A 288,358-nucleotide genomic window follows, 5' to 3' on the forward strand; every position below is an offset into this window, starting at 1 on the left:
CCCAAGAAGATAGATAATAAGGACGATGCTTCATTGTGGACAGACCAAATTCGATCAGCTGGACACTCAGTCACTGTTGTTCTGTCATTCAGCTACCTCAGCCCAACCATATGGGCCTGAAAACCACCATCGCCTGCACTCTGGCCATGGTGCGCACCAGTCCAGCACGGCCGTCACTACAAAAACAGCTGTTTGCGGTGTGTTACACAGTGAGTTTGGTGTGTCAGTGTGAAGCAGTACACTAAATTACATTACCTGATTGATGTATACACATGCAAGATGTTTTAAAGCACTTTAGGTCTCCAATTCAGCATTCAATGTGATTTCTGCCCTTAAAACGCTGCTTTGCGTCAAATCCAGATTTTTCCCCGGGACTTTTGGAGTCTATCCCACTCCGCCATGCCCCCCTCCAGGTGTTAGACCCCTTGAAACATCTTTTCCATCACTTTTGTGGCCAGCATAAATGTTTCTAGTTTTCACAGTTTGCCTCCTCATTGAAGTTTATTGCGGTTCGTGGAAGTTCACATGTTTGCGAAATTTTATGGAAGTTCACGTTCGTGGTTCGCGAACCGAAAATCGGATGTTCGGACCATCTCTATTCATGCATCATTTACTATAAAAGACGTTTTGGAAGCAATTTAAAGGCCACTTCCAGTTTTCAATTCGGATGCCTGGATTAACCCGGATAATGGGTTCGGATATCCGGATCGATTCGGATTCCGGAACGGTTCGAATTCGGATTTCCGATCCTATCCGGATTCCTAGCTATCCAGATCTGGATCAATTCGGATTTTAAAAAGGGGTATCCGAGCACCCTTGCAAAGGATCTATGTAGAAACAATCCTGGGTCCATATATCATGACCCCTATTATTTATGCACGGCTCAAATAATCCGAGCCATGCATATAAAAGACCTTCAAATTATATCTCACAATATGTCAGCAACAAGAGGGCAATCGCTGCCTCTGGAGGAGAGAGAAAGGGAGACAGAACCACAGCAGGGTGGATGGAAATGATCATAGGAGCGCAGCAGACGTGTCACAGTGGCAGAAAAATGGGCAAAACCAAAAGATCCATTGAGGCCTGGGGCTTGACAAGCTGTAAGAGCAAATATCCAGCGTGTCTCACGTTGTAACATTAAATGATCAAAATCACCCCCACATATGGACCCATGAACCCCCCTACGGCTCTACTATGGGCCGTTCACAGTTTCGCATTGTAACGTGTAGCGTTATGGTAATACACTACTTGCAGTGTGTTACCTCTAACCACACACGTTACCCAGTACAGGGAAGCATACTTTCCATTGCCTGTATGCTTCACTGTACCTACTGCACGCGACGGTAACCCAACGCTACTGTGTTGCGTTGTAATGCAACCTTGTGACTAAAATGTCACATTACAACACAACGTCCCACTGTGAATAATAAGCCCTGAAAGGTGAAACAAATATATGAAATAGACTCATTACATGCAAAGCCATATATTTCAAGCCTTTGTTATATGATGATTATAGTTTACAGCTTATGACAAATAATCTCTAAAACTCAGACCTTTAGAATATTGACAAAAAGGTTCAATGCTCTATGCTAACTTAAAGTGTCACTGTAATCAGCTACTTAATCCAAACCGCCTGCACAGGGTTCCTGGGCCTTTACATGGTCTCTAAGGCCTGAAACCCACTAGGAATTGCTGCAGCGCATCTTAAAGAGTAAGGGCCCGTTTCCACTTTGCGTTTCCTGCATGCAGATTCGCATAGACAATACAGGTGGATGGGACTGTTTCCACTTGTCAGGATTCCTTTGCGTTTTTCTGCGCAGAAAAAATCTGCACGGCAGTGCCATCAGAATTCGCATACCGCTATGCGATTCGCATACAATGTATTTAATAGGAAATTCGCATTCGGTTTTGGTATGCGAATTTCCATGCGAATTCGCATGGAATCAATGGAAAAGCACACAGGCACTGCCATGGTTGAATTCGCATAGATCATCATCCATGCGAAATTGGCATAGAATTTTTACCGCGGCGATTCGCACAGCACAAGTGGAAACGGGCCCTAAGAATCTTAAAGCTAATTGGTTTTAAAAAAAAAAGTCAGATACTCACCTAAGAGCCTAGGTTCTCAACGTGTGGTACGCGTACCCCAGGGGGTACTTCTAATGGTTCTAGGGGGTACTCAGGCTTGATATACTTAGCCAAGAACAACAAATTTAGAGTTTTAGAAAATGATAAATCTTATTTTAAACAACCCCAAATTAGTATTTTAGCAAATTAAAAGCAATAGTAAAGGCTTGGAAATGGGTTAGAACCAATTATAATGTACTACAATTAAATATATATTTGTCAAGGGGTACTTGTGATAATGTTTACTATGCTAGGGGGTACTTGGTGTGTACAGGGTTTTAAAAGGGGTACATACCGATAAAATGTTGAGAAACACTGCCATAGAGCATTCCCTATCCTCTCCCGGTCGACGCTGCTGTCCTGGCTCCCACATAGCAGTATTTGACCGTTTTGGTCAAATACCGCTGTCTCCCGGGCCGAAGGTAGGCTCCGGAAATGCTTCAGGAGCCCGAGTGCTCCCAAAGACGTACATATATCCAGGCACATCGCCTCTAGTTAGGACATTAAATAAATTATTAGGGAAAGGGAGGTGCTGAAGGGGGTGTGACTAGAAACAGCAAAAATCAATTAACCCTTCGCAGGGCCGGCGCTACCATTAAGGCAAAGGAGGCAGCTGCCCCAGGGCCCCAGAGCTTGTAGGGGCCCCCAGTGGCTACAAGAGGAAAAAAAATTTTTGCAAATCGGCCTTATAGTTTTTGAGTAAATCGATTTTAAAGTTTCAAAGGAAAAAAAAACATTTAAAAACCTGTCGACTTTAATGGTTAATAGCAAATCCACCTGAAATGCTAGAAACCCTAAATTTGCAGGATATGTTAAGGGGATCATTAGAAACAAGAGGAAAAAACAATTTTTCAAAAACACCTTATAGTTTTTGAGAAAATCGATTTTAAAGTTTAGAAGGAAAAAAGTATAGTTTTAAATGCGGTAAATGTCTGTTTTAGTAACAAACCTAACAGTAGTGTAATTTTACATGCATCAAACGAAAGCGCAATAAATTTCCTGACGGGGTTTCCAGGGGGTCTATACGCAGCCGCAGCGCTTTGGCCAGGGATCGCTATATAGCCGCAATATGGCTGTATGAAGATCCCTGGCATTTTTTCCTATTTTCCCAAAAAAATTTTTATGTTTAGAGTGTGGGAATTAAAAAAAAAAAAAAATTATGTGGGGTCCCCCCTCCTGAAACTTTTTAACCCCTTGTCCCCATGCAGGCTAGGATAGCCAGAATGTGGAGCTCTGACCAATTGGGACTTCACACCCTGACTATACCAGCTGCAAAAAAAGGTCCCCTAATGCCGATTTTTGTTCCGGGGTATATGTTGGGGGGCCCCCCAGGTTTATTTTGCCCTGGGGCCCCATTGTTGCTTAAACCGGCCCTGACCCTTCGCACTCTCACATGCAAATGTTCAAACAAATGCATTCACAGATTCACTCATCCAGGCACAACTGTTATCCCTACAGCTAAGTTACAGGCCGGGGTCTTAGTTCACAGAAGAATGCATTCTTATGCTTAGTCACCTATACTGCGCAGAAGTACCCAGGTAAACATAGGTGTCCTAACTCTGGCCCTGTAACATGCACAGTGCAGACATGCAAACACATTCATTGCATCAAACCTATCAATGGATTAGGAGCACACATCCTGACATCCTCTCCTGGGACAGATAGTGCATCTTACCAATCGCACAAGGGAGCTAACGTTATGTGTCCATGTGCACCATGCGCATACACCAGCATAAGCTGTGGGCATGCTGACAAACACATACAGGGGAAGGAGGGAGTGCACTGGATTGGACCCTAGCCACAGGGGTCAATGATAAGAATAAACATACATATATCCAGGCACATCGCCTCTAGTTAGGACATTAAATAAATTATTAGGGAAAGGGAGGTGCTGAAGGGGGTGTGGCTAATTTATTTTCCTGTTTCTAGCCACACCCCCTTCAGCACCTCCCTTTCCCTAATAATTTATTTAATGTCCTAACTAGAGGCGATGTGCCTGGATATATGTATGTTTATTCTTATCATTGACCCCTGTGGCTAGGGTCCAATTCGGTGCACTCCCTCCTTCCCCTCTATGTGTTTGTCAGCATGCACACAGCTTGTGCTGGTGTATGTGCATGGTGCACATGGACACATAACGTTAGCTCCCTTGTGCGATTGGTAAGATGTGCTATCTGTCCCAGGAGAGGACGTCAGGATGTGTGCTCCTAATCCATTGATAGGTTTGATGCAATGAATGTGTTTGCATGTCTGCACTATGCATGTTACAGGGCCAGAGTTAGGACACCTATGTTTACCTGGGTACTTCTGCGCAGTAAAGGTGACTAAGCATAAGAATGCATTCTTCTGTGAACTAAGACCCCGGCCTGTAATTTAGCTGTAGGGATAACAGTTGTGCCTGGAGGAGTGAATATGTGAATGCATTTGTTTGAACATTTGCATGTGAGAGTGCGAAGGGTTAATTGATTTTTGCTCCCGAAGACGGGCCGCTCTACACTGCGCACGCCCCACTTGCACGAGTGCAGTATGGAGCCGCCTGTCTTCGGGAGGACTCGGCTCCCAAAGACTTTTTGAAGTCCCCTCGACGGGGGATGAGAACGGAGGAACCAGCGCAGCACCGAGGGCACCGGGAGAGTAGAGGGATGGCTCATTAGGACCGAGCCTCCCCTTAGGTGAGTATCTGCCTTTTTTTTTTTTTAAACCGAGGTTACATTAGCTTTAAAGAGTCTCTTACTGCAGCTTTTCCTAGTTGCGCAGTCACTGTGATATCTGTTATCTAATCTAATCTTCTTTCCTTTGTCAGTGTAGGCAGGAATATGCTGCTCTGCTGTGATAGGGAGAAGCTGTACACACCCTCTCCACGCCCCCTCCAGGCTCTGTATGAGTCACAGACCAAGCTCCTCTCAGCCTATCACAAGCTGGTAACAGCCATGTCTTTTGTTTGTAAACACTGTCTAAAACTGGCAATTACAAGCCAGGATTGCAGCAGGGAGTGGCAGAAACAGCAAAGAGGGGCCCAGGAGAACATAATTAATGGAATGGTTTGCTTTTTACTGTAAGAATTTTAGAGTACAGATTCTCTTTAAAGAGAACCAGAGATGAAGCACCCTCTTGTATTTTACCTTATAAATCAGTGGGAACATGACAGTAAACACCTAATCTGCCCTTTGTTTCATTGTTCTCTGTGTAATCTGACTGTTAACACCTCTGATAAGAACCCCCGACTGAGAAGTCAGGCTGCTCCGTCTAGCTTTGCTACAGAAAGATTATAGCTAAATCTGTCTTCTGTGGTGTTATTTCAAGCCCAAGCCTGCCCCCTTGTGGCTTTGCTATAATGACTCAGCAATAATCATTCCCAGCAAAGCCAGATTTAATTGCTCAGTCTGGGATTCTTGTGACTGCTGATAACAGACACTTTTAGCAATGAGGATGAAACAGAGAGCATGGTAAGTGTTTTCTCTAATGTTCTTACTGATATACATGGTAAAATACACAAGGGTGCTTCCTCTCTGGTTCCCTTTAATGCTTAGAAGTGCTGTACAGTGCTTCCAATTTGCGATTTCACTTTTTTTAAAAAAAAATTAGCTTACCAGGTGTCCGGCGGCTTCCACCTCCTAAAGGACGAGGTCATAGGTGCTTCTCTAGGACAAATCTGAAAAGCACCTGCGACCTCTTCTGCTGAGGGGGGTGGGGCTACAGACAGAAGCCGGAAGAGAAGAGAACCAACCCTTTTCCAGTCTCTATCTCCTTACCTTGCATATTTCCCCCCCCCCCCCCCAGTAACTGCTTTACATATTGCATTATGTGGGTCAAACAATAGTTTTGCTGAAAGCGAGTGAGTGTGTCAGCCACTGGGTGGCACTTGTGGGTTTCCCAAGTGTGGGGTCTGCGATTTACAGCATTCGGAGCTCCATCTATTTAGAGCCTTTCTGGCAATGAAAAGGCCAGGCGTCTGGCTTCTGGCTGGTAAAATAGCTGCTCAGGTCAGTCATGCGTCAGAGGAGAGTAAAGGCTGTTGCTGTGCAGACCAGGCCCTGTTCCTATCCATACTAACCTATAGCTGTGGCCATTAATGGCGCTTTTTTGTGTGTAACAAAATATCATATTTTTGATCAGATCATGTAAGGTTCCTTCAACTGTACAATAATCATTGTAAAATCTTACCAAATCTACATAGTAGAAGAGAATGGATACTTTAGGAAGTCCGCCATATTACAAAGAAGTGGTAAGATTGAACAATCAGATTGTATCATCGATTAAAGAGTGTAAGCGTTTAGAACAGTCTTAGCTAATAGCAGAGACCTGCAAATCCTTTGCAATGAATATGCTGTAAGATTTCAGGCAGTTTTAACCCCCTTGGCGTTATGCTGGGTACCAGAGCAGGGACAAGGTCCTCCAGCACCCAAGGCCGAGACACCAAAGTGCGCCCCTCCATCCCTCCCACCCCAGCCGTCACACACTGATTGCTATTAGACTAAGAGGTGCCACAGGGCCCACAACCTCCCCAACACCTTAATATCTAGTTATCTGGCTTGCAGTCACTGCTATGTATCCCCTTTTCTTATTTCTTTCTGCTTCAAACACAATTAGGAATGACAGCTGAATGAATTCTGTGCCCCCTCCTACACTGCGCCCTGAGGCTGGAGCCTCTCCAGCCTATGCCTCGGCCCGGCCCTGCTGGGTACACACGATGCAATTTCCCGGTCGATCGACTATTTCCAACATGGTCGATCGGGTCTCGATCGATACAGCCGTCGATTTTCTCATGCTAAGTATGCAAAAGCGACAGCTGTATCGATCGAAACCCAATCAACCATGTCGGAAATAATCGATCAATCCCGCTGATCGGGCGGGAAATCCTATCGTGTGTACCCAGCATTATGATTCTTTACAGATTTTAGGTGTAAAAGCGGTGACATTTTTTGAACCCTTTCAGACCTTAATAACTGGAAAAAAAAATCATGCTACCAGGATGGCGGCAGACGTCAGGGTCCCCCGGGCGGTACGTAGAAACGCCGGCTGCGCTCTATACTCTTGTACATGGCGAGGAAAGAAACAGCGCTACTTAAAAACAGATTGCATCCTTATGACTACCTGCTTGAGAGTGCCAGCCCCACTAGTGGGATAAAATACACACCCAGCATTAAATGCACCTGTCTACCATTGGAGGATGTTGGTTTCCATAATAGCTTGCATGCAACTTATTAGGTACTCATCCCTCCCACTGCGAAGAAGTCATCCCCCATGGGGGGGGGCCCTAACACTAACTAATCCTAAATTATGCATAGCCTGTATGCGCTACCAAGTAAAAATTCAAAATTGCGCAAAGGTGGATCAGCGCATCAGCTTGGTAGCGCACCCAGGCTATGCATAATTTAGGATTAGTTAGTGTTAGGGCCCCCCCCATGGGGGATGACTTCTTCGCAGTGGGAGGGACGAGTACTTAATAAGTTGCATGCAAGCCAAGCTATTACGGAAACCAACATCCTCCAGTGGTAGACAGGTGCACTTTATTTGAATGCTGGTTGTGTATTTTATCCCAACAGTGGGACTTGCACTCTCAAGCAGGTAGTCATAAGGATGCAATCTGCAATCAGCTATGATTAAGGAGAGATAGTCCGAACATGTAAGCTATCTAATGTTGCCTTGGCTGTTTATGGATAAGTCCATTTAATAAAGGTGGTTCCTTTGAACAAGTGCGGACCCTTCTTCTATTCTAGTTACCTTTTGGATTTGCTGACCAGGTCGTGCACCGTCAGAGGAGCAGTGGGATGTAGCGGTGTTCACTCTGTCACAAAGTCTCCTGTTTTTAAGTAGCGCTGTTCCTTTCCTCGCCATGTACAAATGTAAGTAACTTTTGTCAGCTGCTCCTATTTAATAGCATTGCTTATTGATGTTTATGCAGAGCTTCTGTTTGGTTTCAAGGTGCGTTTGTAGTTTCTTGGAGGGGCTCAGCGCACCTATGATTGGAGGCCATTCGGAGGCGGCCTGGTGACGCGCTGATCCACCTTTGCGCGCTCTATACTCTGCACACAGCCTCCGGCGGCTACCCCGAGCAGAGGTCGGGATTACCGCTCTTAGCTGCGGTTTTCCACCCCGACCCTGGCTTGGGATTACCGCCAAGGAGGTTAAGGTACCCATACACTATGTCGATTTCCCACTGATATACAGCAGATTTGATCAGTGATTAAATCTGCTGTAAAATTGTTAATGCAAATGGGGAGTGCATCATTAGCAGCGTTAGATTCGGTGAGGACCAACGCAGCAATACATCACCTGTCCGCCGGCGCGAGTCCCCAGGTCCGTGATGTCCCTCTCTCTGGCTGGTCATCTTCTCCATCTTCTCTTCACTTCCTGTTTCTTCCTGTGAGAAGGGAAAGTTTAAAAAGAAGAGCGCCCTCTACTGTTAGAACTTCCGCTCAGGACAGGAAGTGAAGATGGAGAATAAGGCCAGCTGGAGCAAGGGACAGCACGGACCTGGGGACTGGCCCCGGCTGACAGGTGATGTATTGCTGCTGGCCTGGGGAGCACACAGGCGGGGGGGGGGGGGGGGGGAACTGGTGGCTCCTGGCCGTGTCTATTTACGTAAGCAGCTCCCATTGGCTTACATTGATAGGTCAGGGGCCAATGAAAGCGGCCCACAGGAAATCTGCCGTCATAGAGACGGCAGAGTGGGTGAGCTGCGGTTCCCGGTGTGAACGGCGATTAGTCGGTATTTGTTGTTATTCCACCGTTTCTTGTACTAGCGGTCTCCGGTCCTTAACCTCCTTGGCGGTAACCCCGTGTGTGACACGGGGTAAGCCGCCGGAGGGTGCCGCTCAGGCCCTGCTGGGCCGATTTTCATAATTTTTTTTTTGCTGGACGCAGCTAGCACTTTGCTAGCTGTGCCAGCACTCTGATCGCCGCCGGCCCCCGCCCGATCGCCGCTATCTGCTGCGGCGCGCGGCCCCCCCCCCCAGACCCCAGCGCTGCCTGGCCAATCAGTGCCAGGCAGCGCCGAGGGGTGGCCCGGGACTCCCAATGACGTCCCGACGTCAGTGACGTCGGTGACGTCATCCCGCCCCGTCGCCATGGCGACGGGGGAAGCCCTCCAGGAAATCCCGTTCTATGAACGGGATTTCCTGATCGGAGATCGCCGAAGGCGATCGAAGCGGGCGGGGGGATGCCGCTCAGCAGCGGCTATCATGTAGCGAGCCCTCGCATGGCCACGCAGGTGCAGACTTTATGGGGCCTGCGCAATACACTCCTGGTGATGTCAGCAGCAACAAGGACATGGCCACGCAGGTGCAAACTGTACTAGGCCTGCGCAATACACTCCTGGTGACGTCAGCAGCAACAAGGACATGGCTACGCAGGTGCAGACTGTACTGGGCCTGCGCAATACGCTCCTGGTGATGTCAGCAGGAACAAGGACACGGCCACGCACGTGCAGACTGTACTGGGCCTGCGCAATACACTCCTGGTGATGTCAGCAGGAAAAAGGACATGGCCACGCAGGTGCAGACTGTACTGGGCCTGCGCAATACACTCCTGGTGATGTCAGCAGCAACAAGGACATGACCACGCAGGTGCAGACTGTACTGGGCCTGCGCAATACACTCCTGGTGACGTCAGCAGGAACAAGGACATGGCTACGCAGGTGCAAACTGTACTGGGCCTGCGCAATACACTCCTGGTGATGTCAGCAGGAACAAGGACATGACCACGCAGGTGCAGACTGTACTGGGCCTGCGCAATACACTCCTGGTGATGTCAGCAGCAACAAGGACATGGCCACGCAGGTGCAGACTGTGCTGGGCCTGCGCAATACACTCCTGGTGATGTCAGCAGCAACAAGGACATGACCACGCAGGTGCAGACTGTACTGGGCCTGCGCAATACACTCCTGGTGATGTCAGGAGCAACAAGGACATGGCCACGCAGGTGCAGACTGTGCTGGGCCTGCGCAATACACTCCTGGTGACATCAGCAGGAACAAGGACATGGCTACGCAGGTGCAGACTGTACTGGGCCTGCGCAATACACTCCTGGTGATGTCAGCAGAAACAAGGACATGGCCACGCAGGTGCAAACTGTACTAGGCCTGCGCAATACACTCCTGGTGACGTCAGCAGGAACAAGGACATGGCTACGCAGGTGCAAACTGTACTGGGCCTGCGCAATACACTCCTGGTGACGTCAGCAGGAACAAGGACATGGCTACGCAGGTGCAAACTGTACTGGGCCTGCCCAATACACTCCTGGTGATGTCAGCAGGAACAAGGACATGGCCACGCAGGTGCAAACTGTACTGGGCCTGCGCAATACACTCCTGGTGATGTCAGCAGCAACAAGGACATAGCCACGCAGGTGCAGACTGTACTGGGCCTGCGCAATACACTCCTAGTGATGTCAGCAGCAACAAGGACATGGCCACGCAGGTGCAGACTGTACTGGGCCTGCGCAATACACTCCTGGTGATGTCAGCAGCAACAAGGACATGGCCACGCAGGTGCAGACTGTACTGGGCCTGCGCAATACACTCCTGGTGATGTCAGCAGGAACAAGGACATGGCCACGCAGGTGCAGACTGTACTGGGCCTGCGCAATACACTCCTGGTGATGTCAGCAGGAACAAGGACATGGCCACGCAGGTGCAGACTGTACTGGGCCTGCGCAATACACTCCTAGTGATGTCAGCAGCAACAAGGACATGGCCACGCAGGTGCAGACTGTACTGGGCCTGCGCAATACACTCCTGGTGATATCAGCAGGAACAAGGACATGGCCACGCAGGTGCAAACTGTACTGGGCCTGCGCAATACACTCCTGGTGATGTCAGCAGGAACAAGGACATGGCCACGCAGGTGCAGACTGTACTGGGCCTGTGCAATACACTCCTGGTGATGTCAGCTAGAGTGACCAGACGTCCCGGATTGCCCGGGACACGTCCCGGATTCGGGGTCCGCTGTCCCAGGCTTAATGAGGTCCCGGGAAACGTCCCGCTTTCAGCAGCGGGACGTCCCGGCCTCGGGACTCTGGCCACTCTCTCCTCAATGAACTGGCAGCGGCGTCTATAGACGCCGTGCCAGTTCATTGCCCGCAGCCCCGCTCCAGCCTCCTCTTCCGGTGTCTGTTTCCGACACCGGCAGGCGAGCAGGGCTACGGCAAGATGGCTGCCGAAGCCCTGTACTGGAGACCTATTTGTGTCACTAGTACAGGGCTTCGGGCGCCATCTTGCCGTAGCCCTGTCAGCGCGGGAGAGAAGAGCAGGAGGAGGAAGACGGTCCCGGGACGGAGCAGCGCGCCAGAGGCCGGACACTTCTGCCAGGTGAGTAAATGCTTTCTTTTCCAGGTGAAATGTTTGCCCGCATTGTTTCTTTTCCAGGTGAAATGTTTGCCCGCATTGTTTCTTTTCCAGGTGAAATGTTTGCCCGCATTGTTTCTTTTCCAGGTGAAATGTTTGCCCGCATTGTTTCTTTTCCAGGTGAAATGTTTGCCCGCATTGTTTCTTTTCCAGGTGAAATGTTTGCCCGCATTGTTTCTTTTCTGGCGAAATGTTTGGCCGCAGTGCGTTTCTTTTCTGGTGAAATGTTTGCCCGCAGTGCGTTTCTTTTCTGGTGAAATGTTTGGCCGCAGTGCGTTTCTTTTCTGGTGAAATGTTTGCCCGCAGTGCGTTTATTTTGTACTGACATGTTGCCCGCATTGCGTTTATTTTGTACTGACATGTTTGCCCGCATTGCATTTATTTTATACTGACATGTTGCCTATTGCGTTTATTTTCTGGTGTCCGGGGTAACTGTTACTGCATTTATTATTTAATGGTCATAGATGGCTATGTTTGCTGCTTTGTGGTTACGGTATACTATTAGCATCACACAGTTTCTGCACACCCATGATACAAAGTCTCGTTTGTCCACATCATGGCGTAAACACTGCTTTCTTATGCCTCGCTGTTACATCATTACGTTAGCTCCGCCCATACAATGTCATGGCCACGCCCATTTTTCAGCGCGGCGCGCTGCGCGCGCCGCAGCCCCCCTCCCCCAGTCTTCGCCGCTGCGTGCTCCTCACTCCTTCCCACTTTTCGCCGCGGCGCGCTATGCGCACCGCCCCCCCCCCCCCACGCCCCCCCCTCCCCGTCCCAGGTTGGACCCACAAAAATATGGTCACTCTATGTCAGCAGAAACAAGGACATGGCCACGCAGGTGCAGACTGTACAGGGCCTGCGCAATACACTCCTGGTGATGTCAGCAGGAACAAGGACATGGCCACGCAGGTGCAGACTGTACTGGGCCTGCGCAATACACTCCTGGTGACATCAGCAGGAACAAGGACATGGCCACGCAGGTGCAGACTGTACTGGGCCTGCGCAATACACTCCTGGTGACATCAGCAGGAACAAGGACATGGCCACGCAGGTGCAGACTGTACTAGGCCTGCGCAATACACTCCTGGTGATGTCAGCAGGAACAAGGACATGGTCACGCAGGTGCAGACTGTACTGGGCCTGCGCAATACACTCCTGGTGATGTCAGCAGCAACAAGGACATGGCCACGCAGGTGCAGACTGTACTGGGCCTGCGCAATACACTCCTGGTGATGTCAGCAGGAACAAGGACATGGCCACGCAGGTGCAGACTGTACTGGGCCTGCGCAATACACTCCTAGTGATGTCAGCAGCAACAAGGACATGGCCACGCAGGTGCAGACTGTACTGGGCCTGCGCAATACACTCCTGGTGATATCAGCAGAAACAAGGACATGGCCACGCAGGTGCAGACTGTACTGGGCCTGCGCAATACACTCCTGGTGATGTCAGCAGGAACAAGGACATGGCCACGCAGGTGCAGACTGTACTGGGCCTGCGCAATACACTCCTGGTGATGTCAGCAGGAACAAGGACATGGCCACGCAGGTGCAAACTGTACTGGGCCTGCGCAATACACTCCTAGTGATGTCAGCAGCAACAAGGACATGGCCACGCAGGTGCAGACTGTACTGGGCCTGCGCAATACACTCCTGGTGATGTCAGCAGCAACAAGGACATGGCCACGCAGGTGCAGACTGTACTGGGCCTGCGCAATACACTCCTGGTGATGTAAGCAGGAACAAGGACATGGCCACGCAGGTGCAGACTGTACTGGGCCTGCGCAATACACTCCTAGTGATGTCAGCAGCAACAAGGACATGGCCACGCAGGTGCAGACTGTACTGGGCCTGCGCAATACACTCCTGGTGATATCAGCAGAAACAAGGACATGGCCACGCAGGTGCAGACTGTACTGGGCCTGCGCAATACACTCCTGGTGATGTCAGCAGGAACAAGGACATGGCCACGCAGGTGCAGACTGTACTGGGCCTGCGCAATACACTCCTGGTGATGTCAGCAGGAACAAGGACATGGCCACGCAGGTGCAAACTGTACTGGGCCTGCGCAATACACTCCTAGTGATGTCAGCAGCAACAAGGACATGGCCACGCAGGTGCAGACTGTACTGGGCCTGCGCAATACACTCCTGGTGATGTCAGCAGGAACAAGGACATGGCCACGCAGGTGCAGACTGTACAGGGCCTGCGCAATACACTCCTGGTGATGTCAGCAGGAACAAGGACATGGCCACGCAGGTGCAGACTGTACTGGGCCTGCGCAATACACTCCTGGTGATGTCAGCAGGAGCGAGGACATGGCCACGCAGGTGCAAACTGTACTGGGCCTGCGCAATACACTCCTGGTGATATCAGCAGGAACAAGGACATGGCCACGCAGGTGCAAACTGTACTGGGCCTGCGCAATACACTCCTGGTGATATCAGCAGGAACAAGGACATGGCCACGCAGGTGCAAACTGTACTGGGCCTGCGCAATACACTCCTGGTGATATCAGCAGGAACAAGGACATGGCCACGCAGGTGCAAACTGTACTGGGCCTGCGCAATACACTCCTGGTGATGTCAGCAGGAACAAGAACATGGCCACGCAGGTGCAGACTGTGCTGGGCCTGCGCAATACACTCCTGGTGACATCAGCAGGAGCGAGGACATGGCCACACAGGTGCAAACTGTACTAGGCCTGCGCAATACACTCCTGGTGATGTCAGCAGGAACAAGGACACGGCCACGCAGGTGCAAACTGTACTGGGCCTGCGCAATACACTCCTGGTGATGTCAGCAGGAGCGAGGACATGGCCACACAGGTGCAGACTGTACTGGGCCTGCGCAATACACTCCTGGTGATGTCAGCAGGAACAAGGACATGGCCACGCAGGTGCAGACTGTACTGGGCCTGCGCAATACACTCCTGGTGACATCAGCAGGAACAAGGACATGGCCACGCAGGTGCAGACTGTACTAGGCCTGCGCAATACACTCCTGGTGATGTCAGCAGGAACAAGGACATGGCCACGCAGGTGCAGACTGTACTGGGCCTGCGCAATACACTCCTGGTGATGTCAGCAGGAACAAGGACATGGCCACGCAGGTGCAAACTGTACTAGGCCTGCGCAATACACTCCTGGTGATGTCAGCAGGAAAAAGGACATGGCCACACAGGTGCAGACTGTACTGGGCCTGCGCAATACACTCCTGGTGATGTCAGCAGGAACAAGGACATGGCCACGCAGGTGCAGACTGTACTGGGCCTGCGCAATACACTCCTGGTGACATCAGCAGGAACAAGGACATGGCCATGCAGGTGCAGACTGTACTAGGCCTGCGCAATACACTCCTGGTGATGTCAGCAGGAACAAGGACATGGCCACGCAGGTGCAGACTGTACTGGGCCTGCGCAATACACTCCTGGTGATGTCAGCAGCAACAAGGACATGGCCACGCAGGTGCAGACTGTACTGGGCCTGCGCAATACACTCCTGGTGATGTCAGCAGAAACAAGGACATGGCCACGCAGGTGCAGACTGTACTGGGCCTGCGCAATACACTCCTAGTGATGTCAGCAGAAACAAGGACATGGCCACGCAGGTGCAGACTGTACTGGGCCTGCGCAATACACTCCTGGTGATGTCAGCAGGAACAAGGACATGGCCACGCAGGTGCAGACTGTACTGGGCCTGCGCAATACACTCCTGGTGATGTCAGCAGCAACAAGGACATGGCCACGCAGGTGCAGACTGTACTGGGCCTGCGCAATACACTCCTGGTGATGTCAGCAGGAACAAGGACATGGCCACGCAGGTGCAGACTGTACTAGGCCTGCGCAATACACTCCTGGTGATGTCAGCAGCAACAAGGACATGGCCACGCAGGTGCATACTGTACTGGGCCTGCGCAATACACTCCTGGTGATGTCAGCAGCAACAAGGACATGGCCACGCAGGTGCAGACTGTACTGGGCCTGCGCAATACACTCCTGGTGATGTCAGCAGGAACAAGGACATGGCCACGCAGGTGCAGACTGTACTGGGCCTGCGCAATACACTCCTAGTGATGTCAGCAGAAACAAGGACATGGCCACGCAGGTGCAGACTGTACTGGGCCTGCGCAATACACTCCTGGTGATGTCAGCAGAAACAAGGACATGGCCACGCAGGTGCAGACTGTACTGGGCCTGCGCAATACACTCCTGGTGATGTCAGCAGAAACAAGGACATGGCCACGCAGGTGCAGACTGTACTGGGCCTGCGCAATACACTCCTGGTGATGTCAGCAGGAACAAGGACATGGCCACGCAGGTGCAGACTGTACTGGGCCTGCGCAATACACTCCTGGTGATGTCAGCAGGAACAAGGACATGGCCACGCAGGTGCAAACTGTACTGGGCCTGCGCAATACACTCCTGGTGACATCAGCGGGAGCGAGGACATGGCCACGCAGGTGCAGACTGTACTGGGCCTGCGCAATACACTCCTAGTGATGTCAGCAGCAACAAGGACATGGCCACGCAGGTGCAGACTGTACTAGGCCTGCGCAATACACTCCTGGTGATGTCAGCAGAAACAAGGACATGGCCACGCAGGTGCAGACTGTACTGGGCCTGCGCAATACACTCCTAGTGACGTCAGTGGGAGCGAGGACATGGCCACGCAGGCGCAGTGGTTTTCCTACTTTAAAGTCGGAAATTCCAGAAGTGAACTGGAGGCGGGGCCGGAGCATCGGTGAGTGGCTGTGCAGGCACAGGAAGTCTGCGGGGGACCATTAGAAGCCCCAGGCAAGTTCAACTCCCCCCCCCCCCACACAGTACTCCTTTAAAGGGAACCTAAACTGAGAAGGATATGGATTTTTCCTTTTAAAATAATACCAGTTGCCTGACTCTCCTGCCGATCCTGTGTCTCTAATACATTTAGCCACAACCCCTGAACAGACATGCAGATCAGGTGCTCTGACTGGTGAGACTGGATTAGTTGCATGCTTGTTCCAGGTGTGTGATTCAACCACTACTGCTGCCAAAGATCAGCAGGACTGCCAGGCAACTGGTATTGTTTAAATGGAAACATCCATATCCCTCTCAGTTTAGATTCCCCTTAACCACTTAACGACCGCCTAACGCCGATAGGCGGTGGCAGGTCGTGATTTTACATGGAAACGGCCGCTCATTCATGCGGCCGTTCCATGTCAGTTCACGGAAGGTGTCTCAGTGAACAGCCTGCGAGCGGCTCGCAGGCTAAATGTAAACACGCGGGGAAGAAATCCCCGGTGTTTACGTCGCACGGCGCTGCTGCGCAGCAGCGCCGTAAAGGAGATCAGCGATCCCCGGCCTCTGATTGGCAGAGTTTTCAGAGAGCCAAGGCACTAGACAGTAGCAAAGGCTCCTGGGAGATCAGTCTGGGCAGGAGGAGGGGGGTATTACTAGCCAGAGATTTCAGAGGCAGAGGGGAGGAGGAGGAAGGGGGATTAGTTTATTTTTTTGCTCAAGATGCAGATAAGCTTGACTGTGTGTAATGTTTACAAACAACATGGCTGCTGTCATTGTATCACAGGAAGAAATAATCATATTCTATTGAAGCTGTTTGCAGCTGGATTTGCTGTGTAAACGATCTAAACTTTAGATAAGATATATAGACAAGTTACTTGTTATAGTTAGTTTTTCATCTCGGATCCGCTTTAACCACTTGCCGACCGCACACTCATAACGTGCGTCGGCAAAGTGGCAGCTGCAGGACCAGCGACGCAGTACTGCGTCGCCAGCTGCAGCCTAATTAATCAGGAAGCAGCCGCTCATACGAGCGGCTGCTTCCTGTCAAATCACGGCGGGGGGCTCCGTGAATAGCCTGCGGGCCGCCGATGGCGGCTCGCAGGCTAGATGTAAACACAAGCGGAAATAATCCGCTTTGTTTACATTTGTACGGCGCTGCTGCGCAGCAGCGCCGTAAGGCAGATCGGCGATCCCCGGCCAATCAGCGGCCGGGGATCGCCGCCATGTGACAGACCACATCCTGTCACTGGCTGCACAGGACGGATAGCGTCCTGTGCAGCCCGGAACACCAGGGGGAGGCAGCAGGTAGGAGAGGGAGGGGGAATTTCGCCGCGGAGGGGGGCTTTGAGGTGCCCCCCCCGCCACCCACAGCAGGCAGGAGAGATCAGACCCCCCCAGCACATCATCCCCATAGGGGGGAAAAAAGGGGGGCAATCTGATCTCCCTGCCTGCACCCTGATCTGTGCTGGGGGCTGCAGAGCTCACCCAGCACAGATCAATCAAACCAGCGCTGGTCCTTAAGGGGGGGTAAAGGGTGGGTCATCAAGTGGTTAACCTGCTGGGCGGTCTGGACGAGCTCAGCTCGTCCAGTACCGCCGGAGCCTGCCGCTCAGGCCCTGCTGGGCCGATTTGGCTGAAATAAAAAGCAGCACACGCAGCCGGCACTTTGCCAGCCGCGTGTGCTGCCTGATCGCCGCCGCTCTGCGGCGATTCGCCGCGAGCAGCGGCGAAAGAGGGCCCCCCTAGCCGCCTGAGCCCTGCGCAGCCGGAACAAAAAGTTCCGGCCAGCGCTAAGGGCTGGATCGGAGGCGGCTGACGTCAGGACGTCGGCTGACGTCGATGACGTCACTCCGCTCGTCGCTATGGCGACGATATAAGCAAAACAAGGAAGGCCGCTCATTGCGGCCTTCCTTGTTTATTCTGGGCGCCGGAGGCGATCGGAAGATCGCCTCCGGAGCGCCCTCTAGTGGGCTTTCATGCAGCCAACTTTCAGTTGGCTGCATGAAATAGTTTTTTTTTTATTAAAAAAAAACCCTCCCGCAGCCTGCCTGGCGATCTTAATAGAACGCCAGGCAGGTTAAAGAGGAACTCCAGTGAAAATAATGCAATAAAAAAAGTGCTTCATTTTTACAATAATTATGTATAAATGATTTAGTCAGTGTTTGGTCATTGTAAAATCTTTCCTCTCCCCGATTTACATTCTGACATGTATTACATGGTGACATTGTTACTGTGGGCAGGTTATGTAGCTGCTCCTAGCTGTTTTGGCTGTTAGAGACAGCTGTAAACAGCTAATTCCTGTCTGTGAACCTTGTTACATTGTAACAAACTGCCAAAAGTACCACGGTCCCAGAGCTTCTTGTGGGAGGGGTCTCAGCACAAAATCAGTCATACAGCGCCCCCTGATGGTCTGTTTGTGAAAAGCAATATATTTCTCATGTAAAAAGGGGTTTCAGCTACTGATTGGGATAAAGTTCAATTCTTGGTTGTAGTTTATCTTTAAAGCTCCTTTGTATGTACATAGTCAGATGAGAACATCTGGATCTTACTACCAATGCTGCTGCCAGAACCTGACAGCTTCCTGGCTTTGGTATCAATGTGCAGAGGCCAGGAAGTGACTGGTGGGTGTGGCTAGGCTTCTATACCAGGAACTGATGAGTGCCTCATTAGCTGCAGCAGGCTGTACAGCACACATCACTGCCATAGTGTACACACCTGTAGAACGTCACATGACAGTAAATACGAATTTCCATCGACTTACCTTAACCAACAGCAAAAGCACCAGATGTGGATCCATATAAAAGATATAAAAAGAAAGGCTCTCGCCACTCAATTCCAGTTCATAAAGAAGCAAAATTATTTTATTCATAGATTAACCCTGTAGAATTTTTTTTCTTCTCCATCTGAAGTCAAAATGACACCAGCCACCCCTTTACCTGTCTGGTGAATGGGAAATTCCACTGCTGCGGAAAAGAAAGGTAAGGCCTGGAATCCACTACAAAACACAATCGCTAGCGTTTTGTATGAGCGTTTTGTAAGCGATTTTAAAAAGTGTACGGTTTTTGCCAGCGATTGTGTAGCGATTAGAGTTTTTAATTCTGAACAGTCTTTTCAATTCATTTTTTTTTTTTAACAGTGTGCAGTAACTTCAATACGCTAGCAAAATTGCTCTGTGTAGGTTTTGATGAGCGATCAGGCCAGCGTTTATATACTTTACATTGCGGAAACGCTAATACTAATCATGCTGCATGTCCTGCGTTTTGCGATTTAGTAATCACAATCGCTCCAGTGGAATCTGACCCATCCATTAACATTAGCTGAAATTGCTGGCGGTTTGAATCGCTCCCTAAACGCTCAGAAAATCGCTCTAGTAGGTTTCAGCCCTTATTCAGTCTATTCTGTGCTTTGCAAAGATAACGGTTATTTTTGCACTTACTGTTTTGTGCAGGGCTGTAGAATTGGTAGAAAAAAAATCCAACTCCAGGTACCCAGAAATTGCGCTAATGCTGGGTACACACTATGAGATTTTCTGCCCGATTTACTGTCAGATCAAATTATCAATATCAATCTATTTCCAACATGTTTGATTTGCTTTCCGACCGATTTCCGAGCATTTTGCGATCGATTTCCGTGCACTTTATTAGGAAAATGCTCGGAAATCGATCGGAAAGCAAATCGGACATGTTGGAAACAATTGATCTGTATAGGCTCTTCACTGTAAAACTTCCTCCAAAGAAATTGATAAATTTCTGTCACAGCGCTTATCACTATACGCTCACCAGATCGGTTGGCCAATCTTTTCAGATCAGCAGTCAGCGTTTTTGGCCTTGCCAGCAAGAGATTCCTCCGATCACTTCACCAGCCTCTCCAGGCATCCGACCATAAGCTCAGAATAAAACAAGGGAAATGCAATAGTGTGATACCATTTGGATAGAGCTTAATATTATCACCAGTGCACCCCTTTTCCAGAACAGTGCCACCAACGTGCTTCCACCATAAACAGATACACAAGGCGCTCACCAGATGCACTGGCCGACCCGCAACAGACCAGCAATATAGCGTGTTGTTATAACTTCAGTTTTTGGGATAAAGGACATCCTAGGACTCAAACAAAGCCGACCATAGCATAATTCCGTTTGATTTTAATAAGTAATAAAAGTAGTGCACTTACAAATTTGCAGTAAAACATGCGCATATAAAAACGTAGCACAGGATCCTCCAGCGTCTCCTCAGCTCCTTAGGCTCCGCCCTACTAGTTTCGTCCAATGACTCAGCCCCTGATGAGTCATTGGACGAAACTAGTAGGGCGGAGCCTAAGGAGCTGAGGAGACGCTGGAGGATCCTGTGCTACGTTTTTATATGCGCATGTTTTACTGCAAATTTGTAAGTGCACTACTTTTATTACTTATTAAAATCAAACGGAATTATGCTATGGTCGGCTTTGTTTGAGTCCTAGGATGTCCTTTATCCCAAAAACTGAAGTTATAACAACACGCTATATTGCTGGTCTGTTGCGGGTCGGCCAGTGCATCTGGTGAGCGCCTTGTGTATCTGTTTATGGTGGAAGCACGTTGGTGGCACTGTTCTGGAAAAGGGGTGCACTGGTGATAATATTAAGCTCTATCCAAATGGTATCACACTATTGCATTTCCCTTGTTTTATTCTGAGCTTATGGTCGGATGCCTGGAGAGGCTGGTGAAGTGATCGGAGGAATCTCTTGCTGGCAAGGCCAAAAACGCTGACTGCTGATCTGAAAAGATTGGCCAACCGATCTGGTGAGCGTATAGTGATAAGCGCTGTGACAGAAATTTATCAATTTCTTTGGAGGAAGTTTTACAGTGAAGAGCCTATACTTATCAAATGTGGATGAACTTTGTTTGGACAGCATTAGGCTTACGCCAAAGAGGACATTGATTACTTAGCAGCATTAGTGTTGCAGTTCTTGTTACTGTTGATCGCTCTGCTTTTATGTTTTTAATATTTTTGTGAGTGTTACACACACTTTTTATGCAGTAAGCGAACCAGATTGATATAGGAGAGAGGAAAGTAAGGAGGTAGTGAGGAGCGCCAGGTTTTATGTTTATTTAAACAATTGATCTGACAGTAAGTCGGACAGAAAATCTCATAGTGTGTACCCAGCATTACTCAGATGCCACAGTCCTGGTTTTATGCACATAACATATTGCCATTCTGCAGTCTAAGAGAAACTGTTTAGTGCATAGAGTAAGGCCCGGTTCACACTTGCGTTAGAGTTGCAAACGGATCTGATCACCGGTCGATCGCATCCGTTTTCTGTTGCTACTCTGTTACCGTTCCATTTCCCCACATCCCCCTCCAGACTCCACCCCTAAAGTGTATTTTTCTATTTAGAACGTTGCATTTTTTCACTACCCCTAATGCAGCGCTTCAGCGATCTGGAAAAATTGGTGCAGCAGGAAACTTAAAGAGACTCCGTAACAAAAATTGCATCCTGTTTTTTATCATTCCACAAGTTCCAAAAGCTATTCTAATCTGTTCTGCCTTACTGCAGCACTTTCTACTATCACAGTCTCTGTAATAAATCAACTTATCTCTCTCTTGTCAGACTTGTCAGCCTGTGTCTGGAAGGCTGCCAAGTTCTTCAGTGTTGTGGTTCTGCTATGAACTCCCCCTTCCAGGCCCCTCTATGCACACTGCCTGTGTATTATTTAGATTAGAGCAGCTTCTCTCTTCTCTCTTATCTTTTACAAGCTGGATAAATCGTCCTCTGAGCTGGCTGGGCTTTCACATACTGAAGAATTACAGACAAGGGCAAAGCTGTTTGCAGGAAGAAAAGAGCAGCCTGAAACTTCAGTGCATGAGAACAAGGGGAAAGAAACACACAAATGATCTCTTGAGATTCAAAAGGAAGGCTGTATACAGCCTGCTTGTGTATGGATGTATTTTCTTTGTGTGGACATACTGTACAGCAACCTACTTCCTGTTTTGGTGGCCATTTTGTTTGTTTATAAACAAACTTTTTAAAACTCTTTTTAACCACTTTTAATGCGGCGAGGAGCGGCGAAATTGTGACAAAGGGTAATAGGAGATGTCCCCTAACGCACTGGTATGTTTACTTTTGTGCGATTTTAACAATACAGATTCTCTTCCGCTCAGTGGATTGTGCAGAACGGATCCGTTTGAATGGACGGATGTGAATGAATCCATAGGTTAACATTGGATCTTTTTTCATCCGATCCAGGAATGGAGCATTTTTTAGTGCTAGTGTGAACCAGGCCTAACATGGATTCCTGCTCATGCAGTCATTCTGGAATCTGTGCAAATATAATGCAAACTTTATGCAGTTTTGAACTGAGCCAGATGCATCATTCCCTGATTGGTCGAATGCCCAGCTGCATACAATTTTGCATAGCCTCTCACTGAAGCCTCAGTAATGTTGCCAAACAAGTACAATTTCAGCTTCTGTAGTAAATTTCTAGCTGGTTGAAACTTTACACAGCTATTTTTTTTTATAACATATTACAGAAAGGCTTGTGTGACTTCCCATTTATGTTTAGTAGGGATAATCAATGATATGCAAATACTTCCAAGTTTATATACAGTGATGTGAAAAACTATTTGCCCCTTCCTGATTTCTTATTCTTTTGCATGTTTGTCACACTTAAATGTTTCTGCTCATCAAAAAACGTTAACTATTAGTCAAAGATAACATAATTGAACACAAAATGCAGTTTTAAATGATGGCTTTTATTATTTAGTGAGGAAAAAAAACTCCAAATCTACATGGCCCTGTGTGAAAAAGCGATTGCCCCCCTTGTTAAAAAATAACTTAACTGTGGTTTATCACACCTGAGTTCAATTTCTGTAGTCACCCCCAGGCCTGATTACTGCCACACCTGTTTCAATCAAGAAATCACTTAAAGGGAACCTTAACTGAACGGGGGGTAAAGAGTTTCACTTACCTGGGGCTATTACCAGCCCCCTGCAGCAGTCCTGTGCCCTCGGCGCCGCTTTGGAATCCTCTGGTCCCCCGCTGTCACTTAGTTTCGTTTTTGACGACTCACCAGTCGCTGGCTGCCATGCGTATTATTGGAGGCATTCACCAATGCAATTAGCGCTATTGCGGACCGCAACGCGTACCAAAAATACGCGTTGCCGCATATCTACGCGTGCGGAAGCTGGCAACGCGTATTTTTTTACGCGTTGCGGGCCGCAATAGCGCTAATTGCATTGGTGAATGCGTCCAATAATACACATGGCGGCCGGCGACTGGTGAGTCGTCAAAAACGAAACTAAGTGACAGCGGGGGACCAGAGGATTCCAGAGCGGCACCGAGGGCACAGGACTGCTGCAGGGGGCTGGTAATAGCCCCAGGTAAGTGAAACTCTTTACCCCCCATTCAGTTAAGGTTCCCTTTAAATAGGAGCTATCTGACACAGAGAAGTTGACCAAAAGCACCTCAAAAGCTAGATATCATGCCAAGATCCAAAGAAATCCAGGAACAAATGAGAACAAAAGTACTGTAATTGAGATCTATCAGTCTGGTAAAGGTTATAAAGCCATTTCTAAAGCTTTGGGACTCCAGCGAACCACAGTGAGAGCCATTATCCACAAATGGCAAAAACATGGAACAGTGATGAACCTTCCCAAGAGTGGCCGGCCGACCAAAATTACCCCAAGAGCGCGGAGAAAATTCATCCGAGAGGCCACAAAAGACCCCAGGACAACATCTAAAGAACTGCAGGCCTCACTTGCCTCAATTAAAGTGAACCTCCGGACTAAAAATCGACTCAGCAGCACTGAAAAGGCTTGGTGTTTCTATAACAGTTTCACAGCATCAGAACTTTGTTTCTCTTATACAAGCCTCATTTTTAGCTGCACAGAAGGAAACTGCCCGGGCTTTTTTCCCCTGATGCTGTGCAAAGCATGATGGGATTTCTGATTTTGTTGTTCTCGTTCTGCCGTTTTGGTGCAATTTTTTTTTTTTTTTTACATTTTGAATTTGACATTTGAAGCCTAGCGTGTGCAGCTGGGAGGGGTAATCAGGACACAGGACAGTTGGAACTGTGTCTCCTGCTCCTTGACACCTCCTTTCATCCAAAAAGATGGCTGCCCCCATGACAAAGATGGCAGCTCCCATGAATCACAAACATTTGCCTGTTCTTTTAAAACAGGGTGGGTAAGAGATAATATTACCTATCTATTTTAATCAACATAACTAATGTAACTTGATGACAGTATGTTTGTTTAGGCTGAAGTCCCCCTTTAAGGTCAGTGTTCACGACTCCACCATAAGAAAGAGACTGGGCAAAAACGGCCTGCATGGCAGATATCCAAAGCGCAAACCACTTTTAAGCAAAAAGAACATTACGGCTCGTCTCAATTTTGCTAAAAAACATCTCAAGGATTGCCAAGACTTTTGGGAAAATACCTTGTGGACAGACGAGACAAAAGTTGAACTTTTTGGAAGGTGCGTGTCCCGTTACATCTGGCGTAGAAGTAACACAGCATTTCATCAAAAGATCATACCAACAGTAAAATATGGTGGTGGTAGTGTGATGGTCTGGGGTTGTTTTGCTGCTTCAGGACCTGGAAGGCTTGCTGTGATAGATGGAACCATGAATTCTACTGTCTACCAAAAAATCCTGAAGGAGAATGTCCGGCCATCTGTTAGTCAACTCAAGCTGAAGCGATCTTGGGTGCTGCAGCAGGACAATGACCCAAAACACACCAGCAAATCCACCTCTGAATGGCTGAAGAAAAACAAAATGAAGACTTTGGAGTGGCCTAGTACTGACCTGAATCCTATTGAGATGTTGTGGCATGACCTTAAAAAGGCAGTTCATGCTAGAAAACCCTCAAATAAAGCTGAATTACAACAATTCTGCAAAGATGAGTGGGCCAAAATTCCTCCAGAGCGCTGTAAAAGACTTGTTGCAAGTCAAGTTATCGCAAACGCTTGATTGCAGTTATTGCTGCTAAGGGTGGCCCAACCAGTAATTAGGTTCAGGGGGCAATTTCTTTTTCACACAGGGCCATGTAGGTTTTGAGTTTTTTTTCTCACTAAATAATAAAAATTATCATTTAAAACTGCATTTTGTGTTCAATTATGTTATCTTTGACTAATAGTTAACGGTGTTTGATGAGCAGAAACATTTAAGTGTGACAAACATGCAAAAGAATAAGAAATCTGGAAGGGGGCAAATAGTTTTTCACATCACTGTACATTTATGTACATTTTTATGCAAATATATGCAGTTTGAAATTGGACCAATAAATTTAAACAACTGCCATTAGAAGGATATAAAGGCTGCCATATTTATTTCCTTTTAAACAATACCAGTTGCCTGGCTGTCCTGCTGATCCTCTGCCGCTAATATGTTTAGCCATAGACCCTGAACAAGCATGCAGCAGATCAGATGTTTCTGACATTATTATCAGATTATTATCTGACAAGATTATCTGCATGCTGGTTTCTGGTGCTATTCAGACACTATGTGTCAGAGCGGTGCAACTACATATTTTGAATTAAAAAAAATGTTTGGTTTTGGTCCGCTTTAAATTGATTGGTCCATTTTCAAACTGCATATATTTGCATAAACTTAGTAGCATTTGCATATCATTGATCATACCCTGGGTTAGAGCAATTCTTAGTACACAGAAGTGGAACGTCCCTCTTGTCAGGGGAGGAGCCTGGTTGGTGTGCATCTCAGCACTAGGATGAGAGATCCTCAGCAGCTGATTCTTTCATAGAGGCATAATCATAGACACATTTACCCAGTGACATGGATGGCAGTCTTTGGATGCACTGCAGAGACCGCCTGCCACAAAGAACAATAACCAAAAGACACTTAAAGGGGAACTGTCACAAAAAATTAAATGCATAAATACAAGATGCACATTTTCTCCCAAAGCAAACTATTTTTCCCTAAGTTGCCGTGACTTTCAGTAGGTAGTACAAACAGGACTCATTTTGGACTAGTCCATCTACTCAGGAGGGATTCTCTGTATAGATCATTTCCGGAGAGTACTTTTTGAAAAGAAGACATGCACACTGTCACTTTAGGATTTTCTATTCGCTGCACACTATTCTGGCTATTGGACTATGCCGCGATCATCAGTGACAGCTTTTCAAAATAAATAAAACCCTGAGAATCACCCATGAGGAGATGGACTAGTCCAAAGCCTGTTATATTAAACATACTTACTGTAAGTAACAGCAACATAGGAAATGATTCATTTGTAGTGCATTTTACGCTGGGGCATAATATACATGTTACCTGTACGTATTTGGAATGTGACGTTTTTTCACACCTCAGTGAACAGTGTTCTAGTTTATTATGGTGAGGCTAGGAAGGTCTGCCTGGTCCATTGCATCCACAGCAAGCTGTAGAAGTCCTGATTACAGATGGAGATGTAAATGCTTCTAGCTTTCATACTATTATATTATAATTGTATACAGCTTAAAACTGAGCCTATCTTCCTAAGACCCTTCTTTCCTGCACTCCCCTCTATGTATAAGCTTGGCTGCACTGCGTAGTATGGCCCGCCCAGCAGTATGGAGCTGATCGTGCATGGCTTTCCCCTCTGTGCACAAGCTTGGCTGCACTGCGCTGCATGGCCCGCCCAGCAGTATGGAGCTGATCGTGCATGGCTTTTCCCTCTGTGCACAAGCTTGGCTGCACTACGCAGTATGGCCCGCCCAGCAGTATGGAGCTGATCGTGCATGGCTTTTCCCTCTGTGCACAAGCTTGGCTGCACTGCGCAGTTTGGCCCGCCCAGCAGTATGGAGCTGATCGTGCATGGCTTTTCCCTCTGTGCACAAGCTTGGCTGCACTGCGCAGTATGGCCCGCCCAGCAGTATGGAGCTGATCGTGCATGGCTTTTCTAATGTGCACAAGCTTGGCTGCACTGCGCAGTATGGCCCGCCCAGCAGTATGGAGCAGATCGTGCATGGCTTTTCCCTCTGTGCACAAGCTTGGCTGCACTGCGCAGCATGGCCTGCTCAGCAGTGTGGAGCTGATCGTGCATGGCTTTTCCCTCTGTGCACAAGCTTGGCTGCACTGCGCAGTATGGCCTGCCCAGCAGTGTGGAGCTGATCGTGCATGGCTTTTCCCTCTGTGCACAAGCTTGGCTGCACTGTGCAGCATGGCCTGCCCAGCAGTATGGAGCTGATCGTGCATGGCTTTTCCCTCTGTGCACAAGCTTGGCTGCACTGCGCAGTATGGCCCGCCCAGCAGTATGGAGCTGATCGTGCATGGCTTTCCCCTCTGTGCACAAGCTTGGCTGCACTGCGCAGCATGGCCTGCCCAGCAGTATGGAGCTGATCGTGCATGGCTTTTCCCTCTGTGCACAAGCTTGGCTGCACTGCGCAGTATGGCCCGCCCAGCGGTGTGGAGCTGATCGTGCATGGCTTTTCCCTCTGTGCACAAGCTTGGCTGCACTGCGCAGTATGGGCCGCCCAGCAGTATGGAGCAGATCGTGCATGGCTTTTCCCTCTGTGCACAAGCTTGGCTGCACTGCGCAGTATGGCCCGCCCAGCAGTATGGAGCTGATCGTGCATGGCTTTTCCCTCTGTGCACAAGCTTGGCTGCACTGCGCAGTATGGCCCGCCCAGCAGTATGGAGCTGATCGTGCATGGCTTTTCCCTCTGTGCACAAGCTTGGCTGCACTGCGCAGTATGGCCCGCCCAGCAGTATGGAGCTGATCGTGCATGGCTTTTCCCTCTGTGCACAAGCTTGGCTGCAATGCGTAGTATGTCCTGCCCAGCAGTATGGAGCTGATCGTGCATGGCTTTTCCCTCTGTGCACAAGCTTGGCTGCACTGCGCAGCATGGCCTGCCCAGCAGTATGGAGCTGATCGTGCATGGCTTTTCCCTCTGTGCACAAGCTTGGCTGCACTGCGCAGTATGGCCTGCCCAGCAGTATGGAGCTGATCGTGCATGGCTTTTCCCTCTGTGCACAAGCTTGGCTGCACTGCGCAGTATGGCTCGCCCAGCAGTATGGAGCTGATCGTGCATGGCTTTTCCCTCTGTGCACAAGCTTGGCTGCACTGCGCAGTATGGCCTGCCCAGCAGTATGGAGCTGATCATGCATGGCTTTTCCCTCTGTGCACAAGCTTGGCTGCACTGCGCAGCATGGCCCGCCCAGCAGTATGGAGCTGATCGTGCATGGCTTTTCCCTCTGTGCACAAGCTTGGCTGCACTGCGCAGTATGGCCCGCCCAGCAGTATGGAGCTGATCGTGCATGGCTTTTCCCTCTGTGCACAAGCTTGGCTGCACTGCGCAGTATGGCCCGCCCAGCAGTATGGAGCTGATCGTGCATGGCTTTTCTAATGTGCACAAGCTTGGCTGCACTGCGCAGTATGGCCCGCCCAGCAGTATGGAGCAGATCGTGCATGGCTTTTCCCTCTGTGCACAAGCTTGGCTGCACTGCGCAGCATGGCCTGCTCAGCAGTGTGGAGCTGATCGTGCATGGCTTTTCCCTCTGTGCACAAGCTTGGCTGCACTGTGCAGTATGGCCTGCCCAGCAGTGTGGAGCTGATCGTGCATGGCTTTTCCCTCTGTGCACAAGCTTGGCTGCACTGCGCAGCATGGCCTGCCCAGCAGTATGGAGCTGATCGTGCATGGCTTTTCCCTCTGTGCACAAGCTTGGCTGCACTGCGCAGTATGGCCCGCCCAGCAGTATGGAGCTGATCGTGCATGGCTTTCCCCTCTGTGCACAAGCTTGGCTGCACTGCGCAGCATGGCCTGCCCAGCAGTATGGAGCTGATCGTGCATGGCTTTTCCCTCTGTGCACAAGCTTGGCTGCACTGCGCAGTATGGCCCGCCCAGCGGTGTGGAGCTGATCGTGCATGGCTTTTCCCTCTGTGCACAAGCTTGGCTGCACTGCGCAGTATGGGCCGCCCAGCAGTATGGAGCAGATCGTGCATGGCTTTTCCCTCTGTGCACAAGCTTGGCTGCACTGCGCAGTATGGCCCGCCCAGCAGTATGGAGCAGATCGTGCATGGCTTTTCCCTCTGTGCACAAGCTTGGCTGCACTGCGCAGTATGGCCCGCCCAGCAGTATGGAGCTGATTGTGCATGGCTTTTCCCTCTGTGCACAAGCGGCTTTGTGTACTGTACAGGAGCAATCCTTACTGAGACCTGTGCAGTGTGGTCGTGCTCATACAGCTGTGGAGAAGAAAAGGGTCCTGGCCTTTGAGGACGCCTCTACAATGGTAAGTATGCTCTTCCCCTTCCTCCGAGGCTTCAGTTTTGCTTTGATTGGTGGATAGTATAAAATGTGACTGAAGTGCAATAACAGGCAGTTACAAGACATGCAAAGTACCGTAACTGTTCTCAGAGACTCCATTAACCCCCTTGGCGGTATGAGTCTTTCTGGATTTTAGGTTCTAAAAGCGGTGCAATTTTTTTGCACACTTGCACACTGGAGAAAAAAAAATCCTGCTACCAGGGAGATCTGCAGCAGCCCAGCAATCACTCACCTCCCTGGCTCCAGGGCTGCAGTTTTCCCTCCATCCTCCGGGTGGTGCTGCAACTCTAAAGTGAGATTGCCGGCTGTCGTCATGACGACAGCCGGCGATCTCACCAGGAGGAAGCAGAGCCTCGGAGGAGCGGAGGAAAAATGGCGGCCGAAGTCGGGATCCCCGGGAGGTGTGTAGAAACGCCCGCTGCGCGCATTGCTCTGCACACAGCCTCCAGCGACTACCCCGAGCAGAGGCCGGGATTACCGCTCTGAGCTGCGGTTCTCAGCCCTGACCCTAGCTCGGGATTACCGCCAAGAGGTTAGGAACAGTCAGCAAACATTTCTACAGCAGAAATCAGCTAGGCAGGTTCTCTTGTCCTCCATCAGCAATGGCCAATGAGATTCAAATAATTCTAAATCAATGTAGCTTGAATATGGACCAATCAGATAAGATCCATGAATATGGACTCGCTGATTTTGATTGGCCCATTTGCAAGCGGCATAGAATTTGCATCTTATTAACCATAGTGAGGGTGATCTCCTCTGGCTGGAGAGGAACTCTGCCCAAATTCACGTGGCTAATAATTAATACCAGTAAGCTTAACTGATTCATCGTTCACCTTCCAAATCCGATTAATAACGACGGTTAAAGAGATGCGGAGAATCGCACCTTGCATGCAAGTTTAATGCAATTCTGGATTGGCCCATTTCCAAGCTGCATACAATCTGCATTTAAGGGAACCTGAGTCTCGGGGTCCATACTTACCTGGGGCTTCTTTAAGCCCCCTTGAGGCCGCTTGGTCCCTTGCTATCTCCTGTCCCCAGCTGGATGGCCCAGTAACCTGGCTGAGTCACGCTTTGTCACACATCTGTGCAGGCGCAGAATGCTGCACGCAAAACTCAGCCAGGCTACCGGGACGTCCAGTGGGGCACAGGAGATGGAAGGGACCAAGCAGCCTCAAGGGGGCTTAAAGGGGAACTGTAGTGAAAATCTTAAAATTTAAAAACACATACAAAGAAGTACATTTCTCCCAGAGTAAAATGAGCCATAAATTACTTTTCTCCTATGTTGCTGTCACTTATAGTAGGTAGTAGAAATCTGACAGAAGTGACAGATTTTGGGCTAGCCCATCTCTCCATAGGGGATTCTCAGCATGGCCTTTATTCTTTATAAAGACATTCCCTGAAAAAGATTTATACAAAGATGCTGGCCAGCTTCCCTGCACACTTCTTAAGCAGTCGGACGGAGCAACTGCCATTCACTAAGTGCTTTTAAAGAACAAGCGACACCCATGCTAACCTAGAAATAAAAACACATATATAAGTAGATAAATACTACTTCTACTTACATAACAGATGTATTGTGCTATCCACGTACTGATTCCTGTGAACTTTATAAAGGAAAAGCAGAAAATCCTATTCTAGGCAGTGGCCATCTTGCCAAGCTAATGCTGACATCATATCCTCCCTGACCCTTGTTTTCCCCCCTCCCTTCTCTTGCTCATTGTGTATTCATTAGCTGCCCTCCTCCCAGAGTCTTCAGACACTCCCACTGAGGTGTATACTACCGGTAACAACTGCACTGTCTTTTTTTGTTTACACATCCAATCACAGTCACCTCAGCCTTGCTTGTAAACACAGGTGAGCAGAGGTGTTTCAGACAAGAAAGCTAGGCAGGGAAATAAATGGAAGAGAAAGAATATATTAGTTCAAACTCCTGACTAACATACAAAGCCCTCCATGAGTTGTGCCCTCCATACATCTCATCACTAATCTCAAAGATATTGTCCCTCCCGCAACCTTCGCTCCTCCCAGGAAATTCTCCTGGCCTCTAAGCTGATCACCTCCTCTCATGCTCACATCCAGGACATTACACGAGCATCACCCCTTATCTGGAACTCTCTTCCACAGCCTGTACGTCATGCTCCAAACCTGGACATCTTCAAACACACTCTTAAAACACACCTTTTCAGACAAGCTTTTAACATTCTATAGCCCTTATTTACTTATCTGACACAATGTAATCAGAGGCAAAGGGTCACTGCCTCATCCATCCTCCACCCCCTTACCTAGTGTGTCCCCCACAACCCATTAGAGTGTAAGCTCGCAAGGGCAGAGTCATCATCCTAATGTTTACTGTTCTTGTAACAATATTTGTGCTGCTTGGAACTCTGCTGTACATTTGTTAGTTGTATCTATGTTCCCCTTGTCGTCTTACTGTGCTTTGTAAAGCGCTGCGGAATATGTTGGCGCTAATAATAATATATAAAAAGAACTCCCGGCATTCAACTCTTTGGCACTGTTTGGCACTAGGGCCAGTGCTCATAAAGTATGTGATATCTACAAACCATAACAGCAGAAAAAGTTTTGAATGCAGGATTAGCATCTTTATCACTTAATACACTCAGAGCAGTTGCTGTTGAAATTAGATTTTTATGGTGACACTCCCGCTTTAAAACTAAAGAAAACCCTGAGAACCCCCCTATGAGAAGATGGGCTAGTCCAAAAGCTGTCAGTAATGTCAGATTTCTACTACCTACTGTAAGTGACAGCAACATAAGAGAAAAGTCATTTATGGCTCATTTTACTCTGGAAGAAACATACTTCTTATTTGTATATGTTTACATGTATTTAAAATGTTAAGATTTTCGTGAAAGAGAACCACTCTACTTCTTCCTGCCTTATCAACTGTCCAACTAGAAGGACAGACAGTCAGGACTGGTGCCACTCCATCTGCCTGTTCCACCAGTATCACAAGCCAGGAATAACACTGCCGTACCATCCCATCTGTACACCGCTCCCAACACCACCCTACTACTTCCTGTGCAACTAGAAGGACAGACAGTCAGGACTGGTGCCACTCCATCTGCCTGTTCCACCAGTATCACAAGCCAGGAATAACACTGCCGTACCATCCCATCTGTACACCGCTCCCAACACCACCTTACTACTTCCTGTCCAACTAGAAGGACAGACAGTCAGGACTGGTGCCACTCCATCTGCCTGTTCCATCAGTATCACAAGCCAGGAATAACACTGCCGTACCATCCCATCTGTACACCGCTCCCAACACCACCCTACTACTTCCTGTCCAACTAGAAGGACAGACAGTCAGGACTGGTGCCACTCCATCTGCCTGTTCCACCAGTATCACACGCCAGGAATAACACTGCCGTACCATCCCATCTGTACACAGCTCCCAACACCACCCTACTACTTCCTGTCCAACTAGAAGGACAGACAGTCAGGACTGGTGCCACTCCATCTGCCTGTTCCATCAGTATCACAAGCCAGGAATAACACTGCCGTACCATCCCATCTGTACACAGCTCCCAACACCACCCTACTACTTCCTGTCCAACTAGAAGGACAGACAGTCAGGACTGGTGCCACTCCATCTGCCTGTTCCATCAGTATCACAAGCCAGGAATAACACTGCCGTACCATCCCATCTGTACACAGCTCCCAACACCACCCTACTACTTCCTGTCCAACTAGAAGGACAGACAGTCAGGACTGGTACCACTCCATCTGCCTGTTCCATCAGTATCACAAGCCAGGAATAACACTGCCGTACCATCCCATCTGTACACAGCTCCCAACACCACCCTACTACTTCCTGTCCAACTAGAAGGACAGACAGTCAGGACTGGTGCCACTCCATCTGCCTGTTCCACCAGTATCACAAGCCAGGAATAACACTGCCGTACCATCCCATCTGTACACAGCTCCCAACACCACCCTACTACTTCCTGTCCAACTAGAAGGACAGACAGTCAGGACTGGTACCACTCCATCTGCCTGTTCCACCAGTATCACAAGCCAGGAATAACACTGCCGTACCATCCCATCTGTACACCGCTCCCAACACCACCCTACTACTTCCTGTCCAACTAGAAGGACAGACAGTCAGGACTGGTGCCACTCCATCTGCCTGTTCCACCAGTATCACAAGCCAGGAATAACACTGCCGTACCATCCCATCTGTACACAGCTCCCAACACCACCCTACTACTTCCTGTCCAACTAGAAGGACAGACAGTCAGGACTGGTGCCACTCCATCTGCCTGTTCCACCAGTATCACAAGCCAGGAATAACACTGCCGTACCATCCCATCTGTACACAGCTCCCAACACCACCCTACTACTTCCTGTCCAACTAGAAGGACAGACAGTCAGGACTGGTACCACTCCATCTGCCTGTTCCATCAGTATCACAAGCCAGGAATAACACTGCCGTACCATCCCATCTGTACACAGCTCCCAACACCACCCTACTACTTCCTGTCCAACTAGAAGGACAGACAGTCAGGACTGGTGCCACTCCATCTGCCTGTTCCATCAGTATCACAAGCCAGGAATAACACTGCCGTACCATCCCATCTGTACACAGCTCCCAACACCACCCTACTACTTCCTGTCCAACTAGAAGGACAGACAGTCAGGACTGGTGCCACTCCATCTGCCTGTTCCATCAGTATCACAAGCCAGGAATAACACTGCCGTACCATCCCATCTGTACACAGCTCCCAACACCACCCTACTACTTCCTGTCCAACTAGAAGGACAGACAGTCAGGACTGGTGCCACTCCATCTGCCTGTTCCACCAGTATCACAAGCCAGGAATAACACTGCCGTACCATCCCATCTGTACACAGCTCCCAACACCACCCTACTACTTCCTGTCCAACTAGAAGGACAGACAGGACTGGTGCCACTCCATCTGCCTGTTCCACCAGTATCACAAGCCAGGAATAACACTGCCGTACCATCCCATCTGTACACAGCTCCCAACACCACCTTACTACTTCCTGTCCAACTAGAAGGACAGACAGTCAGGACTGGTACCACTCCATCTGCCTGTTCCATCAGTATCACAAGCCAGGAATAACACTGCCGTACCATCCCATCTGTACACAGCTCCCAACACCACCCTACTACTTCCTGTCCAACTAGAAGGACAGACAGTCAGGACTGGTGCCACTCCATCTGCCTGTTCCACCAGTATCACAAGCCAGGAATAACACTGCCGTACCATCCCATCTGTACACAGCTCCCAACACCACCCTACTACTTCCTGTCCAACTAGAAGGACAGACAGTCTGGACTGGTGCCACTCCATCTGCCTGTTCCACCAGTATCACAAGCCAGGAATAACACTGCCATACCATCCCATCTGTACACAGCTCCCAACACCACCCTACTACTTCCTGTCCAACTAGAAGGACAGACAGTCAGGACTGGTGCCACTCCATCTGCCTGTTCCACCAGTATCACAAGCCAGGAATAACACTGCCGTACCATCCCATCTGTACACAGCTCCCAACAGCTCCCAACACCACCCTACTACTTCCTGTCCAACTAGAAGGACAGACAGTCAGGACTGGTGCCACTCCATCTGCCTGTTCCATCAGTATCACAAGCCAGGAATAACACTGCCGTACCATCCCATCTGTACACAGCTCCCAACACCACCCTACTACTTCCTGTCCAACTAGAAGGACAGACAGTCAGGACTGGTGCCACTCCATCTGCCTGTTCCACCAGTATCACAAGCCAGGAATAACACTGCCGTACCATCCCATCTGTACACAGCTCCCAACACCACCCTACTACTTCCTGTCCAACTAGAAGGACAGACAGTCTGGACTGGTGCCACTCCATCTGCCTGTTCCACCAGTATCACAAGCCAGGAATAACACTGCCATACCATCCCATCTGTACACAGCTCCCAACACCACCCTACTACTTCCTGTCCAACTAGAAGGACAGACAGTCAGGACTGGTGCCACTCCATCTGCCTGTTCCACCTGTATCACACGCCAGGAATAACACTGCCGTACCATCCCATCTGTACACAGCTCCCAACACCACCTTACTACTTCCTGTCCAACTAGAAGGACAGACAGTCAGGACTGGTACCACTCCATCTGCCTGTTCCACCAGTATCACAAGCCAGGAATAACACTGCCGTACCATCCCATCTGTACACAGCTCCCAACACCACCCTACTACTTCCTGTCCAACTAGAAGGACAGACAGTCAGGACTGGTGCCACTCCATCTGCCTGTTCCACCTGTATCACAAGCCAGGAATAACACTGCCGTACCATTCCATCTGTACACAGCTCCCAACACCACCCTACTACTTCCTGTCCAACTAGAAGGACAGACAGTCAGGACTGGTGCCACTCCATCTGCCTGTTCCATCAGTATCACAAGCCAGGAATAACACTGCCGTACCATCCCATCTGTACACCGCTCCCAACACCACCCTACTACTTCCTGTCCAACTAGAAGGACAGACAGTCAGGACTGGTGCCACTCCATCTGCCTGTTCCACCAGTATCACAAGTCAGGAATAACACTGCCGTACCATCCCATCTGTACACAGCTCCCAACACCACCCTACTACTTCCTGTCCAACTAGAAGGACAGACAGTCAGGACTGGTGCCACTCCATCTGCCTGTTCCACCTGTATCACACGCCAGGAATAACACTGCCGTACCATCCCCATCTGTACACCGCTCCCAACACCACCCTACTACTTCCTGTCCAACTAGAAGGACAGACAGTCCGGACTGGTGCCACTCCATCTGCCTGTTCCACCAGTATCACAAGCCAGGAATAACACTGCCATACCATCCCATCTGTACACAGCTCCCAACACCACCCAATACAACACATCATCATGTTCTAATAGGCACAGCCTAAAGAAGAGCCAAAGAGTTATTTAAGAGCATAAGAAGACATTTCACTGCCCTGCTCCAGTGTTACAAAAGGTGGACTTGCATCTTAAGAGTATCCATTTAACAGCTATGTGGGGGGTAAAGCAAACTGTGTGTAAAATATGCTGAAGTTAAAAGCACATACAGACATGAGGACGGACTTGCTCTCATTTTTTTAGGGGGGAGAGGCAGCTTGTAGGGTTCTTAAAGTGGACCTGAACTCTTGAACAGGACAGAAGGGAAACAGAGGAATGCACCTGTATGTATTTAGAGAGTTTAACAAGTCCAATTCCTCCTCATCTGTCACTAATCACAACTGAAATTTGATGTGTCAGCTGGCTGGCTGCCTCGGCAAAGCAGCTAATTTGTAAACACAGGATGTTAACCCTTTGTCTGCTTCCACGAAAGTCCATCACATTTATTGCAGGATTTGTATCAGCTGTAACAAAGAAACATTGGTTATCTTTTAGAGCAGAGAGGAAGTTCTGAGGTCAGTTCCGCTTTAAATATTTTAAATTAAACCTGTTCCCTGAATGTATCCTTATATGCAAATTACTGTATATTACCCTGAGAGGTCTGTCTTGCTTCCAGTTGCCATGGGTCGGTGTTGATTTACAAATGGTAATCAAGATTATGACTGGTTGCTATGGACGCCAGGCATATATAATTAACGCATGCAAGGCCCTGAATCTCAGTTCCACCTCTCTCGAGAAGAGTTAAAGTGAACCTCTAGACTAAAAATCTACTCAGCAGCACTGAAAAGGCTTGGTGTTTCTTTTACAGTTTCACAGCATCAGAACTTTTCTTACCCAAGCCTCATTTTTAGCTGCACAGAAGCTAAGCTCCGCCCCATCAAAGAAAACTGCCCGGGCATTTTTCCCCTGATGATGTGCAAAGCATGGTGGGATTTCTGATGTTGTTGTTCTCGTTCTGCTGTTTTGGTGCAGATTTTTTTTTATTTTGAATTTGAGATTTGAAGCCTAGCGCGCGCAGCTGGTAGGGGTGATCCGGACACAGGACAGTTAGAACTGTGTCTCATGCTCCCTGTCACCTCCTTTTAAACCAAAAGGATGGCTGCCCCCATGAAATCACAAACATTTGCCTGTTCTTCTAAAACAGGGTGGGTAAGAGATTATATTACCTAGGTATTTTAATTAACATAACTAATGTAACTTAACGACAGTATGTTTGTTTAGGCTGAAGTTCCCCTTTAGGTTAGCAGAAGACCAGTACCCACTAAACCCTTCACCAATATCACATAAGCTGGTGACAGTGAGCCAATTGGAACAGCTAAGGAAGGGGAGAGATGTGTAAAATTTATGACACAGGCTGGATGTGTACACTCCAAGAATAGAAAACTAACGTGAAAGGCAAACCTGGATCAATGACAACTTTATAAACTACGAGGCCTAAACTACTCTGCCATGTTCTACAGTCATTCCAATCATAAGAGGTACTGTCACTTACACTTGGCAGACTCTGAAAATCGTGCATCACAACATACATATCATTGTTGTTGCAGTGTTCTCCCCAGAATTTTTTTCCAGCCGGGTGGGATGAGATGAGAGAATGCAGGGCCGGTACTTCTGTGCGCAACTCTGCTTACAGCATAGGAGGTGGTGAGCTGATAACAGCCGGGTGCTCACCAAAACTAGCCGGGCGAAGCACCCGGCTAAAAGAGCCTGGGGAGAACACTGGCTGCTGTGATCTGTCCGGGATTATACACTACAGCAGAATTCTGTCAAGATATCCTATAAGACAGGACAACTAATATAGGAGGGCCAATTACTGAACATACAGTCAAGAGCCAATCAGCCTTCTCTCTCTCTCCTATAAAGCGGACAGACCAGTTGCCCCACATTACTGCTTATTGCTGGACATTGTTCTGGCATACCAAAGAGGACCAGTCACAAAACAACAAGTGGGAACTACGCATAATCTGAATGACAATAGTGTAAGCTTTTCTACTCCGGTATATTTGCCCCATTATCATTATCTGATTTCACCCCTTTTGGTGGTACCTCCAGTTGGAGGTAGCACAGCAGTCCCCATATAACGTAAATGTAATACTGGTCACTCTAAAGAGAACCAGAGACGAAGCACCTTCTTGTATTTTACCATATATATCAATGGGAACATGACCGTAAACACCTAATCTGCTCTTTGTTTCATTAGTCACTGCTCAGTCTGCTTCTTATCAGCCCTGATAAGAATCCCTGACTGAGAATTCAGTCTAGCTTTGCCCCGAATGATTATAGCTGAGTCAGTCTTCTGTGATGTCTTTTCAAGCCCAAGCCTGCCCCCTTGTGGCTCTGATTTCCTGCTAGGTATCCTCTTAGCAGGAAAGCAGAGCCACAAGGGGGCAGGATTGGGCTTGAAAAGAAATCACAGAAGACTGACTCAGCTAGACTGAATGCTGAGAAGCTAGACTGAATGCTCAGTCGGGGATTCTTATCAGGGCTGATAACAGGCAGATTTAGCGGAGAAGAATGAAACAAAGAGCAGATTAGCTGTTTACTGTCATGTCCCCATTGATATATATGGTAAAACACATCAGGGTGCTTCGTCTCTGGTTCTCTTTAAGATTGTAATCATACAATAACAGACTGTGTCTATGCAGAACCTAACTGCAGAGAGATTATAAATTGCTTACAATCACTCGAATTGTTTACAATCATTGAATGGCAGATCAGACTGCACTGAAGTTTTTAATTTGAAGCAGTGGACAGATCTTTTATGATCAGTTTAAATTCAACCATTTAAGATGAAAATATTAAAGAGAAAGCTTACTTAACGAATAAAATTGCTATTTTTTCACAATATTCATTTAAAAATGTCGCCAATGTTTGCCCATTCACCCGATTCACATTCTGAAATTTATCAGCGATGCCGGCATCTTTATTGCTGGCAAGGTGAATCCCGCTCCCAAAGATCTCCCAGAGTGCTCTGGGGCAGGAGGCATCGTAACATCATAGCCATACAGCAATACATAATAACATAAAGGGAGTATCCTGGATAATATTTATGGTCTGCTATGAGGCATTACAGGTCCTCTTTAACATGCATCCAATGTGTGGCCAGTATTGTACACACAAATACGTATCCATTAGCGTCATAAGGGCTGTGCCACGCCGCCAAGTGCTTTTCCATCCATTTTCGTTGTTTTAAAAAAAAACGCTCCCATTGCAATTGCGACTATTTTGCCACTATTTAGTGCAAGTCAATGGGAACAGTTTTGAAAAAAACGAAAACTGATTAAAAAGAACTCAACAGTGTGTCTCCGCCCTTACTAGTATCCTCAACATCTTCTTTACTGAGTAGTTCAGGGTAGCAACTGAACCGCTTAGTTATGGGCTAGTTGAGATGTCCAGAGTGGTGGGGATCGGCTTAACAATGAAACCTCTGCCTGTAATGTCTGCCCATGTAGAGGTACTACTGATGTGTACACTACTACCTCTGGGCACCCACAAATACCCAACAAAGGATGAGAATAGCTGGCAGGTCCCCGATGAGGTGGCCTTATCTACTGCCTGAGGTCAGTTTTGATCGCACGCAATCTCCTCAATCGTCTGAACGAACGGAAGCCTTCATTAAAAAAATTCAGTTGTTTTCCTTTCTGTAGTCCCACCAGAATGTTACCAGCCACTTTCACGACTGGATCCTTTTCTATAAAAACCCCAGAGAGCATGTGCTATCAGCAATGCGCTCTAACAAACAGGACTGCCTTGGAGGTTGCAGGTCACCATTACAGCAGAAGCCCCACCCTCAAAGAGAGAGAGAAAAAAAGGCAAAAAACACAAAAAAACTCTCTCTAAACAGCAAACTTGCACAATTATAACAAGCATTGGACAAAGATTCTAAATATCCATTTGTAATTGGATGTCTTTAAAGGGTCATTCCACTGCAAACCACTGTCAGTAGCTGACGATGGTAGAATCAACCATTATCTTTACTTGGGGGGGGGGGCACCATGTAGATATATAGGCATCTCCTACTGTCCCGCTAGTGTCGTTGGGAAATACTGTCACTGGAGCATAAGCGGCCTACGTGTAGCCAGTGGGTGTGTCAACCTTCTACACTTTCATCACCGAAGCTTCCATTTTGGATGGCCTACCACTTCAAACAAGACATGCAACCCTTATAAAGAACAATCCGTTTTGAACAACCAGTCAAATTTTCCAGTTGCCAGTCTAACTGGCATAGCAATAACATAGTAAGAAGCCAACTGGTTTTGTAGGGTATCATGGGCTGTTCTTCAGACAGGCACTTCCTATGTGAAATCATTATGTCTGGGTGGGGGAAGCCTACATTATGCTAGAAGAACATGGTCACATCCTTGTCACATCATCACAGAACTTTTGAGAACCTCCCATTCCAACTACACATCTCAAACTTGGCCTTCTTGCCTCGGCCTATCGATCTTGCCGGCACTGCCTTAGAGGTCTAAACCCTGGTTGCTCTTCAATGCAAGGTGACCTCAACGCCAGCATTGTGTCATACAAGTCATGTGGTGACTCTTTATAATGTAATATGCACCTGTAAAGCAAAGGCCTTTCTGGAGAAATTGGGACACCGTGACAATAAGCCTGTCTCATACCGTACAGTAATACCGCATAAGGCCCTAATCGTGGTCAATCCCTTTGGTGCTGAGAATGGAATTAACCCCGATTAAGGTATTGGTGCATTGATACAGAATACATATCAGAAGCTTGGTTGGCTTATCCCACAGAGTAATTCTGTACAAGTCTTCAGTCACATTACCCCTTTTTTTCAGTCTTATCGTCCGTACATGCCGAAGACCAAAAAGCTGAAGAACACTGTGACCCCCACCAGGGAGACCGTAGCCGGGGCGGTGAAGAACTGGCGGTAGTTGATCCGGAAGTACCAGATCAGCGCCAGCATGACTACAAAGACTGGGATCATCAGGTTCCCAATGGGAGGGGATAGACCGGTATGCTCCGCAGAGGCCCCTCCAGCCTCAGGTCCTGCTGGGGAGGAGGGGGCGGTGGCTTGAGAGCGGTGGCAGTGGATGACGCAGTTGTCTGTGATGTGGAGGGAGCGCAAGGTCTGGGAGGAGTCCTGAAGGAGCTGTCCTTGGAAAATGAGCTTCATCTGAGGTTCCTGACCTGGGAAATATTTACTGGAGAGAGAAAGAGAAAATGCATCAATATGGGAGAATCCCAGCAGAATAAGTACACGGTATACACCATCTCCAGTCATGCATTGCACTGTACCTGTGCCAGAGGGTAAAAAGCGCCTACTGACCGTTCCCCTTGTAACACTACCGTATTTTTCATAATATAAGACGCGCCTTTTCTTCCCCAAGACTGCTGGGGAAAAGTGGGTGTGTCTTATATTCAGAAGATACGGTATTGTGGCCGCCAGAATATACTTACCATATCCTGCCGCTGCGCTCCTCTCCCCCTCGCTCCGGTGCTGCAGCTCCACATGCAATTGTCTTCTCCTCCAGTAGATTCTGTACTCAGCAGCTGCCGGCTGCTATACAACTTCAATGGTCCGTTGTTCCTGGCCGGCTCTTACTTGCTGATTATTGGTTCCCTGCATTACTCAAGCGGTGCTCGTGCGCCGTACACCATGCGTGACCCCGGCACATGTGTGCTACTGGGGTCACACAGAGAACTAGTAATCTGGAAGAAGAGCTGCCCGGGAACAACAGACCATTGAAGTTGTATAGCGGCAGGCAGCGGCTGTGTACAGGACCCAGAGAAGATAATCATGCGAGGAGCCATTACTGGAGGAGAAGAGGAGCATGCAGGGGGTCATGGAGGATTGAAGTTGTATAGCGGCAGGCAGCGGCTGTGTACAGGACCCAGAGAAGAGGATCATGCGAGGAGCCATTACTGGAGGAGAAGAGGAGCATGCAGGGGGTCATGGAGGCCTGAAGTTGTATAGCGGCAGGCAGCGGCTGTGTACAGGACCCAGAGAAGAGGATCATGCGAGGAGCCATTACTGGAGGAGAAGAGGAGCATGCAGGGGGTCATGGAGGATTGAAGTTGTATAGCGGCAGGCAGCGGCTGTGTACAGGACCCAGAGAAGATGATCATGCGAGGAGCCATTACTGGAGGAGAAGAGGAGCATGCAGGGGGTAATGGAGGACTGAAGTTGTATAGCGGCAGGATGCGGCTTTGTACAGGACCCAGAGAAGATGATCATGTGAGGAGCCATTACTGGAGGAGAAGAGGAGCATGCAGGGGGTAATGGAGGACTGAAGTTGTATAGCGGCAGGATGCGGCTGTGTACAGGACCCAGAGAAGATGATCATGTGAGGAGCCATTACTGGAGGAGAAGAGGAGCATGCAGGGGGTAATGGAGGACTGAAGTTGTATAGCGGCAGGCAGCGGCTGTGTACAGGACCCAGAGAAGATGATCATGCGAGGAGCCATTACTGGAGGAGAAGAGGAGCATGCAGGGGGTAATGGAGGACTGAAGTTGTATAGCGGCAGGATGCGGCTGTGTACAGGACCCAGAGAAGAGGATCATGTGAAGAGCCATTACTGGAGGAGAAGAGGAGCATGCAGGGGGTAATGGAGGACTGAAGTTGTATAGCGGCAGGCAGCGGCTGTGTACAGGACCCAGAGAAGATGATCATGTGAGGAGCCATTACTGGAGGAGAAGAGGAGCATGCAGGGGGTCATGGAGGACTGAAGTTGTATAGCGGCAGGTAGCCGCTGAGAACAGAAACTACTGGAGGAGAAGAGGATCGCATGTGGAGCTGCAGGACCGGAGCGAGTGGGATAGGAGCGCGGCGGCAGGATCAAGTAACTGCAGTGCTAGTTTAGTGTAGTTCAGTTTAGTGTAGCTTACTTGATGGGCAACAGGGGTTAGTGTAGTGTACTGCAGCTTAGCTGGTGGGCAGCAGGGGTTAGTGTAGTGTGCAGTGTAGTATAGTGTAGTGCAGCAGGGTTAGTGTAGTGCGCAGTGTAGTATAGTGTAGTGCAGCAGGGTTAGTGTAGTGCGCAGTGTAGTATAGTGTAGTGCAGCAGGGGTTAGTGTAGTGTGCAGTGTAGTATAGTGTAGTGCAGCAGGGGTTAGTGTAGTGTGCAGTGTAGTATAGTGTAGTGTAGTGCAGCAGGGGTTAGTGTAGTGTGCAGTGTAGTATAGTGTAGTGCAGCAGGGGTTAGTGTAGTGTGCAGTGTAGTATAGTGTAGTGCAGCAGGGGTTAGTGTAGTGTGCAGTGTAGTATAGTGTAGTGCAGCAGGGGTTAGTGTAGTGTGCAGTGTAGTATAGTGTAGTGCAGCAGGGGTTAGTGTAGTGTACTGCAGCTTAGCTGGTGGGCAGCAGGGGTTAGTGTAGTGTGCAGTGTAGTATAGTGTAGTGCAGCAGGGGTTAGTGTAGTGTACTGCAGCTTAGCTGGTGGGCAGCAGGGGTTAGTGTAGTGTGCAGTGTAGTATAGTGTAGTGCAGCAGGGTTAGCGTAGTGTGCAGTGTAGTATAGTGTAGTGCAGCAGGGTTAGTGTAGTGTGCAGTGTAGTATAGTGTAGTGCAGCAGGGTTAGCGTAGTGTGCAGTGTAGTATAGTGTAGTGCAGCAGGGGTTAGTGTAGTGTACTGCAGCTTAGCTGGTGAGCAGCAGGTGTTAGTGTAGTGTGTAGTATAGTGTAGTGCAGCGGGGTTAGTGTAGTGTGCTGTGTAGTATAGTGTAATGCGGAGGGGTTAGTGTACTGCAGCTTAGCTGGTGAGCAGCAGGTGTTAGTGTAGTGTGTAGTATAGTGTAGTGCAGCAGGGGTTAGTGTAGTGTGCAGTGTAGTATAGTGTAGTGCAGCAGGGGTTAGTGTAGTGTACTGCAGCTTAGCTGGTGGGCAGCAGGTGTTAGTGTAGTGCGCAGTGTAGTATAGTGTAGTACAGCGGGGTTAGTGTAGTGTGCAGTGTAGTATAGTGTAGTGCAGCAGGGTTAGTGTAGTGTGCAGTGTAGTATAGTGTAGTGCAGCAGGGTTAGTGTAGTGTGCAGTGTAGTATAGTGTAGTGCAGCAGGGTTAGCGTAGTGTGCAGTGTAGTATAGTGTAGTGCAGCAGGGTTAGCGTAGTGTGCAGTGTAGTATAGTGTAGTGCAGCAGGGTTAGTGTAGTGTGCAGTGTAGTATAGTGCAGTGCAGCAGGGTTAGTGTAGTGTGCAGTGTAGTATAGTGTAGTGCAGCAGGGGTTAGTGTAGTGTGCTGTGTAGTATAGTGTAGTGCAGCAGGGTTAGCGTAGTGTGCAGTGTAGTATAGTGTAGTGCAGCAGGGTTAGCGTAGTGTGCAGTGTAGTATAGTGTAGTGCAGCAGGGTTAGCGTAGTGTGCAGTGTAGTATAGTGTAGTGCAGCAGGGTTAGCGTAGTGTGCAGTGTAGTATAGTGTAGTGTAGTGCAGCAGGGTTAGTATGCAGTGTAGTATAGTGTAGTGGGGTTAGTGTAGTGTGCAGTGTAGTATAGTATAGTGTAGTGCAGCAGGGTTAGCGTAGTGTGCAGTGTAGTATAGTGTAGTGCAGCAGGGGTTAGTGTAGTGTGCAGTGTAGTATAGAGTAGTGCAGCAGGGTTAGCGTAGTGTGCAGTGTAGTATAGTGTAGTGCAGCAGGGTTAGCGTAGTGTGCAGTGTAGTATAGTGTAGTGCAGCAGGGTTAGCGTAGTGTGCAGTGTAGTATAGTGTAGTGCAGCAGGGTTAGCGTAGTGTGCAGTGTAGTATAGTGTAGTGCAGCAGGGTTAGCGTAGTGTGCAGTGTAGTATACTGTAGTGCAGCAGGGTTAGCGTAGTGTGCAGTGTAGTATAGTGTAGTGCAGCAGGGTTAGCGTAGTGTGCAGTGTAGTATAGTGTAGTGCAGCAGGGTTAGCGTAGTGTGCAGTGTAGTATAGTGTAGTGCAGCAGGGTTAGCGTAGTGTGCAGTGTAGTATAGTGTAGTGCAGCAGGGTTAGCGTAGTGTGCAGTGTAGTATAGTGTAGTGCAGCAGGGGTTAGTGTAGTGTGCAGTGTAGTATAGTGTAGTGCAGCAGGGTTAGCGTAGTGTGCAGTGTAGTATAGTGTAGTGCAGCAGGGTTAGCGTAGTGTGCAGTGTAGTATAGTGTAGTGCAGCAGGGTTAGCGTAGTGTGCAGTGTAGTATAGTGTAGTGCAGCAGGGTTAGCGTAGTGTGCAGTGTAGTATAGTGTAGTGCAGCAGGGTTAGCGTAGTGTGCAGTGTAGTATACTGTAGTGCAGCAGGGTTAGCGTAGTGTGCAGTGTAGTATAGTGTAGTGCAGCAGGGTTAGCGTAGTGTGCAGTGTAGTATAGTGTAGTGCAGCAGGGTTAGCGTAGTGTGCAGTGTAGTATAGTGTAGTGCAGCAGGGTTAGCGTAGTGTGCAGTGTAGTATAGTGTAGTGCAGCAGGGTTAGCGTAGTGTGCAGTGTAGTATAGTGTAGTGCAGCAGGGTTAGCGTAGTGTGCAGTGTAGTATAGTGTAGTGCAGCAGGGTTAGCGTAGTGTGCAGTGTAGTATAGTGTAGTGCAGCAGGGTTAGCGTAGTGTGCAGTGTAGTATAGTGTAGTGCAGCAGGGTTAGCGTAGTGTGCAGTGTAGTGCAGCGGGGTTAGTGTAGTGTGCAGTGTAGTATAGTGTAGTGGGGTTAGTGTAGTGTGCAGTGTAGTATAGTGTAGTGCAGCGGGGTTAGTGTAGTGTGCAGTGTAGTATAGTGCAGCGGGGTTAGTGTAGTGTGCAGTGTAGTATAGTGCAGCGGGGTTAGTGTAGTGTGCAGTGTAGTATAGTGCAGCGGGGTTAGTGTAGTGTGCAGTGTAGTATAGTGTAGTGCAGTGGGGCTTAGTGTAGTGTGCAGTGTAGTATAGTGTAGTGCAGCAGGGGTTAGTGTAGTGTACTGCAGCTTAGCTGGTGAGCAGCAGGTGTTAGTGTAGTGTGTAGTATAGTGTAGTGCAGCGGGGTTAGTGTAGTGTGCTGTGTAGTATAGTGTAATGCGGAGGGGTTAGTGTACTGCAGCTTAGCTGGTGGGCAGCAGGTGTTAGTGTAGTGTGTAGTATAGTGTAGTGCAGCAGGGGTTAGTGTAGTGTGCAGTGTAGTATAGTGTAGTGCAGCAGGGGTTAGTGTAGTGTACTGCAGCTTAGCTGGTGGGCAGCAGGTGTTAGTGTAGTGCGCAGTGTAGTATAGTGTAGTACAGCGGGGTTAGTGTAGTGTGCAGTATAGTATAGTGTAGTGCAGCAGGGGTTAGTGTAGTGTGCCGTGTAGTATAGTGTAGTGCAGCAGGTGTTAGTGTAGTGTACTGCAGCTTAGCTGGTGGGAAACAGGGGGTAGTGTACTGTATAGTATAGTGTAGTGTAGTGCAGCAGGGGTGCGTGTAGTGTACTGCAGCTTAGCTGGAGGGCAGCAGGTGTTAGTGTAGTGTGCAGTGTAGTATAGTGTAGTGTAGCAGGGGTTAGTGTAGTGGGCAGTGTAGTATAGTGTAGTGCAACAGGGGTTAGTGTAGGGTACTGCAGCTTAGCTGGTGGGCAGCAGGAGTTAGTGTAGAGTACTTCAGCTTAGCTGGTGGGCAGCAGGGGGTAGTGTAGTGTGTAGTATAGTGTAGCTTAGCTGCTGGGTGTAGCAGAAATTAGTGTAGTGTCACTTGGAGACAGCACCATAGACGCACCTAGGTTTAGTTAATCCTGATTTTTGCCCTCTAAACCTAGGTACGTCTTACATAGCGGAGCTTCTTGTACTCCGAAAAATACAGTATACAGCTCAAGTCATATAGACTATTAACCACTTAAAGGGAACCTGACGGGACAGAAATATGGAGGCTGCCATATCTATTTCCTTTTGCACAATGCACATTGCCTGGCTATCCTGCTGATCCTCTGCCACAGACCCTGGACAAGTGTGCAGATCAGAGATTTCTGATCAATATCTGACTGAATTAGCTGCATAGTTGTTTCAGGTGTGTGATTTAGTCACTACTGATGCAGGACTTCCTGACAACTGTTATTGTTTAGAAGGAAACAAATATGGCAGCCTCCATGTCCTTGCTTCAGGTCACGTCCCAAATGCCCTACTGTACATTCTAGGATGTGGAATTCAAGTCTGATGCAAGCATGCACCCCTATCGCCACCACTCTTGCTCATCCTTGTTTGAAACTGTATGATTGCTGCTGTAGCACATAGCAGCAATCAATCTAGAAAAGTAAAAACAAGAAAAACATGTGTGTGTGTGCCTTTAATCAACTTAAAAAAAAATAAAAAAATTCTAAAGTTGATTAACCACCCTGGCATTCTATTAAGATCGCCAGGGCGGCTGCGGGAGGGTTTTTTTTTTAATAAAAAAAAAACTATTTCATGCAGCCACCTGAAAGTTGGCTGCATGAAAGCCCACTAGAGGGCGCTCCGGAGGCGTTCTTCTGAACGCCTCCGGCGGCCAGAAGTAACACGGAAGGCCACAATGAGCGGCCTTCCGTGTTTCGCTTACCTCGTCGCCATGGCGACGAGCGGAGTGACGTCATGGACGTCAGCCGACGTCCTGACGTCAGCCGCCTCCGATCCAGCCCTTAGCGCTGGCCTGAACTTTTTGTTCCGGCTACGCTGGGCTCAGGCGGCTGGGGGGACCCACTTTCGCCGCTGCACGCGGCGGATCGCCGCGCTGCGGCGGCGTTCAGGCAGCACACGCAGCTGGCAAAGTGCACTTTGCCAGCTGCGTGTGCTGCTTTTTATTTGATGAAAATCGGCCCAGCAGGGCCTGAGCGGCAGCCTCCGGCGGTGATGGACGAGCTGAGCTCGTCCATACCGCCCGGCTGGTTAAAGGCACACACACAAAAATGTTTTTTTTTTCCCCAGTAGTGCAGTGTTAACTCCTACCTGACCTTAAAGCATACATGTCAAACTCCGGCCCGCGGGCCAAATTTGGCTCTCAGAGCCAATAAATTTGGCCCTCAAGTGGTTTCTCCACTTTGCATTATGCTTGGCCCCCTCTAGACCACCAGGGAAGCTATATTGGAGGTGAAGTCCTAGAGCACCAGGGAGGCCATATGGGGAGGTAGGGAGAAAGTACTAAACACTAGGGACCTGTATAGGAGAGGCTGGGGGTCTACAGACACCAGGGAACTGTATAGGGGAGAGAGGACCCCTAGACACTAGAGAACTTCATAAGGGAGGAAGGCGGCCAGTAGATATTGAGGTTGGGCCGCGACTAGGTCCCAGTGTACAATTTTGGCCCACTTTGTATTTGAGTTTGACACCACTGCCTTAAAGTGAACCTTAAGCCTAAATAAAAAAAAAAAATGAGTTTTACTCACCTGGAGCTTCCCTCAGCCCCCTGCAGCTGATCGGTGCCCACGTAGAGTCGCTGCGATACTCCTGTCCCCGCCGGCGGCTACTTCCGGTTTCGCCGTCAGCCGCCGACAGGCTGGGAACGCGAGTGATTCTTCGCGTTCCCAGCCACAATATCTCCCCCTATGCTGCTATTGCGGCCTGAGGATAAAAATCGCCACTTACCTGGGGCTTCTATCAGCCCCCTGTAGCAGTAATGTCCCACGCCGTCCTCCTCCGATCACTCGTTTCCCGCCGCCGGTACCAGTCAATTATTCATCTGACAATAGTGCGCACTGCCGCTTGCGTCATCGGAAGCTTACCGCGCAGTACAAAGTTTTCTTGTACTGTGCCTGGGCAGTAAGCTTCCGATGACGTGGGCGGGAGCGAGCACGGCCGTGCAGCCGTAGTTGGACGGCATGCCGCGCTAGACCGGGGCTGGCGGCGGGGAACAGCAGATCGGAGGACGACGGCGTGGGACATTACTGCTACAGGGGGCTGATAGAAGTCCCAGGTAAGTGGCGTTTTTTATCCTCAGCACCCACCCACAGAACTCCTTGAAAGTGGACCCAAATTAAAACATACAAGATTTCAGAAATAAAATCTATTTTCTAAATTATAATAATAAATAGCAGCTTTTTTTCAGCTGCATGATGACAAATATAAAATATTTTACATTTATTGGAGGAACCCCTCCCTTCCTTTCATATTGCCGGGACAGAATCCGGCAAACTGGTGGAGTAGGTGGTGTCCTGCAAAGGAGGAATTGCTAATGGCTGCCCCAGTATAACCCTAGTTATGAAAAGAGAAGGGTGAAAAGCATGCACTGAAATGCTCATAGGACTGAAGGAGTGTTTATTTATCTTTGTATGTGTCAGAGTGCTGCAACTAAATATTTTGAATAAAAAAAATGTTTGGTTTGGGTCGGCTCTAAGTTTCAAACCCCAGCCTAGCCTATTAATCCCTTGTTAACCCCTGCAATGCCCAAACCTGTTTATACACTTTTAATGACTGCTGCATGTGTCGATTGGATGCGATCACTAGGGAGAAAGTTTGGCGCCCCAATGCTCTAGAGACGCATTGCTTTATGGTCGCCTAGTGATGCATCTGTACAGCACTACGGCTCCCAAACTCACCGAACGCATGCGCTCGCTACAGAAGCCCAAGGCAGGGGGTAACCGTCTGTCACATGTACAGCTAGTAATACAATATGCCATATAGGGTATCATTTCAACCAGGAAGGGCCAAAAAATAATTTTTTATGTGTTGTATAATTGTGGGATGTGTCATGTAAAAATTGGGAATGGTGAAAAATGAAAATGCGTATTTTCTGTAATTACTCCTAATTATTTCCAATAAAATGACTATAAAATAAAATAGTTTTTGGGAAAAAATATTACCCAAAGAAAGCCTAAACTGTACTGAAAAAAATATATACTGGTATATCACTAAGATGGTAAAAGCAATTACAATGTTACTGCTGTATCAAAGGGCCACAGCTAAAGCGTCAAAAATATGAGGAACCTTAAAGTGGACCTGAACTCTTGCACAGGACAGAAGGAAAAGGATAGAGAAATGCACCTTATATGTATTTCGAGAGTTAAGCCTGTCTAATTACCCCTCATCTGTGACTAATCACTTATTTCCTGTGAGTGGCTCCGATACCTCTGTGGGTGGGGCTTGCAGGATGCGTCCTGCAAAACACTTGAGCCAATCGTGAAGCCTCTCTTCAAAATGCAGCCAATCATGATAAGCCACTCGCATCTGTAATGTGAGTGGCTCCGATACCTCCGCGGGCGGGACTTAGCACTCTCCTCTCCACTCTCCTTAGTTTTGCAGTGAGTAAGCCCCCTCTGATCTGCACTACAAGTGAAAGTACCCTGTACTGCGCTCCATAAGCTACCAGGAGTGTCAACACTAACAGGGAAAGAAATACCCAGGGGTGCGTACAATCCTGTGGGAGGACTGTGACAATACTTTTTTCGGTGATTGCAAAGAGGAAGTGGTAACACTGCATCCACTCTTCTCTATGTTCACATCTTTTGTCATTTTCCCCAGGCTGCCTATTTGTACAGTACAGTATATCCAGCGCTGGTGCCATTCTTCCTTTCTTACATGTGTTATCAGGCATCCATTCACCTGCAACCAGCCTGAAGAGAGCAGCAGACCATGGGTTTCACACTGACATATGACGCATGCACCGCCCACTGACATGACGCATGCACCGCCCACTGACATATGACGCATGCACCACCTAGTGACTGTTAGAATGTAAGGCCTCAGTTGCTTTAACTTAGTTTAGTTAAAGGACTTGATTTGCAGAGTCTACCCTTTAAGCAGAGTTTCTCGGAGAAGAAATGATGCAGTCAGTTACAAGGAACCTGTTCCTTGTGGAAGGCCACATAATGGGTTATCAGGTCTAAGGTCTAACTGCCCTGAATGTTAGACAACAGAAACGGTAAACAAAGCCGATATTTACAAAACATTGCATTCTTCGCAACTAGGTTATAAAAGCAATGGAATATTAATTAATGAGGTGGGTCACATGCCCATGCCCGCCAATTGTAGGCTTGGGGGTATGGCTCAGATGATGTCACATTTAACTCTTTGGTGATCCGTATTAAAGACTAAGAGCAACGTAGTTTAGATATCACGTAGTCTAGATGGAACATAAGCTAAAACCTGGTTTCCATGCAAGGGAGCCAAGAGCTGTACGCAAAGGACTTACTACAGAACAATCTGCTTTGCTAAGATGTAACCACATGTACTGTATATCTGTTTTACTGAATAAACTCCTAAACTTTGAGGATGCCTAAGAAGTTCTATCTCCTATGCTGTTGCTGTGATGAGTGTCACGTTATCTCACTTCCTGTGAGTTGCAGCTCTAATGAGTTGCTGGTGCCGGAACACAGGTGTAGGGTTGTTGCCAATAGCAACCAACGTATTGTTTCTTACACTGACGTATTATGTATGCACCGCCCACTGACATGATGCATGCTCCGCCCATTGACATATGACGCATGCACCGCCCACTGTTTACTATATCCAGACTGTCATGTAGGGGCCAAAAAACATGTTTACTACAACAAGTTTTATTATATCATTGTTTACTACACCAACCGTTGCTCCCATAGACTTATAATGAAGATTGGCCGGACCGGTAGAGGTAGTTTACCATACCGGAATGTTTACTATATCAGAGTTTATTATCATGAGATTATACTGTATACTGGTCCCAAATGACAAACACACCATTATACGTGTAACTCACTGCAAAGGTGACAGCGGAAGAGTAACAAGGCAAAGGGCAATATGTTTAGTACAGTAGCTGATAAAGGACAAAGTTCACTTTTCACTGTGCTGACTGTCCTGGACTAGTGAAAGCTGCAATCGGAACTTTGCACAGATAATGTACTGCATGGAGGGCAGGCTAGGCCACAGCAGCCTCAGCCACAGATGATTTACTAAGTGCAGTTTGTGTGTTTGTCATCATGGTGGCAAAAACTCACTGATACCAGGGAAGAGGGAACTTGTTTCAGGAAAGCCCACTAACGCTTTCCCAAGCTCCCTCAACTGAAACCCAGACAGCCATTCAAACCCAACGGCGTTTACAATGCTTCTCCGCTCTAGCCAAAGCTAGAGAATCTGATCCGATGGTGCCACTAGGGAACAGCAGTATAAGCCTACAAGAAGGATTAGCAGGACAGCCAGGACACCCAATGTGAAAATAAACTAATGAAATAAACGATTGTATCCATCTTCCTTCTCCTAAAAATGACTTAAGATATTCCACAGTTTTATTTTGTTTAAATCTACTCCTAAATTCTAACTGTTATTGTTTTTGCTCAATGACACATTCATTGAAGTATGTCAGAGCTAAAATCTATGAACTATTGTCCCTTTTTATCGCTTTCCTGCTCTCAAAAGGCATTTTTTGCTAGGAAAGTGTTTTATAGTTGGAATTTCTTATCAGTGAGGGTCCCACTGTAGTCACTTCCTGTCAGGACTGAGTCAGCCACTTCCATACCTGATATTTAACGCTTTCAGGCAGAGAAAGAAAAAAAGGAACACAGCCTAGTTATTTGTGTGCTAGGCACTGTACATATACATGTCTATCTCATAATGTCACACGTCACCTCGGGTATCCTTTGAGGACCAGGGACAGATGGTACCAGAAACGGCGGAATACCGTTGAATCGCTGCACATACCCGCCTCACGCCGGGGACCTCAGCCACCCACTCTGCCATCTCTATGACGGCAGAGTTCCTGTGAGCCGGTCAGGAGTCGCTTTCATTGGCTCCTGAATGTGTCTATCAATATAAGCCAATGGGAGTTGCTTACGTTGATAGACACGGCCAGGAACCAATGAAATCAGCTCCTGACCTGCTCACAGGAACTCTGCTGTCATAGAGACGGCAGAGCGAGGGAGCTATGGCAGGGAGAGAGCGGCGAGATCGTCAAGAGCGACGAGAACACGTGACATCGGTGTATTGAAATCTACGCCCTGCCAGACAGATCAGCATCAAAACAGGACATAGATTTCAATTAGCGTGGTCCTTAAGTGGTTAAAAAAAGAACGATGGCAGCCACTGGAGAGATTAACAACAATAAACGCTCAATAGGTTGGCAGCTTTTTCCACTCTAGCCAAACAGAAAAATCAGCATTCTACGTGTTGCACTTTACACTGGATTAAAAGACCTCTTAAAGGACACCTGAAGTGAGAGTGATGTGGATGCCGACATATTTCCTTTAACCACTTTACCCCCAGCGGTACGAATTTCTCCGTCCCTTTTTTCCCCCCTAAAAAACCAGGGACGGAGAAATCCGTACCTTCCGCGCTACCGCCGCTGTCCGCGCTCCCGCCGCTCGTGCAGGTCGCATGTAAACAAACACTCTGTGGCCATCTTGTGGCCAAATAGTAAACTACACCCTAAAAGCATGTTACATATTCAAACATTACATTTACACAATAAATTAACTCATTACCTCCCACACTCCCCAATTTTTATTTTTTTTTTGTAATTAAAAAAAAAAAAATACAATAAAAAAAAAACACATAAATAGTTACCTTAGGGACTGAACTTTTTAAATATTTATGTCAAGAGGGTATAACACTGTTACTTTATAAACTATGGGCTTGTAATTAGGGATGGATGCAAAACTGAAAAAAATGCACCTTTATTTTCAAATAAAATATTGTCGCCAAACATTGTGATAGGGACATAATTTAAATGGTTTTATAACCGGGACAAATGGGTTAATACATTTCATGGGTTTTAATTACAGTAGCATGCTTTATTTAAAAACTATAATGGCCGAAAACTGAAAAATAATAATTTTTTCCCACATTTTTTCCTATTTCCCCATTAAAACACATTTAGAATAAAATATTTCTTGGCATAATGTCATTGCAGATTGCCTGGCTGTCCTGCTCGTCCTCTGCCTTCAATGCTTTTAGCCATAGACCCGGAGCAAGCCTTCAAATCAGGTGCTCTGACTGAAGCCTCACAGCATTAGCCGCATGCTTGTTTCAGTTGTGTGATTCAGACACTACTGCAGCAAAAGAGATCAGCAGGACAGCCCGGCAACTGGTATTGTTTAAAAGAAAATAAATATGGCAGCCTCCATATAGCTCTCACTTCTCTTGATGCTGCACAGAGATGGACTGATCCAGGGAGCCCAACAGCCAGTAATCCCTCCAGAAACTATTCTATGTAAAAGTATTGCTGGTTCCTGACAGACTGACTGACTACCGAAGTCCCAATCTCTGCATTACAGCCCTTCTCACCTTTTCAGTGTTCCAATGGTGTCATCGGGCCCCACCAAGGCCACCTCTTCCGTTTCATTGAGAAACTTTAGCCGGACGGTTATTAGCGCCTCTTCCGGCTGTGCCTGCTCCTGGCTGTTTCCCGCTTTCTTCTTCCATTCGTGGTCTTGCTGCTGCCCGGTGCTGCTCTCCTGCTCCACACCTTCTCCTTGCAGCTCTTTACGCCCGGTGACTCCCTGAGAGCTGTCCACTTCATCCGCCTCTCCCGCTGCCAGATCCTCCTCTGTCTCTCCTGCAGACGGCACTGGCTGGCCGCGCTTCGGCATTCCTTGTATATCCAGCATTTGGTCAAGGTTAGGACTCTCCCCTCCGGCACCCTGCTCTCCGCCTTGCCCTTGCTCTGCTTCCTCTGGCTTCTCCACTTGGGGTTCCACAGTCCTCTGGGCTTCCGGATTAGAGGGCACAGGATTGCTGAGGCCCAAAAGAGGCTCTCTACGTCCAGCGGGTATCAGGCTTCCTAGCAGCGGGTCGCTGCCCTCGGCCACGTAGGTGGACAGCCATGCCAGAATGAGGGCCAAGAGCAGGATGAAGATACCAACTGCAATAGTCACCTCATCGCCAAGGCCTTCTATCATAGTGGCCGGAGGTGACTCCATGCCCATGTTCTACAGGGAAACAAGGGAAAGAAAAGAGGATTAGAGACCGAATCAGTATTATTTATTTATTGTATTTATAAAGCATCAACATATTACGCAGCGCTGGACATTAGTTTAGGTTACAGACAATATTTAGGGGTGACATACAGCAATATGACAATACAGGAATACAAGAAAGACCAGATCATGCAGCACAGTATGAGTACAAGGCAATGCTTAGTCACTGGATGGAGCATGGAGATCACACAGCACAGTATGAGTACAAGGTAATGCTTAGTCACTGGATGGAGCATGGAGATCACACAGCACAGTATGAGTACCAGGTAATGCTTAGTCACTGGATGGGAGCATGGAGATCACACAGCACAGTATGAGTACAAGGTAATGCTTAGTCACTGGATGGAGCATGGAGATTACACAGCACAGTATGAGTACAAGGTAATGCTTAGTCACTGGAGGGGAGCATGGAGATCACACAGCACAGTATGAGTACAAGGCAATGCTTAGTCACTGGATGGGAGCATGGAGATCACACAGCACAGTATTAGTACAAGGTAATGCTTAGTCACTGGATGGGGCATGGAGATCACACAGCACAGTATGAGTACAAGGTAATGCTTAGTCACTGGATGGAGCATGGAGATCACGCAGCACAGTATGAGTACAAGATAATGCTTAGTCACTGGAGGGGAGCATGGAGATCACACAGCACAGTATGAGTACAAGGTAATGCTTAGTCACTGGATGGAGCATGGAGATCACACAGCACAGTATGAGTACAAGGTAATGCTTAGTCACTGGAGGGGAGCATGGAGATCACACAGCACAGTATGAGTACAAGGTAATGCTTAGTCAGTCACTGGAGGGGAGCATGGAGATCACACAGCACAGTATGAGTACAAGGTAATGCTTAGTCACTGGATGGAGCATGGAGATCACACCGCACAGTATGAGTACAAGGTAATGCTTAGTCACTGGAGGGGAGCATGGAGATCACACAGCACAGTATGAGTACAAGGTAATGCTTAGTCACTGGATGGAGCATGGAGATCACGCAGCACAGTATGAGTACAAGATAATGCTTAGTCACTGGAGGGGAGCATGGAGATCACACAGCACAGTATGAGTACAAGGTAATGCTTAGTCACTGGATGGAGCATGGAGATCACACAGCACAGTATGAGTACAAGGTAATGCTTAGTCACTGGAGGGGAGCATGGAGATCACACAGCACAGTATGAGTACAAGGTAATGCTTAGTCAGTCACTGGAGGGGAGCATGGAGATCACACAGCACAGTATGAGTACAAGGTAATGCTTAGTCACTGGATGGAGCATGGAGATCACACCGCACAGTATGAGTACAAGGTAATGCTTAGTCACTGGATGGAGCATGGAGATCACACAGCACAGTATGAGTACAAGGTAATGCTTAGTCACTGGAGAGGAGCATGGAGATCACACAGCACAGTATGAGTACAAGGTAATGCTTAGTCACTGGAGGGGAGCATGGAGATCACACAGCACAGTATGAGTACAAGGTAATGCTTAGTCAGTCACTGGATGGGAGCATGGGGATCACACAGCACAGTATGAGGACAAGGTAATGCTTAGTCACTGGAGGGGAGCATGGAGATCACACAGCACAGTATAAGTACAAGGTAATGCTTAGTCACTGGATGGAACATGGAGATCACACAGCACAGTATGAGTACAAGGTAATGCTTAGTCACTGGATGGAGCATGGAGATCACACAGCACAGTATGAGTACAAGGTAATGCTTAGTCACTGGATGGGAGCATGGAGATCACACAGCACAGTATGAGTACAAGGTAATGCTTAGTCACTAAAGGGGAGCATGGAGATCACACAGCACAGTATGAGTACAAGGTAATGCTTAGTCAGTCACTGGAGGGGAGCATGGAGATCACACAGCACAGTATGAGTACAAGGTAATGCTTAGTCACTGGATGGAGCATGGAGATCACGCAGCACAGTATGAGTACAAGATAATGCTTAGTCACTGGAGGGGAGCATGGAGATCACACAGCACAGTATGAGTACAAGGTAATGCTTAGTCACTGGATGGAGCATGGAGATCACACAGCACAGTATGAGTACCAGGTAATGCTTAGTCACTGGATGGGAGCATGGAGATCACACAGCACAGTATGAGTACCAGGTAATGCTTAGTCACTGGATGGGAGCATGGAGATCACACAGCACAGTATGAGTACAAGGTAATGCTTAGTCACTGGATGGAGCATGGAGATCACACAGCACAGTATGAGTACAAGGTAATGCTTAGTCACTGGATGGGAGCATGGAGATCACACAGCACAGTATGAGTACCAGGTAATGCTTAGTCACTGGATGGGAGCATGGAGATCACACAGCACAGTATGAGTACAAGGTAATGCTTAGTCACTGGATGGAGCATGGAGATTACACAGCACAGTATGAGTACAAGGTAATGCTTAGTCACTGGAGGGGAGCATGGAGATCACACAGCACAGTATGAGTACAAGGTAATGCTTAGTCACTGGAGGGGAGCATTGAGATTACACAGCACAGTATGAGTACAAGGTAATGCTTAGTCACTGGAGGGGAGCATGGAGATCACACAGCACAGTATGAGTACAAGGTAATGCTTAGTCACTGGATGGAGCATGGAGATCACACAGCACAGTATGAGTACAAGGTAATGCTTAGTCACTGGAGGGGAGCATGGAGATCACACAGCACAGTATGAGTACAAGGTAATGCTTAGTCACTGGATGGAGCATGGAGATCACACAGCACAGTATGAGTACAAGGTAATGCTTAGTCACTGGAGGGGAGCATGGAGATTACACAGCACAGTATGAGTACAAGGTAATGCTTAGTCACTGGAGGGGAGCATGGAGATCACACAGCACAGTATGAGTACAAGGTAATGCTTAGTCACTGGATGGAGCATGGAGATCACACAGCACAGTATGAGTACAAGGTAATGCTTAGTCACTGGAGGGGAGCATGGAGATCACACAGCACAGTATGAGTACAAGGTAATGCTTAGTCACTGGATGGAGCATGGAGATCACACAGCACAGTATGAGTACAAGGTAATGCTTAGTCACTGGAGGGGAGCATGGAGATCACACAGCACAGTATGAGTACAAGGTAATGCTTAGTCAGTCACTGGAGGGGAGCATGGAGATCACACAGCACAGTATGAGTACAAGGTAATGCTTAGTCACTGGATGGAGCATGGAGATCACACCGCACAGTATGAGTACAAGGTAATGCTTAGTCACTGGATGGAGCATGGAGATCACACAGCACAGTATGAGTACAAGGTAATGCTTAGTCACTGGAGAGGAGCATGGAGATCACACAGCACAGTATGAGTACAAGGTAATGCTTAGTCACTGGAGGGGAGCATGGAGATCACACAGCACAGTATGAGTACAAGGTAATGCTTAGTCACTGGATGGAACATGGAGATCACACAGCACAGTATGAGTACAAGGTAATGCTTAGTCACTGGAGGGGAGCATGGAGATCACACAGCACAGTATGAGTACAAGGTAATGCTTAGTCAGTCACTGGATGGGAGCATGGGGATCACACAGCACAGTATGAGGACAAGGTAATGCTTAGTCACTGGAGGGGAGCATGGAGATCACACAGCACAGTATGAGTACAAGGTAATGCTTAGTCACTGGATGGAACATGGAGATCACACAGCACAGTATGAGTACAAGGTAATGCTTAGTCACTGGATGGAGCATGGAGATCACACAGCACAGTATGAGTACAAGGTAATGCTTAGTCACTGGATGGGAGCATGGAGATCACACAGCACAGTATGAGTACAAGGTAATGCTTAGTCACTGGAGGGGAGCATGGAGATCACACAGCACAGTATGAGTACAAGGTAATGCTTAGTCAGTCACTGGAGGGGAGCATGGAGATCACACAGCACAGTATGAGTACAAGGTAATGCTTAGTCACTGGATGGAGCATGGAGATCACACAGCGCAGTATGAGTACCAGGTAATGCTTAGTCAGTCACTGGATGGAGCATGGAGATCACACAGCGCAGTATGAGTACAAGGTAATGCTTAGTCACTGGAGGGGAGCATGGAGATCACACAGCACAGTATGAGTACCAGGTAATGCTTAGTCACTGGAGGGGAGCATGGAGATCACGCAGCACAGTATGAGTACAAGGTAATGCTTAGTCACTGGAGGGGAGCATGGAGATCACGCAGCACAGTATGAGTACAAGGTAATGCTTAGTCACTGGAGGGGAGCATGGAGATCACACAGCACAGTATGAGTACAAGGTAATGCTTAGTCAGTCACTGGATGGGAGCATGGGGATCACACAGCACAGTATGAGGACAAGGTAATGCTTAGTCACTGGAGGGGAGCATGGAGATCACACAGCACAGTATGAGTACAAGGTAATGCTTAGTCACTGGATGGAACATGGAGATCACACAGCACAGTATGAGTACAAGGTAATGCTTAGTCACTGGATGGAGCATGGAGATCACACAGCACAGTATGAGTACAAGGTAATGCTTAGTCACTGGATGGGAGCATGGAGATCACACAGCACAGTATGAGTACAAGGTAATGCTTAGTCACTGGAGGGGAGCATGGAGATCACACAGCACAGTATGAGTACAAGGTAATGCTTAGTCAGTCACTGGAGGGGAGCATGGAGATCACACAGCACAGTATGAGTACAAGGTAATGCTTAGTCACTGGATGGAGCATGGAGATCACACAGCGCAGTATGAGTACCAGGTAATGCTTAGTCAGTCACTGGATGGAGCATGGAGATCACACAGCGCAGTATGAGTACAAGGTAATGCTTAGTCACTGGAGGGGAGCATGGAGATCACGCAGCACAGTATGAGTACAAGGTAATGCTTAGTCACTGGAGGGGAGCATGGAGATCACACAGCACAGTATGAGTACAAGGTAATGCTTAGTCACTGGAGGGGAGCATGGAGATCACGCAGCACAGTATGAGTACAAGGTAATGCTTAGTCAGTCACTGGATGGAGCATGGAGATCACACAGCACAGTATGAGTACAAGGTAATGCTTAGTCACTGGAGGGGAGCATGGAGATCACGCAGCACAGTATGAGTACAAGGTAATGCTTAGTCACTGGAGGGGAGCATGGAGATCACACAGCACAGTATGAGTACAATGTAATGCTTAGTCACTGGATGGGAGCATGGAGATCACACAGCACAGTATGAGTACAAGGTAATGCTTAGTCACTGGATGGCAGCATGGAGATCACACAGCACAGTATGAGTATAAGGTAATGCTTAGTCAGTCACTGGAGGGGAGCATGGAGATCACACAGCACAGTATGAGTACAAGGTAATGCTTAGTCACTGGATGGGAGCATGGAGATCACACAGCACAGTATGAGTACCAGGTAATGCTTAGTCAGTCACTGGATGGAGCATGGAGATCACACAGCACAGTAGGAGTACAAGGTAATGCTTAGTCACTGGATGGAGCATGGAGATCACACAGCACAGTATGAGTACCAGGTAATGCTTAGTCAGTCACTGGATGGAGCATGGAGATCACACAGCACAGTATGAGGACAAGGTAATGCTTAGTCACTGGAGGGGAGCATGGAAATCACACAGCACAGTATGAGTACAAGGTAAAAAAACTCGAGATGCTAGCATAATATTGCCCCTGTTTAACTCTCTAGTAAGGCCACATCTGGAATATGGAATTCAGTTCTGGGCACCACATTACAAAAAAGATATTGCAGTTCTAGAGCAGGTGCAGAGACGAGCAACAAAATTGATACGTGGGATGGAAGGTCTCACTTACCAAGAAAGGTTAGATAAACTGGGTTTATTTAGTCTAGAGAAAAGACGCCTTAGAGGAGATCTAATTAACATGTATAAATACATCAGAGGGCAATATAATAGCTTGGCGGATGAGCTTTTTGTCCCTAGGCCTTCTCAAAGGACTAGAGGACATGATCTGCGCATGGAGGAAAAACGTTTTAGCCATTTATTTAGGAAAGGGTTCTTTACAGTAAGAGTGATTAAGATGTGGAATGCATTGCCACAGGAAGTCGTTATGGCAAACTCTATACCTGCATTTAAAGGGGGCTTAGATGCTTTCCTTGCGTTGAATGACATCCATGGCTACAATTACTAGGTAATGCCAATGATGTTGATCCAGGGATTTTATCTGATTGCCATCTGGAGTCGGGAAGGAATTTTTACCTTGTAAGGGTTTTTTCGCCTTCCTCTGGATCAACAGGGATATGTGAGGGAGCAGGCTGGTGTTGTACTTTGTACTGGTTGAACTCGATGGACGTATGTCTTCTTTCAACCAAAGTAACTATGTAACTATGTAACTATGTAATGCTTAGTCAGTCACTGGAGGGGAGCATGGAGATCACACAGCACAGTATGAGTACAAGGTAATGCTTAGTCACTGGATGGAGCATGGAGATCACACAGCACAGTATGAGTACAAGGTAATGCTTAGTCACTGGAGGGGAGCATGGAGATTACACAGCACAGTATGAGTACCAGGTAATGCTTAGTCAGTCACTGGAGGGGAGCATGGAAATCACACAGCACAGTATGAGTACAAGGTAATGCTTAGTCAGTCACTGGAGGGGAGCATGGAGATCACACAGCACAGTATGAGTACAAGGTAATGCTTAGTCACTGGATGGAGCATGGAGATCACACAGCACAGTATGAGTACAAGGTAATGCTTAGTCACTGGAGGGGAGCATGGAGATCACACAGCACAGTATGAGTACCAGGTAATGCTTAGTCAGTCACTGGAGGGGAGCATGGAAATCACACAGCACAGTATGAGTACAAGGTAATGCTTAGTCACTGGAGGGGAGCATGGAGATCACACAGCACAGTATGAGTACAAGGTAATGCTTAGTCACTGGATGGAGCATGGAGATCACACAGCACAGTATGAGTACAGGGTAATGCTTAGTCACTGGATGGAGCATGGAGATCACACAGCACAGTATGAGTACAAGGTAATGCTTAGTCACTGGATGGAGCATGGAGATCACACAGCACAGTATGAGTACAAGGTAATGCTTAGTCACTGGATGGGAGCATGGGGATCACACAGCACAGTATGAGTACAAGGTAATGCTTAGTCACTGGATGGAGCATGGAGATCACACAGCACAGTATGAGTACAAGGTAATGCTTAGTCACTGGATGGAGCGTGGAGATTACACAGCACAGTAGGAGTACAAGGTAATGCTTAGTCAGTCACTGGATTGAGCATGGAGATTAGGCAAGTTAGGTTCACTCAGATGCATAGGATGGGTGCACAGTAATGGAGGTGCATGATCAGGTAGGACACAAAAGGAGGAGGACCCTGCCCAAAGGCTTACAATCTAGATGGAGAGGTAAGGACACGAAAGGTAGGGGACCAGAGTCCAGCTGTGGGTTTAGAGCACTTGTGAGGGGTGGTAGGCCAGAGTGAAAAGGTGAGTTTTGAGGGCCTTCTTGAAGATGTTGAAGGAGGGACTGCCCTAATGGATGGAGGTAGGGAGTTCCATAGTGTTGGAGTGGCTCTTGAGAAGTCCTGGAGGCGTGCATGGGACTGTGTGATGCGGGGGACGGTCAGGCGATGTTCATTGGAGGAGTGGAGTATGCGGCTAGGTGTGTACCTCTGGGTAAGATCGGAAATGTAGGTTGGACAGGTTTTGAATAATATACCTGCTTTCTGCCATAAATAAATGCCTTTATTGCCACCAGGTTTCTACATCATGACCCACCTAAGGGAAATTGTACTATAAAGATCATAAGTTTTGTTATGCTAGGAATACACAATGAGATTGTCTGTCAGATCGATTATTTCCGACAGGTCCAATCTGATTTCTGATCGATTTTCCATAGAAGTTAATGGAAAATCAATCGGAAATTTAGATTAAACCTGTGGCTCTGACCCAGGCCCAGTGTTCTCCCCAGGCTCTTTTAGCCGGGTGCTCCACCCGGCTAGATTTGGTGACCACCCGGCTGTCATCGGCTCACCTTCTCACCTCCTCCTATGCTATAAGCACAGTTGCCCTGCATTTTCAACTTGCCCCACCCGGCTACTTTTTCATGCCACCCGGCTACTATTTCATGCCACCCGGCTGGAAAAAAATTCTGGGGAGAACACTGCTGAGGCCGCCACTGCATTTCCCCATGTCCTCTTTCCAGCGCACCCACACTACAACTATTTCCCGATTAGACTATTGCAACTCTCTGCTCTGCGGCCTCCCTGCCAACCGTTCAGCACCACTACAGTCTATCATGAACTCATCCGCCTCTCCTCCCGGTTCTCCAGCCCAATTCCCCTCTGTCAATCCCTTCACTGGCTGCCAGTTACACCTCATCCACCTCTCCTCCACTTCTCCAACCCAATTCCCCTCTGTCAATGCCACTCTGTCAGGATACAATTTAAAATTCTTACTCTCGCCTACAAAGCTCTCCACAACATACGGTAGCTCCTTCCTATCTTAATCAACTTATTTCCGGATACCATCCTACACGCAATCTCCGCTCTGCTAACGATATCCTTCTGTCTTCTTCCCTGATCACCTCTTCCCACTCCCGCTTGCAAGACTTCTCTCGATCCTCTCCCCTCCTCTGGAACACTTTCCCTCAACACATCCACCACTCACCCACACTTACTATTTTTAGGCGCAATCTGAAAACTCACCTCTTCAGGCAAGCATACTCTCCTACCTAGGACCCTGCCCACTGACCACCATGTCTACCACTCCACACACAGCTTCCCTTTACGTACTGTCCTATACCTTAAATATTTAGACTGTAATGCCTTTTGGCCAGGGCTCTCCTCCCCTTTTGTCTCACAATGCTGTGTAATGGGTGTGCATACCTCCCACCCCTGTGTAATGCTGTGTAATGCTGTGTAATGGGTGCACATACCTCCCACCCCTGTGTAATGCTGTGTAATGCTGTGTAATGGGTGCACATACCTCCCACCCCTGTGTAATGCTGTGTAATGGGTGCACATACCTCCCACCCCTGTGTAATGCTGTGTAATGGGTGCACATACCTCCCACCCCTGTGTAATGCTGTGTAATGCTGTGTAATGGGTGCACATACCTCCCACCCCTGTGTAATGCTGTGTAATGCTGTGTAATGGGTGCACATACCTCCCACCCCTGTGTAATGCTGTGTAATGCTGTGTAATGGGTGCACATACCTCCCACCCCTGTGTAATGCTGTGTAATGTGTGAACATACCTCTCACCCCTGTGTAATGCTGTGTAATGGGTGCACATACCTCCCACCCCTGTGTAATGCTGTGTAATAGGTGTGCATACCTCCCACCCCTGTGTAATGCTGTGTAATGTGTGTACATACCCCCCACCCCTGTGTAATGCTGTGTAATGTGTGTACATACCTCCCACCCCTGTGTAATGCTGTGTAATGTGTGTACATACCTCCCACCCCTGTGTAATGCTGTGTAATGGGTGCACATACCTCCCACCCCTGTGTAATGCTGTGTAATGCTGTGTAATGGGTGCACATACCTCCCACCCCTGTGTAATGCTGTGTAATGCTGTGTAATGGGTGCACATACCTCCCACCCCTGTGTAATGCTGTGTAATGGGTGCACATACCTCCCACCCCTGTGTAATGCTGTGTAATGTGTGTACATACCCCCCACCCCTGTGTAATGCTGTGTAATGGGTGTGCATACCTCCCACCCCTGTGTAATGCTGTGTAATGTGTGTACATACCTCCCACCCCTGTGTAATGCTGTGTAATGTGTGTACATACCTCCCACCCCTGTGTAATGCTGTGTAATGTGTGTACATACCTCCCACCCCTGTGTAATGCTGTGTAATGGGTGTGCATACCTCCCACCCCTGTGTAATGCTGTGTAATGTGTGTACATACCCCCCACCCCTGTGTAATGCTGTGTAATGTGTGTACATACCTCCCACCCCTGTGTAATGCTGTGTAATGTGTGTACATACCTCCCACCCCTGTGTAATGCTGTGTAATGTGTGTACATACCTCCCACCCCTGTAATGCTGTGTAATGTGTGTACATACCTCCCACCCCTGTGTAATGCTGTGTAATGTGTGTACATACCTCCCACCCCTGTGTAATGCTGTGTAATGGGTGCACATACCTCCCACCCCTGTGTAATGCTGTATAATGCTGTGTAATGGGTGCACATACCTCCCACCCCTGTGTAATGCTGTGTAATGGGTGCACATACCTCCCACCCCTGTGTAATGCTGTGTAATGTGTGTACATACCCCCCACCCCTGTGTAATGCTGTGTAATGGGTGTGCATACCTCCCACCCCTGTGTAATGCTGTGTAATGTGTGTACATACCCCCCACCCCTGTGTAATGCTGTGTAATGTGTGTACATACCTCCCACCCCTGTGTAATGCTGTGTAATGTGTGTACATACCTCCCACCCCTGTGTAATGCTGTGTAATGTGTGTACATACCTCCCACCCCTGTGTAATGCTGTGTAATGTGTGTACATACCTCCCACCCCTGTGTAATGCTGTGTAATGGGTGCACATACCTCCCACCCCTGTGTAATGCTGTGTAATGGGTGCACATACCCCCCATCCCTGTGTAATGCTGTGTAATGTGTGTACATACCCCCCACCCCTGTGTAATGCTGTGTAATGTGTGTACATACCTCCCACCCCTGTGTAATGCTGTGTAATGTGTGTACATACCTCCCACCCCTGTGTAATGCTGTGTAATGGGTGTGCATACCTCCCACCCCTGTGTAATGCTGTGTAATGTGTGTACATACCCCCCACCCCTGTGTAATGTGTGTACATACCTCCCACCCCTGTGTAATGCTGTGTAATGTGTGTACATACCTCCCACCCCTGTGTAATGCTGTGTAATGTGTGTACATACCTCCCACCCCTGTGTAATGCTGTGTAATGTGTGTACATACCTCCCACCCCTGTGTAATGCTGTGTAATGTGTGTACATACCTCCCACCCCTGTGTAATGCTGTGTAATGTGTGTACATACCTCCCACCCCTGTGTAATGCTGTGTAATGTGTGTACATACCTCCCACCCCTGTGTAATGCTGTGTAATGTGTGTACATACCTCCCACCCCTGTGTAATGCTGTGTAATGTGTGTACATACCTCCCACCCCTGTGTAATGTGTGTACATACCTCCCACCCCTGTGTAATGCTGTGTAATAGGTGTACATTCCCCCCAACCACCCTCCACCTTTTGTAAAAACATGCAGTTAATTTGTTCACTGTATTAGCTGTTATACCCTCTTGTCTTGTATCAAGTGTTGTATCGTATACTCTGTATTGTTATACCTTGTATGCTATTGTACAGCTGGCGCTATATAAATGAATAAAAAATAATAATAATAACTACAGCACCAGCATCATGAGCCTGGATCATCTTTACCGGACTCCTAGATCCTAACAGATCCTGCCCAGCGGAGTCATCTGATGCTGCACAGAGCTGCTAAGTATAGGCAGGTTACAGCCGGAGTCTGCTGAGACCTTTCCTGACATACACTTGCTTGAACTGACCTATATCTGCCCAACCTGTTCGGCTTGTCTGCATATCACACACTGACATTGCTTCTTGGCGCACTGCAATAACCTTTTGCCATAAGACTGCTATGAATATGGATTGCTATGGCTGAACAGACCGGATGGTTTCGGTTTGGCATAGTTGGTCTATGTGGACATTGTTTTCAAGTTGTAAGCTCGAAAGGGCAGGGACCTCCCTCCTAGTGTTTCTTATACTGCTGCAATTTACCAACCTTTAGAGATATCTCAAACTAGACATTAACTACATATGCATTTGTATTTCTATTATTGAATGTCCTGAATATTTGTTCCCCAATATTTGTTCTGTACTATGTACAGCTCTACGGAAGATGTTGGTGCTACATAAATAAAATGATAATAGTAAGCTGCAAGTGATTGCTTCTCTCCAGACTGTATTAAGTGGATAGATTTAGGATTATGAATATATATATTTTGTTTTTTGTTATGCTGTCTATTGCTCTATTTAATAAATGAGATTTCATACTTTTGAATACAATTTGACAAATGTTTGTTGATCTATTCAGTAATACCACGCATGCCAATCTCTCTCTACCCACTTCCTATATTTTTTGCTTTTATGCAAATGCTGAAGTCAAGTGACTGCCTTTGATTAGCCCACTGTCAAGCAGTGTACATTTGCATAGTAGTCACATAAAATCTGCAACAACTCAGAATAATTAGCATCACTCTATTCCCTGCTAGGCGCACACTATGCCAATCCTTGGTATTGGGTATAATATTTTCAGTACTGCATTTACCTTTTTGAAACTAGATTGGGCAACATCAATCATTTTACCACCTTGTGTCACTTAATATTAGATGACATCAGAGTTCTGATCACACCAATGCTGCAGCTAGTAATGCCCATTAAGGATGGTCACTGAGATGCAATTAAAGAGGAACTGACCTAAAAATAACGTAATAAATAAAACTAGCCGACCCGCGTCGTAGCATACACCGCAGCTATCTGAGGGCTGGAACCCACTACAGCGATTTTTTGAGCGTTTAGAGAGCGTGAGAATTCGCTAGCGATTTCCCTAAACACTCTGCCAATGTAAATGAATGGTGCAAATTCCACAGAAGCGATTGCGATTAGCAAAATCCCAATGCAGGACATGCAGCATTTTGGGAGCGTTAGCGCTTCAATGTAAAGTATATAATCGCTGGCGTAAGTGCTCATCAAAACTTGCACGGATTTTGCCAGCGTTTTAAAGTTACTGCACACTGTAACAAAATTAAAAATAATTGAAAGGACCAATCAGACTTTAAAACGCTAATCGCTACACAACCGCTGGCAAATTGATTACACTTTCTAAAATCGCTCCCTAAAACACTCATGAAATCGCTTACAAACTGCTCATACAAATTGTTAGCGATTACGATTAGCGATAGCGTTTTGTAGTGGGTTCCAGGCCTCATAGAGTGCGTGCCTCAACCATGAAGCAAGAAGAAGAAGGCTTTCCATGAGAAAAGTTATGCGTGCTCAAACACCAAGTTTAAAGCGGAACTGTAAATACATTTTAAGCGCACGGTTTCACTTGGCAGGGCTGCGCTGGCGTCGACTTTGAAGTCTAGGAACGGAACGGAGCTGGCGGCGGGAGAACGGAGACTCGGGCAGGACCGGCGCGGGACAGTGCGGCTGCTGGGGGCTTGCAGAAGCCCCAGGTAAGTGAAACAGTGTGCTTAAAATGTATTTACAGTTCCGCTTTAACCCTAGCAAGTCTGGCTTTCCAAATCTGGCCCAATTGGCTATTCATGAGGCAATGCTCATGCAAACATGCATTTGCTTGCTCTTGCCAAACTATGCAGGGTCAAAAAATCAATACCGCAAAGCGGTCGCCCTGCGGGAATACGTTCATGCTACATTATCACTATCCAGGAGCGCCACGGGGAGGATTCCCAATGCCCCCATACAACCGGGGGACCGCGGGGTCCCAGGCTCTCTCACTGCCTGGGAACCACAGCGGCACCCCGGAGGGGGAGGCTGGGTGGCGCAGCCGCCCCCCCCCCCCCCCCCAAGCGTGGCCAGCGCCGGGGGAGCCGTCCGCACCAACCTCCTAATATTAAAAACAGCCACCTTAACGTCCATTGGGTTCTGCTACATGCGCATTAACTTTCTCATGGAAAGCATTTTGTGCAGTTTGTATCCTTTGGAGGCAGGCGGTGGATGGCTTGCTCCGGTGGTATGAACCATGGAGTGAGTGCGCCTGTCCTCCCCCCCCCCCCCCTCTGGAGTGCTGTATGTGAGCCAGCCCTGAGCTCTAAAGCTCGGGGTGACCTATGCTTCTCTCCTTTCCCATGCAGTGCCCCCAAGTTAATGCGCATGTAGCAGAACGCAATGGACGTTAAGGTAAGTGCCTGTTTTGAATATTAGGAGGTGGGTGCGGACGGCTCTCCCCAGCGCTGGGCACGCTTGGGGGGGGGGGGGGGGGGGTCGTCCACGCCACCCAGCCTCCCCCTCCGGGGTGTCGCTGTGGTTCCCAGGCAGTGAGAGAGCCTGGGACCCCACGGTCCCCCCAGTTGTATGGGGGCATTGGGAAGCCTCCCCTTAGAGCTCCTGGATAGTGCTAATGTAGCATGAACTAATTCCCACAGGGTGACCACTTTGCGGTATTGGTTTTTTGACCCTGCATAGTTTGGCATGCGAAAGCAAATGCATATTTGCATGAGCATTGCCTCATGAATAGTCAATTAGGCCGGATTTGCAAAGCCAGACTTGGTAGGGTTAAACTTGGTGTTTGAGCATGCATACATTTTCTCATGCAAAGTACTTCTTCTTGCTTCAAGGTTGAGGCACCTACTCTATTATACATATAGATTGCTTGTTCCTACAATATTCATTAATAAATTATACAGTGTTTGCCCACATTAAAATATTTCCTCGTCCATATTTACATTCTGCAAATGGAAAAATCTTTATTCCTGGCTGGCGTGTGCATCTCTGTGGAATGTTTGTTTACTCTGAGTTCCAAAGCCAGTAGAAATAATACCTTGTCTCCCAGAGTGCAGGTGGGGCGAAGGGAATTACACATAGCTTAACAGCTAGACCAAGAAGCACTTGGAGAGCGGAATAACATGCCAATATACAGCAATATTTATATAGGAAGTGATTCTCATGCTGAAAACAGGATAATTAATGCAAAAGTGGGTATAACTGAATAACCTACTATGCTCTACTATATGTGCCGCTTTAAAGTGGATCCAAGACAAACTTTCACTCATTGCATAATTGTGTTCCTTTCATATAGTTTATAGGGCATTCCTCAAGCCAAATACTTTTTTGTTTTGTTTTAATACTCTAATTCCCTATAAACTAAACAAGCCTCGCCCACAGCTCCTTGTGTGCCTTGGCAGTGTAGCAAGGGCTTATGGGAGCTCAGTCTGGACAGGAGGAGGAGGAGGAGGTTACTAGCCAGAGATTTCAGAGTCAGAGGGGAGGAGGAGAAGGGACTGAATTTACACACAGGCAAGCTGATAGCATCTCCAGCCCTCAGCCTGTGACAATGTGACAAACAGAACATGGCTGCCCTCATTGTATCACAGGAAGAAATAATCATAAACTGTTGAAGCTGTCTGCAGCTGGATTTGCTGTGTGAACTATCTAAACTTTAGATAAGATGTATAGACCAGTTACTTGTTATAGTTAGTTTTTCATCTTGGATCAGTTTTAATTCCGTTTTGGTAAAATCGCTTTTCTAAGCGCTTTTCCAGAGCGGTTTTGTCATTCACTCCCTGACGCAAGTCAGGAAGTGAAGTCTTTGACCTGGAAAATAATAAATACAATGTATTTATTCTTAAAAACGTAAATGCAATCGCCGCATAAAGAGGTTATTTCATCTCGGATCCGCTTTTATGCAGACTTGACACAGAATCATGTAAAATTTGCATAATTCTGTATCCCAGAGTTATTTGCGTCTCACTGACCCCTCCCTAGTATCCAATGGAGTGGAAGGCTATAGAAATCTCAGCTGTGCACTGTTGCTACCCATGAACCCCTGCTGCACTAATTGTAGAGATAGAACCGACAGGTCAGACTATTGTTTGAGCAATAAAACGTGATAATATCGACTGATAAGTCCTCAATTAGTCATAGATTTGCATTATGTAATCTGCCTTCTCAAAACACAAGGTATTTGCGATAATTAAAGTGAACCTCCAGACTAAAAATCTACTCAGCAGCACTGAAAAGGCTTGGTTTTCCTTTAACAGTTTCACAGCATCAGAACTTTGTTTTTCTTACCCAAGCCTTATTTTTGGCTGCACAGAAGCTAAGCTCCGCCCCATCAAAGAAAACTGCCCGGGCATTTTTCCCCTGATGCTGTGCAAAGCATGATGGGATTTCCTATGTTGTTCTCGTTGCCTAGCAACTGGGAGGGGTGATCAGGACACAGGACAGTTGGAACTGTGTCTCATGCTCCCTGTCACCTCCTTTCAACCAAAAAGATGGCTGCCCTCATGAAATCAAACATTAGACTGTTCTTTTAAAACAGGGTGGGTAAGAGATTATATTATCTATCTATTTTAATGAACATAACTACATAACTAATGTAACGTAATGACAGTATGTTTGTTTAGGCTGAAGTTCCTCTTTAAAGGGATACTGTAGGGGGGGGGTCGGGGGAAAATGAGTTGAACTTACCCGGGGCTTCTAATGGTCCCCGCAGGCATCCTGTGCCCGCGCAGCCGCTCACTGATGCTCCGGCCCCGCCTCCGGTTCACTTCTGGAATTTCTGACTTTAAAGTCAGAAAACCCCTGCGCCTGCGTTGCCGTGTCCTCGCTTCCCCTGATGTCACCAGGAGCGTACTGCACAGGCACAGACCATACTGGGCTTGTGCTATACACTCCTGGTGACATCAGCGGGAACGAGGACACGGCAACGCAGGCGCAGGGGTTTTCTGACTTTAAAGTCGGAAATTCCAGAAGTGAGCCAGAGGTGGGGCCGGAGCATCGGTGAGTGGCTGCGCGAGCACAGGATGTCTGCGGGGGACCATTACAAGCCACGGGTAAGTTCAACTCATTTTCCCCCGACCCCCCTACAGTATCCCTTTAAGAAGGCAAATTACACTGAGAGTTGCTTTTTTTAGTAGGAGGGCTTTTCAGTCCCTTTAAGCCCCCTACACTGGTTGTGGATCACCATGAGCTACCTGGGTATTCCTTCAGGCCTCATTCACACCTAAAAACGTAAACGTTTTATGCTCCGTTCCCCCCTCCCAGAGCTCCCCTGCGCCCTGCGGTTTTGCTAAAATCGCTTTTCTTAGCGCTTTTCCAGAGGGGTTTTGTCATTCACTCCCTGACGCAGGTCAGGAAGTGAACTCTTTGAGCCGGAAAAGAATAAACACAATGTATTTATTCTTAAAAACAAAAATGCAATTGCTGCACAAAGCGATTTTGTGAGCGTTTAGCGCTCTTCCTATACTTTCCATTCTAGCAAAAATGCTCCAAAAATGGTCCAGGCACCACTTTGCTGAACGCACAGCGCACGAACCTGATATGAACCTTCTCATAGAGATTCATTGCACAAGCGTCTTAAAATAAAAAAGGCTGAAAACGCCCCTAGTGTGAACAAGGCCTCAAAGTCTTAATCTAATCTATTACAAAGAATCATGCAGTGTATGATGGCCATACAGGATACACTGAAATCTTACATTTTCCAGGTTTTTTTCGATTGATTCTATAGAAAAAAAAATTCAAAACAAAACCAGGACAATTTTAGACCTGAGAAAGAAATATATCTGGGGAAGAAAGAAAAAACCCCTCAGTAAAGCCACCCTGATCTCTAGCTGTCATATTTTCAATGAAGCGTGGTTAGCTACATGCCTTTACTATGTCTCTGTGAAGTCCTATTCCTCATATATTCCCACTTTCTACCTGCACATTGGCAGTGTTACCACAAGCAGGCAGGAGGAATATCTGCAGAATGGGACACCATAGAGACAGTACCTAATCATGATCTAAGGATGGATTCACACTGCTGCGTTGCAGGTGCCAAAGATCTTATGCTAGATAATAGGTACACACCATACAATTTTCTGTTATGCTGGGAATACACTGTTAGTTTCTGCCGTACGTTTTCCCTCTCGATCATTTTTGCCGCTCAGTTCTGCAGTCGTTTCTCTTATCTTTAGCTAATTTTTCTTATCTTTTTCCATTCACTTCATCAGAAATCGAGCGGTGAAATAATCGAAATGGAGATCGGACATGTCGGAAAATATCTATTGAACCATCTAATCACCTAAAAAACGAACCGTGTATTCGCAGCAAAATGCTGGGCATACACGACAGCTTCTCTTATCAATCGAGCCGCTGATGGCTCGATTGATAATATCCGACGTGTCCGATGACCCGCTGGATAGATTCCCCGCTCGATCCCCGCCGACGCGGCGGGAGACGATCCGCGGGCTAATCGTCCCCCGGATCAACCCATGTATGCCTAGCATTACATTTACTTGCCAGATAGATAATTTCCAACATGTTGTAAATTATCTATCTAACCATCTATCTGCTGAGCGATTAGGCATTGTTCTACTCAGCAGGAGATAAGACAATGCCCCAGAGATAATGACCAGTCTCTACCAGTACTTTACAGAAAATAAAGGTAGCCATACACTGGTCGATGTGCCATTAGATCGACCAGCTGACAGATCCCTATCTAATCGAATCTGATCAGAGAGGGATCGTATGGCTGCCTTTACTGCAAACAGATTGTGAATCGATTTCAGCCTGAAACCGATTCACCATCTGCTGAGCTGCTCATGCCGCCTGTCCCCCCCCGTATACATTACCTGACGCTGGCTCCCGGGCATCTTCTCCGCATTGCACGGCTCTGTTCCGGATCCATTACGGCGCTTCCTGTGTTACTCCGTGACCAGGAAGTTCAAATAGAGCGCCCTCTATTTGAACTTCCTGGTCACTGCAGTGACACAGGAAGCGCCGGGATGGATGGAGCCGGAACAGAGCCGTGCAGCACGGAGAAGACGCCCGGGAGCCAGCCTCAGGTAATGTATACCTGATCGGATCGGCCGCCGCTAGCGACGCGCACTTTACCCGCGGGCGATCGAGGGTAATTTCCCGCACGGCGCGATCGACGGACCGATCCGATTCCGGGAGGGAATCAGATCGGCGGCTGCGTTTACCGCAAACGATTGGCAGCAGATTCGATCCCAGGATCGAATCTGCTGTCGAAACGGCCGGGAATCGAGCCAGTGTATGGCTACCTTAATCTGACAGAATATCTAACAGAAAATGTAATGCTGGGCATACACGGATCGTTTTTTTCTTATCAATCGAGCCGCTGATGGCTTGATTGATAATATCCGGCGTGTCCGATCAGCGCCTGGATCGATTCCACGCTCGAGACCCACGGGTGGAACAATGGGAGAAAACGAGCAGAAGATAAGAAGCACCCGCGGGGACGAGCGGCGATGCGGCGGAAGTCGATCCGGAGAAACGGATCATGTATTCCCATAATGCTGGGAATACAGGGCTCAATGTTTAGCCATTAAAATGGCTCGATAGATAATTTCTGACATGTCCGATCTCCCGCCGATCGTTTCACCACTCGATTCCGAATTGAAGTAAATGGAAAAAGATAAGAAAAAAACGAGCAGAAGATAAGAGAATTGACTACGGAATCGAGAGGCGAAACGATCGAGCGGGAGAATTGAGCAGGAAAAACCGAGTCGTGTATGCCCAGCATAACAGAAAAATCTAACAGGATATTGTATAGTGTGTACTAGGTATAACTCTTTCCTAGTCATTTTGTGAGGCTCCCATACCCCAGTCTGGGGCTTACAGTGCAGGTCCATAGGGTGCCCATCAGCAGTACATAATGCAAGTCCAATGAAGAATATCACTAAACTGCACTGAAAGCCACTGAATGATGTAACCAAAAACGATGATGACATCCTGCTGCAGGCGATAGAACTTCTCTATAACCAGTGACATCCGAACAGACCTGCATGACTGTGTTCACTATACAGCACAATCCCTTTATAGTACTTTCCAAGGGACCTGGCCAAGTAGTTTACTATAGCAGAAGTTTACTTTAACGAGATTCTAATGTATTATATAACCAATACAATAGCGATTGGTAATTATTTTATAAGAAGTTCTATAATATGATAAACTCTATGCAGACAAGTCTGCACAGCCAACAGTACAATTTATGCAATACAACATAAGAAACAGTTCTTCATAAATTGCAAACATTTATATACAGTGGTTTGCAAAAGTATTCGGCCCACTTGAAGTTTTCCACATTTTGTCACATTACTGCCACAAACATGAATCAATTTTATAGGAATTCCACGTAAAAGACCAATACAAAGTGGTGTACATGTGAGAAGTGGAACGAAAATCATACATGATTCCAAACATTTTTTACAAATAAATAACTGCAAAGTGGGGTGTGCACAATTATTCAGCCCCCTTTGGTCTGAGTGCAGTCAGTTGCCTATAGACATAGCCTGATGGGTGCTAATGATTAAATAGAGTGCACCTGTGTGTAATCTAATGTCAGTACAAATACAGCTGCTCTGTGATGGCCTCAGAGGTTGTCTAAGAGAATATTGGGAGCAACAACACCATGAAGTCCAAAGAACACACAAGACAGGTCAGGGATCAAGTTATTGAGAAATTTAAAGCAGGCTTAGGCTACAAAAAGATTTCCAAAGCCTTGAACATCCCACGGAGCACTGTTCAAGCGATCATTCAGAAATGGAAGGAGTATGGCACAACTGTAAACCTACCAACACAAGGCCGTCCACCTAAACTCACAGGCCGAACAAGGAGAGCGCTGATCAGAAATGCAATCAAGAGGCCCATGGTGACTCTGGACGAGCTGCAGAGATCTACAGCTCAGGTGGGAGACTCTGTCCATAGGACAACTATTAGTCGTGCACTGCACAAAGTTGGCCTTTATGGAAGAGTGGCAAGAAGAAAGGCATTGTTAACAGGAAAACATAAGAAGTCCCGTTTGCAGCTTGCCACAAGCCATGTGGGGGACACAGCAAACATGTGGAAGAAGGCACTCTGGTCAGATGAGACCAAAATGGAACTTTTGCCGGAAAACTAACACTGCACATCACTCTGAACACACCATCCCGACTGTCAAATATGGTGGTGGCAGCATCATGCTCTGGGGGTGCTTCTCTTCAGCAGGGACAGAGAAGCTGGTCAGAGTTGATGGAAAGATGGATAGAGCCAAATACAGGGCAATCTTGAAAGAAAACCTCTTGGAGACTGCAAAAGACTTGAGACTGGGGCAGAGGTTCACCTTCCAGCAGGACAACAACCCTAAACATAAAGCCAGGGCAACAATGGAATGGTTTAAAACAAAACATATCCATGTGTTAGAATGGCTCAGTCAAAGTCCAGATCTAAATCAAATCGAGAATCTGTGGCAAGATCTGAAAACTGCTGTTCACAAACGCTGTCCATCTAATCTGACTGAGCTGGAGCTGTTTTGCAAAGAAGAATGGGCAAGGATTTCAGTCTCTAGATGTGCAAAGCTGGTAGAGACATAACCTAAAAGACTGGCAGCTGTAATTGCAGCAAAAGGTGGTTCTACAAAGTATTGACTCAGGGGGCCGAATAATTACGCACACCCCACTTTTTATTTAAAAAAATTTTTTTTTAAACTGCAAACAAAGGTTTGGAATCATGTACGATTTTCGTTCCTCTTCTCACGTGTAGACCACTTTGTATTGGTCTTTCACGTGGAATTCCAATGAAATTGATTCAGGTTTGAGGCAGTAATATGACAAAATGTGGAAAACTTCAAGGGGGTCGAATACATTTGCAAACCACTGTAAATGTATTTATAACTATACAATATGTAATACATACACTATATACAGCGCTGACAAAAGTACCCCCTGTATAAAAAAAACAACAACTTTACAATATGTAAAATATAATATATATTATATAGCACCTCCTGTATGTGACATAACACTGCAGGAGATACTACATGGGCATGATATACAGTGATGACACTGGCACTTCCTGTATGTAACATAACACTGCAGGAGATACTACATGGGCATGATATACAGTGATGACAATGGCCCCTCCTATATGTCACATAACACTGCAGGAGATACAACATGGGCATTATATACAGTGGTGACACTGGCCCCTCCTGTATGTAACATAACACTACAGTATATACAACATGGGCATTATATACAGTGGTGACACTGGCACCTCCTGTATGTAACATAACACTGCAGGAGATACAACATGGGCATTATATACAGTGGTGACACTGGCACCTCCTGTATGTGACATAACACTGCAGGAGATACAACATGGGCATTATATACAGTGGTGACACTGGCACCTCCTGTATGTAACATAACCCTGCAGGAGATACAACATGGGCATTATATACAGTGGTGACACTGGCACCTCCTGTATGTCACATAACACTACAGTATATACAACATGGGCATTATATACAGTGGTGACACTGGCACCTCCTGTATGTCACATAACACTGCAGGAGATACAACATGGGCATTATATACAGTGGTGACACTGGCACCTCCTGTATGTAACATAACACTGCAGGAGATACAACATGGGCATTATATACAGTGGTGACACTGGCACCTCCTGTATGTCACATAACACTGCAGGAGATACAACATGGGCATTATATACAGTGGTGACACTGGCACCTCCTGTATGTAACATAACACTGCAGGAGATACAACATGGGCATTATATACAGTGGTGACACTGGCACCTCCTGTATGTCACATAACACTACAGTATATACAACATGGGCATTATATACAGTGGTGACACTGGCACCTCCTGTATGTAACATAACACTGCAGTATATACAACATGGGCATTATATACAGTGGTGACACTGGCACCTCCTGTATGTAACATAACACTGCAGTATATACAACATGGGCATTATATACAGTGGTGACACTGGCACCTCCTGTATGTAACATAACACTGCAGGAGATACAACATGGGCATTATATACAGTGGTGACACTGGCACCTTCTGTATGTAACATAACACTGCAGTATATACAACATGGGCATTATATACAGTGGTGACACTGGCAGCTCCTGTATGTGACATAACACTGCAGGAGATACAACATGGGCATTATATACAGTGGTGACACTGGCACCTCCTGTATGTAACATAACACTGCAGGAGATACAACATGGGCATTATATACAGTGGTGACACTGGCACCTTCTGTATGTAACATAACACTGCAGTATATACAACATGGGCATTATATACAGTGGTGACACTGGCAGCTCCTGTATGTAACATAACACTGCAGGAGATACAACATGGGCATTATATACAGTGGTGACACTGGCCCCTCCTGTATGTAACATAACACTGCAGTATATACAACATGGGCATTATATACAGTGGTGACACTGGCAGCTCCTGTATGTAACATAACACTGCAGGAGATACAACATGGGCATTATATACAGTGGTGACACTGGCACCTCCTGTATGTAACATAACACTGCAGTATATACAACATGGGCATTATATACAGTGGTGACACTGGCAGCTCCTGTATGTAACATAACACTGCAGTATATACAACATGGGCATTATATACAGTGGTGACACTGGCACCTCCTGTATGTAACATAACACTGCAGTATATACAGTATGGGCATTATATACAGTGGTGACACTGGCACCTCCTGTATGTAAAACACTGCAGGAGATACAACATGGGCATTATATACAGTGGTGACACTGGCACCTCCTGTATGTAACATAACACTGCAGGAGATACAACATGGGCATTATATACAGTGGTGACACTGGCCCCTCTTGTATGTCACATAACACTGCAGTATATACAGTATGGGCATTATATACAGTGGTGACACTGGCACCTCCTGTATGTAACATAACACTGCAGGAGATACAACATGGGCATTATATACAGTGGTGACACTGGCACCTCCTGTATGTGACATAACACTGCAGGAGATACAACATGGGCATTATATACAGTGGTGACACTGGCAGCTCCTGTATGTGACATAACACTGCAGGAGATACAACATGGGCATTATATACAGTGGTGACACTGGCCCCTCCTGTATGTCACATAACACTGCAGTATATACAACATGGGCATTATATACAGAGGTGACACTGGAAGCTCCTGTATGAAACATAACACTGCAGGAGATACAACATGGGCATTATATACAGTGGTGACACTGGCACCTCCTGTATGTAACATAACACTGCAGTATATACAGTGTGGGCATTATATACAGTGGTGACACTGGCCCCTCCTGTATGTGACATAACACTGCAGTATATACAGTGTGGGCATTATATACAGTGGTGACACTGGCCCCTCCTGTATGTGACATAACACTGCAGGAGATACAACATGGGCATTATATACAGTGGTGACACTGGCCCCTCCTGTATGTGACATAACACTGCAGGAGATACAACATGGGCATTATATACAGTGGTGACACTGGCCCCTCCTGTATGTAACATAACACTGCAGGAGATACAACATGGGCATTATATACAGTGGTGACACTGGCACCTCCTGTATGTAACATAACACTGCAGGAGATACAAGATGGGCATTATATACAGTGGTGACACTGGCACCTCCTGTATGTGACATAACACTGCAGGAGGTACAACATGGGCATTATATACAGTGGTGACACTGGCAGCTCCTGTATGTGACATAACACTGCAGTATATACAACATGGGCATTATATACAGTGGTGACACTGGCTCATCCTGTATGTAACATAACACTGCAAGTGATACAACATGGGCATTATATACAGTGGTGACACTGGCAGCTCCTGTATGTGACATAACACTGCAGGAGATACAACATGGGCATTATATACAGTGGTGACACTGGCACCTCCTGTATGTCACATAACATTGCAGGAGATACAACATGGGCATTATATACAGTGGTGACACTGGCACCTCCTGTATGTGACATAACACTGCAGTATATACAACATGGGCATTATATACAGTGGTGACACTGGCACCTCCTGTATGTAACATAACACTGCAGGAGATACAACATGGGCATTATATACAGTGGTGACACTGGCAGCTCCTGTATGTAACATAACACTGCAGGAGATACAACATGGGCATTATATACAGTGGTGACACTGGCACCTCCTGTATGTAACATAACACTGCAGGAGATACAACATGGGCATTATATACAGTGGTGACACTGGCAGCTCCTGTATGTAACATAACACTGCAGGGGATACAACATGGGCATTATATACAGGGGTGACACTGGCCCCTCCTGTATGTAACATAACACTGCAGGAGATACAACATGGGCATTATATACAGTGGTGACACTGGCAGCTCCTGTATGTGACATAACACTGCAGTATATACAACATGGGCATTATATACAGTGGTGACACTGGCCCCTCCTGTATGTGACATAACACTGCAGGAGATACAACATGGGCATTATATACAGTGGTGACACTGGCAGCTCCTGTATGTAACATAACACTGCAGTATATACAACATGGGCATTATATACAGTGGTGACCCTGGCCCCTCATGTATGTGACATAACACTGCAGTATATACAACATGGGCATTATATACAGTGGTGACACTGGCAGCTCCTGTATGTGACATAACACTGCAGTATATACAGTATGGGCATTATATACAGTGGTGACACTGGCACCTCCTGTATGTCACATAACATTGCAGGAGATACAACATGGGCATTATATACAGTGGTGACACTGGCACCTCCTGTATGTGACATAACACTGCAGTATATACAACATGGGCATTATATACAGTGGTGACACTGGCAGCTCCTGTATGTCACATAACACTGCAGGAGATACAACATGGGCATTATATACAGTGGTGACACTGGCCCCTCCTGTATGTAACATAACACTGCAGTATATACAACATGGGCATTATATACAGTGGTGACACTGGCAGCTCCTGTATGTAACATAACACTGCAGGAGATACAACATGGGCATTATATACAGTGGTGACACTGGCACCTCCTGTATGTAACATAACACTGCAGGAGACACAACATGGGCATTATATACAGTGGTGACACTGGCACCTCAAGTATGTAACATAACACTGCAGGAGATACAACATGGGCATTATATACAGTGGTGACACTGGCAGCTCCTGTATGTGACATAACACTGCAGTATATACAGTATGGGCATTATATACAGTGGTGACACTGGCACCTCCTGTATGTAACATAACACTGCAGGAGATACAACATGGGCATTATATACAGTGGTGACACTGGCACCTCCTGTATGTAACATAACACTGCAGTATATACAACATGGGCATTATATACAGTGGTGACACTGGCACCTCCTGTATGTCACATAACACTGCAGTATATACAACATGGGCATTATATACAGTGGTGACACTGGCAGCTCCTGTATGTGACACAACACTGCAGGAGATACAACATGGGCATTATATACAGTGGTGACACTGGCACCTCCTGTATGTCACATAACACTGCAGGAGATACAACATGGGCATTATATACAGTGGTGACACTGGCACCTCCTGTATGTCACATAACACTACAGTATATACAACATGGGCATTATATACAGTGGTGACACTGGCACCTACTGTATGTCACATAACACTACAGTATATAGAACATGGGCATTATATACAGTGGTGACACTGGCACCTCCTGTATGTAACATAACACTGCAGGAGATACAACATGGGCATTATATACAGTGGTGAAACTGGCAGCTCCTGTATGTAACATAACACTGCAGGAGATACAACATGGGCATTATATACAGTGGTGACACTGGCACCTCCTGTATGTCACATAACACTGCAGTATATACAACATGGGCATTATATACAGTGGTGACACTGGCAGCTCCTGTATGTAACATAACACTGCAGGAGATACAACATGGGCATTATATACAGTGGTGACACTGGCACCTCCTGTATGTAACATAACACTGCAGTATATACAACATGGGCATTATATACAGTGGTGACACTGGCAGCTCCTGTATGTAACATAACACTGCAGGAGATACAACATGGGCATTATATACAGTGGTGACACTGGCACCTCCTGTATGTCACATAACACTGCAGGAGATACAACATGGGCATTATATACAGTGGTGACACTGGCAGCTCCTGTATGTAACATAACACTGCAGGAGATACAACATGGGCATTATATACAGTGGTGACACTGGCACCTCCTGTATGTAACATAACACTGCAGGAGAAACAACATGGGCACTATATACAGTGGTGACACTGGCCCCTCCTGTATGTCACATAACACTGCAGGAGATACAACATGGGCATTATATACAGTGGTGACACTGGCACCTCCTGTATGTAACATAACACTGCAGGAGATACAACATGGGCATTATATACAGTGGTGACACTGGCCACTCCTGTATGTCACATAACACTGCAGGAGATACAACATGGGCATTATATACAGCGGTGACACTGGCACCTCCTGTATGTAACATAACACTGCAGGAGATACAACATGGGCATTATATACAGTGGTGACACTGGCACCTCCTGTATGTAACATAACACTGCAGGAGATACAACATGGGCATTATATACAGTGGTGACACTGGCACCTCCTGTATGTAACATAACATTGCAGGAGATACAACATGGGCATTATATACAGTGGTGACACTGGCACCTCCTGTATGTAACATAACACTGCAGGAGATACAACATGGGCATTATATACAGTGGTGACACTGGCACCTCCTGTATGTAACATAATACTGCAGGAGATACAACATGGGCATTATATACAGTGGTGACACTGGCACCTCCTGTATCTAACATAACACTGCAGGAGATACAACATGGGCATTATATACAGTGGTGACACTGGCACCTCCTGTATGTAACATAACACTGCAGTATATACAGTATGGGCATTATATACAGTGGTGACACTGGCACCTCCTGTATGTAACATAACACTGCAGTATATACAGTATGGGCATTATATACAGTGGTGACACTGGCCCCTCCTGTATGTAACATAACACTGCAGGAGATACAACATGGGCATTATATACAGTGGTGACACTGGAAGCTCCTGTATGTAACATAACACTGCAGGAGATACAACATGGGCATTATATACAGTGGTGACACTGGCACCTCCTGTATGTAGCATAACACTGCAGTATATACAACATGGACATTATATACAGTGGTGACACTGGCCCCTCCTGTATGTAACATAACACTGCAGGAGATACAACATGGGCATTATATACAGTGGTGACACTGGCACCTCCTGTATGTAACATAACACTGCAGGAGATACAACATGGGCATTATATACAGTGGTGACACTGGCACCTCCTGTATGTGACATAACACTGCAGGAGATACAACATGGGCATTATATACAGTGGTGACACCGGCACCTCCTGTATGTCACATAACACTGCAGGAGATACAACATGGGCATTATATACAGTGGTGACACTGGCACCTCCTGTATGTAACATAACACTGCAGGAGATACAACATGGGCATTATATACAGTGGTGACACTGGCAGCTCCTGTATGTAACATAACACTGCAGGAGATACAACATGGGCATTATATACAGTGGTGACACTGGCACCTCCTGTATGTAACATAACACTGCAGGAGATACAACATGGGCATTATATACAGTGGTGACACTGGCACCTCCTGTATGTAACATAACACTGCAGGAGATACAACATGGGCATTATATACAGTGGTGACACTGGCCCCTCCTGTATGTGACATAACACTGCAGTATATACAACATGGGCATTATATACAGTGGTGACACTGGCAGCTCCTGTATGTGACATAACACTGCAGGTGATACAACATGGGCATTATATACAGTGGTGACACTGGCCCCTCCTGTATGTCACATAACACTGCAGTATATACAACATGGGCATTATATACAGTGGTGACACTGGAAGCTCCTGTATGTGACATAACACTGCAGTATATACAGTATGGGCATTATATACAGTGGTGACACTGGCACCTCCTGTATGTAACATAACACTGCAGGAGATACAACATGGGCATTATATACAGTGGTGACACTGGAAGCTCCTGTATGTGACATAACACTGCAGTATATACAGTATGGGCATTATATACAGTGGTGACACTGGCACCTCCTGTATGTAACATAACACTGCAGGAGATACAACATGGGCATTATATACAGTGGTGACACTGGCACCTCCTGTATGTAACATAACACTGCAGGAGATACAACATGGGCATTATATACAGTGGTGACACTGGCAGCTCCTGTATGTGACATAACACTGCAGGAGATACAACATGGGCATTATATACAGTGGTGACACTGGCAGCTCCTGTATGTAACATAACACTGCAGGAGATACAACATGGGCATTATATACAGTGGTGACACTGGCCCCTCCTGTATGTAACATAACACTGCAGGAGATACAACATGGGCATTATATACAGTGGTGACACTGGCCCCTCCTGTATGTGGCATAACACTGCAGGAGATACAACATGGGCATTATATACAGTGGTGACACTGGCACCTCCTGTATGTAACATAACACTGCAGGAGATACAACATGGGCATTATATACAGTGGTGACACTGGCACCTCCTGTATCTAACATAACACTGCAGGAGATACAACATGGGCATTATATACAGTGGTGACACTGGCACCTCCTGTATGTAACATAACACTGCAGGAGATACAACATGGGCATTATATACAGTGGTGACACTGGCCCCTCCTGTATGTAACATAACACTGCAGGAGATACAACATGGGCATTATATACAGTGGTGACACTGGCAGCTCCTGTATGTGACATAACACTGCAGGAGATACAACATGGGCATTATATACAGTGGTGACACTGGCAGCTCCTGTATGTGACATACCACTGCAGGAGGTACAACATGGGCATTATATACAGTGGTGACACTGGCCCCTCCTGTATGTCACATAACACTGCAGGAGACACAACATGGGCATTATATACAGTGGTGACACTGGCACCTCCTGTATCTAACATAACACTGCAGTATATACAACATGGGCATTATATACAGTGGTGACACTGGCAGCTCCTGTATGTGACATAACACTGCAGTAGGTACAACATGGGCATTATATACAGTGGTGACACTGGCACCTCCTGTATGTCACATAACACTGCAGGAGATACAACATGGGCATTATATACAGTGGTGATACTGGCACCTCCTGTATGTGACATAACACTGCAGGAGATACAACATGGGCATTATATACAGTGGTGACACTGGCAGCTCCTGTATGTGACATAACACTGCAGGAGATACAACATGGGCATTATATACAGTGGTGACACTGGCAGCTCCTGAATGTAACATAACACTGCAGTAGGTACAACATGGGCATTATATACAGTGGTGACACTGGCCCCTCCTGTATGTAACATAACACTGCAGTAGGTGCAACATGGGCATTATATACAGTGGTGACACTGGCACCTCCTGTATGTGACATAACACTGCAGGAGATACAACATGGGCATTATATACAGTGGTGACACTGGCAGCTCCTGTATGTGACATAACACTGCAGTATATACAGTATGGGCATTATATACAGTGGTGACACTAGCAGCTCCTGTATGTGACATAACACTGCAGGAGATACAACATGGACATTATATACAGTGGTGACACTGGCAGCTCCTGTATGTAACATAACACTGCAGTAGGTACAACATGGGCATTATATACAGTGGTGACACTGGCACCTCCTGTATGTGACATAACACTGCAGGAGATACAACATGGGCATTATATACAGTGGTGACACTGGCAGCTCCTGTATGTGACATAACACTGCAGTATATACAGTATGGGCATTATATACAGTGGTGACACTGGCAGCTCCTGTATGTGACATAACACTGCAGTATATACAACATGGGCATTATATACAGTGGTGACACTGGCCCCTCCTGTATGTAACATAACACTGCAGTATATACAGTGTGGGCATTATATACAGTGGTGACACTGGCACCTCCTGTATGTAACATAACAGTGCAGTATATACAACATGGGCATTATATACAGTGGTGACACTGGCAGCTCCTGTATGTAACATAACACTGCAGTATATACAACATGGGCATTATATACAGTGGTGACACTGGCCCCTCCTGTATGTAACATAACACTGCAGTAGGTACAACATGGGCATTATATACAGTGGTGACACTGGCAGCTCCTGTATGTAACATAACACTGCAGGAGATACAACATGGGCATTATATACAGTGGTGACACTGGCCCCTCCTGTATGTAACATAACACTGCAGTAGGTACAACATGGGCATTATATACAGTGGTGACACTGGCAGCTCCTGTATGTAACATAACACTGCAGGAGATACAACATGGGCATTATATACAGTGGTGACACTGGCACCTCCTGTATGTAACATAACACTGCAGTATATTCAACATGGGCATTATATACAGTGGTGACACTGGCACCTCCTGTATCTAACATAACACTGCAGGAGATACAACATGGGCATTATATACAGTGGTGACACTGGCACCTCCTGTATGTAACATAACACTGCAGTATATACAACATGGGCATTATATACAGTGGTGACACTGGCACCTCCTGTATCTAACATAACACTGCAGGAGATACAACATGGGCATTATATACAGGGGTGACACTGGCACCTCCTGTATGTGACATAACACTGCAGTATATACAACATGGGCATTATATACAGTGGTGACACTGGCACCTCCTGTATCTAACATAACACTGCAGGAGATACAACATGGGCATTATATACAGTGGTGACACTGGCCACTCCTGTATGTAACATAACACTGCAGGAGATACAACATGGGCATTATATACAGTGGTGACACTGGCACCTCCTGTATGTCACATAACATTGCAGGAGATACAACATGGGCATTATATACAGTGGTGACACTGGCCCCTCCTGTATGTGACATAACACTGCAGGAGATACAACATGGGCATTATATACAGTGGTGACACTGGCACCTCCTGTATGTAACATAACACTGCAGTATATACAACATGGGCATTATATACAGGGGTGACACTGGCACCTCCTGTATGTGACATAACACTGCAGGAGATACAACATGGGCATTATATACAGTGGTGACACTGGCACCTCCTGTATGTAACATAACACTGCAGGAGATACAACATGGGCATTATATACAGTGGTGACACTGGCACCTCCTGTATGTCACATAACACTGCAGGAGATACAACATGGGCATTATATACAGTGGTGACACTGGCACCTCCTGTATGTAACATAACACTGCAGTATATACAGTAAGGGCATTATATACAGTGGTGACACTGGCACCTCCTGTATGTCAGATAACACTGCAGGAGATACAACATGGGCACTATATACAGTGGTGACACTGGCACCTCCTGTATGTGACATAACACTGCAGGTGATACAACATGGGCAATATACACAGTGGTGACACTGGCACCTCCTGTATGTAACATAACACTGCAGGAGATACAACATGGGCATTATATACAGTGGTGACACTGGCACCTCCTGTATGGGACATAACACTGCAGTATATACAACATGGGCATTATATACAGTGGTGACACTGGCACCTCCTGTATGTAACATAACACTGCGGAGATACAACATGGGCATTATATACAGTGGTGACACTGGCACCTCCTGTATGTAACATAACACTGCAGGTGATACAACATGGGCATTATATACAGTGGTGACACTGGCACCTCCTGTATGTAACATAACACTGCAGGAGATACAACATGGGCATTATATACAGTGGTGACACTGGCACCTCCTGTATGTAACATAACACTGCAGGAGATACAACATGGGCATTATATACAGTGGTGACACTGGCAGCTCCTGTATGTGACATAACACTGCAGTATATACAGTATGGGCATTATATACAGTGGTGACACTGGCAGCTCCTGTATGTGACATAACACTGCAGTATATACAACATGGGCATTATATACAGGGGTGACACTGGCACCTCCTGTATGTGACATAACACTGCAGGAGATACAACATGGGCATTATATACAGTGGTGACACTGGCACCTCCTGTATGTAACATAACACTGCAGGAGATACAACATGGGCATTATATACAGTGGTGACACTGGCACCTCCTGTATGTCACATAACACTGCAGGTGATACAACATGGGCATTATATACAGTGGTGACACTGGCCCCTCCTGTATGTGACATAACACTGCAGGAGATACAACATGGGCATTATATACAGTGGTGACACTGGCAGCTCCTGTATGTAACATAACACTGCAGTATATACAACATGGGCATTATATACAGTGGTGACCCTGGCCCCTCATGTATGTGACATAACACTGCAGTATATACAACATGGGCATTATATACAGTGGTGACACTGGCAGCTCCTGTATGTGACATAACACTGCAGTATATACAGTATGGGCATTATATACAGTGGTGACACTGGCACCTCCTGTATGTCACATAACATTGCAGGAGATACAACATGGGCATTATATACAGTGGTGACACTGGCACCTCCTGTATGTGACATAACACTGCAGTATATACAACATGGGCATTATATACAGTGGTGACACTGGCAGCTCCTGTATGTCACATAACACTGCAGGAGATACAACATGGGCATTATATACAGTGGTGACACTGGCCCCTCCTGTATGTAACATAACACTGCAGTATATACAACATGGGCATTATATACAGTGGTGACACTGGCAGCTCCTGTATGTAACATAACACTGCAGGAGATACAACATGGGCATTATATACAGTGGTGACACTGGCACCTCCTGTATGTAACATAACACTGCAGGAGACACAACATGGGCATTATATACAGTGGTGACACTGGCACCTCCTGTATGTAACATAACACTGCAGGAGATACAACATGGGCATTATATACAGTGGTGACACTGGCAGCTCCTGTATGTGACATAACACTGCAGTATATACAGTATGGGCATTATATACAGTGGTGACACTGGCACCTCCTGTATGTAACATAACACTGCAGGAGATACAACATGGGCATTATATACAGTGGTGACACTGGCACCTCCTGTATGTAACATAACACTGCAGTATATACAACATGGGCATTATATACAGTGGTGACACTGGCACCTCCTGTATCTAACATAACACTGCAGGAGATACAACATGGGCATTATATACAGGGGTGACACTGGCACCTCCTGTATGTGACATAACACTGCAGTATATACAACATGGGCATTATATACAGTGGTGACACTGGCACCTCCTGTATCTAACATAACACTGCAGGAGATACAACATGGGCATTATATACAGTGGTGACACTGGCCACTCCTGTATGTAACATAACACTGCAGGAGATACAACATGGGCATTATATACAGTGGTGACACTGGCACCTCCTGTATGTCACATAACATTGCAGGAGATACAACATGGGCATTATATACAGTGGTGACACTGGCCCCTCCTGTATGTGACATAACACTGCAGGAGATACAACATGGGCATTATATACAGTGGTGACACTGGCAGCTCCTGTATGTCACATAACACTGCAGGAGATACAACATGGGCATTATATACAGTGGTGACACTGGCCCCTCCTGTATGTAACATAACACTGCAGTATATACAACATGGGCATTATATACAGTGGTGACACTGGCAGCTCCTGTATGTAACATAACACTGCAGTATATACAACATGGGCATTATATACAGTGGTGACACTGGCACCTCCTGTATGTCACAAAACACTGCAGTATATACAACATGGGCATTATATACAGTGGTGACACTGGCAGCTCCTGTATGTGACACAACACTGCAGGAAATACAACATGGGCATTATATACAGTGGTGACACTGGCACCTCCTGTATGTCACATAACACTGCAGGAGATACAACATGGGCATTATATACAGTGGTGACACTGGCACCTCCTGTATGTCACATAACACTACAGTATATACAACATGGGCATTATATACAGTGGTGACACTGGCACCTCCTGTATGTAACATAACACTGCAGGAGATACAACATGGGCATTATATACAGTGGTGAAACTGGCAGCTCCTGTATGTAACATAACACTGCAGGAGATACAACATGGGCATTATATACAGTGGTGACACTGGCACCTCCTGTATGTCACATAACACTGCAGTATATACAACATGGGCATTATATACAGTGGTGACACTGGCAGCTCCTGTATGTAACATAACACTGCAGGAGATACAACATGGGCATTATATACAGTGGTGACACTGGCACCTCCTGTATGTAACATAACACTGCAGTATATACAACATGGGCATTATATACAGTGGTGACACTGGCAGCTCCTGTATGTAACATAACACTGCAGTATATACAGTAAGGGCATTATATACAGTGGTGACACTGGCACCTCCTGTATGTCAGATAACACTGCAGGAGATACAACATGGGCACTATATACAGTGGTGACACTGGCACCTCCTGTATGTGACATAACACTGCAGGAGATACAACATGGGCATTACATACAGTGGTGATACTGGCACCTCCTGTATGTAACATAACACTGCAGTATATACAACATGGGCATTATATACAGTGGTGACACTGGCAGCTCCTGAATGTAACATAACACTGCAGTAGGTACAACATGGGCATTGTATACAGTGGTGACACTGGCCCCTCCTGTATGTAACATAACACTGCAGTAGGTACAACATGGGCATTATATACAGTGGTGACACTGGCACCTCCTGTATGTCACATAACACTGCAGGAGGTACAACATGGGCATTATATACAGTGGTGACACTGGCCCCTCCTGTATGTAACATAACACTGCAGGAGATACAACATGGGCATTATATACAGTGGTGACACTGGCACCTCCTGTATCTAACATAACACTGCAGGAGATACAACATGGGCATTATATACAGTGGTGACACTGGCCCCTCCTGTATGTGGCATAACACTGCAGGAGATACAACATGGGCATTATATACAGTGGTGACACTGGCACCTCCTGTATGTAACATAACACTGCAGGAGATACAACATGGGCATTATATACAGTGGTGACACTGGCAGCTCCTGTATGTCACATAACACTGCAGGAGATACAACATGGGCATAACATACAGTGGTGACACTGGCAGCTCCTGTATGTGACATAACACTGCAGGAGATACAACATGGGCATTATATACAGTGGTGACACTGGCACCTCCTGTATGTAACATAACACTGCAGGAGATACAACATGGGCATTATATACAGTGGTGACACTGGCAGCTCCTGTATGTAACATGACACTGCAGGAGATACAACATGGGCATTATATACAGTGGTGACACTGGCACCTCCTGTATGTCACATAACACTGCAGGAGATACAACATGGGCATTATATACAGTGGTGACACTGGCAGCTCCTGTATTTAACATAACACTGCAGGAGATACAACATGGGCATTATATACAGTGGTGACACTGGCACCTCCTGTATGTAACATAACACTGCAGGAGATACAACATGGGCATTATATACAGTGGTGACACTGGCCCCTCCTGTATGTAACATAACACTGCAGTAGGTACAACATGGGCATTATATACAGTGGTGACACTGGCAGCTCCTGTATGTAACATAACACTGCAGGAGATACAACATGGGCATTATATACAGTGGTGACACTGGCACCTCCTGTATGTAACATAACACTGCAGTATATTCAACATGGGCATTATATACAGTGGTGACACTGGCACCTCCTGTATCTAACATAACACTGCAGGAGATACAACATGGGCATTATATACAGGGGTGACACTGGCACCTCCTGTATGTGACATAACACTGCAGTATATACAACATGGGCATTATATACAGTGGTGACACTGGCACCTCCTGTATCTAACATAACACTGCAGGAGATACAACATGGGCATTATATACAGTGGTGACACTGGCCACTCCTGTATGTAACATAACACTGCAGGAGATACAACATGGGCATTATATACAGTGGTGACACTGGCACCTCCTGTATGTCACATAACATTGCAGGAGATACAACATGGGCATTATATACAGTGGTGACACTGGCCCCTCCTGTATGTGACATAACACTGCAGGAGATACAACATGGGCATTATATACAGTGGTGACACTGGCACCTCCTGTATGTAACATAACACTGCAGTATATACAACATGGGCATTATATACAGGGGTGACACTGGCACCTCCTGTATGTGACATAACACTGCAGGAGATACAACATGGGCATTATATACAGTGGTGACACTGACACCTCCTGTATGTAACATAACACTGCAGGAGATACAACATGGGCATTATATACAGTGGTGACACTGGCACCTCCTGTATGTAACATAACACTGCAGGAGATACAACATGGGCATTATATACAGTGGTGACACTGGCACCTCCTGTATGTCACATAACACTGCAGGAGATACAACATGGGCATTATATACAGTGGTGACACTGGCAGCTCCTGTATGTAACATAACACTGCAGGAGATACAACATGGGCATTATATACAGTGGTGACACTGGCACCTCCTGTATGTAACATAACACTGCAGGAGAAACAACATGGGCACTATATACAGTGGTGACACTGGCCCCTCCTGTATGTCACATAACACTGCAGGAGATACAACATGGGCATTATATACAGTGGTGACACTGGCACCTCCTGTATGTAACATAACACTGCAGGAGATACAACATGGGCATTATATACAGTGGTGACACTGGCACCTCCTGTATGTAACATAACACTGCAGGTGATACAACATGGGCATTATATACAGTGGTGACACTGGCCACTCCTGTATGTCACATAACACTGCAGGAGATACAACATGGGCATTATATACAGTGGTGACACTGGCACCTCCTGTATGTAACATAACACTGCAGTATATACAACATGGGCATTATATACAGTGGTGACACTGGCAGCTCCTGTATGTAACATAACACTGCAGGAGATACAACATGGGCATTATATACAGTGGTGACACTGGCACCTCCTGTATGTCACATAACACTGCAGGAGATACAACATGGGCATTATATACAGTGGTGACACTGGCAGCTCCTGTATGTAACATAACACTGCAGGAGATACAACATGGGCATTATATACAGTGGTGACACTGGCACCTCCTGTATGTAACATAACACTGCAGGAGAAACAACATGGGCACTATATACAGTGGTGACACTGGCCCCTCCTGTATGTCACATAACACTGCAGGAGATACAACATGGGCATTATATACAGTGGTGACACTGGCACCTCCTGTATGTAACATAACACTGCAGGAGATACAACATGGGCATTATATACAGTGGTGACACTGGCACCTCCTGTATGTAACATAACACTGCAGGTGATACAACATGGGCATTATATACAGTGGTGACACTGGCCACTCCTGTATGTCACATAACACTGCAGGAGATACAACATGGGCATTATATACAGTGGTGACACTGGCACCTCCTGTATGTAACATAACACTGCAGGAGATACAACATGGGCATTATATACAGTGATGACACTGGCCACTCCTGTATGTCACATAACACTGCAGGAGATACAACATGGGCATTATATACAGCGGTGACACTGGCACCTCCTGTATGTAACATAACACTGCAGGAGATACAACATGGGCATTATATACAGTGGTGACACTGGCACCTCCTGTATGTAACATAACACTGCAGGAGATACAACATGGGCATTATATACAGTGGTGACACTGGCACCTCCTGTATGTAACATAACATTGCAGGAGATACAACATGGGCATTATATACAGTGGTGACACTGGCACCTCCTGTATGTAACATAACACTGCAGGAGATAATACATGGGCATTATATACAGTGGTGACACTGGCACCTCCTGTATGTAACATAATACTGCAGGAGATACAACATGGGCATTATATACAGTGGTGACACTGGCACCTCCTGTATCTAACATAACACTGCAGGAGATACAACATGGGCATTATATACAGTGGTGACACTGGCACCTCCTGTATGTAACATAACACTGCAGTATATACAGTATGGGCATTATATACAGTGGTGACACTGGCACCTCCTGTATGTAACATAACACTGCAGTATATACAGTATGGGCATTATATACAGTGGTGACACTGGCCCCTCCTGTATGTAACATAACACTGCAGGAGATACAACATGGGCATTATATACAGTGGTGACACTGGCAGCTCCTGTATGTAACATAACACTGCAGGAGATACAACATGGGCATTATATACAGTGGTGACACTGGCAGCTCCTGTATGTAACATAACACTGCAGGAGATACAACATGGGCATTATATACAGTGGTGACACTGGCCCCTCCTGTATGTAACATAACACTGCAGGAGATACAACATGGGCATTATATACAGTGGTGACACTGGCCCCTCCTGTATCTAACATAACACTGCAGGGGATACAACATGGGCATTATATACAGTGGTGACACTGGCACCTCCTGTATGTAACATAACACTGCAGTATATACAACATGGACATTATATACAGTGGTGACACTGGCCCCTCCTGTATGTAACATAACACTGCAGGAGATACAACATGGGCATTATATACAGTGGTGACACTGGCACCTCCTGTATGTAACATAACACTGCAGGAGATACAACATGGGCATTATATACAGTGTTGACACTGGCACCTCCTGTATGTGACATAACACTGCAGGAGATACAACATGGGCATTATATACAGTGGTGACACTGGCACCTCCTGTATGTCACATAACACTGCAGGAGATACAACATGGGCATTATATACAGTGGTGACACTGGCACCTCCTGTATGTAACATAACACTGCAGGAGATACAACATGGGCATTATATACAGTGGTGACACTGGCAGCTCCTGTATGTAACATAACACTGCAGGAGATACAACATGGGCATTATATACAGTGGTGACACTGGCACCTCCTGTATGTAACATAACACTGCAGGAGATACAACATGGGCATTATATACAGTGGTGACACTGGCACCTCCTGTATGTAACATAACACTGCAGGAGATACAACATGGGCATTATATACAGTGGTGACACTGGCCCCTCCTGTATGTGACATAACACTGCAGTATATACAACATGGGCATTATATACAGTGGTGACACTGGCAGCTCCTGTATGTGACATAACACTGCAGGTGATACAACATGGGCATTATATACAGTGGTGACACTGGCCCCTCCTGTATGTCACATAACACTGCAGTATATACAACATGGGCATTATATACAGAGGTGACACTGGCACCTCCTGTATGTAACATAACACTGCAGGAGATACAACATGGGCATTATATACAGTGGTGACACTGGCCCCTCCTGTATGTGGCATAACACTGCAGGAGATACAACATGGGCATTATATACAGTGGTGACACTGGCACCTCCTGTATGTAACATAACACTGCAGGAGATACAACATGGGCATTATATACAGTGGTGACACTGGCACCTCCTGTATCTAACATAACACTGCAGGAGATACAACATGGGCATTATATACAGTGGTGACACTGGCCCCTCCTGTATGTGGCATAACACTGCAGGAGATACAACATGGGCATTATATACAGTGGTGACACTGGCAGCTCCTGTATGTGACATAACACTGCAGGAGATACAACATGGGCATTATATACAGTGGTGACACTGGCAGCTCCTGTATGTAACATAACACTGCAGGAGATACAACATGGGCATTATATACAGTGGTGACACTGGCCCCTCCTGTATGTAACATAACACTGCAGGAGATACAACATGGGCATTATATACAGTGGTGACACTGGCCCCTCCTGTATGTGGCATAACACTGCAGGAGATACAACATGGGCATTATATACAGTGGTGACACTGGCACCTCCTGTATGTAACATAACACTGCAGGAGATACAACATGGGCATTATATACAGTGGTGACACTGGCACCTCCTGTATCTAACATAACACTGCAGGAGATACAACATGGGCATTATATACAGTGGTGACACTGGCACCTCCTGTATGTAACATAACACTGCAGGAGATACAACATGGGCATTATATACAGTGGTGACACTGGCCCCTCCTGTATGTAACATAACACTGCAGGAGATACAACATGGGCATTATATACAGTGGTGACACTGGCAGCTCCTGTATGTGACATAACACTGCAGGAGATACAACATGGGCATTATATACAGTGCTGACACTGGCAGCTCCTGTATGTGACATACCACTGCAGGAGGTACAACATGGGCATTATATACAGTGGTGACACTGGCCCCTCCTGTATGTCACATAACACTGCAGGAGATACAACATGGGCATTATATACAGTGGTGACACTGGCACCTCCTGTATCTAACATAACACTGCAGTATATACAACATGGGCATTATATACAGTGGTGACACTGGCAGCTCCTGTATGTGACATAACACTGCAGTAGGTACAACATGGGCATTATATACAGTGGTGACACTGGCACCTCCTGTATGTCACATAACACTGCAGAAGATACAACATGGGCATTATATACAGTGGTGATACTGGCACCTCCTGTATGTGACATAACACTGCAGGAGATACAACATGGGCATTATATACAGTGGTGACACTGGCAGCTCCTGTATGTGACATAACACTGCAGGAGATACAACATGGGCATTATATACAGTGGTGACACTGGCAGCTCCTGAATGTAACATAACACTGCAGTAGGTACAACATGGGCATTGTATACAGTGGTGACACTGGCCCCTCCTGTATGTAACATAACACTGCAGTAGGTACAACATGGGCATTATATACAGTGGTGACACTGGCACCTCCTGTATGTGACATAACACTGCAGGAGATACAACATGGGCATTATATACAGTGGTGACACTGGCACCTCCTGTATGTGACATAACACTGCAGGAGATACAACATGGGCATTATATACAGTGGTGACACTGGCAGCTCCTGTATGTGACATAACACTGCAGGAGATACAACATGGACATTATATACAGTGGTGACACTGGCAGCTCCTGTATGTAACATAACACTGCAGTAGGTACAACATGGGCATTATATACAGTGGTGACACTGGCACCTCCTGTATGTGACATAACACTGCAGGAGATACAACATGGGCATTATATACAGTGGTGACACTGGCAGCTCCTGTATGTGACATAACACTGCAGTATATACAGTATGGGCATTATATACAGTGGTGACACTGGCAGCTCCTGTATGTGACATAACACTGCAGTATATACAACATGGGCATTATATACAGTGGTGACACTGGCGCCTCCTGTATGTAACATAACACTGCAGTATATACAGTGTGGGCATTATATACAGTGGTGACACTGGCACCTCCTGTATGTAACATAACAGTGCAGTATATACAACATGGGCATTATATACAGTGGTGACACTGGCAGCTCCTGTATGTAACATAACACTGCAGTATATACAACATGGGCATTATATACAGTGGTGACACTGGCCCCTCCTGTATGTAACATAACACTGCAGTAGGTACAACATGGGCATTATATACAGTGGTGACACTGGCAGCTCCTGTATGTAACATAACACTGCAGGAGATACAACATGGGCATTATATACAGTGGTGACACTGGCCCCTCCTGTATGTAACATAACACTGCAGTAGGTACAACATGGGCATTATATACAGTGGTGACACTGGCAGCTCCTGTATGTAACATAACACTGCAGGAGATACAACATGGGCATTATATACAGTGGTGACACTGGCACCTCCTGTATGTAACATAACACTGCAGTATATACAACATGGGCATTATATACAGTGGTGACACTGGCACCTCCTGTATCTAACATAACACTGCAGGAGATACAACATGGGCATTATATACAGGGGTGACACTGGCACCTCCTGTATGTGACATAACACTGCAGTATATACAACATGGGCATTATATACAGTGGTGACACTGGCACCTCCTGTATCTAACATAACACTGCAGGAGATACAACATGGGCATTATATACAGTGGTGACACTGGCCACTCCTGTATGTAACATAACACTGCAGGAGATACAACATGGGCATTATATACAGTGGTGACACTGGCACCTCCTGTATGTCACATAACATTGCAGGAGATACAACATGGGCATTATATACAGTGGTGACACTGGCCCCTCCTGTATGTGACATAACACTGCAGGAGATACAACATGGGCATTATATACAGTGGTGACACTGGCACCTCCTGTATGTAACATAACACTGCAGTATATACAACATGGGCATTATATACAGGGGTGACACTGGCACCTCCTGTATGTGACATAACACTGCAGGAGATACAACATGGGCATTATATACAGTGGTGACACTGGCACCTCCTGTATGTAACATAACACTGCAGGAGATACAACATGGGCATTATATACAGTGGTGACACTGGCACCTCCTGTATGTCACATAACACTGCAGGAGATACAACATGGGCATTATATACAGTGGTGACAGTGGCACCTCCTGTATGTAACATAACACTGCAGTATATACAGTAAGGGCATTATATACAGTGGTGACACTGGCACCTCCTGTATGTCAGATAACACTGCAGTAGGTACAACATGGGCATTATATACAGTGGTGACACTGGCCCCTCCTGTATGTAACATAACACTGCAGGAGATACAACATGGGCACTATATACAGTGGTGACACTGGCACCTCCTGTATGTGACATAACACTGCAGGTGATACAACATGGGCATTATATACAGTGGTGACACTGGCACCTCCTGTATGTAACATAACACTGCAGGAGATACAACCTGGGCATTATATACAGTGGTGACACTGGCACCTCCTGTATGGGACATAACACTGCAGTATATACAACATGGGCATTATATACAGTGGTGACACTGGCACCTCCTGTATGTAACATAACACTGCGGAGATACAACATGGGCATTATATACAGTGGTGACACTGGCACCTCCTGTATGTAACATAACACTGCAGGTGATACAACATGGGCATTATATACAGTGGTGACACTGGCACCTCCTGTATGTAACATAACACTGCAGGAGATACAACATGGGCATTATATACAGTGGTGACACTGGCACCTCCTGTATGTAACATAACACTGCAGGAGATACAACATGGGCATTATATACAGTGGTGACACTGGCAGCTCCTGTATGTGACATAACACTGCAGTATATACAGTATGGGCATTATATACAGTGGTGACACTGGCAGCTCCTGTATGTGACATAACACTGCAGTATATACAACATGGGCATTATATACAGGGGTGACACTGGCACCTCCTGTATGTGACATAACACTGCAGGAGATACAACATGGGCATTATATACAGTGGTGACACTGGCACCTCCTGTATGTAACATAACACTGCAGGAGATACAACATGGGCATTATATACAGTGGTGACACTGGCCCCTCCTGTATGTGACATAACACTGCAGGAGATACAACATGGGCATTATATACAGTGGTGACACTGGCAGCTCCTGTATGTAACATAACACTGCAGTATATACAACATGGGCATTATATACAGTGGTGACCCTGGCCCCTCATGTATGTGACATAACACTGCAGTATATACAACATGGGCATTATATACAGTGGTGACACTGGCAGCTCCTGTATGTGACATAACACTGCAGTATATACAGTATGGGCATTATATACAGTGGTGACACTGGCACCTCCTGTATGTCACATAACATTGCAGGAGATACAACATGGGCATTATATACAGTGGTGACACTGGCACCTCCTGTATGTGACATAACACTGCAGTATATACAACATGGGCATTATATACAGTGGTGACACTGGCAGCTCCTGTATGTCACATAACACTGCAGGAGATACAACATGGGCATTATATACAGTGGTGACACTGGCCCCTCCTGTATGTAACATAACACTGCAGTATATACAACATGGGCATTATATACAGTGGTGACACTGGCAGCTCCTGTATGTAACATAACACTGCAGGAGATACAACATGGGCATTATATACAGTGGTGACACTGGCACCTCCGTATGTAACATAACACTGCAGGAGACACAACATGGGCATTATATACAGTGGTGACACTGGCACCTCCTGTATGTAACATAACACTGCAGGAGATACAACATGGGCATTATATACAGTGGTGACACTGGCAGCTCCTGTATGTGACATAACACTGCAGTATATACAGTATGGGCATTATATACAGTGGTGACACTGGCACCTCCTGTATGTAACATAACACTGCAGGAGATACAACATGGGCATTATATACAGTGGTGACACTGGCACCTCCTGTATGTAACATAACACTGCAGTATATACAACATGGGCATTATATACAGTGGTGACACTGGCACCTCCTGTATGTCACATAACACTGCAGTATATACAACATGGGCATTATATACAGTGGTGACACTGGCAGCTCCTGTATGTGACACAACACTGCAGGAGATACAACATGGGCATTATATACAGTGGTGACACTGGCACCTCCTGTATGTCACATAACACTGCAGGAGATACAACATGGGCATTATATACAGTGGTGACACTGGCACCTCCTGTATGTCACATAACACTACAGTATATACAACATGGGCATTATATACAGTGGTGACACTGGCACCTCCTGTATGTCACATAACACTACAGTATATACAACATGGGCATTATATACAGTGGTGACACTGGCACCTCCTGTATGTAACATAACACTGCAGGAGATACAACATGGGCATTATATACAGTGGTGAAACTGGCAGCTCCTGTATGTAACATAACACTGCAGGAGATACAACATGGGCATTATATACAGTGGTGACACTGGCACCTCCTGTATGTCACATAACACTGCAGTATATACAACATGGGCATTATATACAGTGGTGACACTGGCAGCTCCTGTATGTAACATAACACTGCAGGAGATACAACATGGGCATTATATACAGTGGTGACACTGGCACCTCCTGTATGTAACATAACACTGCAGTATATACAACATGGGCATTATATACAGTGGTGACACTGGCAGCTCCTGTATGTAACATAACACTGCAGAAGATACAACATGGGCATTATATACAGTGGTGACACTGGCACCTCCTGTATGTCACATAACACTGCAGGAGATACAACATGGGCATTATATACAGTGGTGACACTGGCAGCTCCTGTATGTAACATAACACTGCAGGAGATACAACATGGGCATTATATACAGTGGTGACACTGGCACCTCCTGTATGTAACATAACACTGCAGGAGAAACAACATGGGCACTATATACAGTGGTGACACTGGCCCCTCCTGTATGTCACATAACACTGCAGGAGATACAACATGGGCATTATATACAGTGGTGACACTGGCACCTCCTGTATGTAACATAACACTGCAGGAGATACAACATGGGCATTATATACAGTGGTGACACTGGCACCTCCTGTATGTAACATAACACTGCAGGTGATACAACATGGGCATTATATACAGTGGTGACACTGGCCACTCCTGTATGTCACATAACACTGCAGGAGATACAACATGGGCATTATATACAGTGGTGACACTGGCACCTCCTGTATGTAACATAACACTGCAGGAGATACAACATGGGCATTATATACAGTGGTGACACTGGCCACTCCTGTATGTCACATAACACTGCAGGAGATACAACATGGGCATTATATACAGCGGTGACACTGGCACCTCCTGTATGTAACATAACACTGCAGGAGATACAACATGGGCATTATATACAGTGGTGACACTGGCACCTCCTGTATGTAACATAACACTGCAGGAGATACAACATGGGCATTATATACAGTGGTGACACTGGCACCTCCTGTATGTAACATAACACTGCAGGAGATAATACATGGGCATTATATACAGTGGTGACACTGGCACCTCCTGTATGTAACATAATATTGCAGGAGATACAACATGGGCATTATATACAGTGGTGACACTGGCACCTCCTGTATCTAACATAACACTGCAGGAGATACAACATGGGCATTATATACAGTGGTGACACTGGCACCTCCTGTATGTAACATAACACTGCAGTATATACAGTATGGGCATTATATACAGTGGTGACACTGGCACCTCCTGTATGTAACATAACACTGCAGTATATACAGTATGGGCATTATATACAGTGGTGACACTGGCCCCTCCTGTATGTAACATAACACTGCAGGAGATACAACATGGGCATTATATACAGTGGTGACACTGGCAGCTCCTGTATGTAACATAACACTGCAGGAGATACAACATGGGCATTATATACAGTGGTGACACTGGCAGCTCCTGTATGTAACATAACACTGCAGGAGATACAACATGGGCATTATATACAGTGGTGACACTGGCACCTCCTGTATGTAACATAACACTGCAGTATATACAACATGGACATTATATACAGTGGTGACACTGGCCCCTCCTGTATGTAACATAACACTGCAGGAGATACAACATGGGCATTATATACAGTGGTGACACTGGCACCTCCTGTATGTAACATAACACTGCAGGAGATACAACATGGGCATTATATACAGTGGTGACACTGGCACCTCCTGTATGTGACATAACACTGCAGGAGATACAACATGGGCATTATATACAGTGGTGACACTGGCACCTCCTGTATGTAACATAACACTGCAGTATATACAACATGGGCATTATATACAGTGGTGACACTGGCACCTCCTGTATGTAACATAACACTGCAGGAGATACAACATGGGCATTATATACAGTGGTGACACTGGCCACTCCTGTATGTGACATAACACTGCAGTATATACAACATGGGCATTATATACAGTGGTGACACTGGCACCTCCTGTATCTAACATAACACTGCAGGAGAAACAACATGGGCACTATATACAGTGGTGACACTGGCCCCTCCTGTATGTCACATAACACTGCAGGAGATACAACATGGGCATTATATACAGTGGTGACACTGGCACCTCCTGTATGTAACATAACACTGCAGGAGATACAACATGGGCATTATATACAGTGGTGACACTGGCACCTCCTGTATGTAACATAACACTGCAGGTGATACAACATGGGCATTATATACAGTGGTGACACTGGCCACTCCTGTATGTCACATAACACTGCAGGAGATACAACATGGGCATTATATACAGTGGTGACACTGGCACCTCCTGTATGTAACATAACACTGCAGGAGATACAACATGGGCATTATATACAGTGGTGACACTGGCCACTCCTGTATGTCACATAACACTGCAGGAGATACAACATGGGCATTATATACAGCGGTGACACTGGCACCTCCTGTATGTAACATAACACTGCAGGAGATACAACATGGGCATTATATACAGTGGTGACACTGGCACCTCCTGTATGTAACATAACACTGCAGTATATACAACATGGGCATTATATACAGTGGTGACACTGGCACCTCCTGTATGTAACATAACACTGCAGTATATACAACATGGGCATTATATACAGTGGTGACACTGGCACCTCCTGTATGTAACATAACACTGCAGGAGATACAACATGGGCATTATATACAGTGGTGACACTGGCCACTCCTGTATGTGACATAACACTGCAGTATATACAACATGGGCATTATATACAGTGGTGACACTGGCACCTCCTGTATCTAACATAACACTGCAGGAGATACAACATGGGCATTATATACAGTGGTGACACTGGCCACTCCTGTATGTAACATAACACTGCAGGAGATACAACATGGGCATTATATACAGTGGTGACACTGGCACCTCCTGTATGTCACATAACATTGCAGGAGATACAACATGGGCATTATATACAGTGGTGACACTGGCCCCTCCTGTATGTGACATAACACTGCAGGAGATACAACATGGGCATTATATACAGTGGTGACACTGGCACCTCCTGTATGTAACATAACACTGCAGTATATACAACATGGGCATTATATACAGGGGTGACACTGGCACCTCCTGTATGTGACATAACACTGCAGGAGATACAACATGGGCATTATATACAGTGGTGACACTGGCACCTCCTGTATGTAACATAACACTGCAGGAGATACAACATGGGCATTATATACAGTGGTGACACTGGCACCTCCTGTATGTCACATAACACTGCAGGAGATACAACATGGGCATTATATACAGTGGTGACACTGGCACCTCCTGTATGTAACATAACACTGCAGTATATACAGTAAGGGCATTATATACAGTGGTGACACTGGCACCTCCTGTATGTCACATAACACTGCAGTAGGTACAACATGGGCATTATATACAGTGGTGACACTGGCCCCTCCTGTATGTAACATAACACTGCAGGAGATACAACATGGGCACTATATACAGTGGTGACACTGGCACCTCCTGTATGTGACATAACACTGCAGGTGATACAACATGGGCATTATATACAGTGGTGACACTGGCACCTCCTGTATGTAACATAACACTGCAGGAGATACAACATGGGCATTATATACAGTGGTGACACTGGCACCTCCTGTATGGGACATAACACTGCAGTATATACAACATGGGCATTATATACAGTGGTGACACTGGCACCTCCTGTATGTAACATAACACTGCAGGAGATACAACATGGGCATTATATACAGTGGTGACACTGGCACCTCCTGTATGTAACATAACACTGCAGGTGATACAACATGGGCATTATATACAGTGGTGACACTGGCACCTCCTGTATGTAACATAACACTGCAGGAGATACAACATGGGCATTATATACAGTGGTGACACTGGCACCTCCTGTATGTAACATAACACTGCAGGAGATACAACATGGGCATTATATACAGTGGTGACACTGGCACCTCCTGTATGTAACATAACACTGCAGGTGATACAACATGGGCATTATATACAGTGGTGACACTGGCAGCTCCTGTATGTAACATAACACTGCAGTATATACAGTATGGGCATTATATACAGTGGTGACACTGGCAGCTCCTGTATGTGACATAACACTGCAGGAGATACAACATGGGCATTATATACAGTGGTGACACTGGCACCTCCTGTATGTGACATAACACTGCAGTATATACAACATGGGCATTATATACAGTGGTGACACTGGCCCCTCCTGTATGTAACATAACACTGCAGGAGATACAACATGGGCATTATATACAGTGGTGACACTGGCCCCTCCTGTATGTCACATAACACTGCAGGAGATACAACATGGGCATTATATACAGTGGTGACACTGGCACCTCCTGTATGTAACATAACACTGCAGGAGATACAACATGGGCATTATATACAGTGGTGACACTGGCACCTCCTGTATGTAACATAACACTGCAGGAGATACAACATGGGCATTATATACAGTGGTGACACTGGCCCCTCCTGTATGTCACATAACACTGCAGGAGATACAACATGGGCATTATATACAGTGGTGACACTGGCACCTCCTGTATGTAACATAACACTGCAGGAGATACAACATGGGCATTATATACAGTGGTGACACTGGCACCTCCTGTATGTAACATAACACTGCAGGAGATACAACATGGGCATTATATACAGTGGTGACACTGGCACCTCCTGTATGTAACATAACACTGCAGGTGATACAACATGGGCATTATATACAGTGGTGACACTGGCACCTCCTGTATGTAACATAACACTGCAGGAGATACAACATGGGAATTATATACAGTGGTGACACTGGCACCTCCTGTATGTAACATAACACTGCAGGAGATACAACATGGGCATTATATACAGTGGTGACACTGGCACCTCCTGTATGTAACATAACACTGCAGGTGATACAACATGGGCATTATATACAGTGGTGACACTGGCAGCTCCTGTATGTAACATAACACTGCAGTATATACAGTATGGGCATTATATACAGTGGTGACACTGGCAGCTCCTGTATGTGACATAACACTGCAGGAGATACAACATGGGCATTATATACAGTGGTGACACTGGCACCTCCTGTATGTGACATAACACTGCAGTATATACAACATGGGCATTATATACAGTGGTGACACTGGCCCCTCCTGTATGTAACATAACACTGCAGGAGATACAACATGGGCATTATATACAGTGGTGACACTGGCCCCTCCTGTATGTCACATAACACTGCAGGAGATACAACATGGGCATTATATACAGTGGTGACACTGGCACCTCCTGTATGTAACATAACACTGCAGGAGATACAACATGGGCATTATATACAGTGGTGACACTGGCACCTCCTGTATGTAACATAACACTGCAGGAGATACAACATGGGCATTATATACAGTGGTGACACTGGCCCCTCCTGTATGTCACATAACACTGCAGGAGATACAACATGGGCATTATATACAGTGGTGACACTGGCACCTCCTGTATGTAACATAACACTGCAGGAGATAAAACATGGGCATTATATACAGTGGTGACACTGGCAGCTCCTGTATGTGACATAACACTGCAGTATATACAGTATGGGCATTATACAGTGGTGACACTGGCACCTCCTGTATGTAACATAACACTGCAGGAGATACAACATGGGCAATATATACAGTGGTGACACTGGCACCTCCTGTATGTCACATAACACTGCAGGAGATACAACATGGGCATTATATACAGTGGTGACACTGGCACCTCCTGTATGTCACATAACACTACAGTATATACAACATGGGCATTATATACAGTGGTGACACTGGCACCTCCTGTATGTCACATAACACTACAGTATATACAACATGGGCATTATATACAGTGGTGACACTGGCACCTCCTGTATGTAACATAACACTGCAGGAGATACAACATGGGCATTATATACAGTGGTGAAACTGGCAGCTCCTGTATGTAACATAACACTGCAGGAGATACAACATGGGCATTATATACAGTGGTGACACTGGCACCTCCTGTATGTCACATAACACTGCAGTATATACAACATGGGCATTATATACAGTGGTGACACTGGCAGCTCCTGTATGTAACATAACACTGCAGGAGATACAACATGGGCATTATATACAGTGGTGACACTGGCACCTCCTGTATGTAACATAACACTGCAGTATATACAACATGGGCATTATATACAGTGGTGACACTGGCAGCTCCTGTATGTAACATAACACTGCAGAAGATACAACATGGGCATTATATACAGTGGTGACACTGGCACCTCCTGTATGTCACATAACACTGCAGGAGATACAACATGGGCATTATATACAGTGGTGACACTGGCAGCTCCTGTATGTAACATAACACTGCAGGAGATACAACATGGGCATTATATACAGTGGTGACACTGGCACCTCCTGTATGTAACATAACACTGCAGGAGAAACAACATGGGCACTATATACAGTGGTGACACTGGCCCCTCCTGTATGTCACATAACACTGCAGGAGATACAACATGGGCATTATATACAGTGGTGACACTGGCACCTCCTGTATGTAACATAACACTGCAGGAGATACAACATGGGCATTATATACAGTGGTGACACTGGCACCTCCTGTATGTAACATAACACTGCAGGTGATACAACATGGGCATTATATACAGTGGTGACACTGGCCACTCCTGTATGTCACATAACACTGCAGGAGATACAACATGGGCATTATATACAGTGGTGACACTGGCACCTCCTGTATGTAACATAACACTGCAGGAGATACAACATGGGCATTATATACAGTGGTGACACTGGCCACTCCTGTATGTCACATAACACTGCAGGAGATACAACATGGGCATTATATACAGCGGTGACACTGGCACCTCCTGTATGTAACATAACACTGCAGGAGATACAACATGGGCATTATGTACAGTGGTGACACTGGCACCTCCTGTATGTAACATAACACTGCAGGAGATACAACATGGGCATTATATACAGTGGTGACACTGGCACCTCCTGTATGTAACATAACACTGCAGGAGATAATACATGGGCATTATACACAGTGGTGACACTGGCACCTCCTGTATGTAACATAATACTGCAGGAGATACAACATGGGCATTATATACAGTGGTGACACTGGCACCTCCTGTATCTAACATAACACTGCAGGAGATACAACATGGGCATTATATACAGTGGTGACACTGGCACCTCCTGTATGTAACATAACACTGCAGTATATACAGTATGGGCATTATATACAGTGGTGACACTGGCACCTCCTGTATGTAACATAACACTGCAGTATATACAGTATGGGCATTATATACAGTGGTGACACTGGCCCCTCCTGTATGTAACATAACACTGCAGGAGATACAACATGGGCATTATATACAGTGGTGACACTGGCAGCTCCTGTATGTAACATAACACTGCAGGAGATACAACATGGGCATTATATACAGTGGGGACACTGGCAGCTCCTGTATGTAACATAACACTGCAGGAGATACAACATGGGCATTATATACAGTGGTGACACTGGCACCTCCTGTATGTAACATAACACTGAAGTATATACAACATGGACATTATATACAGTGGTGACACTGGCCCCTCCTGTATGTAACATAACACTGCAGGAGATACAACATGGGCATTATATACAGTGGTGACACTGGCACCTCCTGTATGTAACATAACACTGCAGGAGATACAACATGGGCATTATATACAGTGGTGACACTGGCACCTCCTGTATGTGACATAACACTGCAGGAGATACAACATGGGCATTATATACAGTGGTGACACTGGCACCTCCTGTATGTAACATAACACTGCAGTATATACAACATGGGCATTATATACAGTGGTGACACTGGCACCTCCTGTATGTAACATAACACTGCAGGAGATACAACATGGGCATTATATACAGTGGTGACACTGGCCACTCCTGTATGTGACATAACACTGCAGTATATACAACATGGGCATTATATACAGTGGTGACACTGGCACCTCCTGTATCTAACATAACACTGCAGGAGATACAACATGGGCATTATATACAGTGGTGACACTGGCCACTCCTGTATGTAACATAACACTGCAGGAGATACAACATGGGCATTATATACAGTGGTGACACTGGCACCTCCTGTATGTCACATAACATTGCAGGAGATACAACATGGGCATTATATACAGTGGTGACACTGGCCCCTCCTGTATGTGACATAACACTGCAGGAGATACAACATGGGCATTATATACAGTGGTGACACTGGCACCTCCTGTATGTAACATAACACTGCAGTATATACAACATGGGCATTATATACAGGGGTGACACTGGCACCTCCTGTATGTGACATAACACTGCAGGAGATACAACATGGGCATTATATACAGTGGTGACACTGGCACCTCCTGTATGTAACATAACACTGCAGGAGATACAACATGGGCATTATATACAGTGGTGACACTGGCACCTCCTGTATGTAACATAACACTGCAGGAGATACAACATGGGCATTATATACAGTGGTGACACTGGCACCTCCTGTATGTCACATAACACTGCAGGAGATACAACATGGGCATTATATACAGTGGTGACACTGGCACCTCCTGTATGTAACATAACACTGCAGTATATACAGTAAGGGCATTATATACAGTGGTGACACTGGCACCTCCTGTATGTCAGATAACACTGCAGTAGGTACAACATGGGCATTATATACAGTGGTGACACTGGCCCCTCCTGTATGTAACATAACACTGCAGGAGATACAACATGGGCACTATATACAGTGGTGACACTGGCACCTCCTGTATGTGACATAACACTGCAGGTGATACAACATGGGCATTATATACAGTGGTGACACTGGCACCTCCTGTATGTAACATAACACTGCAGGAGATACAACATGGGCATTATATACAGTGGTGACACTGGCACCTCCTGTATGGGACATAACACTGCAGTATATACAACATGGGCATTATATACAGTGGTGACACTGGCACCTCCTGTATGTAACATAACACTGCGGAGATACAACATGGGCATTATATACAGTGGTGACACTGGCACCTCCTGTATGTAACATAACACTGCAGGTGATACAACATGGGCATTATATACAGTGGTGACACTGGCACCTCCTGTATGTAACATAACACTGCAGGAGATACAACATGGGCATTATATACAGTGGTGACACTGGCACCTCCTGTATGTAACATAACACTGCAGGAGATACAACATGGGCATTATATACAGTGGTGACACTGGCACCTCCTGTATGTAACATAACACTGCAGGTGATACAACATGGGCATTATATACAGTGGTGACACTGGCAGCTCCTGTATGTAACATAACACTGCAGTATATACAGTATGGGCATTATATACAGTGGTGACACTGGCAGCTCCTGTATGTGACATAACACTGCAGGAGATACAACATGGGCATTATATACAGTGGTGACACTGGCACCTCCTGTATGTGACATAACACTGCAGTATATACAACATGGGCATTATATACAGTGGTGACACTGGCCCCTCCTGTATGTAACATAACACTGCAGGAGATACAACATGGGCATTATATACAGTGGTGACACTGGCCCCTCCTGTATGTCACATAACACTGCAGGAGATACAACATGGGCATTATATACAGTGGTGACACTGGCACCTCCTGTATGTAACATAACACTGCAGGAGATACAACATGGGCATTATATACAGTGGTGACACTGGCACCTCCTGTATGTAACATAACACTGCAGGAGATACAACATGGGCATTATATACAGTGGTGACACTGGCCCCTCCTGTATGTCACATAACACTGCAGGAGATACAACATGGGCATTATATACAGTGGTGACACTGGCACCTCCTGTATGTAACATAACACTGCAGGAGATACAACATGGGCATTATATACAGTGGTGACACTGGCACCTCCTGTATGTAACATAACACTGCAGGAGATACAACATGGGCATTATATACAGTGGTGACACTGGCACCTCCTGTATGTAACATAACACTGCAGTATATACAACATGGACATTATATACAGTGGTGACACTGGCCCCTCCTGTATGTAACATAACACTGCAGGAGATACAACATGGGCATTATATACAGTGGTGACACTGGCACCTCCTGTATGTCACATAACACTGCAGGAGATACAACATGGGCATTATATACAGTGGTGACACTGGCACCTCCTGTATGTGACATAACACTGCAGTATATACAGTATGGGCATTATATACAGTGGTGACACTGGCACCTCCTGTATGTAACATAACACTGCAGTATATACAACATGGGCATTATATACAGTGGTGACACTGGCCCCTCCTGTATGTCACATAACACTGCAGTATATACAACATGGGCATTATATACAGTGGTGACACTGGCCCCTCCTGTATGTGACATAACACTGCAGTATATACAACATGGGCATTATATACAGTGGTGACACTGGCAGCTCCTGTATGTGACATAACACTGCAGGTGATACAACATGGGCATTATATACAGTGGTGACACTGGCCCCTCCTGTATGTCACATAACACTGCAGGAGATACAACATGGGCATTATATACAGTGGTGACACTGGCAGCTCCTGTATGTGACATAACACTGCAGTATATACAACATGGGCATTATATACAGTGGTGACACTGGCACCTCCTGTATGTAACATAACACTGCAGGAGATACAACATGGGCATTATATACAGTGGTGACACTGGCACCTTCTGTATGTAACATAACACTGCAGGAGATACAACATGGGCATTATATACAGTGGTGACACTGGCCCCTCCTGTATGTCACATAACACTGCAGTATATACAGTATGGGCATTATATACAGTGGTGACACTGGCACCTCCTGTATGTAACATAACACTGCAGTATATACAGTATGGGCATTATATACAGTGGTGACACTGGCCCCTCCTGTATGTCACATAACACTGCAGGAGATACAACATGGGCATTATATACAGTGGTGACACTGGCACCTCCTGTATGTGACATAACACTGCAGTATATACAACATGGGCATTATATACAGTGGTGACACTGGCAGCTCCTGTATGTCACATACCACTGCAGGAGATACAACATGGGCATTATATACAGTGGTGACACTGGCACCTCCTGTATGTAACATAACACTGCAGGAGATACAACATGGGCATTATATACAGTGGTGACACTGGCAGCTCCTGTATGTAACATAACACTGCAGGAGATACAACATGGGCATTATATACAGGGGTGACACTGGCACCTCCTGTATGTGACATAACACTGCAGGAGATACAACATGGGCATTATATACAGTGGTGACACTGGCCCCTCCTGTATGTCACATAACACTGCAGGAGATACAACATGGGCATTATATACAGTGGTGACACTGGCACCTCCTGTATGTGACATAACACTGCAGTATATACAACATGGGCATTATATACAGTGGTGACACTGGCAGCTCCTGTATGTCACATAACACTGCAGGAGATACAACATGGGCATTATATACAGTGGTGACACTGGCACCTCCTGTATGTAACATAACACTGCAGGAGATACAACATGGGCATTATATACAGTGGTGACACTGGCACCTCCTGTATGTAACATAACACTGCAGGATATACAACATGGGCATTATATACAGTGGTGACACTGGCACCTCCTGTATGTAACATAACACTGCAGGAGATACAACATGGGCATTATATACAGTGGTGACACTGGCACCTCCTGTATGTAACATAACACTGCAGGAGATACAACATGGGCATTATATACAGTGGTGACACTGGCACCTCCTGTATGTAACATAACACTGCAGGAGATACAACATGGGCATTATATACAGTGGTGACACTGGCAGCTCCTGTATGTAACATAACACTGCAGGAGATACAACATGGGCATTATATACAGTGGTGACACTGGCACCTCCTGTATGTAACATAACACTGCAGGATATACAACATGGGCATTATATACAGTGGTGACACTGGCACCTCCTGTATGTAACATGACACTGCAGGAGATACAACATGGGCATTATATACAGTGGTGACACTGGCAGCTCCTGTATGTAACATAACACTGCAGGTGATACAACATGGGCATTATATACAGTGGTGACACTGGCACCTCCTGTATGTCACATAACACTGCAGTATATACAGTATGGGCATTATATACAGTGGTGACACTGGCACCTCCTGTATGTCACATAACACTGCAGGAGATACAACATGGGCATTATATACAGTGGTGACACTGGCCCCTCCTGTATGTAACATAACACTGCAGTATATACAACATGGGCATTATATACAGTGGTGACACTGGCACCTCCTGTATGTAACATAACACTGCAGTATATACAACATGGGCATTATATACAGTGGTGACACTGGCAGCTCCTGTATGTAACATAACACTGCAGGTGATACAACATGGGCATTATATACAGTGGTGACACTGGCACCTCCTGTATGTCACATAACACTGCAGGAGATACAACATGGGCATTATATACAGTGGTGACACTGGCACCTCCTGTATGTCACATAATACTGCAGTATATACAACATGGGCATTATATACAGTGGTGACACTGGCACCTCCTGTATGTGACATAACACTGCAGTATCTACAACATGGGCATTATATACAGTGGTGACACTGGCAGCTCCTGTATGTAACATAACACTGCAGTATATACAACATGGGCATTATATACAGTGGTGACACTGGCCCCTCCTGTATGTAACATAACACTGCAGTATATACAACATGGGCATTATATACAGTGGTGACACTGGCAGCTCCTGTATGTAACATAACACTGCAGGAGATACAACATGGGCATTATATACAGTGGTGACACTGGCACCTCCTGTATGTCACATAATACTGCAGTATATACAACATGGGCATTATATACAGTGGTGACACTGGCAGCTCCTGTATGTGACATAACACTGCAGTATATACAACATGGGCATTATATACAGTGGTGACACTGGCACCTCCTGTATGTAACATAACACTGCAGGAGATACAACATGGGCATTATATACAGTGGTGACACTGGCACCTTCTGTATGTAACATAACACTGCAGGAGATACAACATGGGCATTATATACAGTGGTGACACTGGCCCCTCCTGTATGTCACATAACACTGCAGTATATACAGTATGGGCATTATATACAGTGGTGACACTGGCACCTCCTGTATGTAACATAACACTGCAGTATATACAGTATGGGCATTATATACAGTGGTGACACTGGCCCCTCCTGTATGTCACATAACACTGCAGGAGATACAACATGGGCATTATATACAGTGGTGACACTGGCACCTCCTGTATGTGACATAACACTGCAGTATATACAACATGGGCATTATATACAGTGGTGACACTGGCAGCTCCTGTATGTCACATACCACTGCAGGAGATACAACATGGGCATTATATACAGTGGTGACACTGGCACCTCCTGTATGTAACATAACACTGCAGGAGATACAACATGGGCATTATATACAGTGGTGACACTGGCAGCTCCTGTATGTAACATAACACTGCAGGAGATACAACATGGGCATTATATACAGGGGTGACACTGGCACCTCCTGTATGTGACATAACACTGCAGGAGGTACAACATGGGCATTATATACAGTGGTGACACTGGCCCCTCCTGTATGTCACATAACACTGCAGGAGATACAACATGGGCATTATATACAGTGGTGACACTGGCACCTCCTGTATGTGACATAACACTGCAGTATATACAACATGGGCATTATATACAGTGGTGACACTGGCAGCTCCTGTATGTCACATAACACTGCAGGAGATACAACATGGGCATTATATACAGTGGTGACACTGGCACCTCCTGTATGTAACATAACACTGCAGGAGATACAACATGGGCATTATATACAGTGGTGACACTGGCACCTCCTGTATGTAACATAACACTGCAGGATATACAACATGGGCATTATATACAGTGGTGACACTGGCACCTCCTGTATGTAACATAACACTGCAGGAGATACAACATGGGCATTATATACAGTGGTGACACTGGCACCTCCTGTATGTCACATAACACTGCAGGAGATACAACATGGGCATTATATACAGTGGTGACACTGGCACCTCCTGTATGTGACATAACACTGCAGTATATACAGTATGGGCATTATATACAGTGGTGACACTGGCACCTCCTGTATGTAACATAACACTGCAGTATATACAACATGGGCATTATATACAGTGGTGACACTGGCCCCTCCTGTATGTCACATAACACTGCAGTATATACAACATGGGCATTATATACAGTGGTGACACTGGCCCCTCCTGTATGTGACATAACACTGCAGTATATACAACATGGGCATTATATACAGTGGTGACACTGGCAGCTCCTGTATGTGACATAACACTGCAGGTGATACAACATGGGCATTATATACAGTGGTGACACTGGCCCCTCCTGTATGTCACATAACACTGCAGGAGATACAACATGGGCATTATATACAGTGGTGACACTGGCAGCTCCTGTATGTGACATAACACTGCAGTATATACAACATGGGCATTATATACAGTGGTGACACTGGCACCTCCTGTATGTAACATAACACTGCAGGAGATACAACATGGGCATTATATACAGTGGTGACACTGGCACCTTCTGTATGTAACATAACACTGCAGGAGATACAACATGGGCATTATATACAGTGGTGACACTGGCCCCTCCTGTATGTCACATAACACTGCAGTATATACAGTATGGGCATTATATACAGTGGTGACACTGGCACCTCCTGTATGTAACATAACACTGCAGTATATACAGTATGGGCATTATATACAGTGGTGACACTGGCCCCTCCTGTATGTCACATAACACTGCAGGAGATACAACATGGGCATTATATACAGTGGTGACACTGGCACCTCCTGTATGTGACATAACACTGCAGTATATACAACATGGGCATTATATACAGTGGTGACACTGGCAGCTCCTGTATGTCACATACCACTGCAGGAGATACAACATGGGCATTATATACAGTGGTGACACTGGCACCTCCTGTATGTAACATAACACTGCAGGAGATACAACATGGGCATTATATACAGTGGTGACACTGGCAGCTCCTGTATGTAACATAACACTGCAGGAGATACAACATGGGCATTATATACAGGGGTGACACTGGCACCTCCTGTATGTGACATAACACTGCAGGAGATACAACATGGGCATTATATACAGTGGTGACACTGGCCCCTCCTGTATGTCACATAACACTGCAGGAGATACAACATGGGCATTATATACAGTGGTGACACTGGCACCTCCTGTATGTGACATAACACTGCAGTATATACAACATGGGCATTATATACAGTGGTGACACTGGCAGCTCCTGTATGTCACATAACACTGCAGGAGATACAACATGGGCATTATATACAGTGGTGACACTGGCACCTCCTGTATGTAACATAACACTGCAGGAGATACAACATGGGCATTATATACAGTGGTGACACTGGCACCTCCTGTATGTAACATAACACTGCAGGATATACAACATGGGCATTATATACAGTGGTGACACTGGCACCTCCTGTATGTAACATAACACTGCAGGAGATACAACATGGGCATTATATACAGTGGTGACACTGGCACCTCCTGTATGTAACATAACACTGCAGGAGATACAACATGGGCATTATATACAGTGGTGACACTGGCACCTCCTGTATGTAACATAACACTGCAGGAGATACAACATGGGCATTATATACAGTGGTGACACTGGCAGCTCCTGTATGTAACATAACACTGCAGGAGATACAACATGGGCATTATATACAGTGGTGACACTGGCACCTCCTGTATGTAACATAACACTGCAGGATATACAACATGGGCATTATATACAGTGGTGACACTGGCACCTCCTGTATGTAACATGACACTGCAGGAGATACAACATGGGCATTATATACAGTGGTGACACTGGCAGCTCCTGTATGTAACATAACACTGCAGGTGATACAACATGGGCATTATATACAGTGGTGACACTGGCACCTCCTGTATGTCACATAACACTGCAGTATATACAGTATGGGCATTATATACAGTGGTGACACTGGCACCTCCTGTATGTCACATAACACTGCAGGAGATACAACATGGGCATTATATACAGTGGTGACACTGGCCCCTCCTGTATGTAACATAACACTGCAGTATATACAACATGGGCATTATATACAGTGGTGACACTGGCACCTCCTGTATGTAACATAACACTGCAGTATATACAACATGGGCATTATATACAGTGGTGACACTGGCAGCTCCTGTATGTAACATAACACTGCAGGTGATACAACATGGGCATTATATACAGTGGTGACACTGGCACCTCCTGTATGTCACATAACACTGCAGGAGATACAACATGGGCATTATATACAGTGGTGACACTGGCACCTCCTGTATGTCACATAATACTGCAGTATATACAACATGGGCATTATATACAGTGGTGACACTGGCACCTCCTGTATGTGACATAACACTGCAGTATCTACAACATGGGCATTATATACAGTGGTGACACTGGCAGCTCCTGTATGTAACATAACACTGCAGTATATACAACATGGGCATTATATACAGTGGTGACACTGGCCCCTCCTGTATGTAACATAACACTGCAGTATATACAACATGGGCATTATATACAGTGGTGACACTGGCAGCTCCTGTATGTAACATAACACTGCAGGAGATACAACATGGGCATTATATACAGTGGTGACACTGGCACCTCCTGTATGTCACATAATACTGCAGTATATACAACATGGGCATTATATACAGTGGTGACACTGGCAGCTCCTGTATGTGACATAACACTGCAGTATATACAACATGGGCATTATATACAGTGGTGACACTGGCACCTCCTGTATGTAACATAACACTGCAGGAGATACAACATGGGCATTATATACAGTGGTGACACTGGCACCTTCTGTATGTAACATAACACTGCAGGAGATACAACATGGGCATTATATACAGTGGTGACACTGGCCCCTCCTGTATGTCACATAACACTGCAGTATATACAGTATGGGCATTATATACAGTGGTGACACTGGCACCTCCTGTATGTAACATAACACTGCAGTATATACAGTATGGGCATTATATACAGTGGTGACACTGGCCCCTCCTGTATGTCACATAACACTGCAGGAGATACAACATGGGCATTATATACAGTGGTGACACTGGCACCTCCTGTATGTGACATAACACTGCAGTATATACAACATGGGCATTATATACAGTGGTGACACTGGCAGCTCCTGTATGTCACATACCACTGCAGGAGATACAACATGGGCATTATATACAGTGGTGACACTGGCACCTCCTGTATGTAACATAACACTGCAGGAGATACAACATGGGCATTATATACAGTGGTGACACTGGCAGCTCCTGTATGTAACATAACACTGCAGGAGATACAACATGGGCATTATATACAGGGGTGACACTGGCACCTCCTGTATGTGACATAACACTGCAGGAGGTACAACATGGGCATTATATACAGTGGTGACACTGGCCCCTCCTGTATGTCACATAACACTGCAGGAGATACAACATGGGCATTATATACAGTGGTGACACTGGCACCTCCTGTATGTGACATAACACTGCAGTATATACAACATGGGCATTATATACAGTGGTGACACTGGCAGCTCCTGTATGTCACATAACACTGCAGGAGATACAACATGGGCATTATATACAGTGGTGACACTGGCACCTCCTGTATGTAACATAACACTGCAGGAGATACAACATGGGCATTATATACAGTGGTGACACTGGCACCTCCTGTATGTAACATAACACTGCAGGATATACAACATGGGCATTATATACAGTGGTGACACTGGCACCTCCTGTATGTAACATAACACTGCAGGAGATACAACATGGGCATTATATACAGTGGTGACACTGGCACCTCCTGTATGTAACATAACACTGCAGGAGATACAACATGGGCATTATATACAGTGGTGACACTGGCAGCTCCTGTATGTAACATGACACTGCAGGAGATACAACATGGGCATTATATACAGTGGTGACACTGGCAGCTCCTGTATGTAACATAACACTGCAGGTGATACAACATGGGCATTATATACAGTGGTGACACTGGCACCTCCTGTATGTCACATAACACTGCAGTATATACAGTATGGGCATTATATACAGTGGTGACACTGGCACCTCCTGTATGTCACATAACACTGCAGGAGATACAACATGGGCATTATATACAGTGGTGACACTGGCCCCTCCTGTATGTAACATAACACTGCAGTATATACAACATGGGCATTATATACAGTGGTGACACTGGCACCTCCTGTATGTAACATAACACTGCAGTATATACAACATGGGCATTATATACAGTGGTGACACTGGCAGCTCCTGTATGTAACATAACACTGCAGGTGATACAACATGGGCATTATATACAGTGGTGACACTGGCACCTCCTGTATGTCACATAACACTGCAGGAGTTACAACATGGGCATTATATACAGTGGTGACACTGGCACCTCCTGTATGTCACATAATACTGCAGTATATACAACATGGGCATTATATACAGTGGTGACACTGGCACCTCCTGTATGTAACATAACACTGCAGGAGATACAACATGGGCATTATATACAGTGGTGACACTGGCAGCTCCTGTATGTAACATAACACTGCAGGAGATACAACATGGGCATTATATACAGTGGTGACACTGGCACCTCCTGTATGTAACATAACACTGCAGTATATACAACATGGGCATTATATACAGTGGTGACACTGGCACCTCCTGTATGTGACATAACACTGCAGTATCTACAACATGGGCATTATATACAGTGGTGACACTGGCAGCTCCTGTATGTAACATAACACTGCAGTATATACAACATGGGCATTATATACAGTGGTGACACTGGCCCCTCCTGTATGTAACATAACACTGCAGTATATACAACATGGGCATTATATACAGTGGTGACACTGGCAGCTCCTGTATGTAACATAACACTGCAGGAGATACAACATGGGCATTATATACAGTGGTGACACTGGCAGCTCCTGTATGTAACATAACACTGCAGGTGATACAACATGGGCATTATATACAGTGGTGACACTGGCCCCTCCTGTATGTAACATAACACTGCAGTATATACAACATGGGCATTATATACAGTGGTGACACTGGCCCCTCCTGTATGTAACATAACACTGCAGTATATACAACATGGGCATTATATACAGTGGTGACACTGGCAGCTCCTGTATGTAACATAACACTGCAGGAGATACAACATGGGCATTATATACAGTGGTGACACTGGCAGCTCCTGTATGTAACATAACACTGCAGGAGATACAACATGGGCATTATATACAGTGGTGACACTGGCCCCTCCTGTATGTAACATAACACTGCAGGAGGTACAACATGGGCATTATATACAGTGGTGACACTGGCACCTCCTGTATGTAACATAACACTGCAGGAGGTACAACATGGGCATTATATACAGTGGTGACACTGGCAGCTCCTGTATGTAACATAACACTGCAGGTGATACAACATGGGCATTATACACAGTGGTGACACTGGCAGCTCCTGTATGTAACATAACACTGCAGGAGATACAACATGGGCATTATATACAGTGGTGACACTGGCACCTCCTGTATGTAACATAACACTGCAGTATATACAACATGGGCATTATATACAGTGGTGACACTGGCACCTCCTGTATGTGACATAACACTGCAGTATCTACAACATGGGCATTATATACAGTGGTGACACTGGCAGCTCCTGTATGTAACATAACACTGCAGTATATACAACATGGGCATTATATACAGTGGTGACACTGGCCCCTCCTGTATGTAACATAACACTGCAGTATATACAACATGGGCATTATATACAGTGGTGACACTGGCAGCTCCTGTATGTAACATAACACTGCAGGAGATACAACATGGGCATTATATACAGTGGTGACACTGGCAGCTCCTGTATGTAACATAACACTGCAGGTGATACAACATGGGCATTATATACAGTGGTGACACTGGCCCCTCCTGTATGTAACATAACACTGCAGTATATACAACATGGGCATTATATACAGTGGTGACACTGGCCCCTCCTGTATGTAACATAACACTGCAGTATATACAACATGGGCATTATATACAGTGGTGACACTGGCAGCTCCTGTATGTAACATAACACTGCAGGAGATACAACATGGGCATTATATACAGTGGTGACACTGGCAGCTCCTGTATGTAACATAACACTGCAGGAGATACAACATGGGCATTATATACAGTGGTGACACTGGCCCCTCCTGTATGTAACATAACACTGCAGGAGGTACAACATGGGCATTATATACAGTGGTGACACTGGCCCCTCCTGTATGTAACATAACACTGCAGGAGGTACAACATGGGCATTATATACAGTGGTGACACTGGCAGCTCCTGTATGTAACATAACACTGCAGGAGGTACAACATGGGCATTATATACAGTGGTGACACTGGCAGCTCCTGTATGTAACATAACACTGCAGGTGATACAACATGGGCATTATACACAGTGGTGACACTGGCAGCTCCTGTATGTAACATAACACTGCAGGTGATACAACATGGGCATTATATACAGGGGTGACACTGGCATGCTCTGTACACTGTATTGCAGTATATGGCAGACGTTGTAATGTAATGTTATGAGCAGGCTCTATACTCACCACCTGCCACCGCTGGGTTCCTGTCAACCCCCAATCCGGGTCACCCAGGGCCCACCCGAACACAGGAAGATGTGACGTCACTCGGTAGGCGACCGAAGAGGCGGGCCCTACGTGACGCGGTCAGCGCAGCTCCTGGCAGCAGGTCGTGCAGGTAACGCGCATGCGCAATGTCTCTCTGATGTTGACAGAGGCGGCGCCTGATGTGACGTCAGGAAGATCTTGGTGTTTACATTCTGCCCAGGAAACGGAAGCCAGGCAGAGCTGTGATAGGTTAGAGCTGCATCACGTGATCTGTGGTGTTTAGGAGGATAGGAGCTGCTGGGTAACATGGTCAGCTGGGTAATATAGCCAAGTTGCCTCTGTAATTGTGTCCTTCCAGGTCTTATACTGCAGCATATGAGCAATGGAGCTGCCAGCAAGCCCCAACACTCCATACCTATGCCTACTGCAAGCCCAAGCGCTTTACCATAGCCATAGTATTTCTCTACTAAAAAAACAGTTTTTATTATTATTTTTTATTTATAAAGCGGCAACATATTCCATGGCGCTGTACAATGTAAGAAAACAAACAAGGGATACATAATGATACAGACAATGATATACCTCAAATATGAACACTGATACAAAATACAGAACTGCTGTAAGTGCCATCAATATTTTTAAGTGCTCATTCACACTACACAACGCATGCATGAACACGATTTCGTGCATGCATTGCCATCGCACGGTCAACGCACGGAATGCACGTCTGAGTGCGCTAAGCACAGACGTCGGCAGCTGTACTCATCTAGTAGCGTGTGCGTCGTGCGATTAAAATGTCCCCAGATGCGTTAGAATGTAACCTATAGTGTGAATGGTAGCATGAAAGTCTATGGACTTTCATGTTGCCATATGCATCGTGCACAACGTGCGTTGCGTCAAAACTGACAGTGCTGCACATAGTGTGAATGAGCCCTTAGGCCCGGTTTACATTAGCGGATTTTCTGGATCTGAATTAGAACATATACTGTACAAAAGGAACGAATGTGAAAGGATCCATTGTTAACCTATAAATCCATTCACATGCGTCCATTGGTACGGATAGGTTTATACATAGCTAATTCTGTAGCAGCCGGCGGTAGTGGCTTCCATCTTCTTCTGCGTCATGTGACTACATGAAGCATCATGTGACTAGTCACATGACGCGCTGTGTAGTCACAGCGGAAGAAGAGGAAGCCTCTACCGCCGGCGCTACTAAAGTTTAGGTATGTATTTGCTGAGCGAAATGGATCCGACCAGTCATTCATCAGATCCGTTCACTATGTGAACCGAGCCGCGGACAGAGCCATCCGGATCCGGTGAAGTGGAGACCGGATCTGCTCACCGGATCCTTTTGGCTCCAAACGCAGATTTGAACCGGGTCTTAGTAACCTCTCATTTACACTCTCATCAGGACTCTCATAGGAAAAGAGGAAGGGAGGCGCTCGGGGAGAGGAGTGAGCCGACTTTCCCTCATCAGGCGCCTGTAGGCACATGCCTACATTGCCTTATGGTCAATCCGGCCCTGTGAATCGGAAATGGTGGAAAAATTTTAGTGGCTCAGTTGGTTGTGCAAGGGAAACAGCATTCGATATTACAATGACCGACAGGACCCCCCCGGATCCATGTCTCACCGACTCCTGGTCTCCTTCGGTGGAGATTTTCATGATGAAAACCATTGCTATGCAGGATGGAAATTGATAATTCTCTAATCTATTGGTCGGTGGCTTGTACGCTTGGTGCGGTGTGGTTTTGAACAATCGCGCCGCAGCCAAAAAGTCGCACCGCGTGTTACAGCCGCAGTGTGAACAAATAAAAATAATCAGTGAGGCATACTTTCCTTTAAGGGCTTGTTCACACTGAGCATTTGCAGGTTTTTTTAAGCGATGTCGACTTTAGAAATCACCTTAAAAGCGCCTGTGCAATGATTTCCTATGAGAGTGTTTACATATGAGCGTTTCGTTTTTCAGCAAATCGCAAACACGCTACATGCATGGGGCGAATTTCAGGCACGGCCACATAGGCCATGGCCTAGGGCTCCAGGAAAGCAAGGGGCGGCTGTGGGCAGCAGGGAGCCAGTAGCAGTTAGCCTGCTGAACATTCATCCTGCTACACAGAGTTTGCACATAGCGGTGGGCGGCTACAAACAGCCGGATCTGGCATAAGGGGCGTGTAGGTGCAGCAAATGGGCACTTACAGTGATCTTTGAGCCGCCTGTCACTCAATGTGCCGCTCGCCAAGGAGCTTACAATCTAATCCCAGCCATCATGTCACTAACTGTCCTCAGAGGAGCTAATAATGGCAATCCCTACCATCACTTCACTAACTGTCCTCAGAGGAGCTAATAATGGCAATCCCTACAATCACTTCACTAACTGTCCTCAGAGGAGCCTGCTATCTCATCCCTGCTGTGTTAAGGAAGTTTAGGATGCTGTCGGTCTGGGGGCAGCTGGTGACAATGGGCCTTGGGCGGTAAAAAGTACACATCCGCCCCTGGCTACATGTACCATTTTCTGAGCGCTTTTGCGATAATGGAAGGTATAGAAAAAGCACAAAACGCTTGAAGAAGCGATTTGTATAGCGATGTCCCGAGCGCTTTTAAGAGCAAATACATTGTATTTATTATTTTCCGGGTCAAAGAGTTCACTTCCTGATGAAATCTCAATCGCTCAGCAAATGCGCTTAGAAAACAGCTTTTCTAAGCTCAAAGTGCAGGGAAAAGCACTTTGAAAAAAAAGGCTCAATAAATCACTCAGTGCTTGCGATAGCGCTGGCGATTTATATTTGAACAAGGCCTTAGCGTATGCCTCAATCCTGAGGTTACCCAACTTGCACAGCAACTCCGTACCTACTGTACCGTGTTTAATGTTATAGCCTTATAGGGCAATCATTAATTCTGCAATGGGATGCGGACCTCAGGGAAGTCTGAGCTCTGGCTATTTATCCTTTATCTTATATCAGACGCGCCCAGTTGTGGATGGTTTGTGTGCAATGCAGCTGCATCCACCGTTAGCATAGGGACCCCACAAGGAGATTGGCCTTGATGCTGGCAGAGGGGCTTAACCCACATTCCTGTTGGATATGTGGCATTAACAATCTCTGGTTGAGTTCGATGGACGTAGGTCTTTTTTTAACCCAAATAACTATGCAACTATGTAAAGTGAACCAGAGACGAAGCACCCTCATGTATTTTACCATATACATCAGTGGGAACATTAGAGAAAACACCTACCCTGCTCTCTGTTTCATCCTTCACTGCTCAGCCTGCTTGTTATCAGCCCTGATAAAATCCCAGACTGAGCATTCAATCTGGCTTCGTTCAGGAATCGTTATAGCTGAGTGTGTCTTCTCAGATGTCTTTTCAAGCCCAAGCCTGACCCCTTCTGGCTCTGTTATAATGACTCAGCTATAATGATTCCTGAGTAAAGCCAGACTGAATGCTCAGTCAGGGATTTTATCAGCGCTGATAACAAGCAGGCTGAGCAGTGAAGGATGAAACAGAGCGGGGTAGGTGTTTTCTCTAATGTTTCCACTGATATATATGGTAAAATACATGAGGGTGCTTCGTCTCTGGTTCACTTTAAATATTTTGGGAAGTTGTGTTAACTGCCCGCTATCTGTGAGTTTTGGGTCAAGGTGTCTTAAATATTGCTCTGTCACAGTGGCTTGCCTCGTGTGGTGCCCCAGTGTTTTGAATCGTCACCACGAGCGCCTGTACAGTACCTTGTGACACCGCTGCATGTAGTGATGTCACTATGTGTGCTGATCTCACATGGTACAGGCACTCAAGTTCCTTGTTAAAGCCACACAAAAAAAGTTGGTGTGAGCCAACAGACGATGATTATTTTAGTTATAATGATTTTTTTTTACAGTAGTACTCAGTATTAAATACTTTTCTAGAAATGTTTTTGGATTGTGGAATGAAACATCTGAGTTTCCATGAACCCTTCTGGAGAAATCCGCTTCTATGTAAAAGTGCTTTGGATTACAAGCATGTTTCCAGAACAAATTATGCTCGCAAAAATGTCTACTGTACTCCCTGCGTCTCCACCATCCCATTCTCTCTGTCAGATTTCTCTTTCCCATTGTCTCTCTCCCTCCGGCCTAGTTCACATTATAAATCGCTAGAGCCTCGCTAAACGCTTTTCAAAGCCATTTTCCAGGTGATTTTTGGGTTTTTTTTGAGAAATTAGCGATTTTCTCTAGCGGTTTTGTAAGCACTTTTGTTTAGCGATTAGCTTTTTTTGCCTTCAGTCAATCAGGAAGTGAATACTTTGACCTGGAACTGAATCACTTAAAGGGAACCAGAGATGGCCAGCAAGGAAAAATGAAAAAAGCTTTTATACATACCTGGGGCTTCTTCCAGCCCCATAAGCCTGGATCGCTCCCACGCCACCGTCCTCCGCTTCCTGTATCAGCGGTACCAGGTCCCGTCACTTCCGGCGGACGCGGCCAATTGTCCGCATGAACAGGGGCTCCCTCCATACCCTTACGCATGCAGCTGCGCAGTAGGGCGCCGTACGGGTATGGAGGGAGCCCCTGTTCATGCGGACAATTGGCCACGTGATGCCGCCGACTGGCCGAAACTCCGGGACCCGGTACCGGCGGAAACAGGAAAGCGGTGGACGGCGTTGTGGGAGCGATCCGTGCATATGGGGCTGGAGGAAGCCCCGGGTATGTATAATACCTTTCCTTACGTCATCTCTAGTTCTCTTTAATGTTATTTTCTCCAAAGCGCTCACAAAATCGCCACTTTTTCAAGCGCTTAGCGATTTTCTTATACCTTGCATTGAAGCGCAAATGCAGGACCTGCGTTTGCGAGTGTAAGGAAAGCTCACATTGAGACTCATTGCACAAGCAATTTTAAAGCCATGTTAAAAATCACCAGCGCTTAAAAAAAATAGAAAGCCCTCTCATTGTTCTCTCTACTACCCTTTCAAATGAAAGTGTAATGTGTGTGTGTGTGTGTGTGTGTGTGTGTGTGTGCGTGCGTGCGTGCGTGCGTGCGTGCGTGCGTGGTGTGTGTGCGGGGGGGGGGGGGGGGTAGCTTTAAAAGATATACTTACTTCGCTCATCTGTATGTTTTTTATACTCCCCCGGACTACTCAGTTTATAGTAGAGTGTGGTGCGTATGCAATACACTCCAAACACCCCTGTGTGTTGTAGTCATGCACCGCTGTACACAGCAGCCATTGCCAAGAGCATCCTGGACATGCACAGTTTGGAAACAATGGCAACTGCACATGCCCAGGATGCTACACAAATCTGTGCGGGAGGGCATAGAAAGAGAGCGTGCGCATGGACTGCAGGTGCCCACTGGAGTTCTGAATGGAGACTACAGCAGAAAGATGGAGGAGAGGTTTGACGCAATATGGATTCTGGAGAGCCTGTAGATCATCGAGATAAGTATGTCCCTCAGCTTTAAAGGGATACTGTAGGGGGGTCGGGGGAAATTGAGCTGAACTTCCCCCGGGGCTTCTAACGGTCCCCCGCAGACATCCTGTGTTGGCGCAGCCACTCCCCGATGCTCCGGCCCCGCCTCAAGTTCACTTCTGGAATTTCTGACTTTAAAGCCAGAAAACCACTGCGCCTGCGTTGCCATGTCCTCGCTCCCGCTGATGTCACCAGGAGTGTACTGCGCAGACACAGACCATACTGGGCCTGCGCTGTGCGCTCTTGATGACATAAGAGGGATCGAGGACACGGCAACGCAGGCGCAGTGGTTTTCAGACTTTAAAGTCTGAAATTCCAGACGTGAACCGGAGGCGGGGCCGGAGCATTGGGGAGTGGCTGCGCCAACACAGGATGTCTGCGGTGGACCATTAGAAGCCCCGGGTAAGTTCAGCTCATTTTCCCCTGACCCCCCTACAGTATCCCTTTAAAATTCAAAAGTAACTTTATTGGCATGACCAAGATACAACATGGCATTGCCAAATCAAAAGAAACATTGGGGGTGGGGTGGGGGGTTTCGCTATGATAAGGATTGAGACCTTAAATGTAGATAAACAACAGAGACATAATGGGTTAATAGTATTTTGGCATTATCAGTTTAATATTACCGGTACTTTATTTTTCTCACATTTGTTGACATGATTTGGCCTAATATGCACCGATTTCCAATCTACATTGTTCTGAGAGCGGAAAGACCCAGTTTCCTCTTCCTCCAAAGCGCTAAAGTCTGGGATAGAGTCCAACAAGTTTCTTGAAGTGGGTTCCTCTGATTGCTGTATATTTGGCGCAGTTCAGCAGGAAGTGTGTCACATCTTTTAGTGTCCCCTCGTCACAGTGCTACCACATTCTGTTCTCCCTGGTTCTCTCCCTGTTTCCTAGACTGGATTTCCAGTTTGTGAGTACTTAGTCTGTTTAGACCAGGCCTGGTTTAGACCCAGGATTTGCCTGTCTTCAGGGCTTTGCAGATTTTGAAGATAGTAAGCTAATTTATAAAGTGTCTGCTGAAACTTATACAGCCACAGTACTCTTTTTTTTTTTTATGTCACTCCTCCAATAATCCACAGAGTCCTCTTTATTATTATTTAGTATTTATATAGCGCCGCCAACATCTTCCGCAGCGCTGTACAGAATATATTATCTTGTCACTGTCCCTCGGAGGAGCTCACAATCTAATCAACTTTTTCCTTTTGGATTTTGTGTATTTAACCCAGAATCTTGTCCAGCTTACATAGAGCAGGGGCATACATGTAATTAAGGCATGGGGAAATTTGGGCACAGGGTTAACCCAAAAAGAATCTCGCCCTGCTCTGGCAAAAGTCCTGGCAGCAATACTATTCCGGTAATATTATAATTGGGATGATGTCTTTTTTTGTAGGAGAAAGACTGAAAAAACCTTTTGTCCTTTTTGATGTGATCCACCTCACTTCAAAACAACTCACTTTATTTGTAGAAAGGACTATGGTATAAACATAAAGCACAAAATCTTGTAGGTCTTGTGGTACAAAAATATCCAAAATCTTTATTGACACAGTTACAAAATTCTTAAAAAGGAGGTCTCTGCAGGATGCTCCTCATTTGCATGAATAATCACAGGAAATTTCAGTAATTTGTAAAAAAGGCTTTCAGCAAGAAATCAATTGGCAACGACACGCTCGTTTCGGGCATATAATGCCCTTCATCAGGCCACTGTATAAGCACTTTCTACAAAAGAGATCAAAAAAAATTCCCATTAAGAAACATTAATATAATGTATTGAATAAACGAGTACCGACACCCTACAGAGGAGGTTCCAAAAAGGTGAAGGCGGAGTGTGTTCTACACAAGGCCCTAAGCAGGGTCCTCCACACTACGTCCCAGAAAATATAGTGTCCAATCCCAAAGGAAGATCATAGAAGGGTAGACATATAAAGACATCAGTCCAGGTGTAGAGAACAGTGTGGCAAGAACAACATGAGGCAGTAAATATCGGCTCAATAGCCACACTGTCAAGGATGAAATGTAGAGTATATAATATAGTCAAGACCAAATGGGGCCCACACCATAAAAAATAGCAACAACCACATGGGGCCTGTAAATATTGGTCCCCGTTGCTGTACTAAAAGAGAAAGAGGCACCTATGAATATAAAGAAAAAGGCACCTAAAAGTATAAAGAAATCAATAATATACATATACACCAACCTATATATCCTGTAGGCAATACATGGCAGGAGCAAAGGGTATGACAGAAACTAGGTCTGACCAAGCAGACACATATCACACCTGGCAAAAAATATATAGAGAGTATAAACATATATAGAGGAACAGTCCGCACTCAGAGACACTGCACAATGAATATGACCAACAGCATCAATATATTGCATAAACTACATCAATTATAGGTACAATGAGATGGCAACTGGTTAAAGTCTCTATAAAGCCTGACCATAATATGTTGAATGTGTTACAGTACTAGAGACAGTGAAGGGTCCACATGACTAACACATAGGTCGATTATGATGCCACATATAGTACCCAACATCACTAACATATAGTCCTGTCACTGCACCAAAACGAATTGATTCCTATAAAAATAGACCAAGTCTATATACACATAAGAGTCCCAGCACATAATAAAGAAAGGGATCTACAAAATATGAGACCAATACATATATGCATAGATACTTACAATCCTGATGGCAGGTGTAAAGATCACCAAGCAGCTATAGACAGGAGTGCAACTGTGTAATGGCGACTAAGCCACTTAAATACAACTACTCAGCGTCCCTGGAGCACCAGGGCGCATGACAGGAAATCATGCAGCCAATAGCAATTGGCAGCCTCAGAGGACGCAACCAGTCCGGCACTATGCGTCCAGCGTGTGCTCGTAACCACGCTGGAGCGCAAACCGGAAGTTGTAGGCGAGGACTTCCGCCCCTGCGAACCAATTGGAGGAAGGCTGGCTGGGCACCAGGAAGTGCTCGGCTTGTATATAACCAAGCCGGAACGCACGAGTCTACATCACTGAACACAGGCCAATTGGGAATGGTGGGGGGCGTTCCCTATGCAAATAACGCCTTGATGGTGCACACCAAATATGTTACACCTCGTCTATGGCTATAGTGGAGTCCCCAAATACTATGAATTTCACAGCCCCATAAAAAAGGGAGTCTAAAAAACATCCCCCATAACGCAAATATGTGCAACTACATATATATGGATAACAGACTCTGTCACTATTTGACACTGATGGTCAATCCAAAGCATAGCTAAGCATCACAATGGAAAAATGGTCACCTCTTAAAGGGGAACATACCAATAAGTAAAAAGAGACATAAAGTCTCATTGAAAGGGGCACAGATACCCCAACCGAGAGTCCCCTAGACAGAAGTGACCATAAAATATATAGGCTAAACAGTGTCACTGAGTGCAGACTATACATATTGAAATGCCAAGTTTACCTCGTCTCCATACCATGTAGGCCCAAGGAGGGTAAGTATTGTACATTGATCGTTGTCAATTGAGGTACATCAAAGACTAAAAAAAGGGAAAGATACAGAAAAACAAGTTATTACAAGGAATGAAACAAAATACTCCTACTTAAAGCATATTACCACACATGGAGGGAAAACGACTCAGGGTCCTAAATTCTATTGTGGCTTGTATTCTACATTCATGCCATAGGGAATAAGGGTTTGTAATGATCTAATCCACTGGGCTTCCTTGTGTAACAAAAGAGCCTCCCTATCTCCACCTCGTCTAGGAGGAACAACTACCTCCAAAACGAAGAAGCGCAGTTGATTCGCCGCATGTCCTCTTTCGACAAAGTGCTGGGCTACAGGCGAGTCAATCTCAGAAATACTCAAATTTCGACGCAGGGCCACGTTGATATTGGACCTATGTTCTACTATTCTTTCCTTGACCGGCCGTGTGGTTTCACCCACATATAATTTGCCACAAGGGCATTTAATCCCATATACAACATATGGTGTAACACATGTAGCATAATGTGAAAATTTAATCTCATGACCTTTCATAGGGTGATTAAAGGTTTTACCCTTCATCACCAGCTGGCAACATGAACAGCTAAGGCAAGGAAATGTCCCCTTGCGAATAGGGGCAAGGACTGTCTGGAGATTAACTCGACCTGAGCCGATATCAGCTTTGATAAGGTGGTCTCTGATCGATTGTGCCCTTTTGTAGGCAACCATGGGTGGATTTTTAAATAATGGCACCTCGGTCCTCATGGATCTTAAAATTGGCCAATGCCGTTTGATCACTGAAGTTATTTGTGGAGATATAATGTTGAAGGATGTGGCAAGGATCATCCGATCCACCTCCCTATCAGACCCAGTTTCACGTACCCGTAGCAATTCTGACCGTTCACGGTCCAGAATTTGCTTTTTAGTACGTTCCACCAAGTTTTTAGGATAATTTCTTTTCATAAACCTAGATGCCATACCTGACATGCGCCGTGTAATTTGTGTTTGATCACTCACAATACGTCGGACACGCATGAACTGGGACTTGGGTAACGATTCACGTAAACTCTTTGGGTGAAAGCTTCTAAAGTCGAGTAACGTGTTTCGGTCTGTTGGTTTAGTGTAGAGGTCGAAAGACAACAATCGTCCCGACCTACACACATTCACATCCAAAAATGCAATTCTTTCTTTTTCAACATTACATGTAAACTTCAGTGATGGTGATGCCACCTGTAATTCATTATAAAAAAGCTCGAAGGAGGGCCTGGGTCCAGACCAGATCAAGAATATGTCATCAATATAACGGCGCCATATACAGGCGTGATGTTTAAATAAATCGTTCTGGTAGACCCAGTCCTCCTCGAACCTTTCGACAAAGATATTAGCGTAAACAGGTGCGACATTAGACCCCATAGAGGAACCCCTAAGCTGTAAATAAAAAGTATCCTGAAAAAGGAAAAAATTCCTCTCAAGGACCAATTCGAGCAATGACATAATGAAATTAATCTGTACATTAGCAATCATTTCATCTCTCAATAAAGACTGCCTAACAGCTTCCTTCCCCTCCATGTGTGGGATGCAAGTATACAATGATTCTATGTCAAGTGTGACCAAAAAACAGTCATCATGAGGCAAAACCAACTCACTAAGTTGTCTAATAAAATCTGATGTATCCCTAAGGTATGATTTTTGGTTTAACATATATTTTCTCAAGACCTTATCGAGAAATATAGCTGTATGGCTTAAGATTGAATCACAACCTGCTACAATGGGGCGACCTGGTGGCTTTTCTAGTCTTTTGTGGATCTTTGGGAGGCAGTAAATAACAGGGATGATTGGTTTATCATTATAGAGATAATTATATAGTTTTTGGTCAATAATACTGCCCTCCAAGGCATCATCCAAAACTACCTTCAGTTCCTTAAGAAATTTAAAAGTGGGATTAACATCTAGTTTTTTATAGACTCTATCATCAGATAATTGCCTCAGGATTTCAGAAATGTAGTCACACCTATTCATAACGACAACCGCTCCCCCCTTATCTGCTGGTTTGATCAAAATAGACTGGTTTCCTTTTAATTCATACAAAGCATTCTTTTCAGCTATGCTTAAATTATGTTGCATAAATGGGAAACTACCCCTCCTGAAGTCTCTCTCGAGCCTCACCATATCTTGTTTGACCAGCCTAATATAAGCTTCTACTCGTTCATCACTTTGTGGTGGTTTATTACCTGTAGGCAAGAAAAGGTTTAAATCTTTGGCATTATATAGCGTCTGATTTGATTCTACCCTTGGTAAGGCCATAGGTTTTGAGAAGAAAGTTTTCCATCTAAGCTGGTCAAAGAATTTTTCAAGTTCAATATCCAAATTAAAGAAATTGGGTGAAGCAGTAGGACTAAACGAGAGGCCCTTAGACAACACAGAGATTTCATCATTGGAAAGGGTGTAGTCAGAGATATTGATCACAGGGGATAACTGTAAGTCCAATCCGGATACTCCATCTGTCACATGCGGTCCCTGAAATAGTAGTCCCTCTTCGGAATTTGCTTGGGTGTGGGTTTCTTCTTCGGAATTTTGGGAGGCACCTGTCCTGGTACCCCTAAAAAAGAGGGATCCGAGGCAGATGATCCAGAAGAAGGTGTAGGTGAGTTTGGAACACTTGGTACCGGTTTTGGATGTCTTTTTCTTGATTTCGGGTGGCGTCTCCCACCTCCTGGTGTATGTGGGTGGCCTTTTTGTTGCCATTTATATACGTAACCTGATGTATAGTCTCGACAGTCCCTTTGGAATTTTTCTCTTTTAGTTTGCAATACTTCCTTCCTATATTTCAAGAGATTCTCCTCTAGAGAGGCTATTTGAGCGTCAAATGACTCCTTGGGAACTTGGCTAGATAGTTTCTTACGCAGGTCAGCTGCGTCAGCTTTAAATCCTGGCAATTTTTTATATATCCACTCCACATATAATAATAGGATATCAAAAGATGATTTATTCAAGATACCTTCAAACCGGCATAAAAACTCACTGTCATCTGTAAAGATGTTGGGACGTATGTGTGACCTCACACCTCTTGGGATTTTCAAATTCTTGTAATATTCTGCCAAAGTCTGACCGTGTAATTCAAGATCTATAATGTACTTCTCGATTTTTTCTAACTCTTTTAGATCAACTGTAGAGTTGTCATAATCACCCAAAATTCTACAACATCCCTCCACATTGCTCAAAATCCTTTTGATGTCTTCATCTACATAGGAAAAAATAGCTGTACCAGCTGATTGTGCTGATTCCTCCGTAAGAGGAGTTAGATCATTAGATGACATGAGAAACAGAGAAGATAACCAACCTAAAAGGGGTTATGAAAACTTTTTTTGAAAAAATCTTCCCAGTGGAATAACCAGTAATATTATAATTGGGATGATGTCTTTTTTTGTAGGAGAAAGACTGAAAAAACCTTTTGTCCTTTTTGATGTGATCCACCTCACTTCAAAACAACTCACTTTATTTGTAGAAAGGACTATGGTATAAACATAAAGCACAAAATCTTGTAGGTCTTGTGGTACAAAAATATCCAAAATCTTTATTGACACAGTTACAAAATTCTTAAAAAGGAGGTCTCTGCAGGATGCTCCTCATTTGCATGAATAATCACAGGAAATTTCAGTAATTTGTAAAAAAGGCTTTCAGCAAGAAATCAATTGGCAACGACACGCTCGTTTCGGGCATATAATGCCCTTCATCAGGCCACTGTATAAGCACTTTCTACAAAAGAGATCAAAAAAAATTCCCATTAAGAAACATTAATATAATGTATTGAATAAACGAGTACCGACACCCTACAGAAGAGGTTCCAAAAAGGTGAAGGCGGAGTGTGTTCTACACAAGGCCCTAAGCAGGGTCCTCCACACTACGTCCCAGAAAATATAGTGTCCAATCCCAAAGGAAGATCATAGAAGGGTAGACATATAAAGACATCAGTCCAGGTGTAGAGAACAGTGTGGCAAGAACAACATGAGGCAGTAAATATCGGCTCAATAGCCACACTGTCAAGGATGAAATGTAGAGTATATAATATAGTCAAGACCAAATGGGGCCCACACCATAAAAAATAGCAACAACCACATGGGGCCTGTAAATATTGGTCCCCGTTGCTATACTAAAAGAGAAAGAGGCACCTATGTATATAAAGAAAAAGGCACCTAAAAGTATAAAGAAATCAATAATATACATGTACACCAACCTATATATCCTGTAGGCAATACATGGCAGGAGCAAAGGGTATGACAGAAACTAGGTCTGACCAAGCAGACACATATTACACCTGGCAAAAAATATATAGAGAGTATAAACATATATAGAGGAACAGTCCGCACTCAGAGACACTGCACAATGAATATGACCAACAGCATCAATATATTGCATAAACTACATCAATTATAGGTACAGTGAGATGGCAACTGGTTAAAGTCTCTATAAAGCCTGACCATAATATGTTGAATGTGTTACAGTACTAGAGACAGTGAAGGGTCCACATGACTAACACATAGGTCGATTATGATGCCACATATAGTACCCAACATCACTAACATATAGTCCTGTCACTGCACCAAAACGAATTGATTCCTATAAAAATAGACCAAGTCTATATACACATAAGAGTCCCAGCACATAATAAAGAAAGGGATCTACAAAATATGAGACCAATACATATATGCATAGATACTTACAATCCTGATGGCAGGTGTAAAGATCACCAAGCAGCTATAGACAGGAGTGCAACTGTGTAATGGCGACTAAGCCACTTAAATACAACTACTCAGCGTCCCTGGAGCACCAGGGCGCATGACAGGAAATCATGCAGCCAATAGCAATTGGCAGCCTCAGAGGACGCAACCAGTCCGGCACTATGCGTCCAGCGTGTGCTCGTAACCACGCTGGAGCGCAAACCGGAAGTTGTAGGCGAGGACTTCCGCCCCTGCGAACCAATTGGAGGAAGGCTGGCTGGGCACCAGGAAGTGCTCGGCTTGTATATAACCAAGCCGGAACGCACGAGTCTACATCACTGAACACAGGCCAATTGGGAATGGTGGGGGGCGTTCCCTATGCAAATAACGCCTTGATGGTGCACACCAAATATGTTACACCTCGTCTATGGCTATAGTGGAGTCCCCAAATACTATGAATTTCACAGCCCCATAAAAAAGGGAGTCTAAAAAACATCCCCCATAACGCAAATATGTGCAACTACATATATATGGATAACAGACTCTGTCACTATTTGACACTGATGGTCAATCCAAAGCATAGCTAAGCATCACAATGGAAAAATGGTCACCTCTTAAAGGGGAACATACCATAAGTTGTATTTAAGTGGCTTAGTCGCCATTACACAGTTGCACTCCTGTCTATAGCTGCTTGGTGATCTTTACACCTGCCATCAGGATTGTAAGTATCTATGCATATATGTATTGGTCTCATATTTTGTAGATCCCTTTCTTTATTATGTGCTGGGACTCTTATGTGTATATAGACTTGGTCTATTTTTATAGGAATCAATTCGTTTTGGTGCAGTGACAGGACTATATGTTAGTGATGTTGGGTACTATATGTGGCATCATAATCGACCTATGTGTTAGTCATGTGGACCCTTCACTGTCTCTAGTACTGTAACACATTCAACATATTATGGTCAGGCTTTATAGAGACTTTAACCAGTTGCCATCTCACTGTACCTATAATTGATGTAGTTTATGCAATATATTGATGCTGTTGGTCATATTCATTGTGCAGTGTCTCTGAGTGCGGACTGTTCCTCTATATATGTTTATACTCTCTATATATTTTTTGCCAGGTGTAATATGTGTCTGCTTGGTCAGACCTAGTTTCTGTCATACCCTTTGCTCCTGCCATGTATTGCCTACAGGATATATAGGTTGGTGTATATGTATATTATTGATTTCTTTATACTTTTAGGTGCCTTTTTCTTTATATACATAGGTGCCTCTTTCTCTTTTAGTATAGCAACGGGGACCAATATTTACAGGCCCCATGTGGTTGTTGCTATTTTTTATGGTGTGGGCCCCATTTGGTCTTGACTATATTATATACTCTACATTTCATCCTTGACAGTGTGGCTATTGAGCCGATATTTACTGCCTCATGTTGTTCTTGCCACACTGTTCTCTACACCTGGACTGATGTCTTTATATGTCTACCCTTCTATGATCTTCCTTTGGGATTGGACACTATATTTTCTGGGACGTAGTGTGGAGGACCCTGCTTAGGGCCTTGTGTAGAACACACTCCGCCTTCACCTTTTTGGAACCTCCTCTGTAGGGTGTCGGTACTCGTTTATTCAATACATTATATTAATGTTTCTTAATGGGAATTTTTTTTGATCTCTTTTGTAGAAAGTGCTTATACAGTGGCCTGATGAAGGGCATTATATGCCCGAAACGAGCGTGTCGTTGCCAATTGATTTCTTGCTGAAAGCCTTTTTTACAAATTACTGAAATTTCCTGTGATTATTCATGCAAATGAGGAGCATCCTGCAGAGACCTCCTTTTTAAGAATTTTGTAACTGTGTCAATAAAGATTTTGGATATTTTTGTACCACAAGACCTACAAGATTTTGTGCTTTATGTTTATACCATAGTCCTTTCTACAAATAAAGTGAGCAATACTATTCCCCCTTCAAGCCACCATTGACACTGGGGACAGGTGTCATTTGGCTTCCAGCTATTGCTGGTGGACGGATTTCACTGTTTTTATTGTAATTTAGGCTCGATATTTTGACGGCGCCCAAATTACTGTCTGAGCTCCACTATAGCTGTAATTCACGTTTTGGTCTATGGCTCGAGAGCAGGGAACTGATGATTTGTTTCCGGGCATATGGGTTTTCCTGGTTTTCATTGTGCAGCAAGGCTCTGTATGGTGGTGTGAATTAGGATTTCTGTCTTCTCTGGCTCTCTGCTAACCATCATTTTCCACAACCTCTCTCCTATCAAGCATCTCTCTCTCTCTCTCTGCCACATTTTGCCTATCCACCAGTCCTCTCCTCCGCCTCCTCTCTCCTATCAAGCATCTCTCTCTCTGCCACATGTTGCCTATCCACCAGTCCTCTCCTCCACCTCCTCTCTCCTATCAAGCATCTCTCTCTCTCTCTCTGCCACATGTTGCCTATCCACCAGTCCTCTCCTCCACCTCCTCTCTCCTATCAAGCATCTCTCTCTCTGCCACATGTTGCCTATTCACCAGTCCTCTCCTACACCTCCTCTCTCCTATCAAGCATCTCTCTCTCTCTGCCACATTTTGCCTGTCCACCAGTCCTCTCCTCTGCCTCCTCTCTCCTATCAGGCATCTCTCTCTCTCTCTCTGCCACATGTTGCCTATCCACCAGACCTCTCCTCCACCTCCTCTCTCCTATCAAGCATCTCTCTCTCTGCCACATGTTGCCTATCCACCAGACCTCTCCTCCACCTCCTCTCTCCTATCAAGCATCTCTCTCTCTGCCACATGTTGCCTATCCACCAGACCTCTCCTCCACCTCCTCTCTCCTATCAAGCATCTCTCTCTCTGCCACATTTTGCCTATCCACCAGTCCTCTCCTCCGCCTCCTCTCTCCTATCAAGCATCTCTCTCTCTCTCTCTGCCACATTTTGCCTGTCCACCAGTCCTCTCCTCCGCCTCCTCTCTCCTATCAGGCATCTCTCTCTCTCTCTGCCACATGTTGCCTATCCACCAGACCTCTCCTCCACCTCCTCTCTCCTATCAAGCATCTCTCTCTCTCTCTGCCACATTTTGCCTATCCACCAGACCTCTCCTCCACCTCCTCTCTCCTATCAAACATCTCTCTCTCTCTGCCACATGTTGCCTATCCACCAGTCCTCTCCTCCACCTCCTCTCTCCTATCAAGCATCTCTCTCTCTGCCACATCCTGCCTATCCACCAGTCCTCTCCTCCACCTCCTCTCTCCTATCAAGCATCTCTCTCTCTGCCACATCCTGCCTATCCACCAGTCCTCTCCTACACCTCCTCTCTCCTATCAAGCATCTCTCTCTCTGCCACATGTTGCCTATCCACCAGTCCTCTCCTCCACCTCCTCTCTCCTATCAAGCATCTCTCTCTCTGCCACATGTTGCCTATCCACCAGACCTCTCCTCCACCTCCTCTCTCCTATCAAGCATCTCTCTCTCTCTCTCTGCCACATGTTGCCTATCCACCAAACCTCTCCTCCACCTCCTCTCTCCTATCAAGCATCTCTCTCTCTCTCTGCCACATTTTGCCTATCCACCAGTCCTCTCCTCCACCTCCTCTCTCCTATCAAGCATCTCTCTCTCTCTCTCTGCCGCGTGTTGCCTATCCACCAGTCCTCTCCTCCACCTCCTCTCTCCTATCAAGCATCTCTCTCTCTGCCACATTTTGCCTATCCACCAGTCCTCTCCTCCACCTCCTCTCTCCTATCAAGCATCTCTCTCTCTGCCACATGTTGCCTATCCACCAGTCCTCTCCTCCACCTCCTCTCTCCTATCAAGCATCTCTCTCTCTGTCACATGTTGCCTATCCACCAGTCCTCTCCTCCACCTCCTCTCTCCTATCAAACATCTCTCTCTCTCTGCCACATGTTGCCTATCCACCAGTCCTCTCCTCCACCTCCTCTCTCCTATCAAGCATCTCTCTCTCTCTCTGCCACATGTTGCCTTTCCACCAGTCCTCTCCTCCACCTCCTCTCTCCTATCAAGCATCTCTCTCTCTGTCACATGTTGACTATCCACCAGTCCTCTCCTCCACCTCCTCTCTCCTATCAAGCATCTCTCTCTCTGCCACATGTTGCCTATCCACCAGTCCTCTCCTCCACCTCCTCTCTCCTATCAAGCATCTCTCTCTCTCTCTCTGTCACATGTTGCCTATCCACCAGTCCTCTCCTCCACCTCCTCTCTCCTATCAAGCATCTCTCTCTCTGCCACATGTTGCCTATCCACCAGTCCTCTCCTCCACCTCCTCTCTCCTATCAAGCATCTCTCTCTCTGCCACATGTTACCTATCCACCAGTCCTCTCCTCCACCTCCTCTCTCCTATCAAGCATCTCTCTCTCTGCCACATGTTGCCTATCCACCAGTCCTCTCCTCCACCTCCTCTCTCCTATCAAGCATCTCTCTCTCTGCCACATGTTACCTATCCACCAGTCCTCTCCTCCACCTCCTCTCTCCTATCAAACATCTCTCTCTCTGCCACATGTTGCCTATCCACCAGTCCTCTCCTCCACCTCCTCTCTCCTATCAAGCATCTCTCTCTCTGCCACATGTTACCTATCCACCAGTCCTCTCCTCCACCTCCTCTCTCCTATCAAGCATCTCTCTCTCTGCCACATGTTGCCTATCCACCAGTCCTCTCCTCCACCTCCTCTCTCCTATCAAGCATCTCTCTCTCTGCCACATGTTACCTATCCACCAGTCCTCTCCTCCACCTCCTCTCTCCTATCAAGCATCTCTCTCTCTGCCACATGTTGCCTATCCACCAGTCCTCTCCTCCACCTCCTCTCTCCTATCAAGCATCTCTCTCTCTGCCACATGTTGCCTATCCACCAGACCTCTCCTCCACCTCCTCTCTCCTATCAAGCATCTCTCTCTCTGCCACATGTTGCCTATCCACCAGTCCTCTCCTCCACCTCCTCTCTCCTATCAAGCATCTCTCTCTCTGCCACATGTTGCCTATCCACCAGTCCTCTCCTCCACCTCCTCTCTCCTATCAAGCATCTCTCTCTCTCTCTGCCACATGTTGCCTATCCACCAGTCCTCTCCTCCACCTCCTCTCTCCTATCAAGCATCTCTCTCTCTGCCACATGTTGCCTATCCACCAGACCTCTCCTCCACCTCCTCTCTCCTATCAAGCATCTCTCTCTCTGCCACATGTTGCCTATCCACCAGTCCTCTCCTCCACCTCCTCTCTCCTATCAAGCATCTCTCTCTCTGCCACATGTTGCCTATCCACCAGTCCTCTCCTCCACCTCCTCTCTCCTATCAAGCATCTCTCTCTCTCTCTCAGCCACATGTTGCCTATCCACCAGTCCTCCCCTCCACCTCCTCTCTCCTATCAAGCATCTCTCTCTCTGCCACATGTTGCCTATCCACCAGACCTCTCCTCCACCTCCTCTCTCCTATCAAGCATCTCTCTCTCTCTCTCTCTCTCTGCCACATGTTGCCTATCCACCAGTCCTCTCCTCCACCTCCTCTCTCCTATCAAGCATCTCTCTCTCTGCCACATGTTGCCTATCCACCAGTCCTCTCCTCCACCTCCTCTCTCCTATCAAGCATCTCTCTCTCTGCCACATGTTGCCTATCCACCAGTCCTCTCCTCCACCTCCTCTCTCCTATCAAGCATCTCTCTCTCTGCCACATGTTACCTATCCACCAGTCCTCTCCTCCACCTCCTCTCTCCTATCAAGCATCTCTCTCTCTGCCACATGTTGCCTATCCACCAGACCTCTCCTCCACCTCCTCTTTCCTATCAAGCATCTCTCTCTCTCTCTCTCTCGCTCTCGCTCTGCCACATGTTGCCTATCCACCAGTCCTCTCCTCCACCTCCTCTCTCCTATCAAGCATCTCTCTCTCTGCCACATGTTGCCTATCCACCAGACCTCTCCTCCACCTCCTCTCTCCTATCAAGCATCTCTCTCTCTGCCACATGTTGCCTATCCACCAGTCCTCTCCTCCACCTCCTCTCTCCTATCAAGCATCTCTCTCTCTGCCACATGTTGCCTATCCACCAGTCCTCTCCTCCACCTCCTCTCTCCTATCAAGCATCTCTCTCTCTCTGCCACATGTTGCCTATCCACCAGTCCTCTCCTCCACCTCCTCTCTCCTATCAAGCATCTCTCTCTCTCTCAGCCACATGTTGCCTATCCACCAGTCCTCTCCTCCACCTCCTCTCTCCTATCAAGCATCTCTCTCTCTGCCACATGTTGCCTATCCACCAGTCCTCTCCTCCACCTCCTCTCTCCTATCAAGCATCTCTCTCTCTGCCACATGTTGTCTATCCACCAGTCCTCTCCTCCACCTCCTCTCTCCTATCAAGCATCTCTCTCTGCCACATGTTGCCTATCCACCAGTCCTCTCCTCCACCTCCTCTCAAGCATCTCTCTCTCTCTCTCTCTGCCACATGTTGCCTATCCACCAGTCCTCTCCTCCGCCTCCTCTCTCCTATCAAGCATCTCTCTCTCTCTCTCTGCCACATGTTGCCTATCCACCAGTCCTCTCCTCCACCTCCTCTCTCCTATCAAGCATCTCTCTCTCTCTCTGCCACATGTTGCCTATCCACCAGACCTCTCCTTCGCCTCCTCTCTCCTATCAAGCATCTCTCTCTCTCTCTGCCACATGTTGCCTATCCACCAGTCCTCTCCTCCACCTCCTCTCTCCTATCAAGCATCTCTCTCTCTCTCTGCCACATGTTGCCTATCCACCAGACCTCTCCTCCACCTCCTCTCTCCTATCAAGCATCTCTCTCTCTCTGGCACATGTTGCCTATCCACCAGACCTCTCCTCCACCTCCTCTCTCCTATCAAGCATCTCTCTCTCTCTCTGCCACATGTTGACTATCCACCAGTCCTCTCCTCCACCTCCTCTCTCCTATCAAGCATCTCTCTCTGCCACATGTTGCCTATCCACCAGTCCTCTCCTCCACCTCCTCTCAAGCATCTCTCTCTCTCTCTCTGCCACATGTTGCCTATCCACCAGACCTCTCCTCCACCTCCTCTCTCCTATCAAGCATCTCTCTCTCTCTCTGCCACATGTTGCCTATCCACCAGTCCTCTCCTCCACCTCCTTTCTCCTATCAAGCATCTCTCTCTCTCTGCCACATGTTGCCTATCCACCAGACCTCTCCTCCGCCTCCTCTCTCCTATCAAGCATCTCTCTCTCTCTGCCACATGTTGCCTATCCACCAGTCCTCTCCTCCACCTCCTCTCTCCTATCAAACATCTCTCTCTCTCTGCCACATGTTGCCTATCCACCAGTCCTCTCCTCCACCTCCTCTCTCCTATCAAGCATCTCTCTCTCTCTCTGCCACATGTTGCCTTTCCACCAGTCCTCTCCTCCACCTCCTCTCTCCTATCAAGCATCTCTCTCTCTGTCACATGTTGACTATCCACCAGTCCTCTCCTCCACCTCCTCTCTCCTATCAAGCATCTCTCTCTCTGCCACATGTTGCCTATCCACCAGTCCTCTCCTCCACCTCCTCTCTCCTATCAAGCATCTCTCTCTCTCTCTCTGTCACATGTTGCCTATCCACCAGTCCTCTCCTCCACCTCCTCTCTCCTATCAAGCATCTCTCTCTCTGCCACATGTTGCCTATCCACCAGTCCTCTCCTCCACCTCCTCTCTCCTATCAAGCATCTCTCTCTCTGCCACATGTTACCTATCCACCAGTCCTCTCCTCCACCTCCTCTCTCCTATCAAGCATCTCTCTCTCTGCCACATGTTGCCTATCCACCAGTCCTCTCCTCCACCTCCTCTCTCCTATCAAGCATCTCTCTCTCTGCCACATGTTACCTATCCACCAGTCCTCTCCTCCACCTCCTCTCTCCTATCAAGCATCTCTCTCTCTGCCACATGTTGCCTATCCACCAGTCCTCTCCTCCACCTCCTCTCTCCTATCAAGCATCTCTCTCTCTGCCACATGTTACCTATCCACCAGTCCTCTCCTCCACCTCCTCTCTCCTATCAAGCATCTCTCTCTCTGCCACATGTTGCCTATCCACCAGTCCTCTCCTCCACCTCCTCTCTCCTATCAAGCATCTCTCTCTCTGCCACATGTTACCTATCCACCAGTCCTCTCCTCCACCTCCTCTCTCCTATCAAGCATCTCTCTCTCTGCCACATGTTGCCTATCCACCAGTCCTCTCCTCCACCTCCTCTCTCCTATCAAGCATCTCTCTCTCTGCCACATGTTGCCTATCCACCAGACCTCTCCTCCACCTCCTCTCTCCTATCAAGCATCTCTCTCTCTGCCACATGTTGCCTATCCACCAGTCCTCTCCTCCACCTCCTCTCTCCTATCAAGCATCTCTCTCTCTGCCACATGTTGCCTATCCACCAGTCCTCTCCTCCACCTCCTCTCTCCTATCAAGCATCTCTCTCTCTCTCTGCCACATGTTGCCTATCCACCAGTCCTCTCCTCCACCTCCTCTCTCCTATCAAGCATCTCTCTCTCTGCCACATGTTGCCTATCCACCAGACCTCTCCTCCACCTCCTCTCTCCTATCAAGCATCTCTCTCTCTGCCACATGTTGCCTATCCACCAGTCCTCTCCTCCACCTCCTCTCTCCTATCAAGCATCTCTCTCTCTGCCACATGTTGCCTATCCACCAGTCCTCTCCTCCACCTCCTCTCTCCTATCAAGCATCTCTCTCTCTCTCTCTCAGCCACATGTTGCCTATCCACCAGTCCTCTCCTCCACCTCCTCTCTCCTATCAAGCATCTCTCTCTCTGCCACATGTTGCCTATCCACCAGACCTCTCCTCCACCTCCTCTCTCCTATCAAGCATCTCTCTCTCTCTCTCTCTGCCACATGTTGCCTATCCACCAGTCCTCTCCTCCACCTCCTCTCTCCTATCAAGCATCTCTCTCTCTGCCACATGTTGCCTATCCACCAGTCCTCTCCTCCACCTCCTCTCTCCTATCAAGCATCTCTCTCTCTGCCACATGTTACCTATCCACCAGTCCTCTCCTCCACCTCCTCTCTCCTATCAAGCATCTCTCTCTCTGCCACATGTTGCCTATCCACCAGTCCTCTCCTCCACCTCCTCTCTCCTATCAAGCATCTCTCTCTCTGCCACATGTTGCCTATCCACCAGTCCTCTCCTCCACCTCCTCTCTCCTATCAAGCATCTCTCTCTCTGCCACATGTTACCTATCCACCAGTCCTCTCCTCCACCTCCTCTCTCCTATCAAGCATCTCTCTCTCTGCCACATGTTGCCTATCCACCAGACCTCTCCTCCACCTCCTCTCTCCTATCAAGCATCTCTCTCTCTCTCTCTCTCGCTCTCGCTCTGCCACATGTTGCCTATCCACCAGTCCTCTCCTCCACCTCCTCTCTCCTATCAAGCATCTCTCTCTCTGCCACATGTTGCCTATCCACCAGACCTCTCCTCCACCTCCTCTCTCCTATCAAGCATCTCTCTCTCTGCCACATGTTGCCTATCCACCAGTCCTCTCCTCCACCTCCTTTCTCCTATCAAGCATCTCTCTCTCTGCCACATGTTGCCTATCCACCAGTCCTCTCCTCCACCTCCTCTCTCCTATCAAGCATCTCTCTCTCTCTGCCACATGTTGCCTATCCACCAGTCCTCTCCTCCACCTCCTCTCTCCTATCAAGCATCTCTCTCTCTCTCAGCCACATGTTGCCTATCCACCAGTCCTCTCCTCCACCTCCTCTCTCCTATCAAGCATCTCTCTCTCTGCCACATGTTGCCTATCCACCAGTCCTCTCCTCCACCTCCTCTCTCCTATCAAGCATCTCTCTCTCTGCCACATGTTGTCTATCCACCAGTCCTCTCCTCCACCTCCTCTCTCCTATCAAGCATCTCTCTCTGCCACATGTTGCCTATCCACCAGTCCTCTCCTCCACCTCCTCTCAAGCATCTCTCTCTCTCTCTCTCTGCCACATGTTGCCTATCCACCAGTCCTCTCCTCCGCCTCCTCTCTCCTATCAAGCATCTCTCTCTCTCTCTCTGCCACATGTTGCCTATCCACCAGTCCTCTCCTCCACCTCCTCTCTCCTATCAAGCATCTCTCTCTCTCTCTGCCACATGTTGCCTATCCACCAGACCTCTCCTCCGCCTCCTCTCTCCTATCAAGCATCTCTCTCTCTCTCTGCCACATGTTGCCTATCCACCAGTCCTCTCCTCCACCTCCTCTCTCCTATCAAGCATCTCTCTCTCTCTCTGCCACATGTTGCCTATCCACCAGACCTCTCCTCCACCTCCTCTCTCCTATCAAGCATCTCTCTCTCTCTGGCACATGTTGCCTATCCACCAGACCTCTCCTCCACCTCCTCTCTCCTATCAAGCATCTCTCTCTCTCTCTGCCACATGTTGACTATCCACCAGTCCTCTCCTCCACCTCCTCTCTCCTATCAAGCATCTCTCTCTGCCACATGTTGCCTATCCACCAGTCCTCTCCTCCACCTCCTCTCAAGCATCTCTCTCTCTCTCTCTGCCACATGTTGCCTATCCACCAGACCTCTCCTCCACCTCCTCTCTCCTATCAAGCATCTCTCTCTCTGCCACATGTTGCCTATCCACCAGACCTCTCCTCCACCTCCTCTCTCCTATCAAGCATCTCTCTCTCTCTCTGCCACATGTTGCCTATCCACCAGTCCTCTCCTCCACCTCCTCTCTCCTATCAAGCATCTCTCTCTCTCTGCCACATGTTGCCTATCCACCAGACCTCTCCTCCGCCTCCTCTCTCCTATCAAGCATCTCTCTCTCTCTGCCACATGTTGCCTATCCACCAGTCCTCTCCTCCACCTCCTCTCTCCTATCAAGCATCTCTCTCTCTCTCTGCCACATGTTGCCTATCCACCAGACCTCTCCTCCACCTCCTCTCTCCTATCAAGCATCTCTCTCTCTCTGCCACATGTTGCCTATCCACCAGACCTCTCCTCCACCTCCTCTCTCCTATCAAGCATCTCTCTCTCTCTCTCTGCCACATGTTGACTATCCACCAGTCCTCTCCTCCACCTCCTCTCTCCTATCAAGCATCTCTCTCTCTGCCACATGTTGTCTATCCACCAGTCCTCTCCTCCACCTCCTCTCTCCTATCAAGCATCTCTCTCTCTGCCACATGTTGTCTATCCACCAGTCCTCTCCTCCACCTCCTCTCTCCTATCAAGCATCTCTCTCTCTCTGCCACATGTTGCCTATCCACCAGTCCTCTCCTCCACCTCCTCTCTCCTATCAAGCATCTCTCTCTCTCTCTGCCACATGTTGCCTATCCACCAGACCTCTCCTCCACCTCCTCTCTCCTATCAAGCATCTCTCTCTCTCTGCCACATGTTGCCTATCCACCAGACCTCTCCTCCACCTCCTCTCTCCTATCAAGCATCTCTCTCTCTCTCTGCCACATGTTGACTATCCACCAGTCCTCTCCTCCACCTCCTCTCTCCTATCAAGCATCTCTCTCTCTGCCACATGTTGCCTATCCACCAGTCCTCTCCTCCACCTCCTCTCTCCTATCAAGCATCTCTCTCTCTCTGCCACATGTTGCCTATCCACCAGTCCTCTCCTCCACCTCCTCTCTCCTATCAAGCATCTCTCTCTCTGCCACATCCTGCCTATCCACCAGTCCTCTCCTCCACCTCCTCTCTCCTATCAAGCATCTCTCTCTCTCTGCCACATGTTGCCTATCCACCAGTCCTCTCCTCCACCTCCTCTCTCCTATCAAGCATCTCTCTCTCTCTCTCTCTCTCTCTGAATCTTTCTCTCTGCCACATCTTGCCCATCCATAAGTCCTCTCCTCCACCTCTTCTTTCCACCATTTCCACAACCTCTGTGCTAAGCCCACTCCTCTCCACCATTGTTCTGACTATAGAGGCCCATACACTCCGATTTTCGATCGATCGATAGCAAATCGATTGCCTGATCAATCGATTTGTTGCTGATTTCGATTGATTTCAATCGATCTGACATGCTGGAAAATTTAGGTCGATCTGAAGGGATTGCTTATCAATTTGCATGGGACGTAATGGAAATCTGATAGCAATACTGAAATCTATTGGAAATCTGTTCCTAGTAAAAAAAAATGTTCCTAAACACATCAGATAGATCAGAGAATCTACTGATGATCTATCTGCTGCTAATCTAACGAGTGTATGGCCACCTTATCTGTCAAATCTTACCAAAGTAAAACAAAAATAGGAGCACATAAAATGGGTATTGTTTTAGGGTATGAGTGAGGTATAAGGTCCGTACACACGCCGGACTTTAGGCAACGACGGGTCCGTCGTTGCCTCCCGCTGGGTGGGCGTGCCAGCGACAGTCCGGCGTGTGTACGCTCTGTCGTCAGACTGATACGGCTGTTTCTGAGCGATCCGCCGGGCGGATCGCTCAGAAACAGCCGTATCAGTCTGACGACAGAGCGTACACACACCGGACTGTCGCTGGCACGCCCACCCAGCGGGAGGCAACGACGGACCCGTCGTTGCCTAAAGTCCGGCGTGTGTACGGACCTATAGAGGTATACCTAGTGTGTGTACATATCCAGATTAAAGATCTTTTACGCTGCTTTCAATTTATAGCATGCTATGTGCAGCACTTTTCTCTGTGAATACATCCTCCACAGCAGAATGTGGCATTTCCTCTTCTGCCAAGGAGCTAAATTCTGGGATGAAATCCAACAGTTTATTAAAGTAGGTGTCCCTGACTGCTTGTTGGCTCAGTGCAACAGGAAGTGTGCCTCATCTACCAGTGTCCCCTGGTCACAGTGCCGGTAGAGTTTGTTCCCCCAGATTACATTTCCATTTTGTGGTCAGTCAGTCTGGAGGGGCAAATTATGTGTGGGTCTTCCTCTCGGGTTCTGGTTGTGTTTTTGTCATCTTTCAGGTACCCACCCAGGGCTCAGGGAATCTCTGCATCAGCCAATGGCTAATCTGTAGTGTATTTTAGCATTTTAAGTTTTTTGAGTTTCCACTGTTTACTTACAAACATATATGAAATGTTACAAATAAACATTTCAGCTTGCTGGAGTTCCACCTATACCACCACCTGGTAATATTGTGCTAGTGGAAGAGAGTGTTCCTTTACTGTTGCATTACCATTACATGACCCAAGTCCCCAGACTGATAACTAGTCCTTGTTGTTCTCTGTGGTACTAACTTATCTTTTTTTTAACATTACTTCATTGTTTTTTTTAATAATCCATACAAAACTACAATAAACTATTAACAAACCTACATCTTTCTGTTGCATGGTCCATTACAAATAAGGACAAAATACAATGATTTACTAAGATTTTTCACAGACATTCCCCTCATCAAGTGGCATAGCTAGAGATCATAGGGCCCCATAGCAAAACTTTCATGAGGCCCTCAGATGTAGGTACTCTTAAAGAGACTCTGTAAAAAAAATTCAGCCTTATTTCTTCATCCTATAAGTTCCTATACCTGTTTTAATGTGGTCTGGATTGCTGCAGCCTTTTCTAGTTGCACTGTCTCTGTAGTATATCTAATCTTCTTTTCTTTGTCATGCTTTGTCGACCCAGGGAGGAATGTGCTGCCTCTGCTGTGATAGGGAGAAGTTATGCACGCCTCCCTCTGCTCTCCTATGTGCTGTGTGTATGAGTCACAGGTAAGATCTCTGCTCACAGCCAGCGTGTCTGCAGGCTCAGGAGCTGTGACCTTGTGAACAGCTGTGAGTGCAGAAAGATTAGTTTAAAGCCCAGACAAGCAGCTAAGGCAATACTGGAAGTAACATTCCAGCAGTCAAGTCACGTTTGAGAGGAGCCACTGCAAACAGGCACCTGCTCTGATAATGTATTTCCTGTTTGGTGGCCATCTTTATTGTTTACAAAAACAATGACTAAAACAGTGATTTTATCACCAAGAAAGCAGCGGGAGCGGCGAAAATGTCACAGAGGGGGCTAGGAGAAGACAACAAACAGGCTGGTACGTTTATTTATGTAAGATTTTCATACAGATTCTCTTTAAGCAATGCCACCTGCCCCTACCCTATGTATATGAGTTAATTGGGCAATTTACATTCTCTGCAAGTAACACTGCACGTAGTTCATGGGCAGTGAGACAAAGTCAGTGGGTGGAGAAACAGCAGAGAGTTAATGGTGAATAAATTAGGTACCCACTGGGCCATCTATTCTCCAGGGCCCCATAGCAGCTGCTATGGCTATTGCTACACCCCTGCCCTCATCCATGATGAGACACTGTACAAGGGAAATATCATATGTTAGGTAAAGTGATGGCATAATCTAGGAATGTACAGATGCAGTTATGCAGCAGTCCCAAGTTTTCTTGTCACTATCCCCAGTTTCAAAGGCAAGTTAATACAGCAGGAGGTCTTTTTTCAATACAGTAATATCAACCCAATCCTCCACAGTAGAAGCCTTGTCATAAAAACTAACAGTCTGATTAGTTGTTGTTTTATACCCATTGACTGTCCAGTTTCCAAACCTGGCATGCAGCGTATATGAGATATTATTCATAACTATGCTGGGTTCCTTTTTTTTTTTTTCTCTTTCTCTGCCTGAAAGAGTTAAATACTAGGCATGTAACTGGCTGACTTAATCATGTCTCAGACAAGAAGTGACTACAGTGTGACTCTCACTGATAAGAAATTCCAACTATAAAACCCTTTCCTAGCAGAAAATGGCTTCCGAGAGGCGAGCTTGAAAGTGGTAAAAAGGGGAATTTCTTATCAGTGAGGGTCACACTGTAGTCACTTCCTGTCTGAGACTGAGTCAGCCACTTACATACCTGATATTTAACGCTTTCAGGCAGAGGAAGAAAAAAAGGAACACAGCATAGTTATGTGTGTGCTAGGCACTGTACATACCCATGTCTATCTCATCATGTCACATGTCAGTTCGGGTATCCTTTAAGACAAGTAGAATACAAATAAGAAAAACGGACGATAGCATACATGAAGACAGCAATTTTATTGTGGTGCTCTTTACAGTTCAAAATCAGGGCCATTTGCAGTGACAGAAGTTTTCAGGGACATATACCAGAAAACAATGACGACTGTTCACAGCAAATACCAGAGGTATGATTCTTGTGTCCACTGAAACTCGTCGCACTGGCCTGCATTGTGTAGATATCAATGCTTGCATTCTCCATAGGTGTGAACAGCAACTATCCAGCAGGAGTAACATATGTCAGGGCATCAGGTGTGAAGCTGCACCCATGTATGAGGTCATTCCTGAGCAATGGTCCCCTACTGACTATCCGTAAAAACTCTGTACATATTTGCTGTATAGACGGAGGTACTGGTGTTTGATCTCATCTCCATTGTAAATGTAAAGGTGGCCACTAACGATCCAATTTCTAGTGAAAAATTGTTTGAACGATCAGAAAATTCTGATCGGAAGAAAATTTGTTCACTACACCACCTACGAACCAATCTTTGCTTCCTATCTATCACAACCAACAAGAAAATCCAAATTTTGGTTTGATCAAAATCCAATCGCACGACTATTTTTATAATCGCTTGTAATCGATCGTGCCCATCAACTGAGATTATTTACAACCAATCTGCTGGAAATTGGATCGTTAGTGGCCACCTTTACTGACAAAAAAAAACAAAAAAAACAACAACCCTACTACTGCATTAACTCTTCGCACTAAACTTAAAGAGAAACTCCGACCAAGGATTGAACTTTATCCCAATCAGTAGCTGATACCCCCTTTTACATGAGAAATCTATTCCTTTTCACAAACAGACCATCAGGGGGCGCTGTACGGCTGATATTGTGGTGAAACCCCTCCCACAAGAAACAAGAAAAGTACGTACTCCTGGCAGTTTCCTGTCTGTGAACCTTGTTGCATTGTGGGAAATAGCTGTTTACAGCTGTTTCCAACTGCCAAAACAGCAAGCAGCAGCTACATCACCTGCTAGCAGTAAAAATGTCACCATGTGATAAATGTCATAATGTAAATCAGGCATTTAAAATATTTTACAAAGGGCAAATACTGACTAAATCATTTATACATAATTATTATAAAAATGAAGCACTTTTTTAGTTACATTATTTTCACTGGAATTCCTCTTTAAAGGAAACCTGAGACATAAGGATATACAACTTCTATACATACCTCGGGCTTCCTCCAGCCTCCTCCACACCAATCGCTCCCTCACCATCTTCCTCCGCCTCCTCCTGGTAGAAGCCCCTTTAGCTTGGCCAGTTGTGGCGCACTGCGCATGCACGGCCACATGCGCAAGCCGCCACGCTCCCGTCGGGAGTGCTCTGTGACTGAGCAGAACTATTGCGCAGGGCGCTCCCAGCCACGGGAGCAAGGCAGAGGTGCGAGGGCGAACTGCGCCTGAACCGACTGGCCCCAAGCTCCCGGGCTTCTACCAGGCGATTGAGGAGGTGGAGGAAGATGGTGTGGGAGCGATCAGTGCGGAGGGCCTGGAGGAAGCCCCAGGTATGTATGAAACTTTTATATCCTGATGTCTCAGGTGCACTTTAAGTGTACAGTCGTTTCTGTTCTGGAGGGGGGTGGAGGAGAACCATGCCATCGGCCAAGATAATATGGGGTGGTGTTGAAATCATCCATCCCTCGAGTTATCATACCAACCCTTTGTGCACATGGCCAGTTTGGTCCCAAATCACCTCATATCCCTCCATGGCTTGTCAATTGAAGTGGCCAGGAACCAGAAAAGTCTGTTGGGGGGAAAAAAGAGGTCACATGGGTTTGCAGGTGGGATAAGGGGTGGGGGTGCCCTCCTATACCCTCTATGGTGGTACTACATGCCCCAGCCACCCCTATCACTGACCACTACAACACCATGGACACCTGTATGGGCTGGAACTACAAGCCAATAACATTGACATACTTCCCTACTGACTGACCCTACCAGCTTAGAGAGGGTAGTATAACTTGCCAAAGTATACCAAATAGACGCTACAATGGCTCTCCAGATCTCTCTGCGACACATCTGGATTTGGGGAGCAGTGTACATTACGATTGGCTCAGTGATTTTGGATTGCATGGCTGTCCACATGGAGAGGAACTGACAGTGAGGTAAGTATGTAATATTCATTTGCAGCTACGTCATGTGTTTATATTTAATAATTTTACTCGCTTCAGGTTCCCTTTAAGAGCATAGCTCCCAACTGTCCCTCTTTCAGAGGGACAGTCCCTCTTTGGGAGCCCTGTCCCTCTGTCCCTCTTTCCTCCTCATTTGTCCCTCTTTCAGAACTTTGTCCCTTTTTCTATGTAAATATATATATTTCTCTTCTAAAAAATGTGTTTGCTTGACTCTAAACTTTAATCCCATCCTTTAAATTGATATATTACTAATTTGAAAATGTTACTATGAAGGGAAATGAACCAGGATAGAAAGGTCCAGTGTGGTTTGAATTATAAAACAACATATTTTTCTTATGAAATCTTTATGGTATGTGTGACTAGAGATGTGATCAGGGGTGTGGCTTAAGTGTCTCTCTTTCTCATCTCAAAATGTTGGGAGGTATATAAGAGTAGACAGAAAGTCAGGACGAGCTTAAAGGGATACTGTAGGGGGGTCAGGGGAAAATGAGTTGAACTTACCCGGGGCTTCTAACGGTCCCCCGCAGACATCCTGTGTTGGCGCAGCCACTCACCGATGCTCCGACCCCGCCTCCGGTTCACTTCTGGAATCTCAGACTTTAAAGTCTGAAAACCACTGCGCCTGCACGCCCGTGTCCTCGCTCCCACTGATGTCATCAAGAGCGCACAGTATGGTCTGTGTCTGCGCAATACACTCCTGGTGACATCAGCGGGAGCGAGGACACGGGCGTGCAGGCGCAGTGGTTTTCTGACTTTAAAGTCAGAAATTCCAGAAGTGAACTGGAGGCGGGGCTGGAGCATCGGGGAGTGGCTGCGCCAACACAGGATGTCTGCAGGGGACCATTAGAAGCCCCGGGTAAGTTCAGCTCATTTTCCCCCGACCCCCCTACAGTATCCCTTTAAGAGCAGACAGGAACTTAAGGTGTGACTGAAAATCAGGGAGGTCAGGATGTGGCCGATGAGCAGGCAGGAGGTCAGGATGCAGCTGAAGAGCAGGCAGGAGGTCAGGATGCAGCTGATGAGCAGGCAGGAGGTCAGGATGTAGCTGATGAGCAGGCAGGAGGTCAGGATGTAGGTGAAGAGCAGGCAGGAGATCAGGATGTAGCTGATGAGCAGGCAGGAGATCAGGATGTAGCTGATGAGCAGGCAGGAGGTCAGGATATAGCTGATAAGCAGGCAGGAGGTCGGGATGTAGCTGATGAGCAGGCAGGAGGTCAGGATGTGGGTCAAGAGCAGGCAGGAGGTCAGGATGTAGCTGAAAAGCAGGCAGGAGGTCAGGATGTAGCTGAAGAGCAGGCAGGAGGTCAGGATCCTGACCTCCTGCCTGCTCATCAGCTACATAGTTACTATGTAACTATGTAGCTGATGAGCAGGCAGGAGGTCAGGATGTGGGTCAAGAGCAGGCAGGAGGTCAGGATGTAGCTGAAGAGCAGGCAGGAGGTCAGGATGTAGCTAAAGAGCAGGCAGGAGGTCAGGATGTAGCTGAAGAGCAGGAAGTGGGTCGGGATGTAGCTGAAGAGCAGGCAGGAGGTCAGGATGTAGCTGATGAGCAGGCAGGAGGTCAGGATGTGGGTCAAGAGCAGGCAGGAGGTCAGGATGTAGCTGAAAAGCAGGCAGGAGGTCAGGATGTAGCTGAAGAGCAGGCAGGAGGTCAGGATCCTGACCTCCTGCCTGCTCATCAGCTACATAGTTACTATGTAACTATGTAGCTGATGAGCAGGCAGGAGGTCAGGATGTGGGTCAAGAGCAGGCAGGAGGTCAGGATGTAGCTGAAGAGCAGGCAGGAGGTCAGGATGTAGCTAAAGAGCAGGCAGGAGGTCAGGATGTAGCTGAAGAGCAGGAAGTGGGTCGGCAGGCAGGAGGTCAGGATGTAGCTAAAGAGCAGGCAGGAGGTCAGGATGTAGCTGAAGAGCAGGAAGTGGGTCGGGATGTAGCTGAAGAGCAGGCAGGAGGTCAGGATGTAGCTGATGAGCAGGCAGGAGGTCAGGATGTAGCTGAAGAGCAGGCAGGAGGTCAGGATGTAGCTGATGAGCAGGCAGGAGGTCAGGATGTAGCTGAAGAGCAGGCAGGAGGTCAGGATGTAGCTGATGAGCAGGCAGGAGGTCAGAATGTAGCTGATGAGCAGGCAGGAGGTCAGGGTGTAGCTGAAGAGCAGGCAGGAGGTCAGAATGTAGCTGATGAGCAGACAGAAGGTCAGAATGTAGCTGATGAGCAGGCAGGAGGTCAGGATGTAGCTGAAGAGCAGGCAGGAGGTCAGGATGTGGGTGAAGAGCAGGCAGGAGGTCAGGATGTAGCTGATGAGCAGGCAGGAGATCAGGATGTAGGTGAAGAGCAGGCAGGAGGTCAGAATGTAGCTGATGAGCAGACAGTAGGTCAGGATGTAGCTGATGAGCAGGCAGGAGGTCAGGGTGTAGCTGATGAGCAGGCAGTGGGTCAGGATGTGGCAAGGAGCTAAAGGGCCAAGTTACAGGGGACAGCAGGTTTTGGTTGATAAATATTGTCTCTTTCCTTCTGTCTTTTTTTCATGCTCAGCACATTTTCAAAGTGCCAGTAATGTCCAAATCTCTTTTGTATGTAGAGCACCACTTATTGTTACATTGGTTTGATAGTGGTGAAGAACATAGCAAAGAGGGGGAGACGGACAAATTGCTCGATCCCTTTCTTCACCACTCTGGTATTATCTTCACTTTTTGGTCATATTAATGCAAGACAAGGGCTTTCTGTTCACCAGTTTTTCATCTTCAGAGCATTTCAGCACTTCAAGGTTTATACAGTTTTGATTTTACTTTTGTAAAAGTACCTGTTGCCTTTTTTTTTAAACTGCTGCTTTTTTTCACCATTAATAAAATATTTGGCAATCCTCTCTCTGCTTTGCTGCTCTTTGGAAATAGGCCCCTTGCTGTCTGCAGAGCAGGGAGCGGAACCATCATCCTGCTCATGCTCTGCAGCTTCAGTGGCAGGCAGATCACAGGAACATGTGGCGTAGCTAAGGAGCTGTGGGCCCCAATGCAAGTTTTACATGGGGTCCCCCAAGCACTCTATACATAACAATTAATACGGCACACCAAAACCTGCCAATGGCAACTACAGTGTCAGAGGTGCAAGAAGGGGATGGGGAGCAGCTTGTTACTGATTACCCCCAAGCACTCTATACATAGCAATCCCTGCCAATGGCAACTACAGTGTCAGAGGTACAAGAAGGGGATGGGGAGCAGCTTGTTACTGATTACCCCCAAGCACTCTATACATAGCAATCCCTGCCAATGGCAACTACAGTGTCAGAGGTGCAAGAAGGGGATGGGGAGCAGCTTGTTACTGATTACCCCCAAGCACTCTATACATAGCAATCCCTGCCAATGGCAACTACAGTGTCAGAGGTACAAGAAGGGGATGGGGAACAGCTTGTTACTGATTACCCCCAAGCACTCTATACATAGCAATCCCTGCCAATGGCAACTACAGTGTCAGAGGTGCAAGAAGGGGATGGGGAGCAGCTTGTTACTGATTACCCCCAAGCACTCTATACATAGCAATCCCTGCCAATGGCAGCTACAGTGTCAGAGGTGCAGGAAGGGGATGGGGAACAGCTTGTTACTGATTACCCCCAAGCACTCTATACATAGCAATCCCTGCCAATGGCAACTACAGTGTCAGAAGTGCAAGAAGGGGATGGGGAGCAGCTTGTTACTGATTACCCCCAAGCACTCTATACATAGCAATCCCTGCCAATGGCAGCTACAGTGTCAGAGGTGCAAGAGGGGGTGGGGAGCAGCTTGTTACTGATTACCCCCAAGCACTCTATACATAGCAATCCCTGTCAATGGCAACTACAGTGTCAGAGGTGCAAGAAGGGGATGGGGAGCAGCTTGTTACTGATTACCCCCAAGCACTCTATACATAGCAATCCCTGCCAATGGCAGCTACAGTGTCAGAGGAGCAAGAAGGGGATGGGGAACAGCTTGTTACTGATTACCCCCAAGCACTCTATACATAGCAATCCCTGTCAATGGCAACTACAGTGTCAGAGGGGCAAGAAGGGGATGGGGAGAAGCTTGTTACTGATTACCCCCAAGCACTCTATACATAGCAATCCCTGCCAATGGCAACTACAGTGTCAGAGGTGCAAGAAGGGGATGGGGAGCAGCTTGTTACTGCTTACCCCCAAGCACTCTATACATAGCAATCCCTGCCAATGGCAGCTACAGTGTCAGAGGTGCAAGAAGGGGATGGGGAGCAGCTTGTTACTGATTACCCCCAAGCACTCTATACATAGCAATCCCTGCCAATGGCAACTACAGTGTCAGAGGTGCAAGAAGGGGATGGGGAGGAGCTTGTTACTGATTACCCCCAAGCACTCTATACATAGCAATCCCTGCCAATGGCAACTACAGTGTCAGAGGAGCAAGGAGGGGGTGGGGAGCAGCTTGTTACTGATTACCCCCAAGCACTCTATACATAGCAATCCCTGCCAATGGCAGCTACAGTGTCAGAGGTGCAAGAAGGGGATGGGGAGCAGCTTGTTACTGATTACCCCCAAGCACTCTATAAATAGCAATCCCTGCCAATGGCAACTACAGTGTCAGAGGTGCAAGAAGGGGATGGGGAACAGCTTGTTACTGATTACCCCCAAGCACTCTATACATAGCAATCCCTGCCAATGGCAACTACAGTGTCAGAGGTACAAGAAGGGGATGGGGAGCAGCTTGTTACTGATTACCCCCAAGCACTCTATACATAGCAATCCCTGCCAATGGCAACTACAGTGTCAGAGGTGCAGGAAGGGGATGGGGAGCAGCATGTTACTGATTACCCCCAAGCACTCTATACATAGCAATCCCTGCCAATGGCAACTACAGTGTCAGAGGTGCAAGAAGGGGGTGGGGAACAGCTTGTTACTAATTACCCCCAAGCACTCTATACATAGCAATCCCTGCCAATGGCAACTACAGTGTCAGAGGTGCAAGAAGGGGATGGGGAGCAGCTTGTTACTGATTACCCCCAAGCACTCTATACATAGCAATCCCTGCCAATGGCAACTACAGTGTCAGAGGTGCAAGAAGGGGATGGGGAGCAGCTTGTTACTGATTACCCCCAAGCACTCTATACATAGCAATCCCTGCCAATGGCAACTGCAGTGTCAGAGGTGCAAGAAGGGGATGGGGAGCAGCTTGTTACTGATTACCCCCAAGCACTCTATACATAGCAATCCCTGCCAATGGCAACTACAGTGTCAGAGGTGCAAGAAGGGGATGGGGAGGAGCTTGTTACTGATTACCCCCAAGCACTCTATACATAGCAATCCCTGCCAATGGCAACTACAGTGTCAGAGGAGCAAGAAGGGGATGGGGAGCAGCCTGTTACTGATTACCCCCCAAGCACTCTATACATAGCAATCCCTGCCAATGGCAACTACAGTGTCAGAGGTACAAGAAGGGGATGGGGAACAGCTTGTTACTGATTACCCCCAAGCACTCTATACATAGCAATCCCTGCCAATGGCAACTACAGTGTCAGAGGTGCAAGAAGGGGATGGGGAGCAGCTTGTTACTGATTACCCCCAAGCACTCTATACATAGTAATTGATACGACGCACCAAAACCTGCCAATGGCAGCTACAGTGTCAGAGGTGCAAGAGGGGGATGGGGAACAGCTTGTTACTGATTACCCCCAAGCACTCTATACATAGCAATCCCTGCCAATGGCAACTACAGTGTCAGAGGTACAAGAAGGGGATGGGGAGCAGCTTGTTACTGATTACCCCCAAGCACTCTATTCATAGCAATCCCTGCCAATGGCAGCTACAGTGTCAGAGGAGCAAGAAGGGGATGGGGAACAGCTTGTTACTGATTACCCCCAAGCACTCTATACATAGCAATCCCTGCCAATGGCAACTACAGTGTCAGAGGTACAAGAAGGGGATGGGGAGGAGCTTGTTACTGATTACCCCCAAGCACTCTATACATAGCAATCCCTGCCAATGGCAGCTACAGTGTCAGAGGAGCAAGAAGGGGATGGGGAACAGCTTGTTACTGATTACCCCCAAGCACTCTATACATAGCAATCCCTGCCAATGGCAACTACAGTGTCAGAGGTGCAAGAAGGGGATGGGGAGGAGCTTGTTACTGATTACCCCCAAGCACTCTATACATAGCAATCCCTGCCAATGGCAACTACAGTGTCAGAGGAGCAAGAAGGGGATGGGGAGCAGCCTGTTACTGATTACCCCCCAAGCACTCTATACATAGCAATCCCTGCCAATGGCAACTACAGTGTCAGAGGTACAAGAAGGGGATGGGGAACAGCTTGTTACTGATTACCCCCAAGCACTCTATACATAGCAATCCCTGCCAATGGCAACTACAGTGTCAGAGGTGCAAGAAGGGGATGGGGAGCAGCTTGTTACTGATTACCCCCAAGCACTCTATACATAGTAATTGATACGACGCACCAAAACCTGCCAATGGCAGCTACAGTGTCAGAGGTGCAAGAGGGGGATGGGGAACAGCTTGTTACTGATTACCCCCAAGCACTCTATACATAGCAATCCCTGCCAATGGCAACTACAGTGTCAGAGGTACAAGAAGGGGATGGGGAGCAGCTTGTTACTGATTACCCCCAAGCACTCTATTCATAGCAATCCCTGCCAATGGCAGCTACAGTGTCAGAGGAGCAAGAAGGGGATGGGGAACAGCTTGTTACTGATTACCCCCAAGCACTCTATACATAGCAATCCCTGCCAATGGCAACTACAGTGTCAGAGGTACAAGAAGGGAATGGGGAGCAGCTTGTTACTGATTACCCCCAAGCACTCTATACATAGCAATCCCTGCCAATGGCAACTACAGTGTCAGAGGTGCAAGAAGGGGATGAGGAGCAGCTTGTTACTGATTACCCCCAAGCACTCTATACATAGCAATCCCTGCCAATGGCAACTACAGTGTCAGAGGTGCAAGAAGGGAATGGGAGCAGTTTGTTAATTTATTTATTTATTGTATTTATAAAGCGCCAACATATTACGCAGCGCTGATTAATGACTACCAATATTCAAAGCATCTATAGAAGTGATTATTATGAGCATAGAACCAATAGAGAGCTAATACTGTAGTTGAGGGAGGGCCCTTCGGGGCCCCTCTGGCCCAAGGGCCCTGATGCGGTCGCAACCTCTGCAACCCCTATTGCTATGCCCCTGGTTTTGCTATATAAACTTTCAGTCAGACACAACAGTACCTGTTCAGTTCCAGTGCACTCTGATATTTAATTATATATATATGTATATATATATATATATATATATATGTATATATATATATATATATATATATATATATATATATATATATATATATATATATATATATATATATATATATATATATATGTCCTGTAATAAGACCATACAGGGGTCTTTGGGACTAGCTGTTGCATAGGATACAGAAATAATCTTATAACCTTCAGTACATTGCTCTGTGCACCTGTTGCCTCGTTATTATCACTAGTTAGTGGACAGCGCCCTCTGGCTGCAGAAGGAGATATGCTATGAGCACTGGGGGTAACTGGAGATTTGGAATTTCCTTGTAACACTGGTCTCCGTAATTCCTTCTCACAGCACATCGCGCAAGATGCTGAAGGCGGCGAGGCTGGTTTGAAACGTGTAAGATGGATTCGTAGAAGGTTTGATGCTCCTGAATAAAGAGAATGGATACATTTATCACTCATTTTGCATTCCAAAGAGTCAGAAATTAAATCGCTGTTCTTACCTCCCATAGTGTATTGGGCACAGCTTCTACCCAGAAGTCACCTGGTGGGATACGATCATATGCATTGAGGAGAATCTCAAAAGTCAGAGGCGATGGAGCGCAGAACCTCCACATCTGAGGACAGACAGATCTATGTTTAACATCTTTTTCTACATGACTAAATTTGTTTTAAAAACAGGTTATACTGTTAAATCTATCAACTGAAAGGAACTGGGCCAAAAACTGGTCCTTGTGGTACTTCACTATTAACTTCAGGGGTTGGACAAAATAATGGAAACACCTTGAAAATCAACAAAATATATTTTAATATGGTGTAGGTCCACCTTTTGCGGCAATTACAGCCACAATTCTCAGAGGTATTGATTCATACAAATTGTGAATTGTTTCCAAAGGAGTTTTAGCCCATTCTTCAGTTAAAACACCCTCCAGTTCTTTTAGAGACGATGGCGGCGGAAATCGTCTAATAACGACCATAAATGCTCAATAATGTTAACGTTGGGGTCTGGGGATTTTGGTGGCCAGATGAGATGCTCAACTTCATTAGAATGTTCCTTGTGCCATTCTTTAACCATTCTAGCTGTATGGATTGGGGCATTATCATCTTGAAAGATCGCATTCCCCTCTGGAAACAGTTCTTGAAACATAGGATGAACTTGGTTGCCCAAAATTCCTAAATAGTCTTGGCTGTTAATACTTCCATGAAGGGAAATCATTGGCCCTGCGTATTTCCAAGAAATAGCACCCCAGATCATCAGAGAACCACCTCCATGTTTTATGGTTGGGAGAAGGCAGTCTGGATGAAACGCTTCTTTCAGCTGTCTCCAAACGTACACTCGGTCGGAGGTCGGAAATAAGGTAAATGATGATTCGTCAGAGAGAATAACATTTTTTCACTGCTCGAGGGACCAATTCTGGTGGTTTCTACACCACTCTAAATGCTTTCAAACATTTGTCTTTGAGAGCAGAGGTTTTCTAATTGCAGTTCTTCTGTGAAATCCTGATTTGTGCAGCTCCCAACGGACAGTTTTTGCGGAAACTGGGTTCTGTATGAGTTCATTCAGCTCTGCATTGATTTTAGGAGCCGTGGTTGTCATGATCGCTTCTGCAGCATGTACTGCTGGCTGCAGAGGTACTGCAGCCAAGCAGTTCTGATTCCTTTACATGCAGTTGCTAGCATAGTTCTGCATGCATTGCTTGTGATAGTCTGTCTGCTAGGGAATGGTGGACAAGCCAGCCTGCTTGTGACTGATTACCATTCACCTGTGTGGAGATTTGCATCTCTGCTCTCATTGTATGACTTCAGTATAAAGGTTTCCTTCCTGCAGGCGTGCTCCGCCCATCATAGTTTCAGTCAGTCTAGGCTGTTACTGGGTCTCTGAACATTGAGAAACATAGTTCCTTGTATTGCTACTTTGTAGTTCAGTTTCTTGTGGAGTTACGTTATATATTTCCCACAGGGACATATATACGTACTCCTTCTAGTATAGAGATTTTGTATTACCTAGCTCAGTTTGCTGTATTGCTCCAGATTTAGCTTCCTGATTTATGTTATATATTGGTTCATCGCCAATATATACATATTCTAGTCAGCGTTTGTTATTTTGCTAGTCTTGCGTCATATGTTGGTTCATTGCCAATATATACGCATACTAGCGCGTTTGTTGTTTTCCATATTGCGTTCACGGATTATTGTATCACATTGATAGCTGTAATTATAATTTCTTTGTGATACTCTTGTGTGATTTTTCTGTGCTCTTGTACTCTGCCTTGTGGGTTGCGCCAATCTCCTGCGTAGGAGCGGCGAATCCTTCCCGTCCAGGCCTTGCGAAGTAAGCCATTGCTGCGGTCGCGATTGGCTGCTCCATTCCAGTCCTGTCCTTGCAGGTAGCCATTGTGGCGGTTGCTATTGGCTTCCTCTCTCCAGTCTGTCTTGTATCTGTCTGAATGTTTGCTATCGCTAAAGTAGTGCAACATCGCACTGCGCTGCCATTACGTATTATCGGAAGCCCAGAGCTGCAGTTGCTCTGGGCAGCCTGTGTAGCCTCTTCCATTATCCTGCTCTTAGCCTTGTTGTGCTGGCTGGTCAGAAAGTATGCGCCCCCAGCATTACAATGGTCTTGGAAGCTTTTCTAACAATTAGATTTAGAGTCCAACGGTCTCTCTCAGACAACTTCGACTTTCGGCCACAACTGTGCTTTGCTGAGGATGTTCTTCTTTCTCTTTCAAAGGCAGTCATTACTTTTGAGACAGGACCTCTTGAAATGCCAAGCATTGGGGCAGTTTCTGTTACAGTAGCGCCTGCCATACGAGCACCAACAATTTGGCCTCTTTGAAAGTCTGAGAGATCTGCCATTTTTATAAATTAAAACCAACTTTTGTTTAAATATCTGTAAAAAAAAACAATTATTTTAATTAAACATATCAAATAACAAAAATAATAAACAAAACAAAAAAATGTAACATATGTCAAGTTTTGATTGAGTAAAACCTGTTCAAAGATTATGATGCCAAAATGTTAGGTGTTTCCATTATTTTGTCCAACCCCTGTTTAGCCTACGTTGAACATGTTCCTTAAAGAGACACTGAAGCGAAAAAAAATATATGATATAATGAATTGGTTGTGTACTATGAATAATTACTAGAAGATTAGCAGCAAATAAAATATTCTCATATTTTTATTTTCAGGTATATAGTGTTTTTTTCTAACATTGCATCATTCTATAATATCTGCAGATTACACAACACTCAGCATTCAAAATGAGTCTTTCAGAGCAGTCTGTGAACTAATGACCTCTCCTCTGGCAGAGAAAAAGTAAATAGTTCACTTACAGTTGAGATAATAAAAGTCAGATAACAGCCCTCTCTACGACTTTGAAAGTCGTGACTTTGAAAGTCGTAGAGCTTAAAGGGGAACTGAAGAGAGAGGTATATGGAGGCTGTCATGTTTATTTCCTTTTAGACAATACCAGTTGCCTGGCAGCCCTGCTGATCCTCTGCCTCTAATACTATTAGCCATAGCCCCTGAACAAGCATGCAGCAGATCAGGTGTTTCAGTGGTTCAGACTTATAAGTCTAATCTGACAAGACTAGCTGCATGCTTGTTTCTGGTTTTAATCAGATACTACTGCAGAGAAATAGACCAGCAGGGCTGCCAGGCAACTGGTATTGATTAAAAGGAAATAAACATGACAGCCTCCATATACCTCTCTCTTCAGTTCCCCTTTAATGGCTTGTTTGCATAGCGATAACAACTGGAGTTTCTTAACTCTTCCTGTACTGGAAACAATTAGACTGATGTATCTGATCTTAATGTTTTATTTCTTAGCTGTACTACACATACAAATCATAATATCATCATTTTTTTTTGGCTTCAGTGTCTCTTTAAAGGAAACTCTGCAAAAAAGTAAACCAATATTACGGAAGGCACAGATAACTCCCAGTATTATCAAGGAACTGCATGTGCCACAGGAACATTTTAACATGGCTATCATGACCAAGTCCTCACCAAGTGATACATGTACATTGGAAAGCTTTTATCAAGCTACATTATAGATTCTCATTCAGGTGTGCTCTGCAGGTAGAGATGCCAGTCACTGGGTCTTCACAGGAAGTGGCGCAAATGAGTACTGCACTGTGTATACATGTAATGCAATTGTGCCCAAATACAGGGAAGTGTTAAAGCAGTGACAGTAGGGGATGCCTAAGGCCTCTTTCACATGGGAGGCTGCAAGCTGATCTGAACTCAGAACTTCCCCTCTGTTCTAAAAGATAAGCTACAAAATAATAACCTTTAAAGGAAAAAAAAACATTTCTTTGTTACAGCTTACAGAACTCCTGCGATAAATCTGCAGTGTGTCTTCTTCCTGGTTTCATGGAAGCAGACAAAGGGTTAACATCCTGTGTTTACCTATTAGCGGTGTCTGCTGAATTTCTGTGCTGACACAGCTGAGTGATCAAATTACACATGTGATTACTTCAAGATGACAGGGAATTAGACAAGCTCCTCTATCTAAAAACGCACAGGCTGCATTTCTCTCTGTATTTCTGGTGTCCAGTGCAAGAGTTCAGGTGCACTTGAAGGTAGTGAATTCATCATCTGTCAGCTGGGCTAGCGCTCATTACTGCTGGTGAAAGGGCAGCACCCCCATGTGGTCACATCTCGGTGTGGCATGTTGCGGTTCTGTGCAGCCGTGTAATGCCACCATGTGTCAAAGAGCTGAATTATTGATGGTAATAATTGGCTTTGTGAGCATGGCTACTACTCCTTGCCTCTGCTAATCCTGAAAAGGGGTGGGATACAGACTGCTCTATGGAAAGATCACAGCTTGCAGGTCTGGAAGCCGGTCTCACAGACAATGGCAAGCAAAGGGTACTCCTGACTGGAGATGATCCATGAGATGTAAATCATTTTGGCTTGCAGGTAAACTTCACACAGCTTGACTGATCCGGTTTCTAACGGCAGACATTCTGCATGAAATTTACATGCAAGGTGGAGTTATTTGAATCTCATGACCTTCTGGTCATAGTGTCATTATCTTATCTGAAATGGGAAGTTTCTGTTATTTGCATTTTGAGATCAGCTTGTTACATGGTTATGACCCATGTTGACACGTAACATTGACATGCTCACCTTGACACTAGGGGGCGCAGAGCCGTGGTTGAGTAACACCTGTACCAGCTGGTGGGGTTGGCACTCTGGATAATCAGTGGCCATCTGCAGAGCACAGTCTAGTGGCGTGTACTCAGCGCTGTTGGTCACATGCACAGACGCCCCGTGGTCCAGTAACATCTGCACCAGCTTTAGGTGGCAGTTGGAGCTGGCATTGTGTAGGGGTCCGTGGCCTTTGTTCCCTGGCATGACAGGGTCTCCTCCTGCCTCCAGTAACATCTCCACCACTCTCAGGTATCGTCCGAAGTGCTTAGGGGTGTCACAGGCCGCACAGGCTGCATTAATGGGCGTCTCCCCCTCGCGGTTCCGGGCACAAGGGTCAGCGCCAGCACTCAGGTACAAAGCTACATGACTTGCCAGGCCACGGGAGGCTGCCACGTGCAGAGGGGTGGAGCGCGTGTAATGAGAGGGAAGGTTCACAAAAGCACCAAAGTCCAGCAGTAACTTTGCACACCTAAAAAGCATAATATTCAATTGTAAAAAACAAACAAACAAAAGAAAAAACCAACAACAATAACCTTCAGTCATTAAAATGATACAAAATGATTTATAATAATAACAATACCACAAGTCACACATTGCAACTTTAACAACCCCTTTTTTATAGTGAGAATGCTTTTACATGAACTAACATGTAACATGGGCCCTGATTCACCAAACAATGGTAAGATTGCAGTGTGCAGGTAGCAACGTGCGCATTCACAGTGGCAACGAAACATAATTCTGTGTACTTCACTGTAAGTGTCGCAACGCAGTGTGCATTGTGTGAAAGTAGCTTAAAGTGTAACTGTCGGGCGTAAAATAAAAAATCAATGCTTTATTTTTATCCGGTAAACAAGTAATATGGATGCTAACCAGGCAATCCAAAAGTTAAAGGAAACCCGAAGTGAAAATAAACTAATGAAATAAACTATTGTATCTATCTTCCGTCTCACAAAAATGACTTTTTAAGACATTCCACAGTTTTATTTTATGTTTAAATGTACTTTTTAAGTTTTAACTGTTTTATTGTTTTTGCTCAATGACATTGAAGTATGCCAGAGCTAAAATGTATGAACTATTGACCCTTTTTATCTCTTTTCTGCTCTCAAAAGCCATTTTCTGCTAGGAAAGTGTTTTATAGTTGGAATTTCTTATCAGTGAGGGTCACACTGTAGTCACTTCCTGTCTGAGTCAGGACCGAGTCAGCCACTTACATATCTGATATGTAACTCTTTCAGGCAGAGAAAGAAAAAAAGGAACACAGCATAATTATTAGTGTGCTAGGCACTGTACATACACGTCTGTCTCATCATGTCACAGGTCACTTTGGGTATCCTGTAAAATCACTATTACTTTTCCTGTTGATAAATGATCATCCCCTAGTTTTCCTGACTCTTCTTTGGTACCCACAAAATTTGGTACATAAAAAGGAAGTTGCAGGGCATGCTGGGTTGTCCTTTTTTGTTTCTGTATTTCCCCCTCAGACTTAACTAATGCAGCCTGATTGGCTGAAGCCTCTTTCCCTCCTGTTTCCTGCTCCCACACCTCTGTTCCTCTCTGATTGCCCAATATTTCTCATGCTGAGACAATGCACTTGGCGGGCAAAGGGCGGGCAAATCAGGCAGAGGAGACTAAGGGAGGAAATGACATCAGGATTGGCTTCAAAATAGCCACACTTAAAATGGGAAATGCTAAGAAGGATCTTCTGTTTTTTTTTACTGTAGAAAAATCACTAAAATCAAAACGTGGCCAGTGCAATACATGTGTTATGTAAGTAGAGCAAGTATTTATCTACTTATATACAGTATGTGCTTTTTTTTCTGAGATAGGAACTGTAACCAAGGATTGAACTTTTTATTTATTCCAATCAGTAGCGGATTCCCTTTTCCCATGAGAAATCTTGTCTTTTTTAGTCTCTATGGCTGATATTGTGGTGAAACCCCCTCACACAGTGTGATGGCCATGATCCTAACAATTTTCTGTCTGTTAACCTTGTTGCATTGTGGGAAATAATGGCTTTTTCCAACTGCCAAGCCAGCAGTATCTCCCTCTGTGCATAGAACTCCCAGTAACGAACATTCCGTACAGATCACCTGGCAGATCTAAAGATGTCACCACCAGTGATACATTTCAGAATGTAAATCAAAATCAGGGAGAGGAAAGATTTTACAGTGGGCAAACACTGACTAAGTAATGAAGTGAATATTATACAAAATAAGACATTTTATTCATTGATTTTCACTACAGTCCCTCTTTAATGTGAGCCTGAGAGTGACAGGGAGGCTGACATGTATATTTCCTTTTAAATAATGCAGATTGCCTGGCTGTCCTGCTGATCCTTTGCCTCTAATACTTTGAGCCATAGACCCTGAACAAGCATGCAAATCAGATGTCCATGACAAATCTGACAAGATTAGCTGCATGCTTGTTTCAGGTGTGTGATTTAGGCCCTATTGACCAGAAGGATCAGCAGGACTGCCAGGCAACTGGTATTGTGTAAAAGGAAATAAATATGGCAGCCTCCATTGGCCTCACACCTCGGGTTCATTTTGAGGGTTCAACTCTGATACACACAATGCATGTCGCCTGGTGGGGATCAGAACTCAATACCTCGGGCAACATTGTAGGGCTGAGGCTGTACAGACAGATTGCTTGGCTGCTGCCCTAGCGTTATTACTGGTAAAATTGCCCTGCGCTGCCTGTACAAGGTAAACTTACTGGCGTTTTGTGCATCAGGCCACTGGATTCTTAAAGGGGCTCTATGGCGAAAAATTGTACAATTTTAAATATGTGCAAACAGACAAATAAGAAATACATTTTTTCCAGAGTAAAATGAGCCATAATTTATTTTTCTCCTATGTTGCTGTCACTTACAGTAAGTAGTGGAAATCTGACAGAAGCAACAGGTTTTGGACAAGTCCATCTCTTCATAGGGGATTCTCAGGAATGCATTTATTTTCAAAAGCACTTAGTGAATGGCAGTTGATCTGTCCAACTGCCAAAAAACTGTGTAGCGAGCAGGGAGGCTGGCCAGCATCATTGTTTAAATCCTTTTTAGGGAATATCTTTATAAAGATTAAAAGCCTTGCTGAGAATCCCCTATGAAGAGATGGACTAGCCCAAAACCTGTCGCTTCTGTCAGATTTCTACTACCTACTGTAAGTGACAGCAACATAGGAGAAAAGTACAGTAATTAATGGCTCATTTTACTCTGGAAAAAAAAAGTACTTCTTATTTGTCTGTGTTTGTACATATTTTAAAATTTTACAATTTTTTCGCCACAGTGCCCCTTTAAAGAGAATCCGAGGTGTGTTTAAAGAATGTTATCTGCATACAGAGGCTGGATCTGCCTATACAACCCAGCCTCTGTTGCTATCCCAAACCCCACTAAGGTCCCCCTGCACTCTGCAATCCCTCATAAATCACAGCCGTGCTGTGAGGCTGTGTTTACATCTGTAGTGTCAGTCTCAGCTGCTCCCCCGCCTCCTGCATAGCTCTGGTCCCTGCCCCCGTCCCTTCCCTCCAATCAGCAGGGAGGGAAGGGATGCAGGCGGGGACTGGAGTTTCGCAGGAGGCGGGGAGAGCAGCAGACTGACACTATAGAGATAAACACAGCCAGCTCTGACAAGCTGTTTGTCAGCAGCGTGGCTGTGATTTATGAGGGATTGCAGAGTGCAGGGGGACCTTAGGGGGGTTTGGGATAGCAACAGAGGCTGGGCTGTATAGGCAGATCCAGCCTCTGTATGCAGATAATATTCTTCAAACCCACCTCGGGTTCTCTTTAAGCTGTGTACACACTAGATAAAACTCAACCCAGGCAGACACTAACTCCACTGGCATGACTGTTGCTAAGGTAACATGCGCTGCTAACACTAACGCTCGTTAGTAACGTGTTACCATAGCAACGGCTGAGCTAGTACCGCGGGTCGTGCTAAAAGGGTAACTCGCAGTACTCAGTGCTGGTAGTAAGGGTTATATTACCCTGCGATGTCTGTGCGCAGCAGTATTAACCACTAGCCGACCGATCCACTTCAATTGGCATGACCGCGGGGGCAGCCTAAGGACCGCTCCACGCCGATTGGCATGAACGGCCTTCTATGGGGCTAGCAGGAGATTGCCGTGCAGGTTGCGCGTGCATCTCCGCTTGGAAGGCTCTGTTCCGTCTTCAGTCTCCCAGCAGAAACCGCCGTCTAATTAGGCTGAACAGCGCTGCGATCTGCAGCAGCGCTGTACAGCATTGTTGGGGCAATCAGACCCCACCAACAGAGAGCTCTGTTGGTGGGGAGAAAAGGGGGGGGGGGAAGGAATCACTTGTGTGCTGAATTCCTGCAGCGAGGTCTTAAAGCTGCAGTGGCCTATTAACAGAAAAATGGCCTGGTCTTTAGGGGGTTTAACACCGCGGTTCTCAAGTGGTTAACCACGCTTTCCTGCATCATACCCATAATGTGAAAGGGGCGTAAATCTGGCATCGACCTTGCTAGAATCACTTTACAAAATCGCAAAACGAGGTATAGAACAAAGAGAAGAGGAGCTTGCCCTGACATTGGGGTCGATTCATGAAATAGCGGTAATAGATTTTAGCTCTGACATACTTCAATGAATGTGTCACGGAGCAAAAACAATAAAACAGTTAAAACTTAAAAAGTAGATTTAAACATAAAATAAAACTGAGGAATATTTTAAAAAGTCATTTTTAGGAGAAGGAAGATACATACAATCGGTTATTTCATTATTTTTTTTTTCACTTCGGGTGTCCTTTAAGTGACACAAGGTGGTAAAATGATTGACGTTGCACAATCTAGTTTCAAAAAGGTAAATGCAGTACTGAAAATATTATACCCAATACCAAGGATTGGCATAATGTGCGCCTAGCAGGGAATAGAGTGATGCTAATTATTCTGAGTTATTTCAGATTTTACGTGAATACTATGCAAATGTACACAGCTCAACAATGGACTAATTAAAGGCACTTGACTTCAGCATTTTGAGTAATTCACATACAGTTATGCTGCATAAAAGCAAAAAAGGAAAGAGATAAAAAGGTCAATAGTTCATAGATTTTAGCTCTGTCATACTTCAATGAATGTGTCATTGAGCAAAAAAAATAAAAAAAAGTAGCTTTAAACATAAAATAAAACTGTGGAATATGTTAAAAAGTCATTTTTAGGAGAAGGAAGATAGATACAATTGTTTATTTCATTAGTTTATTTTGGCTTCGGGTGTCCTTTAAGAGTGAAAGTCTCCGTAGACTTTCATTGCTTTTGTGGCCCCTTGCGGTAAAAAAGGTTAACACAACACGGGTTTCACCGGCAAGTGTAAAAGGGCCCTAAAAGTATTACCCAAATCAACATTTTTTTTTTTTTTTTGCTGTCTGAATTTATACTGGCAGGAGGAGCATCCTCCCCTCACATGTTACAAAACAATTAGCATCACTCATCCTCCCCTCATATGTGTCCAGGGAACAAACTTAAAGGATACCCGAAGTGACATGTGACATGATGAGATAGACAGGTGTATGTACAGTGCCTAGCACACAAATAACTAGGCTGTGTTCCTTTTTTTCTTTATCTGCCTGAAAGAGATAAATATCAGGTATGTAAGTGGCTGACTCAGTCCTGACTCAGACAGGAAGTGACTACAGTGATAAGAAATTCCCCTTTTTACCTCTTTCTTGCTCTCAGAAGCCATTTTCTGCTAGGAGAGTGTTTTATAGTTGGAATTTCTTTATCAGTGAGGGTCACACTGTAGTCACTTCCTGTCTGAGTCAGGACTGAGTCAGCCATTTACATACATGATACTTAACTATTTCAAGCAGAGAAAGAAAAAAAGGAACACAGCCTAGTTATTAGTGAGCTAGGCACTGTACATACCCATGTCTATCTCATCATGTCACTTCAGGTATCCTTTAACATCCCTTATACTTACTCTAGAGTCAGCTCCGTGGTGCAGAGGTGAAGCGGTGCCTGGCCATCTTCGCTCTGTATGTTGGGATCCGCTCCTCGGCTCAGCAGCAGCTGGGCGCACTCAGTGTGCTGCCCCTCGCAGGCATCATGCAGCGCTCCCCGTCCTCCCAGCGCTGTGTTGGGGTCAGCACCATGGCATATCAGATGCCGCACACACTCCGAATATCCCCGGGCAGCAGTGATACGCAGGGGGGTGGTGTGGGACTTCTTGGGTATCAAGGAGAAGAGACCTGACAAAAGCAAGTCTGGTTATTAATATATATATATATATATATATATATATATATATATATATATTCAGTTCAATCAGTACATAAAGGTTTCTTTCATTGGCATTTATGCTGATGTCACGGTGGCTGGATGAAGTGTCTTAAGTCTTAACCCATTAGTAGCTTCAGTAGAGTTATCTCGTTTGCAAGAAGTGCTCTGCTTTTGAGCTCAGTCAGCAGAACTGGTTGTGCTGTAAATTCTTGGAATGCTTTGATCTCTTTCTGGCAATGGGTAGGATGGAGGCGCCCAATGTATGTTCTATTTTAGTATTTTTAAATGCAAATAAAAACATGATATAATAAACGAGAGGTAATTGCTTACCTCTCCAGAAGATATAGACACCAGTTCAACTGGAAAAAAGTTTTTATACAAAAAGCAATCTGACAACGCGTGAAACTACACTACTACTACTACTACTGCTATGAAGCACTTCTTAGGGCCCATTCACACTTAGAAGCACAAAACGCTGGCGATTTTGGCCGGCGTTTTGCGGGAGGGCTTTTTCCGCAATTTCACGTGGAAAAAAAATCACTGGACAATGCATCAATTTTTCCGCGTTTAGCGCTTCTATAGCACTGAAACGCGATCGACAGGAAATCGCCTGAAAATGGTGCAGGCTACGCTTTTGCGTTTTTGGGCGATTTGCGTTGAGTACCACAAATCGCCCAAATAAGAACAGGCCCATAGGATTTTATTACACTAGCGCTTTCTGAAATCGCTGGCAAAACACTCAAGTGTGAATGGGCCTTTAATCTGTGCCAGTTTAGGGGTGGATTTGCACTTTTCTTAACTGTAGTGCAGCTCTAGAAATTGATGCTAAATTGCCACTATTACCTAGGATTTAAGAAGGTTCTTATTATCATGCAGAACTGTTCTCCCTGCTAGTAAGCACAGATTAAGAAGAAAAAACTGTCGGTAATGCCTTTTATAAATGTGGCCCATCCTGCAGATGAGCTGCTCATGTTCCAACTCATGGAACCAATCAAAAATATACATTTACATCTGTAATAATACGCTACCTCTCTCTGATGGGGACGCCCTACTCCCCAGAAACTAGCTTTTGCTTTGTTATTAGAGGGAAATTACTAATAAGCAAAAAGCAACACTTTGTTCTTTTTAAAGGGAATCTGAAGTGAAAATAAACTTATGATATAAAGATTTGTATGTGTAGTACAGCTAAGAAACACAACATTATTAGCACAGATAGGAGTCTGATATTGTTTCCAGTACAGGAAGAGTTAGGAAACTTCAGTTGTTATCTATGCAAAAGAGCTTATCTGAGCTCCACCACCAATTTGGTCCCTGCTTTCTGGAGCACTTATACAACAAAGAAATGCTGGGCATACACGGCTCAATTTTGCCGCTCGATTCTCCCGCTCGATCGATTCCCCCGCTCGATTCCGCAGGCAATTCTCTTATCTTCCACTCGTTTTTCTTATCTTTTTGCATTGTCTTCAATGCGGAATCGAGCGGCGAAACGATCGGGCGGGAGATCAGACGTGTCGGAAATTATCTATCGAGCCATCTAAATGGCTCAGAGTCCGTGTATTCCCAGCATTAGACACAGGTTTAGATAACAGTTTCACTCCTGGGAAGTTGAAAGGGTGATTAGCTCTGCTTGTGCTATAGTTTAAAATACAGAGTGTGACTAGTAATTGCAAATATTGGAGAATTATGCAAGGTTATAAAAAAAAAAGCTATACTGTTTATCTGAAAATTAAAACATGAGACTATTTTGTTTGCTACAAATGTTCTATTAATTATCATTACCTCACATACAAATCATTACATCATTTTTTTTCTCACTTCGCTAAGACTAACGGTAAACAATTTTTTTAGCTTGCTTCCTTTGTATTAATTTACATCTACAGTGTTTTTTTGTTTGTCGACGCTGTGGGATCATTCCAAATGGGGGGGGGGGGGGGGGGGACGCACAGAACCCTAGCTGTCCCACTAATTGTTTTGATTAATATTCCTGAAAGGTTCTAGGTTTTATTTTTAAGTGTATTCAGGATAATCCACTCTTTCCTTACATTTCGTGGTTATTATTAGTATTTTTCTATTACACAATCACATATGTGATCTGTTAGGACTTCAAAAAGCTTGGGAACCACTGTTTTATCTAGTAGTTGTTCAGTTTTTAACATTAAATAACTGATTTCCCTGTATTAACAGCAAATTAGGGCTGGAATCCACTAGAAAGCTTTTGAATTGTGCAAGTGCTGTACCCAGCGATTCCCGGCCCAATTCCAATATCGTTTGGCTCAGATTTGGAAGCGATGTACAATAAACAACCCCCCCCCCCAAAAAAAAATACATATATATAATTTTTTTTTAAAATAAACTTTATTATACTTACCAGGTGTCCCGATGTCTGGCTTCCGTTCGTAGCCCCACCTTCTAATGGAAGCTTTTCTTGGACCAATCAGAGAAGCGCCTGTGACCTCTTCTGCTCGGGGATGGGGCTATGGGCCCCCAAATCACTAAAAACATCACTTTCTATAGACAGCATTGAGCTTAAAGAGAAACCGTAACCAAGAATTGAACTTTATCCCAATCAGTAGCTGATACCCCCTTTTACATGAGAAATCTATTCCTTTTCACAAACGGATCATCAGGGGGCGCTGTATGGCTGATATTGTGGTGAAACTCCTCCCACAGTGTGATGTCAGAGCCTCACAGCACTGAGGTACTAAAGCCTCATCTACACGCATAGATGAGGCCCCGATCCGGCAGCTCGAATAGCCGCCGGATCGCCTCTTCCGCGTCCCCGCTCGCCCGCGCCGGATTCGATACCCGCTCGTCCCCGCGCCGCTTATCTTCCGCTCAATTCCCTGCCATTGTCCCCTAGCGCGGGGAACGAGCAGGGAGTCGGCGGTAGCAAGATCGGACCTGTCGGATCTTATCAATCGAGCCGCATCAGCGGCTTGATTGATAACACACATCGGAGCCTCATCTACGCGTGTATATGAGGCTTAACATCACACTGTGGGAGCCTTGTTGCATTGTGGGAAATAACAGCTGTTTCCAACTGCCGAAAAAGCAAGCAGCACCTCCTTCCAGTGGCATCACCTGCCACCAGTAAAAATGTCACCATGTGATAAATGTCGGAATGTAAATCAGGGAGAGGAAAGATTTTACAATGGGCAAACACTGACTAAATCATTTATACATAATTATTGTAAAAATTTAACACTTTTTTTTATTATATTATTTTCACTGGAGTTCCTCTTTAATTGCAATCACACTAGTGGGTTTCCCAACATAAAATACATTGGCAAAGCGTTTTTATTTTTAAATTGCCAGCGATTGTCTACGATCCAAAAATGCTGCCAAATGCTGCCTAGTGGGTCCCAGCCGTTCTAGCAAGTTTGGGAAAGTGCCACAAGGTTAAGTATTTTCCCTGTTTGAAAGCCGTGGCATTGGATGTTGAAATAGGCCGGTGAGAGCAGAGAAACAGCTGCAGTATATGTAAGCTGGGCAGAGGCCGGTGTTCAGGGATCAGGCTTACTCTGCCGCTATTAGTCATATTCTCAGCCAAAGGAAAGCTTCAGGACTTGTGTGTAGTCACAGGCAGATCAGGTCTATGAAAGTCACCCACCCAAGACACTCGGAGCCCCATTCTATTCCAAGTGATACAAATGATGCCAATATGCTGGTTGTCCTGCTGATCCTGTGTCTCTAAGGCTACGGTCACACATGCGACAACGATCGTTCGTTGTCAACGACGAACAAACTTTTAATTGATGAAAGAACGACCTAAGTAAAGTTAGTTATAAAAGGTGTGTAATAGAGTTGGGCCGAACGGTTCGCCTGCGAACGGTTCCATGCGAACTTCAGTGGTTCGCGTTCGCGTCCCGCAGGCGAACCTTTGCGGAAGTTCGGTTCGCCCCATAATGCACATGGAGGGTCAACTTTGACCCTCTACATCACAGTCAGCAGGCCCAGTGTAGCCAATTAGGCTTCACTACCCCCTGGAGCCCCACCCCCCCTTATATAAGGCAGGCAGCGGCGGCCATTACGGTCACTTGTGTGCTGCCTGCGTTAGTGAGAGTAGGGCGAGCTGCTGCAGACTGTCTCTCAGGGAAAGATTAGTTAGGCTTAACTTGTTCCTGTCTGGCTGCATACCTGTTCTGTGAACCCACCACTGCATACCTGTGCTGTGAACCCACCACTGCATACCTGTGCTGTGAACCCACCACTGCATACCTGTGCTGTGAACCCACCACTGCATACCTGTTCAGTGAACCCACCACTGCATACCTGTGCTGTGAACCCACCACTGCATACCTGTGCTGTGAACCCACCACTGCATACCTGTTCAGTGAACCTGCCACTGCATAACTGTTCTGTTCAGTGGACCCGCCACTGTATACCTGTTCATTGAACCCACCACTGCATACCTGTGCTGTGAACCCACCACTGCATACCTGTTCTGTGAACCCACCACTGCATACCTGTGCTGTGAACCCACCACTGCATACCTGTTCAGTGAACCTGCCACTGCATACCTGTTCTGTTCAGTGGACCCGCCACTGTATACCTGTTCATTGAACCCACCACTGCATACCTGTGCTGTGAACCCACCACTGCATACCTGTTCTGTGAACCCACCACTGCATACCTGTGCTGTGAACCCACCACTGCATACCTGTTCAGTGAACCTGCCACTGCATACCTGTTCTGTTCAGTGGACCCGCCACTGTATACCTGTTCATTGAACCCACCACTGCATACCTGTGCTGTGAACCCACCACTGCATACCTGTTCTGTGAACCCACCACTGCATACCTGTTCTGTGAACCCACCACTGCATACCTGTTCAGTGAACCTGCCACTGCATACCTGTTCTGTTCAGTGGACCCGCCACTGTATACCTGTTCAGTGAACCCGCCACTGCATACCTGTTCTTTTCAGGGGACCCGCCACTGTATACCTGTTCAGTGAACCCGCCACTGCATACCTGTTGTGTTCAGTGAACCTGCCACTGCATACCTGTTCTGTGAACCCGCCACTGTATACCTGTTCTGTTTAGTGAACCCGCCACTGTATACCTGTTCTGTTTAGTGAACCCGCCACTGCATACCTGTTCTGTTCAGTGGACCCGCCACTGTATACCTGTTCAGTGAACCCGCCACTGCATACCTGTTGTGTTCAGTGAACCTGCCACTGCATACCTGTTCTGTGAACCCGCCACTGTATACCTGTTCTGTTTAGTGAACCCGCCACTGCATACCTGTTCTGTTCAGTGGACCCGCCACTGTATACCTGTTCAGTGAACCCGCCACTGCATACCTGTTCTGTTCAGTGGACCCGCCACTGTATACCTGTTCAGTGAACCCGCCACTGCATACCTGTTGTGTTCAGTGAACCTGCCACTGCATACCTGTTCTGTGAACCCGCCACTGCATACCTGTTCTGTTTAGTGAACCCGCCACTGTATACCTGTTCTGTTTAGTGAACCCGCCACTGCATACCTGTTCTGTTCAGTGGACCCGCCACTGTATACCTGTTCAGTGAACCCGCCACTGCATACCTGTTGTGTTCAGTGAACCTGCCACTGCATACCTGTTCTGTGAACCCGCCACTGTATACCTGTTCTGTTTAGTGAACCCGCCACTGCATACCTGTTCTGTTCAGTGAACCCGCCACTGTATACCTGTTCAGTGAACCCGCCACTGCATACCTGTTGTGTTCAGTGAACCTGCCACTGCATACCTGCTCTGTGAACCCGCCACTGTATACCTGTTCTGTTTAGTGAACCCGCCACTGTATACCTGTTCTGTTTAGTGAACCCGCCACTGTATACCTGTTCAGTGAACCCGCCACTGCATACCTGTTGTGTTCAGTGAACCTGCCACTGCATACCTGTTGTGTTCAGTGAACCTGCCACTGCATACCTGTTCAAAAGCAGCAGCAGCACACAAAAGCAAAGCCACCCTCCTTCTCCTCTTCCTCCTCCATCAGGTGCATTATCTGCTTCTGCCGCTTTCTCCCTTCCACCTTCACAGGCACCCTCCTCCACTCCGCCTCTGCCCTTGAGCGCTTCCTGCTCCTCTGCCCACAGCAGCAGTCAGGTGTCCGTGAAGGAAATGTTTGAGCGGAAGAAGCCAATTTCGGCCAGTCACCCCCTTGCCCGGCGTCTGACAGCTGGCGTGGCGGAACTGTTAGAAGATGCCAGGCCGCACTTATTTTTCGAGAAAGGCCATACCCCAACTGCACCGTGAAGTTGAGAGGCAAGTGGTGTCATCTCTTGCGAAGAGCGTTGGGTCAAGGGTACACCTGACCACGGATGCCTGGTCTGCCAAGCACGGGCAGGGCCGCTACATTACCTACACAGCCCATTGGGTGAACCTGGTGGTGAACGATGGCAAGCAGGGCGCAGCGGACCAAATTGTGACACCTCCACGGCTTGCAGGCAGGCCTCCTGCCACCTCCTCTCCTCCTGCTACATGCTCTTCGCTGTCCTCCTCCTCCTTGGCTATGTGGCAGTTCTCCTCTCCAGCTACACAGCCCCAGCTCCGCAGGGCCTATGCTGCATGCCAGGTACGACGCTGTCACGCCATCTTAGACATGGCTTGTCTCAAAGCGGAGAGTCACACTGGAGCAGTTCTCCTGGCTGCTCTTAAGAAACAGGTGGATGAGTGGCTGACCCCGCACCACCTGGAGATAGGCAACGTGGTGTGCGACAACGGCAGCAATCTGCTTGCCGCTTTGCATATGGGGAAGCTGACACACATACCCTGCATGGCACATGTCATGAATCTAGTGGTTCAAAGATTTGTGGCAAAGTACCCTGGCTTAGCGAATGTCCTGAAGCAGGCCAGGAAGTTCTGTGGGCATTTGAGGCGGTCTTACACAGCCATGGCACGCTTTGCGGAAATTCAGCGCAAAAACAACATGCCGGTGAGACGCCTCATTTGCGATAGCCTGACTCGCTGGAACTCGACCCTGCTCATGTTCTCCCGCCTGCTAGAACAGAAGAAAGCCGTGACTCATTCTACTGTAGTTGTAGAGGTAGTGGAACAGTCTGGGAAGATGGGGATGTTCTGGCCCGACAACTGGACACTGATGGAAAATGCATGCAGGCTCATGCGGCCGTTTGAGGAGGTGACCAACCTGGTGAGCCGCAGTGAGGGCACCATCAGCGACTTAATTCCCTACGCTTACTTCTTGGAGCGTGCTGTGCGTAGAGTGGCGGATGAAGCTGTGAATGAGCGTGACCAGGAACCGTTACGGCAGGAACAGGCATGGGACCAATTTTCATCAGACTCAACACCTGCGGCAGCACAGAGGGGGGAGGAGGAGGAAGAAGAGAAGTCGTGTGCAGAAGACGAGTCAGACTCAGAGGATGATGAGCAAGGTGTTTCTTTGGGGGAGGAGGAGGAGGAGGAGGAGGAAGGGACAGCGGCAGGAGAACAACCTCAGCAGGCATCGCAAGGGGCTTGTGCTGCTCAACCTTCCCGTGGTATTGTTCGCGGCTGGGGGGAGGAGGTTGACTTACCTGACGTCACTGAGGAAGAGCAAGAGGAGATGGAGGGTACTGGATCCGACTTTGTGCAGATGTCGTCTTTTATGCTGTCCTGCCTGTTGAGGGACCCCCGTATAAAAAACCTCAAGGGGAATGAGCAGTTCTGGGTGGCCACACTACTAGACCCTCAGTACAGGCACAAAGTGGCGGACCTGTTACCAACTCACCGGAAGGTGGAAAGGATGCAGCACATGCAGAACCAGCTGTCAACTATGCTTTACAATGCCTTTAAGGGTGATGTGACGGCACAACGCCAGCAAGGTACCACTGCCACTAATCCTCCTCCCGTGTCCACGCAGTCAAAGACAGGACGCTCCAGCGATCTCATGGTGATGTCGGACATGCGGACGTTCTTTAGTCCAACGCCTCGCCGTAGCCCTTCTGGATCCACCCTCCACCAACGCCTGGAACGGCAGGTAGCCGACTACCTGGCCTTAAGTGTGGATGTAGACACTGCTGTGAACAGCGATGAGGAACCCTTGAACTACTGGGTGCGCAGGCTTGACCTGTGGCCAGAGCTGTCCCAATTTGCCATCCAACTTCTCTCCTGCCCTGCCGCAAGCGTCCTGTCAGAAAGGACCTTCAGCGCAGCTGGAGGCATTGTCACAGAGAAGAGAAGTCGCCTAAGTCACAAAAGTGTTAAGTACCTCACCTTTATCAAAATGAATGAGGCATGGATCCCGGAGGGCTGCTGCCCACCCCAAGACTAAGTCAGTCCCAGCACACACAGCATCTCTGCCTGCACGCCGTGTGACTGGCTGCCTGGCCTGCCCCAAGAAGACTAAGTCGCTCCCAGTCCCTCCACACAGCATGTCTGCCTGCAGGCCGCTTGACTACCTTCTCCGCCACCACCAACAGGGTCCGGGACTCCAGGCGGATTGCTGAATTTTTTAGGCTGCTGCTAGCAGCGGCCGCTGTAATAATTTTTCTGGTGCCTGAACATGACTGCCTAATTTTTCTGGCTGCACTGCGGGCAGCTGCAACAACAAAAGAAAAGGCATGTACATGCGCCCATTCCCCTTCGTGATCATTACCTTGCCGTGGTGAAGGGGCTTGCGTATCACAATGAAGCAATGACCGGCGCCTAGATGAGTGTCTCGGGGGGCACACCCACGATAATAAGGTCGTTGCCTCATTGTGGTCAGACCAAATTTGATCAGCTGGACAGTCACTGTTCTGTCATTCAGCTACATCAGCCAGGCGACCATATGGACTGTAAAGCCACCAAAACCTGCACTCTCGCCATGGTGCGCACCAGTCCAGCACGGCCGTCACTACACAAACAGCTGTTTGCGGTGAGTTACACGGTGAGTTTGGTGTGTCAGTGTGAAGCAGTACCTTAATTACACTACCTGATTGATGTATACACATGCAAGATGTTTGAAAGCACTTTAGGCCTGTCATTTAGCATTCAATGTGATTTCTGCCCTTAAAACGCTGCTTTGCGTCAAATCCAGATTTTTCCCTGGGACTTTTGGCATGTATCCGACTCCGCCATGCCCCCCTCCAGGTGTTAGACCCCTTGAAACATCTTTTCCATCACTTTTGTGGCCAGCATAATTATTTTTTTTTTTCAAAGTTCGCATCCCCATTGAAGTCTATTGCGGTTCGCGAACTTTAACGCGAACCGAACCTTCCGCGGAAGTTCGCGAACCGGGTTCGCGAACCTAAAATCGGAGGTTCGGCCCAACTCTGTGTAACGATCAGATCGTTAGAAGGAACGTTACATCACGTAAAAGTAACGAGTGCGCCTGCGCATAAAAATGAAAAGTTCCATGGAGAAATAGCTAAATGCGCATGTCCAGCCTGGTACGAACGACCGTTTCCAACGATGTACTACTTTTGCAAACGATTGTCATTGGAAAAAATCCGCCAAGCTAGATCATTTGTTTTGAACGATCTAGCTCGTCCGTCGTTAGACTTCATGGCCGTTGGCTGCTTTTTTTTAAACAATCGTCGTGTGAAACGATCGAGGAACGATCATTTCAAACGACTATAGTTGCATGTGTGTACGCACCTTAAGGCTACGGTCACACTGGGGAGTTACGTTTCTTGATTAAAAAAAAAAAACAGATCACACGTGGGCTATGTAGTAACCAGGGCTGGTTCTAGTAACAAATTTGGCGTCCCAGGCAAGATTAACCTGGGTCTTTTGTTGCAGCCAGATTTCCCCCCAGGGCCCCTGAGCTGCCTCCCTCTTCAAATTACACTCCAACTTAAAGGGGCACTATGTCGAAAAATTTTACAATTTAAATTAAGTATGTTTTTTTTCCAGAGTAAAATGAGCCATAAATTACTTTTTGCCTATGTTGCTGTCACTTACAGTAGGTTTTGGACTAGTCTATCTCTTCATGGGGGATGGTCAGGGATTTATTTTCAAAAACACTTAGTGAATGGCAGTTGCTCTGTCCAACTGCCAAAAAACTGTGTAGTAAGCAGGGAAAGCTGGCCAGCATCATTGTTTAAATCCTTTTTAGGGAATATCTTTATAAACAATAAAAGCCTTGCTGAGAATCCCCTATGAAGAGATGGACTAGTCCAAAACCTGTCGCTTCTGTCAGATTTCTACTACCTACTGTAAGTGACAGCAACATAGGAGAAAAGTCATTTATGGCTCATTTTACTCTGGGAAAAATGTACTTCTTATTTGTCTATGTTTGTACATATTTTAAATGTTACAATTTTTCGCCATAGTGCCCCTTTAACTGTGCCTTCAGTGCCCCTGCAATGTATTCAGCAGAGTAACATCTTGCCTTTCCTAGCAGGAGCACTGTCAGTCCTTCATTGCTCCATTTCAGGTCCCTGGGGAGCACAGGTAAGGTGGGGGGCCTCATACAGGCTCTGGGGCAATTGCCCCTTTGCCTGTATGCAAGCGCCGGCCCTGGCAATACTGTACTGCACACATTATTATGCCCATTGGAGCCATTGCATTTGCACCACACTTCTAATGTGCCGATGTAAACACACCATTATAATATAAATGATATAGTCACTGACCCAGAACGAGTATGATCCCCAATAGCCACATGCTTGTTTCAGGTTTGTGAGTCAGGACACTGCAGCCAAATGGTTTAGGTAGCGAAGGAATTAAATATGGCAGCCTCCATATCCCTTTCACTCCAAGGTCCCTTTAAAGTGGATCCGAGATAAAAAACTAAACTATAACAAGTAACTTGTCTATATATCTTATCTAAAGTTTAGATAGTTAGATAGTTTACACAGCATATCTAGCTGCAAACAGCTTCAACAGTATATGATTATTTATTCCTGTGATACAATGAGGGCAGCCATGTTCTGTTTGTCACACCAGGGCCGGGCCGCGGCAGAGGCGAGAGAGGCTCCAGCCTCAGGGCGCAGTGTAGGAGGGGGGCGCACAACTCACTCAGCTATCATTTCCCTATTGTGTTTGAAGCAGAGAGAAATAAGAAAAGGGGATACATGGCAGTGGCTGCAAGCCAGATAACTAGAGATTAAGGTGTTGGGGGCCCTGGGGTGCCTCTTAGTCTAATAGCAGTGTGTGACGGCTGGGGTGGGAGGGATGGAGGGGCGCACTTTGGTGTCTCAGCCTTGCATGCTGGAGGACCTTGTCCCTGCTCTGTGTCACACTGTCACAGGCTGAGGGCTGGAGATGCTATCAGCTTGCCTGTGTATAAATTCAGTCCTCTCTCCTCCTCCCTCCTCCCCTCTGCCTCTGAAATCAATGGCTAGTAACCTCCTCCTCCTCCTGCCCAGACTGAGCTCCCATAAGCCCTTGATACAGTGCCAATGCACTCTGAAAAAGCTGTGGGCGAGGCTGGTTTAGTTTACAGGGAATTAGAGTATTAAAACTAAACCAAAAAAGTATTTGGCTTGAGGAATGCCCTATAAACTATAGGAAAGGAACACAATTATGCAATGAGTAAAAGTTTATCTTGGATCCACTTTAAAAGGAGCAGAGGAGTGCATTGCTGCCTGAGCTACCGGAACCACCCTGTGGCACCTTCCCAGAGCCTCGCTAGCCCTCCCACCACGGAGACCACCTCACCTATATCCGGCGACCACTGCAGCTCTTCCGTGACCGTCTCCACCACCACCTCTGCCGAATCCTTCTCTTTAAATATGACCTTGATGCGTTCGACGTCCCCGGTGTACAGGGCATTGTGGATGGCAGCATCGCGGCAGTAATGGCGCCTCTGGCTGGCAGGGGGCTGGAAGGAGCTCCTGGTGGTCTGTACTCTGCGGGTGAGACATTGCCTGCTCACTGCCCTCCTCCTGTCTTCCTGCTCCAGCTGCTCTCTCTGCCTCTGCAGGGATCGCAGGGTGGCTGCAGAGTAAGGGAAGGTGTCCCTGGACATGCTGCAGGCAAGGCCCGGGCGTCCCTACACAGTGCCGAGCTCCTCATTGCACGCAGCCAGCGAGAGCCGCGCCTATTTATAACCCGACAGCTTCTGCTGCTCCACATGGTAAACATATTTCTGCAGTGTCACTTTCCTAGATATAATTATGGGGTCGCCTGTCCCTTACATGAGTCTCATTGTGACATTTATCACGTGGAAGGCTGAAACAGCTCGCCAAAGTGAAAACTATTACTGAATGCATATTATTACCCGGATAAATAACAACATACACATTATGCAAGGGTTGCTTCATATCTGCATGACTATTTTTAATTTATTTACTTAAAATTTACTTAAAGGGAACCTGAACTGAGAAGGATATGGATGTTTCCTTTTAACCACTTAATGACATGTAGACTTATAAATACGTCCTGCTAGAGCCTCTGTGCGCGTGCGCGCTCCCGCGTGTGCACGTGCGTTCCTGCGAGCGTGCACGTGAAATTAGTGGAAAAAAAATCCATAGAAAAAAATACACCTTTATTTCCAAATACTATATTGTCACCATACTTTGTCCTACTCTGTACTACTGTCTGCATTGTGTTGTGTATCTTTTTGCTATTACCTGTATTGTTGTATCTATTGTCTATTACCTGTATTGTTCTGTCACCCCTGTTATTGTCTGTAACCTTATTTATTGTACAGCGCTGCGTAATATGTTGGCGCTATATAAATCTAATAAATAATAATAATAATAATAATAATAATAGGGGCATAATTAAAATCTTGTAATAACCAGAACCAATAGGCAGATAAAATGTGTGGGTTTTATGTACAGTAGCAGTGTTTATATTAAAACTATAAGGGATGAAATTGGAGAAATAGTGTATTTTTTCCTTCTTTTCACCCTTTAAAATGCATAGAAAATAAAGTCATTACTGAAAATAAATATCAACCCCAAAAAGCCTAATTGGTGGTGAAAAAAACAAGATCTAGAACAGGGGCGTAACTAGACATCACTGGGCCCCCCTGCAAAGCTTTGCATGGGGCCCCCTCGCACCAAGGGGACATGGCGCTGTACACAAGAGCCTGATGCACACTGAATGGGGACTGTCTACAAATCTTTGTATGATTCCTTATCAGTGGCTGAGCAGATGCGGTCATTAGAACAATTGTGCAGAGAGTAGAAAGCTTCCTTCTTCTTGCCCTTAGTTGTCAGTCTATCAGGATGGGGCCCCCTGTGGCTTTTGGGCCCCTCTGCAGCTGCATCCCTTGCAGGGTCTATTGTTACGCCCCTGCTGGATAATTTCATTGTGATTAGTAGTGATTAAGCTATTGGCAAATTAATGGGATGAGCACTGAAAGGTGAAAATCGCTCTTGTCCATTAGGGTAAAAACCGCCATGGGGTGAAGTGGTTAAACAATACCAGTTACCTGGCAGCCCTGCTGATCTCTTCGGCTGCAGTAGTGGCTGAATCACACACCTGGAACAAGCATGCAACTAATCCAGTCTCACTTCAGTCAGAGCACCTGATCTGCATGCTTGTTGAGGGGCTGTGGCTAAAAGTATTAGATACACAGGATCAGCAGGAGAGCCAGGCAACTGGTATTATTTTAAAAGGAAAAATCCATATCCTTCTTCGTTTAGGTTCCTTTTAAAAGACCACTATCGCAAAAAATGTAAAATACATGTAAACATATACAAATAAGAAGTATTTTTTCCTAGAGTAAAATGAGCCATAAATGGCTTTTCTCCTATGTTGCTGTCACTTTCAGTAGGTAGTAGAAATCTGACAGAAGCGATAGGTTTTGAACTAGTCCATCTCTTCATGGGGGATTCTTAGCTTGGCCTTTCTACTTTATAAAGACATTCCCTGAAAAGGATTTATACAGTGATGCTTGCCAGCCTGCCTGCTCACTTTCTTGGCAGTTGAACAGGGCAACCGCCATTCACTAAGTGCTTTTTTAACTAAACAAAACCCTGAAAATCCCCCATAACGAGATGGGCTATTCCAGTTATCTGCAAACTTGGCTCTCCAGCTGTTAAGGAACTACAAGTCCCACAATGCATTTGTCTTTATGAATCATGACTGTGGCTGTCAGACTCCTGCAATGCATTGTGGGACTTGTAGTTCCTTAACAGCTGGAGGGCCAAGTTTGCAGATCACTGGGCTAGTCCAAAACCTGTCACTTCTGTCAGATTTCTACTGCCTACTGTAAGTGCCAGCAATATAGGAGAAAAGTCATTGATGGCTCATTTTACTCTGGAAAAATACGTACTTCTTATTTGTCTGTTTGCACATATTTTAAATTTTAATATTTTTCACCATAGTGCCCCTTTAAGAATCCAGCGGCCTGATGCACAAAGTGCCAGTAAGTTTACCTTGTACAGGCAGCGCAGGGCAATTTTACCAGTAATAACGCTAGGGCAGCAGCCAAGCAATCTGCCTGTACAGCCTCAGCCCTGCAATGTTGCCCGAGGTATCGAGTCCCGATCCCCACCGGGCGGCATGCCTCGTGTGTAGGAGAGTTGAACCCTCAAAATGAACCAGAGGTGTGAGACCAATGGAGGGTGCCATATTTATTTCCTTTTAAACAATACCAGTTGCTTGGCTGACCTGCTGATCCTTCTGGTCACTAGGGCCTAAATGTATGGCTAAATTTACTCTGGAACAAATGTGCTTATGATTTTTTGCAATAGTGGTCCTTTAACTACTTTGGCCGCATGTGCACTCCAGAGGCCAATCGCGCGCGTGCACACGCGCTCCCGGCCTGCGGTTCGCTAGCCAGGGAATTACTGAATCTGGACATGGTGCCCGATCACTGATCCCTTTCCCCGGCAGAAAAAGCGACGGCTTCTCTCGGAAGCCTACGTCCCCCCTACGTCCCTCTAACCGTACATGTTACACTTAGGCAGGGAACAATGGCAAAACGCGCACGATTTTAAAGGCTATTGAAATTGATAGCCTAGCTCAGGAAACGCTGCGCCGCATGCGTTTGTGCGCGTTTGCGTTTTTTTCCACGTTTTGCACCCGCACAGCTTTCTGCTTTTTCCCGCACATTGCATGGCACTACATGCCATGCAATCGCATAAACGCGGAAAAACGCACGCGTTAGACGCGACCGCAAAACCCAACGGAAACCTGGGAAACGCAGGGGAAAACGGCCCTGCAAGTGTGTTCCCTGCCTAACGTAATGTAAACATACTCATGGCTGCCATCTTGTGGCCAAATAGTAAAACTACATTTGCTTTAAAAAAACAAACAAAAAAACTACACACATATTTACATTAAAAAATTACTATTTACATCCCACCCTCCCAAAAATACCCAAATAAAATGTTTAATTAAAAAAAAAAAGCCAAAAAAAAAAAAACATTACAATTAAAAAAACAACAACAAATATTTACTTAAAGAGACACTGAAGCAAGACTAAATCTCGCTTCAGCTCTCATATATAGCAGGGGCACGTGTGCCCCTGCTAAAACGCCGCTATCCTGCGGCTTAACGGGGGTCCCTTCACCCCCAACCCACCCCCCGCAAACCTTGGTCGTCATTTTGGTCGCAGAATTTTCCTTCCTGGAGGCAGGGCTAACGGCTGCAGCCCTGGCTCCCAGCGCGTCTATCAGACGCGCATCGCCGCCTTTCCCCCGCCCCTCTCAGTGAAGGAAGACTGAGAGGGGAGGGGGAGAGACGGAGATACGCGTCTGACAGACGCGCGTGGGGCAGGGCTGCGGCGGTTAGCCCTGCCCCAACCAGGAAGCGCTCCCCCGCATTACGGAGGGGATTTGGGGGGACAGGGACCCCCGTTAAGCCGCGGGATAGCGACGTTTTAGCAGGGGCACACATGCCCCTGCTAGCTATGAGGTCTGAAGCGAGATCTATTCTCGCTTCAGACTCTCTTTAAGTAAACTTTTTAAATATTCATGTAAAAATGAAATATTTCTTTTTTTTTTATTATAAGCTTGTAAATAGTGATGGATGCAAAACAGAAAAAATGCACTTTTATTTCCAAATAAAATATTGGCGCTATACATTGTGATAGGGACATAATTTACCCAGGACTATTAGGCAAATACAATACGTGGGTTTTAATTATGGAGGCATGTATTATTTTAAAACTATAATGGCCGAAGTCTGAGAAATAATGAATGTTTTCCGTTTTTTTTCTTATTCTTCCTGTTAAAAAGAATAGTAGCTCTTAGCAAAATGTACCACCCAAAGAAAGCCTAATTGGTGGCGGAAAAAACAAGATATAGATCAGTTCATTGTAATAAGCAGTGATAAAGTTATAGGGCTCGTTTCCACTAGTGCGGCGTGCGTCTCGTAGACGCACGCCGGCACTGAGCGGGTGGGCGGGATCGCAGGCGATTCCCATCAGCCGTGCCATGCACGGCTATGGGAATCGCAGCCTCCGCCGCGAATTCTGTGGGGGTTTCCGGCCGAATCGCTACTGCAAGCGATTCGGCCGGCGGCGCCGTTGTCCCCTATGGCAGAGTTTCCCCGCGCGATTTGCCTGCGGGGAAACTCTGCGGATTCGCGGCCGTTTCCGCGAGAGTGGAAACGGGCCCTTAGGCTAATGAATGGGAGGTGAAAATTGCTCGGATGCATAAAGTGAAACACGACTGAAGACTGAAGTAGTTAAGGGTATGAATGATCAATTTTGTGTTAAAGGGATACTGTAGGGGGGTCAGGGGAAAATGAGTTGAACTTACCCGGGGCTGCTAACGGTCCCCCGCGCAGCCACTCACCGATGCTCCGGCCCCGCCTCCAGTTCACATCTGGAATTTCAGACTTTAAAGTCTGAAAACCACTGCGCCTGCGTTGCCGTGCCCTCGATCCCGCTGAGGTCACCAAGAGCGCACAGCGCAGGCCCAGTATGGTCTGTGTCTGCGCAGTACACTCCTGGTGACATCAGCGGGAGCGAGGACACGGGCGTGCAGGCGCAGTGGTTTTCAGACTTTAAAGTCAGAAATTCCAGAAGTGAACTGGAGTCGGGGCCGGAGCATCGGTGAGCGGCTGCGTGGGCACAGGATGTCTGCGGGGACCATTAGAAGCCCCGGGTAAGTTCAGCTCATTTTCCCCTGACCCCCCTACAGTATCCCTTTAATAAAAAAATTAAAATAGATTTTAGTGACCTAGGAAGGTAAAGAAATTGAGTAAACAAAAGCCATCAGCTGCACTGGAAAACGACATGCAGTGAATCTATAGGCTACTACAGGCTTTCACATGGGTGCGTTGCCACTGAAAATAAACTTGCTGGGACTGTGCGTGTTTTGTTTGCGGCAAATTGCGCACGGCTGCACAGGCTATTGACGTCAACAGCGGAGGCTTCCGAGAGAAGCCGTCGCTTTTTCTGCCAGGGTAAGGGATCAATGATCGTGCACCATGTCCCGATTCATTGATTCCCAGGGTAACGAACCGCAGCCTGGGAGCGTGCGTGCACACGCGCGATCGGCCGCGGGAGCGCACATGCAGCCTTTTGTGCAATGATTCCCTATGAGGGCTGGAACCCACTAGAGCGATTTTCTGAGCGTTTAGGGAGGTTTTCAAACCGCTAGCGATTTTTCTAAACGCTCAGCTAATGTTAATTGATGGGACAAATTCCACTGGAGTGATTGCGATTACCAAAATCGCAAACGCAGGACATGCAGCATTTTTGGCGTTTAGCGATTCTGCAAAGTATATAAACGCTGTTTATATACTTCACACTGCACACTGTAAAAAAAATAAAATTGAAAGGACCAATCCGAATTAAAAACGTTAATCGCTACACAATCGCTGGCAAAACGTTTACACTTTTTAAAATCGCTACCAAAATCAACAGAAAACGCTCATAAAATCGCTTACAAAACGCTCATTAAAAACGCTAGCGATTGAGATTAGCGATAGCGAAGTGTAGAGGGTTCCAGGCCTGAGAGTGTTCACACATGAGCGGATCGATTTCGATCCGCTCCCCAAAGCACTGCCTGTACCATTTTCTGGGTGATTTGCCTATAATGGAAGGTATACGGAAATCGTAAAGTGCCTGAAAGAGCGCTTTCTATAGCGATTTTCCAAACGCTTTCATGAATAAATACATCGTACTTATTCATTTCCGGGTACAAGAGTCACTGAGTACTGACGTCAGGAAGTGAAAAAGAAAATCCCTCTGCAAAAGCGCTTAAATATAGCACTTTATACAGCGCAGGGAGAGGTAAATAAAAAGAAAAAAAACGCTACAAATTGCTCATCACTTGCAGAAGCGCTGGTGATTTATAGTGTGAACACAGCCCAATAGCTAGGCTTATGCAGCTTGAAAATAGACCAATCAACCTTTGCAGGAGTCGATAGATCCATTTTTAAAGAGACACTGAAGCGAAAAAAAAATGATGATATTATGATTTGTATGTGTAGTACAGCTAAGAAATAAAACATGTAGGCCTGGGCCACACTAGCTCCGGGTGCGGGACGCATCCGCGGTCCGGGCTCCGATTTTCAAAACCCGGAACGCAAACGGATCCGTGCTGCCTTTTTTGCAGCACACGTTTTGGATCCGCTTGCGTTTTTTGTTTTTTTTTTGCTAGAGGGGGTAGCCAGGACGGGGGGCTGCGGGCAAAGCGGCGGCCAGGGGGGGGTCACATCCCCCCCCCTTTGCTCACCTGGGTGCCCCCCGTCCCCGCTCCCCCTCCAGCTCGCATATAATGTAATAATTTGTACCTAATGAAGTTCGGCGAGCCGGGCACTTCCGCCCACACCGCTCGCCGTCACTTCCTGCAATGTCGCCCTCTGTATTTCAGTGGGCGGCATCGCAGGAAGTGACGGCGAGCGGTGTGGGCGGAAGTGCCCGGCTCGCCGAACTTCATTAGGTACAAATTATTACATTATATGCGAGCTGGAGGGGGAGCGGGGAGGGGGGCACCCAGGTGAGCAAGGGGGGGGGGGGGGGTGGATGTGACCCCCCCCTGGCCGCCGCTTTGCCCGCCGCTTTGCCCGCAGCCCCCCATCCTGGCTGCTACCCCCTTCAGCATGGCGGCCCCCTCCTTCACCATGGGACACTGGAAACTGATCCGTTTCCAGTGTCCCAAAATGTCAGTGAAGAGGGAGGCCCGTTTCCCCATTGATTTTCACTACCCGTACGTGTATACGGGTCCGTGAAAAATGCTGCAAGTCCGGACTCAGCGTTCCGGGTTTAAAAACGTATTCCGCGGATCGCACGCGGATACGTTTTTAACTTGAGTGTGTGCTGTTCCTATTTTTAACATTGGTATCCGTGGCTACGTTTTTCGTCCGGGACAAAAAACGTAGCTACGGATACGTTTTTAAATTAAGTGTGAACTAGCCCTAAGATCAGATACAGCAGTCTAATTGTTTCCAGTACAGGAAGAGTTGAGAAACTCCAGTTGTTATCTCTATGCAAACAAGCCATTAAGCTCTCCGACTTATGCTACGTACACACTTGCGATAACTATCTTTTGCAAGGAACGATAGTTACCAGACGAACGATATTGGAAAGATTGGAATGCAACGATCATCATACACATTTTAACGATCGTTCTCACAGAAAAGAACGATCAGAAGGATATGTTGCGTACATATTTATATAAAATAAAAAAAAAACACTGACATGGAGTTACAATAGATACAAATATATGATTGTTAACTTGAAAACAAAGTTTAATTGAAATGAGCATTGTAACAATCTTTACCTCCGCGCTACAAAGGAAGTACTGAAGCTGGGCAGAATTCAACGCAGGCGCATTGGCCCTTGTAACGATCGTTCTCGGCCGATGTCTGTACACACTATAGTTTTGTAACGATTGTCGGTAGATACGATCCGTCAGGTGGGATATTTCCATCTTCCCGATGTCGTTCCTTTGTCGTTCGTATTAATGATCGTTTGGTAAAGTTCTTTCCCCGATTGTCGGCGGAACGATCGTTAATTAGCTGTTTCAAACGACCGTAGTCGCCAGTGTGTACGCAGCATAAGTTAGTCGTGGAGAGGGCTGTTATCTGACTTTTATTATCTCAACTGTTCCTGGACTATTTACTTTTCCTCTGCCAGAGGAGAGGTCATTACTTCACAGACTGCTCTGAAAGACTCATTTTGAATGCTGAGTGTTGTGTAATCTGCACATATTATAGAATAATGCAATGTTAGAAAAAACACTATATACCTGAAAATAAAAGTATGAGAATATTTTCTTTGCTGCTAATCTTCTAGAAATTATTCATAGTACACAACCAATTCACCATATCATATTTTTTTTTCGCTTCGTGTCTCTTTAAGCTGAATACATTTTCATAGAAAAACTGCATAATCCTGCATCAAATCAGAATGATTTGCATCTCACTGACCTTCCCTAGTCACTACTGCGAGATCCAGCAGAGCAATTATGCAAACGGACATTCATTTATCATTTTAACATGTGTTTTAGTACATTAAAAAAAAAAATAATTTTATAAGAGCTGTTTTTGTATAAACAAGTGCATTTGAGTGTTAATACATGTAACTATTGTCCGCTCCTGTACCGTCGTACAAGATGTACAAAATGCCTTTGCTCATGAAATCAAGTACAGTATATGTTATGAAATTGGGGTTGGTAACTAGGGATGGTTGGAATTGCCAATTTTCGCTTCCGCGGAAAATCCGCTTTCCGCCTTTGCGATTACCGCTACCGGTACTGATTTCCGCATTCCGGTGCGGATTTTCGCGGAAATTTCAGCCGAATTTGACATTGATTTTCTTAGAAAGTACAAGGTCTTTTTGAAAGATTTTTTTCCTCTTGTTCCCACTATTCTGCTTAACATACCCTGAAAATGTGGTGTTTCTAGCACCTATGGGGAGCTTTGCTATTAATCTCAAAAATCGGCAGTATACCGCATATCGGTAATGCGGATTTCTACATTTTACATTTCCGCCGATTTTAACTACTTAAGGACTGCCTCAGGCCAATGGGCATGATAGCGGCGGCAGCCCCAGGACCGCCTAACGCCAATTGGCGTCAAGTCCTGGAGCTGCAGTTTCCCAGGGAACGGCCGCACGCAAGCGCGATCGTTCCCTGCCGGTTCACGGAGCAGAGTTCCGTGAATAGCCTGCTAGCCGCCGATCGCAGCTAGCAGGCTGTTTGTAAATGAAAGGGGAAATAAATCCCCTTTGTTTACATCCGTACAGCACTGCCGGGGGCCACAGCGCTGTACAAGATCAGCGATCCCCGGTCTCTGATTGGCCGGGGAGCGCCGTCCTCTCCCAATATAGTTACCGGAGGGGAGGAGGGAAGGGGAGGGAGAAGGGAGGGAGGGAGGGAGAAGGGAGGGAGGGAGGGAGAAAGCCTCAGAGTCAGAAGAAAAAAAAAAACTACCGCAGCGATCGGACCCCTCCGGCAGCATGTCCCCTTAGGGACAAAAAAGGAGATGAGTCCAATCGCTGGGCTCCTAAGCTGGGCTGTACAGGAGGCTGAAAAGCCTGCATAGCCCAGTACTGCATAAAATGGCCTGGTCTTTCAGGAGGGGGGTTAGCGCTGTGGTCATCAAGCGTTTAACATTGATTTTCTCAAAAAGTACAAGGTCTTTTTGATTTTTTTTCCTCCTGTCCCCACTCTTTTGCTTAACCACTTGAGGACCACAGTGTTAAACCCCCCTAAAGACCAGGCCATTTTTCAAGAAATAGGCCACTGCAGCTTTAAGGCCAAGCTGCAGGGCTGCACAACTCAGCACACAAGTGATTCCCCCCCCCCCTTTCTCCCCACCAACAGAGCTTTCTGTTGGTGGGGTCTGGATGCTCCGTCAATGTTTGTTTATTTTTTTTATCTTATTTTGAGAATACATTTTATTATTTTTTTTTTCTTTATCCCCTCCCTCCCCTGACAGCCAATCACTGTGATCAGCTGTCATAGACTTCCCCCTATGACAGCCGATCACCCCTGAGCCTCTGGAGGGGACAGCCGTGTCACAAGGCTGTCCCCAGTACAGCGCTGCCTTAGATGGTAACGCTGTACGCAGTAATTAGACGGCGGTTTCACTGTCTAACAGTCTCCTAGCGGCGATCTCTGCTGGGAGACTGAATGCGAGTTGGAGCTCCGCCTACCAAGTGGAGATGCGTGTGCATCAGCACGCGCAATATCCTGCAACACGGGCCCACAGGAGCTTAGGCCGATCAGCGTTAGGCGGAACGGGGGCTGCCGCCGCGGCCACTCCCATCGGCAAGTAGTTAGCATACCCTGAAAATGTGGTGTTTCTAGCACCTATGGGGGGCTTTGCTATTAACCTCTTAAGTCAGCGGCATACCGCATATCGGTAATGTGGATTTTATGCATTTTACATTACAGTTAATAACCGCTGAATTTAGGAGTTAATAGCAAAACCGTCGTAGGTGCTAGAAACACCAAATGGGAACAAGAGGAAACAAAAATCTTTCACAAATACCTTGTACTTTTTGAGAAAATCAATGTTAAAGTCGGCGGAAATTTCCACGATTTCTGCGAAAATCCTACCGCACTTCTTTTACCGATTTTCAAATTCCTATGCGGATATGCAATTTCCAATTGGAAATTGCATTTCTGCGCAATTCAAACAAGCATCCCTATTGGTAACTACAAATTAAGTTATACAGTAGTACTGTACTCTACATATGCACTCCGCGCAGGGCTGTTGTGAATCCACTGAGAATGTTGAACACAGAGGTGTTTAAAACCCGTAAACCTGGTTCAGATTGTACCTAAAGAATGTGTAATAGAGGAAGAATCCCCTCATTCCCCTGCACATCACTCTTACATGTACCCACAGTTACATTGCCTAAGACCCCCATGTTCAGATCATGCATGAAGAATGTGTAATAGAGGAAGAATCCCCTCATTCTCCTGCAGAGTACCTGCACATCACTCTTACATGTACCCACAGTCACATTGCCTAGGGCCTGATCCATGTTCAGATCATGCATGAAGAATGTGTAATAGAGGAAGAATCGCCTCATTCCCCTGCAGAGTACCTGCACATCACTCTTACATGTACCCACAGTTACATTGCCTAGGGCCTGATCCATGTTCAGATTGTGCATGAAGAATGTGTAATAGAGGAAGAATCTCCTCATTCCCCTGCAGAGTACCTGCACATCACACTTACATGTACCCACAGTCACATTGCCTAGGGCCTGATCCATGTTCAGATTGTGCATGAAGAATGTGTAATAGAGGAAGAATCTCCTCATTCCCCTGCAAAGTACCTGCACATCACTCTTACATGTACCCACAGTTACATTGCCTAGGGCCTGATCCATGTTCAGATTGTGCATGAAGAATGTGTTATAGAGGAAGAATCGCCTCATTCCCCTGCAGAGTACCTGCACATCATTCTTACATGTACCCACAGTCACATTGCCTAGGGCCTGATCCATGTTCAGATTGTGCATGAAGAATGTGTAATAGAGGAAGAATCCCCTCATTCCCCTGCACATCACTCTTACATGTACCCACAGTTACATTGCCTAGGGCCTGATCCATGTTCAGATTGTGCATGAAGAATGTGTAATAGAGGAAGAATCGCCTCATTCCCCTGCAGAGTACCTGCACATCACTCTTACATGTACCCACAGTTACATTGCCTAGGGCCTTGATCCATGTTCAGATTGTGCATGAAGAATGTGTAATAGAGGAAGAATCTCCTCATTCCCCTGCAGAGTACCTGCACATCACTCTTACATGTACCCACAGTTACATTGCCTAGGGCCTGATCCATGTTCAGATTGTGCATGAAGAATGTGTAATAGAGGAAGAATCTCCTCATTCCCCTGCAGAGTACCTGCACATCACACTTACATGTACCCACAGTCACATTGCCTAGGGCCTGATCCATGTTCAGATTGTGCATGAAGAATGTGTAATAGAGGAAGAATCTCCTCATTCCCCTGCAGAGTACCTGCACATCACACTTACATGTACCCACAGTTACATTGCCTAGGGCCTGATCCATGTTCAGATTGTGCATGAAGAATGTGTAATAGAGGAAGAATCTCCTCATTTCCCTGCAGAATACCTGTACATCACTCTAAAGGTAGCCATACATTAGGCGATGATGGGCAGATTCAACCAAGAGACAAATATCTTTCTAATCTGAATCTGATTACAGAGAGATCTGTCGGCTGCTCATACACCGAAGGCCGATTCCCGATGGCAACAGCTTGTGCTCCGCTGGCTCCAGACTTTGTCCTTTGTCCATACAGGCACCCCATGTAGTTGTCAGAGTAACGCAGGAGCGTATGTGACATCATACACAGGTCGGCATTACTCCGGCAACATGGGGCGCATGTATGGGCAAAGATCAACGTCCGGAGCCAGCGGAGGACAAGCTACGGCCATACCTCCCAACATTTGACTTTTAGACAGCGGGACACTTAGGCCACACCCCTGGCCACACCCCCAATCCCCTAGTCACGCCCACCAAAATATTTTGAAATACATATTTTTAATATATAAATAATAATAATTACTCCCGAAAGGGGAGGCGCGTGAGGGTGCCAGTGGGTGGGGAGGAGGGTGAGGGTGGCCGTGGGTGGGCAGAGAGGGGGGAAAAAATGATCGAGGCACCAGCCCACGGATGCGGCATGGATGGCCCGCCGCCATTAAAGAGAACCAGAGATGAAGCAACCTCATGTATTTTACCTTATAAATCAGTGGGAACATGACAGTAAACACCTAATCTGCTCTTTGTTACATTGTTCTCTGTTTAATTTGCCTGTTATCACCTCTAAGATAAGAATCCCGACTAAGCAGTCGGTCTGGCTTTGCTACAGAATAATTATAGCTGAGACTGTGTTCTTTGCTGTCTTCAAGTCCAAGCCTGCCCCCTGCTGGCTTTGCTCAGGAATCATTATAGCTGAGTCATTATAGCAAAGCCAGAATCAATGCTCAGTCCGGGATTCTTATCTCAGCTAGATAACAGACACTTTTAGCAGTGAGGATGGAACAGAGAGCATGGTAAATGTTTTCTCTAATGTTCCCACTGATTTCTATGGTAAAATACACAAGGGTGCTTCGTCTCTGGTTCACTTTAAGTTTCTCCCTCCCTCCTAATGTACCCCCCCCCCCCCACTGTCCCCCCCTGCCTGCAGAATAAAATGCGCAGCGGAGCGGGCTGTAAATCTTACCATTGCCTCTCCACACCGGGATCTCATTTGGTCTTCTCGGCTTCTGGTTTCCTGTGACGTCACAGGAAGCAGAGAAGAGCAGATGTGATCCTGGTACGCACGGACAGGCAATGGTAGGAGTTACAGCCCGCTCCGCTGCGCATTTTTTACTCTGCAGGCGGGGGGGGGGGGGGGGGGCACATTAGGAGGGAGGGAGAAACTTAATGGCAGTGGCCATCCATGCCGCACACGCATCTGCGAGGAGAGCGGGACTGGTCTTCTCTCCATGACAAATGCACGCTGCCCAGTGACAGCGTGAGGGAGGGCTCAAAACGGAACTGCCACGGTGAAATCGTGGCACTTGGATCCTATGGCTGTGGCCACGAACAGGTAATCATTGTACATTACGGGGACAGCGTTGGGCTTTTGTTGCGTTCACCACACGTCCCAATATCGCTCGCTGTTACTGCCGCGCACCTGATCAAGCAAGTCGGCCCTACATCTTGCAGTATGTCCGAATGATCAGTGCAACCAATTTCAGCCCAAACTGGTGACACTGACAATCGGGCATGCACTTGGCAGTACCGATTTTCATCCGATTATCATCGAATCGGATGCTCAATTGGTCACCAAGTCGCCTGATGTATGTACAAGTAGCCACAGTTAGTTTGCCCAGGGCCTGATTGGTATTCTTCGTTCCTATCTGCACCCTCTTCAGGTAACTCCTACCAAGGGCCAGCTCTGGCAGTGATAAAATGCCTTTTATGTTACATACTTTCAATCCACAAGATTGCTTTATGCAAATTAGAAGGATCATAGCCTGAGGAGTCGGAAAATTTTTGTACGGACTCCACAGCTCTGATGAAAACAACTGTATGTGGGACCAAGAACAGCTCCAGGTGACTCGTACAGATACAACCACAAGATTCATTCAGTCATATAACAGCCTAAATCTTCTGTCTTCCTCATATTGGAGATGCGTAAGGAGTCATGCTGACCTAGGAAGGCTTACTGAGAAGAATGCTAACATGCTTCCCCCACAGCTGTGACTAACAGCTCCGAGTACCACAGAGGAAAACAATTCAGCGAATGACAAGATCTGCAGCAAGGTTGGGAAGCTGCATCACGTGCCTGATATTGTCATCCCCTCATCCCACTGGGAAGTAGAATAGTACAGTGATAGCAAAGGATCATAGGAACAGTTCTGGTTTACACTGCAAATAGGCTAGATTGGATTTTTTTTATAAAGTGGACCTGAACTCAGAACAGAAGTTCATCTCTGCTCTAAAAGATATGCAACAGCATAATAACCTTTTAAGTAGATCCGAGAGAAACTTTTACTCATTGCATAATTGTGTTCCTTTCATATAGTTTATAGGGCATTCCTCAAGCCAAATACTTGTTTGTTTTGTTTTAACACTCTAATTCCCTATAAACTAAACAAGCCTCGCCCACAGCTTCTCCAGAGAGCCTTGGCACTGTAGCAAGGGCTTATGGGAGCTCAGTCTGGGCAGGACAGGAGGAGGAGGTTACTAGCCAGAGTTTTCAGAGGCAGAGGGGAGGAGGGAGGAGGAGAGGGGACTGAATTTACACACAGGCAAGCCGATAGCATCTCCAGCCCTCAGCCTGTGACAAACAGAACATGGCTGCCCTCATTGTATCACAGGAAGAAATAATCATAAACTTTTGAAGCTGTTTGCAGCTAGATTTGCTGTGTAAACTGTCTAAACTTTAGATAAGATATATAGACAAGTTACTTGTTATAGTTTTTCATCTCAGATCCGCTTGAAAGAAAACCATCTTTGATACAACTGATACTAATCCTGTGACCCCAAGCACTCAGCTAGCCGAGGAACTGAACGAGTTCTACTGTAGGTTCGAGCAACAGCCCAAACAGGTCGGGACTCCGGGGTCGGTGATGACAGCAGCACCCTCCTCACTGAGTGACCAAGACATCACTGCATCGGTTGCAGTCCAAGAAGCAGAAGTCCCCATGCTGCTTCGCAAGCTCAACCCCAGGAAGGCTTCAGGCCCGGATGGAGTGTCATCGAACTGCCTAAGAACCTGTGCGGACCAGTTGGCTCCAGTCCTCACCACTCTATTCAGAAAATCGCTAGCGGAAGGCACAGTCCCCTCCTGTTTCAAGAGGTCCACAATTGTACCAGTCCCAAAAAAGCCAGGCAGCACAGACCTCAACAACTTTAGACCCGTGGCTTTAACACCTACCATTATGAAGGTTCTAGAACGGCTAGTCCTCGCTCACCTGAAACGCACCACTGATGCACTGCTTGACTCACTCCAATTTGCATACAGGGCCAACAGGTCCATTGAGGACGCCATAAACATCACCCTGGCACACATCATGGAGCACCTCGACCGGCCTGGCTCCTATGCCAGAATCCTGTTACTGGACTTCAGTTCAGCCTTCAACACGATCTGCCCAGACACCCTGGTTGACAACCTGGCGCAGCTCGATGTTGACCCCACACTTCGCGCATGGGTCAAGAGCTTCCTTTCAGACAGGACACAACAGGTCAAGCTCGGAAACTGCTCCTCCAGCATGAGAACTACCAATACAGGGGCACCTCAAGGGTGTGTACTGTCCCCGCTTCTATTCTCTATGTACACCAATAACTGCACTTCCGCCTCAGACTCCGTCAAGGTCATCAAATTTGCTGACGACACAACAATCATCGGTCTCATCGGCGAAAACGGAGTGCGGGAATACCGCAGGGAGATAGGGAGAATCTGCGAGTGGTGCAAGAACAGCAACCTGGTCCTCAACGCAACAAAGACTGTTGAGCTGATTGTCGATTTCAGGAGGAACCCTCCCACTCACCAGTCTACATAGGCGAGACCGAAGTCTCCAGATTATCATCAGTCCGGTTCCTCGGCACAACCTTATCCACTGATCTAAGGTGGGAACAGAACACCATCAAAATTCAGAAGAAGGCACAGCAGAGGCTTTTTTTCCTGCGTCAACTTAAAAAATTTGGTATGCCTCGGGAGCTGCTGACCAGCTTCTACACCGCTACCACGGAGTCCATTCTTTGCTCCTCAGTTATCGTCTGGTATGCCCGCGCAACGGCCAGCGACAGACATAAACTGCAAAGAATCATTAGTGAGGCGGAAAGGATCATCGGATCGCCTCTGCCACCTCTCGGTCTCCTCCACGCGGCTAGGATGAGGAAGAGGGCCACCAGGATTTCCTGCGACCCCGCCCACCCTGGCAACCGCTTTTTTGAGCCCCTCCCATCCGGCCGCCGCTTCCGAACTATCCCAACCAAGACCACAAGACACAGGAATTCTTTCTTCCCCCAGGCAGTTCTGCTGCTCAACAACTCTGACCCCTGACTCTTCTGTCCCAGTCCGCAACCAGCATACTTCCCTTAGTGGCTCTTCTGCCTTCTCTTCTGCATCCCTAACACACAATATCTCAATAGATGTTATCGCACTGTTATGCTGCTAGTATGTGGAACTGTAGCCGCAAATGTATTGTAAATGCTGTCAGTATGTGTAATTGTCACTGAATAACATGTAAAATGTACAACTGTCATTACGTACTTGCCCAAGCCATGTGTACCACAAGCAATTCCGAATACGGCACCACCGTACTTGGCGAATAAATCCATCTTGTATCTTGTAATAAATCTGCTTTTATGGAAGCAGATATAGGGTTTACATCCTGTATATATATGTTAGCTGCTCTGCTGTGGCGGAGGAAATTCCACTGCTCTCTTTACCGTCCGCCATGCATTTTGCAGCCTACAGAAAAAAAGAGCTTTACAGATGTGAATGCAGGTCAGTGCCAGGTTACTTCAAGAAGCAGTTAAAGAGGAACACCAGTGAAAATAATGTAATAAAAAAGTGCTTCATTTTTACAATAATTATGTATAAATGATTTAGTCAGTGTTTGCCCATTGTAAAATCTTTCCTCTCCCTGGTTTACATTCTGACATTTATCACATGATGACATTTTTACTGCTGGCAGGTGATGTAGCTGCTGCATGCTTTTTTGGCAGTTGCAAACAGCTGTAAACAGCCATTTCCCACAATGCAGCAAGGTTCACAGACAGGAAACTGCCAGGAGTACCACGGTCCTCAGAGTCTCTTGTGGGAAGGATATCACCACAATATCAGCTTCTGTATGGCTGATGATCCGTTTGTGAAAAGGAATAGATTTATCATGTAAAAGGGGGTATCAGCTACTGATTGGGATAAAGTTCAATTCTTGGTCACGGTATCTTGTGCTAAATTAAAAAGAAAAGTTGTCAAATAAGACAAAAGGCTACATACACCTAAGGCCCCGTTCACATTACAAACGTGGGCGGCCATGCGTGCGAAACGCAATGCATGCGAACGCACGCCATCCTCGTTTCTGTGCGTTGCGTGGCTGATCCCATCACTGAAAAGTGAATGGGACAGCCGCGCGTTTTTGCTAAAAATGCTTGCAGTATGCCTTCCCGGACCTCACAGGTCTGGACCGCATGCACTGTGAACATCAGACAGTGCACTCTATGCACTGTCTGATGTCGTGCGTGTCAGCCTCCCGCACACGTTTCCAAAACGCGGCTGGAAGCGCGTGCAGTGTGAAAGGGGCCTAAGTCCTGCTAGCAGTCATTTTATCGGGCTCTGGCAGTGCTCATCCTGTTCCATCTTGGAGCAGATACCGGGCCTACTGATGGGTTAAGGACCTTCTACAGCCCTGTCCAGCTCTCCTAGTGTAACTGCCTGTCTCCTGGATGCTCCTCCTTGTCCTGGAGACTCTTCTGGAGGACACAGCAAACTTTCTGGCAATGGCATGTATTGATGGGCCAACCTGGAGGAGATGAACTACCTTTGCAACCTCTGTAGACTTCAAGCATTGCATCATGTTACCAGTAGTGACACTGACCGTAGCCACATGTAAAACTAGTGAAAAAAAATACAAAAATGTCAGTGGCCTCCATCTCTTAAATTGTTCCTATGTTACTGGAGATCTCGTTGTTGCCCCCTCTAAAAGAAACCATAGTTACATAGTTATTTGGGTTGAAAAAAATACATACATCCATTGAGTTCAACTGGAAAGCAAAGTATAACACCAGCCTGCTCCCTCACATATCCCTGCTGATCCAGAGGAAGGCACAACACCAGCCTGCACCCTCACATATCCCTGCTGATCCAGAGGAAGGCACAACACCAGCCTGCTCCCTCACATATCCCTGCTGATCCAGAGGAAGACACAACACCAGCCTGCACCCTCACATATCCCTGCTGATCCAGAGGAAGGCACAACACCAGCCTGCTCCCTCACATATCCCTGCTGATCCAGAGGAAGGCACAACACCAGCCTGCTCCCTCACATATCCCTGCTGATCCAGAGGAAGATACAACACCAGCCTGCACCCTCACATATCCCTGCTGATCCAGAGGAAGGCACAACCCCAGCCTGCACCCTCACATATCCCTGCTGATCCAGAGGAAGGCACAACACCAGCCTGCTCCCTCACATATCCCTGCTGATCCAGAGGAAGGCACAACACCAGCCTGCACCCTCACATATCCCTGCTGATCCAGAGAAAGATACAACACCAGCCTGCACCCTCACATATCCCTGCTGATCCAGAGGAAGGCACAACACCAGCCTGCACCCTCACATATCCCTGCTGATCCAGAGGAAGGCACAACACCAGCCTGCACCCTCACATATCCCTGCTGATCCAGAGGAAGGCACAACACCAGCCTGCTTCCTCACATATCCCTGCTGATCCAGAGGAAGGCACAACCCCAGCCTGCACCCTCACATATCCCTGCTGATCCAGAGGAAGGCACAACACCAGCCTGCTCCCTCACATATCTCTGCTGATCCAGAGGAAGGCACAACACCAGCCTGCTCCCTCACATATCTCTGCTGATCCAGAGGAAGGAACAACACCAACCTGCTCCCTCACATATCCCTGCTGATCCAGAGGAAGGCACAACACCAGCCTGCACCCTCACATATCCCTGCTGATCCAGAGGAAGGCACAACACCAGCCTGCACCCTCACATATCCCTGCTGATCCAGAGGTAGGTACAACACCAGCCTGCTCCCTCACATATCCCTGCTGATCCAGAGGAAGGTACAACACCAGCCTGCACCCTCACATATCCCTGCTGATCCAGAGGAAGGCACAACACCAGCCTGCACCCTCACATATCCCTGCTGATCCAGAGGAAGGCACAACACCAGCCTGCACCCTCACATATCCCTGCTGATCTAGAGGAAGGCACAACACCAGCCTGCACCCTCACATATCCCTGCTGATCCAGAGGAAGGCACAACACCAGCCTGCTCCCTCACATATCCCTGCTGATCCAGAGGAAGGTACAACACCAGCCTGCTCCCTCACATATCCCTGCTGATCCAGAGGAAGGCACAACACCAGCCTGCACCCTCACATATCCCTGCTGATCCAGAGGAAGGCACAACACCAGCCTGCTCCCTCACATATCTCTGCTGATCCAGAGGAAGGCACAACACCAGCCCGCTCCCTCACATATCCCTGCTGATCCAGAGGTAGGTACAACACCAGCCTGCTCCCTCACATATCCCTGCTGATCCAGAGGAAGGTACAACACCAGCCTGCACCCTCACATATCCCTGCTGATCCAGAGGAAGGCACAACACCAGCCTGCACCCTCACATATCCCTGCTGATCCAGAGGAAGGCACAACACCAGCCTGCACCCTCACATATCCCTGCTGAACCAGAGGAAGGCACAACACCAGCCTGCTCCCTCACATATCCCTGCTGATCCAGAGGAAGGCACAACACCAGCCTGCACCCTCACATATCCCTGCTGATCCAGAGGAAGGCACAACACCAGCCTGCACCCTCACATATCCCTGCTGATCCAGAGGAAGGCACAACACCAGCCTGCTCCCTCACATATCCCTGCTGATCCAGAGGAAGGCACAACACCAGCCTGCACCCTCACATATCCCTGCTGATCCAGAGGAAGGCACAACACCAGCCTGCACCCTCACATATCCCTGCTGATCCAGAGGAAGGCACAACACCAGCCTGCACCCTCACATATCCCTGCTGATCCAGAGGAAGGCACAACACCAGCCTGCACCCTCACATATCCCTGCTGATCCAGAGGAGGCACAACACCAGCCTGCACCCTCACATATCCCTGCTGATCCAGAGGAAGGCACAACACCAGCCTGCACCCTCACATATCCCTGCTGATCCAGATGAAGGTACAACACCAGCCTGCACCCTCACATATCCCTGCTGATCCAGAGGAAGGTACAACACCAGCCTGCTCCCTCACATATCCCTGCTGATCCAGAGGAAGGCACAACACCAGCCTGCACCCTCACATATTCCTGCTGATCCAGAGGAAGGTACAACACCAGCCTGCTCCCTCACATATCCCTGCTGATCCAGAGGAAGGCACAACACCAGCCTGCTCCCTCACATATTCCTGCTGATCCAGAGGAAGGTACAACACCAGCCTGCTCCCTCACATATCCCTGCTGATCCAGAGGAAGGTACAACACCAGCCTGCACCCTCACATATCCCTGCTGATCCAGAGGAAGGCACAACACCAGCCTGCACCCTCACATATCCCTGCTGATCCAGATGAAGGTACAACACCAGCCTGCACCCTCACATATCCCTGCTGATCCAGAGGAAGGTACAACACCAGCCTGCTCCCTCACATATCCCTGCTGATCCAGAGGAAGGCACAACACCAGCCTGCTCCCTCACATATTCCTGCTGATCCAGAGGAAGGTACAACACCAGCCTCCTCCCTCACATATCCCTGCTGATCCAGAGGAAAGCACAACACCAGCCTGCACCCTCACATATCCCTGCCGATCCAGAGGAAGGTACAACACCAGCCTTCTCCCTCACATATCCCTGCTGATCCAGAGGAAGGTACAACACCAGCCTGCTTCCTCACATATTCCTGCTGATCCAGAGGAAGGCACAACACCAGCCTGCTCCCTCACATATCCCTGCTGATCCAGAGGAAGGCACAACACCAGCCTGCACCCTCACATATCCCTGCTGATCCAGGGGAAGGCACAACACCAGCCTGCTCCCTCACATATCCCTGCTGATCCAGAGGAAGACACAACACCAGCCTGCTCCCTCACATATCCCTGCTGATCCAGAGGAAGGCACAACACCAGCCTGCACCCTCACATATCCCTGCTGATCCTGAGAAAGGCACAACACCAGCCTGCACCCTCACATATCCCTGCTGATCCAAAGGAAGGCACACCACCAGCCTGCACCCTCACATATCCCTGCTGATCCAGAGGAAGGTACAACACCAACCTGTACCCTCACATATCCATGCTGATCCAGAGGAAGGCACAACACCAACCTGCACCCTCACATATCCCTGCTGATCCAGAGGAATGGTCCCTCACATATCCCTGCTGATCCAGAGGAAGGCACAACACCAGCCTGCACCCTCACATATTCCTGCTGATCCAGAGGAAGGCACAACACCAGCCTGCTCCCTCACATATCCCTGCTGATCCAGAGGAAGGTACAACACCAGCCTTCTCCCTCACATATCCCTGCTGATCCAAAGGAAGGCACACCACCAGCCTGCACCCTCACACATCCCTGCTCATCCAGAGGAAGGTACAACACCAACCTGTACCCTCACATATCCCTGCTGATCCAGAGGAAGGCACAACACCAGCCTGCTCCCTCACATATCCCTGCTGATCCAGAGGAAGGCACAACACCAGCCTGCACCCTCACATATCCCTGCTGATCCAGAGGAAGGCACAACACCAACCTGTACCCTCACATATCCCTGCTGATCCAGAGGAAGGCACAACACCAGCCTGCTCCCTCACATATCCCTGCTGATCCAGAGGAAGGCACAACACCAGCCTGCACCCTCACATATCCCTGCTGATCCAGATGAAGGTACAACACCAGCCTGCTCCCACACATATCCCTGCTGATCCAGAGGAAGGTACAACACCAGCCTGCACCCTCACATATCCCTGCTGATCCAGAGGAAGGCACAACACCAGCCTGCTCCCTCACATATCCCTGCCGATCCAAAGGAAGGCACAACACCAGCCTGCACCCTCACATATCCCTGCTGATCCAGAGGAAGGCACAACACCAGCCTGCTCCCTCACATATCCCTGCTGATCCAGAGGAAGGCGAAAAAACCCTTACAAGGCATGGTCCAATTAGCCCCAAAAGGGAAAAATTCCTTCCTGACTCCAGATGGCAATCAGATAAAATCCCCGGATCAACATCATTAGGCCTTACCTAGTAATTGTAGCCATGGATGTCTTTCAACGCAAGGAAAGCATCTAAGCCCCCTTTAAATGCAGGTATAGAGTTTGCCATAACGACTTCCTGTGGCAATGCATTCCACATCTTAATCACTCTTACTGTAAACAACCCTTTCCTAAATAAATGGCTAAACCGGTTTTCCTCCACGCGCAGATCATGTCCTCCAGTCCTTTGAGAAGGCCTAGGGACAAAAAGCTCATCCGCCAAGCTATTATATTGCCCTCTGATGTATTTATACATGTTAATTAGATCTACTCTAAGGCGTCTTTTCTCTAGACTAAATAAACCCAGTTTATCTAACCTTTCTTGGTAAGCGAGACCTTCCATCCCACGTATCAAGTTTGTTGCTTGTCTCTGCACCTGCTCTAAGATTGCAATATCCTTACTGTAATGTGGTGCCCAGAACTGAATTCCATATTCCAGATGTGGCCTTACTAGAGAGTTAAACAGGGGCAATATTATGCTATCATCTCGAGTTTTTATTTCCCCTTAATGCATCCCAAAATGTTGTTCGCTTTAGCTGCAGCGGCTTGGCATTGAGTACGATTATTTAACTTGTTGTCGATGAGTACTCCTAAGTCCTTCTCCAAGTTTGATGTTCCCAACTGTATCCCATTTATTTTGTATGGTGCTAGACCATTAGTACGACCAAAATGCATGACTTTACATTTGTCAACATTGAATTTCATCTGCCATGTATGTGCCCATATAGCCATCCTATCCAGGTCCTGTTGCAATATGTCACTATATTCCAGAGAGTTACATCAGCCCTCAGCCATACATCAGGTGACTTGGTGGCCAATCGACCATCCAATTCAAAAATCGGTACCCGATTGATAATGCAACCAATTTCAAGCCGAAATTGGTTGCATATATCGGTCAATCGTGCTGCAAGATGTCAGGTTACTGTATTAATGTGTGTTCATTTATACATTACCTGTCCTGTGTCCCCGGTGCCCGCCTGTCTTCTGAATGCTCCGCTCTTCTGCTTGCCCCATTACACGCCAGCGTGTGACGTCACATACGAGCCACGCCGGCGGCATGTACGCGGCTAATGGAAGAGCCCCGGATTCATTAGGGGAAGAGCGGTAAGGCGGCCAGCGTGTGTAACGTCACATACGAGCCACGCCGGCGGCATGTACGCAGCTAATGGAAGAGCCCCGGAGCCATTAGGGGAAGAGCGGTAAGGCAGCCAGCGTGTGTGACGTCACATACATACGAGCCACGCCGGCGGCATGTACGCGGCTAATGGAAGAGCCCCGGAGTCATTAGGAGAAGAGCGGTAAGGCGGCCAGCGTGTGTAACGTCACATACGAGCCACGCCGGCGGCATGTACGCGGCTAATGGAAGAGCCCCGGATTCATTAGGAGAAAAGCGGTAAGGCGGCCAGCGTGTGACGTCACATACATATGAGCCACGCCGGTGGCATGTACGCGGCTAATGGAAGAGCCCCGGATTCATTAGGGGAAGAGCGGTAAGGCAGCCAGCGTGTGTGACGTCACATACGAGCCACGCCGGCGGCATGTACGCGGCTAATGGAAGAGCCCCGGATTCATTAGGGGAAGAGCGGTAAGGCGGCCAGCGTGTGTAACGTCACATACGAGCCACGCCGGCGGCATGTACGCGGCTGATGGAAGAGCCCCGGAGTCATTAGGGGAAGAGCGGTAAGGCGGCCAGCGTGTGTAACGTCACATACGAGCCACGCCGGCGGCATGTACGCGGCTAATGGAAGAGCCCCGGAGTCATTAGGGGAAGAGCGGTAAGGCGGCCAGCGTGTGTAACGTCACATACGAGCCACGCCGGCGGCATGTACGCGGCTAATGGAAGAGCCCCGGATTCATTAGGAGAAAAGCGGTAAGGCGGCCAGCGTGTGACGTCACATACATATGAGCCACGCCGGCGGCATGTACGCGGCTAATGGAAGAGCCCCGGATTCATTAGGGGAAGAGCGGTAAGGCAGCCAGCGTGTGTGACGTCACATATGAGCCACGCCGGCGGCATGTACATGGCTAATGGAAGAGCCCCGGATTCATTAGGAGAAGAGCGGTAAGGCAGCCAGCGTGTGTGACGTCACATATGCGCCACGCCGGCGGCATGTACATGGCTAATGGAAGAGCACCAGATTCATTAGGAGAAGAGCGGTAAGGCAGCCAGCGTGTGTGACGTCACATACATATGAGCCACGCCGGCGGCATGTACATGGCTAATGGAAGAGCCCCGGAGTCATTAGGGGAAGAGCGGTAAGGCAGCCAGCGTGTGTGACGTCACATACATATGAGCCACGCCGGCGGCATGTACATAGCTAATGGAAGAGCCTCGGATTCATTAGGGGAAGAGCGGTAAGGCAGCCAGCGTGTGTGACGTCACATACGAGCCACGCCGGCGGCATGTACATGGCTAATGGAAGAGCCCCGGATTCATTAGGGGGAAGAGCAGTAAGGCAGCCAGCGTGTGTGACGTCACATACATATGACCCACGCCGGCGGCATGTACGCTGCTAATGGAAGAGCACCGGATTCATTAGGAGAAGAACGGTAAGGCAGCCAGCGTGTGTGACGTCACAAACGAGCCACGCCGGCGGCATGTACATGGCTAATGGAAGAGCCACGGATTCATTAGGGGAAGAGCGGTAAGGCGGCCAGCGTGTATGTGACGTCACATACGAGCCACGCCGGCGGCATGTACGCGGCTAATGGAAGAGCCCTGGATTCATTAGGGGAAGAGCGGTAAGGCAGCCAGCGTGTGTGACGTCACATTCATATGAGCCACGCCGGCGGCATGTACATGGCTAATGGAAGAGCCCCGGAGTCATTAGGGGAAGAGCGGTAAGGCAGCCAGCGTGTGTGACGTCACATACATATGAGCCACGCCAGCGGCATGTACGCGGCTAATGGAAGAGCCCCGGATTCATTAGGGGAAGAGCGGTAAGGCAGCCAGCGTGTGTGATGTCACATACGAGCCACGCCGGCAGCATGTACGCTGCTAATGGAAGAGCCCCGGAGTCATTAGGGGAAGAGCGGTAAGGCAGCCAGCGTGTGTGACGTCACATACATACGAGCCACGCCGGCGGCATGTACGCGGCTAATGGAAGAGCCCCGGAGCCATTAGGGGAAGAGCGGTAAGGCGGCCAGCGTGTGTGATGTCACATACATATGAGCCACGCCGGCGGCATGTACGCTGCTAATGGAAGAGCCCCGGAGTCATTAGGGGAAGAGCGGTAAGACGGCCAGCGTGTGTGACGTCACATATGAGCCACGCCGGCGGCATGTACGCGGCTAATGGAAGAGCCCCGGATTCATTAGGGGAAGAGCGGTAAGGCGGCCAGTGTGTGTGACGTCACATACGAGCCACGCCAGCGGCATGTACGTGGCTAATGGAAGAGCCCTGGAGTCATTAGAAGAAGAACGGTAAAGCAGCCAGCGTGTGTGACGTCACATACATACGAGCCACGCCGGCGGCATGTACATGGCTAATGGAAGAGCCCCGGATTCATTAGGGGAAGAGTGGTAAGGCAGCCAGCATGTGTGACGTCACATACATATGAGCCACGCCGGCGGCATGTACACGGCTAATGGAAGAGCCCCGGATTCATTAGGGGAAGAGTGGTAAGGCAGCCAGCGTGTGTGACGTCACATACATATGAGCCACGCCGGCGGCATGTACGCGGCTAATGGAAGAGCCCCGGAGTCATTAGGGGAAGAGCGGTAAGGCAGCCAGCGTGTGTGTGACGTCACATACGAGCCACGCCAGCAGCATGTACGCGGCTAATGGAAGAGCCCCGGATTCATTAGGGGAAGAGCGGTAAGGCGGCCAGTGTGTGTGACGTCACATACGAGCCACGCCAGCGGCATGTACGTGGCTAATGGAAGAGCCCTGGAGTCATTAGGAGAAAACCGGTAAAGCAGCCAGCGTGGTGACGTCACATACATACGAGCCACGCCGACGGCATGTACATGGCTAATGGAAGAGCCCCGGATTCATTAGGAGAAGAACGGTAAGGCAGCCAGCGTGTGTGACGTCACATACATATGAGCCACGCCGGCGGCATGTACGCGGCTAATGGAAGAGCCTCGGATTCATTAGGGGAAGAGCGGTAAGGCAGCCAGCGTGTGACATCACATATGAGCCACGCCGGCGGCATGTACGCGGCTAATGGAAGAGCCCCGGAGTCATTAGGGGAAGAGCGGTAAGGCAGCCAGCGTGTGTGACGTCACATACATATGAGCCACGCCGGCGGCATGTACGCGGCTAATGGAAGAGCCCCGGATTCATTAGGGGAAGAGCGGTAAGGCGGCCAGTGTGTGTGACGTCACATACGAGCCACGCCAGCGGCATGTACGTGGCTAATGGAAGAGCCCTGGAGTCATTAGGAGAAAACCGGTAAAGCAGCCAGCGTGGTGACGTCACATACATACGAGCCACGCCGACGGCATGTACATGGCTAATGGAAGAGCCCCGGATTCATTAGGAGAAGAACGGTAAGGCAGCCAGCGTGTGTGACGTCACATACATATGAGCCACGCCGGCGGCATGTACGCGGCTAATGGAAGAGCCTTGGATTCATTAGGGGAAGAGCGGTAAGGCAGCCAGCGTGTGACATCACATATGAGCCACGCCGGCGGCATGTACGCGGCTAATGGAAGAGCCCCGGAGTCATTAGGGGAAGAGCGGTAAGGCAGCCAGCGTGTGTGACGTCACATACGAGCCACGCCGGCGGCATGTACGCGGCTAATGGAAGAGCCCCGGATTCATTAGGGCAAGAGCGGTAAGGCAGCCAGCGTGTGCGACGTCACATACATACGAGCCACGCCGGCGGCATGTACATGGCTAATGGAAGAGCCCCGGATTCATTAGGGGAAGAGCGGTAAAGCAGCCAGCGTGTGTGACGTCACATACATACGAGCCACGCCGGCGGCATGTACGCGGCTAATGGAAGAGCCCCGGATTCATTAGGGGAAGAGCGGTAAGGCTGCCAGCGTGTGTGACGTCACATACATACGAGCCACACCGGCGGCATGTACGCGGCTAATGGAAGAGCCCCGGAGTCATTAGGGGAAGAGCGGTAAGGCAGCCAGCATGTGTGACGTCACATACATACGAGCCACGCCGGCGGCATGTACGCTGCTAATGGAAGAGCCCCGGAGTCATTAGGGGAAGAGCGGTAAGGCGGCCAGTGTGTGTGACGTCACATACGAGCCACGCCAGCGGCATGTACATGGCTAATGGAAGAGCCCCGGATTCATTAGGAGAAGAACGGTAAGGCAGCCAGCGTGTGTGACGTCACATACATATGAGCCACGCCGGCGGCATGTACGCGGCTAATGGAAGAGCCTCGGATTCATTAGGAGAAGAACGGTAAGGCAGCCAGCGTGTGTGACGTCACATACGAGCCACGCCGGCGGCATGTACGCGGCTAATGGAAGAGCCTTGGATTCATTAGGGGAAGAGCGGTAAGGCAGCCAGCGTGTGTGTGACGTCACATATGAGCCACGCCGGCGGCATGTACGCGGCTAATGGAAGAGCCCCGGATTCATTAGGGGAAGAGCGGTAAGACGGCCAGCGTGTGTGACGTCACATACGAGCCACGCCGGCGGCATGTACGCGGCTAATGGAAGAGCCCCGGATTCATTAGGGGAAGAGCGGTAAGGCAGCCAGCGTGTGTGACGTCACATACATATGAGCCACGCCGGTGGCATGTACGCGGCTAATGGAAGAGCCCCGGATTCATTAGGGGAAGAGCGGTAAGACGGCCAGCGTGTGTGACGTCACATACGAGCCACACCAGCGGCATGTACGCGGCTAATGGAAGAGCCCCGGATTCATTAGGGGAAGAGCGGTAAGGCAGCCAGCGTGTGTGACGTCACATACATATGAGCCACGCCGGCGGCATGTACATGGCTAATGGAAGAGCCCCGGATTCATTAGGGGAAGAGCGGTAAGGCAGCCAGCGTGTGTGTGACGTCACATACATACGAGCCACGCCGGCGGCATGTACATGGCTAATGGAAGAGCCCCGGATTCATTAGGGGAAGAGTGGTAAGGCAGCCAGCGTGTGTGACGTCACATACATATGAGCCACGCCGGTGGCATGTACTAGGCTAATGGAAGAGCACCGGATTCATTAGGGGAAGAGCGGTAAGACGGCCAGTGTGTGTGACGTCACATACATATGAGCCACGCCGGCGGCATGTACATGGCTAATGGAAGAGCCCCGGATTCATTAGGGGAAGAGCGGTAAGGCAGCCAGCGTGTGTGTGACGTCACATACATACGAGCCACGCCGGCGGCATGTACATGGCTAATAGAAGAGCCCCGGATTCATTAGGGGAAGAGCGGTAAGGCAGCCAGCGTGTGTGACGTCACATACATATGAGCCACGCCGGTGGCATGTGCTAGGCTAATGGAAGAGCACCGGATTCATTAGGGGAAGAGCGGTAAGACGGCCAGTGTGTGTGACGTCACATACATATGAGCCACGCCGGCGGCATGTACATGGCTAATGGAAGAGCCCCGGATTCATTAGGGGAAGAGCGGTAAGACGGCCAGCGTGTGTGTGACGTCACATACATATGACCCACGCCGGCGGCATGTACGCTGCTAATGGAAGAGCCCCGGAGTCATTAGGGGAAGAGCTGTAAGGCAGCCAGCGTGTGTGACATCACATACGAGCCACGCCGGCGGCATGTACTAGGCTAATGGAAGAGCCCCGGATTCATTAGGGGAAGAGCGGTAAGACGGCCAGCGTGTGTGACGTCACATACGAGCCACGCCGGCGGCATGTACGCGGCTAATGGAAGAGCCCCGGATTCATTAGGGGAAGAGCGGTAAGGTGGCCAGTGTGTGTGACGTCACATACGAGCCACGCCAGCGGCATGTACGTGGCTAATGGAAGAGCCCTGGAGTCATTAGGAGAAAACCGGTAAAGCAGCCAGCGTGGTGACGTCACATACATACGAGCCACGCCGACGGCATGTACATGGCTAATGGAAGAGCCCCGGATTCATTAGGAGAAGAACGGTAAGGCAGCCAGCGTGTGTGACGTCACATACATATGAGCCACGCCGGCGGCATGTACGCGGCTAATGGAAGAGCCTCGGATTCATTAGGGGAAGAGCGGTAAGGCAGCCAGCGTGTGACATCACATATGAGCCACGCCGGCGGCATGTACGCGGCTAATGGAAGAGCCCCGGAGTCATTAGGGGAAGAGCGGTAAGGCAGCCAGCGTGTGTGACGTCACATACATATGAGCCACGCCGGCGGCATGTACGCGGCTAATGGAAGAGCCCCGGATTCATTAGGGGAAGAGCGGTAAGGCGGCCAGTGTGTGTGACGTCACATACGAGCCACGCCAGCGGCATGTACGTGGCTAATGGAAGAGCCCTGGAGTCATTAGGAGAAAACCGGTAAAGCAGCCAGCGTGGTGACGTCACATACATACGAGCCACGCCGACGGCATGTACATGGCTAATGGAAGAGCCCCGGATTCATTAGGAGAAGAACGGTAAGGCAGCCAGCGTGTGTGACGTCACATACATATGAGCCACGCCGGCGGCATGTACGCGGCTAATGGAAGAGCCTTGGATTCATTAGGGGAAGAGCGGTAAGGCAGCCAGCGTGTGACATCACATATGAGCCACGCCGGCGGCATGTACGCGGCTAATGGAAGAGCCCCGGAGTCATTAGGGGAAGAGCGGTAAGGCAGCCAGCGTGTGTGACGTCACATACGAGCCACGCCGGCGGCATGTACGCGGCTAATGGAAGAGCCCCGGATTCATTAGGGCAAGAGCGGTAAGGCAGCCAGCGTGTGCGACGTCACATACATACGAGCCACGCCGGCGGCATGTACATGGCTAATGGAAGAGCCCCGGATTCATTAGGGGAAGAGCGGTAAAGCAGCCAGCGTGTGTGACGTCACATACATACGAGCCACGCCGGCGGCATGTACGCGGCTAATGGAAGAGCCCCGGATTCATTAGGGGAAGAGCGGTAAGGCTGCCAGCGTGTGTGACGTCACATACATACGAGCCACACCGGCGGCATGTACGCGGCTAATGGAAGAGCCCCGGAGTCATTAGGGGAAGAGCGGTAAGGCAGCCAGCATGTGTGACGTCACATACATACGAGCCACGCCGGCGGCATGTACGCTGCTAATGGAAGAGCCCCGGAGTCATTAGGGGAAGAGCGGTAAGGCAGCCAGCATGTGTGACGTCACATACATACGAGCCACGCCGGCGGCATGTACGCTGCTAATGGAAGAGCCCCGGAGTCATTAGGGGAAGAGCGGTAAGGCGGCCAGTGTGTGTGACGTCACATACGAGCCACGCCAGCGGCATGTACATGGCTAATGGAAGAGCCCCGGATTCATTAGGAGAAGAACGGTAAGGCAGCCAGCGTGTGTGACGTCACATACATATGAGCCACGCCGGCGGCATGTACGCGGCTAATGGAAGAGCCTCGGATTCATTAGGAGAAGAACGGTAAGGCAGCCAGCGTGTGTGACGTCACATACGAGCCACGCCGGCGGCATGTACGCGGCTAATGGAAGAGCCTTGGATTCATTAGGGGAAGAGCGGTAAGGCAGCCAGCGTGTGTGTGACGTCACATATGAGCCACGCCGGCGGCATGTACGCGGCTAATGGAAGAGCCCCGGATTCATTAGGGGAAGAGCGGTAAGACGGCCAGCGTGTGTGACGTCACATACGAGCCACGCCGGCGGCATGTACGCGGCTAATGGAAGAGCCCCGGATTCATTAGGGGAAGAGCGGTAAGGCAGCCAGCGTGTGTGACGTCACATACATATGAGCCACGCCGGTGGCATGTACGCGGCTAATGGAAGAGCCCCGGATTCATTAGGGGAAGAGCGGTAAGACGGCCAGCGTGTGTGACGTCACATACGAGCCACACCAGCGGCATGTACGCGGCTAATGGAAGAGCCCCGGATTCATTAGGGGAAGAGCGGTAAGGCAGCCAGCGTGTGTGACGTCACATACATATGAGCCACGCCGGCGGCATGTACATGGCTAATGGAAGAGCCCCGGATTCATTAGGGGAAGAGCGGTAAGGCAGCCAGCGTGTGTGTGACGTCACATACATACGAGCCACGCCGGCGGCATGTACATGGCTAATGGAAGAGCCCCGGATTCATTAGGGGAAGAGCGGTAAGGCAGCCAGCGTGTGTGACGTCACATACATATGAGCCACGCCGGTGGCATGTACTAGGCTAATGGAAGAGCACCGGATTCATTAGGGGAAGAGCGGTAAGACGGCCAGTGTGTGTGACGTCACATACATATGAGCCACGCCGGCGGCATGTACATGGCTAATGGAAGAGCCCCGGATTCATTAGGGGAAGAGCGGTAAGGCAGCCAGCGTGTGTGTGACGTCACATACATACGAGCCACGCCGGCGGCATGTACATGGCTAATAGAAGAGCCCCGGATTCATTAGGGGAAGAGCGGTAAGGCAGCCAGCGTGTGTGACGTCACATACATATGAGCCACGCCGGTGGCATGTACTAGGCTAATGGAAGAGCACCGGATTCATTAGGGGAAGAGCGGTAAGACGGCCAGTGTGTGTGACGTCACATACATATGAGCCACGCCGGCGGCATGTACATGGCTAATGGAAGAGCCCCGGATTCATTAGGGGAAGAGCGGTAAGACGGCCAGCGTGTGTGTGACGTCACATACATATGACCCACGCCGGCGGCATGTACGCTGCTAATGGAAGAGCCCCGGAGTCATTAGGGGAAGAGCTGTAAGGCAGCCAGCGTGTGTGACATCACATACGAGCCACGCCGGCGGCATGTACTAGGCTAATGGAAGAGCCCCGGATTCATTAGGGGAAGAGCGGTAAGACGGCCAGCGTGTGTGACGTCACATACATATGAGCCACGCTGGCGGCATGTACGCTGCTAATGGAAGAGCCCCGGATTCATTAGGGGAAGAGCGGTAAGGCAGCCAGCGTGTGTGACGTCACATACATATGAGCCACGCCGGCGGCATGTACGCTGCTAATGGAAGAGCCCCGGATTCATTAGGGGAAGAGCGGTAAGACAGCCAGCATGTGTGACGTCACATACATATGAGCCGCGCCGGTGGCATGTACATGGCTAATGGAAGAGCCCCGGATTCATTAGGGGAAGAGCGGTAAGGCAGCCAGCGTGTGACGTCACATACATATGAGCCACGCCGGCGGCATGTACTAGGCTAATGGAAGAGCCCCGGATTCATTAGGGGAAGAGCGGTAAGACGGCCAGCGTGTGTGTGACGTCACATACATACGAGCCACGCCGGCGGCATGTACGCGGCTAATGGAAGAGCCCCGGATTCATTAGGGGAAGAGCGGTAAGATGGCCAGCGTGTGCGACGTCACATACGAGCCACACCGGCGGCATGTACGCGGCTAATGGAAGAGCCCCGGAGTCATTAGGGGAAGAGTGGTAAGGCAGCCAGCGTGTGTGTGACGTCACATACATATGAGCCACGCCGGCGGCATGTACATGGCTAATGGAAGAGCCCCGGAGTCATTAGGGGAAGAGTGGTAAGGCAGCCAGCGTGTGTGACGTCACATACGAGCCACGCCGGCGGCATGTACGCGGCTAATGGAAGAGCCCCGGATTCATTAGGGGAAGAGCGGTAAGGCAGCCAGCGTGTGTGACGTCACATACGAGCCACACCAGCGGCATGTACGCGGCTAATGGAAGAGCCCCGGATTCATTAGGGGAAGAGCGGTAAGACGGCCAGCGTGTGTGACGTCACATACGAGCCACACCAGCGGCATGTACGCGGCTAATGGAAGAGCCCCGGATTCATTAGGGGAAGAGCGGTAAGGCAGCCAGCGTGTGTGACGTCACATACATATGAGCCACGCCGGCGGCATGTACATGGCTAATGGAAGAGCCCCGGATTCATTAGGGGAAGAGCGGTAAGGCAGCCAGCGTGTGTGTGACGTCACATACATACGAGCCACGCCGGCGGCATGTACATGGCTAATGGAAGAGCCCCGGATTCATTAGGGGAAGAGCGGTAAGGCAGCCAGCATGTGTGACGTCACATACATATGAGCCACGCCGGTGGCATGTACTAGGCTAATGGAAGAGCACCGGATTCATTAGGGGAAGAGCGGTAAGGCAGCCAGCGTGTGTGTGACGTCACATACATATGAGCCACGCCGGCGGCATGTACATGGCTAATGGAAGAGCCCCGGATTCATTAGGGGAAGAGCGGTAAGGCAGCCAGCGTGTGTGTGACGTCACATACATACGAGCCGGTGGCATGTACTAGGCTAATGGAAGAGCACCGGATTCATTAGGGGAAGAGCGGTAAGGCAGCCAGCGTGTGTGTGACGTCACATACATATGAGCCACGCCGGCGGCATGTACATGGCTAATGGAAGAGCCCCGGATTCATTAGGGGAAGAGCGGTAAGGCAGCCAGCGTGTGTGTGACGTCACATACATACGAGCCACGCCGGCGGCATGTACATGGCTAATGGAAGAGCCCCGGATTCATTAGGGGAAGAGCGGTAAGGCAGCCAGCGTGTGTGACGTCACATACATATGAGCCACGCCGGTGGCATGTACTAGGCTAATGGAAGAGCACCGGATTCATTAGGGGAAGAGCGGTAAGACGGCCAGTGTGTGTGACGTCACATACATATGAGCCACGCCGGCGGCATGTACATGGCTAATGGAAGAGCCCCGGATTCATTAGGGGAAGAGCGGTAAGACGGCCAGCGTGTGTGTGACGTCACATACATATGACCCACGCCGGCGGCATGTACGCTGCTAATGGAAGAGCCCCGGATTCATTAGGGGAAGAGCGGTAAGACGGCCAGCGTGTGTGACGTCACATACGAGCCACGCCGGCGGCATGTACGCGGCTAATGGAAGAGCCCCGGATTCATTAGGGGAAGAGCTGTAAGGCAGCCAGCGTGTGTGTGACATCACATACAAGCCACGCCGGCGGCATGTACTAGGCTAATGGAAGAGCCCCGGATTCATTAGGGGAAGAGCGGTAAGACGGCCAGCGTGTGTGACGTCACATACGAGCCACGCCGGCGGCATGTACGCGGCTAATGGAAGAGCCCCGGATTCATTAGGGGAAGAGCGGTAAGACGGCCAGCGTGTGTGACGTCACATACATATGAGCCACGCTGGCGGCATGTACGCTGCTAATGGAAGAGCCCCGGATTCATTAGGGGAAGAGCGGTAAGGCAGCCAGCGTGTGTGACGTCACATACATATGAGCCACGCCGGCGGCATGTACGCTGCTAATGGAAGAGCCCCGGATTCATTAGGGGAAGAGCGGTAAGACAGCCAGCATGTGTGACGTCACATACATATGAGCCGCGCCGGTGGCATGTACTAGGCTAATGGAAGAGCCCCGGATTCATTAGGGGAAGAGCGGTAAGGCAGCCAGCGTGTGACGTCACATACATATGAGCCACGCCGGCGGCATGTACTAGGCTAATGGAAGAGCCCCGGATTCATTAGGGGAAGAGCGGTAAGACGGCCAGCGTGTGTGTGACGTCACATACATACGAGCCACGCCGGCGGCATGTACGCGGCTAATGGAAGAGCCCCGGATTCATTAGGGGAAGAGCGGTAAGACGGCCAGCGTGTGCGACGTCACATACATACGAGCCACGCCGGCGGCATGTACGCGGCTAATGGAAGAGCCCCGGAGTCATTAGGGGAAGAGCGGTAAGGCAGCCAGCGTGTGTGACGTCACATACGAGCCACACCGGCGGCATGTACGCGGCTAATGGAAGAGCCCCGGAGTCATTAGGGGAAGAGTGGTAAGGCAGCCAGCGTGTGTGTGACGTCACATACATATGAGCCACGCCGGCGGCATGTACATGGCTAATGGAAGAGCCCCGGAGTCATTAGAGGAAGAGTGGTAAGGCAGCCAGCATGTGTGACGTCACATACATATGAGCCACGCCGGCGGCATGTACATGGCTAATGGAAGAGCCCCGGAGTCATTAGGGGAAGAGTGGTAAGGCAGCCAGCGTGTGTGTGACGTCACATACATATGAGCCACGCCGGCGGCATGTACGCGGCTAATGGAAGAGCCCCGGAGTTATTAGGGGAAGAGTGGTAAGGCAGCCAGCATGTGTGACGTCACATACATATGAGCCACAGCGGCGGCATGTACGCGGCTAATGGAAGAGCCCCGGATTCATTAGGGGAAGAGCGGTAAGGCAGCCAGCTCGGCCGATTCCCAAGAGATTTCATGCTGAAATTGATCGGCAATCAGCATGTGGTGTATGGGCAGCTGACAGATCTCTCTCTAATCCGATTTCATCAGAGAGAGATTTGTCTCTTGGTGTAATCAGCCCATCATCGCCTAATGTATGGCTACCTTAAGTGCACCTTTCAGTAATACTAAAGCCGCTGAAACCTAACAATCACCTGTGCTACTTAACTGATTAGATCAATATCTCAGAAGCTTCATTCAACAGATCCGAGAAGAAAAAGCAGAGTTAGTACCTGCTAACGATGTTTTCAACAATCCTTCAAGGCAAGGTGAGACGTCGCTCCTCCCAGACGCAGGGACAGCACTTCCCCTATAAAAGAATCAAATGGTTAGTCCACCCTCAGGGCTCTTTTCCACTATGAAATGCGATCGCGATTCCGATTGCGATCGCAATCGCGTTTCAATTTCCACCATGCGATTGCGATTGAGCTACTATACTCAGTGCGTTTAGACAAGTACCCGACAGGTGAACAATCCACTAACCCACAATCAGTGCTCCTATCTGACAAGACACAAACACCAGGGTGGGACTGTTGCCCTGAAGGATTGTTGAAAACATCGTTAGCAGGTACTAACTCTGCTTTTTCCCCACAATCCTTCAGGGCAAGGTGAGACGATAAACAAGTAATATAACCTTAGGGTGGGACCACCGCTTGGAGAATCTTCCTTCCAAACGCTTGGTCGTGAGCAGACAATGCATCAATCCGGTAGTGACGAATAAACGTAGAAAATGTTGACCACGTTGCCGCCTTGCATATTTGTTCAGGTGACGCTCCTGCCCTATTTGCCCATGAAGCTGCCATAGCTCTAGTAGAGTGTGCCTTAAAGGAGGCTGGAGGGTCTAGATTCATAACCCTATAAGCCTCAAAAATTGCTAACTTAATCCAGTTCGCAATAGTAGACTTTGAAGCCGCTTGACCTGAATTTCTGCCTGAATGTATAACAAATAATGCATCTGACTTCCTTATCTCAGCAGTTCTAGCTAGATACTCTAATACACATCTTCTCACATCCAAAGAATGGAACGTTTGCTCTTTCTCCCTCTTTGGATTTACACAAAAAGTTGGCAACACAATATCTTGTGACCTATGAAATTTTGACATTACTTTAGGACAGAACTTGGGGTCGGTTTGAAGCACTAGCCTGTCCTGAAAGTCCTGAAAATAAGGACTTTTCGTCGACAAGGACTGAATCTCACTGACTCTCCTAGCTGTCGTAATGGCCACCAAAAATACAACTTTAAATGTAAGTATTTTGAGGGAACAATTCTCTAAGGGTTCAAATGGAGCTTTAACCAAACCCTGCAAGACTATAGATAAATCCCAAGGGGATACATATTGTCTGAACACTGGAAGTTTTCTTGAAACTGCCTTCATAAATCTTACAATCAAAGGAGAGGTAGAAATAGGCACCCCTGAAAAAGCGGTAAGTGCTGCCATCTGTACTCCGAGAGTACTGACAGACACCTTCTTTTCCCAACCTTCCTGGAGGAAATCCAGAACTGCCGGGATTGAAATACTATCAAACTTAGACTTTTTCAGCCAGAAATGGAAAGTTTTCCAGTACTTCAAATAAATCTTCCTTGTAACCTCTTTCCGACTCCCGATCAATGTTGAGGCCGCCTTATCCGATACACCCAAACTTCTTAACCAGACTAGCTCAGGATCCATACCGCCAGATTCAGCCGATCTGGATGAGGATGCCAAAGGTTTCCCTGAACCAATAGATCTCGTCTGAGAGGTAGAGACCATGTTTGCTCTACCGTGAATTTTTTCATCATTGCAAACCAAGATCTTCTTGGCCACACAGGAGTCACCAGAATCATTCGTCCGCGATTCTTTCTCCATTTCCCTAGTACTGCCGGGATCATGTCTAGGGGAGGAAAGACGTAAATCAAGGGAAAGTCCCACTGGAAGTTGAATGCATTTATCCCTATCGCATTGTCCCTTGGGTTCAATGAAAAATATGTTTGCGTCTGTGCATTCTCCTGAGATGCTAGAAGATCCACAGACGGATTTCCCCATTTTTCTGTGATCATCAGAAACACATCTCTGTTCAGCGACCACTCTGAGGCCAGAATCTTGTTCCTGCTCAGTTTGTCCGCATCCATATTCAATGTGCCCTTGAGATGAACTGCTCTCAAGGACAACACATTCTCTTCTGCCCAGAACAAAATCTGATCCGCAACTTCCTGTATTAACAGGGATTTCGTGCCTCCCTGCTTGTTTACAAATGCTACTGTTGTAACATTGTCTGACTGAATTAAGACATGTTTTCCGAATAGGATGGATTTTGCTTGAATCAGTGCTAATTCCACTGCTTTCAATTCTCTCCAATTCGAAGAGCTCTGAGACTCCTGTCTTGACCATTTGCCCTGGAATGCTGCATGGTCCACATGAGCCCCCCATCCCCATGAACTTGCGTCCGTGGTCAGAATCTTTTCTGTCGGATATTTCCAAAGATTGCCCTTCCGAAGATTGGAATCCTCCAACCACCATTGAAGTGACAACTTTACCGGGATAGGAATGGATACTCTGAAGTCCAGGCTTCGAGGCTGCCCATCCCAATTTCCCAGTAGAAAATTCTGAAGTTTCCTTAGATGCGCCAGTGCCCATGGAACCGCCACCATCGTTGATGACATCAGTCCCAATACCTGAGATATCAGTCTTAATGAAGGTTGCCATTCCTTTTGAAGGTTTCGAATTGCATTTTTTAATTTTTCCCCCTTTTCGACCGGAAGATAGAAGCTTTGATCTACCGAATCTATCTCCATGCCCAAAAACATCATTCTTTGACTTGGCCCTAGACATGATTTTTCCTGATTTATAATCCATCCTAGTGATTGAAGATGATCTGACACTATGTGCAAATGATCCTTTACTTCTGTCACTGAACTCCCCATTATCAATAGGTCGTCTAAATATGGAATTACCATGATCGACCTTTCTCTTAAGGGTATCAAAACTTCCCCCAGAATTTTTGTGAACATTTTTGGAGCGGAAGTGATCCCAAATGGGAGGCATAGGAATTGAAAATGCATCAACACTCCGTTTATCTGAAGAGCAAACCTTAAGAATTTCTGGGATCGTTTTTGAATTGGAACATGCCAATAAGCGTCCCTTAGGTCCAAGGAGACCATAAACGCTTCTGGACGCAGCAGATCCCTTATGGAAAAAATTGACTCCATGCGAAATTTCTTTTTTCTGATAAACGGGTTTAATCTCTTTAGATTTAAAATCAGGCGAAACTTTCCTGACTGCTTTTTTACCAGAAATATAGTTGAATAAAATCCTTCTCTTTGTTCCTTGTACGGAACCTTGCAGATCACCTTTTGTTTTAACATGCTGTCTAGAATGTCCACAATCTCTGGAATCAGATTTGGATCTTTTGGAGGTTTCGAAATTACAAATCTTGACGGAGGGGGCATGGCAAATTCGATTTGGTATCCAAATCTGATCGTCTGTCGAATAAACTGACTTTTTACCACCTTCGACCAATTCCGGTAAAAATACTTCAGCCTTCCCCCGACCGCCAGATAGAAGTCATTGTGACTTTGAGTGACCCTCTGATGGCTTAGACCTAAATCCTCCTCTTTTGGATTTGTCAAAAACCCATCTCTTATTCCCTCTCTGGTCCTTTGAAGGTTCTTTTTGGTTCGCACCTGGCTTACGAAAATACTTCCTATTGGACACTTTCTGCTTTCTGGGAAACGTCTTCTTTTTATTAGAAGCTCTCTCCAAAGCCAAGTCCAAATCTGGACCAAACAATAGGTCCCCTGTAAACGGCACTCCACACAATCTATTTTTGGATGCCAAATTACCATCCCAAGTTTTCAACCATAATGCTCTGCGTGAAACATTCACTAGAGCAGTAGACCTGGCTGTAAACCTTAGTCTCTGCAGATGCATCCGCTAAATAATTAGCAGCCTTATTAAGAATCGTAATTGATTCCATTAATTGTTACATTGATGCTCCTGCTAGAATATTTGCCTTGAGTTGATTTATCCACAGCTCTAAGGTTCTAGCAACACAGGTTGAAGCTATTGCTGGCCTAAATGTAGCCGCATTTGCTTCCCATGTTCTCTTAAGATAAGTGTCAATTTTCTTGTCTTAAGGGGCCCATACACTCAGCCGATTTTCTGGCCGATCGATCGATCGTTTGAAAATCGGTTGGCCAATCGACCGATCGATGGCCGATTTCGATGGATTTCCATCGACCAGGCAGGATGGAAAATTTAGGTCGATCTGATGAGATTGCTTATCAGTTTGCATTGTCCTTAATGGAAATCTGATGGCAAAAAAATGCCATCAGATCGAATTTCAATAGATTTCAAACTGAAATATATTGGAATTCTATCCTGGTAAAAAATGTTCTAAAAACGCATCAGATAGATCATCAGATGCATTTCTTATCTATCTGCTGCCAATCTGACGAGTGTATGGGCACCTTAAAGGATCCTTAAGATCACCCAGATCCTCAAATGCCAGATCCCCCTGTTTTGAGACCTGTGAAAAAGTGGTATCCAATTTCGGGCATTTATCCCACAGGGCTGAATCTTCACCCAAAAAGGGAAACCTGCGTTTCAAAGCTTTAGAAATAAACAGCCTTTTTTCTGGATCACTCCATTCCTTTAGAATAGTCTGTTTGATAGTACTATGCACAGGAAAGGAGAGGCCTTGTTTTTCCTCCATCCCTTTATATAATTGATCATGAAGAGATAAAGCAACAGTAGCTTCACTGTTAAGTTCCAAGGTGTCATTAATTGCCGCAATCAGAGCTTCGGTATCTTCTACCCGAAACCTAAAGCGTGAAGGAGTATCGATTTCTACCTCTTTAGAATCTGATTCATTTGAACTCCCATTAGCGTCTATCTGTTCCTGACCCTCAGTCACAGGATTCACAGAGACCGTATTTTGAGATGTAGAAGCAACCGCTCCCGATAAGGAAGATTTAAATGAAGCTAAGGAGGAATTGATCTCCTCCCTAAAGGCTTGCAAGGTCTCCTGCACTGAAGGACCCGATTGCTCCCCCAAAATCTTTTCTGTACATTGCTGACATAAAGTTTTGGCATATGGCAATGGCAACTTCACATTGCATACAGGGCATCTTTTGTAAGTAGGAGGAGGTCTCCCTGCTTCTGTCGCTTTGGCCTGCAATATACACATACACATACCATGTCACTAGCAAAAGAGCCCATAATAATAAAATGGCAAACATACCTCAGAAAAAGACTTTCTGTCTCACCTTCTGAGCGGCTGGATTACCCTCAGTCTTCTCTGAAGCAGACATCCTGAATCGAGATATCCTGCACAAGACCGCAGTCTGTCCGCTGCAGGGTAATTATGCCACCGCCAGCCTGCACACGCTCACCTTAATACTTCCGCCCACGGACATCACCGAAGGCGGGACCAGAGCCGGAAGTAACAGAAGAAACCGGCTCCCATTGGTTTAAAACGCAGCCTCCGGCATACCCGCCGGAAACTACGCATCCGGAAGCACCACGCGGACACTTCTCCGCCATGCGAGCCCGCACATGGCCCACCCGCGTCCGGTTTTCTCCCACTCCGACCCCTCCGTAAGCGGCAAAGCAAGCTGTGCCCTCCACTCTTGCTCCACCACCTTCGGCAGAGAAAGGTAGGCAACCCCACAGACGAAAATCCAGTGTGAGGTGAAGGCTAGACGGCCTCAGTACCGCCGTCTCAGCCACCCTAAGAACTGATACCTGCAGCCCAGCACACAGGCTCAATCCTAAGGGGAGATGCCGACCTGCCTGGACGCAGGAACAAACAGCACTGAGGGTGGACTAACCATTTGATTCTTTTATAGGGGAAGTGCTGTCTGTTCCTGTGCCTGGGAGGAGCGACGTCTCACCTTGCCCTGAAGGATTGTGGGGATAAACTAACTATAACAAGTAACTTGTCTATATATCTTATGTAAAGTTTAGATGGGTTACACAGCAAATCTAGCTGCAGACAGCTTCAATAGTTTATGATTATTTATTCCTGTGATACAATGAGGGCAGCCATGTTCTGTTTGTCACATTGTCACAGACTGAGGGCTGGAGATGCTATCAGCTTGCCTGTGTGTAAATTCAGTCCCCTCCTCTCCTCCCTCTCTGCCTCTGAAATCAATGGCTACTAACATCTCCCCCTCCTCCTGCCTAGACTGAGCTCCCATAAGCCCTTGCTACAGTGCCAAGGCACAAAAGGAGCTGTGGCCGAGGCTTGTTTAGTTTATAGGGAATTAGAGTATTAAAACAAAAAAGTATTTGGCTTGAGGAATGCCCTACAAACTATATGAAAGGAACACAATTATGCAATGAGTAAAAGTTTCTCTCGGATCCACTATAATGCCATACTCTGATTAAAAAGTGTTCCTTTAATTTTTTGAGCAGTTTATTAGTTGTAATTGTAGGTAGAACACACACACCATTGTCTCGGACAAGCTAAATGCACGTACACATGCCTAACGCAGCCGGTAACTACTTCCTCAGCCGATAGACGTGTACAGCGGCCACCGACGCCCAACCCATGAGCGTTCCACCCAGAGGATCAACTCACCCCCGCTACAGCCGATCGCATTGTCTTCATGGCTCCCTCACCTGACGTCATGCACGTGTCTGTATAGGCCGGTCAGCGATGTCGCCCTAGGGGATAGAGTCCCGTTACCTGACGGGCGACATAAGTCAGGAGGTGTGTACACACCTTAAAGCAACCAGAATGCAAACACAAGGAAACTGCACCTCTGTTGCTTAGTGTACCCGAGACAAAAAAAATGTATATGTACCTGGGGCTCTCTCCAGTCCCCTGTAGGCCGCGGGCTCTGTCACTGTCCTCCCAGGCCACTTCAATTCTCTGCTGGCCGGCCTGCTAAATCCTCCAGTTGCGATTTACTGTGCAACCGCGCCCCCCTATTTAAAGTGGATCCGAGATAAACTTTTACTCATTGCATAATTGTGTTCCTTTCATATAGTTTATAGGGCATTCCTCAAGCCAAATACTTTTTTGTTTTTGTTTTAATACTCTAATTCCCTATCAACTAAACAAGCCACGCCCACAGGTTTTCAGAGAGCCTTGGCAGTAGCAAGGACTCATGGGAGCTCAGTCAGGGCTGGAGTAGGAGGAGGTTACGAGCCATTGATTTCAGAGGTAAAGGAGAGGAGGGAGGAGGAGAGGGGAGTGAATTTACACACAGGCAAGCTGATAGCATCTCCAGCCCTCAGCCTGTGACAGTGTGACAAACAGAACATGGCTGCCCTCATTGTATCACAGGAATAAATAATCATAAACTAGTGAAGCTGTTTGCAGCTAGATACACTGTATAAACTATCTAAACTTTAGATAAGATATATAGACAAGTCATTTGTTATAGTTCGTTTTTCATTTCGGATCCGCTTTAACGCTTCCATCGCCAGATAGAGGCACACCCGTGTGGCCAGGCCGCACGTGCGCAGTTCTTTGTGACCGAGGGCGGCAGGAGAATTGTGCAGGCCAGCCAGCAGAGGACTGAAGTGACCTGGAAGGATGGCGAGGGAGCCCAAGGCCTAAAGGAGGCTGGAGGTAGAAATAAAACACTGACCACCCCCCCTTTCTGTCCAGGGTGTTGCAGACTGTTCATCCTCCTGTGTCCCTGTCTGTACCCAGTGACCGCGCTGCATGTATGTGATGTTAGCACATGCGGCGGGTGCTCCCCGTGGCAATGGAAACAGACGTTGGGACACAGGGGGAGGCGCACTGGCGGATAGGTGACCCTACAACACTGCACAGCCTGGAAGGCTGAGGAAGTTCATTGGAAATCTGTATGCAGAGGTTTAGCATACGATAAGGGAATCAAGCAGGCAAAACGATTGAGTGCCACAATCGACCCATGTATTCCAAGCATAATAGCCTCAGATACGACCAGTATGATCGGGGGTTCTCTGGAAGCTTTTGTGTAAAGGTGCGCACACATGTTGGATTTTTCCAAACAACCGGTCGCTTGGACGTGAAATCGGGCATGTGTACAAACGGTCGCTCAGCTGATAACATTGGTTTTGAGGGATCCGCTTGGCGGATCGGTCAAATCCAGTGTTATCAGCTGAACGACGGTTTGTACACACGCCCGATGTGACATCTAAACGACCGGTTGTTTGGAAAAATCTGACGTGTGTATGTACCTTTAGGACTATAAAAGGAAGGTGAGCTGTGTAAAGCCTGGAACGCACCATGCAGATCTCACTATAGATCCTATTCCAGCGAGTGATCAGATATCCAGATCTGATCGGATGTACAGTAGAAGAAATCTAGTGAACACACGTATGCACTTTTTATTTCTAAAGGCACGTACACACGCCATACTTCAGCAAACGACGGGTCCGTCAGACCCTCCCGCTGGACGGACGTTCTGACGACAGTTGCATGTGAGTACGCGCTGTTGGCAGACTGATAAGACAGCGGATCTGTCAGAAACAGTCTTATCAGTCTGCCGACAGCGCGTACACACGTGCTACTGTCGTCCGCCCAGCAGGAGGGTCTGCCGGACCCTTCGTTTGCTGAAGTATGGCGTGTGTTCGTGCCTTAACTCCAATCAGATTTCTGATCAGACATATCGGCTGAAAATTTAATAAAAATAAGACATAAAACTGGAGCGATAGCCAGCCTTTTGATCAATATTTTTCAACAAGTCTGATCTATATCCTAATCGAGAAAACAAATTGATTCTGCGCTTGGGATCGATTGCTGGCAATCAGTATTCTATAATGAACAAGTCTCTTTCCAGTTCTCCAAATAATTGTTTAATTAGATTAATGCGATGAAAACAAAATGTCTTTTTTTTTATCTGAGCAGGCGTGGTGCTCATAAGGCACTTTTTATTGGCGCAGACATCATGATGGACACCTGCCATGTGTTACAATGGATGGGCTTGGGAAGGTTTATGTAGAAATGAACGGTGGACAGATCCTGAAAGGAATGTGTGGATACGCACTGACGTCTGCAGCTAATCTATCACAGATAGAAAAAAAAGAGGAGGGTACAGACGTCATAGTGCTTCATTCTTCGGCTCAGGTGCCTGTATGCAATCCTGCAATTCATGTCGCCATTGCAGACGGACTGCTGTTCAGATTACCCCTGAGTGGGAAGAGTGATGCATCACTAAAGTACGAAGATGCTGGAGGAACGTTCTGAAGCATCAGTCCCCGGGGTCCTCTGCGAGGTCACATAACAAGGAATCCAGATCATCTACAAGAAAAGCAGCTTTTAAAAATTATAACCATAGTTGTGTGAATGAAGAAAAATAAAATACTGAATAATAAAATCAATAATACAGTCCCAGTCTTTCAGAACTCCGCTAACCAGCAATCTCAACCAACTAGTACAAACTGCCGACAGAGCGCAGGGGAAACTTAGGGGGATCTGGGTAGCAACAGAGGCTGGGCTGTATTGGCAGACCCAGCCTCTGTATGTGGATAGCATTGTCAGAACCCCACCTTGGGTTCTCTTTAACCACTTTATCCACCACTACAGTAGATCTATATCCTTTGTGACTTCATCTAAGCCACGAGTCAGATATACATCTTGTAGCAGAAGCAGTGCAGTGCAGGATTGGGCTTGCTCCTGTGCACATTTCTGGCACCATCTGATGCAGCACTAATTGGTGAATGGGAATATATGTTCCCTGAGCTAATGAGATTGATTTTTACCATTAAAAATACTTGTATTTTCTCAGTTCATCAGGAAAAATACACTCTGTAGCATTATTTCAGAATGAAATATCTTCACCATAAATTGTGACCGGAACATAATCTAAGTTTTGTGATAAGCGGTAAGAATAGCCAAACAATATGTGTGTTTTTAATCTACAGTAGCACTTTTTATTTTTAAACTGAAATTGGTAAAACTGAGAACTAATGTGTTTTTTCTATTTTTTCTTATTCAAATTCATAGAAAACAAAATTGTTCGAGGGAAAAAATGGCATACAACGAAAGCCTAGTTTGTCTTGAAAAAAACAATATATATTTCATTTCTGTGTCATAAGTAAGGATAAAGTTATAGGCACGCTCCTAAGGAAGGCACACTCCTAAGGAAGGCACGCTCCTATCTAAGTAAGGCACACTCCTAAGGAAGGCACGCTCCTAAGGAAGGCACGCTCCTAAGGAAGGCACGCTCCTAAGGAAGGCACGCGCCCATCTAAGGAGGGCACGCTCCTATCTAAGGAGGGCACGCTCCTATCTAAGGAGGGCACGCTCCTATCTAAGGAGGGCACGCTCCTATCTAAGGAGGGCACGCTCCTATCTAAGGAGGGCACACTCCTATCTAAGGAGGGCACGCTCCTATCTAAGGAGGGCACGCTCCTATCTAAGGAGGGCACGCTCCTATCTAAGGAGGGCACGCTCCTATCTAAGGAGGGCACGCTCCTATCTAAGGAGGGCACGCTCCTATCTAAGGAGGGCACGCTCCTAAGGAAGGCACACGCTCCTATCTAAGGAAGAAACACTCCTAAGGCAGGCACGCTCCTATCTAAGTAAGGCACGCTCCTAAGGAAGGCACGCTGCTATCCAAGGAAGGCACGCTGCTATCCAAGGAAGGCACGCTGCTATCCAAGGAAGGCACGCTGCTATCCAAGGAAGGCACGCTGCTATCCAAGGAAGGCACGCTGCTATCCAAGGAAGGCACGCTGCTATCCAAGGAAGGCACGCTGCTATCCAAGGAAGGCACGCTGCTATCCAAGGAAGGCACGCTGCTATCCAAGGAAGGCACGCTGCTATCCAAGGAAGGAACGCTGCTATCCAAGGAAGGAACGCTGCTATCCAAGGAAGGAACGCTGCTATCCAAGGAAGGAACGCTGCTATCCAAGGAAGGAACGCTGCTATCCAAGGAAGGCACGCTGCTATCCAAGGAAGGCACGCTGCTATCCAAGGAAGGCACGCTGCTATCCAAGGAAGGCACGCTGCTATCCAAGGAAGGCACGCTGCTATCCAAGGAAGGAACGCTGCTATCCAAGGAAGGAACGCTGCTATCCAAGGAAGGAACGCTGCTATCCAAGGAAGGAACGCTGCTATCCAAGGAAGAAACGCTGCCATCCAAGGAAGGAACGCTGCCATCCAAGGAAGGAACGCTGCCATCCAAGGAAGGAACGCTGCCATCCAAGGAAGGAACGCTGCCACGCTCCTATCCAAGGAAGGCACGCTCCTATCCAAGGAAGGCACGCTCCTATCCAAGGAAGGCACGCTCCTATCCAAGGAAGGCACGCTCCTATCCAAGGAAGGCACGCTCCTATCCAAGGAAGGCACGCTCCTATCCAAGGAAGGCACGCTCCTATCCAAGGAAGGCACGCTCCTATCCAAGGAAGGCACGCTCCTAAGGAAAGCACGCTCCTAAGGAAGGCACGCTCCTAAGGAAAGCACGCTCCTAAGGAAAGCACGCTCCTAAGGAAAGCACGCTCCTAAGGAAGGCACGCTCCTTTACATAGCAGCAAGCAATGCTATGCAAGACATGCATAGTGGCCGCTCCTTCACATTGAGGTGCACTGCTTTAGCAGTGCAGCTTGATGAATCAAGCCCATAGTCCCAATAGAATGGAAGCAAACACATATTTTGAGTAAGGAGATGTATAAGGCTGCACAGAGCAGTAGTGTAAGAAGCATTGTAATTACCCATATCCCAGTCTCCACTGTCCGCTGTCTGAGTGGTCCTGGGTAGTGGTACACTGGAGCTGGACTGTAGAGCTAATGCTTTAGTCTGTATTGTGCTGGAGGATCTATGATATCCTGCTGGATCAGGACCTCTGGCCTGTGCTGTGCTGGACAATGAGGCTGTAGTCTGTATTGTGCTGGAGGATCTGTGATACCCTGCTGGATCAGGACCTCTGGCCTGTGCTGTGCTGGACAATGGGGCTGTAGTCTGTATTGTGCTGGAGGATCTGTGATACCCTGCTGGATCAGGACCTCTGGCCTGTGCTGTGCTGGACAATGGGGCTGTAGTCTGTATTGTGCTGGAGGATCTATGATATCCTGCTGGATCAGGTCCTCTGGCCTGTGCTGTGCTGGACAATGAGGCTGTAGTCTGTATTGTGCTGGAGGATCTGTGATATCCTGCTGGATCAGGACCTCTGGCCTGTGCTGTGCTGGACAATGGGGCTGTAGTCTGTATTGTGCTGGAGGATCTGTGATATCCTGTTGGATCAGGACCTCTGGCCTGTGCTGTGCTGGACAATGTGGCTGTAGTCTGTATTGTGGTGGAGGAAGGGTGATATCCTGCTGGATCAGGACCTCTGTCCTGTGCTGTGCTGGACAATGGGGCTGTAGTCTGTATTGTGCTGGAGGATCTGTGATATCCTGCTGGACTGGGACCTCTGGCCTGTGCTGTGCTGGACAATGGGGCTATAGTCTGTATTGTGCTGGAGGAAGGGTGATATCCTGCTGGATCAGGACCTCTGTCCTGTGCTGTGCTGGACAATAGAGCTGGAGTCTGTATTTTGCTGGAGGAAGGGTGATATCCTGCTGGATCAGGACCTCTGGCCTGTGCTGTGCTGGACAATGGGGCAGATCCTTTATTCTGTACTGTGCTGGAGAAGGAGTGCGGCAGTACTGAGTGTGGGGTCTTATGCAGTGTTATACTTGATGATGGCTGATGGGCTCCTCCCAGTGTGTGTGATGTTGATGGATGATTCACATCAGGCTGTATTCTGCTGGATGACAGAGAATCTGCTACTTGTTCTGAAGATCTGGAGCAAGGCAAGGATTGATCGCTGTTCACGCTGACCTCATCCTGGGCCATTAATGGAGCAGGTACCTACACAGAGACAGGGAGTTATTTCTGTTTCAACAAGTATTTTATTAGCGTCAAAATGAAAGTGAGCTACAATGGACACAGGGAGGTATTGGTGTCTTGTAGTATGAAACATTCACCCTTAAAGAGACACTGATGCGAAAAAAATCTGATATAATGATTTGTATGTGTAGTACAGCTAAGAAATAAAGTATTAGGAACAGAGACATAAGTCTAATGTTGTTTCCAGTACAGGAAGAGTTAAGAAACTCCAGTTGTTGTCTATGCAAAGAAGCCATTGAGCTCCACAACTTTCAAAGTCACAGAGAGTTCTGTCTTCTGAAGCTTGTTATCTCAACTGTCAGTCACTGTATTGTTTTTTCTTCTGCACAGGACAGGTCAAAAGTTCACAGCCTGCTTTGTAAAAATCATTTAGAATGCTGAGTAGTGTGTAAACTGCAAATATTAGAGAATGATGCAATGTTATAAAAACACTATAGACCTGAAAATAAAAATATGAGAATATTTTCTTTGCTTCTAATATTCTAGTAATTATCTGTACTACACAACCAATTCATCATTTTTTTTTGCTTCAGTGTCACTCTAAACGAAATCTGGAGTGAAAAGAATATGGAAAGTGCCATTAAATCAGCATTGTGGTGTAATGGTTAGCATTCTCACCTTATAGCACTGGGTCATGGTTTGAATCCTAGCCAGGTCACCATCTGCATGGAGTTTGTATGTTCTACCGGAATAATCAAGCATGTAGCATAACAGCATGAGTCCATGGGAAACCGCTCAGCTGCTGCCGTCTCAGATCCCTGCACTCCTGTCCTCTGAGCGGTTTCCTGGGGACCCATGCTGTTATGCTACATGCTTGACTCTTCTGCGGCTTGTGAGTGCATAAACGTTTAAACTTTTAATAAAACCAATGGAAATACACTATGTTAGTGCTTTTAGTTGCAGTGCAATGTGGACTGTAAAGCGGTTATGAGAAGTTGAGAGTGGTATTCCCCCGTATACTATCAGTCCTACCTCTGGAGAATCGGGAGGTTTGCGTGGTGAGTGCGGGCACATTGGGGGTGTCCTGGCACGGGTGATAAAGTAAAGGGATCTTTGCACTACTGGAATAGCCTCTGGTGACGGTCTTTCCTGCAATAGAGTCCCCTGTGAACGCAGTTATACGCTATGTGCATATTGTTTTTTCTTTGCATGTGGATGCGTTTGTCCAGGACCAAGGATTAAAGGAAGGCCAGCAGCTTTTCACACATGGAGCCTGTTTGAAAACTTTGGTGGCTATAAACTCGTGTTCTAAAGACAAGTGTGCACGTTCTGTTTTGCATTCAGTTTTATTTATGTCCACACATTGACATTTAGAACGCGAACCGCGGAGTGCATATTTGGTCCTGAAGAGCATCCTTTATTTTTTATATATATAGCCTCCGGATCCAATCGAGGCTCCCCCCCCCCCCCCATCCTCCTGTGTCCCACGGTGGTCTCGCTCTGGCCCTCCGAACAGCGGGGATGTAAATATTTATCTTCCCGGCTCCAGTGCAGGCGCAGTATCTGCTCTCCGCTCGGAGATAGGCGGAAATAGTCGATCGCTGTCGGGCCGCTCTACTGCGCAGGCGCAAGTCTCCTGCACCTGTGTAGTAGAGCAGACCCGACAGAGATCGGCCATTTTCGCCTATGTCCATGCTGAGAGCCGCAACAGCGCCCCCGCTGGAGCCAGGGAAGGTAAATAAATGTAGCTTGTCAGGCTGGTCGAGGGAGGATTCCGGGACACTTCGGGGGAGCCAGCGCTGGATTGCCTGCAGCTACAGGGGAGGGGGAAGCCTCATTGGGACCCTGAGGCTTCCCCCCCCTACCAAGGTAACTACCCCCCCAGGGGACGTTTTTATTAGTACAGGGTCTCTTTAAAAATAATTAAATATGGCAGCCTCCATATATCTATTGTTTCAGGTTCCCTTTAAACCCATACCTTATGCCAACTTCCACTTTATGGGGAAAAACACCTTAATTTGCGTAACCCTAACCTCGAATGTAGCCCCATCCAGTTGTATTACCTGTGACCCTATCCTCCAACCCAAACATAGACCTTTCCTAAGCCCCTCACTAAGCTCCCTGCCTAAATGTTACTGACAACTGACCCCAACTCCTCCACCCCCCTATAGGGGTCAATTCATTAAGCATTACCCCATTCGTTATGCAGAAAACAGCAGAGTTTACCAAAGATATTAACAAATACCAATGCACTAAGGCTGTTGCCACATTGAAAAGTAAAATGACAAACTAGTGACGTAAATTACTGACTTGTGCGGTAAATACCTCAACTAATGGCAATTCACAAAAATTAGAGCATTCAGTAAAGCAAGTAAAATGTTCTGTATTTTAAAGGGGAACTGAAGAGAGAGGTATATGGAGGCTGTCATGTTTATTTCCTTTTAATCAATACCAGTTGCCTGGCAGCCCTGCTGGTCTATTTCTCTGCAGTAGTATCTGATTAAAACCAGAAACAAGCATGCAGCTAGTCTTGTCAGATCAGACTTATAAGTCTGAACCACTGAAACACCTGATCTGCTGCATGCTTGTTCAGGGGCTATGGCTAATTGTATTAGAGGCAGAGGATCAGCAGGGCTGCCAGGCAACTGGTATGGTCTAAAAGGAAATAAACATGACAGCCTCCATATACCTCTCTCTTCAGTTCCCCTTTAACTCCAGTCAGGAGCTGTTGGTAACTAACAATCACCATGCGGTAAAATTGATAAACAAGGGAGACAGCCAATAGGAAGAGCCTCCTGGTCCTGCTACTTACCTCATTTGATGCAATGCATTGGAGGGCGGGACATGACACAAAAAAACAAAAACAAACAATGGATGCAGGAAGCCTTTTACTCACACTCAGCTCAGGCAGACACTGACAAATCACAGCTTGCTGCCAGGACCTACTCCACAGCAGGTGAGACATTACCAAGCACGGCTTCGCGGATCGAAGCAACATTTTTCGGTATATTACCGAACTTTTACCGGATGTGTTGAAATCTTAAGAGGATTTGGAAAAAAAAAGTCTAAAATACCAACTGCTGTATTTTATGGACCTATTTTTTCCCCTGAACACCCCTTCATAAATTGACCCCTTAATGCTTTGCCCTAACCTTCTGACTTTAAACCGGTTCCGAGATGAAAAACTAACTATAACAAGTCACTTGTCTATATATATTATCTACAGTTTAGATAGTTCACACAGCAAATCTGGCTGCAAACAGTTTCAACACTATATGATTATTTATTCCTGTGATACAATGAGGGCAGCCATGTTCTGTTTGTCACATTACACACAGGCTGAGGGCTGGAGATGCTATCAGCTTGCCTGTGTGTAAATTCACTACCCTCTCCTCCTCCCCTCTGCCTCTGAAATCTCTGGCTAGTAACACCTCCTCCTGTCCAGACTGAGCTCCCATAAGCCCTTGCTACTGTGCCAAAGCACTCTGGTGAAGCTGTGGGCGAGGCTTGTTTAGGTTATAGGGAATTAGAATATTAAAACAAAACAAGTATTTGGCTTGAGGAATGCCCTATAAACTATATGAAAGGAACACAATTATGCAATGAGTAAAAGTTTATCCCGGATCCACTTTAACATCTCAAAGTAACATTCCCCTTCAAACCGACCGTCTAACTGGTGTTTTGTCTACATGATAATCTTGCAAAATACTCGTCTTCCATTATTTCTTTGGCTGCATTGGTGTCGGCTTTGATTGCAGCCAATATCTTTGTTACTAGGTATTGAAACCAACCACCCTATAGTGATACATTTGGTAGTGTGTGCTGCTTCTAATGGCATTTTTAAAATGTGATAGCAATTTAGCAGCCTCTGTATTTCTCTTACTTTGCGTACGCTTTACCTACTAAACAAATTTCCATCTCCCATCATGGCAGGAGACAAGAGAAAAGTCATATTCCAGCCTTACCCTGGCATTCCCAACGTCCTCTCCTGGTGGGTAGATCTTTACCAGGTTACTTGGCGTCACATTCAGATAATGATTGCGGTGAGAAGGCGAGAACACCCCAACCTACAAAGAGTAAAAGAACAGCTTTACTATATAGACTAGGATAGGATCCGGAGGCTTCCCCCTACCGAGGTGAGTACTCCCCAAGGGGAACTTTTTGACGTTACAGGTTTTCTTTGTTGTGTTTCACATCAGAAAGCCTGCATGTGTAAAATTTCTTGAAGTTCTTCTGCACTGTGGCAATTAAATAGATTGTTTAGAAAGACTAATAGACAGATTCAGAGCAGATTCAGGACAAGCAGAGGCAGTACAACTAAACATGCACATCTAAAGGGAAGTTGGGGATGCCTTTTTATGCTGTCGCTGCACGGAGAACAAGAATGTAACTAAACTCTTCTCATTACCAACACTTAGTTCAGTAAATCCCGGCATTTCTATCGCAGCTGTGAAAATGTTTATGAATTAGCACACAAAAGTCTAAAATACAGCCTGCGATATTTTCCTGACAAGATTTTTTTTTACTGCCATGCCTTTTATGAATTGACCCCAATGCGTTTATATCTACCAATAACGACAGATCTGTATTAAAGTAGGATGGAACTCAAGTTTTCATCCTACTTTATGTTGGCCGGAGCGAGGACACAGCAGGGGGGGGGGGGGGGGGGTTACAGTGGCCGTGGGTTCCATTACGTGTGTCGGTCGTTCCAATATCCCAATCCGTTACCGTTGTGCATCCAATCGGCCGCACCTGCTCGGGATTACCCAGCGTGTTTAATTGATACATTCGGCCAAAAGTGGGTGGAGTCGCTGATCAGGCATGCTCGTTGCAACACCAGTTTTCATCAGATTCGATAAAATAATTGAATTGGATGGTCGATCGGGTCGCAGAATCGATAGATGGTTTCATGTAAGTTATTTTTACTGTGTATGTTTTAGGGCAAAAATGTAATTTTGCGTTTCATCCCACTTTAAAGTACTACTGTAGGGGGGGGGGGGGGTCGGGGGAAAATGAGTTGAACTTACCCGGGGCTTCTAATGGTCCCCCGCAGACATCCTGTGCCTGTGCAGCTGCTCACCGATGCTCCGGCTCCGCCTCCAGTTCACTTCTGGAATTTCTGAAATCCACTGTTCCTGCATGGCTGTGTCCTCACTCCCGCTGATGTCACCAGGAGCATATTGCACAAGTGCTGACTGTACTGGGCCTGCGCAATACACTCCTGGTGACGTCAACGGGAGGGAGGGCGCGTACGCGGAGGCGCAGTGGTTTTCCGACTTTAAAATCAGAAATTCCATGAGTGAACAAGAGGCGGGGCCGGAGCATCGGTGAGTGGCTGCGCGGGCACAGGATGTCTGCGGGGGACCATTAGAAGCCCCGGGTAACTTCAACTCATTTTCCCCCGACCCCCCCTACAATAGTCCTTTAAAGAGACACTGAAGCGAGACTAAATCTCGCTTCAGGTCTTATATATAGCAGGGGCACGTGTGCACACGTGCCCCTGCTAAAACGCCGCTATCCCGCGGCTTAACGGGGGTCCCTTCACCCCCAACCCACCCCCCGCAAAAGTTGGTCGTAAAATGGTCGCTGGTAATCTTCTTCCTGGAGGCAGGGCTAACGGCTGCAGCCCTGCCTCCCAGCGCGTCTATCAGACGCGCATCGCCGCCTCTCCCCCGCCCCTCTCAGTGAAGGAAGACTGAGAGGGGCGGGGGAGAGGCGGAGATACGCGTCTGACAGACGCGCATGGGGCAGGGCTGCGGCGGTTAGCCCTGCCCCAACCAGGAAGCGCTCCCCCGCTGTACGGAGGGGGTTTGGGGGGGACAGGGACCCCCGTTAAGCCGCGCTATAGCGGCGTTTTAGCAGGGGCACGCATGCCCCTGCTAGCTATGAGGTCTGAAGCGAGATCTATTCTCGCTTCAGACTCTCTTTAAGACAGACAGAAAAATATGATCTATACAAATTACATTGAATGCATCTTCTGCCACTTCCAGTGTAACAGCAGTGGTCATACGATCAGGTACAAGGAACTTCATGGAGTACAGTTTGACCAATCAGTGCCTCAGTGACTGAACATAAGATCACATGACTAGCATCAAAGGAACCTTATAACAGTTGCCTTCTTGCCAAAAGGCATTTTCCAGCAACTCCCTTCTGGCAAAGAGCAGCAGAATATGTAAAATAGGCCAAAGTAGATTTTAGGCTATTGGATACAGTGTGCCATAATGTCAGGAGCCAGTGACAGTACCTGTTGCAGGAGGAGGACACTGCCCACCTTCAGCTCCGCCTCCCTCTCCTCCAGTAAGACATGATGGACGGTGCCCTGAATCTCTCCTGAGGAAAACACATGAACAAATCACGTTAGGACTTAGCAATGCACTTGGTGAAGGATAGTGTTGAACAAATGGAAATATTTGACATGGCAATGATTATAATTCAGCAACAAAAGCTGGACAACTGAGCAAGTCTAAAAGCAGCCATACGCTGGTCGATTAACATCAGATCGACCAGCAGATAGATCCCTCTGTGATTGAATCTGATCAGAGAGGGATCTATTGACTGCCTACATTGCAAACAAACAGATTTTGAATCGATTTCACTATGAAACCGATCACAATCTGTGGAGCTGCCGCCACCCCCAGCATACATTACCTGATCCGGCTGCCGCGAGTCCCCCGGTCTCCACTGTCTCTTCTCCGCTCTGGGCTTCAGCTTCACTTTACTTCCTGCCGGGGGACGTTTAAACAGTAGAGGGCGCTCTACTGTCTATACTTCCCCGACAGGAAGTAAGTGAAGCCAACCGGAGCCCAGCGCGGAGAAGTGACAGTGGGGACACGTGGCGGCGGAACAGGTAATGTATTGCCGCTAGCGTCGGTTGTCGGACATTCGAACGCCGCTATCAAAGCACTCCCGACCCGCCGGCGATCTAGCGAAATCTTCCGCTCGGACAGATCGACGGGATCGATTTCGGACAGAAATTGGTCGTTTGGTCAGCGTGTGCGCATCGATTTCACAGCAGTTTCGATCACAGTTATCGAATCTGCTGTCTATCGGCGGGAAATCGTGAAAGTGTATGGGCACCTTTATGTGGACCACACACAAGCAGACTGTTTTCAAAACGACTGTTACACGGTCTAAAAATGAGTGTCAGCACGGTGGCGTAGTGGTTAGCGCTCACACCTTGCAGCGCTGTGTCCCCAGTCAAATACCAGCCAGGGCACTACCTGCACAGAGTTTGTATGTTCTCCCTGTGTCTGTGTGGGTTTCCTCTGGGCACTCAAGTTTCCTCCCACATCCACAAAACATACAGATAAGTTAATTGGCTTCCCCCTAAATTGGCCCTAGACAATACAGTACATATTATATGACTATGGGAGGGATAAGATTGTGAGCCCCTCTGAGGGACAGTTAGTGACAAGACAATATACTCTGTACAGCGCTGCGGAAGATGTCGGCGCTATATAAATACTAAATAATAACAAAAATGTTGATCTATTTTGCATTATATACATTTTATGGCTCTTTTATTTGCTTATCTAAAGATCACAACTAATTGATCTGTTTAAAGAGACTCTGAAACGAGGATAAATTCTATTTTTTAACTTGTATTCCTGTCACTGACTATAACCCCTGCTAAACCGCTGCTATCCCGTGGCAAAACGAGGGGTCTACACCCCCTTAATCCCCTCTCCTTTGTCTGGGGAGCGCTTCCTGAATGAGGCAGAGCTAATGGCTGTAGCTCTGCCTCTCAGCGCGTCAATCTGCCGGCGGATCTCTGCCTCTCCCCGCCCCTCTCAGTGAAGGCAGATTGACAGGGGCGGGGAGAGGTGGCGATCAGCAGATTGACACACTGAGAGGCAGAGTTACACCCATTAGCTCTGCCTCATTCAGGAAGCGCTCCCCAGACAAAGGAGAGGGGATTTGGGGGGTGTAGACCCCTCGTTTTCCCACGGGATAGCAGCGGTTTAGCAGGGCTTATAGTCATTGACAGGAATACAAGTTAAAAAATAAAATTTATCCTCGCTTAAAGAGTAACTGTCAGGCTGCAGAAGCTAATTTAAACCTCTAGTCTCCTGTGTTAAACAGTTTAGAAGGAAGCCAAAAAGACATTACTGAAGATAAAGATCTATCTTACCTTTGATGTATGCTTATCAGCAAAGCTTAGAGCTAAGCTGGACGCAAGCCGCATAACTTACTGCAAAGCATTCTGGGGCCCTCCCCTCGGCTGCTAAGGAGAAGACGGGATCAAGTTTCAGCAGCTTCTAAAACTCAGTCCAGCCACAGCACAGTCAAATCTCCGGGCAGCTTACACTGCAGGAGTCCGCTATTGTTCCTAGCCACATGGCTCATTAATATTCACTGCACACTGTGTTATTCAGTATGAGCTGTTCTGTGATCAGAAGCAGGCAGGACATGACGACACATTTGGCTTCACAAACATGGAGCCTGCCATGAGCTGTCAGGAGCATCATTCTCTGCATATACTATATACAAATTCTGTGAAATCCAAACGTGGACAGTGAAATGCATATGTAATGTAAGTACAGCCAATCTTTAGCTACTGATATATGTGTTTATTTTCTCTGAGACCCTATACCTAACAGCTCCTCTTTAAGTCTCTCTTTAAGTTGTCTGTTCATTGTGTAAATTCACCACCATGATCACCTGATGTTCTGGGAATACTAGCTGTTCACTAAAGGCGCGTACACACGCCATACCGCCGCAAACGACAGGTCCGTCAGACCCTCCCGCTGGGCGGACGTTCAGCCGACAGTAGCACGTGTGTATGCACTGTTGGCAGACTGATATGGCTGTTTCTGAACGACAAGCTAAGCGGATCGGTCAGAAACAGCCTTATCAGTCTGCCGACAGCGCGTACACACGTGCTACTGTCGGCTGAACGTCCGCCCAGCGGGAGGGTTTGTCGGACCCATTGTTTGCGGCGGTAGGCCTCTTTTCCATGGGCAGCTGCAGGCAGTAAATCGTCCACCTGCTTCTGTACACACAGGTGCTTGCTAGTGCTCGGCTCAGTCCACTATCCCATGGAGTTGTATCTGAGCATGGTGGTAGCTGTCATTGGAGGAGTCACGGGACATTTCTTTTCCAACAGGTAACGGCACCGTGTGTCAAACGTAACACATGTGGTGTTACAAAACGCTCCATGCAAGAAAGGATCGCACACTTTTACTGCCGTCTCCACAGCCTAAGGGAGGCTTCGGAAGCCCGAGTCCTCCCGAAGACAGACCGCTACAGACTGCGCACGCACAAATGCCCTCTCTCGCACACTAGCACGTGCGCAATATGGAGATGCCTGTCTTCGGGAGGACTCTGCTCCTGAAGACTTCCAAAGTCCCCCGCGGCAGGGGGGGGGGGGGGGGGGGGGTTTCAAACGGAGAAGCTGGTGCTGCAACGAAGGCACCGGGAGAGGAGAGGGAAGAGGAGAGGGAAGGCTCATTAGGACCAGAGCCTTCCCTCTCCTTAGGCAAGTATCTGGCTTTTTTTTCAGCTCGATTCCCAATGACTTTAAAATATGCACATAGTACAGTGCTGCGTAATATATTAGTGCTTCATAAAGTGTATGGAACCCTTTAGCGTCTAATTTATAGAGGCTTGCAAGTGCTCCAATCCAATTTATTTTAACACTTTTTTTATTTCTTATTTGTTACATTTCCCTGCTTCTATTTAGTACTGCTGTAATGTATATTTATGGACAATTGTCATTAGGGGGCAGTGTGATACAATAACAAAGGACTTTTGCTTTCAGTTTCTATATTTTCGGATAGTAGAGAGATCAAAGCATTCCAAGAAATTACAGCACGAGTTCTGCCAAAGCAGTGTACTTATCTCAAACAAGATAACTCTATTGAAGTTGCTAATGGGATAATAATAATAATAATAATAATAATAATAATAATGTACCCAAATACAGGCCACATAAATTAGAAAATGGTAATAGCCCAATACACAACAGCATCACAAGAATCTCACTCCAAGCCAAAAGCTTATGTGAGAATCTCTAGGCCTTAAAGGATACCCGAAGTGACATGATGAGATAGACATGTGTATGTACAGTGCCTAGCACACAAATAACTATGCTGTGTTCCTTTTTTTCTTTGTCTGCCTGAAAGAGTTAAATATCAGGCATGTAAGTGGCTGACTCAGTCCTGACTCAGACAGGAAGTGACTATAGTGTGACCCTCACTGATAAGAAATTCTCCTTTTTATCTCTTTCTTGCTCTAGGAAAGCGGTATCGTCACCATAAAAATCTAATTTCAACAGCAACTGCTCTGAGTGTATTAAGTGATAGAGATGCTAATCCTGCATTCAAAACATTTTCTGCGGTTATGATTTGGAGTTATCATATACCTTAGGAGCACTGGCTCTTTAGTAGTCGGTGCCAAAGAATTGCATGCTGGGGTTCTTTTTATCTATAATATATTCCTCCTCTTCCCTTTATTTCCCTGTCTGCTGCTTATCTGAAACCTGATCCCCCTACTCACTTGTGTTTACAAGCAAGGCTGAGGCGACCCAGCGATTGGAGGAGACAAGAAAAAAAGTAAAGGGCAGAAATGGCATCAGGATTTAGCCTTAACTGTGGGCAAAAGACATGGTTCCCACCAGGAACAGAATTCTCGTAATTTACTATATAACATTCACTGAATTCAAAATGTGGACAGTATAATACATGTGTTATGTAAGTAGATCAAGTATTTATCTACTTATATATGTGTTTTTTTCCCTGGCATAGTATGGCTGATCCTACTGCTTTAAGGTAGCCATACACTGGTCGATTTGCCATCAGATCGACCAACAGATAGATCCCTCTCTGATCGAATCTGATCAGAGAGGGATCGTATGGCTGCCTTTATTGCAGATTGTGAATTGATTTCAGCATGAAACTGATCACAATCTGTGAAGCTGCCACCGCTGCCGCCCGCCAGCTATACATTAACTGATCTGGCCGGCGCGACTCCCCCGGTCTCTGCTGTCGTCTTCTCTGCGATGGGCTCTGGTCCGGCTGGCTTGCTTCACTGAACTTCCTGTCCAGGGGAAGTTTAAACAGTAGAGGGAGCTCTACTGTTTAAACTTCCTGAAGGGACAGGAAGTTCAAGGAGGCTGCAGCCCTGGAGCGGAGAAGAAGACAGCGGAGACCTGGGGAGTCGCGCCGGCCGGAACAGTCAATGTATCTCCGCTGTATTGCGTTGGTCGGCGGGCATTCGAACGCTGCTATCGACGCACTCCCGAACCTTTGGCGATAGAGAAAAATCTTCCGCATGGAAAAACTGAGGGGATGTGATGGGAACGATTGATTTCGGACGGAAATCGAGCGTTCTGTCAGCGTTTGTGCAACAATTTCACAGCAGATTCGAGCACAGTGATCGAATCTGCTGTATATCGGTGGGAAAATCGGTAAGTGTATGGGCCCCTTAATATAGTTGGAATTCCTCATCAGTGAGGGTCACAATGTAGTCGCTTCCTGTCTGAGTCAGCCACTTGCATACCTGATATTTAACGCTTTCAGGCAGAGAAAGAAAAAAAGGAACACAGCATAGTTATTTGTGTGCTAGGCACTGTACATACCCATGTCTATCTCATTATGTCACATGTCACTTCGGGTATACTTTAAAAGCGTAATGGACTACACATAATTCAGATGAAGGAACACTGTGTGGTGCTCTGGGCTTTGAAAGTTATTATGAAGTTCGTTGAGCTCTATCATGGCCAAATGGCCACCAGCCTCTCTGTCCCAGAATATTACCCGTTAAGTCTTGGAACACTGCGCTGGCATCTCCATTAGCCGGGGTTAAGCTCTTCAGAGCGACCGCCATCCGTGGAACTTTATTCTTTGGAAGCTGCTTGAGAGCTGCCTGATGATATTTACCAAGAAAGAAAGCACGGTAAACAGTGATGTCACAGCCAACTATTTTCAGGACAATGCAGGGTGAAGGCTTTACCTTACGAAGGACCATGACCACGCTGTACGATCGTAGGAAGCATGCTGGGTCATTTTCATCCAATGAGAGCTCAGCTTTCATGGTAGCCCAGGGACCTTCAACAAACTTATCCCCCTGTGGCTGCTGGGAGGGAACATTCTCCTGTAGGGAAAACAGCCTATTTTACAAAGACATCTAGCCCAATCTACACGGTCATCTCTCCTACTGAAACAACAGTGACTTGACAGCAATTGTAAAGCTACTGGTAGTTTTTCAGCTGCCTAAGAGGACAGGAGATGAAGTAGAAGCTACAGAGGCATCCACTGGAATAACTCCGCTTTATATTATCCATTGGTTATCACAAAGAGAAGGAAAGTGTATCCAGGACTGAAGAAGGTGTTTATAGAATGGTAGCAAAGCAAAAGTAACCACTACAGTTTACACAAGTTTGCCCGACAGCCGTTTCACCCTTTTTCCTGGACTCTGTCCTCGAATGTGATACAGCCGTCAGGCAAACTCATGCCCAGCATCTACTGCCATTATATCCACCCAAATGATGCCTCTGTTTCGTCCTAGCAACCATCCACCCCAACGGTACGTTTCAACCTTGTGCAAAGTGTTTATGCAACATTCCCGCTAAACTGAGTTTTAAAGGACAACTGTAACGAGAGGGATATGGAGGCTGCCATATTTGTTTCCTTTTACACTATACCAGTTGCCTGGCAGCCCTGCTCTGGTTTTATAGTCAGAAACACCTGATCTGCTGCATGCTTGTTCAAGGGCTATGGCTACAAGAGGCAGAGGATCAGCGGGACAGCCAGGCAATCTGCATTCAAAGTTAATAAATAAGGCAGCCCACTTACTCCAAAGGACAACTGTAGTGAGAGGTATATGGCCCTTGCCATATTTATTCCCTTTTGAGCAATACCAGTTGCCTGGCTGTCCTGCTGATCCTCTGCCTCTAAATAGTTTTGGCCATAGACCCTGAACAAGCATGCGGCAGATCAGGTGTTTCTGACAAGATTATCTGCATGCTTGTTTCTGGTGTGATTCAGACACTACTGCAGCCAAATAGATCAGCGGTGCTGCCAGGCAACTGGTATTGCTTAAAAGGAAATAAATATAGCCGCCTCCATAAACATCTCACTTTAGTAGTCCTTTAAGCACTTGCTTGTCTACCATTCAATAAACACGTTCTGCATTGCCAAATACCCTTTCCTTCTCTTTGTGATTAGGAAGCCTATACCTTCATTATGCTGAGCACACAGCAGTGGACACAGTGGGTTGTAGCTCTCTATTGGGGCTCCATCCAAATATATCCCCCAGCACAAATAGTGCCATCACTGCTCTATTCCTATTTGTACACATATATTATCCATTGGCCATATCTACCATATCTATGCCACAAATTAGATGCAGACTTTTGGCACCTCACTCAGATGCACAAAACAATGTCTACTTTTTGCACCATTATCACTTTTCTTTCTAAGGATACGGTTGGGAGGATTTGAGGGCATAGAAGTGACTTCATTCCTGCTAGCCAATCAATTTGCCGTACAGGGCGAGGTGTGGGCAGGACAAAAAGAGTCCCGGAAGACGCCGTACACACGTGGAAGTGTATTTAAATGGTGTAGGCTGTGATATACTGGCCTCCCTGCTGTCCACCTGTGTAACATCTGATCTCTGAAGAGGTTATTATTATCATTTTGTATTTATATAGCACCAACAGCTTCTGCAGTGCTTTACAGAGTATATCTAGTGCTGTCTCTAGCTGTCCCTCAGAGATCACAATCTAATCTCTACCATAGTAACGTGTCCAACATAGTCTAGCGCCAACTTTTAGGGGGAAACCAATTAAGCTATCTGTATGTTTTCGGAGATGTAGGAGTGAAACCGAGTGCTTGGAGGAAACTCACACAGACACAGAAAGAACATACAAGCTCCGTGCAGACCCAGTGTTGCAAGGGAAGAGTTCACTATGCTGGGTTACACCACAAAATGCCTGTAAGATAGGGCCTTCTTTCAACTCCTATTAAAGGCCGGTCTGTAAATGTACCTCTGTGCCTTATCTCTCATGCTGCTATTATTTTTCTTCTAACCTTTACCTAAGACTTCCGAAGTCTCTATCGGCGGCAGAAAGCAGTACTTGACCTATTTGGTAGAACACTGCTACCGGGGAGATAGCTCTGAGTTCTGTGAGTGGAGCGGGAATGCTCTATAGGACTCAGAGCCTCCCCTCTCGATAGGTAAATATCTGGTTCATTTTTTTTAAAGCAGTTCCCATTGACTCTGTCCCCCTCCTTGTTACCTTAAATCGCCGTCGTTGCTCAGTCCAGGTGGCCCAGTAGTGCACAGATGTGCGTGGTCAGGAGTGCTCTGTGCATGCACACGACTACTGTGCCGTCATACGCATGTGCAGAGCGCACCTAGCCACGCGCCTGCGCAATACTGCCCATCCGGGGCGACCTGGAGTGAGCTGAGGCGGTGATTTAGAATAACAAGATGGGGGGCGGAGGAGAACGGGGGGAGCGGTGGGCATGAGGACTGCATCTAATACATGCCTGCTCCCCCCATTTTAAACAACCCATTTGGCTCTGGTATCCTTTAAAGAAAACCTGTAAGTAGAACCCTGGGGGGTACTCACCTGGGGTGGGGGAAGCCTCCGGATCCTATTGAGGCTTCCCCCGTCCTCCTGTGTCCCACGGCGGCAGTGAAAAAGCTCCCCGAACAGCGGGGATGTAAATATTTACCTTCCCGACTCCAGTGCAGGCGCAGTATCGGCTCTCTGCTCGGAGATAAGTGGAAATAGCCGATCGTTGCCGGTCTGCTCTACTGCGCAGGTGCAAGTCTCCTGCAAGTCTCCTGTGCCTGCATAGTAGAGCGGACCCGACGGAGATCGGCTATTTTCGCCCATCTCCATGTTGAGAGCCGCAACAGCGCCCCCGCTGGAGCCAGGGAAGGTAAATAAATGTAGCTTGTCAGGCTTATCGAGCGTGGATTACCGTAGACTTCGGGGGAGCCAGCGCTGGACTGCCTGCAGCTACAGGGGAGGGGGCGGCATCATTGGGACCCTGAGTCTTCCCCCTACCAAGGTGAGTACCACCCAGGGGAACTTTTTTGTTACAGGTTCTCTTTAAGATGTAAAAAAAAAAAACCAGTAAGGATTAAAAGTAAGACTGGTCTGGAACGGACAGTACAGCCTTGCCTTGCAGCGGAGCTTGGCCCGTGCTCCATGGCTGGGTGTGTGATGAGGGGACACCAGGACTTCATCCAGCCTTCTGACACTGCCCTGGTAACAGATGAAAACAACAACATTACAATTCACAGTGAAATTACTGTAAAATTCAGTGCCAACCGAGCACGTAACAGGCTGATTAGGTAACCTGTACTTCTGACTGTTCCCAGTAGGTGGAGCAGTAAACCAGGATAAATGCAGTATCCATGTTACATACCGTATGACATAAATCTTGTAAGCAAGAGGGCTAATCCTGTATATAAAAGCTAGAGAATGGGAAAATAGAGACACTTAGGCCCGGTTCTCATTGGACTAAAAAATGGTCCGTTTAGTGGACTGGAATGGAGCCCAACGGAGGTGAACGGATCCTATGTTAATCAATTGCTCCATTCGAACTGATGTTTGGTCCGTTCCACCGAATGGACCACAAGTTGGGGTCTGCATGAGTTTTTCCCGGATCGACGGATGCGTCGCATTGACTGCGCGCGAACGGAATAAAGGGTCGTGGATGGAAAGCTGATGCCTTTAAAAACGAATCTGTTCCATGGATCAGTTTTGCATCCATGCCAGTGTGATCCATGCCAGCCAGTGATCCCTAGCAACCTATTACAATTAGTGGTTCATTTTCTAGTGTAGGAGCACAAAAGAAAGCCAAAATCACGTTACATAAAGTCAATATTCCAGAACAGAAAATTAACACAGGATAAAAAATAGACATAAGCTGTAAAAATACGGAGTAACTCCAGCGATACAGGCTGCTGAAAATTACAGTAAAAGTCATCCTTATACAAAAATCTTACTTTGGGTACTTGCAGGCTGCCCAGATGAAGCACTGGTTTATTAACTGTTGCAACTAAAAAAATATTAAACCGTGAACATGGGCAAGTTGTAAGTAGGATTGGTACTACACATCAACATGTTTATCTGATCATGCCACATAGAACTTTAGCTACACCTGATCTGAGAGGGATAATGGCTGCCAAATATATTTCCTTTTAGACAATACCAGTTGCCTGGCAGTCCTGCTAATTTCTTTGGCTGCAGAAATATCTGGCTTCAGTCAGAAACACCTGATCTGCTGCATGCTTGTTCAGGGTCTATGGCTGAAAGTGTTAGAGGCAGAGGATCAGCAGGATAGTCAGGTAACTGGTATTGTGTAAAAAGGAAATAAATATGGCAGCCTCCATATCCCTTTATGCAACAACGGGTGACCAAGTCCATTGTTGCCCTCCTTACCACACGCCCGGAAGCCGCCTCGTTGTTCCCAGAGCCATTGTTTCTGCTCCCTACTAGAAAGACACACAACATGTCACTTGGCTGTTGCCTAGGAAACAGAAGCAATGGCTGACACCAACCTGAATGCGCTTTTTCTACTGTTATCAGCAGAGGTACAGGCCTTCTGGCTGCCAGGCTGGCCTGAGACATACATCAAAAGTAAGCACAAGATATATTTTACATTGCAAAGGGGACGAACACTGCTCAACTCCGTGTCATGCTAATAAATCTAGCTTTCATGCGAATTGTATGCGGTTTGAAATGAGGCCAATCAAATACACTTATTGCTTTTTTTGCTTGGCCTGTTCCCAAGCTGCATACAGTTTGCATTTAATTTGCATGGAAGCTGAAATGAATGGCGTCTCCTCTGCCTTTCATCAGTGTGGCTGCTGGGATAGTTACCTGCAAGATTCTTATAGATATTAGGTTGTCCAGTAGAGAGACATTCCCCCAGATTATCCAACTCTCACAGCCACTGCATGGCGAAATGATGGCATGACCCCCAGAATACACAATAAATTACTGGGCAGGAAAGGAACCCCTTCCCTACGTTCTGTATAAGGCCTGGTTCACATTAGCGGTTTTTTGCTGAACGTAACCGGAACGTATACTGTACAAACGGAATGGATGTGAAAGGATCCAATGTTAACCTATGAATCCATTCACATGCGTCCGTTGGTACGGATACGTTCCATAGGTTCCGGTCCCGATTTAAAAATTGCTGCAGGCCCTAATTTTCCGCACCGTTTTGCAGCATTGGGGCAATGGAAAAAGGAACGTTTCTTCACACTACTGAAGAAACAGACCGTTCCACGGGGGATGGGGGCATGTGCCAACGCGAACCTGAGAAACGGGAGGGTGAGGGAGTGTGCAGCAGCCGGGCGGGTGGGTACCTAATCTTCTGTAGCAGCCTGCAGTAGAGGCTTCCGTCTTCTTCTGCGTCATGTGACTACATGAAGCGTCATGTGACTAGTCACATGACGCGCTGTGTAGGCACAGCGAAAGAGGAGGAAGCCTCTACCGCCGGCTGCTACAGAAGATTAGGTATGTATTTGCTGGCGAAATTGAGTGAAAACGGATCCCACCAAACATTGACCAGATCCATTTTCACTTTCCATTTTTAATGTGAACCGGGCCGCGGACAGAGCCATCCGGATCCGGTGAAGCGGAAACCGGATCCGCTCACCAGATCCTTTTGGCTCGAAACGCTAATGTGAAACGGGCCTAAGAGTGGATGTATACATAACCTACTACTACTGTATAGTAGGAGATGTACAATCACTGCAGAGCATTCTCACCACTAGTGTCCTCAAAGTATACAAGAAGCCAGCTTGTAAGTCAAACCTTGGGGATCAGGCAACCTGAAGTATGTAAACCCTGGTATTTGTCTGCAAGCCTTAGGTGTGTGTCGTTTACTAGGCGATGTGTGTGCACAGCTACAGACCTCTCACAGGCATAACATTGAGCCACAGCTGTTCCATCAGAAGTTTCACCTGCTGTGGCAGAAGGCCGGCTGGTCCCGGAAACCTCCTTTCTTTGGGTGGTGGTGTCTCCCACGCCAGCTTCTGTGGTGTCTTGTTGGCAGCCGTCACCAACTGGACCAGATGGTTGGTCACTATTGGTGTCTGCAGATTGCTGGGCTGGTGGGACCAAGAAGACGTCTGGGGAGTCCTAGGAAGTGGCTGAGCACTGTTGACAGATGTACATTGTCCTGGCCCTGAGGCTCCTCCTGGCGTAGTGCAACCTGAATAGGTAGAGGGAGCCAGGCAAGGACCAGCTCTAGCCGATGGAACTGGCTGTGTCTCCAGGATAGGCCTTAAACAGAGTCTTTTGGCAGAAGAATCTGACGATTGGTATGGTCCTCCTCCCCTGCCACTCAGGTAGTTATTAGGAGTTGTCGGAGAATCCATCTGAAAGCCACACGACTGGGACTTTGGTTGACCACACTCTGTAAAGCTTCTCTGAAGCATGCTGGGCTCCTGATCAGGACAGTGACTCCTCCCAGGTGGACGCAGGTGAAATGCTGAAGCATAGTTTGAGATGGAGCTGTCTTGTGAGGTCTGATTAATAGGCCTCAAGCATGGCCTGGGACCCGGCGTTAGAGGCTGTTCTTGTGACCCCACTGCTTCCATTTCAGAACAGACTGACAACAGTTCTTCATCATCCACATCCTGGTCCAGGGATTGTATATCTGCATCCACCTGGGCAGCATCTGTCTGCTGGGCATGTGAGGGCTTGGCAAGGCTAGATACATTTCCGGACACCTGCGTGTCCTTGGTAAATATAGGCCGAAGGCGGACAGGTGCAGTATGATTCGTGGAAGAGCTGCACTCTGTACCCTCCAACACAGACAGGAAGTCCTGCAGAGAAATCGATTCACATTTAGATGGATCAGAATATAAACTATGTATTTTCTTATTTGCCTTATAAGAAATTATATAAGACCAGGATCACATAATTGGTATTAGAATATGATTTGGGCCTTCTAGTAAAAGCCCTGTTAGAACATACCGGTAGCGATATTTCAACAAGCCCTCCAGGACAGCTAACAATAGAGGGTAGGTTAGCTCCTCCCCCGGAAACACACATGACCAAAAAGAATTAAAGGGACTCCGAGCACCTCTCATGGGCATGCCTCTTCCTGCTTCATTCAGTGATGCACTTCTCTAACAGAGAAGACAGTGGTGACCCGGAAGTTATAACATAGCCAAGATGGCAGCCGCAATGTTAAAATTGAAATCGAACGATAACTATTTGGTGTAGAACGGCGGATCAGGCATCAAATGAAAGATGAGAGCACAAGCTACAGAAAGGTATGCATCTTTGAGTACTTTGCAGTACTGGTCGGAGTCTTAAAGGCATGTCCATGAGAGGTGCTAGGAGTCCCTTTAAACAGCATATATATATATATACCTACTTCACACACTTCCCCTCAATTTTGTAGAGTAACAAGAAGAAAAGCAAAGGTAGAGGAAATATAATTAGATATCCTTAAAGGAAACCTGAGCTGTGTAAAAATGGTGTATTTATACTTACCTGAGGTCTCCTCGAGCCCCTTGAGGTACATGGGCTCCTTCGCTGTCCTCTCTGGCTGTTCCGTTCTCCTGTGATCTTCTACGGTACTCTGGCCAGTCATGCTCTTCTGCGCATGCATGACTCCCCCCCCCCACTGTGCTCCCCCCCCCCCCGTGCTCCCAAAGCCACGTACATTTCTACTGCACAGTACAACTGCGCTACTACCGTGTGCACGGCTGCGCTGCACATGTGCAGAAGAGCCCGACTGGCCAGATTCCTGGCGATGATAAAGAAAGAACGGTGAGTATGAATACACTCTTACACATCTCAGGTACCCTTTAATATCCGCTAGGCCGGGATCTAGCCATAGGGAGGGAACTATGTTAGCCAGCCTGGATAACTCGTTGAAATACTGCTACCGGGAAGTTCTAAGAGGGCTCCACCCATCGTGCTCCAGGGAAATCCAAAACAATTTACCATAGGGAGGGATGACACTTTGTAAGACTTTTCTCCCAAAAGACAAATCCTGGCTGGAGAGCAGATCAACTCGACAGTGTCGGATGAAAGTACAACTGGACCAAGTTGCTGCTCTGCAGAATTGTTCAAGCGAAGCTCCTGATCTTTCTGCCCATGAGGTGGATAAATATCTAGTGGAATGCAAGGAGGGTGGCATGGACTCTGACCTCGAGGGACCTGAAGATCTTCTTTGCTATAGGCTAGTCTTACTATAGCTTCTCTAAGCCACCAAGGAATAGTATTTTCCTTAACTTAAGGACCCTTCCGAGCACTAGTGAAGGCCGCAAATAAGTGACTGATGGTCTTAAAGGACACCCGAAGCAAAAATAAACGAATGAAATAAACTATTGTATCTATTCTCCTTATAAAAATGACTTTTTAAGATATTCCACAGTTTTATTTTATGTTTAAATCTACTTTTTAAAAGTTTTAACTGTTTTATTGTTTTTGCTCAATGACACATTCATTGAAGAATGCCAGAGCTAAAATCTATTAACTATAGACCTTTTTAATCTCTTTCCTGCTCTCAGATGCCATTTTCTGCTAGGAAAGTGTTTTTTAGTGGGAATTTCTTATCAGTGAGGGTCACACTGTAGTCACTTCCTGTCTGAGTCAGCCACTTACTTGCCTGATATTTAACTTTTTCAGACACAGAAACAAAAAATGGAACACAGCCTAGTTATTTGTGTGCTAGGCACTGTACACACCCAGGTCTATCTCATGTCACTTCGGGTATCCTTTAAAGGCGGAGTAGACTAAATATGAAAGAACAGTCTTTCTAACACCTAGGGAATGTAGTCTCACTTCTTTAGTATTACCTGGAAGGTCACAGAGGGAAGGAATTCTTATTTCTTGGAACCCTTGAAATGTTGAACACAGTTTGGGTAAATATGTTGGGGCAGGAGTAAACACAACATGTAAAGGTCGGTGTTCTCCAGGTGCTGCACCCAGCTAATTCTGTTGATCACCCGACTTATAGCATTGTCAGGGCAACGGTGTGTGGTCCAAAGCAGTCCAACCACCTTCCAAAGGTAACAAAAACGCAAGACAGGGAAACCAGGAGTCCCTAAAAGTGTAGTATATCAAAGCTAAGAGCAGCCAAATCGCAAAATGAATTATACTCACAAGTGTAGGTTGCAAAATTCGCAACCAGAGCGTAAATGCCTGTGAGGAAAACCTGTCCTCACCTCTGGCTCCTGAGGCAGGTTACACTGCAGGAAACACAGGGTCTGGGGGTACGGGACCGCGCGACACTAGCCCGCTCCCCAAGCCATGGGGCTGGTGTAGATAACACTTGGAGGGAGGAAGAGCCCCAAAAAATAATTACACACATAAAAAAAAAATGAGATGAAATAAAACTAGCTTACCTCTAAAACGCAGGGACAAGCCACAATAGCTAAACAAGTTTATTAAATGGGCAATCAGACATTTGGTAGATAACGCGTTTCGCGGATCACAGTACGCTTCCTCAGATCAGTAAAAAGTTTTTTTAAAAAAGTGTCTTCAAGAGAACCCGAGGTGGGGTTCTGACAATGCAATCCACGTACAGAGGCTGGGTCTGCCTATACTGCCCAGCCTCTGTTGCTATTTTAATCCCCAAAGTTACCCCTGCGCTCTGCTATCCCCCATAAATCACAGCCGCGCTGTGCGGGCTGTGTTTACATCTGTACTGTCACTCTGCTGCTCCCCCCGCCTCCTGCATCGCTCCGGTCCCCGGGGACCGGAGCTATGCAGGAGGCGGGGGGAGTGGCAGACTGACAGTACAGAGATAAACACAGCCTGCTGTGACACACTGCGAGTCGGCAGCGCGCCTGTGATTTACGGGGGATAGCAGAGCGCAGGGGGGGATTAGGGGGGATTGAAATAGCAACAGAGGCTGGGAAGTATAGGCAGACCCAGCCTCTGTATGTGGATAGCATTGTCAGAACCCCACCTCGGGTACTCTTTAAAACAAGCATGTATCCTGCTGGGAGCGTCTCTATGTGGGGAGTAGGTATACATGTGCTTTTCAAGGTAGGCCTGAACTCTTGCACAGGACAGAAGGAAAACAGAGACAAACGCCCCCTGTATGTATTTAGAGAGTTTAGTCTGTCTAATCCCCCTCATCTGTGTCAGCTGGCTGCCTCAGCAGAGCAGCTAATTTGTAGGATGTTAACACTGTCTGCTTCCATGAATGCAGGAAGTAGACACACTGCAGATTTATATCAGCTGTAACAAGGAAAGGTTTTTCTTTAAAAAGGTTATTAAACTGTTGCCTATCTTTTAATTATTTTAGGTCATGTGTGTTTCCTTAAAGGACATCCGAGGTGAAAATAAACTGATGAGAAAAAGCATTGTATCTATCCTCCTTCTCCTAAAAATGACTTTTTTAGATATCCCACATTTTAATTTTATATTTAAATCTGTTTATGTTTTTACTGTTTCATTGCCTCTGCTGAATGACACTTTCATTGAAGTATGCTAGAGCTCAAATCTATGAATGATTGACCCTTTTTATCTCTTTCCTGCTCAAGGAAGCCATTTACTGTCAGGGAAGTGTTTTATGGCTGTAATTACTTATCAGTGAGGGTTATGCTATAGTCTGACCCAGTCTGACCCAGGCAGAAATTGTGACTTGCATACCTGATGTTTAACTCTTTCAGGCAGAGAAAGAAAAAAAAAACAAAAAAAAACACAGCCTAGTTATTTGTGTGTTTGGCACTGTACATACACATCTCATGTCACGTCGGTTGTCCTGTAAGGGGGAGGAGCCAACCTACTCTACTGTCAGCCGTCCTTGAGAACAGAGGGTGAAAGAAGTCCTGAAAGTTTGTTTCTAGTTCACCTGAACTGAGAGGGATATGTAAGCTAATCAAATGCACTCTTTACTTTTAAACAATGCAGATTACCTGGCTGTTACGCTGAGCCTCTGCTTCTAATAGTGATAACCATAGACCCTGAACAAGCATGTAAATCAGGTGCTCTGACTGAAGTCTGACTGGATATCCCATAAGTTTGTTTTATGTCTGTGATTCAGACACTACTGATGCTAAAGAGATCAGCAGGACACCACAAAACTGGTATTGTTTAAAAGGGAATAAATAAGGCCGCCTCCATATAACCCTGTCAGTTCAGGGGTATGGCCTCTTTCTAACAGAAAGCTGAATTACATGCGTACTGTGCAGTTCGGCTGCCAATATACTGGGGAATGAGCACCAATCAGGAAATTTCTTGTTCTTCTCCGGGTTCCCTCGTTCAAGAACTGGCTTCTCCGTTAGTAGTCTCCAACCGATGAGATTACTAATGGGGACATCAAACTTGGAGAAGGACTTAGGAGTACTCATCGACTACAAGTTAAATAATCGTACTCAATGCCAAGCCGCTGCAGCTAAAGCTAACAAAATTTTGGGATGCATTAAAAGGGAAATAAAAACTCGAGATGCTAGCATAATATTGCCCCTGTTTAACTCTCTAGTAAGGCCACATCTGGAATATGGAATTCAGTTCTGGGCACCACATTACAAAAAAGATATTGCAGTTTTAGAGCAGGTGCAGAGACGAGCTACAAAATTGATACGTGGGATGGAAGGTCTCACTTACCAAGAAAGGTTAGATAAACTGGGTTTATTTAGTCTAGAGAAAAGACGCCTTAGAGGGGATCTAATTAACATGTATAAATACATCAGAGGGCAATATAATAGCTTGGCGGATGAGCTTTTTGTCCCTAGGCCTTCTCAAAGGACTGGAGGACATGATCTGCACATGGAGGAAAAACCTTTTAGCCATTTACTTAGGAAAGCGTTCTTTACAGTAAGAGTGATTAAAATGTGGAATGCATTGCCACAGGAAGTCGTTATGAGAAATTCTATACCGGCATTTAAAGGGGGCTTAGATGCGTTCCTTACATGGAAAGACATCCAAAAGGAATTTTCCCCTTTAGGGGCTAATTGGACCATGCCTTGTAAGAGGTTTTCGCCTTCCTCTGGATCAACAGGGATATGTGAGGGAGCAGGCTGGAGTTGTACTTTGTACTGGTTGAACTCGATGGATGTATGTCTTTTATCAACCCAAATAACTATGTAACTATGTAACAAAGGAGATTGAAAAACATCCGGCACTGCATTGAAGAAATGGAGCATTTATTCTGGACTTGTGCTCAAAAATTGTTAGGATGCAAACAGCAAACAATTCAACATGAAGAACAATACAGTCATACCATAGGTGCTTGAATGGCAGTGGGTGCTGGGTGTGATACGGGCAGCCTGACGGCCGTTTGGCACGGCAGTGCTTCTTCTAAGGCTCAATTTGGGTGGTTGAGCCTTAGAAGAAGCACTGCCGTGCGAAACGGCCGTCAGGCTGCCCGTATCACACCCAGCACCCACTGCCATTCAAGCACCTATGGTATGACTGTATTGTTCTTCATGTTGAATTGTTTGCTGTTTGCATCCTAACAATTTTTGAGCACAAGTCCAGAATAAATGCGCCATTTCTTCAATGCAGTGCCGGATGTTTTTCAATCTCCTTTGTTACAATGTTATGCTGCAGTGTCATGCTATCCTGAGCACGCATCTGGAATATAGGTGTTTGCAAGTCAGTCCCAATACATCTCAAATGCAACTTCTCCAAGTAGTGCCGACTGTCTTTTTCCTTTTTCTACGTGGCTTTAACGATGTAACTATGATGGGTTGAACACTGCTATATGCCGCCGTGGGAGGCTTCAGAAGTCTTTGAGAGCCTAAATGCTCCTGAAGACAGGTGGCTCCGCACTGTGTGAGCACGCTCTCCCTCGCATGGGCAGTATGGAGCCACCCGTCACTCAGGCACCCAAAGACTTCCGAAGCTTCCCACGGCAGGGGATTCCAATGGGGGTAACAGCAATGGAACGAGGAGACCGCAAGGAATGGGAAGGCTCTATAGGACCCAGAGTATTCCCTTTCTGTAGGGGAGTATCCAATAAAAAGTTATGTGCCCAGTGTGGGTGAAAAGACCCCCTTGTATCTGGCTGCCCAGTGGACTGTCATCATGTCAGCTCTCCATTCATACATAAGCGATGATGGGCAATCCTCCGTCAGCTAAACATAGTGCATTATAAAAATAAACACTTAAAATGAACCAGAGATGAAGCTCCCTCATGTATCTTACCATATATATCAGTGGGAACATTAGAGAAAACACCTACCTTGCTCTCTGTTTCATCCTTCACTACTCAGCCTGCTTGTTATCAGCCCTGATAAAATCCCCGACTGAGCATTCAGTCTGGCTTTGTTTAGGAATCATTATAGCTGAGTCATTATAGCAGAGCCAGAAGGGGGCAGACTTGGGCTTGAAAAGACATCAGAGAAGACAGACTCAGCTATAATGACTCCTGAGCAAAGCCAGACTGAATGCTCAGTCGGGGATTTTATCAGGGCGGTTAACAAGCAGGCTGAGCAGCGAAGGATGAAACAGAGAGCAGGGTAGGCGTTTTCTCTAAATGTTCCCACTGATATACATGGTGAAATACAAGAGGGGGCTTCCTCTCAGGTTCACTTTAAAACCGTAGCACAAAAGAGGACTCTTCTTACCTCATCATCAAAATCTTCCGACTCTGAGCAAAACAGATTCTGGAAACGCAAAGCCTAGCAGAAGACAAAAACAAAAAATATGACTAAAAGAAAGACAAGAAGATAAAGCTATGCAGAGCCAGAACTGTCGCCATAGCAATCAGGTCCTGATCCCCATAGGCAACGGTTTGCAACCTGCGGATCCTAAATGCTTCTTTCTTCAGTGGCTTATTACTCAAATCTCTCCCTCTAATGTCTAAATCAATGTTTCCTGTTCCATGAAGACCAAAGTGGCCCATTTCTGAACATCCCAAAAAATGACAGGATACCAAAAGCATCTTTTTCAGAGGGCAGGTGGTACACCCCTATGTATTCTAGATACACAACACACATGACCCCACAAAAATGAGGTTACAGACAAAAAGAGTAATATACTATAGGTATAGCAAACACTTAGTGATTGGACTTGTTTCAGCCAATTTCGGATTGGATGCAATTAACATAGTTATCGTGATGCCCTTTCTTCACCAAATTGTGGTGCATCCTGCTTTTTTTTTTACTGCATCTGAGATAAGTCTAATGGGAGGCCAAAAAGATTGCACGGCAATTGCAATTTTCAGTGAAAAAGGGCCATAACGCTACATAATAAAATAAAAATAAAGAACTTTGGAAAGTGCGTCATAAACAATAGAATCAAGAGGCATCCAATATCTAATTAAATAGTTAGAATTGATTTAAGGGATCCTTCAAATAGGCAGATGAAGGCGGAGCTGCTCTCCTGCACTGACCGGTGCTTGTTAGCGCCCCATAGTGGCGGTAGACTGCCCCCTCTCCCATGTGGTCACATCTGAGCGCGGCTGCAGCTGTACTCAGACGCAATATATTGCGGTTCTTTGCTGCCGGGTAATGACGTGAGTAAAGCACTGACACACACGGTGGTACAATCGTTGCCACTCAGCAGCATTTAATTATTATTATTTAGTATTTACATAGCGCCGACATCGTCCGCAGGAAGGGCAACGTGACATGGAAAGTATAAAAGGGGCCTTAAAGGATACCCGAAGTGACATGCGACATGAGTTAGACATGTGTATGTACAGTACCAAGCACACAAATAACTAGGCGGTGTTCTATTTTTCTTTCTCTGCCTGAAAGAGTTAAATATCAGGTATGCAAGTGGCTGACTCAGTCCTGACTCAGATAGGAAGTGACTACAGTGTGACCCTCACTGGTAAGAAATTCCAACTGTAAAACACTTTCCTAGCAGAAAATGGCTACTGAGAGCAAGAGATAAAAAAAAGGGAATTTCTTATCAGTGAGGGCCCTTTTCCACCAGCGCGTTTGCGCTGGCTGAATCGCAAAAACGCAAACCGCTAGCGATTTTACAATCGCTACGGTTTGCTTTTTAACATAGGAATCGCGGTAGGTCATTTCCACTACCGCGATTCGTTTTTGTCGGGAACGCGAACGCGCGGCGGAGCGATATTTGCCGCGATTTTGCTATGCAGTGCATAGCATAGCAAAATCGCGGCCGCGAACGTCGGGGAATCGCCGCTAATTGCGATTCAGCAATCGCTAGCGTTCAGCGTGAACGCTAGCGATTGCTAGTGGAAAAGGGCCCTGAGGGTCACACTGTAGTCACTTCCTGTCTGAGTCAGGACTGAGTCAGCCACTTACATACCTGATATTTAACTCTTTCAGGCAGAGAAAGAAAAAAGGGAACACAGCCTAGTTATTTGTGTGCTAGGCACTGTACATACACATGTCTATCTCATCAGGTCACTTCGGGTATCCTTTAACCATAGCTACTTGGCACGCATACTCCATAATAATAAAACATACCTAAGCAAACATAAGAAAATATTTGAAAAACATTCAATAAAGGGAGTCCTGTTTTTATTCTTTATATGTGTTGGGATGATCTTTCATAATAAGGTATTTGTTACAGTATAAAAATATTAAGAAACACTGTTCTAATTCAGTGTCCTAACCTGTCCAATTATCTATCATAGTGATGATATTTCACTTATATATGGACTGATAACCACACAATATCCAACGCAATTGATACCTCCTGAATCAGAAATCAATCACCATGTTCATTCAATCTCAATTAGATTTCACTAGAAATCTTCTCGAGAACAGATGTAACGTTAGCTCTGAACTTCTCTCTGGATGAAGTGTAATGCTAAGCAGTGTTTCATCTTGCACAGTACCTCCTCTACCCACTTCTTTGAGAGCATTCCAGCATGCCCAACTACCTTTTAAGTGAATAAAGCAAACCAAAGTGGGCGCTAGTCTTAGGGCTGGTGCACACCAGAGCGGTTCCTGAGCGTTTCTCAAACCGCTTGGGGATACAAAACCACTTGGGTAATGTATTTCAATGGGCTGGTGCACACCAGAGCTGTTCGTTTTTTCCACAAACGCAAAATCGGGGGCTGCAGCATTTTTTTAGATTTCTGAGGCATTTCTGCCTCAATGTTAAAGTATAGGAAAGTGGAAACCGCTCTGATAAACGCTAGATGAGAGCGGTTTTCCAGGCGTTTTTGTTACAGAACCTGATCAGTAACAGCTTTGCTGTAACAACACTTGTAATCTGCTACACAAAAAAGCTGCAAAAACTGCTAGGCATGTGTAGAAAACCTCTCTAAACATGCCTAGAATCGCTCTGAAATCTGCTACAAAAACCTCTAGCGTTTTGCGGATCTGCTACAGGTTTTTGGTGTGCACTGGCCCTTTGTCTAGTTGAGAGTACCCAATGGCCACTTTCTGCTCCCGGCAATATGCGCGACCACTAATTTGGAAGAAATAGGGAACACAGTAGGAAACACTATCTAACCGACTTAGGTTTAGTAACTTTGCAGAAGCGGTAGCTGAAGCGAGCACCATGCCTGAAGGGGCGAGGCGTTTCCCCCACTGGGTCCCCATTTCTTATTAATTAGTGGACATGACCAAGACAGATTCTGTCATTAGTTCCCTCGGGGAGAGACGGTGTTAGGTGCCCTGGAGGGGGAATAGTAATGAACACGGCCCAGACTTGTGCAGAAGCAGGATCAGCCATATGCCGGCTGTATCCTGCGCCCAAGTCTACCGACGCCGATTTCAAATATACTCAGCCAGGCAACCTGCATTGATTAATAGGAAATGTATGTCAGCCTTCATATCCCTCTAACTTCAGGTGTGCCATACCTCACAACTTTTTGAGATGAGAAAGAGGGACACTTATGCTCCACACCCCAACCACGCCCCTGATCACACATACCATAAATATTTCATAAGAAAAATATGTTGTTTTATGATTCAAACCACACTGGTCCTTTCTGTCCTGGTACATTTTCCTTCATAGTAACATTTTAAAATTAGTAATATATCAATTTAAAGGAGGGGAATAAAGTTCAGAGTCAATCAAACAGATTTTAGTAGAGAAATATATATATATATATATATATATATATATATATATATATATATATATATATATATATATTTACATAGAAAGAGGGACAAAGTTCTGAAAGAGGGACAGATCTCCCAAGGATGGACTGTCCCTCCAAAAGAGGGACAGCTATGGGATATGCAGGCTGCTATATTTCCCTTTAAACAATACTAGTTGCCTGGCAGTCCTGATAATCTCTCTGACTGCAGTAGTGTCTGAATCACACACCTGAAACAAGCATGCAGCTAATCCAATCTTCAGTCAGACGTGTTCTGCATGCTTGTTCTGTGTCTATGGCTAAGCAGTGGCAGCCTGCATTGTTTAATAGGAAATGTATGTCAGCCTCCATATCCCTCATGTAAATAATTGCAGCTGGATTACAGACCAGCAAGCCCTGACTCTCCTGACAGCTGCAGCTTCAGGCCTGACACAGAACACCAACAACACGTGGTCATAGAGAGAAGGAAGAGCCACTTCACCATTATTATGATTGTGGAACAGCCGCCTGAGCAGGAAACCTCCTCTCTACCGACTCCCGCAGCGTTCAGCTCCTCAGCAAGACAGCTTCCGGTTCCCCACTTCCGGTGTTTGGAACGCACCGTCCTCCCGCTGTGCGATTCAAACCACAGCATGGCCCGCCTTCTATTGGAGCTCCCCCTGCTGGAGCTAGATGTACTGCACGCTGTAAGTTACTTCCATGGCTGCTGCTCATGCGACAGAATCTCCAGCAGCCATTCACTATTAAGCAGGTGGAAAACTAGAAGACAGGCAGAGGGGAATTATTACTGCAGTGCTCAGGTTACAACTCATCTCTCTGTGGTAACATCACTGGCAAATGGCCTCCTGTGGGTTTTTTTTTCTATAGGGGGCTCAACATGACATCCTGATGGTAATGGAAGGTACCCCATTGCATGGCTCCCAAGTGTCCCTCTTTGGGAGCCCTGTCCCTCTTTCCTCCTCATTTGTCCCTCTTTCTATGTAAATATATATATTCCTCTACTAAAAATGTGTTTGATTGACTCTAAACTTTATTCCCATCCTTTAAATGGATATATTACTAATTGTAAAATGTTACTATGAAGGAAAATGAACCAGGAGAGAAAGGACCAGTGTGGTTTGAATTATAAAACAACATATTTTTCTTATGAAATCTTTATGGTATGTGTGACTAGGGGTGTGATGGGGGCGTGATCAGGTGTGTGGCAGGGCCGTGGCTTAACCACTTGAGGACCCACCCTTTACCCCCCCCCTTAAGGACCAGCGTTGAATTCTGTGATCTGTGCTGGGTGGGCTCTACAGCCCCCAGCACAGATCAAACACCAGGCAGAGAGATCAGATCACCCCCCTTTTTTCCCCACTAGGGGGATGATGTGCTGGGGGGGTCCGATCTCTCCTGCCTGCGTGTGGCTGGCGGGGGGGGGGGGGGACCTCAAAGCCCCCCTCCGCGGCGAAATTCCGCTTCCCCCTCTCCTACCTGGCCCCCTGGTGATCGGGGCTGCACAGGACGCTATCCGTCCTGTGCAGCCTGTGACAGGACGTCCCCTGTCACATGGCGGCGATCCCCGGCCGCTGATTGGCCGGGGATCGCCGATCTGCCTTACGGCGCTTCTGCGCAGCAGCGCCGTACAATGTAAACAAAGCGGATTATTTCCGCTTGTATTTACATTTAGCCTGCGAGCCGCGATCGGCGGCCCGCAGGCTATTCACGGAGCCCCCCGCCGTGAATTGACAGGAAGCAGCCGCTCGCGCGAGCTTCCTGATTAATTAGCCTACAGCCGGCGACGCAGAACTGCGTCGCTGGTCCTGCAGCTGCCACTTTGCCGACGCGCGGTATGAGTGCGCAGTCGGCAAGTGGTTAAAGGACTTACGAGCCCAAAAACGTTATAAAAGAGAAGTAACTTAATCACGTTTAAATGCACGGAGGACGCCATCCGCGCCCTCCGTGCAGTTCCGCCGGGTCCCCGCAGTGTAATAGCCCCCCGTGCTGCTCCCGACCCCACAGACGGGGTCGGGCTCCCCTTCCTCTCCTAATATGGCCGCCGGAGCTGGCCACGGCTGCGCAGTCCGCATACACCTGAGTGCGGCTGCGCAGCTCTAGGGCCTCCCCCCACGATCCATGCTACTGTGCGTGGATCGGGGGAGGCCCTAGAGCTGCGCAGCCGCACTTGCGTGTATGCGGACTGTGCTGCCGCGGCCAGTTCCGGTGGCCATATTAGGAGAGGAGGGAGAGCGGGTCAGGAGCGGCACGGGGGGCTATTACACTGCGGGGACCCGGCGGAACTGCACGGAGGGCGCAGGTGGCGTCCTCCGTGCATTTAAACGTGATCAAGGTACTTCACTTTTTTAACGTTTTTGGGCTCGTAAGTCCTTTAAGTGTCCCTCTTTCTCATCTCAAAAAGTTGGGAAGTATGCTATGTTGTGCAACATTCAATACAGGTCTTCCAGCATTACAGGTTGGCCATCAGTGGTAATTAGTATAGATAAGGGATGGGGAATGAGATGAAAAATATTCTGTGTTGATGAAATTGAGCCAATCCAGCATCTGATTGGTGTAAATCCGTCCCGCGTGTAATTTGCAATAGCATCAGGCAGGGAGCAGGGGCATAACTAGAGGAGCAGCCCCTGTGATCGCGGCGGGGGGATGGGGCAGAGCTGTGGGGGACCCCAACTACTAACCTTCCCTTCCTCCGATATGGGGGAGATGACATGTTTTTCTGGTTACACTTGTTATGGGTGTTAAATGATACCCGAAGTGACATGTGACATGATGAGATAGACATGTGTATGTACAGTGCCAAGCACACAAATAACCAGGCTGTGTTCCTTTTATTCTTTCTCTGCCTGAAAGAGTTAAATATCAGGTATGTAAGTGGCTGACTCAGTCCTGACTCAGACAGGAAGTGACTACAGTGTGACCTTTACTGATAAGAAATTCCAACTATAAAACACTTTCCTAACATAAAATGGCTTCTGAGAGCAGGAAAGAGATAAATAGGGTGAATAGTTCATAGATTTTAGCTCTGGCATACTTCAATGCATGTGTCATTGAGCAAAAACAATAAAACAGTTAAAACTTAAAAAGTAGATTTAAACATAAAATAAAACCGTGGAATATCTTAAAAAGTCATTTTTAGGAGAAAGAAAATAGATACAATTGTTTATTTAATTCGTTTATTTTCGCCTCGGTTGTCCTTTAAAGGGGAACTATGGCGAAAAATTGTAAAATTTTAAATCTGTTTAAACATTGACAAATAAGAAGTACGTTTTTTTCCAGAGTAAAATGAGCCATAAATTACTTTTCTCCTATGTTGCTGTCACTTACGCTAGGTAGTAGAAATCTGACAGAAGCGACAGGTTTTGGACTAGTCCATCTCTCCATAGGGGATTCTCAGCAAGGCTTTCATTCTTTATAAAGATATTCCCTAAAAATGATTTAAACAATGATGCTGACCAGCTTCCCTGTTTACTACACAGTTTTTTGGCAGTTGAACAGAGCAACTGCCATTCACCAAGTGCTTTTGAAAATAAATAAATCCCTAAGAATCCCCCATGAAGAGATGGACTAGTCCAAAACCTGTCGCTTCTGTCAGATTTCTACTACCTACTGTAAGTGACAGCAACATGGGAGAAAAGTAATTTATGGCTCATTTTACTCTGGAAAAATCATACTTCTTATTTGTTTGCTTGCACATATTTTAAATTTTAAAATGTTTCACCATAGTGCCCCTTTAAGATCACAATGTCCACACTTGTTTTATGACCCTTGTGAGATGGGCGTGAAGGTCAACAAGGGAAGGGGTGTGAGCATTGAGCATTGGGGGGGGGGGGGGAGCATCCAATCTTTCCTGGGGGGGGGGGGGGGGGGCATGGATTGTAGTTACGCCACTGGCAGGGAGTGCACGTTTGAATCCTGTGCATTTTGATGCACATAGCACAACATGCATTTCTACACTAGCCATTGTAGTGAAAGATCCGTCTAGGACAAGACAAATAACATTTATATCGCGCTTTTCTCCTGGCAGACTCAAAGCACCAGAGCAGCAGCCACTAGGACGCGCTCTATAGGCAGTAGCAGTGTTAGGGAGACTTGCCAAAGGTCTCTTACTGAATAGGTGCTGGCTTACTGAACAGGCAGTGCCGAGATTCGAACCATCCTGTGTCAGAGCCCTTAACCATTACACCTTCCAGCCAAATGCACGTCATCTGCGTTTATGCGTTTTGCTGCAATCTTAAATCACACGGCAGTTTGCTTTTTCCTGGACGATGTTTCCTGAATTCAAGGCATTAAGTTGCAATCTAAAAATTGGTTTTCCATCTGTGGAGAATGCAGAAGAAAGGCAGAGCGCCGCAAGCCCCAGAAACACCTGCAAAATCGCCAACGCAAGGGTGCTCCCTGCCCTAGTTTAGTAAACTAGCATTTTACTGATCGTATCATGATTCAGGTTCTGATCCGAAGCATTTGGAACGCTCATCCCCAGTGCTGGAGGGTTCCTGCACACTTTGTGTTTTTAATTTGCTGATCAACAATACAATACAATACAATAACCTTTCTATAGTACATTTCTCCCATAGGTCTCGAAGCGCTTAGGCTCTCTCAGATTCAGTAATTAGTAGGATGAAGTATTCACACAACAAAAGTTATATTTCTGCAAATGCCAAACAGAACAGGTGGGTTTTCAGTCTGGATTTAAACACGTCCAGGGATGGAGCTGTCCTGATCTGCTGAGGTAAGGAGTTCCATAACGTAGGGGCAGCATGACAGAAGGCTCTGGGACCAAAAGTTTCCAAGTGGACTCTGGGTATGACTAGATTATTAGAACCTGTGGATCTGAGAATGCGGGGATTGCTATGCAGCTGCAACATTTCTTTCATGTATCCAGGGCCTAGATTATTCAGGGATTTAAATGTCAGTAGGCCGATCTTGAATAGGACCCTCCATTCTATAGGTAGCCAGTGAAGGGAGTGCAGGACTGGCGTTATGTGGCAGTGACGGGGTTGGTTGGTTAGCAGTCTGGCAGCAGTGTTCTGTATCAGCTGTAGGCGGTACAAGACCTTTTTTGGAAGGCCGGTGTAGAGAGCACTGGCCAATAGCTCTCTGCAGACCTATCTAAGGGCCCTGGCACACCGGAGAGCGTTTTGCGGGTTGTTTTCGTTCAAAAAAAAAAATAAAAAAAGGCTTCCATTGACTTGCATTAAAATTGCAGCAAAATAGCCACAATTGCGATTTTTTTTTAAACATTTTACCATGATTTTAAGGCAAGTCAATGGAAGAGTTTTAATAGAGTTTGGGAGGGTAGAGAAAAGGACGGGAGGAAAACCGGGAGCCCGATCTGGTGCAGTACCGTAGGTTATAGAAATAGCGTCAACATAGGACATGTCAATTATACTCACGAGGCTGGGTTGCAGCAAGGCAACCACATCAACTCGCGTGTGGAGAAGTACCGTCCCCACCTGGAAGGTGGTAACCCCTGTCTCGGGGTGAACGTCAACTAGAAGAAGAGTTAGGAGACGCCCAGTGTACTCTTGTGTGGAGGATCGGTATGTATGGTTATAATGAGGAGCATAGATCTAAAATAAAAGTAGTAAATGGTCCTACCTTACAAAGTAGTCCATCCGTTTAGCTTTAAAAGAAACTTTATTGAGCACTAAAATTGACAACGCGTTTCGCGGTATAACACGCTTCCTCAGGTCGAGTACTGTGCCTTGGGTAGAGGTAAAGCAGTTCCAGGCACCTGGAGTACACTGGGCGCCTCCTACCTCTTCTTAATGGAAGCGTTTTTTTTTTTAAACAAAAATGGCCCAAAAAACTCTCTCCGTTGTGCCAGGGCCCTAAGGAAGGATTTTTACTTTAAGAGATTGCCGTTTCAGTCTCATCTCATGCTATTAAGCTACGTTCACACTAGATAAAAGTTGTCCGAAGCAGCTAATAATGATCGCTTCCAACAAGGATCGTTTGCTTATAGCGGATTGTATAGCGGTCGCCAGACGCCACTTAAGGATCTGGCATGACAAATACTTAACCACCCCTTAGCAGCCTATACATGGCCAGTGAGATGCTAATCATTATGAGTTGATGCATTTGATCCGTTACTAAGCTTCATAATATCAGCATATCATTTGCATCAACATAAAAAGATTAGAATTTCATTGACCACCTCTAGTACAGTCCATTGGCAGTTGATGTAGCAGGCAGCCTCAGCCCCTTCCAATAGCCCTGCTGCTAGGATAGTGCAGTGGCCTAGAATGATGATGTCATCAGAATATTCAAAACTATCCTGAGATATCTGTAATGCAAGCTTTATTTCCTTTTAAACAATATCAGTTGCCTGGCAGCCCTGCTGATCTGTTTGGCTGCAGTAGTGTCTGAATAACACCAGAAACAAGCATGCAGCTAGTCTTGTCAGATCTGACAATAATGTCAGAAACACCTGATCTGCTTCATGCTTGTATATTAAGGTCCGTACACACGTCTGATGAAAGGCAACGACGGGTCCGTCGTCACCTTCCGCTGGGCGGGTTTTCAGCAGACAGTACAGCGTGGGTTTAGTCTGTCAAGGCTGTTTCTGAGCGATCCGCCCAGCCTTGTCAGTCCACCGACAGACTGTACACACGCTGTACTGTCTGCTGAAAACCCGCCCAGCAGGAGGTGACGATGGACCCGTCGTTGCCTTTCATTGCCCGGGCAGTTGTCTTTGATGGGGCGGAGCTTAGCTTCTGTGCAGCCAAAAATGAGGCTTGGATAAGAAAAAAAAAGTTCTGATGCTGTGAAACTGTTAAAGAAACACCAAGGGCTTGATTCGCAAAGAAGTGCTAACCTACTTAGCACGTCTAAAGCCGCATCTACACACGTAGATGCGGCCGCGATGTTCCTTAACAATCGAGCCGCTGATGCGGCTCGATTGATAAGATCCGACAGGACGGATCTCCGCACCGCCAATTCCCTGCTCGCTCCACGCGAGGGGACAATGGCAGGGAATCGAGCAGAAGATAAGCAGCGCCGGCGGGGACGAGCGGGGAATCGAATGCAGGGGACGCGGCGGGCACGCGCGGGGGGACGCGGAAGAGGCGATCCAGCGGCTAATTGAGCTGCCGGATCGCAGCCTCATCTACGCGTGTAGATGAGGCTTAAAGTCTTTAGACGTGCTAACCAGGGTGCTAAGTAGGTTAGCACCGGATTTCTCAATCAGATCGCGCGCTAAGTTTACGCACGCAAATTCCTATGCGCGCGCTAAGTCCCATAGGCTTTAATGGCCACTTCGTGCGGAGCACCCTGTGCTCTGTGCAGTGCACGCGAAAGTTTTACACGCATAAAGTTTTCGCGCGTAAAGTTTTGCGTGCGAAAAGCTTGTTTATACGTGCTAAGGGGGTTTTCACAGGCGTGCTAACAGTTAGCGCCGCTCTGTGAATCAAGCCCCAAGCCTTTTCAGTGCTGCTGAGTAGATTTTTAGTCTGGAGGTTCACTTTACAAGGAAATAACTATGGCAGCCTCCATATCACCCTCGCCCTGGGTTCATTTTTCTTTTTATCCTTTTGGCGCCTCCTTACTTTGAGTACATTTTGATCCACCTGGTGGATGGGTGTTGACACCCCTTCTCTTTTTTTCTACGGAGAGCGACTTTCTTAAACCTGAACGGGGACAGGTCTAATCTCCTCGTCTGCGATTGAAGTGGTTGCCCCTATTGGCAACCCATACTTGTGAGTATAAACCCTTCTTTTCCACAATTGTGCCATATACCAAACGATAATACACTATCGGGGGCTCTCGATCTCTTCTCTTCTTCTTTGCATATTCCTTGGGTTCATTTTAAGATCAGGAATGTATGGAGGGGGGTTTACTACGAGGAGTTCCTCTGTTGAACTGTCAGCTGTGCGCGCTGCTCAGCACATGAATGTATTCCTTATTTTATGGAAAATGATGTTAGGCAAGACAAAGACACACCCTGGCCACAGTCATCTATAATTTATATTCCTGCGTCTGCAATGCTTGGAGCGCTCAGAGCCTCCTATGCAAAGTCCCAGACTGCGGCTACGTAGGAGGAACTCTGTCTCACCACCGAACACCTGTGGCGATCTCCATCCACCACTGTACAGTGTGGAAATGTCACTCTGTGTTGGTTGTACAGCGGTGCCTGCCAGCCCGTGGCAATAAGATTATATGTAGAGGCGCCAAGAGCTGTCTGTGCGACCCAGAGCAGCCGATCAGCTGTTGTTCCATTTACTATTCTAATAATATTATTCTATCTCTACAGGCCTCCCGAGTAATGCAGAGAGAGAGGTAATTCTTAGCAGACAACCATGTCCCACTTTACCATAAGCAGGTGAGTCCAGCACACACCGATCTATGTATACTGTCTGAGGACTTGATAAGAAGGGTGCTCAAATGGTACATTTTTTCATAAAAAAATAAATACATTTGTTTTAAATGTGGTCATGTGACCTTAAGCAGCCCAGTTGAAGGAGTTAATAGCCTGTTAAAGAGAACCTGTAACAAAAAAAAAGTTCCCCTGGGGGGGTACTCGCCTCGGGAGGGGGAAGCCTAAGAGTCCCAATGAGACTTCCCCCTCCCCTGTAGCTGCAGGCAGTCCAGCGCTGGCTCCCCCGAAGTCTCCCGCAATCCTCCTTCGACAAGCCTGACAAGCGCTGATTTATTTACCTTCCCTGGCTCTGGGGGGCGCTGTTGCGGCTCTCAGCACGGAGATAGGCGGAAATAGCCGATCTCTGTTGGGTCTGCTCTACTACGTAGGCGTAGGAGACTTGTGCCTGCGCAGTAGAGCGGCCCGACGGCGATCGGTTATTTCCGCCTATCTCCAAGCGGAGAGCCGCAACAGCGCCCCCTCTGGAGTCAGGAAAGGTAAATATTTACATCCCCGCTGTTCAGGGAGCTTTATCGCCGCCGCCGTGGGACCGAGGAGGACGGGGGAAGCCTTGATAGGATCCGGAGGCTTCCCCCATCCGAGGTGAGTACCCCCCAGGGGAGGTTTTTTTCATTACAGGTTTTGTTTAACCAAGCTAAGCTACTGCTGCCTGGTTCAGAGCCGTGATTGGCCAGTCAATATTGGATGTGTGCCTTTTAAATGGACTCTGAGCACCTCTCATTGACATGCCTTTAAGACTCCGACCAGTACTGCAAAGTACATAAAGATACATACCTTTCTGTAGCTTGTGCTCTCCTCTTTCACTTGATACCTGAATCGCCGTTCTCCACCAAATAGTTTCCGTTCAATTTCAATTTAGAAATCGCGGCTGCCATCTTCGCTCTGTTATAACTTCCGGGTCACCCCTGTCTTCTCTGTTAGAGAAGTGCATCACTGAATGAAGCAGGAAGAGGAAGCGACACGCATGGCCATTGCAAGAGGCTCTTCCAGAGGGGTCATAGCACGACTTTGTTCGAAATCGTCTGGCTTAAAGAGGAACTCCAGTAAAAAAAGTAATGTAATAAAAAAAGTTCTTAATTTTTACAATAATTATTTATAAATGATTTAGTCAGTGTTTGCCCATTGTAAAGTTTTTTAAAGAGGAACTCCAGTGAAAATAATATAAAAAAGTGCTTCATTTTTACCATAATGATGTGTAAATGATTTAGTCAGTGTTTGCCCATTGTAAAATATTTTAAATCCCTGATTTATATTCTGACATTGGTCACATGGTGACATTTTTACTGCTGGCAGGTGATGTAGCTGCTGCATGGTTTTTTGGCAGTTGGAAACAGCTGTAAACAGCCCTTTCCCACAATGCAGCAAGGTTCCCAGACAGGAAACTGCCAGGAGTATGTACTCAAGAGTTTCTGTGGGAGGGGTTTCACCACAATATCAGCCATACAGCGCCCCCTGATGGTCTGTTTGTGAAAAGGAATAGATTTCTCATGTAAAAGGGGGTATCAGCTACTGATAAAGTTCAATTCTTGGTCGGAGTTTCTCTTTAAAGGCATACCCAAGAGAGGTGCTCGGAGTCCCTTTAAACAAACCTGAAGTGAAAACAAACCTATGAGATAATTTTTATGTCACGTGTTATTTCAGGTATGCTTTAACAGGTTCAGCCCTTGGGGTTGTTTTCACCTTATGGACTTAAGCAATTTTCACATTTCAGTGCTGCTCCCAATCATTCATCAATGACTTTCTGGCTACATTAACAGTGGTGCATTGCGGTGCGATGAAACGACCACATTGTAATACGGAATGTTGCAATGCAAAACCTATACGATATTGACGGTGTGATTTAATGGCGTGTGGCAACGCATGCAGTGCTCTATGGCAAAACACGAAGTGGATGGGGTGTGTGAGAACCCTGGAGCAAAAGATACAAGAGAGAAAATGATAGCCCAATGGTGCAGTATGTCAAAGTAACACAATATTTGGAAAGAATTAAGCAAAAGGTCTATTCACAAAGGTGGGTTGCTAGGGGCAACCGACTACTGGCAGCAGGTGGAGACAACAATGAACCCGACTCCACTCGGGGTGGTCCGTCAGGACCTCGGCTGGTCACTCTACTTGATAAAAAGAAGCACTAGGCTTGTGTAAAAACACCGTGGCTAATGCTTATGCCCCTTCAACGGGGGAGGTTGTGGGGTGGATTTAGCACATATAGGGGGAAAAGAGGCGCCCCGGTTGTATAAAATACGTTAAAAACAACTAAAAAGAAACAAGGTGGCTTACCTCAGAGACGAAATTCTTAGACAAATAATTTTTAATAACAAAGCACAGGCAACACGTTTCACAGGTCTGAGTCCGCTTCCTCAGGCCAATAAAAGTGCCAACAGTCTCTAGACAGCTAACTTAGGGAGCCGGTCTAGAGACTGTTGGCACTTTTATTGGCCTGGGGATAAAAAAAAAGTGCCATGGCGCCCTGGTTGTATTTTATACAACCAGAGTGCCTCTTTCACCCCTATCTCCACGGCAAAACGCACGCGTTAAAGGGACACTTAAGTCAAACAAAAAAAATGAGTTTTACTCACCTGGGGCTTCCAATAGCCCCCTGCAGCTGTCCGGTACCCTCGCCGTCTCCCTCCGATCCTCCTGGCCCCGCCGGCAGCCACTTCCTGTTTTGGTGACAGGAGCTGACAGGCTGGGGATGCGAGTGATTCTTCGTGTTCCTGGCCACAATAGCGCCATCTATGCTGCTATAGCATATATCATATACCATATAGCAGCATAGAGGGTGCTAATGTGTCTGGGAACGCGAAGACTCACTCGCGTCCCCAGCCTATCAGCTCCTGTCACCGAAACAGGAAGTGGCTGCCGGCGGGGCCAGGAGGATCGGAGGGAGACGGCGAGGGTACCGGACAGCTGCAGGGGGCTATTGGAAGCCCTAGGTGAGTAAAACTCATTTTTTTTTGTTTGACTTAAGTGTCCCTTTAACAGCGAAGCATAACTTTTTTAACTGTATGCGACACAACCCGCAGATAACGTGTGACGTGGCTTTCCAGTTCATGTGCGTTCCTGCTTTTACAGGGAATGCAGTGCCATGCCCACTGTGACTCTTACTTATATCTACTTATCACACCTATATGGACTATATATAGGCTTCCATTTACAATGCCATAACGATAACGAAATCTATTTCAAAAAAATGATCTCTAGCAATAACTACCGTTTTTTCCCCAAATTCACAAAAATCTTACAGAGTAAGAGAGTGCGGTAACGTAAAATTGAAAAAATGTTCAGTAAAAATGCGGAATAAGTTCAAAAAATATCTTTTTTTTTTTTTTTCAGAAAACTTCCTAAGTCCAGAAAACACAGTTTAAAGGCTCCATACTACATCTGATCGGAGGTGATGTAAAACATGGTGCTTAAAGGGCAACTGAAGTAAGAGGTATACGGAGGCTGCCATATTTATTTCCTTTTAATCAATAACAGTTGCCTGGCAGCCCTGCTGGTCTATTTCTCTGCAGTAGTATCTGAATAACACCAGAAACAAGCATACATCTAGTCTTGTCAGATCTGACTTTAAAGTCTGAAACACCTGATCTGCTGCATGCTTGTTCAGGGGCTATGGCTAATGGTATTAGAGGCAGAGGATCAGCAGGGCTGCCAGGCAACTGGTATTGTCTAAAAGGAAATAAATATGGCTGCCTCCGTGTACCTCTCTCTTCAGTTGTCCTTTAAAAGTACTTACAGGAGATAAAAAAATCAATAATGATCAATAATACAATGTGTTCTGTCTTCATAATGAATTCCATCTTTAGCAGTATGTACCTCCAAAATTACATTTCTTATGCACTTTTATTGACCTATTACTACACTTTAACACACCTTGGGCCTGATTCACAAAGCGGTGCAAACTGTTTAGCACGGGTGTGCTAAACAGTTAGCACGTGAAGTGCCGTTCGCGGACTTTTGCGCGCGCAATTTGCCGCGATCGCGCGACTCGTGGCACTTTGCGCGCGCAAAAGTCCGCGAATGGCACTTCACGTGCTAACTGTTTAGCACACCCGTGCTAAACAGTTTGCACCGCTTTGTGAATCAAGCCCCTTTTCTGCAAACTAATTTTAGACGGAAAACATTGCGATTAACATGGTTGTACTGCAGTCGGTAAGTTTCTGACATTTTGTTGTAATAATGTGATTAATGTGATAACTCATTGAGAATGGAGGCCATTGTTTTTTGTTTTGTTTTTTAAAGGGGGGGACATGTTTTTTGTGGGTGATTTTTTTTTTTTTTTAGTAACTAGTTTTTCTGTTATTTTAATGGAAAAATAAGGAAAAAAAGGAAAAATGTACTATTTTTCCATGTACAGTACTGTAGATAAAACCAACAAATTTTATTTGCCTATTTATCCTGGTAATTACAACATTTAAATGATGTCCCTAGTATGACATATGGTGACATTATTTTAATTAAAGTCAATGGGAATCATTACAAAAAAAAAAAAGCCAGATACTTACCTAAAGAGAGGGAAGGCTGTGGGTCCTATAGAGCCCTCCCTCTCCTCTCCCGGTCCCCTCGTTGTGGCAGCTGCTCCTCCGTTTGAATCCCCCACGGTGGGGGAATTCGAAAGTCTTTGGGAGCCGAGTCCTCCCCGAAGACAGGTGGCTCCATACTGCGCACGCGCTAGTGTGCGAGAGAGGGCGCGTGCAGACTGTGGTGCGGCCCGTCTTCGGGAGGACTCGGCTCCCAAAGACATTCCGAAGCCTACCTTTGGCGGCAGAGACAGCAGTATTTGACCAAATTGGTCGAATATTGCTAAGGGAGATCCTGCACTGTAATTGGGACCAGGAGAGGAGAGGGAATGCTCTATAGCAGTGTTTCTCAACATTTTATTGGTATGTACCCCTTTTAGGACACTGTACTCAACAGTACCCCCTAGCATAGTAAACATTATCACAAGTACCCCTTGACAAATACATATTTAATCCTAGTATATGATAATTGGTTCTAAACCATTTCCAAGCATTTACTATTGCTATTAATTACTTAAAATACTCATTTTGGTGTTATTGAAATAAGATTTATCATTTTCTAAAACGAAATTTGTTATTAGTGATTAAGTATATCAAGCCTCAGTACCCCCTGGAACCATCAGAAGTACCCCCTGGGGTACGCGTACCACACGTTGAGAACCTAGGCTCTATAGGACCCAGACCCTTCCCTCTCCTCAGGCAAGTAGCTTACTTTTTTTTTTACAACAGTTCACAATGACTTTTTTAAAAAAGTGTGTTTTTTTCTGTTTGGTATTTGTTTTCTCATTGTACTCTATCGATAATTACAAGCCATTGATTGCAAAAGTAATAGTGATACTACAAAAGCGGAGTCCCTAAGGTAGCAATTTATGCATTTTCTTTTAACTTCTGTCACCTTGGGGTTTTTCTTTTTACAAGTGCTTTATATTGGTACTGGTAAAAAAAGGCCCGCCCATTAAATAACGGCCACTAGGCACACCCATCAACAACCGCTGCCCGCGACCGTGCAGACGTGCCTGGCACAATGGACACAGGAGGACACTGGGACAGGGAAATTATTATATAGGATTGAGTGTATGAAAATATAATTTCTATTGCTTTTGATTCAGTTTGTCACTAAAAAGAATTCACATGCCATAGGCCTCAACCCTAACCCCATGTTTCATTTTATAGCTAGCTGGGAATTTAGCAGGCCATTTACCCCAAAGTGTGCATGTGGCTTTCTTCAGGCCAATTTTTTGCACAAGTAGTTAAGTGCCGAACTTCCTTTGAAGACCCCCAGAAGAATATGCACATCAGAAAATGGCCACACATGTCACCATTATGAACAGTAAACAAATCCAGGGCTATTCAAATATGGGTTGTTTGAAAGTTTCCGGTTTGCAGTTTTCCTGAAATTTTCCCAAGTTTGACCATCATTTTCAAAATGACATCTTTTTGAAGGATGGATTTAGTTTGACCGTACCTATTTTTATGTGACATGGATCCAAGTTATAAGACATATAAAAATGTATTCTACAACTGATTTGGATTGAAATGAGGTCACATATACATCATTTAATAACAAAATGGATGCACAGCAATCCATTATTCTCAAGGAGCGCCTATGGCAGTGTTCTATCTAGAGTTTGTTTCCAGCCGGGTGGCATGAAAAAGTAGCTGGGTGGGGCGCATCTGGGGGAATGCAAGGCTGGTGCAACTCTGCTTACAGCATAGGAGGGGGATGAGGAGGCCTGCCGATGACAGCCGGGTGCTCCCTAAAATTAGCCGGGTGGAGCACCTGGCTAAAAAAGCCTGGGGAGAATACTGTATGGCTTTTTTTCAGTACATGTTTGTTGCACTAATTGTTACAGCACCATTCTTTGTTTGAATAACAGGTCCAGCGCTGGGTCCCTCTGAGCAAATATGACAAGAGCTTGTTGAATATGTTCTAGTGGCTGCAATCCCATCCATTTATAATCACAATTTGCTTCATTCACCAAGCACAATGATTGTCGTACCTGGAATTAGTTGTGGTTCACATGGCTTTGCAGTATTACAGAGACAGACATTGCATTGACAAAAAAAGGGAGCTATACAATGAGGCAGGCATGAAAGCATACATCTAGGGTTAGTGAGGACAGTCATTGAGAACTCAACGACTAGGTCGTGGAGCAGTACCGCACAAGGTTGTCCATGAGTTCACAGTGAACGGCAAGGGAACTTTTGCTGACTAAGGGGCTAGTGTGCCAGAGGTGGACAGGCCTGGCAGGAGGAAGTGGAGTTCAGATTCCTGAGTGAAGAAGGTGCTCTTGCACCTGGTGGTTCTGGAGGGGATGGTTCTGTAACCTTGGCCCGATGGAAGGAGCTCAAAGAAGCGGCAGCCTGGGTGGAAGGGGTCGTGTGAAATCCTGGTGGCCCTCGTCTTCATTCTCGCAGTGTGGAGGAGGTCTAGCGGTGTCAGGGGCGATCCGATGATCTTTTACACAGTGCTAATTACTCTTTGGAGCTTGTACTTGTCGCTAATGGTTGCACTTGCATACCAGACGATGGCGGAGGAGCAAAGGATGGATTCAGTGGTAGTGGTGTAAAAGTTGGTCAGCAGCTCTCATGGCATTCCACATTCCACATTTCTTCAGTTGGTGCAGGAAGAATAACCTCTGCTGAGCTTTCGTCTTAATTTTGGCGTTTTGCTGCCATATTAAAGGGAAGGTTCAGGGAGGGTGGGGAAAAAATAAAAATCAATTTCCACTTACCTGGGGCTTCCTCCAGCCCATGGCAGGCAGGAGGTGACCTCGCCGCCGCTCCGCAGGCTCCCGGTGGTCTCCGGTGGCCGACCCGACCTGGCCAGGCCGGCTGCCAGGTCGGGCTCTTCTGCGCTCCAAGTCCTTGTACTTCTGCGTCCCACGCCGGCGCTCTGACGTCATCGGACGTCCACCGGGCTGTACTGCGCATGCCCCAGGTAAGCCCCAGGTAAGTGGAAATTGATTTTTATTTTTCCCCACCCTCCCTGAACCTTCCCTTTAAATCATTGGTTATAATTGTGCCCTGGGCTGTGTAGTCGGAGCCATTTTGGATATCTGGAGTTGGAGTCGGTGGTTTCATAAACTGAGGAGTCGGAGTCGGATGATTTTTGTACCAAATTCACAGCCCTGGAAAGAATTAGACTAAGGAGTCGGAATCGAGGAGTTGGAGCCATTTTGGGTACCTGGAGTTGGAGTCGGAGTTTCATAACCTGAGGAGTCGGATGATTTTTGTACCGACTCCACAGTCCTGATTGTGCCGGCCATACTGCGCAGTTGCAAGTTCAGCCTGTGCCTGCTCAGTAGCACAAAGCCACTTGTTCATGGTCTTACACAGATGGTAGCATAGGCACAAAAAATGCAAGTTATTGGACCAATCCCAGCCTAACAATGATCACTTACTGGCTTTACCCGCGATCACTCTGAAAAAACAGGCACCCGAGATGGATTAAGATGAAGAGAGCCCCTAGGCAAGGTAGCAGCTTTGGTTCTCATTTCATGATGTGTTTGGTAAGTTGAGGTGGAGTGGGGTCAGAGAATGTGTCAGATGTGCCCCTTGACACCAAAAGGCCCCAAGCACCTACCTAGATTGCCTGGTGAATGCACCCTAAATCAATAGGCTCGCTCACATCCAATGCAATTTACCATATGCAGGTAAAAAAACAAACAAACTTGTAGCCATCTGTTCTTCTGCAGATAGGCAGAGCAGGATCATCGTCCAGGCAACCTAGGCAGGTGTTTTGGGCCTAGTGGGTGTCAAGGATCCCACCAGCCACCGTCTCTGATCTCTCTACACTTTAGCTTACCAAAAAGACCACATCTACTACCTTGCCTTTGGCCCCAGTACATCTTAATCCATCTCTGCAGATAGGTCTCAATTTTGTAATAAAAGCTCTGTTTGCCGGCCACAAACGCATAAATGCCAGTAATACATTCTGTGCTTCTGAACACACGGTCACGGGTTCAAGTGTGCCTTAAATCTGCACGCAATGCAGAATTATTTGCAAAACTACGTGTCAGCGGTCATGGTCACAGTTCAGGTTTGTATACGCCTAAAGGATTATTAGGAACACCTGTTCAATTTCTCATTAATGCAATTATCTAATCAACCAATCACATGGCAGTTGCTTCAATGCATTTAAGGGTGTGGTCCTGGTCAAAACAATCTCCTGAACTCCAAACTGAATGTCAGAATGGGAAAGAAAGGTGATTTAAGCAATTCTGAGCGAGGATTGGTTGTTGGTGCCAGATGGGCCGGTCTGAGTATTTCACAATCTGCTCAGTTACTGGGATTTTCACGCACAACCATTTCTAGGGTTTACAAAGAATGGTGTGAAAAGGGAAAAACATCCAGTATGCAGCAGTCCTGTGGGCGAAAATACCTTGTTGATGCTAGAGGTCAGAGGAGAATGGGCCGACTGATTCAAGCTGATAGAAGAGCAACATTGACTGAAATAACCACTCGTTACAACCGAGGTATGCAGCAAAGCATTTGTGAGGCCACAACACGCACAACCTTGAGGCGGATGGGCTACAACAGCAGAAGACCCCGCCGGGTACCACTCATCTCTACTACAAATGGGAAAAACAGGCTACAATTTGCACAAGCTCACCAAAATTGGACAGTTGCCTGGTCTGATGAGTCTCGATAGAGTCAGTATTTGACGTAAACAGAATGAGAACATGGATCCATCATGCCTTGTTACCACTGTGTAGGCTGGTGGTGGTGGTGTAATGGTGTGGGAGATGTTTTCTTGGCACACTTTAGGCCCCTTAGTGCCAATTGGGCATCGTTTAAGTGCCACGGGCTACCTGAGCATTGTTTCTGACCATGTCCATCCCTTCATGACCACCGTGTACCCATCCTCTGATGGCCACTTTCAGCAGGATAATGCACCATGTCACAAAGCTCGAATCATTTCACATTGGTTTCTTGAACATGACAATGAGTTCACTGTACTAAAATGGCCCCCACAGTCACCAGATATCACCCCAATAGAGAATCTTTGGGATGTGATGGAACGGGAGCTTCCTGCCCTGGATGTGCATCCCACAAATCCCCATCACCTGCACGATGCTATCCTATCAATATGGGCCAACATTTCTAAAGCCTTTCAACACCTTGTTCAATCAATGCCACGTAGAATTAAGGCAGTTCTGAAGGCGAAAGGGGGTCAAACACCGTATTAGTATGGTGGTCCTAATAATCCTTTAGGTGAGTGTATTATGAGCCTTAATATCTTTATGATTAGTAGCTAAAAGAACAGAGCTCTCCTCTTCCAGGCTGTGATACTAAAGCACATCGAGGGTTAAAGAGCATTCAACAGGCCAGTATAAGATGTGATCATTTGTACATTTGCAAGCCTAAGCCCCCTCTGCAGCAGTAGGAGAAGCTGACCCTGTGCAGTCAGTGAGTCACTCTCTGCAGTGAGTCAGACAATATAGCAGAGAGCGTTGTATCCTCAGGACACCAGGGGAATGTGCAATGCAGGCAGAGCGCACAGGTCTGGAAGCTAATTACCTTACACAGAGGATGGCACTTCCATATCTGCTTCCTGTACCGCCTCTAGTGCAAGGTGAGTGCTGCATCACTGCCTGCTCCCATAGGGATCCCTGATCTCCATGTGGAATGGGTTGTCTGACATGGGAAGGCACAGTGCAAGCACCCGGCAGATATGGAACTCAGCAGAAATATCATAGTTCCTGAAAGGAGAGCACTGACTAAACAGAAATAATCCCAAGCTTGGTTAGGATCTTCCCTATAGTAATGGGGAATCATTAATCCATGTACTAATGAGTTGATTGGCTGTATGCAACACAGCATAGCTCCCAACTTTTTGAGATGAGAAAGAGGGACACTTAAGCCACACCCCTGATCACGCCCCCATCACACCTCTAGTCACACATACCATAAAGATTTCATAAGAAAAATATGTTGTTTTATAATTGAAACCACACTGGCCCTTTCTATCCTGGTTCATTTACCTTCAAATCAACATTTTAAAATGAGTAATATATCAATTTAAAGGATGGGAATAAAGTTTAGAGACAATCAAACACATTTTTTAGTAGAGAAATATATATATTTACATAGAAAGAGGGACAAAGTCCTGAAAGAGGGACAAATGAGGAGGAAAGAGGGACAGAGGGACAGGGCTCCCAAAGAGGTACTGTCCCTCCAAAAGAGGGACAGTTGGGAGCCATGCACAGCAGTAATTTTGGTAGTCATCGGTTAAAGGACAACTGATGTGAGAGGGATATGAAGGCTGCCATATTTATTTTCTTTTAAAGGGAACCTGAAGGGAGGAAAATTATTTAAAATAAAGACTGCAAATAGCAGCTGCAAATGAATATTACATACTAACCTCACTGTCAGTTCCTCTCATTATCTCACCATTTTCTTCTTACAGTGATCCCTTCCAGTACTGACAAGATTTAGTCAGAACTGAAATATAGCAGTTGCTGTCAGTTATATATCAGCAGCTGTCAGTTACAACTGAATGTGCAAGGCTTGTTCAGGGTCTGTGGCTTTTATTCAGGGCACACCCATTTTCACCTTAGTTGAGTTGTGCCGCGTTTTAGCCTGATCATGCAATGGTTATGCCAAGTGGCTCCAAGCAGTATTTATATGTGTGTTCTCACCTTATCCATTCTCTTTCTGCCTTATGCCTCGTACACTCTATGCAAATCCCCGTCACGTCAACGGGTCGAGTCGATAATTTCTGACAGTTCCGATTAGATTTTCGATCAATTTTGTACAGAAGTGATAGGAAAAATAATGTCAGAAACAGCTAATCTGCTGCAAGCTTGTTCAGGGTCTATGGTTTAACTTATTAGAGGCAGAGGACCAGCAGGAAAGCCGGGCAACTAGTATTGTGTAAAAGGAAATAAATATGTCAGCCTCCACATACCTCTCGCTTCAGCTGTCCTTTAACCACTTTACCCCCTATAGGTGCGGATATCTCCGTCACTTTTTCCATCCTTTCACCCCCAGGGACGGAGATATCCGCACCTCCCGCGCTCCCACCGCTGTCCGCGCTCCCGTTCGCTCGTGCGCATGCTCCCGCTCTCGTGCACGCGCCCCGCCCGCTCGCCTGGAGATCAATGAATGGAAAAAAACTTTCCCGTTCGTTGATCTAAGCCTCCCGCAATGATCAGCTGCTTCTATGAGAAGCAGCGATCATTGTAAAAAAAAAAAACCAGTTTCCCAGCCTCATAACACTTCCTGCAAGTGTACTTCCTGTACGCTTGCAGGTCGCATAAACAAAAAGTTACTGTGGCCATCTTGTGGCCAAATAGTAAAACTACACCCTAAAGCATTTGTCATATACAAATACATTACTTTTACACTAAAAATTAACTAATTACCTCCCACACTCCCCAATTATTATTATTTTTTTAATTAAAAAAAAAATACAATAAAAAAAATACATAAATAGTTACCTTAGGGACTGAACTTTTCAAATATATATGTCAAGAGGGTATAACACTGTTACTTTATAAACTATGGACTTGTAATTAGAGATGGACGCAAAACTGAAAAACATGCACCATTATTTAGAAATAAGATATTGGCGCCAAACATTGTGATAGGGACATAATTTAAACGGTTTTATAACCGGTACAAATGGGCAAATCAATTTCATGGGTTTTAATTACAGTAGCATGCATTATTTAAAAACTATAATGGCCGAAAACTGAAAAACAATGATTTTTTTCCCACATTTTTCCTATTTTCCCATTAAAACACATTTAGAATAAAATAATTCTTGGCATAATGTCCCACCTAAAGAAAGCCTAATCGGTGGCGAAAAAAACAAGATATAGTTCAATTCATTGCTATAAGTAATGATAAAGTTATAGACGAATCAATGGAAGGAGTGCTGAAAGGTGAAAATTGCTCTGGTGCTCAAGAGGTAAAACCCCTCAGCGGTGAAGTGGTTAAAGCACACCTGAACTAAGAGATATATGGAGACCGCCATATTTATTTCCTTAAAAACCATTCCAGTTGCCTGGCTATCCTGCTGAACTCTTTGGTTGCAGTAGTATCTGGATCACACACCTGAAACAAGCATGCAGCTTGCAAATGAGGTACGACTAGATTAAAGGATACCCGAAGTGACATGTGACATGATGCGATAGGCATGGGTATGTACCCATGTCTATTAGCACACTAATAACTAGGCTGTGTTCCTTTTTTCTTTCTCTGCCTGAAAGAGTTAAATATTAGGTATGTAAGTGGCTGACTCAGTCCTGACTCAGACAGGAAGTGACTACAGTGTGACCCTCACTGATAAGAAATTTCCCTTTTTATCTATTCCATGCTCTCAAAAGCCATTTTCTGCTAGGAAAGTGTTTTATAGTTGGAATTTCTTATCAGTGAGGGTTACACTGTAGTCACTTCCTGTCTGAGTCAGGACTGACTCAATTACATACCTAATATTTAACCCTTTCAGGCAGAGAAAGAAAAAAAGAAACAAAGCATAGTTATTTGTGTGCTAGGCACTGTACATACCCATGTCTATCTCGTTTTTCTGAGTTACAAAATGTTTCCCGTCCTCCTAATGCTTCCTGGAGGCGTACGATCATGCTTCCAGGACTTTTTGACTGTGGCCATCTTGTGGCCAAATAGTAAAACTACACCCACATCTATTTTTTATTAAAGTAATACATTATTTTACATTTAAAATTAGCTGTTTACCTCCCACACCACAAATTTTCCAAATAAAATTTTTAATAAAAAAATTACAATAAAAAAAACAAAAAACATAAATAGTTACCTAAGGGTCTGAACTTTTTAAATATGCATGTCAAAGGAGTATATTAACATTTTTTTTTTAAATATGGGCTTGTAAATAGTGATGGACGCAAATTGAAAAATACACTTTTATTTCCAAATAAAATATCGGCGTCATACATTGTGATAGGGATATCATTTAAATGGTGTAATAAGTAGGACAAATGGGCAGATAAAATACATGGGTTTTAATTACGGTAGCATGTATTAATTTCAAACTATAATGGCCAAAAACTGAGAAATAATGATTTTTTTTCCATTTCTTTCTTAATATTCCTGTTAAAATGGATTTAGAATAAATTAATTCTTAGCAAAATGTATCACCCCAAGAAAGCCTAAATGGTGGCAGAAAAACCAAGATATAGATAATTTCAGTGTGATAAGTAGTGATAAAGTTATTGGCAAATGAATGGGAGGTGAAAGTTGCTCAGATGCAAAAAAAAAAATACAACCCTGTGGTTAAACATGGAGGGTCCTGGTTTGGGGAAGGGCAACAGCGTTTGTGTTGATGGGTCAGAAAAAATACGTTTAGATGGGCTGTATAAAGCAAGTACGTGAAAACGAGTTCTTATGATATGGGGTCGATTTATCAAGACAAGTGCTTGGCCTGGCCGCCGCTCCACTCCACAGTTCCTTATGCACCTGTCTTGAGAAAGCATCTCTGGTTTGTCTTGCAAGTTAGCAGCTAACTCTAGTCTGTGGTCTCACCCCTGCAGGCTGCACCCTCTGTTCTCATCCATATCCACATTCCCTCCTTCTCCAGAAGGACTGGGCGTTTCATGAGAGAGAGGGAGAAGAGAGGAAAAAAAATACTGGGGTTACCATGGCAACCGGCTCTCGGACTCAGCAAGTTCCCAGAACCTTCGGCAGTGGGATAGACAAGACCGTGAGTGAAAATAGTATAAAGGAAAAAAAAAAAGAGGATAAAGGCCTAAAAAAAGAATTGCAGACTTCTGGAGTCAGACTGCATATTTTGTAGATTTTTTTTTTCTTTAGATTGAAAGATCTGACAAATGGTGACAATGGTGGTGAGCAACTAACAGCAGCCAAAGAGATTTCAAAAGTGCATCAGGGACAAGACTTGTTGGTCTTGCTGTACATCAAATGCTGATCCACTAGCTTCAATATTTTCTAAATTACTCATCTGGGGCAAGTGTACATGTGAGATGTTCCCTGATCTCCAAACCTGCTCCGGTGAATAGGCTCAGAAAGTTTTGCTGCCAGAGGATGAGCATAACAGTCAATTAGTTTGCATTACTGGACTGAGATCAACAATGACAGCTTCAGTGTTTTCACCATAATGTTGTGGTTTGTGCTTAAAATGGGCTCCTGATCTAAAATGCAATATGCCTAAATTGTTTATTTTTATCTCCTTTGCTGCTACACCTAACATTTACCTTTCTTCCGCTGTGCCTAACACTAACCTTCTAGCCCCTACACCTAACACTAACCTACTTGTCAATACATCTAACACTAACCGTCTAGCCCCTACACCTAGCACTAACCTTCCTGCCCCTACACCTAGCACTAACCTTCCTGCCCCTACACCTAACACTAACCTTCCTGCCACTATACCTAACACTAACCTACTTGTCGATACACCTAACACTAACCTTCTAGCCCCTACACCTAGCACTAACCTTCCTTCCACTATACCTAACACTAACCTTCCTTATGCAACACCTAACACTAACCTCCCTGCCACTACACCTAACACTAACCTACTTGTCGATACACCTAACACTAACCTTCTTGACACTACACCTAACACTAACCTTTCTGCCGCTGTGCCTAGCACTAACCTACATGCCACTACACTTAACACTAACCTACCTATTGCTACACCTAACACTAACCTTTCAGCCCCTACACCTAGCACTAACCTTCCTGACACTACACCTAACACTAACCTTCCTAATGCAACACCTAACACTAACCTTCCGGACACTACGCCTAACACTAACCTTCCAGCCACTACACCTAGCACTAACCTTCCAGCCCCTACACCTAACACTAACCTTCCTGACACTACACCTAACACTAACCTTCTAGCCCCTACTCCTAGCACTAACCTTCCGGACACTACGCCTAACACTAACCTTCCAGCCCCTACACCTAACACTAACCTTCTAGCCCCTACACCTAGCACTAACCTTCCGGACACTACGCCTAACACTAACCTTCCTGATACTACATGTCAAACTAACCTTCTAGCCCCTACACCTAGCACTAACCTTCCGGACACTACGTCTAACACTAACCTTCCTGACACTACACCTAACACTAACCTTCTAGCCCCTACACCTAGCACTAACCTTCCGGACACTACGCCTAACACTAACCTTCCTGACACTACACCTAACACTAACCTTCTAGCCACTACACCTAACACTAACCTTCCTGCCACTACTCCTAACACTATCCTTCCTGACACTACACCTAACACTAATCTTCTAGCCCCTACACCTAGCACTAACCTTCCGGACACTACGCCTAACACTGACCTTCCTGACACTACACCTAACACTAACCTTCCTGACACTACACCTAACACCAACATTCCTGACACTACTCCTAACACTAACCTTCCTGACACTACTCCTAACACTAACCTTCCTAATGCAACACCTAACACTAACCTTCCGGACACTACGCCTAACACTAACCTTCCAGCCACTACACCTAGCACTAACCTTCCAGCCCCTACACCTAACACTAACCTTCCTGACACTACACCTAACACTAACCTTCTAGCCCCTACTCCTAGCACTAACCTTCCGGACACTACGCCTAACACTAACCTTCTAGCCCCTACACCTAACACTAACCTTCTAGCCCCTACACCTAGCACTAACCTTCCGGACACTACGCCTAACACTAACCTTCCTGATACTACACGTCAAACTAACCTTCTAGCCCCTACACCTAGCACTAACCTTCCGGACACTACGTCTAACACTAACCTTCCTGACACTACACCTAACACTAACCTTCTAGCCCCTACACCTAGCACTAACCTTCCGGACACTACGCCTAACACTAACCTTCCTGACACTACACCTAACACTAACCTTCTAGCCACTACACCTAACACTAACCTTCCTGCCACTACTCCTAACACTATCCTTCCTGACACTACACCTAACACTAATCTTCTAGCCCCTACACCTAGCACTAACCTTCCGGACACTACGCCTAACACTGACCTTCCTGACACTACACCTAACACTAACCTTCCTGACACTACACCTAACACCAACATTCCTGACACTACTCCTAACACTAACCTTCCTGACACTACACCTAACACTAACCTTCTAGCCCCTACACCTAGCACTAACCTTCCGGACACTACACCTAACACTAACCTTCCTGACACTACACCTAACACTAACCTTCTAGCCCCTACACCTAGCACTAACCTTCCGGACACTACGCCTAACACTAACCTTCCTGACACTACACCTAACACTAACCTTCTAGCCCCTACATTTAGCACTAACCTTCCGGACACTACGCCTAACACTAACCTTCCTGACACTACACCTAACACTAACCTTCCTGACACTACACCTAACACTAACCTTCTAGCCCCTACACCTAGCACTAACCTTCTGGACACTACGCCTAACACTAACCTTCCTGACACTACACCTAACACTAACCTTCTAGCCACTACACCTAACACTAACCTTCCGGACACTACGCCTAACACTAACCTCCCTGACACTACACCTAACACTAACCTTCTAGCCCCTACACCTAGCACTAACCTTCCGGACACTACGCCTAACACTAACCTTCCTGACACTACACCTAACACTAACCTTCTAGCCCCTACACCTAGCACTAACCTTCCGGACACTACGCCTAACACTAACCTTCCTGACACTACACCTAACACTAACCTTCTAGCCCCTACACCTAGCACTAACCTTCCGGACACTACGCCTAACACTAAACTTCCTGACACTACACCTAACACTAACCTTCCTGACACTACACCTAACACTAACCTTCTAGCCCCTACACCTAGCACTAACCTTCCGGACACTACGCCTAACACTAACCTTCCTGACACTACACCTAACACTAACCTTCTAGCCACTACACCTAGCACTAACCTTCCGGACACTACGCCTAACACTAACCTTCCTGACACTACACCAAACACTAACCTTCTAGCCACTACACCTAGCACTAACCTTCCGGACACTACGCCTAACACTAACCTTCCTGGCACTACACCTAACACTAACCTTCTAGCCCCTACACCTAGCACTAACCTTCCGGACACTACGCCTAACACTAACCTTCCTGACACTACACCTAACACTAACCTTCTAGCCCCTACACCTAGCACTAACCTTCCGGACACTACGCCTAACACTAACCTTCCTGACACTACACCTAACACTAACCTTCCTGCCACTACTCCTAACACTAACCTTCCTGACACTACACCTAACACTAACCTTCTAGCCCCTACACCTAGCACTAACCTTCCGGACACTACGCTTAGCACGAACCTTTCTGACACTACACCTAACACTAACTTACCTGCCACTGCACCTAACACTAACTTACCTGCCACTACACCTAACACTAACCTGCCGGTCGCTACACAAAACACCTTCCAGCTCCTACACCCTAACATTAACCTTACTGCCACTATGCCTAACAGTAACCTACTTGCCGCTGCGCCTAACACTAACCTACTTGTCGATACACCTAACACTAACCTTCTAGCCCCTACACCTAGCACTAACCTTCCTTCCACTATACCTAACACTAACCTTCCTTATGCAACACCTAACACTAACCTCCCTGACACTACACCTAACACTAACCTACTTGTCGATACACCTAACACTAACCTTCCTGACACTACACCTAACACTAACCTTTCTGCCGCTGTGCCTAGCACTAACCTACCTGCCACTACACTTAACACTAACCTACCTGTTGCTACACCTAACACTAACCTTTCAGCCCCTACACCTAACACTAACCTTCCTGACACTACACCTAACACTAACCTTCCTAATGCAACACCTAACACTAACCTTCCGGACACTACGCCTAACACTAACCTTCCAGCCACTACACCTAGCACTAACCTTCCAGCCCCTACACCTAACACTAACCTTCCTGACACTACACCTAACACTAACCTTCTAGCCCCTACTCCTAGCACTAACCTTCCGGACACTACGCCTAACACTAACCTTCCAGCCCCTACACCTAACACTAACCTTCTAGCCCCTACACCTAGCACTAACCTTCCGGACACTACGCCTAACACTAACCTTCCTGATACTACACGTCAAACTAACCTTCTAGCCCCTACACCTAGCACTAACCTTCCGGACACTACGCCTAACACTAACCTTCCTGACACTACACCTAACACTAACCTTCTAGCCCCTACACCTAGCACTAACCTTCCGGACACTACGCCTAACACTAACCTTCCTGACACTACACCTAACACTAACCTTCTAGCCACTACACCTAACACTAACCTTCCTGCCACTACTCCTAACACTATCCTTCCTGACACTACACCTAACACTAATCTTCTAGCCCCTACACCTAGCACTAACCTTCCGGACACTACGCCTAACACTGACCTTCCTGACACTACACCTAACACTAACCTTCCTGACACTACACCTAACACCAACATTCCTGACACTACTCCTAACACTAACCTTCCTGACACTACACCTAACACTAACCTTCTAGCCCCTACACCTAGCACTAACCTTCCGGACACTACACCTAACACTAACCTTCCTGACACTACACCTAACACTAACCTTCTAGCCCCTACACCTAGCACTAACCTTCCGGACACTACGC

The 288,358-nt window shown here is 46.8% G+C and overlaps 3 protein-coding genes and 1 long non-coding RNA gene across 5 annotated transcripts; 1 reads left to right on the forward strand and 3 right to left on the reverse strand.

Annotated features, from left to right (window-relative positions):
* Nucleotides 1-39,104: 39,104 nt before the first annotated feature.
* TMUB2 (transmembrane and ubiquitin like domain containing 2) lies at nucleotides 39,105-122,408 on the reverse strand. Its single transcript, XM_068262531.1, has 3 exons — nucleotides 122,265-122,408; nucleotides 54,456-55,099; nucleotides 39,105-41,567 (listed from the first exon to the last, which is right to left on the reverse strand). Exons 2-3 carry the CDS (start codon nucleotides 55,094-55,096, stop codon nucleotides 41,204-41,206), a joined length of 1,005 nt encoding a protein of 334 aa, XP_068118632.1. The 5' UTR covers nucleotides 55,097-55,099; nucleotides 122,265-122,408; the 3' UTR covers nucleotides 39,105-41,203.
* Nucleotides 122,409-122,476: 68 nt separating this feature from the next.
* LOC137542329 (uncharacterized) lies at nucleotides 122,477-160,932 on the forward strand. 2 transcript variants are annotated; one of them, XR_011025399.1, is made up of 4 exons: nucleotides 122,477-122,534; nucleotides 150,869-150,955; nucleotides 160,571-160,635; nucleotides 160,731-160,932. It is a non-coding gene; the product is annotated as an uncharacterized lncRNA (long non-coding RNA). The 2 variants fall into 2 exon arrangements; XR_011025400.1 differs by lacking the exons at nucleotides 122,477-122,534; nucleotides 150,869-150,955 and adding an exon at nucleotides 122,559-122,603.
* On the reverse strand, nucleotides 160,352-183,534 carry ASB16 (ankyrin repeat and SOCS box containing 16). The gene is made up of 5 exons (XM_068264154.1): nucleotides 183,161-183,534; nucleotides 171,298-171,565; nucleotides 165,352-165,844; nucleotides 160,722-160,835; nucleotides 160,352-160,646 (listed from the first exon to the last, which is right to left on the reverse strand). Exons 1-5 carry the CDS (start codon nucleotides 183,468-183,470, stop codon nucleotides 160,461-160,463), a joined length of 1,371 nt encoding a protein of 456 aa, XP_068120255.1. The 5' UTR covers nucleotides 183,471-183,534; the 3' UTR covers nucleotides 160,352-160,460.
* A 44,323-nt stretch (nucleotides 183,535-227,857) lies between these two features.
* HROB (homologous recombination factor with OB-fold) lies at nucleotides 227,858-261,370 on the reverse strand. The gene is made up of 10 exons (XM_068263886.1): nucleotides 261,279-261,370; nucleotides 257,385-257,438; nucleotides 249,804-250,670; nucleotides 247,006-247,089; nucleotides 243,822-243,962; nucleotides 243,626-243,734; nucleotides 238,114-238,199; nucleotides 235,835-235,936; nucleotides 230,753-231,890; nucleotides 227,858-228,338 (listed from the first exon to the last, which is right to left on the reverse strand). The coding sequence occupies exons 1-10, from the start codon at nucleotides 261,279-261,281 to the stop codon at nucleotides 228,289-228,291; spliced, it is 2,634 nt and encodes an 877-aa protein (XP_068119987.1). The 5' UTR covers nucleotides 261,282-261,370; the 3' UTR covers nucleotides 227,858-228,288.
* Nucleotides 261,371-288,358: the final 26,988 nt, after the last annotated feature.

The sequence above is a fragment of the Hyperolius riggenbachi genome, chromosome 12 (genome assembly GCF_040937935.1).
Source record: "Hyperolius riggenbachi isolate aHypRig1 chromosome 12, aHypRig1.pri, whole genome shotgun sequence".
NCBI lineage: Eukaryota > Metazoa > Chordata > Amphibia > Anura > Hyperoliidae > Hyperolius > Hyperolius riggenbachi.

Bases quoted from the DNA above. Each gene is read 5' to 3' on its own strand.
- TMUB2 (XM_068262531.1), bottom strand. From the start codon at position 55,096: ATGGGCATGGAGTCACCTCCGGCCACTATGATAGAAGGCCTTGGCGAT. The intron at 41,568-54,455 runs GTGAGAAGGGCT...TTCTCTCTCCAG, and splicing joins ACCATTGGAACACTGAAAAG to TAAATATTTCCCAGGTCAGG.
- ASB16 (XM_068264154.1), bottom strand. From the start codon at position 183,470: ATGTCCAGGGACACCTTCCCTTACTCTGCAGCCACCCTGCGATCCCTG. The intron at 165,845-171,297 runs GTAAGTATAAGG...TATGCTTTTTAG, and splicing joins ACCACGGAGCTGACTCTAGA to GTGTGCAAAGTTACTGCTGG. The intron at 160,836-165,351 runs GTGAGCATGTCA...GTCTGTCCTCAG, and splicing joins CTGCGCCCCCTAGTGTCAAG to ATGTGGAGGTTCTGCGCTCC.
- HROB (XM_068263886.1), bottom strand. The intron at 243,735-243,821 runs GTAAAGCCTTCA...AAATATCATCAG, and splicing joins TGGTCATGGTCCTTCGTAAG to GCAGCTCTCAAGCAGCTTCC. The intron at 228,339-230,752 runs GTAATTACAATG...CTTTTCTTGTAG, and splicing joins CAGTGGAGACTGGGATATGG to ATGATCTGGATTCCTTGTTA.